Below are 281,659 nucleotides of genomic sequence, written 5' to 3'. Positions count from 1 at the left end.
GGCAGCCACATATGGATATTGAGCTCTTAAAATGTAGCAAGTGCGACTGAAGAACTAAATTTTTCCCTTCATTTTAATTAAATTTCAATAGCTGTGTGTGGTTCCTGGCCACTGTTCGGACAGTGCAGTCCTCAAACTTAGAAAGTCAGTCCTCTGCTCGCTGACCACCTGCCCCACTGGACCCTCTACCACCTGCATCGTTATAGAAAGAATCTTACACAAAACATATTGTTTGGGGACCTGAGGGTTCCCTTGAACGTACGCGTTTATTTTTATATGCAGTCCAGCCTCTGTTTTCTGCAAAAGCCTCTGGCTTTTGCTTTGTTTTGTGTTTTTTCTCACTCAGTTTTTCTGCGGATTGGAATGCATTCCGTCAGGCTGAAGGTAAGAAGGACAAAGGAGAGGAGAACGCAGGCTGAAACCAAATGGACCTGGGTTCAGTTCCACCCTGTCCTTTCCCTGGGCTGTGTGACCTCAGGCAAGTCCCTTAAGCTCTCTGGGCCTCTGCTTTTCCGTCTGTGGAAAGGGAGAGTGGTTTCCAGGGTTAACTGAGCTCCCCGGTGTAGGAACTCAGTACCTATAGTGATTATCGTTATTACGTGAACACTGTTCGTAAACTATAAACCTTGAGTAAATGTGAGGCAAAACACTACTGTCAAAAATTCTTCTTTTAACAAAATGCTATGAAACTTGGAGAAACTGCATCAATCAGGCCCAAGAGACAGACCAAACTCTCCAAGCAATAAATCTGAACATTTTCTGCTTTTCGCATGGAACAAGCATATTGCCGTTAGCCCTGAATCTGCGAAAACTGGGAAATTGGGATGAAGATTTGTAGGTTGTCCACAGGCTTCCAAGGCCCGGTGAGTTTGTGAAGGATGCTCGGGCAGGAGTGGCCGGCCAGAGAAAGAGGCTGAGAGCTTGTCCAGGATGCTGGCAGAGAGGCGTCTCTGCTTTGGAAGGTGTTTGAGATCCTATTTGTCTTTCCTCTTCCTGGAGACCTTGAATCCCTCCTTGGACGGGAGGCGAGGCTGGCAGTTATTTACACAGGAGAAGACCGACTTGATCAGCCCAGCCCTTGTCCCACCGAGAGTGAGGAGACAGGCCAGACCTGTTTGTCACTCTCCAGTCTGGGGGCTGAGATGAGAGCATGCTGAGGAAAAGGTTTCACACACACACTCACATACACGCACATGCACTCACATGCACACACATACACACATGCACAGTTATGTGTGCACATACAAACACACACACACATGTACAAGCACACAAATACACACTCATGTGCACACACAAACACACCCGTTGACTTCCCTCTCCTAAGCCCTAGGATTTATTGGCCAGCCTTGCAGTCATCAGGGGTTGGCTGTCTCCCTGGCGGTAGGGGGGAGCACACCCAGACGGTCCTGACCCAATGGGAGCCCCTTGCCCCCAGTCACTGTTCCTTCTGGAGCTCCCCTGAGACCTGAAAAGGGGGTTTTGTGTTGGGCCACAGAATGATTCAGAGCTGAAGCATCCTTAGGTCACACTCCCAGAGTGTCGAACCGAGCCCCAGGCACCAGCAGCACATGGGAGCTTGTTAGAAATGCAAGTCCTCAGGCACCCCCCCACCCCGCCCCGATTGACTGAATCAGCAGCTCTGGGGGCACCAGCAGTCTTTTTGTAACAAGCCCTCAGGTGACCCTGGCGCGGGTAGATATGGGAGAACCGATGCTGAATGCTCCCCAAGGCCACCCCACACCCCAGAATAAAACCCATGCCTAGCCTGTCTCCATTCCATATCCCTCTGCCTCAACTCTGTGTGTGCTCATCAGAGGTCCTGCCATAAACCAAATAAGAAGAATTGCCCCCCCGTTTTGAACAATACAAACACTCTCCAAACAATGAATTCTCTCCTCAAAAAATAAATAAAATTCACAGTGAAACCTCCTTTATGATGAAAACTGAAATCCAAACAAATTGAAGTCAAAACTCCTCCTTCTCCATTTTTTTGTTCTGCTCAGTCTTGACCAGAATAAAAATTCTGCTCTCAATTGTTTTCCTTAGATGTCAGGGTCTCTTGGATGTTAGGGTTCCTACAGCCCCATCTGCCTCTTGAGCCATCTCCTACCTCCCTGTCACCACCCCCAATGTTGATGTAATTTGACCCCAAGTTTCTGGAACATCTTGCTTTTCTGGGGTGCTTTTCTTCACAGGATGTGAAGAATCCCAGCACCAGCTGGAGGTTAGCATCGACGAGCAAACTCCACTCCCTCTGGCCATTATCCCTGAAAGTGATGCTCCAGGTCCATCCCCTACCAGGCTGACTGTGCTTTCTCCCGTCCAGTTAGTTCTTGAAGTTGGGTTATGGGGCTCAGGGCTGCTGCCCCGGCCTTGGTTCCAGAATCCTCCAGGCTTTTGTAATTCAACAAGTAGCCATTACCATCCCTGCCCCACGAAGAGCGAAGAGCGAGGTGCTAAAACTGCAGCTGAGAACACGACAGACAAGGTGGCTGCTCCCACAGGACTTCCAGGCTAGTGACCAAACCTCAGATACATCCGTAAGCTGAGTGCAGGCGGAGAGACCACAGACAAGGGACATGTGAGAGGAACGGGGGAGGTCAGGGACTCCCCGGGGAGCTGACACGTGTGACAGAGCATTGCAGGCAGAGGGGACAGCCAGTCCCTGGTGCAAAGGCTCAGCAGAGGAAGTTCTGGTCTGTTTGAGGGGCGGGAAGTCAGCAAGCCAGGGGGAGGCGCGGTCCTACCGGCTGGAAGCGACTGACCGGGCTCCAACCTGCAGGGCCTCCAGAACTGGGCGGGTTTTGCTCTTCATCTGAGAGCAGCAAGAAGCTAGGTGGGGTTTTAAGCTGGGGCCTGAGATAATCTCCTTTACATTTTTGAAAGCTTCCTCTCCCTTCTGAGTGGAGATGCCTAAGAATTCTTTTTTTTTTCTCGCCTTACATCAGTCTCAGTGGAAAACCATTCTTGGGTTCCTAAGCAGAAGCTTCTGGAACCAGTGCCCCCAGGAGTGCAGAGAGAGCCCAGCGCCCTCTGCCGGGTGTTCCACGGCCAGTCCTCGGTCTCTGGGTTCCTCTGGTCCCGGGCCGGGAGACTTCAAGCCACCCCAGCTTTCCTTTGACCTTTGTTCCTGCAGCTTCCACTCCCCTCTCTGCCGGCCCCTCCCCTCCTCCCGCCACTGCCTTTCAACAAGCCCAGCTGGGTGTTTTAAAAATAGAAGTTGCTTCCAACGATGGCCCTTCTCCTTCCCTTGTATGTGCAGAATCAAGGCTGTTTGTGGGGCCCAGGCAGGCAGGAAGTCAGTGAGTTCCAGGTCTCAGACACAGTACTGTCCACCTTCACGCCCTCCCCTCATGGGGAATGCTAACCAGGAGACGATGGCCTTCCAGAAGTGTCCCCTGCAGGCCTGGATTCCACGTACATGCCCGGAGCACCCCCTTCCTTTCTGCCCTGTGGTCTGCCTGGCACCTCCTGGAGGGTCTTGACTCTGCACCTCTCCAGGGCTTTCCCTCCGGTATGTGGCTCCTCACCTACAATCTCCATATGACCTCCACACTTTCCCTGCCCAAGGCTCACCCGCTGGCCAAGGGGCCTGCCCTGATAGCCACTGCCCACCATGGCTTTAAGGGCTCCCCGTAAGGGTGCCCTGCCCCAGCCCCCAGGGAAAACATCAGACCTGCTGTCTGAGATCCTGCCTCCATCTCTGTTAAGTCTCTCCGGGTTCCCTCCTGTTGAGGAACAATTCATTACCTCCAACCTCCTTCGAGACTGTCTACCTCCTCCTCCCTTTCATCTTTGTCTCCGAGCTCAACCTGCCCTTAAGGAAATCCTTTCCTTTCTCCCCCTCCAATCCCATGTCCTCCCTTCAATCTACTTTCCTTTTCCCATGTTTTTAATTAGTCCTGTTTCTCCATGAGGTTTTAAATGAAACTTTTCTTTAAAAGACTGGAAGGGGGTTTTCTTATTTTATATTCAGCCCTGCCCCGAACTAAAAATAGAGTGAAAGACAGTTGAAAACTGAAGGTGCCTAATGTCATAGAAATATTTACTTAAAAAAAAAAATCTTTTAGGTTTAATGCAGATTCAGCAACAAATGTAAAGGATAGTAATCTTAAACATACAGCTGAAGAAATGTTGACCCGTATGTACACAGACCTTAAAACCACCTCCCTCATCAAGACACAACATTTCCAGCCCCCAGAAAATCTTCCTGCTGCTTCCTATCAATACCTGCCCTCTCCAGAGTGAATCCTCTGCTGACCTCGTCCACCACTAATTTCAGCACAAAATTTAATTCCTTTCTTAGTCTTTGAATTATAAAAACTCCACTGAGTTTTTCCTCTGTCTCAATTGATAAGAGACAACCTATAATGACTTATCTCTTATATAAGAAGGACCTTCATGCTTTTTTGTCTGGCTGTCACAAAGCCCTTTTCTATCCTTTGTGGCTCAAACCTCTGAAGCACACAACTAAGATCAGAGCTTATGAAATAAAACACCCTGGAGGCACCTGAGACATGTTCCTCCCTCCCTTGTAGGGCGGCTGGCTCATCGCAGCCTGCCCTGGCCTTTGCAGCTTTTCATACTGGGTGGCCCTCAGTCCCGGGCAAACCAGGAGATTGACCCCAATCTCTGCCCTCTCCTTGTCCACAGTTCAAAACAGACGCAAGGGGCAGAGTGTGGGGCTCTTAACTCCACACCTCTTCCTGAGCCCGATCCTGTTTAAAGGCCCCCAAATGTCAGATTTGCTGTTTTTTGTGGCTTGTTTGGAAGATCGCTGTTCCTGCATTTGAAACTCTCAGCCTCCAGTCCTGAATGAGCAACAGGAGTGTGGGGAGGGTGGTTTTATAAAAAGGAAAAATTCTTCCGGATTTGGCATTCAATGCTTAGCACTCCAGAAACCCCACACAGGAAAACTCGGTGGTGCTCGCGCCAGCCCAGTGATTCCCAACCCTGACTGTGTCTCAGAGTCGCAGGTGCCCTTGGGGAAAAGCTCCCCACTTCCTCGGACCAACGAGGGTAGGGGTGGGGCCTGGTCTCTGTTCAGAGGCCCCAGGCCACACTGGTGGCAGCCAGGCTAATGCTGCTGAGAATAAAGCAGTCTGTGTGGGCCCTCCTGACCCCAGGAAACCAATCTCTCTGCCTGGACAGTCTGAGAGTCTAGCCAAAAGCTGTCATGACCCCTCCAATTAATCTATTTTCTGGCTAATCATAGTCCCAGCCCCATGCCTGTGAATCCAGCCAAAGCCACTCAGACTCCAAGGCTTGGCCACGTCTGGGACCACGTTCAGCTGCTGCGGCCACACAGGCTGAAGGCCTCTTCACCCTCCTTTGAGATCTCACTGAATCTGGGGGCTTTAGATGTCATCTGGAGACTGGCAACTTCCAAGTCTGCAGTCCAGCAGCTCACAGCTCCAGACTCCCACACCCGCGGCCTCTCTGGCAGCTCAGGGCATCTCCACACAGCAGACCTGACCCAGCTGCCCCCAGCCTGGGCCTCTCAGACTTCCAGAAACGGCCTTACCATCTACCCTTGTTGTAGCCACGCGTTCCGGGAAACAAACTCACTCAGGACAATGCAGATAGTGGAGTGCAGTTCACTACACCGGTGGATACAAGGCAGAGTCCCCTCTTAGGCAAGGACCCCGACCAGCTTTTGTGAAAACCTATATACCCTAAGTGTACAAGGTTCCCAGAAACTAGTCTGAACAAAGGAAAAAGAAAGATACAAAGTTAACCCGTGATTCATATGCCTTAAGCCTAGGTAGTTAACAGTGGACAATTATCAATAGACCTGTGGTCATATCCCAACAAGCATAATAGAATGTATGATTCTATCCGGTTACACAGATAATTACAGTATTCTTTTAGGCGAGGAGAGTCTAGGTATGAGCCCTGGGGCTCTTCCTTCCAGGGGCCTGGTTTTCCAGTTGGTCTGTTTCCATAGATACTGGACATATAACTCAAAGTGCACAGTCCGGCCCAAGATGGAGTCCTGCTTTCAAGATAGAGCCTGTTTCCTCCTTCACCCGAGCTCAAGCCCTAATCGATGCTTGTCTTTGGTCTCACCGCCCTCCCCTAAGCCATCAGCAAGCCCTGTCTCCACCACCACATGGCTGACTGCATCTTCCCACCTCTTTCCAGCTCCTCACCAGCCCAGCAAGGGGACTAAATGAGCCTCTTGGCTCCCTCCTTCCACTCCTGCTCTCCTCAGTCTCTTCTCTACCCAGAAAACACTTTATTGAATTCTAATTCATACACCATAAAATTCACCCACTTAGAGCATACGATTCATGTTTCTTAGTATATTCACAGAGTTGTACAAGCATCACCACAATCTAATTTTAGAACATTCAATACCCCCCAAAAGACCGCTGTATCCATTAGCACATCCTTTCTCCTCCCCGTTCCCCACTCCCGCCCCAGGCAACCACTAATGTATTTTACGTCTCCGTAGATCTGCCCATTCTGGACATTTCATATAAATGGACTCACACAATATGTGGTCTCTGTGTCTGGCTTCTTTCATTCAATATAATGTTTCTGAGGTTTGTTCACGCTGTAACACACATCAGCGCTTCACTCCTTTTAATTGCTGAATAATACCCAGTGTTTGGCTATACCACCTTTTGTTTATCCACTCATCAATAGAAATCTGGGTTATTTCTCTTTTTTGGCTATTAAAAAAAGGTCTTTTCAAAAACAAATCACAGAGACTTCTCTAGGGGGTCCAGTGGCTAAGACTCTGCTCTCCCAATGCAGTGGGGTGTAGAGTCGATCCCTGATCAGGGAACTAGATCCCACATGCCACAACTAAGAATTTGAAATGCTCCAACTAAAGATTCCACGTGCTGCAAGGGAGATGGAAGATTCCCACGAGCTGAAACTAAGACCCAGCACAGATGCATAAATGAATAAAATAAAATCACATGTCACTCCCCCTGCTTAACACCTGAAAGGGTTTCTCATCATATCTAACTTAAACTTGCCACAGCCTGCAAGATTCTTAATGACATGGCCCTAGCCTCTGTCACCAACCTTTTCTCCTGTCACTCTCTCAATGACGCGCTCTGCCTTCTTCACGTTTCTTGAACACACCAAGCTTGTTTCTACCTCCGGGCCTTTGCACTTGCCAATTCCTCTTCTCTCGGCCTGGGATGTCCTTGCCTCCATTCTCCAAAGAATGGCCTCTTCTTCTCACTCAGGCTGCAGTGTAAACATGAACTGCTAACTGAAGTCACGTACCCCTGCCTCCATCACTCCACACCACATTGTCTTACCTCTTCGTGTCCACTATTATCTGAAACCATCTTCTCTGGGTGTTCATCATCTCTCTCCTCCTGCTAGAATATTTAGGTCCAAGGGAGGAAGTACCCAGTCTGTCTTCTTCCCTGCTGTGCTCCTGGACTGCCACAGAGTAGGTACTTATTTGTTGAGAGGCCCATGGGGTCCAGGCAGGTAAAGCCACTCCTGCCATGCCAAGAGAAGCCTCAGTTTTCCCAAGTGACACTTTGCTCCCCACTGGACTTATTACTGGCTGCCAAGATGCTAGTGTTGGGTGTGAGGCAAATCACCCCTCTGACTTTCCAAGGTCCTAGATGGTAGAGGACCTTACAAATAGCTGAGAAAAGAAGAGAAGCTAAAGGCAAAGGAGAAGAGGAAAGATATACTGATTTGAATTCAGAGTTCCAAAGAATAGCAAGGAGAGATAAGAAAACCTTCCTCAGTGATCAATGCAAAGAAATAGTGGAAAACAATAGAATGGAAAAGACTAGAGATCTCTTCAAGAAAATTAGAGATACCAAGGGAACATTTCATGCAAAGATGGACTCAATAAAGGACAGAAATGGTATGGACCTAACAGAAGCAGAAGATATTAAGAAGAGGTGGCAAGAATACACAGAAGAACTATACAAAAAGGATCTTCATGACCCAGATAACCACGATGGTGTGATTCACTCACCTAAAGCCAGACATCCTGGAATGCGAAGTCAAGTGGGCCTTAGGAAGCATCACTACAAACAAAACTAGTGGAGGTGATAGAATTCCAGTTGAGCTATTTCAAATCCTAAAAGATGATGCTGTGAAAGTGCTGCACTCAATATGCCAGCAAATGTGGAAAACTCAGCAGTGGCCACAAGACTGCAAAAGGTCAGTTTCCATTCCAATCCCAAAGAAAGGCAATGCCAAAGAATGCTCAAACTACCGCACAATTGCACTCATCTCACATGCTAGCAAAGTAATGCTCAAAATATCCAAGCCAGGCTTCAACAGTGTGTGAACTGTGAACTTCCAGATATTCAAGCTGGATTTAGAAAAGGCAGAGGAACCAGAGATCAAATGGCCAACATTTGTTGGATTATCGAAAAAGCAAGAGAATTCCAGAAAAACATCTACTTCTGCTTTATTAACTATGCCAAAGCCTGTGACTGTGTGGATCACAACAAACTGTGGAAAATTCTGAAAGAGATGGGAATACCAGACCACCTGACCTGCCTCCTGAGAAACCTATATGCAGGTCAAGAAGCAACAGTTAGAACTGGACATGGAACAACAGACTGGTTCCAAATCGGAAAAGGAGTACTTCATGGCTGTATATTGTCCCCCTGCTTATTTAACTTCTATGCAGAGTACATCATGAGAAACGCTGGGCTGGATGAAGCACAAGCTGGAATCAAGATTACCGGGAAAAATATCAAATAACCTCAGATATGCAGATGACACCATCCTTATGGCAGAAAGTGAAGAAGAACTAAAAAGCCTCTTGATGAAAGTGAAAGAGGAGAGTGAAAAAGTTGTTTTAAAACTCAACATTGAGAAAACTAAGATCATGGCATCCAGTCCCATCACTTCCAGGCAAATAGATGGGGAAGCAATGGAAACAGTGAGTTTATTTTCTTGGGCTCCAAAATCACTGCAGATGGTGATTGCAGCCATGAAATTAAACGACACTTGCTCCTTGGAAGAAAAGTTATGACCAACCTAGACAGCATATTAAAAAGCAGAGACATTACTTTGCCAACAAAGGTCCATCTAGTCAAGGCTATGGGTTTTCCATTGTCATGTATGGATGTGAGAGTTGGACTGTGAAGAAAGCTGAGCACCGAAGAATTGATGCTTTTGAACTGTGGTGTTGGAGAAAGCTCTTGAGAGTCCCTTGAACTTGTAAGGAGATCCAAACAGTCCATCCTAAAGGAGATCAGTCCTGAATATTCATTGGATGGATTGATGCTGAAGCTGAAACTGCAATACTTTGGCCACCTGATGCGAAGAACTGACTCATTTGAAAAGACCCTGATACTGGGAAAGATTGAAGGTGGGAGAAGGGGACGGCAGAGGATGAGATGGTTGGATGGTATCCATCAGACATGAGTTTGAGTAAGCTCCAGGAGTTGGTGATGGACAGGGAAGCCTGGCACGCTGCACTCCATGGGGTCGCCAAGAGTCAGACATGACTGAGCGACTGAAATGAACTGAACTGAGACGATAGAGGAGAAACACAAGAAAACAGAGCCAAATGGCTCTCACTACCTGCTCACCTCACCCCCGCCCCCACCCCCACCAGGCTTATTATCCCCGTAGAGCCAGTGTGCATGCATGTTCAACTGCTAAGTAGTGTCCAACTCTTTGCAACCCCCAAGGACTATGCCCCGCCAGGCTCCTCTGTCCATGGGATTTCTCAGTCAAGAATACAGGAGCTGGTTGCCATTTCCTTCTCCAGGTGGGCTTCCCTGGTGGCTCAACTGGTAAAGAATCCGCCTGCAATGTGGGAGACCTGGGTTCGATCCCTGGGTTGGGAAGATCCCCAGGAGAACGGAATGGCTACCCACTCCAGTAGTCTGGCCTGGAGAATTGCATGGACTGTATAGCCCACGGTGTCACAAAGAGTCAGACATGACTGAACAGCATTCACTTCACTTCACTTCACTTCTACAAGGGATCTTCCTGATCTAGAGACTGAACCCGTGTCTCCTGTGTTACAGGTGGATTCTTTCCCACTGAGCCAACTTTAGCCACCTAGAGCTACTGTAGAAAAATCATTTGGTTTTACTCCTTGGAGAGCGCCAGAGCCCCCTGCAGGAGAGAGACTTTTTCCTGGCGCCTGTACCCCAGAGACACAGGGAGCAGAAGAAAAGAGGAAGCTTCCAGAAGGCAGGCAGGTGTGAACTTGGGTGTGTGAGAGAGAGAGGGCCACAGCTGGGGTATGAGGCCGTGACCCGGCACCAAGACCACTTGCCTCCTCTTTCAGGGGAGCAGTGGGAGTGTCTGCACGGACACCCGGGGTGTGGACATGGAGCTCCTGTGCCTCCAGGCAGAAGCCAGGGCACGGGATCAGGGACGGGTCCCCAGCATCTGAAGGTGCCTCAGTGGTGGAAGGTCCTGCCCTACTGGGACTGCACTGCCCCCGCGTGAAGTCCAAGCTTTTCACAAGCTGTGTGGCGCTCAGCCTGTCTTTCCTGCCGCCTCTCCCTTCACAGCACCCCACCTCTGCCCTGAATCCCCTCTGCCCAGACCCACGGGACTACATCCTCACAAAGCCATAGACGTGCCCTGGGGCCTCTGCCTCTGTTCTGCCTGCCCTTGGAATGTTCTTCCCAGTGCTCCACCCAGTGAGCTCCCGCATTCGGACCCAGCTGGACATCGGCTCTGTGAAGCCTCTCTTAACCCCTTCTGACAGCCAAGGGGACCCTCCTCTGCATGCATCCCTTTCACCGGGTACTTGCTTCCCAGGAGTCAGAGTTTTCACTGATTTGCCCAGAAGACCAGAGACTCTGGCCCTTGGCTCCCCCATTGCATTGAGGAGCGAGCCCGGAAACTCCACCCTGGCGGGCATGGAGTGGGAACCACCCCCCGACACACCAGCTGCGGCCAGACAGCTCGAAGCCAGAGCAGAACAGGGTTCCAAGTCAGTGGGAGACAGAACCTTGTGCCGGCCTGCCCACCCCACTCCCTGACCCTGCTAGTCTCTCGGGGTCCAAGACGCTGACCTTCCCTGCTCAGCTAAGGGCTCCGAGGACTCTACTTGCTCTAGACCTGTCCAGCTGAGTATACCCAGGGTGTTTTTACACCTGAGGGGAGCGAGGAGGGGGCAGGCTGGGCATCAGAGCAAGAACCCTCTGGGGCCCCAGGCAACCCGGAACCATCAGGGAACATGACGGAATTTGGGACAAACCAGGCTGCTGCATGGTAGAGAAACCTGAGCTGAACAAGAGGAGCCGGATTGACTGCGCCATGGTTGGGGAACCAATGAACTTTGGCCACCTGATTCACTTTGGCCCTGCAGAGATGCGGGCTGGAGATGGACTTGCCATGACAGGTGCATCTCAGGGGCAGCTGAGACCAAGGGAAGCCAAGACAGGCCAGGGAGCAATTCTTGGGGCTGGTAGCTGCAACAGGAACGGATCTGCTGTGTGTCCAGCCTCCACTCTGTCCAGCCCAGGAGAGATGCTGCCCACACCAATTTCGCTCCTAGAATCATGAGCCCAGGGCCCTTCTTTTCGCTGTCTAACTGTGCCTCCAAAGGCTTGGGGGCTAGACTCGCCCTACTCCCTCTGACTGTAGCCCTTCCCAGAGATGGGGTCAAGGCCGCAGGACTGACCAAGTAACTGCTGGTTGGCCTGAAAAGCTCAGCTGAAACCCTGGACACTCAGATCTGAGAAAGGAGATTTCTGGGAACCTGGAATGACTTCCCTTCTCCTGAGTATCGGACTAGGTTCCTTATGTTCTGAAACTCTTAACCTGGAGCTCCTTAAATGCAGTGGGTAGGTGAGATGACCAGAGCTGAAGCCAGCTTTGCTGAGACACTCCCTACCTCCCTGCCCTTCTCTGTCCTCCTGGAATGAACTGAAACGAATGTCAAGTGGCGGCTGGGACGGTAACCACTGGCTAGTCTACTCTTTCTCTTTAGACCTGAGATCATAGACCCTCAGTGTCTCACTGCCAATACCAGGATCCTTCTCAAGATCTTCCTTTTTTAAAATTAATTAAAATTTTAATTCAATAAAAAAAGATCAGAGATTCACTTTACCCTCTGATGGTTCTCCAGGGCCCAGAACAGAGCATAGAAGACCCTCAGTAACTATTCGTTGAGTAGGTGAATGAGTGATCTCCCTGCTAATGGGTGAGAAGGATATGGCCAACATGCCACTTACCTTGGTGCTACTACCAAATATCACCCTGCCCACATGGGAGGTGCCAAAGAGCTCCTGCAGGGCTGCCCCTGGCTACAGCCACCCTGCTGGCCCAATCTCTCAAGGCTCTGTCCTGCTCTGCCCCGATCCTTGGCTTGGAGGCAAGCCCTCCTGGGAAGGGTGCCCACCAGCGGGACACTGCCAAGGCCAGAACTGATGTCTCTCCAGAGCTGGATCCCAAGATTGACCCTTTTTCCAGAGTTTCACTGACTTGAGTCAAATCTTGTAAGTCCACCCCTCTCCGCTCCCCCTCTGCCCAGAAACCCCACAGCTTTGAGAGACGTGCCCCCTCCCAATCTCAGTCACATCTCTCTAGCCCTGGGCCACCGAGACCAGTGGGGTCCTGTGTCTTTAACAAAAAGCAAGTGTAATAAGTAAAAGTGATCTGGTGAAGAAAACGTCCCTCATTTATTTTCCAGGGGCCTTGACTCATCAATCTTCCCCCCAACCTGCTTTGTGCTCTGTTAGCTTTGCCTCCTGAAAGAACGGAATTTGGTTTTCTGATAGCATCTGTCGTATGCAGGGTGTCCACAAACATCAGCAATAATGAGTTGGAAGTGGCACAGTGGGACGCCTTCAGAAGCCAACACCAGATGTCAGGCCTCTGTGGGTCCCTCGGAGAATGGGGGGCCAGAAAGCTGGGCAAGGGCTGGGTCCAGGGTCCACAGCTCTTGGTCTCTGGGTGTCAGTCATTCAAAAGACATGAGTGTGCCCACTATGTGCCAGGTCATTTATGGGCACTAGGAAGGCAGGACCTTGCCCACATGGCACTGTCATGGCTGGTTACCCATGAAGGACAGAAGTGGTGGTAGAGACCAGTGCCACCCCACCACTCAGTCAGCTGGATCATCCCGAGAGGCAGCATGGCAAGAGATTTGGACTCAGATAGACCTGGGTGTCAGGGCTCAGGCTCCTCAATTTTAATTTATTATTATTACTATTAGGGCCCTGCCTTGTGGCTTGCAGAATCTTAGTTATTGGCCCAGGAAGCAAACCTGGGCCCCAGCAGGGAACACACAGAGTCCTAACCACTGGTGTGCGTGCCTGTGCGCTCAGTTGTACCCGACTCTTTGTGACCCCATGGACTGTAGCCCACCAGGCTCCTCTATCCATGAAATTTTCCAGGCAAGAATACTGGAGTGGGTTGTCATTTCCCACTCCAGGGGATCTTCTTGACTCACATCTCTTGCATCTCCTGCTTTGGCAGGAGGATTCTTTACACTGAGCCACCTGGGAAGACTCCTAACCACTGGATCTCTAAGGAATTCCCAGGTTCCTCAATTTTAAAATGAGTCAAACAAGCCTCATTGGGTGGCTTGAGGATGAAATAGGATGGCATGAATTTCATGGCACCAAGTCCAGCACACACTGGGTGCTAAGTACCCGCTAAATCCCCCCTGACATCCCAGACCTGGGCAGTGCCCTGCCCTGGGCCTGGCAGTCATCTCCAAGGACTGCGCGGCTGCTCCCCAGACTCTGGGTTCCTGTCCAGAGGCTTTGGCAGCTGCTGCCCTCTTGTGGGAAAGTGCAGGCACAGCCACCCCTGGGATCCCGGGGCCCTTGATATAACGGAAAAGAGGCCCAGTGGAACCAAGATTTCTGAGGACTTGAAAGTACTTCCTCAAACCCCACCCACCTCTATGCCCAATGCTAAGTCACTTCAGTCGTGTGCGACTCTGTGCGACCCCAAAGACGGAAGCCCATCAGGCTCCCCCGTCCCTGGGATTCTCCAGGCAAGAACACTGGAGTGGGTTGCCATTTCCTTCTCCAATGCCCAAGGCCCTCTCCTAAATGTTATTCTCCAGAAAAACCATTCTAGTGGCCAGGCCAGGTCCAGCAGGGGAGAGGGTAACTCACAGCTGGCCTTGCCCTGTGCCTGGGGGCTGCCACCCCCACCCGCCTGGGTATTTCCCTATGTCAAAGTTATGGTTTTTCCAGTAGTCATTTATGGATGTGAGAGTTGGACCATAAAAAAAGGCACCAAAGGATTAATGCTTTTGAACTGTGGTGTTGGAGAAGACTCTTGAGAGTCCCTTGGACTGCAAGGAGATCCAACCAGTCCATCCTAAAGGAAATCAGTCCTGAATATTCATTGGAAGGACTGATGCTGAATCTGAAGCTCCAATACTTTGGCCACCTGATGCGAAGAACTGACTCATTTGAAAAGACCCTGGTGCTGGGAAAGATTGAAGGTGGAGGAGAAGGGGAGGACAGAGGATGAGATGATTGGATGACATCACCGACTCAATGAACATGAGTTTGAGCAAGTTCTGGCAGATGGTGAAGGACACGGAAGCCTGGCATGCTGCAGTCCATGGGATCACCAAGAGTCGGACACGACTGAGCGGCTGAACAACACCAACCAACCCACAGAAGAGCCTCCCTGAATCCTCCTTACAGGTGAAGAAACTTGGGCCCCGAAGGTGAGGGTTCAGCGCTGCACCTGCCTGTGTCCTACACAGGTAGCTCCTGTCCCTAATGAATCTGCAGAGGTGGCCTTCCAGCAGGACCATGAAAGAAACAGGGAAGGCTGAACTTGGGTAGTTTCCTGTTTCGCGATGACTGGAGACATTTCAAAAAGCAGGTCGGATAAGAGGCAGGGTGGGATGCGGGGAGAGTGGGTACCCGGCCCGCCTCTGGCTTCTCTCGCATCTCCTTCTCCCGGTGCTCAGCCTGGAAGTGCTCCCGGGCTCCTCCAGGCTAGGCGGGACGCGGAGGCCCGGTTTCGTTCGGGGAGAGGAAAGAGAAGGAAGGAGACACCGCCGGATGGCAGGGAGGTGTGTGTGGAGCAGGGGCCCCGGCGCGCCTCCCTCCCTGCACTCGCGAGCCAGCAGCGCCGCCGTGCGCCGGACCGAGGGCCCCAGCCCGTCCCGCCCCGGCGCCCAGGCCCGGCCCCGGCCCCGCCCGCGCCCGCGCCGCCGCGGCTCCGCGTCCGCGGCCACCCCGCCCGGAGCCGCCGCCATGGGCCGGACCCGGCCGGGCGAGCGCGGGCCTCCGGGCCCCGGCCCCGCCGCGCCGCCCGCGCCCCCGCCGCGCCGCGCCCGCGCCCTGGCACTGCTCGGGGCGCTGCTCGCCGCCGCCGCGGCCGCCGCCGCCGCCCGGGCCTTCGCCCGCTACAGCGAGGCCCAGGCGGCCGCGAGGCAGGTCCGAGTCGGCGGGGAGGGCGCGGTGGCCGGCCCGGGACACTCGGGTGGGCCCGGGCGGCGGGGCTTGCCGACGGGCAGGGCTCTGAGGGGCCGGGGACCTGTGGGGGACGGGGCGGGGATGGAAGGGCAGCTTGACGGGAGGGGGACGGGGCCGGGGGGCCGGGAGGGCGGCCAGGAAGGAAAAGGGGGGCTCCAGAAAGCGGGCGGGCTATGAAGGACTGATGCGGGGGTGAGCAGACTGGCCCCGAGTGAGGCCGGGGCTGGGACGGCTCCTAGAGGAGCGGGCGGAGGGGTGCTAGAACAGTTCACCGCAGACAAAGCACTGAGCGAGGCTGGGACCCGAGCATCCGGGCGGGCGGGGCCGGGGGCGCTGGGACGGTGGGGAGGGGAGACCAGGGAGGACGATGGGTGGATCAAGAGGGTGACTCTAGATGGATCCGGATACGAAGCGGGCACTCGGAGAGTGGACAGTGGACGAAGGCTCGGAGTGTAACAGGGACCCAGAGGGATGGGAACGGGGGGACCTGGGCTCTGGGGCGTGCAGAAGTGGCATTTGGACAGATGTTTGGGAGATGGATGGGCTGAAAGAACTCAGGAAGGTGGTGGCGAGAGCAGTTTGGGATACCAGTGGGTATCCGGTTGCTCAACCCAGCGCCTCCTCCCAAGCAGGATTCAGCACTGAAAACCCTGGGGACAGAAGGCCTCTTCCTCTTCTCCTCCCTTGACACTGACCGGGACATGTACATCAGCCCCGAGGAGTTCAAGCCCATCGCTGAGAAGCTGACAGGTACCAGGAGGGGCTGGGGACCCAGGAGGAGGGACCTGGGGCACCACCCTCTGGTTCTTGCTCTGTGTCTGCTCTGAGCAGGAAGACTGCCTGGAGTAGGAGGAAGCTGCCCTGGGCTTCTGAGATACTTTCTAGCGGGTGGTTTGGGCAAGCTGCCTCACCATGAGTACATACAGACAAAGACACACACACACAGACACACACACAGATACAGACACATACACAGACACACACACAGACACTGACAGACACACAGACACACACACAGAGACACACAGACACACACACACACACACACACCCAAGCCTGTTCTCCTCACAGGTGAATATTACAAGCTAACATTCTCAGACCGCTTTCCCAGGACCAGACTCACTTTAAGCACCTTCTGAGTTATCTCTTAGCAATGCATGTGAGATGGATGCTGACCTGATCCTAATGTGTATAGTTTGAGAGACTGGGGAGCAGGAAGCCTCTCCAGCCTGCCCAGGAGGGAAAGGAGGGTGCAAGGAGGGTGTAGGGCGAGGTTTAGGGAGCTTCTGTCTTCGGGTCCTGCACTAGCTGATTTGAGGATTAGAGAAAACGTCTGCAAAGTGCCCAGTATGCAGTAGATAGTCAATGGCATGGTATGTGTGCTCTGTCGTGTCTGACTCTTTGTGACCCTGTGGACTGTAGCCTGGGGAAGGCGATAGCACCCGACTCCAGTACTCTTGCCTGGAAAATCCCATGGATGGAGGAGCCCGGTAGGCTGCAGTCCATGGGGTCACGAAGAGTCAGACACGACTGAGCGACTTCACTTTCACTTTTCACTTTCATGCATTGGAGAAGGAAGTGGCAACCCACTCCAGTGTTCTTGCCTGGAGAATCCCAGGGATGGGGGAGCCTGGTGGGCTGCCGTCTATGGGGTCGCACAGAGTTGGACATGACTGAAGTGACTTAGCAGCAGCAGCAGCAGCAGACTGTAGCCTGCCAGGTTCCTCTGTCCATGGAATTTTCCAGGCAAGCATACTAGAGTGGGTTGCCGTTTCCTACTCCAAGGGATCTTCCCAGCCTGGGGATTGAACTCGAGTCTCCTTCATCTCCTGCATTGGCAGGCAGATTCTTTACCACTGCACCACCTGGGAAGCCTGGATAATCAATAGACAGCAGCTATTGCTATTACTACTAAATATTAAACTTTCCTGGGGAACTGTCAGATTCCTATCCTACTTTGTCACCCGTTTTTGCCTGGATGTAATTTGATTTCGGTTGTGAAGATGAGCTAAAGCATTCTAATGAATTATAAAATGTCTCTCCCACCGCTCCATCACCACCCTAACCTCTGTGTCCATATCTTGTGATGTTTCTTGAACTTCTGATCTTGGGCATCTACTTGTTACCCAGATCGCCTGGTATAAGTAGGCCAATAGATGGAAAAGACAGAGACGCCAGCTGCTCTCAGCCAAGTAAGCGCCTGAGGTCCGAGATGGGCTTTCTGTGTCTCAGGATGGGGTTGGGAAGGTCAGCTTAGTCCCGGCCCGGTAGCCTACAGTCCCTGTCAGAGGAGAAGAGTCAGATGAAAAACGCTAATTTGGTGGAGCAGATGTGTCAGTGCCTCCCGGGGCCGTCAGGTTCTGTCATGAAAGCAGATGGGCAAGTACACAGGTCAGTCCCGGGCGGGTTTGCTTTGACTTCGTATGTTGCACGCACTTCTCCAAGCAGCCACACAGCCACATGCTTGTCCTTTTCTGCGCCTAGAGAGCCAGAGTTCCCTCATAATGACATGTTGGCCAAGCTTGCTGAGCTTGGGGATGCTTTTAGTTTTTTTACACAAATCTTTTTCTCCATCGGGGAAAATAATCTCTCCCTCCATTACCACCTGAGCCACTGTGAGTACAAAACTGGACCAAGTTGTCGGATGAGCAAAAAATACAACCTAAAGAAACACCAAATCTAAGTAGGAAATAGAGGCAAACAGTCCTCTCTAGGTGGTACAGTCATGTATGCCTAATTTTCTGCTTTGTCGCTTAACATTTTTACAAATTGTCTACAGTGAGCAAAGTTTACGTATAAGTCAGGAAATACAACTTTTATTTAAAAACCAAAGAGCCACAAAATGCATGGCATTATTATTCAGAATTACCTGTGATGACAGTAAAATGATTGGATAAGCAAGCTGACCAGTAACCCTACATATTCCTGTTGCTCTGTTCCGCAGAGGTTTCCAGATTGCTGTTTGGAAATTTTATTGCCTTGACTTAGAAATGCAAAAGTAACTGGGATGCTTTAGAACAGGGGTTTCCATCAGAGGCCACTGGGGGTGGGGGGTGGGGGGCTAATCAAAAGCACATTTTCTCCAGGTTCTAGCCCCTGAAGACTGACCCAGTAGGTCTGACTCAGGGGGTTCTGGGCATCTGTAGTTTAAAAAGGCATCCTGGTGATTCCAGTGATTCCTGGGTAAGCACTCCTTTGAATGTACCCATCCAGTCTGTCAGTCCATCAACAAATGCCAAGCAATGGTCTCTGCCCCCAAGAGAGCAGTCATGGTGAGACCCACCCATGCTTCATTCCATTATCTGCATCCTGGGGCCCCTCCCTGCTATTAGCCACCCCCCTAAGCCTTCATCCTGACTCCCTCCACCCTTGAAGGACTACAGACTTGGCAGGTCTCTGAGCAGGAAGAGATCCAATGAATCAAGTTCAGCTCCTGTCAGTCCAGCCCCTCCTTATACCCATAGGGAAATGGGCCACCCAGGAAATCAGGGAGAAGCAGGTCTCCTGACTTCAGGACCAGCGCTCTTTCTGTGATACCAAAGATTGCCTGATTCCACGTTGCCTGACCTCCCCGAGCAGCCCTTGCTTCTCCATGAGACCCCCATGACCGGACATGCATAGTAGCATGGGCTCCATCTCTCATGTAGGAAATCCAGAAGGGCTGAGGGATTTGCCCCAAATGGTCCAGGAAATAGAGCTGACCTCACCCCAGAGATGGGCTGAGGGAAGGGGACCAGCCAGCCTGGCCTGGCTGTGTGTCCTTGGGAAGTGACTTCAACCCTCTGAGCCTCCAGTTTCTCATTTGTAACATGGACTTGATAATATTGCTCACAGGACTACTGTGAAACCAAAACGTGATATATACAGGAGAGATTGTATATGCGGGATATACTATGTTGTATACATTATATGTACACTTTGTATATCAGATTGCTGCTGCTGCTGCTGCTGAGTCACTTCAGTCGTGTCCAACTCTGTGCGACCCCATAGAGGGCAGCCCACCAGGCTCCCCTGTCTCTAGGATTCTCCAGGCAAGAACACTGGAGTGGGTTGCCATTTCCTTCTCCAATGCATGAAAGTGAAAAGTGAAAGTGAAGCCGCTCAGTCGTGTCCAACTCTTAGTGACCCCATGGACTGCAGCCCACCAGGCTCCTCTGTCCATGGGATTTTCCAGGCAAGAGTACTGGAGTGGGGTGCCATTGCCTTCTCCAGTATATCATATTGGGTTGGCCCAAAAGTTTGTTTGAGTTTTCCTGTAAGATGTTATAAGTGTTAGTCGCTCAGTCGTGCCCAACTCTGCGACCCCATGGACTGCAGCTCTCCAGGCTCCTCTGTCCATGAGATTTTCCAGGCAAGGATACTGGAGTGGGTTGCCATTTCCTTCTCCAGGGGATCTTCCCAACCCAGGGATTGAACCCGGGTCTCCTGCACTGCCGGCAGATTCTTTACCAACTGAGCTAAAAGGGAAGCCTTGTAAGATGTTATGGGAGAACCCAAATAACTTTTGGGCTAGCCCAATACATATACAATTTATTTGTATATGTTTGATAAACAATGTAATCTATATTGTTACTTTGGTGATTGTTACCTGTTACAACCTCCCACCCCCATCCCTCCCAAGCATGGCTTCCTTAATCACTGGCCCATGCGGACATCCTAGGAAGTAAGACCCTGCCGTCTAAGGGATGACCCCTCTCCGGTGGCCTGTGTCTCATAGGGTCTACTCCTACGGCCAACTACGAGGAGGAGGAGCTGCCCCCTGACCCCAGCGAGGAGACTCTCACCATAGAAGCCCGATTCCAGCCTCTGCTCCCAGAGTCCATGACCAAGAGCAAAGATGGGTTCCTAGGGGTAAGTTGGGGCAGGAGGGGCAGGGGGCCTCCCAGAGACAGGACCAGAGATGGGGGGACCATCTGTGTGTACTCGCCTCCTGAGAAGGGTCTGTGCTCTGCTCGTCTTTCCTCCCTTCCTTCCTTCCTTTATCCAGTGCCCTCTGTGCACCCAGCATGCCAGGCCCTGTGCCCACCGTCCAGGCCCCCGGTCTGGTAGGGGAGCTAGGAGGGATGAGCAAGAACCTGTGACCCAGATGGCTCCCTAGAGGGAATGACTTCTGACAGCAACTGCAGGGGAGGAGGGCTCAGGCCGGTGTCCACAGGGTAGGGAGGATCTGCCTGGAGGAAACAGCCGGTATGCTAGAGACCATGCTGATGCAGCCACCTTGCTTATGATCATTACTTTCTACAGGTCAGTCTTCCACTCCAAGGCTGCGATTTCCTCAGGGCAGGCCTGTGACACACATCTGTGCATCCCCAGGCCCCAAGCACAGTACCTGGCCCCTGACAGGTGCTCTCTTGAGCTCTGATGAACTGGACCTGAAGTTTAGGCCCTGGTAGGGGCTCTGGGGTGGGGAATGACCCTGACAAGTGCCATCCTAACCAGCCCCACCTGAACCCAAGGCCCTGTGGACAAGGTCTCAAGCCTTCCCAGGATCTGGCATCCCCAGGCCCTGCCACCTTTCCTGCTCGCTCCCCTGCCCTCTCCTCTCAGCTGTCCATGGCTCCAGATGTCCAGACTTTCCTCCACCTGTGAGCCAGCTCACATGCTGGTCCCTCGACCAAGAACACCTTTTCTCTTTGTCTTGCCCACACCTGCTCAGCCTTTGTGTCTCAGCTGAACCATCACTTCAGCACAGACAAAGGCCTGAAGGCAAGAGATGCCTGGCAGGACCCCGAGGGCAGAGAGAGGGGGTGACTGGACCCCGGGTAGGGGCATCCCCATCAGTGGGACTGGAAGAGAAGTTGCCTGATGGCCCAGGGGCTCAGTTGCCTGACTTTGGCCTTCATTCTACAGCAGCCAAATACCATAGTGTGTTTTGAAATAGGAGACATCCCTCATCAGATCTAGACTTTCCAGGCCGGCAGCTGGGGAGAAATGGAAGAGAAGACCAGTTCCCAGGAGGGACGGGAAGACAGGAGGAGGGAAGGGGAGGCCTTGGTGATGGAAAAGAAGGACCTCCCGAGGGATGCTGGGAGGAAAGAAAGGCAGCGCAGGGCTCCTAAAGGAAGGGGGTGGGAGGGGTGGTTGGGGTATCTCAGGCTTCTGGCTGGTGGCCAGGTGCATGGGGGACCCATCGCCTGATGGGGGCTGGAGGAGGGGCGCGGGTCTGGTAGGGAGGGTATGGGGTCAGTCTGGACTGCTGGAGTTGAGGTCCCCGAGGACAGCCAGGGGGAGAGTCCAGCACGGTCTGGGTGGAGAAGGTCCGCCGTTGACGGGCTGGAGTGTTGTCTGAGCGGATGAGTCCCTCCCACCGAGCAGGGAGGACAGATGCAGGGGCCCACCTGCACTGACAGGGGAGGTGGAGTCTGGAAGACCCCAGCCCTGCCTCCCTAGCTCAGGCCCCACCTTGCGGCCTGCTCCCCAAGAGCTCCGCAGCCTGTGAGCAGGACCAGCAGGCAGACAGGCTCCACCTGGCCCCACTCAGCCAGCCCTGCTTTGAGAACCTGCCTGTGAGCTGCTCTGAGAACTCCCCTCTGCCCACCTCAGCTTGTGCATAAGCCAGCAGACCATAAGCCCGGTGCCCCTGCCGCGCCCTGGGCTTCCTCACCCCCTCTGCCTGCCCTGTTTTCTGCTCCCTAAGCCCTGCCTCTCCAAGTCTCCCTGAGCCCAGGGCCCCTCACCAGGGAGGTGGAGGAGGGGACTTGTTACTGGCAAAGGTGGGACAGCTCTCTGGTGGCTGGGATCCCTGAACAGGGCCAGGCACTCACTGTCGTGGCGGCTGCTGTTGGTGACCCATAAGGGCAGGGAAGAGCCACTGAAGGCGGGGCTCTGACCAGGGGACCTGTGTGGTCCACGGCCTCCTCCTGCTCTAGGCCTGCACAGTGTCTGACCCACCTCCTCTCGTGCCCGTCACTCATCCGACAGCACTGGGGTGGATTACTGATGAGGAAACGGTTCGGGGAGGCCTTGTGCCCGGGGTGCCCAGCCAGCATGGCCCAGGCTACACTTGAAGTAGCAGTGCCCTTCCTCCCCCCCTCTGTGGTCTCATCCTGCCCCTGACCCTAGAGATTTCACCCAAAGGTGGCTGCTGCTCCTCCGACAGACTCCTGAATTCTTGTCACCCAGGACGTTAGCTGCAGGGAGGAGACTTGGAGAGGGCGCTTAGAGAGCAGAAAGCAGGGCAGGTGGAGGGGTGAGGAAGCTCAGCGTGGGGCAAGGGCACCCGGGGTTGGTCTGCTGGCTTATACACAAGGGAAGTGGCACCTGGGCTTGGAAGGCGGGAAGAGGCAGTCAGGGCCTACACACAGAGCCCCCCAGAGCCCCCCCATTCCAGTCCTAGGTGACCCCTCCTGCTGCCTCGACTCCCCTGTCCTTGCAAGAGGTGTCTGGCCTGGCCTGGCCTGGACCCGAGGGGCCGCAGGGGCACCGCTTCCCAGGCTGGGGGCTGGGGGAGGCGAAGTGAGCCTCAGCTCTGGTAGGACAGTACCAACCAGACTCACCCCGTCCTGACCAGAGCAGGAGCCTCCCAGTGCCTCTGTTTCCCGGGTTTGGGGGTTGGCTCAAGGCTTGAGGAGACCTCCAGGCGGCTGGGAGTTTCTCAGTGCCCCAGGGCGCTGACGGTCTCCCTGCCCCAGGTCTCCCGCCTGGCCCTGTCTGGCCTCCGCAACTGGACCACGGCAGCCTCACCAAGTGCTGTGTTTGCCGCCCGCCACTTCCGGCCCTTCCTCCCGCCCCAGGGCCACGTGGAGCTAGGCGAGCCCTGGTGGATCATCCCCAGTGAGCTGAGCGTCTTCACCGGCTACCTATCCAACAACCGCTTCTACCCACCGCCACCCAAGGGCAAGGAGGTGAGGGCAGCCCTATGGCCCCATGCCCCAGCCCTGCACCTGGACCCCAAGGCTGCCGGCCTGCCCCTCGTCCTGCACTCCTGCCTCCGTCTGGCCCCACCCCTGGTCCAGGGCCGACACTCACCCAGGGGAGCCGGGTCCCCGCAAGCCAACCCCGGGTCCCACTGCCTTCCCCGCAGGTCATCATCCATCGGCTCCTGAGCATGTTCCACCCACGGCCCTTTGTGAAGACCCGTTTTGCCCCTCAGGGGGCCGTGGCCTGCCTGACCGCCATCAGCGACTTCTATTACACCGTGATGTTCCGGTGAGGGGTCCTGGCAGCCCCATCCCTGTTTTCACCTGGGCCTGGGACTCCAGGGCAGCACGGAAGGGTACAGCCCCGGGAGCCAGGGCCAGACCCCGCCACCACCATCACCACCACTTACCACCCTGCGGGCCTGGCCAAGCAGCTTTGCTCTCTGAGCCTCACGTTCCTCCTCACGCACCAGGGAAGGGGTGACTTCCTCCAGGAGGAAGGAAAAAGTGCTGAGTATGCTTTAGCATGGGGCTGATGGCCGCCACTGTCATCCACATGGAAGGGGGTGCGTAAGAGTTGTGACACCAGGTCACACAGCCCATGGAGAGGCTGTGAGAGCTCAGAGGAGGGTCGGCTAGGCTTCCAGGGAAGGCTCGGGGAAACTGGGTCCTGAAGGTGGGGCAGCGCCTTGAGGGCCTCCCCTCTCCCTGCCCCACACACTCCTCCGCCCCCTGCCCAGCCCTCTGCCCCACCCAGAGTCTGGCCATCCCTGCGTGGGTTCCAGGCTTTGGGGCAGAAGGGGGCGGGCAGGCAAGCTTTGCTCGGCGAGGGGACCCGCTCCCAGCCAGGTCCTTTCCCTCCAGCATCCACGCCGAGTTTCAGCTCAGCGAGCCCCCCGACTTCCCCTTCTGGTTCTCCCCCGGCCAGTTCACCGGCCACGTCATCCTCTCCAAAGATGCCACTCACGTCCGTGACTTCCGGCTCTTTGTGCCCAACCACAGGTGAGAGCCTCCATCCCACCCTAGCATCCTGCTCACGTGTGCCCCCGCCAGCTCCCAGAGTTCAGCCCTCCTAAGTCTCTCCCCAGAGCCCCTTCTCTTGGGAGGCACCTGGAGCTGACCTCGGAGGAGGCAGTATGAGGTGGTCGGGGGCGGGGAGGTGGTCATTCCGTCATCCCAGGCAGCACCTGGGACACGCTTATGGGATGATGGAGTGACCAGCCAGCGCTGCGCTGGAACCCAAGGCAGCAGCCCACAGCCCCTCCCTGAAGCTGGAGCCCCCCACCCCTGCTCATTTTGCTGACAGACCCGTGACCACACCTTGCCCTGGTACCCTAGGTAAAGGCTGGCAGGTGGGCAGGGACCTGACTGGTGGGGGTGCAGGAAGCCTTCCCAAAGGAAGGGACATCTGTGCAGCAACCTGGGGGCTGAGGAGGGTTTAGCCAGGCAGAGGGAACAGCACATGCAGAGACCTAAGGGGCAGGCCCTCCTTGCCTGCAGTTGCTACCCCAGACCCTGGGTGGGGACTGGGGGCGGCTTCTGGAAGGGCTCAATGCCAGCCACCTGCCTGCCTGCCTGCTCCACCTGCTCCACCTGCTCAGGGTCAGCCTCTTGTCGGGGGGATGCAGAGAGCCTTTCCAGCTTTGTCCCAGATGGCAAGCTCAGGGAGGCCTGAGTGACTCTGTACCAGGACGGTACCCAGGCTGGGAGCCGAATGGCCCAGAGCTAAGTCTCAGCTTTAACACCAGTGGCTGTGGGCAAGACCCTGGGCCCCTCCAGGCCTCAGTTTCCTCATTTTTTAGATGGGTGGCTGGGTCCTAGACAGGAGTGAGAGGGTCGCCGGGACAGCCTGGGAAGAGAACCCAGGACCAGGAGCGACCTGCCATCCTTGTTCAGGGTTACCGAGGGCAATGAGGGGCCCATGGGAAAATGATGAGGAAGGACCGGCTCTCCTCCTCTCCCTTGCTCAGCAAGCAAGTCCCTGTGCTGCGGGGGCTCAGCCCAGGGCACGTCTGCCCCTAGCCCAGGGGTGGAGGTGGGGGCCTGGATTGGACGAAACAAGGAGCAGGAGGGGGCGGTGGAGTGCCTGCTTCACCGGCCCATGGTGGTTGGTAGCCTGTCCTGGGGCGCCCTCATGTGGTGGATCTTCAGGTTGCACATGATCAGGCCAGACTTCCCACTGGAGACAGTGGAGGAGGCCTGCAGCGAGAGGACAGTACCCGTTTTTCACTCCTGCCCGACTCGAGGTGCTGGGGGAGGCACTGATGACCACTGCCTCTAAGAGTCATGGGTCGCGGGCAGTGCATGAGCCGTGGATGTGGAAGCCCTTTGTACACTACAGGCCTGGGTTGGTGGAGGGTGGTGTGGTCCTAGTGCCTTTAGAAGAGGCAGCCTGGAAAGAAAAGGTCCCAGGCTCTGCCGTCAGCATCCCAGTGGCTCTGAGACCTTGGGTTCACCCTGCTGAGTCTCAGCGTCCTCATCTATAAAATGGGGCCAGCGTCAGGCTTTCGGTGAGATAAAGTCTGACGTCTGATGGGCTTTGATGATGGTGTCGTGTCCTGGGCTCCCTCTCCCGTCCCCAGATCTCTGAATGTGGACATGGAGTGGCTGTACGGGGCCAGTGAGAGCAGCAACATGGAGGTGGACATCGGCTACATACCCCAGGTGAGCGCACAGGTGGTCCCTTCACGTGGTTAGTTATAGTCGTGTCCGACTCTTTGCGACCCCATAGACTGTAGCCCACCAGGGTCCTCTGTCTGTGGGATTTCCCAGGCAAGAATACTGGAGTGGGTTGCCATTCCTCTTCCAGGAGATCTTCCAGACCCAGGAATTGAACCTGGGTCTCCTGCATCTCCTGAGTTGGCAGGCGGGTTCTTTACCACTGAGCCACCCAGGAAGCCCCAGGTTGGAAGGTGGGGCTTGGAGGCAGAACCCTGCCACAGGGTCTCTCAGCCTGGCTACAGGGAGACCCAGCTGGCTAGGAGCCTCAGGACAGGGAATGACAGAGTTCCTGGCAGGCAAAGCAGGATCCTGGGAGGACACGTATTCCTGCACGCAGAGTCCAGCAGCTGCCATGGGCCCCAGCCGGCTTCCCACGGTGGAGCCCTGGCTGGACAGTGGGCTCTGTACACAGCCTTGACCGGACCCTGCCCTTCCCTGGGCCTGTCTCCCTGCCTCTATGATGAGTGGCATGTCTCTGAAGGTCTCTCAGGGCCCCTGAGGACTCTTGCCCCTCACTGAGACATCCCTCCCTGACGCCTGGCCCAGATGGAGCTGGAGGCACTGGGCCCCTCGGTGCCCTCCGTGATCCTGGACGAGGATGGCAACCTGATCGACAGCCGCCTGCCCTCAGGGGAGCCCCTCCAGTTTGTGTTTGAGGAGATCCAGTGGCAGCAGGAGCTGAGCTGGGAGGAGGCAGCCCGGCGCCTGGAGGTGGCCATGTACCCCTTCAAGAAGGTGAGGCGGGACAGTGGGCACAGGCAGGGGCGGGCTTCCTGGGGCTGGGAGGAGAGCTGAGGAGCGGCAGGTGGGCCCTGGGCACCGAGTGCCAGGCAGGGCTTGTGGCTGAGGCTGCCTCCCTGTGGGGCTCAGCCTGGGCTGGGGAGCAGCCCCTTTGTCTTTCAGAACTTGGCGGAGCCATCCTCTGGCCCAGCATCTCACACACACAACAAACATCCATACATATGTACACATATCCATACATGTGCATACATACACATACACATATATCCACTACAAACACACACACCTACATGCACATCACACACTCAGCCCCTGCAGTGGGACCCTGGCCTCATACAATAGCTTCTCTCTGTCCCCACTTGGCCCCAGGTCACCTACCTGCCGTTCACCAAGGCCTTTGACCAAGCCAAGGCCAAGAACAAGCTGGTGCACTCAATCCTGCTGTGGGGGGCCCTGGACGACCAGTCCTGCTGAGGTGAGGAGACCCCGCCAGTCTGCGGGGAGGGGGGCAGCGTCACTCCTCGTGGGCGCAGGGGGCTCTGAGACCACGGGACTCTGCTCTCAGAGCCCGAGGTTGCTTGAGGACCGCATGGGGCAGGGAGGTGCGTTGAGGGCTTTGGGGTGCTGTGCTGAGCTCCGAGGAAGGTGCTGGACTCAGGAGAAGGAGCCCAGCTCTGCCATCTTCAGCCAGGAGGCTTTGGCCAAGTGATTTTCCTTCCCAGACCTCAGTTTTCTCAGCAATAAGAGGATAACATACTTTACCTCCCACCGTTGTGAAAACAGAAGTGAAAGTGTCCGTGCTCTGGAAAGTGTTGCACACAAGTCAGAGAAAAATAGTGCCAAAGCCTGGACACTTTTCACTTAATCAGAAAAATACTCCAAAGACCCCCTGGTGCAAAGTTCTCTGGGTGCCTGACAGGGGTTACAAAGAGAAGCAAACAGTGCCCCTGCCCTTGTCCAGCCAATTGACAAACATCCTGGATACCTCCTGTGCCTAGCCATAGGCTAGATGCTGGGCATCCTGCATCGAGGAAGTCAGAAGCGGTCCCTGGGCTCAGGGAGCACGCAGTGTGTGCAGAAGGCAGACACTACAAGTGTGGCAAGTTTACACAAGGCAAGGTCCAGAGTGGCCCAAGAGTGTGTAACTGAGGGGTCAGGGAAGGCTGACTTGAAAGAGTGACACAAGCTGAGACTCTGAAGGATGATTAAGGGTTTGTCCAGTGACAGGAGGAAGTGTTTTAGATAAATAGGATAGTCTGTGCAAAGGCCCTGGGGCAGTATTTAGTGGATTTAAGAAGCTGTCAGTGTCTGCAAGCCCCTGGGCCAGGTGGGGCCCAACACCAAGTCTCAGTCCAGGATTCCAGGATTCCAGGATTCCAGTATGTTACTGATGTTAATTACAGTTACCAGGAATTCAGTACCTCTTCTGTGGCACTGTTTGAATCACTGTTATTTCACTTGAGTGCAGAGAGTATTCTGTAGTCCCTGAGGTTTACTGCTGATTGAAATCCCAGTGAGACATGTGGGGTCCTGACCTTGCTTATACCTGAACAGGTTCGGGGCGGACTCTCCGGGAGACCGTCCTGGAAAGTTCGCCCATCCTCGCCCTCCTCAACGAGAGCTTCATCAGCACCTGGTCCCTGGTGAAGGAGCTGGAGGACCTGCAGGTGAGCAGCAGGTGGGTGGGAAGAGCCCCATGGGAGCCCCTGGGACAATGGAGCCCAGGTGGCAGGAACATACCCAACTGTCCCCGCAGAACAACCAGGAGAACCCATCCCACCAGAAGCTGGCCGGCCTGCACCTGGAGAAGTACAGCTTCCCCGTGGAGATGATGATCTGCTTGCCCAATGGCACAGTGGTAGGTCCCCGCCACACGGCCTCAGCCGCAGGCAGAAGAAGTAGCGAGCCAGGCCCGTGGCTTACAGACCTCATCATCCCGGTCTGGCTCTGCCACCTCCTGGCTGGTCTCTTAGCCAGTCCGAGCCTCAGTTATCCCCTGATGTCCTCTTGGCCTGCCTGCAGGTGTTGGGACCTTCCCTCAGAATGGGGACCTCAGCAGCACTCTGGGGCGCAGTGGGCAGCAGAGTAGACAGGAATGTGACCCAGAAGGGAAGTCTCACCTCAGACCATTGCAGCCAGCCCTGGCGTGGCAGGGATGAGGGGTGGCAGGTGGCAGGCCTGGTGGCAGCAGAAAGGATCTCACACCACCCAGGCAGAGGCAAGACCCCCGCTCTCCCTAAGGGCCCCTGACACAGCACTCACGTCCTCGAGCAGGATTCTCACAGAAGCTTTGCGAGACCGATGATCACAAATGCTGATTTTTACAAACTGAATCTCAGAAAGGTTCAGAGACATGGCAAAAGCCACACAAAAAAGAAGCATAGCTGGCTCTGAAAACAGGCACCCACCTGTGAGCCTCAGCATCGCTTGCTCTTCTGAGCAAAGCACCTCCTTCTCCTTTCAGTCCTGGGGGATGGGCAGGGTGGGAGGTCGGCAGGTGGGGAGCAGCACAGGAGCGGGAGCTGGGTTGGCCCTGAGCATCAGTCCCTCAGTCGTGTCCGACTCTGTGACCCCATGGACAGTAGCCCACCAGTCTCCTCTGTCCATGGGATCCTCCAGGCAAGGAGTGGGTTTCCACTCCGTTCTCCAGGGGATCTTCCCGACCCAGGGATCAGACCAGGATCTTCTGCATTGTAGGCAGATTCTTTACCAGCTGAGCCACCAGGGAAGCTTCTGTCTCAGGCTCAGGGAAGGGAAGGCCTCGGGGTATCAGCCAGCTCACACCGGTCCATGGACGACCCCCTCAGTGGACCCAGCCTAGCAGAGCCCCGGGTAGTGAAGCTGGGCAGACAGGACTTCGCCTGGGCGGTGGGTCGCCTCACTCTCCCGTTCGTTTACGGGGTACCTGCCCTTAAGGTGCTCACTAGCTGGAGTGGGAGGCTGATGGGGACACAGGCCTGGGCATGCAAGTATTTTGACAGAAGTGAGTGTGGATTTCAGGGGTTGTAGGATCAGAGATGAGAGGGTCAAAGGGCACAGAGGCAGGGTTGGGGGGCGGAGTGATATTGAAAGGCCTTAGGTTTTGCCTGGTGGGTGAGGTGTGGAGCCCTGGAGGCTGAGAGCCCTGTGAGCGGAGGAGGAGGGGAACGGTTGCAGCAGCGCTCACGGCTGCCCGGCCTGCCCGTCATCTACCCAGACGAGGAAAGTCGAGGCTGCAGGGGGCACTGGGCTCCCCACCCCACTCTCCTTACCCAGCTTTTCCCCCAGGTCCACCACATCAATGCCAACTACTTCTTGGACATTACGTCCATGAAGCCCGAGGACATTGAGAACCACGTCTTCAGCTTCTCATCCACCTTTGAAGACCCATCCACAGCCACCTACATGCAGTTCCTGAAGGAGGGCCTCCGGCGCGGCCTGCCCCTCCTCCAGCCCTAGTGAGCCTGCCGGCCGGTGAGACCCCAACTGGACAGGGAGCTGGACTGGCCTCTCCTCCCGGGAGCTCCAGAGCAGCCTTCCCATGTGTCACACACCAAGCCCTTTGCTCCACCTCTCAGGCTGCCCGTGGGGACTGGGGTCAGCTAATGGCGGCCATCCGAGGTTTGCCTCGGAGGTGGGTGGACAGGGGGTCCTTGGCTGACCTTGAGCGCTGGCTGCCACCACAGTCTTTAACTACATTCCTGGCTCTGGTAGCTGCTTGAGACCCCAAAAGAGATGGCCTGGGGTCATCTACTCGGACCTCCCCCACTCAGGCACATAGTCCCAGCCCTTGCAGGGCATACAATAGGGAAGAATGGGTGCTAAAAAGACAGGGCCACCCCCTCTCCTTACCTTCACCCCTTCCAAAAGAGACATCCAGAAGCCTTGGCCTGCGGTGAGGGGTGCCAAGGAAGCACTCCTGTTTGTCTGGAGCCTTCTTCCAGGCCAGAGGCCTGCCTGGCTGCCCTCCTGTGCCTGGTGTCCCCTGCCCAGGTGACGTCAGCCTTCCAGAAGCTCTGGGCAGAACCCTCCTTCAGAAGGGGAAGTCATACTGTACCCTGCTGCTCTCCAGACCACTCAATCCAATCTTACGACAGGACCCCAGAACCTGTTTCAGGACTTCCTGGAGGCCTGCTCTCTGGGAGGTTTACTGTGAAGGAAGCTTCTGCCCTTGACAAGGAGTCCACTGAGGCCAAGGGCCTCAGCTTCCCCTACGGCCTACCCCAGCACAGGTCACAGCGAGACTCATGGAGCCACTGTCTCCGTAACAGCCCCCACCCGCCTCCCACCCCAGACCTCAGCTCCACAGAAACGTCTTCCAGAGAAAGCAGCCTCCCCCAGAGCAGGCACTGTCCCAGCTGTCAGGCCGCCCAGACCAGGTTATCTACCGCTGGGCAGCCACCAGCTCTCCTTGGCTGCTGAGTCCACATCCCAAGCCACTGACCATGGCCAGTCTTTTTTTTATACATGCAGAAAGCATTTTTATGTGAACTTTCTCACAGTTTATATGTATTTTTGATAGCTCCGGCACTGAGGAGAAAGAAGGGGACGATGGTGTCCCCCCAGCAGCCGCCCCATGATGGCTGGATCTGAAAGCTTAGGTGGATCCAGCTTGATGTCTTTGCAGTTGCTCCTGTGGGAAGAAACACCCCCTTCTCTTCCTTCTTCTCGACCAACTTTTTAAAAATAGTCCCCAGAGGATCCGTATACCCCCAACTGTATCCTTATTTTCCACCTGGGCCCATGAGGAGCCCTGGGGCTTTCATGAAGACCCCTCCCCACCCCAATGTATGCCCCTCCCCCGCCCCACTGGGGTTGAGGTCGGGGGGCTCCCTCTTCAGCCTGAAAGGGGAAGGAAGGCAAACATCTCCTCAGATGCACTCCCCGGCCTCCCACCTGAGTCCCCCTGCCCACCACTAGAGTTTCCACACTGAGCCTTCTTCACAGTCTTGTTCTCAATGTTGTATCGCGTATCACGATAATAGCTAGTTACTGAGCGCTTTCTCCGTCTAAGGCACTCTGTTAAGATGACATGTATTTTCTCATTTACTCCTCACAACAAAGGATGCAAGGTGGATAGCCGTCATTCCCATCTTGTAGATGAAGGAACTGAGTCTCAGGAAAGCGAAGTGACTTGCCCAAGGTGACTCAGTGGTGGGCTTGACATTCAGCCTGTGTCTTGATGTTGGCAGTGTTTTGTCTTGTCCCTCCCACCTCTCTCCCCTGCCTGTTTTCACCGAGGCGGAAAAGAAAGCCTTTCAAACCAAAATGTCAGGTTCCCCTGTCTTCTCTAGAGCAAATGAGGCGTGAGCCAGCAAGCTCGGCCAGGTTCTTTGTGTCCCTCCTGGGAGGCAGCACTTTCATGCCGCTTACAGGGAGGGGGGGGCGCTAAGCCTGTCTCAGTGCTTCCAAGCATGGGTGGCAGTAACCCGTCCCACTAGCCACCTGGTGTCTGCAGACATTCAGCCGTCCCACCCAGCAGGCTCCTCCCCTTATGCTGGGCTAAGAAGGCCAACGCCATGATGAGGGATCCTTGTCCCATGGAAGGTAATGCTTGTACTTCCTGCATCCTCCCGATGCCTCTGCCTGATCCCCTACTGGGTTCAAAGGCTCATGGTGGGGGACGCCCCCAGCTGCCCTCTTGTCATCGCTCCTCCACTTCCCTCCTCCATCCCCAGTGTGTCCTACAATAAAATTGAAGAGATTAGGGTGGTTCTAAGTGCCTTTCCTTTGACCCTGATGTTGTTCTGTTCTGTTCTCCATCTCACTCCTCTGCTGGAGAATTGATACTTTGGAATTGAGAGGCCCTTGGACCACAAGGAGATCAAACCACTCAATCCTAAAGGAAACCAACCCTGAATATACATTGGAAGGACTGATACTTAAGGTGAAGCATCAATACTTTGGCCACCTGATGCAAAGAATGGATTCATTGGAAAAGACCCTGATGCTGGGAAAGATTGAAGGCAAAAAGAGAAGGGGGCAACAGAGGGTGAGATAGCATTGCTGACTCAGTGGACATGAATCACTAGAAAGACAGAGGAGGCTGGCGTGCTATAGTCCGTGGGGTTGCAAGGAACCAAATTAGTGGCTGAACAACAACCTTTGCGGGAGTTGGCAGATGGACAAGGGAGCATGGCTGGAATCCCTTTGGGGACTAGTTTATTTGTCACCAGAAGGCTTGAGTAACTTGCTTAAAATAAATTTGTGATAGACCTAGAGAACTTATTATTTTTAGAATCTGGTGTTCTGTGTTGAGAAAGATTCTGAAGTTAAATCCATCATCTTAGAGCCTGAGATAAACATTAGGTTTTTGTTTTTTTTTTTTGAGGGTGTGAACTTAAGGAAAAACCTGTAAAAGGATTGAAGAAGTTAGTTCAGCCGCTCAGTCATGTCCGTCTCTTTGCGACCCCATGAACTGCAGCACCCCAGGCCTCCCTGTCCATCACAAACTCCTGGGGTCCACCCAAACCCATGTCCATTGAGTCGGTGATGCCATCCAACCATCTCATCCTCTGCTGTCCCCTTCTCCTGCCCTCAGTCTTTCCCAGCATCAGGGTCTTTTCAAATGAGTCAGCTCTTCACATCAGGTGGCCAAAGTATTGGAGTTTCAGCTTCAGCATCAGTCCTACCAAAGAACACCCAGGACTGATTTCCTTTAGGATGAATTGGTTGGATCTCCTTGCAGTCCAAGGGACTCTCAAGAGTCTTCTCCAACACCACAGTTCAAAAGCATCAATTCTTCGGCGCTCAGCTTTCTTTATAGTCCAACTCTCACGTCCATACATGACCACTGGAAAAACCATAGCCTTGACTAGACAGACCTTTGTTGACAAAGTAATGTCTCTGATTTTTAATATGCTGTCTAGGTTGGTTATAACTTTCCTTCCAAGGAGTAAGCGTCTTTTAATTTCATGGCTATTGAAGAAGAAAGGGGGAAAGAAAGAACCTTGAGCAGGAATAGAATCTGAAAGCCAAACCTTGGCCAGATCACAGGAGAAAGGCTCTAGAGCATAAAACATACCGCCAAATTGAACTGGCCTCTTGTAGCTTGTATCAGTCGCTCCTAGGCTTAGAGGTAGAGTAACTTATTAGGTTAGGGCTTCCATTCTGAGAATGGGGCAGCTGTGAGCAGCCAGCATAGCTGCTGGGGGATAGAGTCATGTGCTGGGTAAAAGTGATCTTCAGGAAAAACAGAGACTGCACTACCACATCCAAGGAAACGCAGCTAGAATGGATGTGCAAGATCTGCCATTGCCCAGGATGGGAAAGTGATGATTAAAGCAACAATTTCTCATCCTGGAAAGAGGGCTGGACCTGGAAGTCAAATTTCATCATTTGCAGTATGGTGGGAATCAGGGTGGACACAGTCTCTGACTAGGACCAGCTACATAGTTTGCAGGGTCCAGTGCAAAATGAAAATGCAGGGCCCTTGTTGAAAAAAAATTTTAATTTCAAGAGAGCAACAATAGGGCATTAAAGCAAGGAGTTTGTTTGACCAGTAGGCCTGTATGACAGCACAGATTCTCCCCACCATGAAGCCCATCTGTCCCTGGCAGCTAGGACTTTCAAGCCTTGAGACCAAAGAACAGCAGCCTGGGAGCCAGGCATAGTCACCCTGAAGTCAGAGGAGGGCATGCGACCCAGGCCTGGATGCCATGGTGACCAAGACTCTGGGGGGTTGAGCACAAAAAGGGAGTGGGTGAGTGAGCCTGGAAGGAATGTGGGTCTCTTTTGCAATGCCTCTGGTGTTTCGCTTCTCACTCTACCCATCTGATCAACCAACTCACAATATACCGTGGTGGGTATGAGTGTGTGATACACAACAGCTAAAATAGAAGAAAGCTACAAAGCACTGGAGGGCAAGAGTCAAGAGGAGAAAGAGGCTCATTTCTTGGTGCAGAGAAGACTAAGGGGTCTTGGCTGGGAAGCATAAACTGAAGGAACCAGAGGGAGGTGGGAGAGGGGTTCACGATGGGGGACACATGTACACCCATGGCTGATTCATGTGAATGTATGGCAAAAACCACTACAATATTGTAACTAGCCTCCACTTAAATAAATTAATTTACAAAAAATAAACTGAAGGAACCAGAGTGAGATGAGGTGGGGCAAGCACTAAGCCTGGAGCCTCGAACGCCGGCGCGAAGCTTCGGAAGTCTGTAGTCGAGGTGGGGACAGCAGACACCGATCAATTTGGAGGCCGAATAGCAACACAGATCCCTCCAAAGGTTGGATTGGGACTAAGCGTGGAGAGCGGGAAAGGGCAGGCTGACCTCAGGGGCTTCCGTGCGCCATCAACTTCTCCCCCAGGGGGCGTGGCCTATGGTAGGCGTAGCCCCTCTACCGCCCCGCCTCGGCCCCAGGATACTCTCTCGCCCCACCCCCAGCAGAGCCCGCTTCCGGAGGACGCGCGCGGTCGCAGCTCGGCGCGCAGCTGCAAGGGATCGCTTCCGGGGGGTGGGTCAGCGGAAGTGAGGGCCAGTGAGGCTGGGCGGCCCGCTGTGGTAGGAGGGGCCGTGAGGTGAGTGAATCCGGAGCCGCAGTCTGAGGTGAGACTAGGTCCGAGTGCCGCCCCGGAGCGGGAATGCGAGCGGGAGCGCGGCCCTCCGGCCCGGCGTGTCGCGCGGCCGAGTGCCGGGCGCCGTGCGCTGCCCGCGGCTGCTGGGCCCGCGCCGGTTCTCGCGGGAAGTCGTGTTGTCCGCAACACTCGGCTGAGGGGAAACTGAGTCCCCGGGGGGCAGTTGCTCGCCCGAGTCACCCAGCCGCACCAGAGGCTTCTCGTTTCTGCCGCCTCCTCGCTTCCTCCGGGACCCTGCGCCGGGCCTTTGAGTTCATGGGCGCCCCCCCACCCACGAGCCGAGGCGAGAACTTGGCCGACCTTGACCCCGTCGGGTCGGGCTGTTGCGGGGGGGAGGGAGGCGTGTCCTGGACGAAGCTCCGCGCGGCTGCTCCCCCTCCCCCGGCACAGAACGGCGCTGAGCGCGGCGGCCTCGGCGGGGACCGGGATGTTGCGGCCTTGCCCCGCTCGGGAGGCGCTGGGGGGCCGTGTGTAAAAACACCAGGACAGCAGACCCGGAAAGGGCAGTGCGGGCTCGGAGGTGGTGGGAACCAGGCGCGCGGCCAGCGAGCCGTGGGGAGTCTTCTAGGCAGACACTTGTGCAGGGTTCAAGGCTAAGTCGGCGTTCTCGTTGGTTCGTTTCTTAACAAATGTTCGAGTGCCTGCCGGGTACGGAGCGGGCTCAGGGCTGTACCTGGAAGTCCCGCCCTTCGGACAAACTGCACAAGCTACACCGTTATCTAGTTACTGCTGCTCCGGAGGAAACGCGGGACGCCTGTCCTGGAAGGGCAGGCAATGCTTCAGCTGAGCTCCAGGAGTAATTCAGGATGAGCTTGGTGAAGAGGCTGGTAGGCTGGTAGGGTTTCAAGCAGAGGGAATAGAGTAAACAAGGCCATTGAGGGGCTGCAAGGCCAGTGTGGGTGGAGGGCAGGGGAAGGCGGGTGTGGCGGTGAAGCGTGCAGGGACCAGAGTGGAGAGGCCTTGTCGGCTGGAAGAGAAAAACAGGGAGGGCCTGCTGGCCATGCTGAAGAGTCTTGGTGTTATCTTCTTGGCTGTAGCAAGCATGAGGGGTTGAAGCTTGGCAGAGATCTATTCCCAATGTGTTCTAAAAAGAGGCCTTGGGCTGCCACGTGAGGATTAGGCCCAGCCGAGTTTGGAGATAAGCTTGGAGAGGTAGTGGCTGCAGTGACTAAAGTGAGCAACACAGGGAAGCACTGTTGTGTGGAGCTTGTGGCAGGCACGGACAGCACAGAGCCTGGCACACCGAAGGACTTTTATAAAAAGTCTGGAACTCTGCTGAGAAGATGGAACCCAGGTTGGAGGCAGGAGGATCTGGACCAGACTCCGGTGCTTTCTACTGCCGTGGCCACTCAGTGACCTTAAGCCGTCCCTTCCTCTTTTCTGGCTGCCTTTCCTCATGTGTCGCGGAGTAATACCTCCTCTCCCAGAGGTGGGAGGTTTCTGGAAAGAGCTGGTTAGTCCAGCCCATCCCCTCTTCAGAGGCTGCCCTTGGCTCTGCACTGACTCCTTACCTAGAACATTCCCAGCCCTCGAGACCTGACCATTACTTGACATGTGCCCTGCCTCCCCTACCTTTATGGCCTTACCACACTCTGCTCTTCATACATCTCTTCACCTTCTTTTCCTGCTGCTGCTGCTAAGTCGCTTCAGTCGTGTCCGACTCTGGGCGACCCCACAGACGGCAGCCCACCAGGCTCCCCCGTCCCTGGGATTCTCCAGGCAAGAACACTGGAGTGGGTTGCCATTTCCTTCTCCAATGCATGAAAGTGAAAAGTGAAAGTGAAGTTGCTCAGTCCTGTCGGACCCTCAGCGACCCCATGGACTGCAGCCCACCAGGCTCCTCCGTCCATGGGATTTTCCAGGCAAGAGTACTGGAGTGGGGTGCCATTGCCTTCTCCGCTTCTTTTCCTAGACCTGTGTTATTGTTGCTGTTTTCTTTCCTTTCTTAGCCCCTCTGAACTCACTATGGGGCCTTGGGGCCAGGGAACTGAACTCACCTGGGCAGCTGCATGATGTGCCTTTCTTAGACAGTGATATTCAGCCTCTGGTAGAATTAGGTATTTGAGTCCTGTCTCTCTTCTAGATTGTGAGTTCCTTGAGAGCATGACTGTGTCTTACTCTTTCCATAGCCCCTACAGTGCCCAGCATAGGTCCTGGCACAGAGCAAGTATTAAGTGTTTGATGAACAAGGGACTGAATGAGTTCATTGACTGCAACTGCTCACCATGCAAGGGCAGCTATGAGGAATCTGCCCATCTGTGTCTTGTTTCAACAGTTCATTAAGTACTTTAAAATCTTATTTCACTGATTGACTGAGTGGCGGCTCTTCCTGTCTTCTTACAGATAGAGAAACTACATTCTGAAAGATTAAGTAACTTGCCTAAGGCTATTAAGCCAGTTGAAGGCTGAGCCAGGATAAAAAGTTTTGGCTCTTCCCCAGTAGCCCAGTAGAGTGACTTTGGCCAAACTGGCTTCTTTCTCCTGTTGTCTGTTTTACATCTGCCTGGTGTAGTGGTCCAACAGTGCTAGGCTGGGTGGCACATGCTGGACTTTTTACATCTTCTTCTCAGGAATGAATGTTGGACTTGGATGGCACCTGCACTCTGCTTTTCCCATGAGCTTTTTTATCTACCAAAGGGTTCTGTTTACATCGAAGTTTGTTTTTATCTTACCGACTTAAAAATTTTTTTTAATTGAAGTATAGTTCATTTATAACATCATGTTTATTTTGGGTATACAGCACAGTGATTCAATTATACATATATATTCTTTAGAAGTTTTGCCTCAGGAAACCTAAGGACTCAGGAGGGCTCCCAGCTTTGGCCAAGCTCACATGGTGCATCTGAAATAGAACCTCTGAGGGTCTGGATTTGTAGAAGCCATGGTTGGGTGAGCGCAGCCTCTTTGGCTGGTTTTCTTCCCCTGTGAAACGTCAGAGAAGCCTCATTGTTAGTCATGGGCTTCTCTGGTGGCTCAGATGGTAAAGAATCTGCTTCCAGTGTGGGAGACCTAGGTTTGAACCCTGGGTTGGGAAGATTCCCTGGAGAAGGGAATGGCTACCCACTCCAGTATTCTTGCCTGGAGAATCCCATGGACAGAGGAGCCTGGTGGGCTACAGTCCATGGGGTCGCAAAGAGTTGAACACGACTGAGCGATTAACACTGTAGGGCCTGGTTTTGTGGGGCTTGTGTGGTAGCCACTGAGTCTCCTGTGGGGATTGTTTCACAGGAAGAGAAGTCTGGTGTTCCTTAAGATGGCCTGATATGAAGGCATCACACTCCCTGCCTCCCCAAGCCTCTAGCGCTGCCCGGTGGCTGCCTTGTCCTTCAAGTGCAGGAGCCAGTTGAAACGTCAGGAATGGAAGCCAATGTGGTAAGGGGCATTCCCAAGGCAAGGGTGTATTGGGGAGGATTAAGCAGTAGACCTGCTAAAAGTTCTATAGGAAGTTCTGAGATCCTCAAGGTAACTCTTCCCCCACCCAGGCTTGGAATTGAAGGGTCCTGCCTTCCATCCCCTCCTTCCAGGCAGAACCAACCATGATACTGGGGCAGTTAGGGGGTCAGTGTGTCTCTGTCACTCTGTGTAGTGGGAAGGGAGGGCCGCTAATTCCTCACCCTTTTCTCTGGATCCTCCCAGCATTTACTGTGCCTCAGCAACAGCAGGTGTCCTCTTATGTATCTGGCCAAGGTGAAGGTTGCTGCTAAAGGGAAGGTAGGGGAGAGGATGGGGACAGCAGCTGGATTTTTTCTGAGGTTGTGGCTGTCTCTCTGTGCTTTAGACCATCCCAATCTGGCAAAATAAGCCGCATGGCGCTGCTCGAAGTGTAGTGAGAAGAATTGGGACCAACTTGCCCCTGAAGCCATGTCCCCGGGCATCCTTTGAGGTAAGTGAGCTGGAAAATAGTGGCCCAGAGTGTACGGGAGAGTGGTGCTGCTTCTGTGGCCCAGACTCGGCGTTGCAAGACAGGTTGCTTTCCTGATCACATCTTCATTTTTCAAAAAATATTTAACTGCTTTTAATGTATCCTGGTCACTGTGGCTTCCTGATTGCGCACAAACCTGTGACCACAAGTCAAGCTTCCAGTCTGCTCATAAATTAATCATATTGCATCTTTGATGCCTCTGCTAAACAACTCAAATTTCATCAGGCTCCAGCAATCCAGTGTATCAGGGTAGGCCAAAGGCCCCTGCTGAACTGGATCTCCAGACTAGCCATGTCTGTGCTCTGAGGTGTGTGCCTGCAACCCTGGCAGGTCCCCTCACAGAACACTGAGTGCTGTGTGTGATTTTGAGATGAACTCTGCTTTTCTTTTATATGGTGGTGTCACTCAGGGCTTCCCTGGTGGCTCAGACAGTAAAGAATCTACCTGCACCGTGAGGGACCCAAGTTTGATCCCTGGGTCAGGAAGATCCCTGGAGAAGGAAATGGCACCCAGTATTCTTGCATGGGAAAGCCCATGGACAGAGGAGCCTGGTGGGCTACAGTCCATGGGGTCGCAAAAAGTCGGACACAGCTGAGCGACTAACACTTAAACTGCTTTTCTTCACCAGCCTAAGGCTTGCCCTGCTTAGCTACCTATTTACAGTATATCCCTTATGTCTTTATTCCTCATCCTCTCTTTTCTAGCCAAGTTTAGCCATTCCTTTACTGGGCTATTTCAGCCTCACCTCTGTGCCCAGAGGGCCTTTAGCATTCACTCTATAGCACAGACTTGTCTAACCCAGGTGAGTAAGACTCCCTTGTGCAGTGGAAAGCTAAGTAGCATTTGTTAGTCCTAGTTGCCTCCCTGTAATAACTAATGGTTAAGCATCAGCTCCAAGTTAGATGCTTAAGGTCTGTGCCTTTGGGGAGCTGGAACACAAAAGAACTACTTCAGCTTTCTGCCTACACAAAGGAGACAGAAATATGTGCCTGAAAAGATGTAAGCCTTGGGCGAAACAAATGAAGGAGCTGAGTTTGTATATCTGATGCTGAGCTGCAAACTGTGTAGGAGCTTATCTGGAGTCTGAATTGGAATGGGTTTGGGGTTCGGTGCAGGGTGTTGTCTCTTGACCCAATTATTGCCTAGGGCTGAATGTGGCCCTGGCTGCCTCAAGCCTCAGGAACACAGGGAAGGACAGCTCGGAAGCATGAGTCAGTCATGGTTGCCCCCACATTGGACTATAGCCTCTCCAGTCCTTTGGCTGGATGCTGCTGGGCAGATGGTCAAGGGCACAGGCTCCCACAGAGCAGAAGTAGTATTAGTAATACCAGCTACATTTATTGAGCCCACACTATGTGCCAGGCACTGTGCTAAGTACTTTTATTTGTTAACTCATTTAATTGCCAATAGCAGAGGAGCCTTCTGGCTAATCAAGGAAAGCCCATGGAGGCGTTCCCTAAATGGCCCATCTTAGCATTAACTCCTGCGTCATTAGCTCATTTGTAACCTTGGAGCATCACTTCACTTCTGTGAGACCCAGATTCCCTATCAAAACGTCAGAGCTATCAGTTTTGGATCTACCTACTGAACAGTCTATAGCAGAAACATCTGAATTTAACTCATATACAGGTGGATTTTTGAGAAACTGTGTTGTAAATTGATTACCTTAAATATTTTTAAGGGAATCTTATTGATTTATTTTTTAATTTACCCACATGAAAATATTAAATTATGAAAAAAGAAAGGGAAACAAGTTGCCTGTAATCACATAGTCATGACACACATTTTAGTTCTTTCCTGTCTTTTTCTAAGCATGTATTTTTCTTTGTTGTAAAGAGAATATAATTGAACTGTCCAATTTTTCATTTAACATGGTGTCACGCAATCTCCCTGTTCCCTAGTTGTTCATTTGGGTGGAGGAGCTATTTTAAAGAACTACATTACGATTCCTTTTGTCTAATTAGCCATTTTTTTAAATTTAAATCTAAATAGTCAAATTATCAACTTTGTTTCTGTGTTGCTATAACATGTAGATCCCAATATGCTACAAAGGTGTTGTAAAGAGCTTGCCAGGAGAAATCTCCTGTTGATAAAACATTGTCCATGTCCTTGCACCTGTATTCTCACAACCAGAAGGCTAGACAGTGGTCATCTCTGTTAAAAAGTAACTGTTGCCAGTCCCACTGAAGACTTCTTTGCTCTAGCCAGGGGTCAGCAGAGGACCAGATAGTAAATATTTTAGGCTCTGGGCCATACCGGTCTCCATTACAGCTACTTACTTCTGCAGTTATAGCTTAAAAGCCATGACAGGTAAGACTTAAACACATGAGTGTGACTCTTTTTTTCCAGTAAAATCTTATGATTGCTCTCCACCTTCCCATCCATGCTCCAAACTGTAGCCAGAGTAATCTTTTAAAAGTTCACATCTAATCCTTACTTACTTGACCTTTCAGTGGCTCATTATTTCAAAGCTCCTAATTCACTTTCCAGTCTCTCCCAACTCCCCACCACTCTATCCTTCCTGTTCCAGCCATGCTGAATTATTTGTAATTTCATAGACTCTTACTTCTGGCCTGTTATTCAAACTGCTTCCAACTGGACATCCTTTAGGAAGTCTTCCTACACCTAGTGCTGGATTAGGTGTTCCCCTGTGTATTTTGCCCAGTTTCCAGTTGTCTCATCACGATGGCAGTAAATGTTAATGAATTTTCCTTCCCCACAGACCCTGCCCAACATCTCTGACCTGTGTCTGAGGGATGTGCCCCCAGTTCCTACCCTGGCTGACATTGCCTGGATTGCTGCAGATGAAGAGGAGACTTATGCCCGGGTCAGGTAGCTGAGGCAGTAGCCTGCCGACTGGGGAATGAAAAGCTTCTTCACAGATGAGGTGGTAGGCAGAAGAAGAGTGAGATGGAGGGCAATAGGAGTGGGAGTAGAACCTGGCTGTGTTATTTTTTAAGAGCAAGGAGGTTAATCTCCTTTATTTATTTAATTTCTGGCTGCACTTGGTCTTAGTGGCTATGCACAGGCTTCTCATTGCAGTGGCTTCTCTTACTGTGGAGCATTGGCTCGAGGGGCATGGACTTCAGTAGCTGTGGCACACAGTTCAGCTGTCCTGCAGCATGAGGAATCTTCCCAGATCGGGGTGAAACCCTGTTCCCTGCATTGGCAGGCAGATTCTTAATCCCTGGACCACCAGGGAAGTCTAGCTATATAACTCTTGCAGGAGTGTATGAAGGAATTTTGGAAGCAGTGCAGTGGCCCATGTCTCTGACACTTTTCTCTCCCTGGTTCAGGAGCGATACACGCCCCCTGAGGCACACCTGGAAGCCCAGCCCTCTGATCGTCATGCAGCGCAATGCCTCAGTGCCCAACCTGCGTGGGTCAGAGGAGAGGCTCCTGGCCCTGAAGAAGCCAGCCCTGCCAGCCCTCAGCCGCACCACCGAGTTGCAGGATGAGCTGAGCCACCTGCGCAGCCAGATTGCCAAAATAGTGGCAGCTGATGCAGGTAGGAGCCCCTGAGCCAGGACCAAATAGCAGGCTGTTTGTTTTTGCTTAGCTTTTGGACAGGATAAGGATAAGAATGGTCCTTGATTTGAGGGTACTGGAGTCTAGGGATCTGGGACTGCCCTAAAGCCTGGCTAGCCTATATAATCTTTGGATGGTTTCTGTCAGCCATTTAGGGCAGACTGGTTGGGTTAGGAACAAAATCTTCACTTAATCTGGGGCCCCAGGCAGATTCCCTGCCTCAGCCACAAAAACCACCTCTCTTCCAAATGTCTTTTAAGATCATGTCTTCCATGAGTGCTCAGTGGCTTTCCTTTTCAATATGAGAAATAAGTGTTCCCTACCACCGAGAGATATCCCCCTTTGTAAGCATATTTTCCCTTTCCTTGCACTCTGACTTTCTACCAGAGACCACCTCTCCATCCCTCAGCCTTTCTGTCTGCAGTTAAGGGAGAATCACTGGGAATGGATGGGCTGACCAGATGTAGGAAATACCAACAGGTGGATCTCTCCCAGGATGCTCAGTGTTTAACCCTCATATTCCTCCCATTCTCACTTTTTTGCTACTCATTGACTCAAAGTTATAGCTCTCAAACCTTGTCAGTTGGTAGAACATGTGAAAATCATGGTTCTCTCTTTGAAATTTTTATGTATTTAATTCTCTCATGTGGCAGTTTTATAGAGCAAATGGACTTGAATTTTCCATTTATATTTGTTCGCTACATTTTTTTTTTAATCATCCAAGAGACATGCTGAAGTAGTTTAGGAAAAATCCAAAAATATTCCCTAGAAACTTAGAAATTGAGGAAATTCCCTCCATTAAAATTTGGGAACTGGGAGAACTATCACCATTCTGGTTTTTGTCTGTAGAACAGTTCTTCCAGTCACAGATAGCTGCATTTAAAGGAGCACAGTCAGAAGCACTGGCCTAGTTAGAGAAAAGGACAAAATCAGGCCATGGTTCTATACTATTGCTTCAGTCTAAAGAATGCTGTCATTCCATTGCCCGCTGCAAAATAGGAGCTTTTAGGAAGCGAGGCCTTTATGGGGTGGGTTTTTCTGCCCTTCTGAACACTGGAAAAGCGTAGTACTGCTACATCTTCTTGAGATCCTGAGAGGGGAAGGTAGTGGAGGAACCCAGAATGTCATGGTGTCAGCCCAGGAAATGAATATTCGGTAGGCAGTGCTTGTGGGGAGATGTAACTGCTGTATTTTAGCCCCAATGTCCATCCATGCCTATTGTTTTCTCTTTCAGCTTCGGCTTCATTAACGCCAGATTTCTTATCTCCAGGAAGTTCAAATGTCTCTTCTCCCTTACCTTGTTTTGGATCCTCATTCCACTCTACAACTTCCTTTGTCATTAGTGACATCACCGAGGAGACCGAGATAGAGGTCCCTGAGCTTCCATCAGTCCCCCTGCTTTGTTCTGCCAGCCCTGAATGTTGCAAACCAGAACACAAAGCTACCTGCAGCTCATCTGAAGAGGATGACTGCGTCTCTCTGTCCAAGGCCAGCAGCTTTGCAGATATGATGGGTATCCTAAAGGACTTCCACCGGATGAAGCAGAGCCAAGACCTGTAAGTATACCTTAAGGAGCTTATGATGATCATTTTGGGGGGCGGGCAAAGGGGGCTGTGCTCGGTCTTCATTATGCCACTAGGGATATGGGATCTTCATTGTGGTATGTGGGATCTAGTTCCCTGACCAGGGATTGAACCCAGGCCCCCTGCATTGGGACCTCAGAGTCTTAGCCACTGAATCCCCTACTGTTTAAGTTGCCTGTGGCCAATTATCTAATAGAAAGTAAATACTTAAATAATAAATCCTCATTAGTAGCAATGTGTAATTTCATTCACAATGCTTGCTGCCCGCTTGCTAGTGCCTGGGGACCCCAGTTTGAAAAAAGAGCAACACTTTACATTTGGTTGGGATGACCTAACCCAACCAAATGTTACTAAACAGAGGTTTAATTAGAAGGCTCATCTAATCCAGCTGCTGTCCTCCAGCAAGACTTCACCACTCCGGTTCTCATACTGCTAGTAATAAGTGTCCCTGTGCCCCATCCTTCAACGTACAGTTGCATAATAATTATTTTAGTATCTCAAAAAGTAGACGTGGTGGAAGGAGAATTCCCTTTAAATAGTGGTCCATTATTCAAACCACCCCTGGAAACACAGATTTACGAACAAAGCTTTTGAGATGCCTAGTGCCTAACTCTGGCTGCCTATCAGAATTGCTTGGGTTTGTTCAAAATACACCTTAAACTTACCAAAGCAGAACACCCAAGGAGTAGAACTCTAGGTGTTTCTGATGGGAGTGTGAGGGGATTTGGGAAATACCTACCATGAGAAACTCATCTAGCAGAGAAGCCCTGGAGCTCCAGCCTGAGAGTCATCTGCTTGCAGTGTTTCTCTACTGCATGGGACATACCAGAAGTGTTTATTTAAATGTAGATTCCTGGGCATTGAAATATTTGACATCTTAACCTCAAAGTCCAGAGGCCAGGTGTGCAGCTGTGTTTTTTAATGCAGTTAAAAAGCTGTTTTCAGCCTCTTCAATAAATGATGCTGGGAAAACTGGACAGCTACATGTAAAAGAATGAAATTAGAACACCTCCTAACAACACACACAAAGATAAAATAGATTAAAGACCTAAATGTAAGACTAGAAACTATAAAACTCTTATTAGAGGAAAACAAGCAGAACACTCAATGACAGAAATCAAAGCAAGATTCTCTATGACCCACCTCCTAGAGTAATGGAAATAAAAACAAAAGTAAACAAGTGGGACGTGATTAAAAGCTTTTGCACAGCAAAGGAGACTGTAAGCAAGGTGAAAAGACAACCCTCAGAATGGGAGAAAATAGTAGCAAATGAAACAACTGACAAAGGATCAATTTCCAAAATATACAAACAGCTCATACAACTCAATGCCAGAAAAACAAACAACCCAATCAGAAAGTGGGGGAAAGCCCTAAACAGACATTTCTCCAAAGAAGACATACAGATGGCTAACAAACACATGAAAAGATGCTCAACATTGCTCATTATTAGAGAAATGCAAATCAAAAATACGAGATATCACCTCACACCAGTCAGAATGGCCGTCATCAGAAAGTCTACAAACAATCAATGCTGGAGAGGGCGTGGGGAAAAGGAACACTCTTGCACTGTTGGTGGGAATGTAAATTGATACAGCCACTATGGAAGACAGTATGGAGATGCCTTAAAAAACTAGGAATAAAACTACCATATGACCCAGCAATCCCACTCCTAGGCATGTACCCCGAGGAAACTAAAATTGAAAGAGACATGTATCATATACCATTGTTCAGTTCAGTTCAGTCGCTCAGTCGTGTCCGACTCTTCGCGACCCCATGAATCGGCAGCACACCAGGCCTCCCTGTCCATCAAAGACGCTTACTCCTTGGAAGGAAAGTTATGACCAACCTAGATAGCATATTCAAAAGCAGAGACATTACTTTGCTAACAAAGGTCCGTCTAGTCAAAGGCTATGGTTTTTCCTGTGGTCATGTATGGATGTGAGACTTGGACTGTGAAGGAAGCTGAGCGCCGAAGAATTGATGCTTTTGAACTGTGGTGTTGGAGAAGACTCTTGAGAGTCCCTTGGACTGCAAGGAGATCCAACCAGTCCATTCTGAAGGAGATCAGCCCTGGGATTTCTTTGGAGGGAATGATGCTAAAGCTGAAACTCCAGTACTTTGGCCACCTCATGCCAAGAGTTGACTCATTGGAAAAGACTCTGATGCTGGGAGGGATTGGGGGCAGGAGGAGAAGGGGACAACAGAGGATGAGATGGCTGGATGGCATCACTGACTCGATGGACATGAGTCTGAGTGAACTCCGGGAGTTGGTGATCATTGCAGCACTATTTACAATAGATAAAACATGGAAGCAACCTAGATGTCCATCGAAGATGAAGGGATAAAGAAGCTGTGGTGCATATACACAATGGAATATTAGCCATAAAAGAACACGTTTGAGTCAGTTGTAATGAGGTGGACAAACCTAGAACCTATTATACAGAGTGAAGTGAGTCAGAAAGAGAAAGATAAATACCGTATTCTAACATATATATGGAATATAGAAAAATGGTTCTGAAGAATTATCTATAGGGCAGCAGTGGAGAAACAGAGAATAGACTTACAGACATGGGGAGAGGGGAGAGGGTGAGATGTATGGAAAGAGTAACATGGAAACTTACATTGCCATATGTAAAATAGATAGCCAACGGGAATTTGCTATATGGCTCAGGAAACTCAACAGGGGCTGTATATCAACCTAGAGGGGTGGGGTGGGGGGAGAGATGGGGGGAGGTTCAGAAGAGAGGGGATATATGTATACCTCTGGCTAATTCATGTTGAGGTTTGACAGAAAACAGCAAAATTGTGTAAAGCAATTATCCTTCAATAAGAAATAAAGAAAAATTGTTGGGTGGATGCAAATAAGCCAGTATCTGCTGCTGCTGCTGCTAAGTCACTTCAGTCGTGTCCGACTCTGTGTGACCCCATAGATGGCAGCCACCAGGCTCCCCCGTCCCTGGGATTCTCCAGGCAAGAACACTGGAGTGGGTTGCCATTTCCTTCTCCAGTGCGTGAAAGTGAAAGTGAAGTCGCTCAGGTGTGTCCGACTCTTAGCGACCCCATGGACTGCAGCCTACCAGGCTCCTCCGTCCTTGGGATTTTCCAGGCAAAGTACTGGAATGGGGTGCCATTGCCTTCTCCGAAGCCAGTATCTGCAGATGTGTAAATCTTACGTTTCAGAATTATCCTTTGTTAAGTGTCCTAGTTACAGAACTCATCTGTGAACCTACAAACAGATTAATCAATCTGTAGCTACACATGAGTTAACTAGGGCTTAGGCCTTGTACATTGTTTGCTTATTCATTTATGCCATTAAAAATTATTTTGCCTTTAAAAAAAAAAAAACTTTTCAGGGCTGGGGAGGTGAGGGCTGCCTCCTGAAATGATAAAGTTACTTTTAAAGGGACAGTGACTCGCCTCACACAAGATCCCTTTTTGTCTTCTGGTCCCATTTTCTTCTGAAAACTAGACAAGGGTGCTGGTAGTGGATCCTACTACCTGTCCCTAGTCAGGCTGGTCATACAGACCCCCAGTTCTTTGATCTCCAGCATTCCCAAATTCGGCTGCTGCTGCCTTCTTCTGATCAGTATTTTATAGACTGACTCTCCAACTTTCTTACACTTGCCTCTTGCACCAATTAGATCTGTAATCCCCTACTGCTAAGCCCTTACTCTCACTCATGCCCTGGGATCTTTTCTCCTTTGTTGATAGAAGGAGCTGGATTGATGAGTAAGAATGGGAAAGTAGTCCTGTCCTCAAGGTTCAGAAATGTGACAGACTGAAGGCAGTTCCTCTTGGTTTGGTTTTCGAGGTTTAATAATAATCTTAGCCCTTATATCTAGCATAATGACCAATAAAATGCCTTCATGAGGATTATATAAGTTCACTAGGATTTCAAGCAACTACTTTCCGGGAAGATACCTGAGGTTATCAGGTAATTTGAACCTACCCTAATCTGGAACTGGTTTTGCTCCCATGGGTCTTATAATGTGAACATTTAACTGTAAATTCTGGATTGCTTATAAGATAGAGCCTTATAAGATAGAGCTTATAAGATATAAGAAGAGCTTATAAGATAGATCAGAAGCTTAGCCACGACAGGCCAATACCAACAGGTTAATGGTCCTTTGCCCACATTTTATAGCCATTGCAGGAAATAGTAAAACCATGTCTAATTAAAAGATGAGATCTGCAAGCTTGGTTTAAACTCTGGACTCATCGCTTACTGACTAATGACTTTGGGCGTAGTCATAACATTGCTGTGCTTCAATCTCCTCATTGGTAAAAAAGGATTGTAATAGCTTCTACCTCATAAGAGTGTTGTGAGGATTAAATAAGATTGTATTCCAACACACAAAACACTGCTCAGGACAGAATAAGTACTAAATCAGTTCAGTCGCTCAGTCATGTCCGACTCTTTGCGACCACGTGGACTGCAGCATGCCAGGCCTCCCTGTCCATCACCAACTCCCAGAGTTTACCCAAACTCGTGTCCATTGAGTCGCTGAGGCCATCCAACCATCTCATCCTCTGCCCTCAATCTTCTCCTCCTGCCCTCAATCTTTCCCAGCATCAGGGTCTTTTCAAATGAGTCAGCTCTTCACATCAGGTGGCCAAAGTATTGGAGTTTCAGCTTCAGCATCAGTCCTTCCAGTGAACACTCAGGACTGATCTCCTTCAGGATGGACTGGTTGGATCTCCTTGCAGTCCAAGGGACTCTCAAGAGTCTTCTCCAACACCACAGTTCAAAAGCTTCAATTCAGCACTCAGCTTTCTTTATAGTCCAACTCTCACATCCATACATGATTACTGGAAAAACCAAAGTACTCAATAAACATAAGCTATTATTCTATTTCTAGGAGCCGGAGTTCACTGAAGGAGGAAGATCCTGCTGTTCTTATCTCTGAGGTCCTAAGGAGGAAGTTTGCTCTGAAGGAAGAAGATACCAATAGAAAAGGGAACTGATATCACTCAGCTCTGCAACTCAGTCTCACGCTCCTGGAATTCCTTCAGTAGCTGCCTTCCTCACCGCAGATGTTTCTGCCTATCAGTTAGAAATCTGCAACAGTCTTGCCGAAAGCTAGAGCTTGGACTAAGAAGAGCTGCATTATATGTTTTCCATACTCAAACCTTAGAAGCTAAAGGACTGTTTTGAGCTGAGACACAGGTAATTATATGCGTTGGAATGTCTCAATTTAAAGGGTGAGATAGAACTTTCTGGTTTTTCCCTTCTCCTGTGTGAAAGTAGGTCCTAAATGAAAGACTGACTTCACTGCACTATATACCCCATAACTGGTCTCACTGAACACTTTGTGCCCAGCTGTCAATCACTCTCAGCCGCTTCCTTGCAGCAGAGCAGGGCTGAGGGGAGGGGGCTATAAATGTATGTGCACATTCACAGGGCAGGGAAAATCTTATGCTGCTCCATCATGAACTGACACCAATGCCCAGCAATCATTCTCTCCCCCTTCCCTGTCTTAACACTTACATGTAGAGGTTGGGCCACTGGACCAGCTGAGGCTTGGGATACTGCTGGGAGGCCTGGGCTGTTTTTTTTCTTAAATATATTTTGTAATACTGTACAACCAAATCTACCCTCCAAGGCCCTGACGCCTCATTGGTTCCACTGATTGAAAGCTCTTTCTCTTCCATGGACTTTAAGCCAAGCAGGAAAGAGAAATGAAGAGTGAATCTTCCAGGCCCTTGACAGCTCCTTTGCTTGGGGCCAAGGTTTGTACTTACTATACCATGCATGACTCAGATGCTCTCAGGTCCTTTTTACGACAGTATGTATCCTGTGTGTGTTTGGGTTGAAGCATTACCTGACATTAAAGGAAGGATCTGGAGAGATACTGCATTGGTTGTGTCCATCTCTTGAGTTGTGACCACCCAGTATCCCCTATAGGTATAGAATTCCTATTAATTTCAAGATATATGAGCTTTTGTAAACAGGTTCCTGCCTTTATAGGAGGAAGCTTCTTCCCTAGGGAGCTTCTTGTTCCCTTTAGAAACACTTAACTTCTTAAAGCCAGTCCATCCTATAACTTGCACGCTTGCCCCCTAGAGGCTTATTTTTAAGCCTCCTACGTACCACACCTGCAACATGGGAAACTGCTGCCCGGTGGATGATGTCTTGAATAGAACACAAATCAGATTGGATTTGTGTTCAGATCAGACCCATGGCAGTGACGGAACATTGCTTTTTCAAAAAAAACGAAATTGGTAATGTTTTAATTACCATCAGAGCCAGCTTTGTAAACAGTCATTTATTTGGATTCATAGTTTTACAAAGGGGGTTCTCTCCCATTTAGATCATTATAAGTCAGCCCTTTTCAGGGAGATGTTTAAACATATATAATCCTAAAATACTGTAAAGTTACCACAAAAATAAAATAACAAAACTACCTAATCATTCTACTTCTCTGTCTATCCTCCCTGTCCCTGTATGCCTGGTCTGGGAGAATTGCCTCATCACTCAAAAAAGTCAAGAATAATGGTGACAAGCTTAGGTTGAATGGGTGAAATTACAGCCAAAGATTAGAAAAACACATATCCATAAGAAGCAGCTTCCAAGTCAGAAGCATCTAAAAGGGCAAAGAGGCCCCTCTGTGCAGGCTGCGTAGCGGGCTCTAGTGGAGGGATGAGTACCTGCCCTGCCCCCTCCGTGCTCACCACAACTCATGCAGGGAATTCACCAGCCACCTCATCCTCAGAGCAAGACATGAAGCCAGTCACACTGTCTCAACAAGTGGTACCACCTGCTTTATTGACATAAAGAAAATGCTCAATCACAACAGCCTCATCCCATGCTTCCCTCCCACCAAAGATCATTCTCCTGAAAGACCTTTCTAAAACGAAAATCTTACATTCCCCTCCTCAAACATACTCACCCCCTGAAGATGTTTTCTTATATGTCATTTCTAGGTACTTTTAAAACCAAACACCCAAACCCTCACAAAGACATTTAGGCTTGGTGCCTGATAACTTGATTACCTTCAGAGTCCTGGGTAAAGAGTGAATCAGGCTGCAGATTGAACTGGGTGGTCCTGTCCTGGCACTGAGCCCAAAGGCTATTAGGGACCCGCCCATAGCCCTGATTTTGGTCGTTGGTTACATCTCGGAAAGGAGCTCTAGAGTTGTGGGCAATGACCCGCTGGCCCTGAGAATCCTCAGTGAAAAGCTGACTCCAGGAGTCCTTGTCATTCCTTTCACTGTCCCAGGAAAACCCAGGAATAGGGCAAGAGCTTTGTTTTACTGCTTTCGTGTTTGCTCCGCGCCGGGAATCCTTGTATGTTTGAAGGACAGGGGCCTGCCTGCTTCTTTTAGCAGACACATTTTCCAAGTTAGTCTTATCCAAGAGCTGATGGCCCTTGTGCCCAGTTGTTTTACTGTGTCTCTCCACACTCTGATAATTATTTTTCTTAGATCCATGAAGCCATTCCCTTTCACAGGAAGAATTCTCTCCCTCTTTTTGGTCCCGCAAGCAAGAGCTCTCCAGGTCCTGGGCGAAGGAGCAGGCCAGTGAGGCCTTACTCTCTCCAGCACAGACTGAGGTATCAGGCCAGAACAAACACGGCACAGTCGAGTATGGGGTTCCCATTCCATGGTGGCAAGAAGCCTTGAGAGACTGAGGAGAAAGTCTAGCTTCCTGGATGTCTGCAGGGGTTGAAGTGGCTAAAGGGGGTGCCATGAAGTGAGCCCGCAAGCCCTGGGTCAGATGTTCCAACTGGGTTGCGTCTTCCTTAGATTCTTTGTTGGTCTGACTTTCTGTATGAGATGAAACACTCCTCTGGTCAGCACCATTTGTCTTTCCTAGTAAAACAGATGAACAAATATTATTCTGCAGGAAAACTCCACCTGAGTAGGATTCAGGTGGCTTTTTCTGTAATCAGTATCAGCTACCATACTACCTTTGATCTTCCTGCTTTCAATCTCTAGTCTAAAACACAGCTCTTATATTCCCCTTCTCAAAATATATGGGTGCTTGCTTTGACCTACCTAATAAACATGGCATATAATCAGACCACAGCCTACTCTTCACATTTTCATGTTATGGGTTTGTTTAACACAATAGGGAAGATCAGTTTTGCTTTTGTTTTTTATTTAACATGTAGTTTCTTCTGAATAGTGATGCTGGCCAAATATTACTCCTGGATGTTATCCTTTGAGAAACATGTTCAATATATACCATTTTTGTAAAGTCTCAGAGATCACATTAACCAGCCAACTCAGAAATCTTGTGACAGAATGTAAGTCTCCCACTCCCCAAATATTCATGGAAAATGGAATAAAGATACAATTATTTGCTAAGTCAATCAGTAGAAAGGACAATTAAAAAAACTATTAGTGTCTAGCCTGTATGTTTTATCAGGTGTGGAATGGATCCTGTCTGCCTTAAGGATAAATGTAACATGAAATTCCTACTCCCCCACAAATGAGGCCAAGATCTAGTTATAAACAAATCTGATAACTCTTCTTTCTTTCTCCAAGAAATATACTACAGAAATTGTTTTTTAAAAGCGTTCTCAACTTTTTCTAAGATTTCAATACAGACTATATAGAATATACAAGAATTTTGAATTGGAAAGTGGTTTTGAAGAAATCTGCACTCGTTGCTTAAAGCAAAAGATCGTTTTAAGTTTTTGTTTCTGGTAGGGAGAAAGCATTTTGAAGGCTTAGGCAAAGCAGTCCTGGGAATGGCACCAAGAATTAGAACTCTTCCCAGCACCCGTCAACTGACAAGAATCCTGCTGTGTAAGCCCCAGCCTGCTCTGAGGCAGCTGGTCCCCAAAGAGGAACATGTGAACAAAGAATTGCCAAGGAATGATGAGACACAAGCCAACTTTATGCCAAGCTTTCTAAGGAAAAAACACCTTTGAACTTTGATTAATTTGAGAAGCTTCATATAGACATCAATTATCAATTAATCTTATACAGACTATTAACTGTGGCCAATCCAAGACATATACCTTACTAATACATATACTTTACTAATGGCTCCCCTCTGCACCCCCAATCCTCAAGTATACCTTTCCTCACTGCTCTGTCAAAGAATACCAATATTTAATTTTATAGACTGTGATAAACAGAACCAGAAAAGCATGTTTGTAAAAGCACGTATATATTGCTTTCCAAAAGACGATGTTTTCTTGTGCTTTATAACTCGTCTAATAAGTCAGCTAAGTTTAACACAAAGCACTGGTGACACTTCTCATAAATGCTCAGCTTGGAAGATGCGTGCACTCCCTTTTGCACCCTGATTGCTTTCAGTGTGCTCACCATACCTGGCTGCGAGGTGAGGAAGGAAGCAATGCTGGTCTGCCGAGTGCCTGCAGATGGACAGCTTCTTTGAGTAAAAGAAATTTTAGCCTGTCTCTCTCCAGGAAGGAGTGTTAACATTTTGGTGCTTGACTTGATTAAATGTGTCTAAGGAAGGGGAGAAAAAGAATAATAGAAACGATTAATATCAAGACAGCTCAGACAGGAAAGACTCAATAAACAGCAGTTGCCCTCTTGGAACCACACTAGATCTTTTGGACTCCACATATACGCTTCTCTAGTTTTGGCTGTACCTCTCCTTCCACCGTTTTCTGCCATACTGATGGTGTCTGTTTTTCCTCAAGAATCATATATTCCAATTCTAGCCCATTCTTTGTGCTTCCCCGTGGAAATCAGCAGGCTGACTAAACAAACAGGATCTGTTGAAGGGATTCCATAGAAGATATTCTCTCCTTTATACTTAAAGATAATTTATGATTCTACAGCAGCAGCAATTGATTCAATAGTTTTCAAATAGTCACATAGTGGTTTAATAGCATGTCTCCTAAGTCACACAGCTTCTGCTCAAATCAACACCAGTTTTGCCACAGCCTATTAACTGCATGACCCTCTAGAAGTTGTTCGATCTCTGTATCATTCTCATCTGTGAAATGGAGACAGTAACAGTACCAAGCCCACAGGGCAGTTAGGAGGATTTGGTGAGTTGATTCATATAAAAAAGGCTTACACAATTCTCAGACAACAATAATAGTTGGCTGTTAATAAGAGGAGGAGCAGAGCAGCAGCACCAGTGTCACTACACTTACACTCATCCCGTGCTCCTTTATTTGTGATTTGGTTTTGTTTCCATTTGCTTGTTGTGGAATGCCCAAACAGTAGGGAAAGTAGGATTATATTCAATTTGGCTGTGAAAGTCAAAGACAGAATGAGATTTGCCAATATCCATGTACCAGTTTCATGTACTGTTGAAGTGTAGCTTGAAGGATTTTGAGCATTATCTTGCTAGCATGCAAAACAAGCACATTTGAACAGTAGTTTGAACATTCTTTGTCATTGCCTTTGGGACTGGAATGAAAACTAACCTTTTCCAGTCCTGTGGCCACTGCTGAGTTTTCCAAGTTTGCTGGCATATTGAGTGCAGCAGCTTAACAGCATCATCTTTTAGGATTTGAAATAGTTCAGCTGGAATTTCATCACCTCCACTAGTTTTGTTTGTAGTAATTCTTCCTAAGGCCCACTTGACAAGGAGACACTTGCTCCTTGGATGAAAAGCTATGACTAACCTAGACAGCATATTAAGAAGCAAAGACACAACTTTGCCAACAAAGGTCCATAGAGTCAAAGCTATGGTTTTTCCAGTAGTCATGTATGGATGTAAGAGGTAGACCACAAAGAAGGTTGAGTGCCAAAGAAATGATGCTTTCAAACTTTGGTGCTGGAGAATACTCTTGAGAGTCCCTTGTATGGCCAGGAGATCAAACCAGTCAATCCTAAAGGAAATCAACCCTGAATATTCATTGGAAGGATAGATGCTGAAGCTCCAATACTTTGGCCACCTGATGCAAAGAGCCAACTCATTGGAAAAGACCCTGGCTGGGAAAGATTAAGGCAGGAGGAGAAGTGGACAGCAGAGGATGAGATGGTTGGACATAAGTTGGATGGCAACACCAACTCAATAGACATGAGTTGCAGCAAACTCCAGGAGACAGTGAAGGACAGGAAAGCCTGGCCTGCTGCAGTCCATGGGGTCACAAAGCCGGACACAACTTAGCAAATGAACAACAACAATGTACCAATTTGGAAGTAGGCCTGAAATGTGAACCAAATTATTCTAGCCCAAAGTTGACTTCATTTTAACATTTGGAAAATCCTGGGCATAAAATTCATAGACTTGTAGTATTAGTATGGAGTATTTCCTTCCACCATACAAAACTAGAAAACTGAATCAGATATAGAAACAACTGATTTTGGATGATGGATAACAGGCAGTGCAGGACTGATCCCCGAAAGCAGGAAAAATAAGATGAACCCTGGGTCGCCCTAGGTAGCACTTGTCAGACTGCATTGTATGTAGAGAGATACCCAGGCAGAGCACTGCCGTCTTAATGAATTGAGCAGGCTGAGACTGGAATTTGGGGAAAGATGAGGTAGATGGGATTTGCAGCACAGAGAAGCACATCCAGAAATCTACATAGAGAGCCCTTCAGTTCATTACTGAAAACAAACCCACTTGTGTGGTAGGCAAAACCCCATGAGGTCAGACAAAAAATGCCAGGAAGCACAAGATGAACGATTCCTAGAGCTCACACAGGGCTGGGAGGGTTCTCACTAGCCAACGTAGAAACACTTTTTTTTTAATTGGTGTATAATTGCTTTCCAGTGTTGTTAGTTTCTGCTGCACAACTAAGTGAGAAGTGAAAGTGTTAGTTGCTCAGTTGGGTCTGACTCTTCATTACCCCATTTACTGTAGCCCACCAGGCTCCTTTGTCTATGGAATTCTCCAGACAAGAATACTGGAGCGGGTGGCCATTTCCTTCTCCAGGGAATCTGCCTAACCCAGGGACCAAACCCAGGTCTCCTGCACTGCAGGCAGATTCTTTACTGTTTGAGCCATAGAACTCCTCCCTCTTGGACCTCCCTCCCACCCACACCCCTATGCCCCCATCTAGGTCATCACAGAGCACCAAGCTGATTTCCCTGTAGTATACAGAAGTTTCCCATCAGCTACCTGGTTTACACATGGTAGTGTATGTATGTCAATCCTAATCTCCCAGTTCATCCCACCCTCACCTTATCCCTGTGTCCACACATCCATTCTCTACATCTGCATCGCTATTCCTGCCCTGGAAATAAGTTCATCTGTACCATTTTTCTAGATTCTACATATATGTGTTAATATATGATACCTGGATTAAAGACCTAAATGTAAGACTGGACACTATAAAACTCTTAGAGGAAAACATAGGAAATAGACTCTGACATAAACCACAGCAAGATCTTTTTCAACCCACCTCCTAGAGTAATGAAAACAAAAATAAACAAATGGAACCTAATTAAACTTAAAAGCTTTTGCACAGCAAAGGAAACCATAAATAAGATGAAAAGACAATTATCAGAATGGGAGAAAACATTTGCAAACAAAACAACAGACAAAAGACCAATCTCCAAAATATACAAACAGCTTATGGAGCTCAATATTAAAAAAAAACCCAATCAAAAAATGGATGGAAGACCTAAAAACACATTTCTTCCTAGAAAGACCTTTTTAACATCAGGGACATTTAGCAGAATTAGAAGGATCACCCCTTAGCAATTCTAAACTGGCCCCAGAACAAAAACTATTCCAAACCTGTCCTGCTATTTTTTCAGTCACCAAGTCATGTCTGACTCTTAGCAACCCCATGGACTACAGCATACCAGGTTGCCTTGTCCCTCACCATCACCCAGAGTCTCCCCAAGTTCATGTTTGTTGAATCAACCAGTCCTAACAAAGCTTAAGAACAAGCTGACTGGGACTTCCCTGGTGGCTCAGTGGTAAAGAATCCACCTGCCAATGCAGGAGACATGGATTCGATTCCTGATTCAGGAAGATACCACATGCCAAGGAACAACTAAGCCCATGCGCCACAAGTACTGATTGAGCCTGTGCTCTAGAGCCCAGGAGCCGCAACTGCTGTAGCCTGTGCACCCCAGAACCCATGCTCCACCCGAGAAACCACAGCAAGGAGAAGCCCTCACACCGCAACTAGAGTGGCCTCCACTCTGCAACTAGAGGAAAAGTCAATGCAACAATGAAGACTCACATAGCCAAAAATAAATATAAATGAATACTTTTTTTAAAAAAAGAGCAGTGTGATTAGCAAGTAACTACCTGCCAAAACAAATTTCAATATTCTTTAAAGACAACAAAATCCAGACCCCCAGCAATGTAGAACCATGGTCAAGTACCCAACAAAACATTGCTAGATATGTGAAATGCAGGAAAATAACACATAATGGGGAGGTGGGGGTGGAGTGGGGGATCAGTTAATGGAAACAGACTCAGAAAAACCAGGGATGACTGGGAACTCCCTGGCAATTTAGTGGTTAGGACTTCACCCTTTCACTGCTGAGGACCTGGGTTCACTCCCTGGTCAGGGAACTAAGATCCAGGGAACTGCAAGCTGACCTGTTAGGCCCGTATGTATGTATGTATGTATGTGTGTGTACATATAAATATAAAGGATGACAGAATTAGCAAACTTTAAATATGCTCAAGGATTTAAAGGAAAATGTGAAAATAATGAAAGAAATAGAAGTTATGAAACATTCAGTAGATGGGCTTAATAGATTAGAGAGACTACAGGAAAAAAAAAACAGTGTGACCTGAAGTTATAACAATATAAACAATCCAAAATGAAGCAGAGTGAGAAACTGAAAAGAATAAATTCTTAATGGTCTGTGGAATATGGAGCACACATATAACAAGAATTCCAAAAAACAAGGTGAAAGACAGCAGAAAATATACTTAGAAATAATAGCCCAAATTTTTTCGAATTTGCTGAATACTACAAAAAACTGTAATTGTCTTTTTCAAAGATGGCCAATAAAAAGTACCCAAGTACTGCATTTTGGACCCAGATAACCACGATGGTGTGATCACTCACCTAGAGCCAGACATCCTGGAATGCGAAGTCAAGCGGGCCTTAGGAAGCCTCACTACGAACAAAGCTGTGGAGGTGAAGGAATTCCAGCTGAGCTATTTCAAATCCTAAAAGATGATGCTGTGAAAGTGCTGCACTCAATATGTCAGCAAATTTGGAAAACTCAGCAGTGGCCACAGAACTGGAAAAGGTCAGTTATCATTCCAATCCCTAAGAAAGGCAATGCCAAAGAATGTTCAAACTACCACACACTTGTATTCATTTCACATGCTAGTAAAGTAATGCTCAAAATTCTCCAAGCTAGGCTTCAACAGTACGTGAACCAAGAACTTCCAGATGTTCAAGCTGGATTTAGAAAAGGAAGAGGAATCAAAGATCAAATTGCCAACAACTGTTGGATTATCGAAAAAGCAAGAAAGTTCCAGAAAAACATCTGCTTCATTGACTACGCTAAAGCCTTTTACTGTGTGGATCACAACAAACTGTGGAGAATTCTTCAAGAGATGGAAGTACCAGACTACCTTTGCTCCGTCCTGAGAAACCCGTATGCTGGTCAGGAAGCAACAGTTAGAACCAGACATGGAACAACGGACTCGTTCCAAATTGGGAAAGGAGTACGTCAAGGCTGTATACTGTCCCCCTGCTTATTTAACTTCTATGCAGAGTACATCATGCGAAATGCCAGGCTGGATGAAGCACAAGCTGGAATCAAGATTGCAGGGAGAAATATCCATAACCTCAGATATTCAAATGACACCATCCTTATGGCAGAAAGTGAAGAACTAAAGAGCCTCTTGATGAAGGTGAAAGAGAAAAGTGAAAAAGCTGGCATAAAACTCAACATTAAAAAAATGAAGATCAAGGCATCCGGTCCCATCACTTCATGGCAAATAGATAGGGAAACAACAGAAACAGTGACAGATTTTATTTCCTTGGACTCCAAAATCACTGCAGATGGTGGCTGCAGCCATGAAATTAAAAGACACTTGCTCCTTGGAAGAAAAGCTATGACAGGAATGGGCAAATTCAGTTCAGATGACCATTATATCTACTACTGTGGAAAAGAATCCCTTAGAAGAAATGGAGTAGCCCTCATAGTCAACGAAAGAGTCCGAAATGCAGTAGTACTTGGGTACAATCTCAAAAACGACAGTGTGATCTCTGTTCATTTCCAAGGCAAACCATTCAATATCACAGTAATCCAAGTCTATGGCCCAACCACTAATGCCGAAGAAGCTGAACAGTTCTAAGACCTACAAGACCTTCTAGAACTAACACCAAAAAAGGATGTTCTTTTCATAATCAATTCAGTTGCTCAGTCGTATCCGACTCTACAACCCCATGAGGTGCAGCACACCAGGCTTCCCTGTCCATCACCAACTCCTGGAGCTTGCTCAAACTCATGTCCATTGAGTCGGTGATGCTATCCAACCATCTCATCCTCTGTCGTCCCCTTCTCCTCCTGCCTATGTAAACTCAATTTATTACTTTGCATATATAATCATTTATCTCAAAAACTTATATAACCTTGCCTTGACCTCTATAGGAGGAATAGTCCTCAGAGCTTTCTGAACTGTCTCCCAGATTATAATCCTCAAGCTGGCCCAAATAAAATTTTCCCTTTCTTTCTTAAATTGACTATTAATTTTTCATTGACACTTGACATTAAAACTCATTCAGGCCTATTGGATAGCTAATCTAGGAAGAAGCAGGATTCTACATCCTGTAAAAGGGAATCTTTAGGACTTTGCTTTGGGCTGGAAATCTTAACATCAGAGGAACAGGAACTAGTGGAAGAACAAATGTTTATAAAAGTGTCTTTAGGAATAATGGCGTCAGTGACTACAGTCATAAGGTCCAGGCCTCCAGAAATCAGAGGAAAGTAAAGGGCCTACAGATCCTGGAGAGAGGACTCCTGCCATGCACCAGATCAACAGACAAATGTTTTCATCATAACATCATCAAAGGAAAAGGTGTGACTTGGAGTGTCAGAGTTACAGACATAGAAACAAATATTGATTCTCCTCTTCCCTGAGGGATAATCCCTTTTTCTCTCTTAGCTCTCTTCTACTTCTCTTTCTAAATTAAACTGGTACACAGATTTCCCATCCATCTCACATCAATCAAGAATGTATTTATTCTAAAAGTATAAAAGGCTTATTCCTAACTCCAGAAGTAAAAAACACCCATGGCACATTTTGGTCATTTTTGATAAATATGTTTATTTCCCTACCACCCATTAATTAGCCTTTTCCCCTATATGTGGGGGAAAAGGTCACCATTCTATCTATGCTATAATATGATAAAACTATTTTTGGAGCATACTCATTCACATACTAGAGAAGAACAAAAAAGTTGACAAGGAAGCAAGATGACTTTACTAATTCAACAAACATGCTGCTGCTGCTGCTGCTGCTGTTAAGTCGCTTCAGTCGTGTCCGACTCGGTGCGACCCCAGAGACGGCAGCCCACCAGGCTCCCACGTCCCTGGGATTCTCCAGGCAAGAACACTGGAGTGGGTTGCCATTTGCCGGGAGCCGGCATATTGCATATTGAGTGAGGATCTGTAATAGCTCAACTGGAATTCTATCACTGCCTGGAGCCAGCGTGAGGCACTCCGCCCATGACAAAGGTCATGAGGAAGGAGGCTCGGCATACGCAAAGGCGGGATCGAGCCTCAGGAGTCCCCCTGGAAATTCTCGAGCATCTACCCCCAAAACCAGAGTCTGCCTACTTTCTGCTTTGTGCTTTCACCTACACCTCTGACTTTACGGGGGGCTGTCTCCCACTACCTCTCTCTGAAAAAAGAGTTAGCTTACAGCTCCAGTTAATAATTCCTGGGTGTGACAGTGTTTAACCTACAAACTCCTTTGGAAATCCTCTAGCCTGCCTGAATAGGTTTGTCCGGCCACATGTGATTGCTCACAGCCTCCCAACTGTGAGAGGCACGAGATGCTTTAAACCTTCTAAAAACAGGTTCTTTAGAAAAGTTAGAAAATTATTAGTATAAGTGTAATGGGCTGATTAGAAATTGTATTGGTGAAGGGTTTTTCATTTGTTGAGCTGATGTTTACTGCTAAGTCTCCACATCCCCTGCCCTTATACACATTAATGAATATATAGAAGAAATAAGTATTAACCTTTGATATTAATCACGTTAGACCTTAGGCTAAGTAAATTCTTTCCTTAACTAAAACCCACTACACCCTCACCCTATAGGAATGTAACTTTATTTGGGTGGCGTCTGTTTTAAGAATAATCACCCCTGGAGAAATAAGTGTCCTGGTTGACTGACCGCTGTCACAAGGAGAGGGTCGTAAATTGTCAGCAGGCCCCCTGGCCAGAAGATGATGTAACACCCCTAAGACCTCTGTATACATTTGTATGAAGCACCTGACTTTGATAAAAGTCAGGACTGCTGACCCCGCGTGACTTTTGCATAACACCTCAGTGTATAAAAGTAGACCATGGAAAATAAAGAATTGGGATCAGTTCCTCGAAAGACTGGTCTCCCCATGTCTCTCTCTCTCTCACTCTGGTTGAGTCTCCATCTGGAGCGCGGAACCCACCATGCTTACTAATTATGCCTGGGCTTCTAAGATCCGACCGGGGAGGCCTCAGTGTCTCCTCTCCTTCGGGAGAACGGAAGGACGCCTGCGGCCTACGTAAGTGGTGCAAGCTTCTTGTCTTGAAGTTTTATTGGTCCCCCGCGTAAACCAAGCTACTCAGCCTCTTTTCTCCACTGAATTTTCCTACTGAGCTATCCTTATTCCATTACTCTTTATATCCTTAATTAACATTTAATTAAGCAGTTGTTCCCTGACCCTCGCCTAGCCGTCTCTCCTTCGAATACCCTGGATCAGCCGGGGCTGGTCCCCGGCAGCCATTGCCTTCTCCAATGCATGAAAGTGAAAAGTCAAAGTGAAGTCTCAGTCGTGTCCGACTCTTAGCGACCCCATGGACTGCAGCCTACCAGGCTCAACAAACATAGTTAACAAAAAATATAAGGCCGAACAGACTCTCTCTGGAGAACTCCTGTGCTACAGGAAATATGTTTCAGATTTCTGAAGTGATCTACATTTTAACCACTGGATAGAAGAAAGAGACTTTTGTATTTACTAAACAAGGTTACATGTTTCATGTTCTTAATTTTAAAAATATACATTCTTTAACAAGTTATCTCATTTCTAGAAATTGATCCTGCAGACAATTTATTTGCATATGTACAAAAGGATGTGTGTATAAAACTCTTCATTTCGTAAGTGTTTTTAATAGCAAAAGATTAGAGACAGCTTCTGGAGAAGGCAATGGCAACCCACTCCAGTACTCTTGCCTGGAAAATCCCATGGACGAAGGAGCCTGGTGGGCTGCAGTCCATGGGGTCGCTAAGAGTCGGACACGACTGAGAGACTTCACTCTCACTTTTCACTTTCCTGCATTGGAGAAGGCAATGGCAACCCACTCCAGTGTTCTTGCCTGAGAATCCCAGGGACGGGGGAGCCTCGTGGGCTGACGTCTCTGGGGTCACACAGAGTCGGACACGACTGAAGTGACTTAGCAGCAGTAGCAGAGACAGCTTCTTATTAAGAAAAGACTGGTAAACATAAATACTATATATACTTGCGGGCTTCCCTATAACTCAGACAGTAAAGAATCTGCCTGCAATGCGGGAGACCTGGGTTTGATCCCTGGGTTGGGAAGATTCCCTGGAGGAGAGCATAGCAATCCACTCCAGTATTCTTGCCTGGAGAATCCTCATGGACAGAGGAGCCTGGTGGGCTACATTCCTTGGGGTCACAAAGAGTTGGACGTGACTGAGCAACTAAGCACAGCACATATGTACTTGCGATGGCTGAATCGTGTACTCCAAAATTTGTATGTTGAGGCTCTAATACCCACATGACATTATTTGGCCACCTATGCTCTCTCACACTCTTTAGATCTCATCTACTCCTGTTCGCCTCACTCTGCTTCAGCAACACTAGCCTTCTTGTGGCTTCAGGTCAAGTACACACATATATCTCTGTCTCTCTCTACATACACACATACACACCAAGAAAAGACCACTTGAGGACACAAGAATAAGGCAACTGTTTTCAAGCCAGGAAGTCCTCACCAGAATCCAACCATACTGGCACCCTGATCTCAGACTTCCAGCCTCCAGAATAATGAAAAAATTAATTCTGTTGGTTTAAGCCACCCAGTCTATGATATTGTTATGGCAGCCCAGCTGACTAAGACATTATTATTGCATATAATGGATACTATTTCATATCAGAATGCTATGTAGTCCTTAAAATGAATGAAGCAGCTTTCTGTGAGCCATATGAAATAATCCTTAAGATACAGTGAGTGAAATAAGCAAGCTGCAGAACAACATATATGATGCTACTATTTAAAAGAATAGTTATGCATTTGCTTGTAGATGCACAGACTATCTCTGGAAGGATACCCAAGAAAGCTGTGGCCTCTGAGACAGGGAAAGGTTATAAATATTAGATATTTCACTGCATATGTTAAACATATTACTACATACATTACATCTATTACTACTACATAGAACTGTACCAAACAAAATAACTCTTTGGAAATATTCAGCACAATGTCCAGCTTAAAATGCTCAATAAACAGTAAATATTATTATCTCATACTTTTGTTTCTTTGTAATGACTAACAGAATCTTGCATATGTGCCAAACCTGTGTTTGATTTCCAATTCTCCTAGTTGGTTGAACCTGGCTTAATTAACCTCCCCTCCCCTCCAGTGTTCTTGCCTGGAGAATCCCAGGGACGGGGGAGCCTGGTGGGCTGCCCTCTCTGGGGTCGCAAAGAGTCGGACACGACTGAAGCGACTTAGCGCCGGCGGCAGTCTCCTTACTCCCATAAAGGTGATGATACAAATAATACATATGAAATACTTAATACAGTATGTGACATCAGTGGATGCTCACTATTTTTTTTATATTTTTATGTTTTTCCTTTCTTCTATTTTTCTCCCCCCCCTGAAGTTACCAGTTCTGGGCAGCGGACCCTCCCGGCGAGAACTTCCCTTTGCATACGCACCCACCCCTCCGCGTACTTGAGCCTCTGCTACCTTCTCGCAGGGATTCTACATTAAGGAGTCTGTCTGCTCCATTACGCTCCTCAAGCAAATTCTCTCTCCAAACTCTCCCTCACCTCGAAACCTCGCTGTCCCAGCCTCTTCACATGCCGCCCCACCCAGCCTGCCTGTCAGCCTTCCTACCCCATTTTCTTCTCTCCACCCTTCCCAAATCCCATTCTTCAGCCTTTTTCAGACTCCGGCCCCTCTCTCCCCTCAACTGCCAAATATGTTCGTTCTCGCCCCCCGACTCTATCTCCATCATCTCCAGGTTCACCCAAACGCCTCTCCACACGCCTTTGGGCCCCATGGCCCTCCCGAACCACCCTCTCTCCTGCAACGACCCACCTGCGTTTTCCGCCTCTTCAGCGCCGCGGCGTCCAGCCACACGCCGCAGGCCTCCTCCTCCTTCTCCGGGCCTCTGCGCCTCATGGCCGCTGAGAAGACCAAGCCAACGGGACACCCGCTGGAAGCTCGAGCCACCTCACGCAACCGCCATCAGAGACTCTGCAGACGTTCGAATCTCCCGCCAACGCCGGGGGCGGAGCTACGCCGCGACCTCCCCGGCGCAGGCACCGCCCCCAGCGTCAGCTCCGCCCCGGACCAAGCCCCGCCCCCTTTCCCCAGCGCTGCTGTTTTATGCCTTAACCGGGACAACGGTGAGGCGAGGAGCGGATTACCAAGGCCAAGTTCATTCTGGCTTTCTGATCCAAAAGTTGTATTCCGGAACTGTGTTGTGTGAACGCGTTCGCGACGCTGCACAAGGAATATGCATTTTCTTTTTCTTGAGTTAGTTGCACTCTCTTACTCATAACCATCAGAGCTTTTCCTTGTCTTATCGCTGAGTTCTTATGCATACTTAGTCGCTTCAGTCGTATCTGACTCTTTGCGACCCTATGGACCGTACCCAGCCAGACGCCTCTGTCCATGGGATTCTCCAGACAAGAATAGTGGAGTGGGTTGCCATTTCCTCCTCTAGGGGATCTTCCTGACCCAGGGATCGAACCTGGGTCTCTTATGGCCTACCTGCATTGGCAGGCGAGTTTACCACTAGCGCCACCTGAGAAGCCAAGGAACATCTAGGAAGCCTAGGAACACCTAGGAACATCTCAAAAAGAGGAGAGGAGGTTCTGGTCTGCCAGCTCCATAGCTGGGGTCCTCAGCACTACCTTAAACGGATTACATTTGTAATTCAAAACAAAAAACTAAACATAACTAGGAAACCTCATGGGAAAGGATTTAGAAAACGTTAAGTAGAATGAAAACTAAAAATCTGGAGTCAAGAACTAGCTTTCAGTACTCACTGTGTGGCCTTGAATTTTAAAGAGGATCAAGCAAGGTTTGTGAAAGTACTTTGCAAATTCTGAAAGCCCCTCAGAAATGCACCTGGACTTCCCAGTTGGTGCAGTTGGTAAAGAATCTGCCTGCCAATGCAGGAGACACAAGAGATGGGGGTTCAAATCCCTGGGTCAGGGAGACCCCCTGGAGAAAGAAATGGCAACCCAGTTCAGTATTCTTGCCTGGAAATCCAATGAACAGAGGAGCCTGGTGGGGTACAGTCCATGGGGTCACAAAGAGTAGGACATGACTGAGCAGCACACACACACGCCTAGCATTGTTGTAAGTCCTCAGAAATACAAAAATGCTCGCACACATAACCACAGTCTCCACAGATAAAATATATGCACGACAGGATATTTTAGCAGTGGAGTGATATTCCTTATTCATTCAAGATTTTTTGCTTTTCTTACCTGTACTTCCTAATTTTCCTTCACTGTACATATATTGCCATTTATTGCTTATGTACTGGGGAAAAGGCAATACATAAAGATCTTCCTTGATTAAAAGACCAATAAATGAAATATTTGTCAAATTATATATTTTAAACATATTCTTTTAACGTCTAATATTTATTTAGTAATAAAACTGCCTCACCTTTCCTATCAAAAAAAAGTTCCCATATACAGTAAATAAGGCCCACCCCAAGGCAAAGATAAAACAGGATCTCCTCCCTTTGCCCACCCCCAAGCTCCCCCTGAAAACCTCCTCCAACACAATGAGCAGGCCCAAGGGGTGCACCGGGGCCCTCTCTCCAGGATAGGAGACAAGAAGCAAGGAGGCAACTGTTGGCACAGTCATTTTATTGCATCCGGGACATCAGAGTCCAGACCACCCCTGATTTCAGCTCCAGTGACTCCTCCTTCCATCCCTCTTGGCCTTTGAACAGGTTTTTCCCTCTGCCTGGAATACATTTCCTCTTCTCCATCTGTAAACTCCTATTCACCCTTCTCAACCCAAGATCCTGAGGGTCCCAGGCAGCACTAATTATTCCCTCCTCAGTGTTTCCCCTGACAGTTCATTCGATAGTAAAGCCTTTACCATCCTGCATTAATCCACAGGGCCCCATCAATAGCCTGTCTCTGAGTAGAGGCCCAAGAAACACTGAATGGATAAACACTGAGTTGTGAACGAGGGACCCAGGAAAGATGGGAACAGATTGAGTGGGACACAGAGTCCAGTGATAGGAGGGTGGAGCTCACTGGGACAGTGACTGAGAGCTGTGGGGCACTGGATGGGATCCATTTCCACCCGGCACAATCTTCAACCTTTGGGGGTTCTCTGGAGCACCCAAACTCCAAGCTGGAGTTCAAGGAACCTTAAAGTCCTGCACACAACAGAGAGCTGTCCTTTCCCAAGGGGATCTGGGTAGAGGGCCCTGCTGATGCTTCCCCTGTCCCTCAGCTCAGATCTGACTCTAACCTAAATCCCAACTTCACCCCCTCCCAGATAATCTGGAAGCCCCAAGTCAGGGTCTTGGCCCCAGCTGATCCCCCATCCTCACCCCTAAGTGAGAGAGGCAGTGAGGGGAGGCAAAACCAGGGTGGCCCACATCTTTCTCTTTCTCTTTCCCTCTCCCAGGGCAGGCAGCTGAGGCAGGCCCAAGAGTAGACCCCAGCATCTCCAGCCAATCCTCAAATCCAAGGACTGGCCAGTGCTGCCCTTGGCAGCCGAGGAATGCACAGAGAATCACCGCAGGCCAGACAAAAACACCTTTACCAGGACTTGTTCCCATCTGGAGCCAAAGTTCCCATCTATTCCCATCTGTTCCCATCCGGACCTTTGGGCCCCCACTATACTTCCCTCCCTACCAGCTGCCACCCCTTCACTGAGTCTTCCGATCAAGATCAAGTTTGCGCCGTACCAGCTGGCTCAGGAGGAATGCGGTGAGGATGCTGCTGCCTACAGTGAGCAAGAAGAGGCCAGAGAAGTTGTGGGGCCAGCGGGTGTGCAGAGGCTCATAGATGGACCGCCGGGCCTCATAGTCCAGCGCCACGGCCTCCAGCTGGGCCAGCGTGCACAGTACCAAAAAGACATGGAAGAGCTGGTGGCCCTGCCCGAAGACATGGCAGCTGCCAGGGAACCAGCGCTCAGGCATGAAGGCAGAGAAGAAAGCCGCAGCCAACAGAAAGAAGACCACCTGGCATTTGTGGTAGAGAAGAGCCGGGTCGTCTGTGGCAGGGTCGGGGGACACAAGAATGCGGTGAGCCACGGGGCTGATGTCCAATGCATAGGCCAGCGCGGAGGGTACCTCCTGGCAAGTGCGGCCCAGCAGGCCAGGCTTCTGGATGTACTTGTTGTAGCAGGAGCCAGTGCAGGAAAGCCAAGCAAGAAAGGCAGCCGTGGGCAGGAAGATGGTCTGCACTTGGGCGTGCCAGGCAGGCTCAATGGCATAGTAGAAGTGTGCCAGGGCGCTGCCAAACTGGTACACGGCCACACCCACGTAGTCCAGGAAGAAGAAGCTGTAATGCCAGAACTCGGACTTGGCCTGCAGGAGGTGAGCCAAGGCACTGAGGGAGAGGTAGGTGAAGGAGGCGAGGACGATGATGAAGAGGGGCAGGGCATGCGGGTCTCCCCAGAAGTCCACGGTGCCCACAAAAATGGCGAGCCGCAGCAGCAGCACCAGGGCGGCCAGCAGGTGGGTCCAGACGTTCACCGCCTCGTTGTGCTGCTGGAACAGCGTGCGGAAGTAGAAGCGCCAGGTCCGATGCAGCGGCCGGTAGCCCACGTAGATGTACGGCTTCCAGAAGAGGGGCGGCACCTCCGCTCGATCCACGGTGAACACAGGCTCTGATGGCACAGACGGCTGAGGCTCCTGGTGGACCTGCCGCAGACTGGGCAGGAGGTGGCTGAGCTTCTGGGCCACGATTGTGGCCATGGCTGTGGGCTGGGCAGGGGGCTGGAAGAGAGAGGCCCGAGCAAAGTTAGGGAGCTGGTGTCCTCACCCTCCTGCCCCATGAGCAGCAACTGGGGGGGCTTTGCTGCCCAGTTCTTCCTCCGTCTTCCCTACCCACTTATCCCTACACTGAGTTAAAAAGGAGCAGTGTTGTCCTCAGAGAGAGCTCAGCTCTGACTCACGATTCTTTTGCTCCTTGATCTATCCCAAGGGCCTAGAATAGTGCCTGGCATATAGAAGGTGCTCAATAAATGTTTGAGGCAGGTGATACTTAAAGAGGCCACTATGTCAGCCAACTCCTTTCCAGTCCAGGCTCCATGCAGCAGCCCCCGTTGTTTTCTTCCCGTGTTCATGCTGCCGTCAGTGCTCACATGATGGTCACAATGTCCTTGCTAAGAACAGATTTGCTACCTCTACGTTTAGCTTCTTCCAAATGGCCTGGGTCTCCCACTAACCCTCATTACCCTACATGATCTGGTCCCTACTGCCTTTCCCAGCTTCAGTACTCAACCACAGCACACATCACACCCAGCCACAGCCTCATCAAGCCCCTGGACCTGCTGTTTCACATGTCTGTAGCTCTGGGTAAGCTGTTCCCTCCATTTGAGACATTTACCTCATCTTGCCTGTCTGGCAAGCTCCTAGTCATTCCTCAAAACCCATTTCTTCTGTGGTATTTTCCTGGGCTTCCCTGGCCCCCCAGTCCTCTGATGCTGACCCTTCTACTCGAATGCCCACTGTCCTTTGACCATTATAACACTTCTCATAGGCATTAAGTTGTTAATGCAAGCTCCTCCAGGGTAGGCTTATTTGTCTTATTATTTTGTGAACCCCTGGTGCTTCGCAGGTAGCTGGTGCTCATTTTCATTCATTTCATGCTTGTAGAATGAAAAATCAGCATAATAGCATCCTGATAATACTTCGTAGCCTTGAAGGCCCAACTCAAAAAGCCACTTTTCCCCCTGCAAGTCCCTAGTAACAACTGATCCTATAAAAACAGCCCTAGCCACATCCCTGCTGAAAAGTTCCTGCCTCCAGACCTTCCACACTGCTATCTGCAAATAAATCCAATCTAACCCCTCACCCTGCATTCAAGACCCCATGACCTGCTCCCACCCTCATTTCCACCTAACCCAAATGTGAGACCCTGTGCCAACTTCCTTTCCCTCTACTGAAATCCTTTAAGACCAGTACAAGCTGCCACCTCCTTAATGCCCCCTCACTTTCCCCTGTGGAAGATCTATAATGGATTATACAAGTTATCATTTTAAACATATTCATTCATTTATTCATTTAGCAAACACTTACTGAGCTCCTTCTCTGCCTCATGTCCTGTGCTGGGTCCCAGAGTGTGGGGTGGGAGGAAAGTGGAAAAGAATTTGATCCTTGCCTTCAGGAACTTCATAATATGGTAGAGGTTATAGAGAGGAAACCAAAGCATAGCAAATGCTTACACAGCATGTGCTATGTGCCAGACAGTGTCTTAAGCAATTTATGCATATTTGATTCATTTAATCAACACAACACCCTATGAGATAGGTACTATCATATGCCCATTTTTCAGACAAGGAAACTGAAGCACAGAGAAGTTGAGTACCCTGCCTAAGAAGCAGTAGAGGCATGATATAAATTCAGTTTGCAGTCTTTTTATTATTATTACTATTATTTTTTTTTTTTGACAGCACTGCACAGCATGTAGGATTTTAGTTCCCTAACGAGGGATCGAACCTGCAGCCCCTGCATTGGAAATGTGGAGTCTTAACCACTGGGCCACCAGGGAAGTCTCTCGGTTTGTAATTTTAACCACGTCCCAAAACTGCCCTCCGCAATCAAGGTGGCAAGTACTATTAATAATTTAATAATTATATACTGTTTTTGCCTGATACTAGTTGCTTAATTCAGGCTTATCATTACTCACCATGCCATTCATTAAATCAAATATGTACTGATAAACTATCCAGACAACTAGCTAGACAGACAACTCCCCTCCCTCAAATTCTCCCCAAGAAGCTTAAAGGACGCAGCAACCAAACTTACTCTGTTCATCATTCATCAGATATTTACTTCAACTTCCTTTGCACCAGTCATTTTAAAATGCAAGAAATCTGGGCAAGATAAAGCACTCAAGTTCTCCGCCATCAGCAGCACCATGATCACCCCCAAAGCCCCAGTAATTCGCACATAGTCCAAGCAAACACAGGGTGCTTGTTGTGCAAAGGCAACATCAAGCCACCCCCAGCCCACACTCCACCTCACCCACAGCCTGATTTGCATCCCTTAGTTCTTCCTGCATTACATTATGGAGTCAGCTCTGGCCTTTGACCTTTCCCAGCCTGGTAGGGAAGTAGGAGTTAAATAAGTCATTACACCACTGCGTGGGAGGTGCTACAACAGGGGAGTACAAGAGTCTTCTACTTTATATTCCAAGATGGCCTGGCAGATTTAGGAATCAGACCCTGCTGATGAACCAATTCATCAGCAAGACCTTGCTAATGACAGTCGTGGGGCCACTTCTGTGCAGAGCACAAGAACCCCCCAGCCCACTTGCTGGTTGAATCCACTTGCCAGAATTGGATTTCTTCTCCTCCCCGAGAGACAGGTCTTTAACCTCAACAGTCTGGCCTCCACCCTTGTCTACAGCTTTGTCTTCCCAACTCAGAACCTCAGGGAACCAGAAAAGGCCTCTGAAAGCATCTCATGCAGTTCCTTTGTTTTACCTTGAGAAAACAGGAGCCCAGAGACAGGAAGGCTTTCCCGAGAGTTGTCCAGTTCAGCTAGCTTTCCATTCCACCATGAGGACAAAGGCCTGGGAATGATGACATGCAACAGTGCCTTAGTTCCTGGCTCCCTAAAATCTGTTGCATCCAGTTCAATGCTCCATCCCCACTCTTAGAACTTCCCAAGTCCTAAGAACATATTAAAAGATCAGAGAAGGCCTGCACCAAAGAAGCCTGCTTCACTTTGTTGAACCTATTGGATTGGCCAAAAACTTCGTTCAGGTTTTCCATACGATGTTATTGGGAAAACCCAAATACTTTTTGAACAGCTCAATACATTTGCCAAGCTTACATGACCAAGGATTTCCTTTCCCAGTAATGATTATAAAGCTAGCTGAAATGTAGTAAGAGTTTACGATATGCTCACTCATAGCCTGGTGGCTCAGCTGGTAAAGAATCTGCCTGTATTGCGGGAGACCTGGGTTCGATCCCTGGGTTGGAAAGATCCCCTGGAGAAGGGAACAGCTACCCACTCCAGTATTCTGGCCTGGAGAATTCCATGGACTGTATAGTCCATGGGGTCACAAAGAGTCAGACACGACTGAGCGACTTTCACTTTCACTTTCACTTTCTCACTCATAGCCTTGTTGCAACTCTCATAACTAGCCTGTAAGGTAGGTAGAGAGAGGTGAAGCCAGGATCTGGACCCAGCTCTGTGACTGCAGAGCCCAGATACTCTCAGCCACTCCTGTTGCCTTGCTTCCTGTCACAGCCAACCACATCCCACAGAACCACTTTGGAAAACACTGTTCTAAAGCAGGTGACCAGGTCATTTCCTGCAAATTGCTTCCTTAGGCTTCTAGCAACTGACTTGCATCCAAGGACCTCAGTCTCACCCAGTTACCAGCTCCCTACTCTCTGTACCAGTGAAGCCTGGCTCACAGCCACCTCCTCAGCAGGGGATAGCTCACTCCCTGTCCTCCTCCTCCCCCACACATAGTGGACTTTGAGTGCAGAACCCAGACATCAGATCCTGGGATGACAGAGGTCTAGTTGCCCTGTTTCCTTTAGACCTCAGCCAGCAGCCCAGTTCCATGTGAACAGCTCTATTTTCAGAATTGGTTCCCATCTCCTGACTCCATGAAAGGGGCCCTGGATCCAGGGGAAAGAAGCAGGGGCAGGAGTTTAGCATGACCAGAAGGATGAGGGCAGACATCCAGAGGGCAGGCTCAAGGCATCCTCTGAGTAGTTTGCCCACCCCAGTCTTGTTCCAGGCATCCCACCCCAGTCCAGTACCTCCAGGGCCACCTTCATGGCCCTCCTCCACGCTCAGTCGCTTCAGCATGTCCAGCTCTTTACAACCCCATGGATTGTAGCCCTCCAGGGTCCTCTGTCCATGGGATTCTCCAGGCAAGAATACTGGAGTGGGTTGCCATGCCCTTCTCCAGGGGACCTTCCCGACCCAGGGATCGAACATTGGAAAGCAGGTTCTTTACCACTAACACCACCTGGGAAGCCCCAGGGCCCCCCTCCAAGTCTCCCTAATTGCACTAGTTACCTAAGGGTTTCTCTTGAACACTAGGGCTGATGACTTCTGCTATAGAACAGAAAAAATTTGCCAGATGCCAGGCACTGGATGGCACTTCCACAGGTGAGGGTCACTAGGGGTGGGGCTTCCAGGGGCTGTAGGTGTCTTGTGTGATGTCACCAGAGGGTGGGGCTAAAGACCACCTCCACCCTCCACCCTCCCCTCTATTACCACTACTACCTTGGTCAAATCCAGGCTAAACTCTGCCCCCACTAGCCAGGCCTCAGCTATAGAAGGAAGCTCGTGGTTAACCTCTGCATGAAATATTTGGGGAGACTGAGAGCTAGCTGAAATGTTGTGACTTACCCAAGATCACACGGCAAGGCAGGCAAAGCTGGGCTGAGACCAAATGTCCAGGGCCTGGTTGATGGATATCAGGCAAACTTGACTGGCTTCTGTCCCCTACTCAGTAGGAATCAGAATGGAAGGAAGTTAGGAATCAAGGAGAAAGCAGACACTATAAAGGCTCATGAAGCAGATGGACTTCAGATTCAGACAAACCAAGTTGACTTCTGCTTCCATAACACACTAGCTGTGTGATCTAAGACAAGTGACTTACTGTCTCTAATCCTCAGCCCCCTCATGGGAATTTTAACATTTTCTACCTCATAGACTGCTACAAATATGAAATCTATGAGAACAGTTTTAGCACAGTTTAGGGATTCAGTAAATTATTCCCATTATTAGTATCAATTATTAATAGTAGTAGTATTTGAAATATTCTTAGCCTGAATATTAGTATTTAAAACATTCCCAAGTTGAAAAGTTTGCTTTGGGTTCTCTAAAAAAATCTCAGTGCTCTTTTAGGCCTCAGTATCTGGTTCCACTGGGTTTGGAGGCCTTACAAAATTATCTGTATCTCTTTAAACATTTACCTTCCTCTGAGGGTACATTTAGGGACCAGGACAATATGGCTGGAGTTTGGACTTCTGGGGACACTGACCTTATTTAATAATTAAAGTGTTCTTAGCAAAGGCCATTCAGAGTAACCTCTCTGGATTCACAGACCCCTGAAGATTTGCACTTGCCCATTGACCCAAGAGAAGTGAAATCCCCAGAGAAAAGGGCTTCGGTCCCAGCTGCCCCAGAAGCCCCATCCCTGAGCAGGAGGGTAAAGATGGAAGACTGTGCTAGCCGGTAACATGTGGCCTGTCTTGCAGGTTTGGGAGCCTTCTGGTTTGACTGAACTTCAGAAGTGGGATCTCCATGGCCCAAGTGGGATGTCTTTTTGTCTTTTTGTTTTTAATTTAGTTTACTTTTTTTTGACTCTGCTGGATCTTCCTTGCTGCTTGCAGACTTTAGTTGCTGTGAATGGTGGTTACTCTCCAACGCAGGGTGCAGGCTTCTCGTTTCAGTGGCTTCTCGTGTTGCGGAACACAGGCTCTGGGGCACCCGGGCTCAGTGGTTGTGGTGCGTGGGCTTAATTACCCTGCAGCATGTGGTAATTTCCCCGACCAGGGATTGAACCTGTGTCCCCTGCATTGGCAGGTGGATTCTTAACCACTGGACCACCAGTGGGAAGTCTTCTGTCAGCCTGAGCATCATCTTCTTCTTCTCCCCTCCCACCTCCTCAGCTCTTCCAATTCACATTTCCCTTTTCTAAACTTAAGGTCAACCTCCTCACCTGCTTCCTCAACCAAAGCTTGCCACCCTCAAGTTCCCCTGGTCTCCCCCTGATACACACTGTCAGAGAGAGGCTCCTTAATATCTCTGGGGGCAAAACAGCAGGCCAGTTTGTGGGGATTAGGTGGTGAATGGGCTTCGGAGTGGGAGAGCCCTGGGTTGTACCAATCTCACAGATTTTACTCAATGAGTACTATACGCAGGGCATAGGGGTGCCGGGCTGGGAGCATATGGTGAACGAAGCAGACAGGCTGCCTGATGGGGCTCACCCACACAAATGAAATACCCCTGAGCCCAGGAAAATAAATAAATAAAGCCCAGAGAGAAGCCCCCTGGCTGGTAATCATGGAGAACTGCAGAGAGCTGCTGCTCCCAGGGAGGGCATCTGCTCACCTGTTTCTTCGGGCAGTTATTTCAAGACAAGCCAGGTCCTTGTTTTTATGCGAGGATGGGATTTCAGGTTTGGAACTTACCAGTTGTGTGACTTTGCTTCACCTCTCTGTACCTATCCATTTAAAAATCTGAGAATAATAATAGCTACCTCAAGAAAAACAAAGTCACAGATGCTGGATATTGGCTCTGGAACAGCTTTGGCTCCACCAGCTTTGTTGATTCTAGTCCTGACTCAGCTACTCAATCCTTGTGTGGCCCTGACAAGTCCCTTCTGTTCTTTGCCCTGTTTCTCCAAATGTCAAAGGACAGAATGCATTCTCTGGTGACTTCAAAGGGCCCTTTAGGCCCTGAGACATTCCAATAGTATTTGTTTTAGGCTTCAGTTCAGTTCAGTTCAGTTCTTACTTAGTGTCAGAAGCTGGAGCTTCAGCTGTGAACAGCGCACTTAAAACACCACCCTCAGGGAACTAATAGCCCAGTTAATTAACAGCTAAAGGGTAACACCTAAGGATATTCATACCGTGCCCTCTTGGAGCTTAACAGCCTTGTGTGTGTTAATCGCTCAGCTCAGTTGTCTCCAACTCTTTGCGACCCCATGGACTGTAGCCCACCAGGCTCCTTTGTCCGTAGGATTCTCCAGGCAAGAATACTGGAGTGGGTTGCCATTTCCTTCTCCATAACAGTCTTACTAAATAGCATCTATTATATTTGATTATAATTCTACTTCTTTTGCCTCCTTCCTGTCAAGCAAAATATTCATCTTTGCTTCTCTGGGCCCTGACAGTTCAGCACACTCTCTTAAAGACAACTTTATCTTGCCATGGAAGGCTGTTTAACCTCATCAGACAAAAACAATTAAGGCCAGGCCAGTGTTAACAACGCGGCTGTCAGAAGTAAACCCTCTTGAGAGGTCCTGACAAGGATAACACAATATGGCAGAACCTGAAATATTATTACTAAGACTAGGCACTAACAGTCATCATTTACAAGGGCTTTACACACATTTCACCTCTCCCTCTCAGCAACTCTTTGAACCTGTGGCTACGCTGGTGTCACAGCCCCAGAGGGAGGCAGGATGCCAGAGCATGCCTATCTTACTCCAAACCCAGTGCTCTTGCCCTTCATCCACTGCGGTCAACTCCCAGGCACCCAGTGGGTGGCCACAGATTATACAAGCAAAGTTTTCATCCCTGGCTGGCTTCTTGATATCTCAGCAACTAGGTCACCTCCCTCAATGCAAACCAATTCGCCAGTTCCTCCCACTGAGTTTAAAGAAAAAGCTCCATGTGTTCCAAAACTGAACAGAAACCTCTTTTGTTTTTTGTAACTGCACTTTGGGCCTCCATTTGTAATGAACCGTGTGATCAGAATGAAATAAATCACTCTTAAAGGAATTCCTCTGTGGGTCTCAGACTCACAACTGCTCTGAGGACAGGGAAACACCTGCTGGAGGAAAGTAGGCCCAGGTGAGCTAGCTACAATTGCCCAGGACATGGGGACAGAAAAGGGACCTGAGTTTATCACTGACCACTTTCCCTACTGACCTCTTGGCAGGGGAACTAAGCTGGGGAAAAGCAGCCTCTAACTAAGGGGCCCCGTGGTGGTATAAGCCCCAAGATGGGAGGCTGGGTCCCTCTCCAGTGTCACGGACATCCACCTAGGAGCAGCCAGGCCCTGAAAATATACCACACTCAACTCCCCAGTCTTGGTCTGACCAGACCTCTCACTCCTGCCAGGCTTAGTTGGGTAGTGGTGGGCGGATGCTCCAGGGAAACCTCTGGTTTCCCTATAGGTCCTCAAAGCCTATAGTCTCGAGACAAGTGCGTCCCTCAACGAGTGGGGGGAATCCCTCATGGTCTCCTGACACCAAAGGAGCCCCGATCTCAACGGACCTACGCTCCTTTGGAGTGAGAGCCCCTCTGAGCCCCATGCCGTGCTCTTCCACTGTTTCCGGTTCCCCAACTGGGAGTCCGTCACACCACCCAGTTCCAGGTACTCACACCCCCTTTCACCCCCAGAATCTCCCTAGATTCCCCCTTCCGTGGGAGGAGCGTGGTCCGTGCCCATCGTCCTCCGACACTGCGGTCCTCCCCGGGGCCAGCTCGCCCCACCGCCCGCCTCCCTCACAAGCGTGCTCCTCCTTGAGGCTCTGAAGGCCCGGGCCTCCAGCCTCCTCCCGCTCCTCCAGGAGAGGCTCCCCTTCCAGCTCCGCTCCTCCTAATCCAGTCTCTCCGCAGCGGCGCCCCCTCCAGCTGATTCACAGTCAGCCTCCCGCTCCAGCGGGAGATGCTCCCTCTCTGCCGGCGCGGTCCTGTGGGTCTTCCCTACCTCCCCACGTGCCTGTCCCCGCCCGCCACCCCCCCAAACCAAGACACCCAACCCCGAGTTTCGGATGCACCCTGCGCCCCGCCCGGCCCCGCTGCCCAACACCCCCAGCTCTCCGGCAGCCGGGTACCTGCGGCCGAGCCGAGCTGCGAGAAGCTGCCCTCGGCATCCAGGCATCCGGAGCGCAGATAAAAGGGGGCGGCCGGGCGGAGGCCCCGCCCCGAGTCGAGGGAGGACTGGTCGCAGACTCTGGGTTCGGGGCTCAGGACCCTGCCGCCGCCGCCTGCCCAGGCCTGGGTGATCCCGCCCGCCCACCGAGCCGGCCTGGCGGGGCGCCAGCAGCACCTCCACCACCCCCCACCCCCGCGCCCACGTGTTGCACACGGGGGCAAGAGGGGTCACCCACACCGGCGACGACAGCCTGGCGAGGTCCTGCGTCTTTGGGGCCGAGGGAAACTCGGAGGCCGAGAAAGCAGAAGTTGCTGCTCAGCTGAGGAGTCGCTCCCACTTCCGGCGACTTGAGCCTCAAGCTCCGGAGTCTGGACCTGGCTAACCCGAGAGGGAGGCGGCGAGTTGGAGCTGGATCACCTGAATTTTCCAGTGGGAGCCCGCAGCCCAGCCCTGAAGCCACATAAACCCACACAGCCCACCTCACTAGGCTGCTTCTGGTCAGATACGCCTGATCTTCCCCCATCTTCACCTCGCTGCCTGGGGAGCTCCACCCCAACCCTGCACCTCTGTCTTATAAGTCCCCACCTAAAGCGCTGTCTTCCGGCAGCTTTCCCTAACCTACCCTGCCCAGCCCAAGACACACTATTTAGACTTCCATTAAAACACCTGCTTTGGAATTCCCTGGTAGTCCAGTGGTTAGGTCTCAGCGCTTTCACTGCTGAGGCCACGAGTTCAATCCCTGGTCACGGATCCAAGTTTCCACAGGCCTTTCCATGTGGCCAAACGAAAGCCCTCTTTCTACTCCCTGGTGTAACATCTCCCCGCAGGAGAGGGAGTACCTGAAGGGTAGGCTATCCCTGCCCCTAGTAGGCCCTTAGAAGATACTGGACCAACAATGGCAGGGCTTGTCCACTTCTCGGGTATGTAAAGATCTGGACCAGGCAGAGTGGGGAGAAACCCGGACCTGCCTTGGAAGCATCAGCCTGATGGATGGAACTGAGGGGAGACTGCCTCGGGGGGACACCCCCTGCCCTCAGGGAGCTCTGAGCCTATTCAGAGGGACAGTTGTGGGGCAAAGGCATGATACAGGATCCAAGTTCTAGTGCTACCGCAACTAACCATGTGATCTTGGGCAAGTTTCCTTGTTCTTGGTGGGCCTTAGCTTTATTACCTGTAAAACCGAGCTAATAATACCAACCTGACAGGGGTGTTAGGAGAAGTAAGTAAAACTAAAGTAGATATGAAAGTTGTTTGTCAGCTGCAATGTACTAGAGGAATGTACACTTCTCTTTTATAACAAAACCTGTATAATCATAATGTAATAGGATGAAATAAGTCTTTACTTCTACAGGTTCAGACAAGCACACAAGAATTACGTAAATCTCCATTGCTCTTATAGCTAGGAAAAGTGGCATAGAAAATCTGATCATTTAGAACAGGTAGGGTATAGCAAATGAAAACAAGTAAGGACATTATGGAGATTACATTCTACATGATGAAACATATTCTACCATAGTGAATAAAAACTTGAAAGGTGATTTGGATTCAGTTTCCATTTGTGGAACACCTGCTCTGTCCTGGACTTGTTTGTTTTGTGTTGTTTTTAATATCTCTTTATTTATCTATTTGGCTGCACCAGGTCTTAGCTGTGGCATGCTGGATCTTCGATCTTCTTTGCAGCATGCAGGTTCTTTAAGTTGTGGCATGTGGATTCTTTTTGTTGCATCCTGTAGGATCTTTAGGTGCAGCATATCAGGTCTAGTTTCCTGACCAGGGATCAAACCCTGGCCCCCTGCATTGGGAGCAATGAGTCTTCACCACTGGACCACTAGGGAAGTCCCTGGACTTGTTTTTAAAGCTATAGTTTATTAAGCTCTTGCCATGGGCAAAACTACCTCCTTTGATCCAGATAATCCTATTTACTCATTTCACAAATTGAGAAATTGAGGCTCAGAAAGGGGACATGAGACTGTTAAATTCTCTCATTTGGCCTCATGCATTCCTGCACATTGAATGTGTTGCTCCCCATTTTATGGCTAGAAAACATGAAGCCCAGTGAAGAGAAATGACATATCCCAGGTCTAATAACTCAGGGTGTATTTAAGGTCTGGGCAGGAGATGCAAGAGACGCGGGTTCAATCCCTGGGTCAGGAAGATCCCCTGGAGGACGGCATGGCAACCCACTCCAGTATTCTTGCTGGGAAAATCCCATGGACTGAGGAGCCTGGCGGGCTACAGGCCATGGGGTCGCAAAGAGTCAGACACGACTGAAGTGACTGAGCATGCACACACACACACACACACGTGCATCAGTGAACCTGTATTTGTGCTTGGGGGAGAAAAAGCACTTAACTGGGAAACTTGGCTTGGATACTTGACAGCTGAATGATAAAAATAATAAAAGTAGAAACAGTGATCAGTCATGACGCACTTGCCATGTGCAAAGCCCGCTAGACACGCTGTAAGCCCGTGACGGGGTGCTGTCGTTATCTCTGTTTGCAGATGAGGAAGCAGACTCGAGAGGATCCTACTTGCCCAAGGTCACCCAGCTGCCTAGTGGCAGACTTGGATCCAAGTCCAGCTCTTAGCTGCTACACAGTACTGGCATCAAAGAGTGGAGCTGTGGGGCCAGCACGCGTCCTGCCCTGCCCTCTGCTCCGACTCCTTCCAGCCCAGGGAGGGTGAGAGCAGCCCCAGGGCAGCCAAGGGCACCTCCCTTCCCTGCCCTCCCCTGGCTCAGGCCACCTGGTTGAGGCCCAGTGATTCCACTGCTCCAAGATCCCAGAGCTCCTATAAGCCTTTGAGTCCTGTCCCTGGAAAGGGAAACAGGTTATTCTATAACCTGTGCAACATCCACCTGCCTCCCAGGCGCCAGGCTCGGCCCTTGAAGGAACAGGAAGACTGGATTTTGGGGCAGGCCTAAGGAATCAAAGGCCTCAGAGGTCAGGCTGTGAGTGGGGAGGCCATCTGGAAGGGCTTCAGTGGACTCGAAGTAAAAGAAAGGATGAAGGGGGCGCCTGAGCTGTCTGAAACACAATCTCTCTTTTTTTTTTTTTGATATTTATTTATTTATTTGGCTGTACTGGGTTTTAGTTGCGGCATGCAGGATCTAGTTCCTTGACCAGGGGTCGAACCTAGGCCCCCTGCATTGGAAGCGCAGAGTCTTAGCCAGTGGACCACGAGGGAAGTCCCTGAAACACATTCTTGTCTTTTCCCCCAAGCAAGTGCTTCTGTCCTCTGGAGGCAGCAAAGCCGTGAGGCACATGAGTGTGTTCTACCTGGGTTCACATCTTAGTTCTACCACTTACCAGCAAGTTATATATCTCCTTCACTCTAAAACAGGCTAATGATACCCACCATATAGGGTTGGCATGAGGATTAAATGAAATAATACATGTGACATGTTCACAGAGCCTGGCACAGAGGGACTGCTCGATAAAGGCCAACTATCAGTCTGTTTCAATTCTTTACTCCATCCCCTTGCAAATAGGTGAGAAAAATAAAAGAAAGTAAAGAAAAATTTGTGGTAAGCCCCAAGATTTTGAAATGGTTTGTTACACAGCATGGTTGAAGCTATTCCTGACTTGTACACATAGCAAAGCCAGAGTTCGAACCTGGGGAATCTGACTCAAGACCATAACCTCAACCATGCTTGGTGCATGGGGAGTGCAATGCAGGAGGGACTGGCTTCCTACAGAGATTCTCTGTGTCAAGGCCACTTGGGGTGACTCTTACAGTATAAGGAGTTTCTCCCCAAGCCCTGGGGAGGGGGAAGAACTTTCAAGGCAGAGGGAACAATATGTGCAAAGGCACAGAGGTGTGAGTGGCGGGGTAAGTTTAGGGGATGGAAAACTTTAAACATAGGGACCTGGTGGCAGCAGAGGACATTGGAAAGGTAGGGGTGTTGGTGATGCTAGAATGTAGGGAGTCAAGGCGGGGTGGCCTCAACCCTGAGGGCAGTGGGGAGACTGGAGTTAGAGAGAGGGTTTTTTCCTGGCGAGAGTTAGGTGGGATGGGATGGCTTTCTTCTCATTTCAAGCCTAGTGAGGTGGCTTCAGGAAGACCAGTCAGAGAGGTAGTGGGCTGGACTCTGTGGCTGGTCTCTAAGGATCCCAAGGGATCCTTAGTAGCAGCAGAGGAGGGGGCAGTGGGAGGAGGGAACTGCACTCGTACGTGAGCAGGTCATGGGTCTGTGCTGCCCCCGACCAGAACTGGGTCATAGGAGAGAGTCAGCCTGGGGCAGCCTTAGATCCTGCCCACAGAGGTCTCCAGAAATGGCCCAGTGCCTCAGCAGAAGGAGGCTGGAGGTGTCCTGAGATGTTGGGAACAGGGCAGGTTCACTGTAAGCAACTGGCTGGTGGATGCACTTTGTTCTCAGCAAGGGAAGCAAAGGATCGCCAGGTGGGAGGCCCCGCAGTGACCATCCCATGTGGCAAACACAGGACTGGCTCAGGCCATATCTTCTTGGCCCACCAAGCTTTCAGCCTCAGCAGTGGCGGACTGTTCGGAACGTGTTGATCCCAGCCCCACTCCAAGCACCTGCCAAGTTTGCCTCTCCTTTCTGGCCTCAGGGCACTCTTAGAAGCTCTAGCTCAGCCTGCCAGCTGAGCTGCAGACTAGAAATGCAGGCGGCCAACACCCTGGGAGCAGCCCTCACCCACGGTGCGTCAGAGCTGTTGGAGAAAGCTCCAGCCTCCTGTCCAAGAAAAGACAGCTCCAAAGGGCACTGTCTGCAGGGCAGACCGGCAGACACCTCCTCCTTTGTGCTCTGCATCCTTTCTGGTCTCTCTGCCCACTCCCTCCCTTCACTTCCAGCAATCACCTCCCAAATAAACTATCTGCACTTAAGTCTCTGTTTCAGGCTCTGATTTGGGGGAAAACCAGACCAGGACTTCCAGGAAAGCAGACCCACCCACAGGAAGAAAGAGTCAGTTTTAAATCTCTGCCAAGCCTGGGGTTTTCCCTCTGGCTCAGCTGTTAAAGAATTCACTTGCTGGCAACCCACTCCAGTATTCTTGCCTGGAAAATCTCATGGACAGATGAGCCTGGTGGGCTAGTCTATGGCATCACAGAGTTGTACACAACTTAGCAACTGAGCAACAACAACACACAATCAGGCAGATTGTGATTTGGGAAAATAGTTCTTGATGGAAATGTGACATAAAATGAAGACTGAAGTGACCTAGCAATATGGAATACAGAGTTTTGTAAGAAATTAACGTTTGTGTATAGAATAATAATTGCAAATATTCAAACAATAAAGTCCATGGCTAAAAAAAAAAAAAAAAGAATTCACTTGCCAACGCAGGAGACTCCAGTTCGATCCCTGAGTCAGGAAGATCCCCCAGAGAAGAAAATCACAACCCAACTCCAGAATTCTTGCCTGGGAAATGCCATAAACAGAGGAGCCTGGCGGACCCCAATCCGTGTGGTCCCTAAAAAGTCAGATGCAATCAAATGACTATACAACAACAATAACAACAACAAGCCTGAAAGTGAAAGTGTTAGTTGCTCAGTCTTGTCAACTCTTTGCGACTTTATGGACTGTAGCCCGCCAGGCTCCTCTGTCCATGGAATTCTCCAGACAAGAATATTAGAGTGGGTAGCCTTTCCCTTCTCCAGGGGATCTGCCCAACCCAGGGGTTGAATCCAAGTCTAAGTCTCCTGCCTTGCAGGCAGATTCTTTACCATCTGAGCCACCAGGGAAGCCCAACAAACCTGGAAAGCAAGAAAACTAGCTCAAATTAGAGGGTTAAGTCAGATACTTCCTGATCCTATAACTTGCTGTGGGAAGGGGTGCAGCCTCATACGGCAGGCATAAAGGAGCCAGTCATGGTGCCACCCTGGCTCCTTTCCTATTCCAGACTCAAGCTGCCAACACATCCCCATCTCTTTGCCTTTGCACCGGATGTTCCTTCTGTCTGAAGCTCACTTTGCTCCAGACAGTACCTATTACTTAATTTCTGGGGCCCTGTACAAACAAAAATGCAGGGCTTTGTTCAAAACTTAAAAATTTCAAGATAGCAATAGCAGAGTATTAAATCAAGCATGGGACCCTTCAGAGCACAGAGCCCCATGTGACTACGTGGGTTCCATGGCCATGAATCTGGGCCTGGCTCCAAAAAGCTGAATGTCTGGCTGCCCCTTCCTTCACATCTCTACTTAAATGTCACCTTAGCAGCGGAGGCTTTCCCTGACCACTTATATCAACTGGCACCCAATCCTCAACGGCACCCCTATCCCACCCAGTACCTCTGATAATCCATCCTAGTCTCAATTTCCTTCTGGACACTCAGCATGCCTGCGGAAAATGCTATGTGGCATTTCAGGGAGCTCCAAGGAACTCTGGTCCTTTATATCTCAGCACAGAAAGAATTCCACGAAAAGCAAAGCGGTAGATCAGTGGTTTATTAGAATAGGATGCTTATGAGGCTTACGAGTGGGCAAGTGCTGCACATGGAGCACTTGGTGGGCTACCGTTTTACAATCAAAGGACAAGTGGGGAGGGGAAAAGACCACCTTCTTCCTCATTCTTGAACAGATATCACCCTTCCATCATCAGCACCTTCTCCAGGTTGGGCAGGGGAATTCTCTTGTCCCTACAGGGTCAAGCCAGGACTGTCATGGCACAATGGAAAAGTAGTTCCAGGTCTCAGTACAATGAGAGTCTTTGCTTTGAAATGTCACTTTCCATAGTTATTGTGTGTGTGTGTATGCAGAGAGCATGTCCAAGGGGTCATTAACTTAGCTGAGCTCACTGGGCAGGATGTGGGTCTCATGCCGCCATCTTTATTGTCTGGGGGCATGTCTCATGCTTCCGCTGCATGCACTTTATGTCAAGTAACCTGCTGGGTTTTGTGGTTAAGTAATCATTAACTTCTGCAATTGATTTCCTATTTTATTGTTGTCTTTTCCATTAGACTGTAAGCTCCAGGGACTTTGAATTTGAGTAAGCTCTGGGAGTTTGTGATGGACAGGGAAGCCTGGGGTGCTGCAGTCCGTGGGGTCACAAAAAGTCAGACATGACTGAGCAACTGAACTGAACTGAATCATTAACTTTCTTTCTTGAGTAATCATTAACTTACAGGGGTCTCCCACACCTTCTTCTTCTTCTTTTTTTTCACTTAAAGTTCTCTAGTGGGATTAACTATTTCATTACCTACTTTGCCCCTTTACTCTGTCCCTATCATTGCCATACTGATGACCCCAGAGTCACCCGTCCTTCCTGGTCCCTGCTATTTCCAAACTGGAAGAGTTCCTAACACATAGTAGGTGCTCAACAGAGGTTAATGGAGTGGAGGGAGGGAGAAAAAGAGGGAAGAAGGGGAAAGGAAAGATGTCTTCATTGTGGAGCAAGCCTGGGCTGGGAGAGCGGTCTGAAGTTGTGACTCAACTCTTTCAAATTACTGAAACTATTTCATGACTTATGTGATCGGAAACTTTTAAAATCTGAGTGCGTCCAGTGAAGTCATGGAATCTGCTCTTGGCTTCAACCAAGGGACAAGACGACCCAGCTGCAGAAAGTGTCTTCACAGGCAGTGGGGGCAAAAGACAAAGATGTTTTCTTCAGTACAACATTTGCCTGTGTGCAAGGATTTTTGTAAGTTGAAGTTCCTAGAAGCAGAATTATCAGATCAAAGGGGATTGTGATAGTTATCACTAAAGTACACTTTTTCGCATTGGACTAATTTACACTTCCACCAACTGAGTGTGAGTCAAATCTTTTGATGTTTGCCAAAGTGCTACACGCAAATGGAATCTCGCTTTTCTTTTGCTTCACATTTCTCCTATTATGAGTGAGGCTGAATATCCATTAAAACACACTGTGATACTGTGATTTATTACAAGAAATACATTTGATCTTTGGCCCCGTTTCTGACATAGAGCTTCTGAAATCCTTGTCATGTCCTAAGTGATGCGGGCACTACGAGCATCTCTTGTTCTAATATTTGTCTTTGACCCTGTTCCTAACACAGGGTTTCTAAAACCCTGTAGCAAGTTAATCAGACCCAAGGAAGGGGTTATTGGAAACTCTGACCCATAGCTGGTTGGTCAGAAGCACAGGTGATAACCTAAGCTTGTGACTGGCATCTGAAATGGGAGAGAGGGGTTGTCTCGTGGGACTGAGTTCTTAAACCTGTGGGAGCTGATGCTGTTTCTGGGTAGAGAGTATCAGAACTGAGTTGAATTCTCAGAAGCCTTGCTGGGTCTGAGAATCATCCAGTGTTGTGTGGGAGTTCGCCCCTCCCCCAACTCATATAGACATTGGGTTGGGTCCAGGAATCCAAAAGACACTTTTAATTTTATTTATGTATTTATTTGTGGCTGTGCTGGGTCTTCATTGCTGTGCAAGGGCTTTCTCTTGTTGCAGCGAGTGGGGGCTGCTCTCTGGTTGTGGTGCATGGCCTTCTCATCGTGGTGGCTTCTCTTGTTTCAGGGCACAGGCTCCAGGCACATAGGCTTCAGTAGCAGCACGCTGGCTCTATAGTTTCGGCACACAGCCTCAGTTGCCCCAAGGCATGGGGGATCTTCCTGGACCAGGGATCAAACGTGTGTCCCCTGTATAAGCAAATGGATTCCTAACCACTGAACCATCAGAGAAGAACCAAAAGACACTTTTAAAAGAGAAACAATTCACCCCAAATCCCCTCCTTTAACACTCTGACTTTAACTTCCTGAAGTTTACAGCCGATTTTCTGACATCTTTTTCATAGTTTTAGACAAGACAGAATTCAGTGTTCTACTTTTTAGTTTCATTTATCTTTTTCAACAAATATTTATCCTAGTTATAAATATTTATATTAGTCAGGATGAGTTAGGTTTGCTGCAGTAACAACAACACTACCTTAGCAGTTTAAAGCAGATTGTATTTCTTGCTCATTCTACATGTCCATTGTCAGTGTCTCTATTCCTTGTCATCCTCACTCCAGGGCCAGGCTGATGGAGCAGCTTTGAGGTGCATCCAGCCACCTCTGCAGAGGTTAAAGTATGGAAGGTTGCCCACTGGCTATTAAAGTTTCTGCTCAGGAGTGACATATAGCACATTCTTTCATGTTTCATTGGTTAAAGCAAGTCACATGGCCACAACTAACTTCAGCAGGTAAGGAAGTGCAGTAGGAGAAGAAACAAATATTTGGTGGTCAGCATGAGTTGCTACCACATGCAGCATCTAGTCTGTGTCTGGCTATCCACTCAGTCTCAGGAAGAGGGAGATGAATTCAGTGTTGTTCCTATACTCAACATTCTCCATGGTCAGAGTGATACTTCTGGGAGAAACACACAAAAACCACTTTTAATAATCCCAGAATATCTCATTGGTAGAACAGACCATAATGTGCTTAATCATTTATCAAAAGCCTACTCAGGATATTTGTATTTTCCTTTCTTTCTCCTTTGCTTTCAGCATTAAAATAACAACCTAAGTATCGATGGATGAATGGATAAAGAAAATGTGGCATATATCTATATACAGATACACATACACACACAACATGGCATGCTATTTAGCCATAAAAAGGAATGAAGTCTTGCCATCTGCAAAAATATGAATGGACCTTAAGGTGTTATGCTCAGTAAAATAAGTCAGACAGAGAAAGCAAATACTGTATGATCTCACTTATATGAACAACAACAAACAACAACAACCAAAAAAAAAAAAAAAACAAGCTCATAGATACAGAGAAAAGAGTGGTGGTTGTCAGAAATAGGCAGTAGGGAATGGATGAAATGGGTGAATCAGGTCAAAAGGTACAAACATCTGGGTACGAAATAAATTACTCATCAGTTCAGTTCAGTTCAGTCGCTCAGTCGTGTCCGACTCTTTGCAACCCCACGAATCGCAGCACGCCAGGCCTCCCTGTCCATCACCAACTCCCGGAGTTCACTCAGACTCACATCCATCAAGTCAGTGATGCCATCCAGCCATCTCATCCTCTGTCGTCCCCTTCTCCTCCTGCCCCCAATCCCTCCCAGCATCAGACTCTTTTCCAATGAGTCAGCTCTTCGCATGAGGTGGCCAAAGTACTGGAGTTTCAGCTTTAGCATCATTCCTTCCAAAGAAATCCCAGGGCTGATCTCCTTCAGAATGGACTGCTTGGATCTCCTTGCAGTCCAAGGGACTCTCAAGAGTCTTCTCTAACACTACAGTTCAAAAGCATCAAGTCTTTGGCACTCAGCCTTCTTCACAGTCCAACTCTCACATCCATACATGACCACAGGAAAAACCATAGCCTTGACTAGATGGACCTTTGTTGGCAAAGTAATGTCTCTGCTTTTGAATATGCTATCTAGGTTGGACATAACTTTTCTTCCAAGGAGTAAGCGTGTTTTAATTTCATGGCTGCAGTCACCATCTGCAGTGATTTTGGAGCCCCAAAAAATAAAGTCTGACACTGTTTCCACTGTTTCCCCATCTATTTCCCATGAAGTGGTGGGACCGGATGCCATGATCTTCGTTTTCTGAATGTTGAGCTTTAAGCCGACTTTTTCACTCATAGGGATATAATATATCCTGGAGTGCTGCAGTCCATGGGGTCGCAAAGAGTCAGACACAACGAAGCAACTGAACTTGACTGAACTGATATAATATAGAGCATGGTGACTATAGTTAGTAATAACGTATTGTCTATTTGAAAGTTGCCAAAAGAAAAAATCTTTAAAAATTCTCATCTTAAGAAAAAAAATGTAGGCTATGTATTGTGACAGATGTTAACTAGACTTGTGATGATCAGTTTACAATATATGCAAATGTTGAATCATTATGTTGTATGCCTAAAACTAATATAATATTAGATGTCAATAATACCTCAATAAAAAATAAATAAAGTAACATTGCACATAATCACATCAAAGTAAGTAAACATTGAGGAATAAAAATAGTTCAAGCTTGAAAATATGTGGGTTATTTTCAAATATCTTTTGATATTCATTTCTAACATAATTCCACAGTGATAAGAGAACAGACTCTGTATGATTTCAATACTTTTAGACCATGAGATTTTTGCACCTTATTTTATGTCCCTGGAATGTTCCAGTGTCTCCTAGTTTATAATCTATGGGAACTTTTTATCCTACTGTTGTGTGAAAATTGTATAAATCTTATTTATGTTGAATTGGTTCATAGTGCTTTTAAGGTCTACTATATCCTTCTACTTCTCTGTATACTCATTCTATTAATGAGTGTTAAGAGTTTTTGAGAATTTGATGTTGAAACTCCAACTAAAAATCTTAATTTATCTACTTAAAAAATAATTTCAGTATATAGTGGAACTATATGTAAACTTGTTCTATAAAAATAAAATTAAAAGATCTGTTCAGACTCTCCAAAAAAGAAAAAAAGAAGACTATTTTAAAGGAGAGTCTAAATAAAACCATATTTTCTGTTCTCAACAATAAATAGAAATTATCATGAAAAAAACAGTGCAAGACTTGTACAATGAAATCTATAAAATATTGCTGAAAGAGATTTTAAAAGATATAAATATATGGGAAGACAATCTATGTTCATGGATTGGAAGACTCAATATTGTTAAGACCACAGTTCTCCCCAAATTGATCTATATATTCACTTCAATCCCTGTCAAACTCCCAGAAAACATTTTTTATTTTTTTGCAGAAATTGGCAAGCTGATCCTCATCCAACCTCCAAAACTGTTCCTAAAATATGAAAATACATTGAACACAAAATAAGTGAAACAATTCTGAAAAAGAGGAATGAAGTAGAGGATTTATACTTCATGATTTAAAAATATAGTATCAAACCACATAACCAAAACACCGTGGTACTGGCATAACAACAGATATATAGATCAATGGAATAGCATTGAGAGTTCTGAAATAAACTCTTACATTTATGATAACTAACTAAAAAGAAGATAAATCAAGACTGGGAGAAAAATATTCCTAAATATCATGTATCTGCTCAAGAACTTGTATCTAGGATATATAAAGGACTCTTACAACTAATAAAACAATAGATAATTCAATTTTTAAATGGGCAAAGTGTTTGAATATGTATTTCACCAAAGAGGATTTACCAATGGCCAGTAATCACTTCACACCCACTAGAACGGCTATAATTTAAAAGAAAGAAAACAACAAGTGTCAAGGATGAGAAGTAATTGGAACACTGTTCATACACTACTGATGGGAATGTAGAAATGATCCAGCCACTTTGGTAAACAATGTGGCAGTTCCTCAAAGAATTTCATGTGGAGCTACCTACATATGACCTAGCAATTCCATTCCTAGGAGTCTACCTGAAAGAACCGAAAACACACGTCCACACAAAGACTTGGTGCTCAGGACACGTTTAATTTTCCTACTTGGAACTAAGAGACCTCAGGTATCTTTTACAAACTAGCAAAGTCTTGCAGGGCCGTTCAGAAATAGGAGCATTTCACAGCTAGAGAAACAGGCTATGTCCAAAAGTACTGAAAACACATGTCCACACAAAGACTTATGTGGAAATGGGAATTTCCAAAGACAAATGGGAATTACCTGGTGGCCCAGTGCTCAAGACTCAGCGCTTTCACTGCTGAGGGTAAGGGTTCAGTCCCTGGTCAGTGAAGTAAGATCCTGCAAGCCCTACAGCCTGGCCAAAAGAAGGAAAGAAAAGAGAAGCGAGAGAGAGAGAGAGAAAAGACTTATACATAAATGTTCAAAGAAGCATTTTCCCAAAGTGGAAACAACCCAAACATCTGTTGATGATGAGATAAGTAAAATGTGGTATATCTATACAATAGAATATCATTTAGCCATAAAAAAGAATGAAGGCCTGATACACAGTACAACATGGATGAACCTCAGAAACGCTGTACTCAGTCAAAGAAGCCAGATGCCAAAAACACACACTGCATGATTCCATTTACATGACGTGTCCAGATAAGGCAAATCTCTAAGACAGAAAGCAGATTAGTGGTTTCCAGGGCTGAGGGTGGGAATTGGTGTGAGAGATCTCTTTAGGATGATTGAATAGCCTAAAATTAGATTGTGATGATGATTGTACAACTCTGTAAACTCGCTAAACCATTGAATTATACGCTTAAAAGAGGTACATTTTATGGGACGTAAATTATGTCTCAATAAAACTTAAAAATAATGTGACAATTAACCTCTAAACAACAAATTAATTTTTCTTTAATTTTCTCAGTGTGAGAGATCATTTTTCAGCCTGCTACCTGACCTCCTGAGGTTGTTTCAGACTTTGTGCTCAGGACATATTTAATTTTTCTGCTTGGAAATAAGACAACTCAGATCTTTTATACAAACTGGCAAAGTCTTGCAGGGCCCTTTAAAATCAGGGGCATTTCACAGCTAGAAAAACTGAGGTTCAGAGAAATAAAGGCTCTTCCCATGGCGGCATAGAAACTTGGCAACAGCTCCATCAATGACCAGCAGAAGACTGATTTCATAATACAAACGCCAGTCACTGAACAACCGATCTGGCTTCAGCCTGGCACAGGCAGCCCCATCGTGTGTTCTTGCCAGCGCCTCTTTAATCTTTCTGAAGATCTTGCCCCAGCCTGAGATGCTTCTCTAGCCTTTACCTCTCGGGTGTACAAGAACAGTCTCAACTTCTAGGTCCCCCAAAGTCCAGTCCTGTTGTCCATTAACATTATCATGTTCTTTTGGGTCCAAAGCGTCCCCTCTCTGATAAGTCAGAGGAGGAGATAGAAGTAGTAGAGATATTCTCTGTCTAGTGTGGTTGTGATTGGGGTTTAGTGCTTCCGAGCAGCTGGTACCCAAATGCAGATCCTGTCCTTACAGGGTGGTTTTGTGGGTTCCCAAGAGACAGCCCTACCAAAGCTTCATGCTGCATTCCACGCAGGGTGGTGGCCCTGTCCACCACCTTCGAACCCCCCCTCTTCTGTTTCTGCACCCCCCTGCACCTCTCCACTGTGGGTGCCTCGCCCTGGGAGGAAGCGCCCCTGGGCAGGGTCACAGCCACCTTCCTTTCCACTTTCCACCCACAGAAACAATTATGCTTCCCTACCATCTGGGCAAGAGCAGCCTAGCCCCAGAGGAACTGGGATGCGGAGCTGCTGGGCCCTCTCCATATATCAGGCAAGATCTTTGAGCTTTACAGAAACGACACAGTAAGCATTTCACACCCCCTGCTCAGCTTCATAAGCTAAGTAAACTAAGACGGAGAAAGAGCAAACAGATCCAGAATTAGAACCCAAGTTTGCCTGACACCAAAATCATTTTCTTTCTTCCACACCAAAGTTCCTATTGGCCAGACTGAGGTCACTGCCATCATTAACAGTAAATATTTAATGAGTACTTGGTGGTGAGACAAGTCAGACCACATGGTTTAGTCAGACTGGAAGCCCAGAGTAGGGCAAAGAACAGCAGCAGGAGGGGGAGAGGTTTGCTCAGCTGAAATCTGGACTGAGGCCCAGGTCCACGCATCCAGAGTAGATCTGGATTGAAAAAATAAATATCACCGTGTAATCTGCAACCTAGGGACCCAGGGACAGGAGGGGGAGGTGATATTAATCAAGGCCAAAACAGTGGTTTCCAAACTTTGCTGCAATGGAATCACCCAGGGATTTATGAAAAAAAAAAAAAAAAAAAAAAAAAAATTCCGATGACTGGACCCCACCCCCAGACATTCTAATTGAATTGATATGAGAAGCAATTAGGGCAACAGGATGTTCAAATGGGTTGTAAAGTTGGTGGCAGGGACAGGATATGTGGGGTGGAGTGGCAGGGGCAACTGGAGGTCTCTCCGGAGCAAGTGGCAATATTATGGCCTCAAGGCCTGGGGTTCTAGGGCAGGGCCCAGGGCACTGGGCTGGCCCAAAGTGGCCCTTGGGAAAGATTAGCTGGAGGACTCTGGGAGGGAGGGAAGGAACAAAAGAGAAAAGAAGCAAAAATGCAGTCAGAGAACTGAGTTTGAGTCCATAAACTTTCTGTGTGACCTCAGACAAATTGCTTCCCCTCTCTGGGCCTTAGTGTCTCCGTCTTGAAAAGGTGGGGATTGAACTTGATGGTGGCTAAGGGTCCCTCAGGCTCCAGCGTTGGAGGACGCTCCAGACCCCGGCAGGCTGGAGCTAGTGTGAGATAAGCCCGGATAGAGTCCCAATCTGCAGATCTTAGAGGATGCTGCTGCATACTAGGCTGGGCCTGGGCAGGTACGAGGTCCATGAGAGAGGTCCTCCACGGCCCCTCCCTGGACTCCCTGACCACTCCATCAGGCTGCTAGAGGTGGTTCATGGAAATTTCCTCTCAGCCCCTCTAGCTCAGGGAACGTGGCTCAGTGTCAAATGGAAATTTCCACTCTCCCTCTGACAGCTGGTGGGAGACATGTGCATTGGAGCTGGAGACACAGAGAGGTCACGGCAATAACGGTGGGGGGAGGGACACACCCGGTTATAGGCCACGGGGGCTTCGTCAGTGGCCCAGGCGTCTTCCGTCAACAAGTGTTTATGGAGTAACTCACCTACAGCATTCACCATACTGCCAAAGAATGTTCAAACGCCCACACAACTGCACTCATCTCACACGCTAGCAAAGTAGTGCTCAAAATTCTCCAAACTAGGCTTCAACAGTACATGAACCAAGAATTTCCAGATGTTCGAGCTGGATTTAGAAAAGGCAGAGAAACCAGAGAGCAAATCGCCAACATCCATTCAATCATAGAAAAAGCTAGAGAATTCCAGAAAAACATCTACTGCTGCTTCATTGACTGTGTTAAAGCCATTGACTGTGTGAATCACAACAAACTGTGGAAAATTCTTAAAGAGATGGGAATACCAGACCACCTTACCTGCCTCCTGAGAAACCTGTATGCAGGTCAAGAAGCAACAGTTAGAACTAGACACGGAACAATGGACTGGTTCCAAATTGGGAAAGGAGTATGTCAAGGCTGTATATTGTCACCCTGCTTCAGTTCAGTCAGTTCAGTCGCTCAGTCATGTCCGACTCTTTGCTACCCCATGGACTGCAGCATGCCAGGCTTCCCTATCTATCACCAACTCCCAGAGCTTGCTCAAACTCATGTCCATCGAGTCGACAATGCCATCCAACCATATCATCCTCTGTCGTCCCCCTTTTCCTCCTGCCTTCAATCACCCTACTTATTTAACTTATATGTAGAGTACATCATGCAAAATGCTGGGCTGGATGAAGCACAAGCTGGAATCAAGATTTCTATGAGAAATATCAATAACCTTATATATGTAGATGACACCACCATGGCAGAAAGTGAAGACAAACCAAAGATCCTCTTGATGAAGGTGCAAGAGGAGAGTAAAAAAGCTGGCTTAAAACTTAACATTAAAAAAATGAAGATCATGGCATCCAGTCCCATCACTCCATGGCAAATGGATGGGGAAACAGTGACAGACTTTATTTCTTTGGGCTCCAAAATCACTGCAGATGGTGACTGCAGCCATGAAATTTAAAGATGCTTGCTCCTTAGAGGAAAAGCTATGACAAACCTAGACAGCATATTATAAAGCAGAAACATTACTTTGCCAACAAAGGTCCATATAATCAAAGCTATGGTTTTCCCAGTAGTCATGTATGGATGTGAGAGCTGGACCATAAAGAAGGTTGATCACCAAAGAATCGATGCTTTTGAACTGTGGTGTTGGAGAAAACTCTTGAGAGTCCCTTGGATAGCAAGGAAGTCAAACCAGTCAATCCTAAAGGAAATCAGTGCTGAATATTCATTGGAAGGACTGATGCTGAAGCTGAAACTCCAATACTTCGGCCACCTGATGTGAAGACTGACTCACTGAAAAAGACCCTGAGGCTGGGAAAGATTGAAGGCAGAAGAGGATGACAGAAGACGAGGTGGTTGGATGGCATCATCGACTCAATGGACATGAGTTTGAGCAAGCTCCAGGAGATCGTGAAGAATGGGGAAGCCTGGTGTGCTGTACTCCATGGGGTCACAAAAAGTCATTACATGACTGAGTGACTGAACAGCAAAACCTACTATGTTCTGGGCCCTATTCCAGGAGCCAGGGACTTAGGACAGGACAGACTCAGGACAGGACAGACACCTGTCTCCTAACAGGGGGACAATAATAAGCATGAATGTTGTGAATACAATGAGGGAAGGTAAAGAAAAGACTGTGGTGCTGGGGGCAGGGAGGTGGCTGTTTTAGGGAGGGTGACCGAGAAGGCCTTGCTGTGGATAAAGCAACATTTGTGAGATTACCAAGGGAACAGCAAGTACAACAGTTGCCAATTAACCACGGTTTCCCTTTCCTGTTTCAGTTACCCATCACAACCATGACCAACCAGATCAATTTGTAAATAATTTTTTTAATAACAAATTGCAAAAATAAACAACTCATACGTTTTAAATCATGTGAGGTTCTGGGTCATGTGATGAAATCCCCGCATGGTCCCGTTTGGTCTTGGCCAGGCCTAGAATCATCCCTTTGTACAGCACATCCTGCCACTCAGTAGCCATTTGGGTTATAGAAAGATTGTTGGGTGATGCAGTGTTTGTGTTCAAGTCACCATTATTTTATGTAGTAATGGCCCCAAAGCGCAAGAGTAGTGATGCTGACAATTCAGATATGCCAAAGAGACAAGTGCTTCCTTTAACTGAAAGGGTGAAAGTTGTGGGCTTAAGGAAAGAAAAAAAAATTCTATGCTGAGGTTGACTGGATCTTCTCTCCATGAAATTGTGAAGAAGGTGAAGAAATTTCTGCTAGTTTTGCCATCGTGCCTCAAATTGCAAACATTACAGGTACTGTGCATGATAAATGCTTAATTAATAAGAAAAAGGCATGGGACTTGCCTGGCAGCCCAGAGGTTAAGACTCTGCACTTCCAATGCAAGGGGCACAGGTTTGATCTCTTGTCGGGGAACTAAGATCCTACATACCCCTTGGCACAGCCACAAAACATGAAAAAGGCATTAAATTTGTACAAACGGAACTTTTGATAGAGAGAAACAACATTCACATAACTTATTACCGTATATTGTTATGATTGTTCTTGTTACTGTTTAGAAGCTAAGTCGTGTCGGACTCTTTGGGACCCCATGGACTGTAGCCCGCGAAGCTCCCCTCTCCGTGGGATTTCCCAGGCCAGAATATTAGGATAGGTTGCCATTTCCTCCTCCGGTGGATCTTCCTCACCCAGGGAGCAAACTTGGTGCTCTTATTTTGGCACGTGGATTCTTCACCACTAAGCCACCCAGGAAGCCCATAATTGTTCTATTTTATTTTTATTGTTGTTAATCTCTTACGATGCCTAACTGATAAGTTATACTTTATCATATGTCTGTATGTATATGTAGGATAAAAGATAAAACATCAACTGTGTAGACAGGGTTCCATACTGAGGTTTCAAGCATCCACCGGGGGTCTTGGGACATATCCCCCACAGATAAAAGGGGACTTCAGTACAAAAGCCCTGAAGCAGGGCCTTGGCTGGCATGTTGAGGACAGCAGGGGAAGAGTAGGTGACGGGATCAGAGGGTTTCCTGCCAAGCAACTGGACCTCGCGTTACCAAGGGCGACCTCCTTTCCATCAGAAGCTCAGCCCTTCTCCAGGAAGGAGGTCAAGGACACAGAGGGCCTGTCTCCTGCCCCGGGTCCAACTCAGTGCCCCCACCCCCTGCTCCCCCCAACATCAAGCACCAGTTCCCTCCCAGCTGAGGGAGTGAAGTCGTAGCCTCTTCTTGTCGAACCTCTATGAGGTGTCTCCCGAGTCACTGCCAATCAAGCCCAGACACTAGCGGGGGTGGGACTAGCTCTCACTCTGGGCCCCATGTGGTTGGCACTGCTCCGGAGCCCGCGGCCATCCTGGTGGCCTGGACAGAGGCTCCTGGCAGGGCACCACCTGGGCAGCAGCACCTGCGAGGGGCTGTTGGACATCTCATGCCTGACCTGGGTCATTTTCTCTCTTGGTCTCAGAGCTTGAGAGCAATGTGAAGCCACGGGACAGGGGATGATGCCGGATCTTCCTTTGTCAGCCCAGGTCAAGGGAGCCCTTCAGGGTCAGGACGATTCTCCTGCTCTCAGTTCATCGCTCATATATCCGTTCTGTCCCATGTTCATCGCAACGCTCTGGGGCATCATTCCTGCTAAAGCCAGCTTTGCATGTGAGGGTGAAAGGCTAGACAGCAGTGGCTTCTTCCATGTGGTGCAGCTGAGGTGGCAAAGGCGCCGGGATGAAGAATCTGACTCCAGGGGTCATGGGGCTGCCCTGAAGGACGCACTGTAGAGGGGCTGGGGCAGTAGTTGTGGGGGGCTGGTGTGGAGGCTCCCCGAAGGATCCTGGAGAGTGATGGTGCTGGTCCGCTCGGGGAGCTGTGGAAGAGGAGGTGAGAGAAGTGGTGGTCTGGCATCCAGGTGTCTGCCTGGCTTGTCCTTCCGCTGTCAGGCCATTCAACCGCCCCCTCCCTGCATGGAAGCCCACAGTCATCATTCCTTCTTCCACTGGTTCATTCCATCAACAAGTGTTTATGGGATGCCCAGACAAGTCTGACCTGGACCCACTCTGCTTGCCATCCATCTGTGGCTCCCCAGTCAAGCCCAAACCCCGTGTCCCGACTGACAACAGCTTGCATGGCCTCCCAGACCCCTGCCTCCCTAGTGCCCCTCCATCTACAGTCCAATCACTCTCACATTGCCATCTCGCCTTTCAGTCCTCCATGTGCTGCTCCTTTGTCTAAAACACTCATTGCTGCTTTTTTTTTTTTTTAAAACCCTGCCCAACTCCTACTTCTCTGATCCTCAGCTCAGATGTGAACTCTTCCAGGAAGCCCTCCCTGACTGATCCCCATTACACCAGTCTGACTTGGTTCCCTTTTCTGTGCTTCTGTTGACTCCTCTGATAACTAACATCCATCACACTGTGATGCATATTAATTACCTGTCCTCCTCCTGGGCTGGGTGTGTTCAAACTCAACATGACTCCATTAGCTCTAGCTGTATTCAGTGACACACAGTGAAAAGCCACAAAACAGTGGCTTGAACTAGTAAAAGGATTAACTTGTTTCACAGAACAAGAACTCAGGGGCGGACAGTCCAAAACTGATATGTCAGCTCGTGAGTATAAGCACAGACTCAGGCTCCATCTACCACTTGGCTCCAGCCATCTTATCATGTGGCTTTTACCCTCATGGTCACAAGGTGGATATTGTATCTCTAGTGTGATGTTTCCATTCCAGGCAGGAAGGAGGAGGATGGGAAAAGGGCAAAAGATCAGTACTTAAATAAAAGTTCATCAGGTTTCTGTTACAAGGAAGAAGAGAATGGGTACTGACAGGCAGTCAGCAAGATCTGCTGCAATGGTTGACGGAATCATTGGTTCTTCCCAGCCCACAGCCCCCACGTATGTCCCATCTCCAGACTTCCTCACTGGAGTAGATGGCACCTCCACTCAGCTGCCCAGGTGAAAATCTCAGGGGCCATCCCTTACTCCACGGCCCGCATCCAGCCCATCAGGGTCCTGAACCCAACTTTGCCTCTCCAGCCTGTTGACCCCACCTCAGGCCAAACTTCCCTCCTCTCTCCCTCCTGCACTCCTGATCACTCTACATCCATTCTCTTCTTCACAGTGGTTCAAGGCTCTTTTACAGACATAACCCCATCACATCCCTAGAGCCCCTAGAGGCTTCACATTATGCAGAATATATATACTGCACCCCTACACTCCGGCTCACAGGTTTGCATGGCTGGGCCCTGACTGCCTCCCTGCAGCAGACCCTCTTGCTCACCCTATCTATCTGAGCAGGCCTTTTGCACGCCCTTTCCTCACACCTGCGGGCTCTTGCCTTTGGACCTTTGCACGAGCTGTTTCATGTGCCAGGAATGCACTATCCCCTGCCCATCCATACGAGGAGGCTCCTCACCCTCTGCCACGGGTCACTGCCTATGACATCACCCCTTTTATTTTCTCTATGCACTCCTCATAAGCTCTCCTATTGTCTTTCTCCTCCACCAGAATGTAAGCTCTTGAGGGCAGGGACCCCGTCTGCCTTGTGCACAGCCATATCCCTAAGGCCTAAGACTGCCTGGCATGGCAGAAGATTCAGTATTTGTTTAGTGAATGAATGAATGAATAAATGGAGAGGTTTGTTTGGGTGTTCCCTTAGAGGATCTTTCAGCTCTTAAGACATCTAAAGAGTAAGGAGAGGAAGGAGATTGGGGGTAGGAAACGTGATAACCTGAGATTCAAGTCAGAAACAGGAACCAATGAGTGACCATCTTTCCACCAACATCCAAACCCTTCCAGCTGACTTCCAACCTAGACAGCATATTAAAAACATAGCTTTACTTTGTCAACAAAGGTCCATCTAGTCAAGGCTATGGTTTTCCAGTAGTCATATACGGATGTGAGAGTTGGACTATAAAGAAAGCTGAGCACCAAAGAATTGATGCTTTTGAACTGTGGTGTTGGAGAAGACTCTTGAGAGTCTCCTGGACTGCAAGGAGATCCAATCAGTCTAACCTAAAGGAAATCAGTCCTGAATATTCACTGGAAGGACTGATGTTGACGCTGAAACTCCAATACTTTGGCCACCTGTTGCGAAGAACTGACTCAATGGAAAAGACCCTGATGCTGGGAAAGATTGAAGGCAGGAGGAGAAGGGGACGACAGAGGGTGAGATGGCTGGATGGCATCACCAACTCAATGGACATGAGTTTGAGTAAACTCCAGGAGTTGGCGATGAACAGGGAAGCCTGGTGTGCTACAGTCCATGGGGTTGCAAAGAGTTGGACACGACTGAGCAATTGAACTGAACTGACTGTCCAGGTGATCCTGCCAGGCAGAGTGTCTCTGCGGTGGGAATGAGAGCCTGTTTGGGGAAAATGAGAGGGAGGAGATGAGCACAGAAGGAAACGGCAACCCACTCCAGTGTTCTTGCCTGGAGAATCCCAGGGACGGGGGAGCCTGGTGGGCTGCGGTCTATGGGGTCGCACAGAGTCAGACATGACTGAAGCGATTTAGCAGCAGCAGCAGCAGCAGCAGACACCGTGTGGAGCCTGCTCTATTCTGGCCAGATGACCTCACCATCTGGGGAATAATGTTGAGAGCGCCCCCTGCTGGCTCAGCCACTAACCAGCTCTGGGGTCGGTGACTGGAAGCCCCCTGAACCTCAATTTCCTACCATGGAAATGGAATAATAATATTTATTATTAAGGATTCAGTAAAACGGAATATGCAAAACGCTTATACAGTGTGGAGCAAATAGTACGCGCTCAAAACTCCTTAACCACAAAAGGAGGAAAAACAGGAAAGAGTCAGAAAGGGTCAGAAAATCCAAAAAGAAAGAGATGACAATCAAAAGAGGCAGGCAGCTGTAAACCAGGGGCAGCCCACTCTGGCCCGCTGGGAGTTTGACTCTCCCACAAAAGATACAGAAATATAAAGCACCCAAAACTGTAGTACCCACTCCCCGAAACTGACTTGAGTTCTTCTGGTTCAACACTCTCCTTTTACAAACGTTCTGAGCCCCAGAAGGAACAAAAATGTCTCTAAGATGCCCAGAGAGTCAGCAGAAGAGCCCTGCGCGGAGGGACGGCAAGCTGGGGAGGAGTCGCGTGGAGGGCCGGTGCGGTGGTTTATGTTTCCTGTTCTCCGCCGTCCAGAGGGAGAAGGCCAGCCTTCCTCTGTCCCCTCGGCCACAGAGAGAGAAAATGGCAGACTGAGAAGAGGGTCACTGGGCAAGAAGGGACCGGGAGGGGTAGGGGACTGATTTGATCCTGCCCATGCCCTGCACTAGGCGCTTCACTTAACCCAGCACAGACTCAATACTCATCCGTCCTGCGAGGGATTATCCTCATTTCACAGGTGAGGGCACAGAAGCCCCCGGCCCCTGAAGAGCTAACAGGGCTCCATACTGTGTGATTCCAAAAAGCTGCAGAGCGCTTCTGCCTGGGATGTGGGACCAAACTAAGGCTGTAACCTTGGGCAGTCCTTTCTCTCCAGCCTCAAGCTCTTCCTCTAAACAAGGAGGGTAGGCACTGGTCCTGAGGGCCCTTCCAGCTGGAGCTGACATTCTTAGAATTCTGAACAACAGCCTCCCCCAGTTGAGGCAGGAGGAAGGTCTGCCAGACACCTGGCAGCTCTCTTCTGGCCTTCCTGCCCTGGAGCACTGGGCAGCCCTGCCCAGGGAGAGCCCCTCTTCCTGCCCAGGCGAGGGCAGCACAATGCCGCCTCCTCTCCCTCCCAGGGTGGCGCCCATCCCCCCCCACCTCCAGCCCAGGGAGCCTGGGCCTCAGCCCCCATCACTCTCTGGGGCAAATCTCAACAGTCTGGGGAAACAAAACCAAACAATGAATTAAGCCCTTCAATTTGCCCCAAATCTTCAAGGCTTTGGGGAGCCCACAGGTCAAGATTTAGATCAGGGCTTCTCCAACTTAAAAAAAAGGTTTTTAATCTAAGAACTTAGATTTTTTTATAAAATTAAATATACTCAATAGTGGTAATGGTTACAGAACATTGTGAATGTTCTTAATGATTAAAATGATTAGTATGGTACATTTTATGTTATGTATATTTTACAATAAACATTTTTTTGTGAAATTAAAAAAAAAATGCTGGCCTCAACTTGGATAGTCTTCAACAGACCTTGTAAGGCTGTTATAAAAGTTCCTAAATGCTTACTTTCAATTTCTGTTCTTATCTCATTGCAGACCAGTAACGTTTTATGGACTGGTAGCAGTCCCAGGGCTGCTCTTTGATAGAACTGATTCAGGCTGCTCAGAGGTGGACTCTGGTTTTGCAGTCTCTCAGGAGACCTTCCAGAAGGAACATTTCTGTACACGCTGCTTCTCAAGCAGAAACTTCTGGATAAGCCCCTGGCCACTGATCTGACTTAAGCCTGGACCCCTCCTTCCACCCTAGTCTGTCTCACAGGGTCTTCTTGATGTGCATTACAAATAAAGTGCCCCTGTTGGTGGCCCTTGATAAGCATAGGGAGTTGTGAGGTAGGGGAAGGAGAGAAGTAAAGTTGTGCCTTCTTTGCTTCTAACTCCTACAGCCAACTTGGCCCAAGCATCACCTGCTACAGGAAGTCATCCTGGGCTCACAGCAGAACTGAGGAGCCCCCATCTGTGTCCCTGCACAGTCTTCCTGCACGTATTCTCATTGAATGGTTGACATGGAAAATCTGAAAGTAGTGCCTACTCCTCTGGGGTGGGGTGGGGTGGGGTGGGCCTTAGTTTGAGGGCTTGGCTAGATTTCAGGTCTCGGTTAGGTGCTCCTGTGCACAGGGTATAGTCTGCACAGCTCTGAGCAGCTGCCTTGATGGCTGGGACTCTGGGCACATCTCCACCAGGCTGTGGGGACTGCAGAGTGGGACCTGTGTTTGTGTCAGAATACAGTGGTCTCTGCTTGGCGGAGCAAAAGAAAACATGGTGGGTTTTTGAAACATCTGGACACCTGGGCTCCAGTTTAGAAAGTCTACCTGCAAAGGTCTGATGAGCCTCCTGAGTCTCTGTATTTTGAAAAAGTGCCATGTGACTCTGATGCCCAGTTGGTGTCTGGCCCGTGAGAGGTACCAGCGAGTGGTTTGGTGGCTGTGATGCAGCACGCCTGAAGAAGGGAACACAGGGACCTCCAGCCTGGAGGACGTTAGAAGGGAGTGTCACTTTTATCTATCCTTTTGTACCAATTGGACTTTTGACGTAAAAAAAAAATCTGATGGACTGATAAAATGGCTATCATTTATGTCAAGAATTGCAGGGACTTCCCTGGCTGTCCAGTGGTTAAGATTCTGTGCTTCCAATGCGCGGGGCGCAGTTTCAATCCCTGGTTGGGGAACTAAGCTCCCACGTGCCACAGTGGCCAGAAGAAAACCCTGCGAACTCTGGCCTGTATTTGTATCTGGGGCCTGGAAGGACAGAAGCAGGTGGGCCAGAGGCGCAGAAGCGCTGCAGTGTGCAAGTGCCACCTCACGGGGGCAGCAGCTGCTCAGAGCTTGCTGATCGCCTCTGGGTGGGACTGAGCACAGGCTTGCAGGATTTTCTGGGTTTGAAGATTAGCCTGAAATCACATTTTCAACTGTAATTAATTGTCAACTAATTTTAAAAAATTTAAAGCACGGCACAGAGTGAAGCCAACAAGCCTGTGGACTGACTCTGGCTGCAGGCCAGCAGTTGGTGCGTTCGAATCTTGAATCTGAGAAGGATGTTAAGGACTGGGTACCTTCAAGGCCCGTCTGCAAAGCCAGGACAGAGCCAGCCTTTGCTTCTAGAAAATCGGGTTGACTCCCCACGGGTCCACACAGGACAGGAACAACTCAGGTGCCCAGAGGAGTCACCACCCACTCATAGTCATCTAATTCAGCACATATTAAGCTCCCACTATGTGCCAGGCTCAGTGCTGGAGACCCAGTGTCGTGACAGGCACAGCTCCTGCTCTGGGGGAACCCTTCCTTCTAACTGGAGACACACGGTTGAAACAAATAATCACGATAATAAATTCACTGTGAAACATGAGGAGCTGCGGTATAGCACAAGGTTGGGGTTGGATTCCTGATTCCACCCTTGGTCAGCTATGTCACTTCTGGCAAATGCCCTAATCTGTCTCAGTGGCCTCCTTTCCTACCTGTGAAATGGGCATGATAATGTCATAGGGTTGTCTTGCGGAATTCCATGAGATCATGCAAATAATTATTAGTCATGGCCACAAAGTAGAGAGAGCTGTAAAGAGCATGTAAGAGGGAGCGTAGGCTTCTCAGAAAACCCCATCAAGCCCCTCACCAATCCCAGAAGCTTCTCCCCCGATAGGTGTGAGGCCACAGGTTGGAAGTCTGGGCCCAGGGACTGCTGCACCCCCAGGGCTCAGTCTCCTGTGTGCTCTCCATTCTGCTGTGGCAGCCATAGGCATCTGGGTAATCTCCCATACTTGCCCCTGGTAGGATTTGGTGCCCAAGGAAGGTACTGCCCTTGATCTCACTGGGAGAAGGCTAGGCCTTTCCCACCATTGGCCAGAGCCCCTCGCACTGAGACTGCCGCATCTCAGAGCTCATCAAATTCTACAATTAAGTATTACAAATCTGGGTGCCTGTATAAAACGAGGCAGAAAACCTTCCTTGTGCCACCAAAGTGCAGAATGCTAGCTTCCACTGGCAGGGACCTCAGTCACTGGGACACTGTGGACCTTACACTTGATCTGGGCAAAGAGGGAGGAAGGCAGATGGCAAGAGACTTAAGTGCCAGTAATGCCTCTGGTGCCTTCAAGCTCAGCTCAGTGGAGGAACCCTCAATGGCCAAGATAGGATCCCTGATCTAATCAGGTAGAGAAGACCTGGAATTAGGCTTGCACGTGGACGGTAATTTCCAGGGTACCTATTCCAACCTCCCATTCAAAGCAGGAAGCTCCTCTCTAAGGAGCCTGGCCTTATCTTCTTGTTCACAAGCAAATCACTTTCAACAGTGATTCAGAAACCCAACTAACAGTAAGAGAGCCAAGCGGTTATCTGGGGGTGCAAAGCAGTGCTAACACGTCGCTGGAAATCCAAACTCTTCATGGGGAGGAAAACACAGAAGCAAGCAATACCTCTATTAAGGCCTGGCGGGCGGGGGTGAGATCTTTCTTCCTTGGAGTAACAGAAGATGGTCACTCGTGGCTTTTGAGGGCGGCAGCACTGGCTGAATCCGGGGCAGAGGGGACGCCGAAATGCCAGAGCAGCCGCCTTCCCAGGAAGCGCCTGGACTCAGTGCCTGTTAGGCCCTGACCAGCTGAGACCTGTGGGCGTTACCTCACCTTCCTAGACCTGTTTACTTCTCTGTCCTGTAGCAGCACCCACCTCACACGTTTGGACCTGAGGAGACAACGTCACAATGCCCGAAAGGAACTGCTCACCCCACAGTAGCCTCTGACGGGCAGCGCCACTCCCCAGCCAGCCCTGGAGTGGTTTATTTCTTTTCCCGTTGCCCACTGTCAGCAGAGTCTCCCAGTTCCTTGGTATGGTGTCTCCAGAGCCCAGTGGCCCCATCCAGCTCAGAGACTCATCACCTCACCCCCGTGGTGCTTCCACAGCCTTCCACTGTGGCCTCCGTCACCTTCTCTCTCCAATTCACCCTGCCCCATGCCTCCATTCTCTCCCTCAGAATGGCTTTGTTCACTGAACACGCCTGTTCCGTGTTCTGAAGCCCCCACTGCTCAGGATAAAGGGAATGGAGAGGGCATCTCTATGAGAGCCTGCCATGATCCAGTAACCATGAAAAGTCCTCATAAAGTACATGTTAACAACCTACTCACAAGAGACATATTAATGTCCTTTGTTACCCGAACGTTATTGACCAGTTTCAAAATTCACTCATATAACGAATTGCAGATTAGTTTCTGCAAAAACCTCCCAGTGAAGTGTTATCAAGTCCATATCTGATTTCTTGGAGGACTGCCTCAAGTCTTCTCTCCTCTATTAAGCTTCCCAGACCACCAAATCCTGTGGTTATACCCTCCACTGAAACACACTTGGCAGAGTACAAGCATGGGGTTGAGGCCATATTCTCACTAAGGCGTTCCACAACCTCCCCGCCCGCTTCAGGCATAAACACAAGATGCACGGGGACCCCATTTCATCTTTGCATCGCTAGCACATAGCTCAAAGTTGGGCACATTCTAGCTGTTTGTTAAATGTGGATTTAAGGGCTTTCTTCCCATCCCTCAAGCCCCTCCTTTCTGCCGAGGCCAATCACCACGTCCAAGTACTAAAGCCTCAAGAGGAAGGGATGCACCTCATTTTCCACTCAAGTCAAAGGAAAGAGTGTGCTCTATGGCAACAGCCCCCAGGCTGCAGTCAAACCACTTCTGACCTCTGACAGAAGAGCTGCCAGGAGAGGCTGGCCTGGCTCACTCAAGACAGGACCGAGTCCTCCGGCCCAGGGCTCTGACAATCCCCAGGAGCTCCTGGACACCCGTTCCTCCTTTCCTCCAAGCTGTGCACGTGTGTGTGCTCAGTTGCTCAGTCATGCCCAACTCTTTGAGACCCCCAGAGGACAGGTTCCTCTGTCCATGGGATTCTCCTGGCGGGAATACTGGGTTACCATTTCCTCCTCCAGGGGATTGAACCTGAGTCTCCTGCATTGGCAGGTGGATTCTTTACCACTAAGCCATCTGGGAAGCCCTCCTTCCAAGTCATAGGCAAAGAATTTGAGTGGCAGTTATTTAACCTAATTCAATCTTCTCTTTTTATGTTTGAGAAAACTGAGGCCCAGGACTAGTACCTCTCTGAAGGTCAGAGGTAAAACAGAAAAGCCAGGGCGTCTGATCTTATGGGTAAGATGGATCTCCTTCAGTTCCCTGTGACAACCGCTACCACAAGGTGGGAACTTTTGACACCAAGTCAGGGCCACCATGGGGTGGCTGTAACCAACTGGGGATCCCTCCTCAGGCGTATCTTAGACCCTCTTCTTTTTCCTGATCTCTGTTCCGTTCTCCACATGTCCCACAGGAACAAAAACCTACGGCTCTCTGTAGGACATCTAGTATCATAACTCGGATGAATTTCTACTTTCAGGCCATCTTTATATCCAAGCTACTCAGAACTGGTGCTTTAAAGGTTCCCATGGGTACCATCTCACCCACGCAAACCTCTAATACCTACTATAGGACAGATCAAAGACGGACAGAGGTGCATTTCTGCACACAAGCTTCACTTCGGCCTATGTGTTTAGATATTGCCATCATTATACTGAACTACACTTGATCTTTTTCCTGTTTGCCCTATACAGCCATGACTCTTTAAATTCGATCTTCTTTCAGAACCCCTACAATTGATCACCTTATAAATTTCTAAGTCAGTTCAAGCCACTTAAAAGCTGCAGTCATTTGCAACTCAATATAAACTTACTAGCTCCCTCACTAGCCTCTGGTTAAAAAGTTATCATTATTAGTGATATATATATACACTAAATACAGTTTTAAGTGTGCTCTACTGTACACACACACACACACACATTCCTTTAATCCTAACAACATAGGAAGGTTGATAGGCTATCCTTCTAAGTTTGATAAAACCCAAATCAAGAGCTGCAGAGGCATAAATGTGGCAACATGCTGACCCCACTGCAGTATTAGCAGACATCCTGGAAACTCTTTCACTGGAAGTGTGTGGCTTCCGAGAGCTTTTCTGCAGATAGTCTGAGAAGCAAATAATCATATGTAATTAAGGCTATTTCCCAAATAGCCTAGGAAAGCTGCCAAAGGCTTTCCCGGAATTCAGAGGCAAGCCGGTGGAGACTGTAAACCCTGTAGCCTCTGGATGCGAGACGAAGCAACCACAACCTTCCCCACCCAAGTCACTGCTGCTCCAGAGAAAAGGTTCCCTCTGTCAGTTACAGGGCTTGCTAGAGGGGTACTGAAAGTTTCACTCATCTTTTGATTCTTGAGAAATGGTTCCTAAGGCAGGAAAGTGTTAGGATTCACCCCCAACCCCAGCCTGTAACGTAAAGCAAATAAAGCATCCGATATCTCTAACTAGGATCTTAAGGTTTCTCTAAACTGTTCTCTAGAAACACCATTTGCGCCTTCAGTCTGCCTTTTTAATGGGGACACAGAAAACAAAAAATGCTTGTTTGCAAATAAACATCTGAAAGACTATCATAACAGCTGATCTGGGCTGAGGCATCACAACAAAGTGAGGATTGTGGAAGAAGACAATGCAAACAACTCCAGAGCAAGAAACTCCAGGGCAGAGAACTCGCAGTGATGCGTGTACGGGGTGTTTCTACCAGCCTCGAGGCCCCATCTGGAACAAATATAAACTAGAGGGTCTCTATCACTGGACAACTTATCACCTGGACAGAAAGAAGCACTGCCACCAACAGCACTGTGCAGTTTTATTAACCATTCAAGTACAGTAGCGTCTGTAAGATCGGGACAGAATTGGGATTTAAAAGTGAACAGATATTCAGCATCTAACAATCTGAAAGAAGCCACTACATACTCTTTTCACAGACATGTTTTCACGGAGCCAATACAGTACTAGCCATTAACCCAGCACACCAGGTGTACTGAAGTAGAAAAGATGCAACAAGAAAAATAGCTACATTAGAAAGACTTCAACACTTTAGAAAAAGAGTAAAACACTTTTCGTTTCTCCCCTTCAGCCCCTAAAACAACATCATACCGTCTGGATCTACCTATACAGTCCTACATCAGCTTCTAGAATATTTGTCAGGAGGGCAAAAGTAAAATGACACTGGCCAGTACAGTCTTTGGATATTTAGGAAGGGGAGGGGGAGAAAGTCAGTTCTCAGAGCAAATTAGTCGGCTTCAGTCTCATCAGCAGGATCTTTGGATTCTTTGTTCTTCCGCACTTCTTCAATGTGCTTGTCCTGTAAAGAGATAGTATATCCACCAGTCAAGTGAAAAGCCTGCAAGGTCATGCCCCCAAGAGGCCCAAATCAGCATTAGTACATACATTATATGACATGTGTAATAATATATTATTATTCTATATATTATGGGAATCACATAATTAGAGTTCTAACTCATCATCTTCAAACTTCCTAGGTCACTCATTGAACCTAATGATTCAGCCTTCTACTGCTCTTCCCAAGAACATGCAATTGAGCTGCAAATTAGTGAATATTCCTTACTTTAAAATAAGACATCTCTGATTTAACTTGTTAACCACAAAATGAATGACCAAGACACCCAGCACGCGTGATCAAGGCAGAGCTCACGCGTCTCAGTGGCGCATCGCACCCCGGCTCCCGCGCCTCCCGGGCCGGGGCACCGACCTTCTCCCGCAAGCGCTCCAGCTTGGCGGCCATCTGCGCCTCTCGGTTCTCTTTGTTGGCCTCCATCTTGTGGGTCAGCTTCTCTTCCGCCATCTTACTGAAGTTGTTGTTCTCCTCTATCGCCTTCTGAAGCACTTCTTTCTCGTGCTCCCGTTTCTCAGCAAGCTGCTTCAAGACCTCAGCTTCATGGGACTGGAAAAAAGTTTAATAGGCTAGGCTCTCTGAAATGTTATACAGCATTAGGTCAAATCACAGAAGAAATTATTGAGAGGACTGAAGATAGAAAGTTAGATCCCTTTAAATAATACTGAAGTCAGGACCTGAATTATCCTATCAGAATACTGTAAAAATTATATTTTCTAGTGTTTTTATTTACTTTGGAAAACTGCTCATATCTGTTCAGAGATTCTTGCCCAATTATTCCTTAAGGAAATCTTTGTAAAATTTACCACATAATGGTATCAAGATGATTTGAGTGATATATACTTAGAAATGGCACTTTATTGTAAAGAATTTTGATTTTTTAACTTCAAAGGCTACCTAAAGAAAATGAGTTCATTGTAAAAAATGTAACCATATCGATAAAAAGAAAATCCACAGATATCATAAAAAAATTTAAGATTAAACCTCCAGATTACTATTTAAGCCAAAGGATTTGTTTTAAGGAAAAGCTTATTAGCGTTTTTCTTATGGACACTGCATTAACTTCGAGACCAGTGGAGCTCTGTTACCATGGTGTGCCTCCTTCAACAGACTCAGAATAGCTTATTACCGGATTCCGATGTGTTTGGAAGCATCAACTTGCAGGAAAACTTCAGAGCATCTGCCATTGGTTCTGTTAATTCTCTTCTTCAAAATACCAGTCATGATAAGAGTTTCACTATATTTAGCCAATAACTATGTAAAGCTCTGGCTAATGACTACAGGGCCAGTGTTGATTCCTTAAAAAAAAAATTCTGTCCTGCCTTCAGCTACATCTCTTCCATGAACTCAAACTACATGGAATGCATCAACGTGGACTAAATAGAAGAGCAGGTAGCAGATGAAACACCATTGCAAATACAGCCACTCTTCCTGGGGAGGTAATTCACTGTTGACAGTGGGTCAGCGCACACACAGCACACACGTGGCACTGAAACGTGCCCAGCACACGCTACGGCAGCTGAACAGGGCCCCAAAGTGCATGTGTGGGGTTAAAGGTACCAGACTTCAAAGCACCAAGCTGCGCTGGTTGCAGGCACGTTGACCACTTCACCTTTCTGTGCCTTCATTTCTCTAATTTTAAAATTAGACCCATGCACCCCAATCAAGAGTTGCTAGAAAGAGGGACTAAATGAGAATTTATGTATAATTCTTAACAACTAGAAGGACGCTGAAGAGAGAAATACACCAAAATGTTACCAGTAGTTATTTCTGCGAAGTAGGATATGAATTTTCTAATTTATTTATAAACTTCTGTGGTTCTCAGTTTTTCTATAACAAGCATATTAATATTTGCTGAATTTTTTGATTAGTTCTTTTTAAAGATAGCTACTTTAATATAGAAGTACTAGATAAAAGCTACCATAATACCAGTATGACAGCTGAGCAACACAATCATGTCGCTAGCAATTTAAAATGTTTTTATTGTACTGCTCTCAAAAAACAAAACAAAAACTAAAAAACCACAGATTTACACACAAACTTAAAAAACCAAACCCCAAAACCTTAAGAGACAAAAAAATGAATCAACAACAATCTATTTTCCAAAGAGAAAGCATGAAAAGTATGAATTTTGGTTTCAGACAGAACTGGGCTTAAACTCTAGCTCCAGTACTCTCTAACTGTATGACTCAGGAAAATGATTTAACTTTCCTGAGAACATTTTCTAATCCAGTATCTCAGACAACACCTACCCTCTAGGGTCAAAGTAGAAAGGAGAACTATATAAGTTAAAGGAGATAGTACACAATAGGAGCTCAATAAATGATGGCTGGTATTCTCTCCCCGCCACTGGCGCTGTAATTTTCAGTTATAGTCACCACCTAGCTACAATTCTGTTTTCATCCTCTTACAAAACAGACTGGCCACGTTACATTAATAAATATCTGGTTTTCTGTAAATTGGTGTTTACCTTGCGTCTTTCTTCTGCAGCTTCTAATTTCTTCTGAATTTCCTCCAGGGAAAGATCCTTCTTCTTAGGAGGGGAAAGGGGAAATTCTGGGACAGATTCTTTTGATCGAGGGCTGAGAATCAGCTCAAAAGCCTGGCCTGAGGCACGCTTCTCCAGTTCCTTCACCTGGATATCTGGATTTGATCATATTTATAATATATTCAGAAAAATGGAGTTTTTCCTATTCTAATAAACTGTTCTATCGTTTTCTAAAAGCCAAATCAATTTAATGAATAGAATGAGGGCTGGTGAAGCAGCTGTGTTTACAGGCAAGAAATTATTATCTAAATACTATGTCCCAGAAAAGCAAAGCTCAACATTTTTGGATTGATAAATACCATTCTGAGACATCAGTATTTGACAATCATTTCCCTGAACAGAACAAAAACATGCAAAACTCCACATTTTGCTTTAGACCAAACCAAATCGTCGAATAATGAAACAATTAACTATGTACTCTCAGTACATTCAAGTGGTAATTTTTCTGCTTTAATTGCTCTCCAATTTATAAAGTAAGATTTTTTTGGTAAGACCAAAACACAAGTGCCAAATTAAGATGGCTTAAGACCTGAGCCATCTCCTATTCTAAAATTAGAAGCCCGTCACAATTTCAGCTTTTCCACACAGATCACCTACCAGAAGAAGCCATGGTGAAGAGAAGACAAGAGACTGGCAGTGTACTCTACACGATTCACTGGCAAGGAAAACCCTGAAAACGATTTTCAAAAGCATGCAATCAATTTCTTTGCATTTCCATGTCATTGATTCAAAGGGATCTCAAATCACATCCATATAAGTCAATGTCAAAAAACCCCACTACTGTGGAATTAAATATGACATCATTAGTTAGAAAATTATTTAAAAATCATAAAATACTCAAATACTGGGAAACCTGAATTGAATAGAATGTTGGTTGTAGAAGAGGTTAAGTGAGCTTGCCCGTTCAAAATATACTTAAGATTTTTAAAATTAGACAGGGATTTAAATCACAAGGTCCCCGCCCCTCAGTATATTCTCCTCCTGGTGAGAAGATAGTGCAGATTCAACGCCTAGTGAGACCGGAGCCATCTTAACACTGCCTACCACTCATTGTGCAAACGAGAAATACCCACCCCTGCTTTGTCTGTGTCTGCCATGTGGAAAACAAAACGCCCAAACTAGTATTAACCAATAATGTCTCACTCCTATTGTTCCTGCGGTTTAAGGTCCTCATTCAACAGCGGGTTAACATGAATTATCAACAATTTTATGAAGCTTTAGGTCTTAGGTTACACCTATTTGCTGCCTTGTGCAGTATTTTTCCACGAAAAAAAACCTACATTCCTTGATCTTTTCAAAGGTCATGATTCCTGCAGACCCAAGTCTAGTGTCAAACACGTAGGAATACAAGTTCTCAACAGCGGGAACTTAAAATCGGAAACAGGGAAACTGTCTAAGCCCGTCGGACGAGCGTGAGACTCCCCGCACGAGAACCAGGATGGGCGTGGCCCTGGTCCGGGCGAGGAATAGCGGCAGGCCGCCCCCCGGCCAATCAGAGCCCGCCCTGCACTCCGGCCCCGGGCCCCGCCCCTTCCTCCCCGCGCCTTTTCGAATCTCCCCGAACTCTCAACACCCCGGAGCCCGCGCGCGTGGGAAGGGGAGGGGTGGGCGGGGCTAACGGTCCCATCCGGGTAACTCCGCCCACCCCGGGCTCTCCCCGTGCGGACTAGCCCCCCATCAACTCCCGCCAAAAACACCTTGAGGCGGGCCCCCGCCCCCCTCACCCCCAGCCCCGCCGCAGCTGGCCGGGAGGTGCTAGTACTCGGGAGGAAACCGTGGGGTACCCGCCATCGGCTCGCCACCTCTTTCCTTCGCTCCCAGTCTTCCGCCACCCAAAGCCGTCCGCGCCCCTGAGCCGAGAGGACTGGACAGCTCTCGTGGGGTGTCAGCCTTCCGTGGGCAGCCTCACGAACACTGCGCGGGGGCGCTGCCCTTTCCGGCCCCGCAGTCTGGCCCTCAGGTCGCTCCCTGGGGGCGCCGCCCCGCCCCTTCAAACAATGGGGACCCCAGCGGGGGCCGCGCCTGCAGGGGGGCGGGGGAGGATGGGCCTACGCCCCCTATTGTCTCCTCGAAGGCATCTCGGGGCTACCTCGGCGGGCTCGCCCAGCTGGCCGCACCCCCTCCCCACCACAGCCGCGCCCCCAGGGAGCCAGGGACAAAGCCAGGCTCCGCCCGAGCCACACACAAAGCGGAGCGACCCCCCACCCCGCCCTCCAGCCCCTTTACGGCCCGCGGCCCCGCCCGCCGGCCTCCAGCAGGGGGTCGCTGCCCCAGGGCCGGCCCCTCCCGCTCGCCGCGTCCCTCTCACTGCCCCCGGCCTACCGCCGCCGCCTCGTCCCGAGAGTCCCACACCCACCTGCTCCGTCCGAGCCGCCTGGCCACACTCTGAGCACCAACAGACCCGGGCGCGCACAAAAGCTCCAAACAGCGACACGTGACCTCCCCACCGGGCTCCGCATTGGCTGGGACCGGCGGCACGTGCCGACCCCTTCCCACCCCCCAACCACAGCCCAAGTGGACCCCGCCTCTGGGGACCCCGGAGCACCTCGGGAAGTGTAGTTCAGGCTGGTGGGACCGGCGGACAATGCCAGGGGTGAGGGCTGCTTTGGGGCGGGGGGTTCTCCAGGTATGAGCCGTGGGGGCCGGGGCGGTCATCTGGCAGGGGAAGGGGGTGATGCGGTGAGCCCCCGCCTGGGTTTGAACCAGTTCTCCCCTTCTTAGGAAAAGGGTGGGGCAAGGTCCCTTTCCACCTCTCAAGACAGTGGTCCTCCTGGACTCCACCTCTGTGGAGCCCCTTGCCCCACATCACACCCCAAGGGCAGCCCTCCCTTGGGACAGCGCATTGCCCTTCCGGGGCCCCCTCGGTGCAGCCACCTAAGACGCCCAAGCCCTTGTGACGGGACAATGCCACTTCATGCCTCCACCTGTCACCTGTATGGTGACATCATCATAATCTAACCCATTCTGCCCAACAGGGCACGGGCGTGGCCCTTAACTCATTGTGTGCGTTCTCCCTACCGTCTTAGGGTCCCCCAGCTGGTGACCCTCTATAGAGACCTGTGGGGGAAAAGCAAAAGGATCTGGAATTTGATCTCCTCTGGTCTAACAAAGTCACTGGGCTTAAATGCAGACTCCATCTGTTCTGCCAAGCCTTTTACCGGACGATAGGGAAGGAAGCTCAATTGCAGTTCTAGACTACACAGACTGCAGTTAAGTGTTGCTTTTGTTCTTGAAGCACGTGCTCCCACATCGGTGCTGGGTCATTATAAAGAATCAAAACAAAAGAAGCCACAAGGTCACGGTTCCCCCTGCCCTGGATAGATCGGATGCACAGCAGAAACACAAAGAAAATTGCTCTGACCCTGGCTATCTTAGAACAGCTGGCCTCATTCTTAAACACAGAAAGGCCAGAGGAATAATAAAGAGAATGAACATGGTTCCCAAGCCCCTTCTCCCATTCCCCCGATCAAAGCTCTGTCCTTGGTGGTGGTCATTACACCAAAGCACCTGCCTTGAGATACTGACAAGGTAGAAGGACACGGTCATTTTACTGCTCGATGGGCTCCACCTCCCCAAAACCAAGAAACAAACATGACCTACTTTGATGGAGCAGGAGTCCTCATTTAAAGACTCCCCATGTTCTGCTATTTACTATGGATATGCAGGAGTTAAATATAATTCATAGGTGCTTGAGACAAGGAAAACTGGATTATACAGGCAGCAGACACACCACACAAAGCAAACAATTAGCAATACACTGTTGCCTGAAATATGCTTGTTGCAGCGTTTTCTCCAACAATTGCCCTTGTGTGGGGTCGGCCTCTCCCCCGCCCCCAATCTAAGTGGTTTTCCCTTAGCATGTGAGCAGGACCAGCAATAATTCAGATTCTGAGCCCTGAGAACCTTCTCCTTCTCAGACCAAACTTAGCCACCAAACAATCCGGTGTTTCCATCTGTCAGTTTTCTGAGCGAAATCTCAGAAATCGTCAGGAAGACTGGAGGGGAGTCAGGATAAGACCTCACTGAAAAGCGACAGATTAATAGGCAACACACACGAGCAAGAAACCCAAGGCTGAGAAGTCTGTTATACCCTGAACCATGCTTTATCTAGAAGTCTTTGTACTTGATCTGGAGGTTTGCAGAGGAAGGTCCCACCCATTTGATGCATTTTTTTTTTAATACAAGAAATTGCCACAAAAATCTCACCTTTCTGACTATTAATGTTATGACAGAAAAAAAAAAAATCTTTCAAAACACTGATTATTTTAAAGCACTTATACCGCTTCCCACCGCCCCCACCCCCCCACCCCCACCTTTTCTTTCTCCCTAGAGCAGATGTCTATTTCCATGGAAACCATGGCTAGGAACGAAGATGTTAGAACTCATGTAGATTTTTCATCTTTTTTAATGATGCCACTTGGCTTCTGGGTTTGTTGTTAGATGCTTGGTCCTGACAGTCTCTGTGACGAGGATTTCCTGAGATCCCCACTGCTGCTTGAGGACTGAGGAAACTGGAGTCAGGTTTCCCCAAGAATGATCCTATGAATAAAAAAGGGTTTGGTGGGGCTTTAGGGTGGGGCTGCCTTTCTGAGCGCTAGACCACAGCTATGTATTGTCAGTTCTTCTGAGTGTTCATGAATGAGCTTTGGAATTGGAATGGCTTTCAACTGTGAGAGAGAAAACAGCTTTGCCATCTCACTTTGGAAAGGGGCAGAAGCTCCTTTCTTGGAAGGTTCCAAGAACTAACTTCAAAATCCACTCCCTCCTAAAGTGGCAGCAAGGAGTTAACATTTGCATCTTGGGATTATCTGTCTTTGCCGATGAGAATTATTTTTGCCTCTGCTCAGATGGTTTGGTCGAATTGCTGGGGAGCTGGCTGTGACTATGGATTAACACAAAGTGAAGTTGAGATATGGCAGCCATCCAGCTTATTTGATCTGTGTAGACAGCTAAAGGAGAGCCCTTCAGGCTTCAAAGTCCAAAAGGATGTCTACGCTGATCAAACAAGTCGGGCTGTTGTCAGATCTGCTCTGTTCTTACAGAGCACCGGCTGCCTTTGTTCATTGTTGGTTCTGAGGCTGCAGGGTTGTCTCCCACAGAGGCGCCACTGAGTTCCACTGCTGTTTACAGGGCCTGTCCTTGGCCGAAGGTGTCGTGGGAGAGGTTTTCTTCTTGTCCCCAGCCTTGCTGTTCCCTTTGTCCCCTAATCCTTAGGCATCATGCTCTGACACTCCCTTCCCTGTTCAAAACCTCTCTGTGAATCTGCTATTTTACTTGCTTGTCTCCCTCACTAGACAACTAAGCCTAAGAAGGCAGGAGTTGTGTCTCTGATATCCGTTGTACCTGCCCAGAACGGAACCTGGCCCTGGAGGGTGGGGCCTGGTTGGACGCAGATGACTTTAGGCAAGAACCACCTCACCCATCCTCAGCTTCCACTTCTGTGATGCTCAACACCTGCACTAGCAGAGGTGGTGAGGATTAAGTCAGATAATGTATGTGAAAGTGCTTAGCACCATGCCTGGCCCCTCTCAGTGCTGACTTGTTAACCATTATTGCTAGAGAAGTTTCTTGATTGCTGTAGGTTACTGACGGAGAAGGCAATGGCACCCCACTCCAGTACTCTTGCTTGGAAAATCCCATTGACAGAGGAGCCTGTTAGGCTGCGGTCCATGGGGTCGCTAAGAGTCGGACACGACTGAGCGACTTCACTTTCACTTTTCACTTTCATGCATTGGAGAAGGAAATGGCAGCCCACTCCTGTGTTCTTGCCTGGAGAATCCCAGGGACGGGGGAGCCTGGTGGGCTGCTGTCTATGGGGTCGCACAGAGTCAGACACGACTGAAGTTACTTAGCATAGCATAGCATAGGTTACTGAATAAATGAATGAATGATGACTAGTAGACTTTCTCCTTTGGGTAGAAATCATAGTCTCTGGGTTAACTCTTTTCCCATGGAGTATTTTTTAAAATTCAATTAATTTAACATTTTGAATAAATAAACCCATTCACACAGCTGAGAAATAAAGTATGAAAATTCCTTCTCCTTCCCTCCCTCATCTATCCCCATCTGCCAAATCCTCTACTTACCCTTCCCCTACTTTAACCATTGTTACTAGTTTCTTGTGTATCTAGGGTTTTCTTCACGTAAGCAATTTTGCTTACATGTATGTTAGCAAATTTGTGGCCACATAGTCTTAATCCCCCCTTCATAAGAAAATGTCAGTCTACTGTAACTGTTCTGCACTTAGTGTTTTTTCACTTAAGAACACATATCAGGGATCTTTTCCATATTCATATATCAAGCATTTCCTGGATCTGGGATCCAATGTATGAATGCTCCATAATCCAGTTAACCAGTGCCCTGTCCATGGCCCTTAGGTTAATACTTGCTATTTCAAACAATGCTGTAATGAACAAGCTAATATAGATGGTGTTTTCCATCTGGGTAAGTATATCCGAGGGGTAAGTATAGCTGAAACTCCAACACTATGGCCACCTGATGCGAAGAACTGACTCATTGGAAAAGACCCTGATGCTGGGAAAGATTGAAGGTGGGAGGAGAAGGAGACGACAGAGGATGAGATGGTTGGATGGCATCACCAGCTCGGTGGACATGAATTTGAGCAAGCTCTGGGAGTTGGTGATGAACAGGGAAGTCTGATGTGCCACAGTCCATGGGGTCGCAAAGAGTCGGACACGACTGAGCGACTGAAGTATATCTGAAAGATATATTCCTAGAGTAGTATTGCTAGGTCAAAGGACAAACACATTTGTAATTTGGATAGTGCCAAAGTGCCTTTCATAGGAGTCGTACCAGTTCAACACCTACCATGTGGTATTTTAGTTCATTATCTCAGTTCATTCAAAAATGATTTGAAAGGTTTTGTCCCCAGAAATTTCAGGCATTAGGGAAAAGGAGGGGGACGACTAGAAATTCCAAGAAAGCCATGCTGTCAGTTTTGTCTGTGTTAATAATGCCTATAAACACTTGATAAGCAGCAACTGATCTTAGAGCAGCTCGGTGCCTACACGGTATCAGTGTCTCAGTCTGTGGTACAAGTATCTGCAAGTGTCATCATGAGACTGGAAGCTTTTTGAAGGCAGGGTCTTTTTCATAGCTGTATCCCACCCCCCCTCTATGATGCCTGACACAGTGGCTGGCACATATCGTGTTTAATCAGTTCTAAGATGTATATTGTCCCTGGATTTGTGTGTCTTTAAAATCAGTGTGCTCATAGTTCATGAATACCATTTCATAATTGCTGACAGCATATTTTCTTAGTGGCACATAAAATAACATCTTAAAAATAAATGGGATTTCTGACTCAACAAAATATGGTAAAGTACACACATATTGACTATGCCAAAGCCTTTGACTGTGTGGATCACAATAAACTGTGGAAAATTCTGAAAGAGATGGGAATACCAGACCACCCCATCTGCCTCTTGAGAAACCTGTATGCCAGTCAGGAAGCAACAGTTAGAACTGGACATGGAACAACAGACTAGTTCCAAATAGGAAAAGGAGTACGCTGTATATTGTCACCCTGCTTGTGTAACTTCTATGCAGAGTACATCATGAAAAACGCTGGGCTGGAAGAACCACAAGCTGGAATCAAGATTTCCAGGAGAAATATCAATAATCTCAGATATGCAGATGACACCACCCTTATGGCAGAAACTGAAGAGGAACTAAAAAGCCTCTTGATGAAGGTGAAAGAGGACAGTGAAAAAGCTGGCTTAAAACTCAACATTCAGAAAACGAAGATCATGGCATCTGGTCCCATCACTTCCTGGGAAATAGATGGGGAAACAGTGGAAACAGTGTCAGACTTTATTTTTTGGGGCTCCCAAATCACTGCAGATGGTGACTGCAGCCATGAAATTAAAAGACGCTTACTCCTTGGAAGAAAAATTATGACCAACGTAGATAACATTGAAAAGCAGAGACATTACTTTGCCAACAAAGGTCCGTCTAGTCAAGGCTATGGCTTTTCCAGTGGTCATGTATAGATGTGAGAGTTGGACTGTGAAGAAGGCTGAGTGCCGAAGAATTGATGCTTTTGAACTGTGGTGTTGGAGAAGACTCTTGAGAGTCCCTTGGACTGCAAGGAGATCCAACCAGTCCATTCTGAAGGAGATCAGCCCTGGGATTTCTTTGGAAGGAATGATGCTAAAGCTGAAACTCCAGTACTTTGGCCACCTCATGTGAAGAGTTGACTCATTGGAAAAGAGTCTGATGCTGGGAGGGATTGGGGGCAGGAGGAGAAGGGGACGACAGAGGATGAGATGGCTGGATGGTATCACTGACTCAATGGACGTGAGTTTGAGAGAACTCCAGGAGTTGGTGATGGACAGGGAGGCCTGGGGTGCTACAATTCATGGGGTCGCAAAGAGTTGGACACGACTGAGCGACTGAACTGAACTGAACACACATATTAAATGTGTGAGTGGAATGGGGCCAAGATGTCACTGCCCCTGCCATCTTCTCACTCTATGTTCTAACCTTCATCCCTCTTATCTAAATCCATGCTGTCTTCTAATGATTCCTTTTATGGGGATGCCTTCTTGAGCTGCCATCTCTCCCCTGAACTCTAAAAAAACATTTCCAGCTACCTAAAGGACACCTCCTCATGGATGCTCCATAAAGCCCTCAAATTCGGTATGACCCCCACATTGAACTAACATCTTCCCACTAACCACATCTCATTTCTCCATTCTGTTAGAGGCTTTGGTAGGCTCTCACCCTTCAGGCCTAAAACTTCAGTCAAATTCAACTCTGCCAGGACTTCCCTGATGGTCCAGTAGTTAAGAATTTGCCTCCCAATGCAGGGGATGGAGGTTTGAACCCTGGTCAAGGAATTAAGATCCCACATGCAGCAGAGCAACTAAGTCTACACGCTGCAACTAAAGAGAAGCTCCCAGATGCCACCACTAGAGAAAGCCGATGTACCACAATAAAGACCCAGCACAACCAAAATTTTTTAAAAACAGACACACAAATGGACTTCCCTGGTGGTTCAGTGGTTGGGAATCCACCTGCCGATGCAAGGGACATGGATTTGATCCCTGGTCCAGGAAGGTCCCACATGCCTCGGGGCATAAAGCCTGTGCACCACAACTCCTGAAGCCCCTGCACATAGAGCCCAAGCTCTGCAGCAAGAGACGCCACCACAGCGAGAAGCCCGCACACTAACTAGAGAGTAGCCCCTGCTTTCCCCAACTACAGAAAGCCTGTGCACAGCAACGAAACCCAGGCCCCTCAAAAAGATAGTCAACTCTTCCCTCGTTCTGTAAGCTTCCACCTATAGGAACAGCACTTTCTAATGCAATGGAACATTTAAAATGATAGTAACTAAAAGAATGGAGCTGGAGGACTCATACTTCTTGATTTTGAAACTTGCAGCAAAGTTACAGGAATCAAAACGTGTGGTACTGGCATAATAGTTGTGTCTGACTCTTTGTGACCCCCTGGACCATGGAACTCCCCAGGCCAGAATACTGGAGTGGGTAGCCTTTCCCTTCTCCAGGGGATCTTCCCAACCCAGGGATTGAACCCAGGTCACCCGCATTGCAGGCAGATTGTTTACCCAGTTGAGCCACAAGAGAAGCCCTTCTAATACAATGGAATATTTAAAATGACAGTAACTAAAAGAATGAAGCTCGATTGTGAAACTTACAGCAAAGTTACAGGAGTCAGCACAATGTGGTGCTGGCAGAAAGACAGACACACAGACCAACAGAACGGAGTGTCGAGCCTAGAAATAAACCCTTGCATATGTGTCAAATGATTTTTGACAAGAGTGCTAAGATCCATTCAGTGGGGGAAAGGACAGTCTTTTCAACTGATAGTGCTGGGAAGCTGGATGGCCTCATGCAAAGAAATGAAGCTGAACACTTACCTCACACCATATTCAAAAAAACTAACTCAAAATCGATCAAAGATCTAAATATAAAACCTAAAACGATAAAACTCTTAGAAGAAAACATAGGAAAAAAGCTTCATAACACTGGATTTAGCAATGATTTCTTAGATGTGACACCAGCCAGCAAAAGGAAAACACAGACAAATTGAACTTCGGGAAAATTAAAGATTTTGTGTGTCAGAATACATTATCAACAGAGTAAAAAGGCAACCCATAGAATGTAAGAAAATATTTTCAAATTATATATCTGATAAGGCATTAATATCACACTGAGGGCATTATGCTAAGTGAAATAAGTCAGACAAAGAAAGACAAATTCCCTACTTGTATGTAGAATCTAAAACAACCACTCCCCCCAAAAAAGAAACAAGCTCATAGATATAGAAAAAGCCTGGTAGTTGCTGGAGTAGAGGGGGTGGGGTGAGTGGGTGAAATGGGTGAAAGGGGTCAAAAGGTATAAAATTTCAGTTGTAAAATAAATAAGTCATGGAGATGTAATGTACAGCATGGTGACTAGAGTTAATAATATTGCATTGCACACTTGAAAATTGCTAAGAAAGTAAATCTTAAAAAGTCTTCATCACAAGAAGACAAAATTTTGTGACATACAGAGTTATTCTGGTAATGATTTTGCTACATCAGATCAGATCAGAGATCAGTCGATCAGTCGCGTCCGACTCTTTGCGACCCCATGAATCGCAGCACGCCAGGCCTCCCTGTCCATCACCAACTCCTGGAGTTCACTCAGACTCACGTCCATCGAGTCAGTGATGCCATCCAGCCATCTTATCCTCTGTTGTCCCCTTCTCCTCCTGCCCCCAATCCCTCCCAGCATCAGAGTCTTTTCCAGTGAGTCAACTCTTCACATGAGGTGGCCAAAGTACTGGAGTTTCAGCTTTAGCATCATTGCCTCCAAAGAAATCCCAGGGCTGATCTCCTTCAGAATGGATTGGTTGGATCTCCTTGCAGTCCAAGGGACTCTCAAGAGTCTTCTCCAACACCACAGTTCAAAAGCATCAATTCTTCGGCGCTCAGCCTTCTTCACAGTCCAACTCTCACATCCATACATGACCACTGGAAAAACCATAGCCTTGACTAGATGGACCTTTGTTGGCAAAGTAATGTCTCTGCTTTTGAATATGCCATCTAGGTTGGTCATAACTTTCCTTCCAAGGAGTAAGCGTCTTTTAATTTCATGGCTGCAGTCACCATCTGTAGTGATTTTGGAGCCCAGAAAAATAAAGTCTGACACTGTTTCCACTGTTTCCCCATCTATTTCCCATGAAGTGGTGGGACCGGATGCCATGATCTTCGTTTTCTGAATGTTGAGTTTTAAGCCAACTTTTTCACTCTCCACTTTCACTTTCATCAAGAGGCTTTTGAGTTCCTCTTCACTTTCTGCCATAAGGGTGGTGTCATCTGCATATCTGAGGTTATTGATATTTGTCCTGGCAATCTTGATTCCAGCTTGTGTTTCTTCCAGTCCAGCGTTTCTCATGATGTACTCTGCATATAAGTTAAATAAACAGGGTGACAATATACAGCCTTGACGAACTCCTTTTCCTATTTGGAACCAGTCTGTTGTTCCATGTCCAGTTCTAACTGTTGCTTCCTGACCTGCATACAAATTTCTCAAGAGGCAGATGGGGTGGTCTGGTATTCCCATCTCTTTCAGAATTTTCCACAGTTTATTGTGATCCACACAGTCAAAGGCTTTGGCATAGTCAATAAAGCAGAAATAGATGTTTTTCTGGAACTCTCTTGCTTTTTCTATGATCCAGCGGATGTTGGCAATTTGATCTCTGGTTCCTCTGCCTTTTCTAAAACCAGCTTGAACCTCAGGAAGTTCACGGTTCACTAGTCATTAGGTAAATGCAAATCAAAATTAGGATGACTACTATCAAAAACCCAGTACATAGCAAGTGTTGGTGAGGGTGTAGAGAAATTGAAGCCTTTGTGCACTGTTGGTGAGAATGTCAGATGGCACAGATGCTGTGGAAAACAGTGTGGAGGTTCACCCTAAAATTAAAAAGGGAACTATCATGGACTGGTGGTACAGCGGATAGGAATCCGCCTGCCAGCGCAGAAGACGCAGGTCTGATCCCTGGTCCAGGAAGATTCCACGTGCCACAGAGCAACGAAAGCCCGTGCTCCACAACTACTGAGCCCACGTGCAGCAACTACTGAAGCCCGTGCTTTAGAGCCTGTGCTCCACAAGAGAGGCCACTGCAGTGAGAAGCCTGTGCACTGCAATGAAGAATAACTCCTGCTCACAGCAACTAGAGAAAGCCCATGCTCAGCAACGAAGACCCAGCACAGGCAAAAACCAAAAACAAAAGCAGACATATTCTATGTTCCAGCAAGTACAGTTCTGGGAATACCTCTGCCAGGAGCTGGTGGAGAAGAGTGAATGAGGGATACTGTTTAATGAGGTTAGAGTTTCAGTTTCCTAAGATGAAAAGAGTTATGGAGATGGATGGTGGTGATGGTTGCATAACATTATGAATGTATTTAATATCACTGAACTGTATAAAATGGTCATGATGGTACTTTTTATGTTACGTATGTTTTACTACAATAAAAAATTTGAAAAAAAATGTTAATAGCCTTAACATAGTCATAGACCACTTACCACATGGCAAGTACTGGTCTGAACACTCCAAGTTTGTTAACTCATGCTAACCCCCACAGCAATCTTATGAGATTTATTAACTTGAATAAATGAGGAAGTGAGGGTAACCAGTTGTCCTAGTTTGCCTGGGACTAAAGGTTTTTCCTAGAATTCAGGACTTTCAGTGCTACAACCATGAAAGCCTTGGGCAAACCCTAGTGAGTGGGTCCCTCTAAAAATAACTGAGGCCCAAAGAGACAGCATCTTCCCATGTCAACAGGGTCCTTGTCCTGGGCTCTGCACTTCCAAGGGATTCACTCTGACCCACTTCCTGCTGTGCACATTTTCATAGGCAAGAAGTCCCCGGGGTCCAAGAAGCCATGCCCACCCTGAGCATGGTTCTAGACTACACTGTGAGAACCAGGACTCCAGAACGCCCTGTCCAAATAGCCAGGGTCCACTTTCAGCAACTGTACCAACCCCTTTCCTGGTTCTGTCCTCCCAAGGGCAAACTTCCCTGCCATTGAATACACCCTATACCCAGGGCTGGCTACTCATAATGGGTGTGGATACACTCTGGCCATGAGGTCTGGGGTGTGGATGGTACATACGGGAGCCATAAATAGGAAGAGAAGGGATCTAGCTCAGCCACATTCTGACCTGGAACTCCAAGGAACTCAAGAATTCTCAACTCAAAACCCGGTTTCTAGGTTACTTTGGAAGTATATTTGTCAAAGTATTGGGTTGGCCAAAAAGTTCGGTTGGGTCTTTCCATACTACCTTATTGGAAAACTCGAATGAAATTTTTGGCCAACTCAGTTCGGTTCAGTTGAATCACTCAGTCGTGTCTGACTCTTTTAGACCCCATGAACTGCAGCACGCCAGGCCTCCCTGTCCATTGCCAACTCCTGGAGTTTACTCAAACTCATGTTCATTGAGTTGGTGATGCTATCCAACCATCTCATCCTCTGTTGTCCCCTTCTCCTCCTGCCTTCAATCTTTCCCAGTATCAGGGTGTTTTCCAGTGAGTCAGCTCTTTGCATCAGGTGGCCAAAGTACTGGAGTTTCAGCTTCAGCATCAGTCCTTCTAATGAATATTCAGGACTGATTTCCTTTAGGATGGACTGGTTGGATCTCCTTGCAGTCCAAGGGACTCTCAAGAGTCTTCTCCAACACCACAGTTCAAAAACATCAATTCTTTGGTGCTCAGCTTTCTTTATAGTCCAACTCTCACATCTATACACGACTACTGGAAAAACCATAGCTTTGACTAGATGGACCTTTGTTGGCAAAGTAATGTCTGTTTTTTAATATGCTGTCTAGGTTGGTCATAACTTTCCTTCCAAGGAGTAAGCATCTTTTAATTTCATGGCTGCAGTCACCATCTGCCGTGATTTTGGAGCTATTTTAAAAAATGAAGTCTGCCACTGTTTCCACTGTTTCCCCATCTATTTGCCATGAAGTGATGGGACCGAATGCCATGATCTTAGTTTTCTGAATGTTGAGTTTTAAGCCAACTCTTTCTCTCTCCTCTTTCACTTTCATCAAGAGGTTCTTTAGTTCTTCTTCACTTTCTGCCATAAAGGTGGTGTCATCTGCATATCTGAGGTTATTGATATTTCTCCCGGCAATCTTCATCCAGCCCAGCATTTCTCATGATGTACTCTGCATATGTCAAATAAGCAGGGTGACAATATACAGCCTTGATGTACACCTTTTACTATTTGGAACTAGTCTGTTGTTCCATGTCCAGTTCTAACTATTGCTTCCTGATCTGCATACAGATTTCTCAAGTTGCAGGTCAGGTGGTCTGGTATTCCCATCTCTTGAAGAATTTTCCACAGTTTTTTGTGATCCACACAGTCAAAGGCTTTGGCATAGTCAATAAAGCAGAAATAGATGTTTTTCTGGAACTCTCTTGCCTTTTCAATGATCCAGCGGATGTTGGCAATTTGATCTCTGGTTCCTCTCTTTTCTAAAACCAGCTTGAGCATCTGGAAGTTAACAATTCACTTACTCTTGAAGCCTGGCTTGGAGAATTTTGAGCATTACTTTACTAGCGTGTGAGATGAGTGCAATTGTGCAGTAGTTTGAGCATTCTTTGGCATTGCCTTTCTTTGGGATTGGAATGAAAACTGACCTTTTCCAGTCCTGTGGCCACTGCTGAGTTTTCCAAATTTGCTGGCATATTGAGTGCAGCACTTTCATAGCATCATCTTTTAGGATTTGAAACAGCTCAGCTGGAATTCCATCACCTCCACTAGCTTTGTTCGTAGTGATGCTTCCTAAGGCCCACTTGACTTCACATTCCAGGATGTCTGGCTCTAGGTCAGTGTTCACCCCGTGATTATCTGGGTTGTGAAGATCTTTTTTTGTATAGTTCTTCTGTGTATTCTTGCCACCTCTTCTTAATATCTTCTGCTTCTGTTAGGTCCATACCATTTCTGTCTTTTATTGAGCCCATCTTTGCAGGAAATATTCCCTTGGTATCCCTAATTTTCTTGAAGAGATCTCTAGTCTTTCCCATTCTATTATTTTCCTCTATTTCTTTGCACTGATCACTGAGGAAGGCTTTTTTTTTAAATCTCTTCTTGCTATTCTTTGGAACTCTGCATTCAGATGGGTATATCTTTCCTTTTTTCCTTTGCTTTTCACTTCTCTTCTTTTCACAGCTATTTGTAAAGCCTCCTCAGACAGCCATTTTGCTTTTTTCCATTTCTTTGTCTTAGAGATGGTCTTGATCCCTGTCTCCTACATAATGTCACAAACTCCGTCCATAGTTCATCAGGCACTCTGTCTATCAGATCTAGTCCCTTAAATCTATTTCTCACTTCCACTGTATAATCATAAGACATTTGATTTAGGTCATACCTGAATGGTCTAGTGGTTTTCCCTACTTTCTTCAATTTAAGTCTGAATTTGGCAATAAGGAGTTCATGATCTGAACCACAGTCAGCTCCTGGTCTTGTTTTTGCTGACTGTAGAGCTTCTCTACCTTTGGCTGCAAAGAATATAATCAGTCTGGTTTCGGTGTTGACCATCTGGTGATGTCCATGTGTAGAGTCTTCTCTTGTGTTGTTGGAAGAGGGTGTTGGCTATGACCAGTGTGTTCTCTTGGCAAAACTCTATTAGCCTTTGCCCTGCTTCATTCTGTACTCCAAGGCCAAATTTGCCTGTTACACCAGGCAATTTTGCTATACCAAATTGTAGCCAACTCAGTACAAGGGTAAAACATGTATTTTTTAAAAAACTGTTTGTTAGCTTGACTTATAACTCTTAAATACTTAGACATAAGATATGTGGGCTTCCCTTTTATACTCCTGCCTTAGGTCTAACAAATGCTAGCAGCAGGCCCGAAAAGAGATTTAAGTCATGTGAGTAACCATGCCACAGGGGAGCAGAGGTTTTGCAGTCTGGTTCCAAGTCTAGGCTTTTAGCTATCACTCTAAACTGTTTTATTAGCCTAACCCTATTATTTTACAATGGGGGAGAAAAGCCATACAGAGAACTTTAGACATTTGTCCAAGATCACACAACTAACTCAAGTCACAGCAGAAATCTGAAGCTGTGCTTTACTTTTTAAAAATATTTATTTTTTGCTTCACTGGGTCTTTGTTACTGTGCATGGGTTTTCTCCAGTTGTGGGGGTGGGGGGTGGGGGGGTGGGGGTGGGGGTGGGAGGGTTACTCCTAGATGTGGTTCTCATTGCTGTGGTCTCTCTCGTTGTAGGGCTCCCCTGGCGGCTCAGACAGTAAAGAATCTGCCTGTAATGCGGGAGACCCAGATTCAATCCCTGGGTCAGGAAGATCCCCTGGAGAAGGGAATGGCAACCCACTCCAGTATTCTTGCCTGGAGAATCCCACGGACAGAGGGGCCTGGCAGGTTACGGTCCATGGAGTCACTTCCTAAAAAGTCACACTCCTGTGTGTTTTGCTGACAGCAACTCTCAGCCTTGAGCCCTTGGTTTTTGTGTGTACTGAAATTCTCTCCACCTTCAAGGTCTTGATCAATCTTTCTGATCCCCATCCACTGTCCTGTATTGTAGCTATCCATACATATGTTTGTCCTCCTCAGTAGAGAGTAAGCGTCTTCAGGGCAGGATTCTATGTGGTTTTGTCTTTGTATCCCTACAGTGCCAGGAACTCACCACATGTTAACCATCTGGTTGATGTCTTTTTGGCCATTAAACCACACTTAGGGCTGAGGGGCAAACAGCATAAATCTAAGTATATATATATATATATATATATATATATATATTCTGCACCAACTATCACAGAGACATTTAAATATATTTATAAAACATATATATTTAACTTCTTTTTAAACTTTTAAATTTGAAATCATTTTAGATTTCCAGAGAGTTGCAAAGGTAGTACACGTAGTTCCCACAGACCTTTCAGCCAGCTCCCTGCTAAGCTAACATCCTACATAATCATGGTACATTTATCCACACCAAAAGATTAAATCTGGCACAATACTATTAACTAAGTGACTGGCCTTACCTGGATTCCCCGGTTGCCTATTGGGTTCTTTCTGTGTTCCAGGATCCTATTCAGGATACCACCTTGCATGTAGCATCTTATTTCCTTAGGGAGAAGGCAATGGCACCCCACTCCAGTACTCTTGCCTGGAAAATCCCATGGAAGGGGGAGCCTGGTAGGCTGCAGTCCATGGGGTCGCTTTTTTCCTTAGCCATTGACAGTTCTTTTACTGGTGAGGCTGGGGGCGGGGGGATGGGAGGGTTGGATTGCTTTCTATGTTTCTTTGAATCCTTTTCCAAATAATCAAAATGTGAGCATGGGGATGGTGAGGTAGCAGCACTCGCCCTCTGTTGGGCTGCTGGGGTTTCGAACAGGGAAGGATGATTTTCATCTGAGACCTAGTCTTTTTCTTGAATGGACACACGTGAGCCTAAAAACAGCATTACTTTTAATTCATTAAATTTCTGGGCCATTCCATAGCCCATTTTCCCATGGGCTGGCACAAAACACGTTCCCAGTTACTTATAAAAACTGCCAAGCAGTTGGCATTTATCAGCAATCTTAGCAATTCAGTTAGAACAGAGGGCACAGCTGTCACAGGAAGTTGAGACCAAGGCGGCTGAGTCACACCCCCCACCCCCAACCCCGGAGGCCGGGAGGACGTGTTCACGGAGTAGCATTCAAGCCTGGAAGAGGTGCATGTGGCTGGGGTGTCAGATGGAGGAGGATGCTGTGTAAGAGAAAAGACACGAGTGAAAGAAAAGCCCGTGTCTCTGGAACTCAGAGCTGATTTCCAGCCCTTCTGGGCTTCTTGCTAAGCTCTTACATCAGTCGGTGAGCACCAGCACCGCGGTGCGCTCATGACTGCCCCCTTCCCGCCACTTGACTGGGTCACCACAGACCACCGCCTAGATGGGCTTCAGTCTGCCCCCGACCTCGAATCCATTCCCAACAAGGGCAACAACTCAAACCTAACAACTCAAACCACTGGAGGATGGGGGCCCCATCTAAGGGGGAGGAATGGGGTGTACTACTTTCGTGGGGTTGCCTTAACAAGGTGCCATAAATCGGGTGGCCCAAACAACAGAAATGTTTCTCTCATGGTTCCAGGGCCCAGAAACCTAAAATCTAGATGACAGCAGGTTGCTTCAGAGGGATGGGAGGGAGAATCCGCCACGCTCTCTTCTAGCTTCTGGCAGCCTCAGCTGTTGCTTGGCTTATAGATAGCAACCCCCTCCCCAAGCCCACATCCTCATATCTTCTTCTCTGTGCATTTGTCTGTCCAAACTTCCCCTTTATATAAGGACACCAGTTGTACTGGCTTAAGGACTCCCCTGGGGGCTTCCCTGGTGGTCCAGTGGTTAAGAATCTGCCTTCCAATGCAGGGGATAGGGGTTCGATCCCTGGTCTGGGGACTAAGATCCCATGTGCTGCAGGGCAACTAAGGCCAGGTGCCACAATAACTGAAGCCTGAGCGCTCTCACTCTGCAACAAGAGCTGCCCCAGGCAATGAAAGAAAGCCAGAGCTATGCACCAAAGAACCAGTGCAGCCAAAAAAAAAAGAGGGCCTACCCTGATGACCTTATCTTCTCCTGGTTGTCTGAACAGACCCAATTTACAAATAAGGTCACGTTTAAGGTTACAGGTAGGACTTCAACATTTCGGTGGGAGGGGCGGGGATCCAATTCAATTCATAACAGCTTCCATTAACAGATAGCTTTGGCTGAAGTCTATCCTAGAACAATGTGTGGCTCAAGAAGCTGGAATTTAAGCTTTCTTGTGAAATTTCCTGATTTTAAAATATCAGCACCTATTTAAATATAAGTAAACTGTTTCTATGGGCTTCCTAGGTAAAGAACCCGCCTGCCAACGTAGGAGAGGTAAGAGACATGAATTTGATCCCTGGGTCAGGCAGATCCCCTGGAGGAGAGCATGGCAACCCACTCCAGCCTTCTTGCCTGGAGAATCCCATGAACAGAGGAGCCTGGGTTGCAAAGAGTCAGACATGACTAAAGCAATTTAGCATGCACACAGGCACAAACTGTTTCTAGGGTTTCCCAGGTGGTGCTAGGGATAAAAGAAAAAACCCATCTACCAATGCAGGAGATGTAAGAGATGCCAGTTGGATTCCTGGGTCAAGGAAGATCCCCTGGAGGAGGGCATGGCAACCCACCCCAGTTATTCTTGCCTAGAGAATCCCATAGTCAGAGGAACCTGTAGGGCTACAGTCCATAGGGTCACAAAAAGTCGGACACCACTGAAGCGACTTAGCTCACACTCAAACTGTTTCTAAAACCATGACTGCCAAAAGCAAGTGAACCTCTAGCCCACTGTCACCGCAGGGTTCTCTCTAAAGTCTGATCCCGTCCTTCCCCTTAACCCTGGGTATATGGCCAAGTTCCCTAGCCTGGCACACGCGGCTCTCCCCAGTCCACTCTTTCCCATCTCTCCAGGATCTTCTCCTACCATTGTTTTCCCCACCCACCGTACCGCCACATCAAAAGACCTGCCCTTCTCCAAACACGCGTGCTGTTCCACACCTCTGCGGCTCTGCGTCCTCCCTCTGCTGATGCCTTCTCTCCTCCAGTCCAGCTGAAAACTCCTGGCCGTCTTTCAAGTGCTCTGTCATTGCCACCCACTCCCATTTCCCCAGCAAAAGCTTCCCTGTTCATTCCCAAGGAGTTAACCTCTTCCTTCTCTAAGCCTCCACTGCACCCTACATTTCTCTAGTACAGTACTTGACATTTGATTTGCTATTATTTGATTACCCGTTTGCCTCCTGTCTGGACCACGAACTCTTTGAGGGTAGGGACTGTTGATCTGGATCACCTTGCACAGATCCCAGCCCACAGCAAGTACTCAGTAAATAAGGAGTAAATGAATACTCTGCACAGCCAATCAGTATCATGGGGGACCCGAAGAAACATCATGTGGAGTCCCTGTCCTTAAGGTTCTTACAGTCCAGCTGGGTTCATAAGATACACACCAAAGAAAAGACAAACCATACTGGTGGTATTGACAACTAGCAGAAGAAGAGGCTACTGGGGCCTATTGTTATTGTTGCTGTTCAGTCACTAAGTCATGTGACCCCATGGACTGCATCACGTCAGGCTTCTCTCTCCTTCACCATCTCCCAGACCTTGCTCAAACTCACGTCCATTGAGTCGGTGATGCCATCCAACCATCTCATCCTCTGTCGTCCCCGTCTCCTCCTGCCTTCAATCTTTCCCATCATCAGGGTCTTTTCCAATGAGTCGGCTCTTCACATTAGGAGGTCAAAGTTTGGAGCTTCAGCTTCAGTGTCAGTCCTTCCAGTGAATATTGAGGGTTGATTTCCTTTAGGATTGACTGGTTTGATCTCCTTGCAGTCCAAGGGACTCTCAAGAGTCTTCTTGAGTCAACAAATCCTCATCCAGGACAGAAAAGATCCTATTTTAATGGCCTGAAGGACTGCTTTATATGAAGAAAGGTCAGGATAACTTGGCAAATCTTTCCAGGAAGAGCAAATTGCTGTGCTGCATGCTCACAGAGATAAGGTTGACTATGTTGCTGTTCAGTTGCTCAGTCGTGTCCAACTCTTTGTGACCCCAAGGGCTGCAGCATGCCAGGCTTCCCCATCCTTCACCATCTCTCAGAGTTTGTTCAAACTCATGTCCATGGAATCAGTGATGCCATCCAACCATCTCATCCTCTGTCATCCCCTTCTCCTCCTGCCTTCAATCTTGCCCAGCATCAGGGTCTTTTCCAATGAGTCAGCTCTTTGCATCAGGTGGCCAAAGTATTGAAGCTTAAGCTTCAGCATCAGTCCTTCCAATGAATATTCAGGGTTGATAATCTTAAGGTTGATTATAGTGGCTCATTACAAGAAGAGAGAGTGGGGTAAGGAGAAGAAAGTCAGAGAAAACCCGGGGAAACAAAGCTGGAGAAAGAGGAGGGGTAGGGGTACAAAAAAGAGGACCTGGGACCCATGCTTGTGTCACATCGCTCTCCTGCATCAGTCTTCCCTTAGTTAGTATGTTTCCAGGCTGCAATTCATTCTGCCTTAAACTCCCAGATGACTTCTTCCAGAATCCCCTATTTCTCTGCTCACCCCTATAACAAGGCTCTCCAAAAAGGCTGTCTTTGTTGCTTTCTCTGACTCTTCAAATCCTCCTCATGCAGACTCACGCTCCACCTCTGTCTACAGATACTCTTCTTGCCAAGATCTCCAATGACATCTACATTACCACATCCATTGGGCAACTCCACTTTCTCATCATCCCTGCCATGGTTGACCTTGGGGATTTCATGGGTCACACAGTCACTCTTGGGCTTCCCAGGTGGCACTAGTGGTAAAGAACCCATCTGCCAATTCAGGGAGATATAAGAGGCATTGGTTCAATCCCTGGCTTGGGAAGATCCCCTGGAGAAGGGCATGGCAACTCAACTTCAGTATTCTTGCCTGGAGAATCCCATGGACAGAGGAGCCTGGAGAGCTACAGTCCATAGGATAGCAAAGAGTGGGACACAACTGAAGCCACTTAGCATGCACTCACGCGCACGCACGCACACACACACACACACACACACACGCTCTTGAACCCCATCACTGCTTTTTTTTCTCTTTTTTAGGTAGACAAGTCACCATTTATTTGTCTGAGATGATTTGCAAACACAATCTGTTAAAAAAACAAAGGACAGGTGTGCTACAATTCAAAACCAATCTGGGGATTTCCCTCTTGGTTAAGCGGTTAAGACTAGATCCCACACACAACAACTAAGACCCAGAACAACCAAATGGAAAAAAAAAACCAGCCAATATGAACTTTGCAGGTGGATTTTAAAAGGTGATCATTTAGTGTATAAACTGCTTACCATATTCTTTTGAATCTAAGATGCACTTAAAAAATTACCATCTTTGGAATATAATGTGTCTTTTAATCAGTTGATATCAGAGTTTAATTGGTACCGGTTTTTCTTTCTTGGTATTACATAAAATAATGGTGCATTCTGCAGTCGTCATCTTATATTTGGTGATGTATGGTACTAGATTGATGGACTGTCTAATAGCAGGATTTTGTTAAATAGAATCTTCTTCTATTATTTTTTTTTTACAATTTTTTATTCTGTTAAAATACACATAACATAAAATTTACCATTTTACCCATTTTAAGTGTACAGTTCAGTGGTCCCAAATACGTGTATTTGGAATTCCCTGGCGGTCCAGTGTTTAGGACCAAGTGCTTTCACTGCCATGGCTCTGGGTTCAATCCCTGGTCAGGGAACTAAGATCCTGCAGGCCTTGTGGCACAGCCAATAAATAAATAAACACACGTAAACTGCTGCGCAAGCATCGGCCCCATTTGTTGTGGTTGTTTAGCTGCTCAGTCGTGTCCAACTCTTTTGTGACCCCATGGACTGTAGCCCACCAGGCTCCTCTGTCCACGGGATTTTCCAGGAAAGAACACTGCAGTGGGTTGCTGTTTCCTCCTCCAGGGGATCTTCCCCCCTCCCAGGGATCAAACCTGCCTCTCCTGCATTGCAGGCAGATTCTTTACCACAGAGCCACCTGGGAAACCATCATCAGCACCATCCACGCTCAAAACTCTTGTACATCTGAAACTCTACCCCTATTAAACAATACCTCTCTCCTCTCCCCCAGCCCCTGGCAACCATCATTCTATTTTCTGTTTCTGTGATTTTGACTACCTGGCACCTCACATAAGCAAAATCATACACTATTTGTCTTTTTGTGGCTGCATGATTTCACTAAGCATAATGTCCTCAAGGCTCATCCGTCTTGTAGCATATGTCAGCAATTACTTCCTTTTTAAGGCAGAGTTAAATATTCCATTGCAACATTTTGTTTATCCATTCTTCCACTGATGGACATTTGGATTGCTTCCACCTTTTGGCTATTGTGAATAATGGTGCTATGGACACTTGTGTACAAATATCCCTGCATTAAAAAAAAAAAACACAAAAGCAAACCCCCAAAAGTACAAAGAAGAAAATAAGTTACTCATATTTCCCATCACCTAGAATTAATCGTCATTTACATTTTGACATTTGTTTCCAGTGTTTTCTTTATGACTGTGCAGTTTAAAATTCCTTAAGGTAGTAATGCAGTGTCATTTGTTTTTTAAAAGAAAAAATTAGGAGTTACAAAGAAAGTTGAAGATCCTGTTCACCTCTACTCACTCTCCCAACTCCCTGCCCCTCCCCCCGGGAGGAAGTCACTCTTGAGCTACGAGTATATCTTACAGTCCTTTTATTAAAAAAAAATTTTTTTTTACATATGTTTGAAGATATCCTAGAAAATCCACAGTTCTGATATGTTGCAAAAACTGCATTATATGCATTATTCTATAACTTTGCTTTTATTTAATAGATTTTGAGCTCTATCCATGTCTCTGCATGTCTGGATCTAAGTTATTCCTTCTAACTGCAGTATAGTTACTCATTATGAATACGAGTCCTATTTTATTTGTACTTTCCCTATTGACGGCCATTGAGCTGTTTCACTGGTTTCTTACTGGGTATGATCCTGCAATGGACAGCCTTCTTGAATACATGTGCAAGTATTTCTCCAGGGTAGAAACCAAGAAAGAGAAGTGTCAGGGCACAGGGCATGAATATTTTCAGTTTTACTAGATATGGGCAAATCGAGAAAATGCATTTCCCCACAACCTCACCAGTCCTTGATATGGTCTGCTTTTATTCCTTCTCTGCATTTTTTAAAATGAGAAGAATGAAGTCTGGGGCTGTACTGCTTTCTCACAGTCACCGAGCAGGTTAAGGACAGGGCCAAGCCTAGACCCCACTTCAACTGGCACAAAGACACACGTTTTGCACCACTTTGCGTTGCCCCTTGTCAGCTCTCCATGGAAAATTCAGAAAAGCTCCCAGTGTAAGGGGGGGAGGGGGGCAGGATGACTAAAATTCTCAACATGGTGATTATACCGCGAGTAGAAATGACTGCAAATTCCTCCCAGAAAATGGCTTCACCCCGCAGATCCGCGCTCCCACCCGAAGCAGCTGCAACCTGCGGCTTTCAGAGCTGCACCCAGGGTGGTGATTGGCTCTTACTCGGCTGACACAGGGTGGGACCAGAAATGGCGTCTTCAGCAGCTGATTTTTCAAGGCAGCGGCTCTGTTCTGGGAGGAGGGGGCGGCCGAGCCTCGCTGGGAGTGGGGGTTCCCCCGTGGCCGCCCTGCATCCGAGCTGGACCGCAGCATCCAGCACCAGCCCAGGCGACACCTCCCAGCCCCTTGCAGCGCCTCCAGCCGGCGCCCGGAGGGGCTGGAAGGGGGCGAGAGCGGCACGATGATTTCCCGCGGACCTCCCAGCCGCGCCCACCGGGGCTGCTCCGAAAGGGTCCATCCCGGAGCACAGGCAGCCGCCGCCCGCCGTTAGCTTTGCGGGAGACGAGGAAGGCTGGACCTACACTTCTCTCTAACCAGTCTCCTCCGATCAGGGTGTCAGCTCTGCAGTAGGGACCTCCAGGGAGGGCGACGACTAAGCTCTGCCTGGGCCCCTCCGAGTGGAGTCCGGTGAAGCTGGGTGAGGTCCCAGACCCCAAGCCTTTCCTAAGGGTCAGTTCTGGTGTGGGGTTGTGTCTCCCCAGGAGCTGGTGGCCTGGTTTCCTTTTTCCTCCCCAAGGCAGGAAAGAGCAGTGGGACAATTTGAGGAAAAGAACAAAGCTGGCACTGCCCAGGTCACTTCAAGAGCCTGGAAGGCTCCCTTCCTCTCCCCGTTGGGATTACTTGTAGGGCTGGCATTTTCTTTTCTTTTTTTTTCCCTTTAAAATTTTCTTCTTAGCTACCACCTTTTGAGACCTTGCTATGTGCCAAGCACTGTACTAAGTGTATTAGCTCATTTCCTCCCCATGACAACTCTTAGGACAGGTTCAAAGGGGATGAGGAATTTCCCCGGGGTCACACCTATAGAGGGGCAACACTGGGATTAGAAATTTCTTCCATATCCTGTGTTTTTATTTATTTTTATTTAAAAAAGTAATTATTTGCTCACTTTTGATGGTCTTACACAGATCCTTTTGGGGGAAAAAAAAATGAGAACACTGCAAACATCACCATGCTCTTTTCACTGAGTGGGAGGAACGAACAGGGCACCGTATTGCTGGTGAGAGTAGAAACAGGTAACACTTTTCCGGAAAGCAGTTTGGCCATTTGAATCAAGAGCTTTAAAAAACTGTCCACGCCCTTCAGGGAAGAAATGGTCACCCTCTATAGAGACAGCCATAGCTATCAAGATGTAAAATGCATACTCCCTGGGACCCAGCAGTTCCACCCAAAGCACTCTATTCTACAGATGGATGCAGTAACACACGGACAAAACGGCATATATGTGAGGACATTCATCACTGCGCTGCTCGAACAGCAACAGATGGGAGACATCTAAAAATGTACCAATAGAATTGATTCGTTTAACCACGGCACACCCATTTAAGGCAATTCTATGCACTATTTCTAGAAAATAAGGCAGTTTTCTATTTTACATGCGGAACAATCATCAAGAAATTTTAAGTGAAAAGAGAAAAAAGTATGTATATGATGTACTACTGTTTTTATATGAAAAAAGAGTGTATATATATATATATATATACACATGTACATATATTTTTTTCCCTAGGAAAGATACACAAAAAGACAGGTGATATTGTTGCTTGTAAGAAGGAAAACCACAACTGAGGGACACATTTTTTTTTTCCACTGTGTAATCTTTAGTACTTTTGGAATTTTGTATCATGTGCACATATTAGCAATTCAAAATTCAACTTAAAAAAAAACAGATTCAGCAAAATTCCTATCTCTAGACCCAGTAATTCTCCTTCTCAGAATCTAGCTTAAGGAAACTATCAGATTTCAAACAGAGATTTATGCAGAAAGATATTCACTGAGGTGTTATCATAGTGAAAAAATATAGGCAACTTAGAAGTCCAACAATGGAGAAAAAATTATGGTGTGTACATATAATACTATCATGAAATCATAAAAAGGATGTCTACAAAAATATCTTAGTGACATAGGAAGATGATTATACTGTTAAGTTTTTTTTAAAAAGCCAGGTAGAAAATTATCTATGCAGTATGCTCTGATCGCTGTAACAATAGCAAGCATAGACAATAACTGCCAAAAAGTGAACAGTCAGGACTGCTGTGTGGAGGGACTGTAAGTGATTTTGTTTCCCCAGATAGCTTTTTATACCTTTCCAGTTTTTTGCAGTGGGCATCTATGCCTTGAATGGCATTTAAAAAACAAAACAAAAACTTAAGAATAAAACCTCATAGTACTTAGAAAAATTAAAGACATACACAGTAACCCACAAATTCTACTTCTAGAAATAAACCCTGCATAAATCGATGATCAAGTTTGCAAAGTGTTATTAATCACAAAAGATGGTAGACAACTCAAGTGTTTATGGAAGGAGACGACCTCAACAAGTACAGAACATCCATCATGCAGAATATGAAGTAGCAGTTATGGAGAATGGGGTAGGTAAACCAACATGCAAAAATCTGCAGAGTAACTAACATATTATCATAGCAGGGAAAGCAACTTGCAGAACAACATGGATGCTGTGGCTGCATTTATGCTCAAAAAAGAAAAGCTGAAGCTCTGTGTGTTTGGACATTAATGTATGAAGGGCATTAAATTGTTAACAATAGCTCTCTCTGGCAAAGGGAATACACTAAAAGACTATCTTTGCTTTTGACTCGACGTATATCTGTGGTATTTGCATCTTTTATAAATGTGTTATATCATTCGTGTAGTTAAAAAACAGTAATAACATAGGAGGATAAGTACAAGCATAGAGAAAGTCTGAAAAGATACACAACAAAATTATCAGTACTTTCCAGCAGGGATGAGGGACTGGGATTTAAGGTGATGGGTCATTTTCTCAATTTACTCTATATACAGTGAGTTTTTTCTGTAATTACGCCCACATGTGAACTACCTTCATAATTATAGCAGCAACATCAAAAGCCTGTCTGTTTGGCAGTAGCCTCTGCATTTCCCCAGCTCTCTGTTCTTCCTCCACGCTAAGGCTGTGTTCTCAGGTGACCTCCTTGTTGACATGCAACGCCCAGTAGCCCAAAGCCCCGGATGACACCAGGACCTCAGCCTCGTTTCTCCTCTTACCAGAGAGGAGGAACCTGAGATGCTGAGCCACAGCCTTCTGGCATCTCGGCTGGGAAAGGGGACTCAGGCAACCTGGATTCCAGGCCCCTTCTCTCCCACCTTCAGTCTCCAGAGATAACCCACAGGAGCCAGGCAAGGGAGGACAGGGCTTGAAGCCACAAATTAATGATATCAGTGTAGTATCAAATGCGGGAACAATAAACCCCATCATTTACCGCGTTGTCTCTGGGCTCAGCTTCAAGCTCCCTTCCCAGACAATGGCTGGTCAGAGCCCCTGCCAGGTTTTCCGGAGAGACCACGACAGAGCACGGGGCCAAATTGGCCTCCGGTGGCCAACACTCTGGGATTCACCTCCAGTGACTTATCACCTCCAAGGCGGGAGCTTGGGAACCCTCCCGGGGCCCAGGAGCTCCGGAAGATCTGTTTGCTCCAAAAGCTGAACAGGGCAGCGGGAGGGCGCTGGCCTGGAAGCAGAAAATCGAGGCTTGAGGCGCCAGAACTGCCACGTCTCCCTTTGTGACCCTGGCAACTCACCAGATCCTGGGAGTCTCGGACGTTGGGGGGCAGACAGGAGCCTCTGTATCTGGGGGAGAAAGGGCGGTGCCGAGCCCCTCCCCCATCAGGGCTGTCTCAATCCTGGATGTCGGCGAAGCTGCTGTTCCCTCTTCCCGCGCAGCTGCTGCCTGTCTGTCTCCATGGCAACCAGGCCAAAAGACTGATTTGCCAGTGTCCAGGCTCTAGAGCTTACCTCGGAGCTGGGTTTTAGTGTGTCTTTCTGGAAGCCGGTCCATTGACACTCCCAGGAGCCTCCAACAGCATCCTCTAGCCATTGCGTGGGAGGCACCCTGGGCCAGCTAGAAAAAGCGCACCACTTATCCTTTATAAACCTCATCCCCTTGGAGAGAGGAAAAGCAGCCTTAGGCCCAATGGCCTTGTAATCGCTGGTAATTTGTCATTCAAACGCCCCGGTCCCTCTCCCTAGTTGCCCTGGGCTGCTAGTAGGGATTCGAAACAGATGGCTTAGGGGGCCAGGTCACTTTCACCGAAGTTCCCCCATCCTCAGTTCAGTTCAGTCACTCAGTTCAGTCTGACTCTTTCCGACCCCATGGACTGCAGCATGCCAGGCCTCGCTGTCCATCACCAACTCCCAGAGTTTACTCAAACTCATATCCATTGAGTCGGTGATGCCATCCAACCGTTTCATCCTCTGTCGTCCCCTTCTCTCCTGCCTTCAATCTTTCCCAGTATCAGGGTCTTTTCAAATAAGTCAGTTCTTCGCATCAGGTGGCCAAAATATTGGAGCTTCAGCTTCAGCATCAGTCCTTCCAATGAATATTCAGGACTGATTTCCTTTAGGATGGACTGGTTGGATCTCCTTGCAGTCCAAGAGACTTTCAAGACTTTTCTCCAACACCACAGTTCAAAAGCACCAATTCTTCGGTGCTCAGATTTCTTTATAGTCCAACTCTCACATCCATACATGACTACTGGAAAAACCATAGCTTTGACTAGACAGACCTTTGTTGGCAAAGTAACATCTCTGCTTTTTAATGTGCTGTCTAGGTTGGTCATAACTTTCCTTCCAAGGAGTAAGCGTCTTTTAGTTTCATGGCTGCAGTCACCATGGCTGCACTGCATGGCTGCAGTGGTTTTGGAGCCCAAAAATAAAGTCTCTCACTGTTTCCACTGTTTCCCCATCTATTTGCCATGAAGTGATGGGACCGGATGCCATGATCTTAGTTTTCTGAATGTTGAGCTTTAAGCCAACTTTTTCACTCTCCTCTTTCAACTTTCATCAAGAGGCTCTTTAGTTCTTCTTCACTTTCTGCCATAAGAGTGGTGTCATCTGCATATCTGAGGTTATTGATATTTCTCCCGGCAATCTTGATTCCAGCTTGTGCTTCTTCCAGCCCAGTGTTTCTTATGATGTACTCTGCATATAAGTCAAATAAGCAGGGTGATAATATACAGCCTTGATGTACTCCTTTCCCTATTTGGAACCAGTCTGTTGTTCCATGTCCAGTCCTAACTGCTGCTTCCTGACCTGCATAAAGATTTCTCAAGAGACAGGTCAGGTGGTCTGGTGTTCCCATCTCTTTCAGAATTTTCCACAGTGTTTTGTGATCCACCCAAAGGCTTTGGCATAGTCAACAAAGCAGAAAATAGATGTTTTTCTGGAACTTTCTTGCTTTTTCCATGATCCAACAGATGTTGGCAATTTGATCTCTGGTTCCTCTCTTTGCTAAAACCAGCTTGAACATCTGGAAGTTAATGGTTCACTTACTGTTGAAGCCTGGCTTGGAGAATTTTGAACATTACTTTGCTAGCATGTGAGATGAGTGCTATTGTGCAGTAGTTTGAGCATTCTTTGGCATTGCCTTTCTTTGGGATTGGAATGAAAACTGACCTTTTCCAGTCCTGTGGCCACTGCTGAGTTTTCCAAATTTGCTGACATATTGAGTGCAGCACTTTCACAGCATCATCTTTTAGGATTTGAAACAGCTCAGCTGGAATTCCATCACTTCCACTAGTTTTGTTCATAGTGATGTTTCCTAAGGCCTACTTGATTTCACATTCCAGGATGTCTGGCTCTAGGTGAGTGATCACACCATCATGGTTATCTGGGTTATGAAGATCTTTTTTGTATAGTTCTTCTGTGTATTTTTGCCACCTCTTCTTATCTTCTGCTTCTGTTAGTCCATACCATTTCTGTCCTTTATCGAGCCCATCTTTGCATGGAATGTTCCCTTGGTATCTCTAATTTTCTTGAAGAGATCACTAGTCTTTCCCATTCTGTTGTTTTCCCCCATCCTACTCCTTTCCATTCCCTCAGGCTCCTCACTGCTCTTTGCTGACCTGTGGCTGGATCCAGGAGTCCTACTGTGGCCTTTCCAGTTCTAACAATACTGAAATATAAAATATCTTGATGATACCCTTTCTCAGAAGGTCACAGAGGGTCAGGCAGGTATTCAGAGCTTTATAGACCTCTCCCTTTGACATAGATCTGCTGGAGAAGGGATAGGCTACCCACTCCAATATTCTTGGGCTTCCCTTGTGGCTCAGCTGGTAAAGAATCCGCCTGCAATCCAGGAGACCTGGGTTCGATCCATAGGTTGGGAAAATCCCCTGGAGAAGGGAAAGGCTACCCACTACAGTATTCTGGCCTGGAGAAGTCCATGGACTCTATAGTCCATAGGGTTGCAAAGAGTTGGACACGACTGAGCGACTTTCACTTTGACATAGTAGTATTTGCCTAACTTCCTAATTTGCCTGGCTTCCCCCAAGGCCATGTTTAGTTAGACAGATATCTTTTCGTATCTGTGCTCCGATACCCTGGCTATAAGCTTCCTAGAGGACAGGAATCTGCCTGCCAATGCAGGAGACTCCAGAGATGCAGGTTCGATCCCTGGGTCTAGAAGATCCCCTGGAGTAGGAAGCGCTAAACTACTCACATACTCCCGCATGCCTTGTGCATCTGGTTTCCCCTGCACATCCCCCTCCACCCCCAACTCTAGTACCTTCCTTTTCATCTTCCCACTGGGGGACCTTCTCTGGCTCTAATTGTTGCTCATGGTACCCCTCTCTAAACTTCATAGCACTTCTGGACAGCTGAGTAAACGGTCTCCCTAATTGTGCTAATTATTTTTTTAGATCTGTCTTTCCTCGCTTCAAATTCCTCAAAGCCTGGGGATTTCCTTGGGTCCCCGTACTCACCACAGTATCTGGCACAAAGGAAGTATTCAACAGACACTTTTCCATCACTGAGTGAATGAATGAAAGAAACAGTCTGAAGGCCACCAGTCCTCATTTTTGTATGAAGATGTTTAGAATCATACTTTGCATTTGTCAGCATGTGTTTAATGCCCTCAAAGCATTTCTGACATCACTCGTTACTTTGATTCTCATCAGACCCAAGAATCAGGCAGGGGGAGGAATAGGATGCCCTCTGGTAAACAAGGACCCCAAGATGCTGAGAGATACAGTAATTTGCTCACGGTCACAGGACAGATGGCCCAGAGTCATAGGAGAGTTCCGACCTTCTGACTCTGGAGCTGGGGCCCACCCCTGGCTTCCTCATGTTCCTGTGACCTCCCACATGAAAAGGGACATCAGGAAAAGAAAGAGCACTTGAGGCCAAGGATCCTTTGGTCCTTTGAGGGAAGCCTTCCTTCTTAGCCAAAGCCCAAATCCACAGACCAAGGAAAGAGACATCTGAAACAATGAAAACGCTGGGCTCAGAGCCAGCAGAGCTGGGTCCAGTCTTGGGGTTTCCACTTACTAGCTATTTGATCTTGGATATGTCATTTACTTTCTCTGAGCCCCAGTTTCCTAAGAAGTGGCATGTGTCTGCTTCACAGGGCGATTATAGGAAAAGCCACACTAACTTCTTCAGTTACTCAACTGTTTAAGGACTTGCTGAGGATAAAATGAAATATCTGCCACTGTGACATTGTATACCCTCTCCCTGGAAATGGCTAGTTGCTATCTGCTATTATATGCTTCAGTCGCGTCCTACTCTTTGTGACCCTGTGGACATAGCCTGCCAGGCTCCTCTGTCCATGGGATTCTCCAGGCAAGAATACTAGAGTGGGTTGCCATCTCCTTTTCCAGGGAATTTTCCCAACCGGGGCATTGAACCCACATCTCCTGCATAGCAGGCAGATTCTTAACCCACTGAGCCACCTGGGAAGCCCATCTGCTATTATTGTTATTATTATTTATGTGCCTATTATTAAGGTCATGAGTTCAGCCTCTGTTCTCATACAATCAACTTCACCTAGAGACAAGGAGATTTATCCCAAAGCTATAGACACTGCCATTCCTTTGCACTGTTTGATAAATATTCACTTGCCTGTTCTACCCACAAAATAAACTCCTCAGAGGTGAAGAATCTGCCTTTCTCAACTATTTCCAGGAACTGGTACAGTACCTAGCACACTGTAAACATTTAGTAATCATAGCTATTGTTTACTGTACACTGTGCTAGTCACTTTCTTATGTATCAGCTCATGTAATCCTTACAACAACTCTACAAGGTAAAAATATCATCATTCCCATTTTACAGATGTAGAAACTGAGGCTCAGAGAGCAAAATAACTTATCCAGGGTAAGAAGGCTGGGAAATATCAGAATCAGGATTGGATAGAGGCTGACTAGCTTCAGAGTCTGTCCTCTTGCCATTCTTGTAGTTGACTCACTGCCTTCCACCTCCACTGCTGGAAACCCCTTCCTTCAATAGAGCCATTTCTCTAGCTGAGAGGCAGAGGCTGGCTCTGATTCTCTTTCCTGTACTATCTGGGGATCTTACTCCTGGTTTTCCCAGTAGCAGGATGAGCCACTTTTCCTTTTCCTTTCTTTATACCTGATGTCTGCAATGGTGGGGGCAAGGATTTCTTATCACAAGTGCATGGAGGCTGATGGAAAAGGAAAGCTTCATCGTGATTAAAATGATGAGGAAGTCAAGGGACACTTTAGGCTCCCGTCTGTCCTCAGGGAGCCCTTGCATCCTAATCTGGACCGAGTCACTGACTCCCTCCCCGGGGGACTGATGTGATTGTCTGTAAAATGATGACAATCACACTGACCCTTCTGGGAAGGAGGAGAGGAGGTAGGTGGGAGGAATTAAAGCTTGGACGTGAGGAGGTTAGAGATGAAAAAGCAGGAGTTTCAGGCTGAATTTAGAGCATGATATCATTCTTTTTAGAAGTCAAGAGTCTCTTTTAACTCATGTTTATGAAACTGCTTTTTGGAGTTTCTTGAATTTCTCATTTTGTTGATTTCCTATCTCTTATAACAAGAGTCGAAAGGAGGGAGACTTAAGTCCAGAGGGTACTTATGATGTAAGCCTTCGCGGGGAAACAAGAGACTCAAAAGGCTCACAAAGCCCTCCTACTGCCACCAAGGAGTGAAAAAGATGGTGACCATAGAAGGAGGAAGTGGTGACAGCTTGGAAGGTGGCTTTGGCTAGCTGCAGGTATAGGAGAATTTTCGGTGAGAGACAAACAGGTCTTGGGTACTTAACAAAAGAGAGAAAAATGCATTAAACACTCAACCCAGTTATGATTTAGATGCAGCCATGCGCAGAATAGCAATGAGCTCCTCATTTTAAGCAAGTGATAGAGAGATGAAAATAGATCAAGTGTGTTGAATCAACCCAGGTTTTTGCAATCAGTGAACTGGATCAACCACACCCTTCTCACAGAGAGAAGAGAGAAATATGAGGAGTCTTTCTTGAAAAGGAAGAGCCTCTCTTTTCAGAGTGGAGTGTTCCAATTGCTGCCGAGTGACTTTCACCTAAATCATCACTGGAGAAGGTGTAGACCCCATGCTGGTGCTGAACTCAGAAAGGGAAGGAGATTCTGGTCCCTCCCCCTGGGCCTCTGGATCCAAGTAACACAGTCCAAAAATAAGAGCATCCTGGACTGGATGGACCCTCCAGGTCATGTAGCAAAAGTTATGACAGTGTTTCCCATGTATGGTTTTGATGCCAGATACTTTATATATGTTATCGCATTCCAACATCCTCATAAAGTAGGTATTTTACTTGCATTGCCGTAAATGGAGAGACTAAAACTCAGGGTAAGGGTCTAGCCCAAGGTCACATAATTGAAAGTATAGAGCCAAGATCTGAACTTAGCTTAACAGGGGTCTGACCCCCAAACTCCTGTTTTCTCTACTACACCACAGAGATCTCTACTCAACTGCCACTTCTCAGTGAGACCTTCCCTGACTCCTGAAGTAAACATGTACTGCCTTCTCCCTGGCGCTTTCTATGCCCCGCCCCTATTTTTATTTCTCATCTCAGCACTTAAAAGCATCTGGCTTGTGTTAGTCATTCAGTCGTGACCAACTCTTTGCGACCCCGTGAACTGTAGCCTGCCAGGGGCCTGTGTCCATGGGATTCTCCAGGCAAGAACACTGGAGTGAGTTGCCATTTCCTTCTCCAATGCATGAAAGTGAAAAGTCAAAGCAAAGTCGCTCAGTTGTGTCTGACTCTTAGTGACCTCATGGACTGCAGCCTATCAGGCTCCTCCATCCATGGGATTTTCCAGGCAAGAGTACTGGAGTGGGGTGCCTTTTCCTTTTCTAGGGCATCTTCCAAACCCAGGGATGGAACCCAGGTCTTCTGCATTGCAGGCAGATTCTTTACCATCTGAGCCATCAGCACTTAAAAGCATCTGGCTTACTATAACTTTACTTGTTTATTTGTTTATTGTCTGTGTTCTTCCCCTTACAACCTAGGCTCTATGAAGGCAAAGACTTTTATCCATAGTCCCAGTGTGTCAAGGAACAGTGTCTGGAAAAATGAATGAATTATTCAGTGAATAAGTGAATGTGCAATAACCTCTTGCCTGACTTTCTACTGGAATGCTGGCACCAATGCCCTCCACTTTTGATAAAAAGCAACCCAATGGTCCTGTAGAAAACCTGAAGGTTCTAGATTCTAACAGACTAAAAGGGAGGATAAACAGATGGCAGGCCTGCATTTTAAAAGAAAGGGCATTTATATGAGGAGCTGACATCCAAGCTGTCAAAGTGGGTGAGATGCAGATACGAGGTGCTAGTTCACAAGTTAATTTGAGTGCACACAGGGATCTGTGTATGAGAAAATAAAACAGGTAATTAGAGATGCTGGGCAGACAACGGAGCTCAGTCTCTAGGAAGAATTAACAAAGCCATTCCACAGCTTTGTTTGGCATGGATCATGTGTATGCTCATTCGTTGCCAATAACTTTCTTCTTCATTTAGGAAGATAAAATGGGGGGGGGGGTGTGCATATAAGACTTCCCTGCAGCACAGACATTGACTGTAATAGAGAAGAGATTTACAAAGTCACTTTTCTTTTTCCATCATGCCACATGGCTTGCAGGATCTTAGCTCCCCAGCCAGGAATCCAAGCCAGGCCGCAGCACTGAAAGCTCTGAGTCCTAACTTCTGGACCACCAGGCAATTCAGTGAAGTCACTTTAAAGCAGTAGTTCTTTAACTTGACAAAACTGATAACTTGGGAAAAAGTTTCTTAACCTCAGAGGGGATTATATGAAATAATGTATGTAAAACCCTCAGTACAAAGCCTGGGCCCTGGGGGCCACCTGATATTTACTATTAAATTAATATCATTTCTTGATAATCCAATAAACACAGAAACTCTCCCTCCAGAAAAATGTACATTTGACCATACACTCAAAACTTTGCATATACTTTCAGAGGGGATGGGCACCTTCCAGAGGACCAGTGAATAAGGAGTTAAGGACAAGTGCCATAAAGAAACAGATGGACTCCCAGGCCAGCAACATTTGGCTGTAACTTGCTAGAATATATTCACACACTTAAAGAGACAATGTAGTATATAGAACAGGGTTAGTAAACCTCAGGAGCACAGAAATGGAGAGTTACAGAGGCAAATATAGGCTGGCCCCATTCAAGCAGTGCTAAGTGAAGGTGCCCTGGTCCAAAAACCCATTTGTTGGACTTCCCTGGTGGTCCAGGGGCTAAGAATCTGTGCTTCCACTGTAGGGGGCATGGGTTCAATCTCTAGTTGGGAAACTAAGATCCTGCCTGTCACATGGTGCAGCAAAAAAAAACAAAAACAAAAACAAAAACCCATTTGTCTGTCCCTGGTGACAATGGTTTAGCCCTTACTATGGAGATGTGTGCGGCAGTCCTTATGCCTGATATCTTTAACATTTGCATCATGTCACCTAATTCCCCTTGCTCTAACTGCATCCAATCACCAATCAATCTTCTGACCAGAACATGGCTTTACTTCTGGAGGGCCTACAGGGAGAGAGAGGGAGGGCCTGGTCCCTTCCACTCACATTTCTCACTGTAATAAGTGAACAGGCCTTCAGGATTTGTAGAACAGTCTATGAGTATGGCTAAGCCACTCCTCCTCTGCTAACATAAAGATCCATTTTCTATGCCCATAAGGCTTCTTAGGTGATAGCCAATAAACCCCAGGGTGCTGTCATTGAGAGCTCTGAATTTTCTTAAGAGTAATTTCTCTTAGGAATCTACCCTAAGGAAATAACTAGGAGTTGTAATATATACATGAACATACAAAAGAGGTCCACCATAATGGATTTACAGAAACTTTTTATTACGAGTTAATTTTTTAACTTGACACGCAGTTTTAAGAAATAACATTAAGAGATTCCATATACCCCTATGTGTAACTGTGTCAGTCTGTTTGGGCTGCTAGAACAAAAATACCATAGACTTGGGTGGTTTAAAAAATGAACACTTGGGACTTCCCTGGTGGTTCAGTGACTAAGATGCTGAACTGCACACATGGACATCACCAAATGGCCAATACCGAAATCAAATTGATTACATTCTTTGTAGCTGAAGATGGAGAAACTGTGGTGGTGATTTAGTTGCTCAGTCATGTCCAACTCTCGCGACCCCGTGGACTGTAGCCCGCCAGGCTCCTTTGTCCATGGGATTCTCCAGGCAAGAATACTGGAGTGGATTGCCATTTCCTTCTCCAGGGGATCTTCCTGGTCCAGGGAAGACCTAAACCCAGGTCTCCTGCATTGCAGGCAGATTCTTTACTGACTGAGCTACGAGGGAAGCCTGAGGAGAAGCTGTATACAGTCAGCGAAAACAAGACCTGGAGCTGACTGTGGTTCAGATCATCAGCTTCACTAGCAAAATTCAGGCTTAAAGAAAGAGGAGAAAACCACTAGGCCAGTCTGGTATGGATTAAACCAAATCCCCTATGAATATGCCGTGGAGGTAACAAATAGATTCAAGGAATTAGATCTGGTAGACAGAGTGCCTAAAGAACTATGGATGGAGGTCCATAATATTGTACAGGAGGCCACAAAAAAAACCATCCCAAAGAAAAAGAAAAGCAAGAAGGCAAAGTGGTTATCTGAGGAGGCCTTACAAATAGCTAAAGAAAGAAGAGAAGTGAAAAGCAAGGGAGAAAGGGAAAGGTATATCCAACTAAATGCAGGTTTCCAGAGAACAGCATGGAGAGACAAGAAGGCCTTCTTCAAATGAACAGTGTGTAAAACTAGAAGGAATCAACAGAAGGGGAAAGACTAGAGATCTCTTCAGGAAAATTGGAGATATCAAGGGAACATATTGCCCAAGGATGGGCACAATAAAAGACATAAACGATAGAGACCTAGTATAGCTGAAGAGATCAAGAAGAGATGGAAAGAATACACGGAAAAACTGTACAAAAAAGATCCAAATAAGCCGGATTGCTATGATGGTGTGGTCAGTCATCCAGAGCCAGACATTCTAGAGAGCAAAGTCAAGTGGGCCTTAGGAAGCACTGCTGTTAATAAAGCTAGTGGATGCAACGGAATTCCAGTAGAACTATTCAAAACCCTAAAGGATGATGCCGTCAAGGTGTTGTATCCAATATGCCAGCACATCTGGAAGACCCAGCAGTGGCCACAGGACTGGAAAAGGTCACTCCTCGAACCAATTCCCAAGAAGGGTAGTACTAAAGAATGTGCTAGCCATCAGACAATCATACTCATCTCCCATGCTAGTAAGGTCACGCTTAAAATCTTGCATGCTAGGCTTCAGCATTATGCAACCAAGAACTTCCAGATGTCAAAGCTGGGTTTAGAACAGGAATAGAAACAAGAGATCAAATTGCCAACATTTGCTTTGTCACAGAGAAAGCTAGGGAATTCCAGAAAAACATCTACCTCTGTTTCATCAATTACGCTAAAGCCTTTGACGTGTGGATCATGACAAAGACAAACTGTGGAAAGCTGTTAGTGATGGGAACACCAGACCATCTTACCTGTCTCCTGAGAAACCTGTACATGGGTCAAGAAACAACAGTTAGAGCGCTGTATGGAACAGATTGGTTCAAGATTGAGAGAGGGGTATGACAGGGCTGTCTGCTGTCACCCTATTTGTTTTTGTATACCCTAGAGTATTTGTATCTATACATTGAGCACATCATGAGAAATGCTGGGCTAGATGAGTCACAAGCTGGAATGAAGATAGGCGGAAGAAACCTCAGATATGTTTGGATATTAGAATGGATGAATACCATTCTAATGGCAGAAAGTGAAGAAGAACTAAAGAGCCTCTTGATGAGGGTGAAGGAGAGTGAAAGAGCTGGATTAAAACTAAATATTAAAAAAACTAAGATCATGGCATCCAGCCCCAGGGCAAATATTTACTGCATGGCAAATAGGGGAAAAGGTGGACGTGGTGACAGAGTCCCTCTTCTTGGGCTCTACGATCACTGTGGAAGGTGACTGCTGCCATGAAATCAGAAGACATTTGCTTCTTGGCAGGAAAGCTATGACAAACCTAGACAGCGTGTTGAAAAGCAGAGACATTACTCTGCCGACAAAGGCCTGTATAATCAAGGCTATGGTCCTCCCAGTGGTCATATATGGTTGTGAGAGCTGGACCGTAAAGAAGGTGGACAGCCAAAAAATTGGTGCCTTCAAACTGTGGTGCTGGAAAAGACTTCTGCGAGTCCCTTGGACAGCAAGGAGATCAAATCAATCAATCTTAAAGGAAATCAACCCTGAATACTCATTGGAAGGACTATGCTGAAGCTGAAACTCCAGTAATTTGGTCATCTGTGAACAACTGACTCACTGGAGAAGTCCCTGATGCTGGGAAAGATTGAGAGCAGGAGGAGAAGAGGGTGTCAGAGGATGAGATGTCTGGATGGCATCATTGATGCAATGGACATGAACTTCAGCAAACTTCAGGAGGTGGTGAGGGACAGGGAGGCCTGGTGTGCTGCAGTCCACGGGCTCACAAAGAGCTGGACATGACTGGGTGACTCAACAACAACAACTGTGCCAGTCTGTTCAGGCTGCTAGAACAAAAAAACCATAGACTTGGGTCATTTAAAAAACAAACACTTGGGACTTCCCTTGCGGTCCAGTGGCTAAGACACCGCACTCCCAATGCAGGGGACCAGGGTTCGATCCTGATCAGGGAACTAGATCCCACATGCTGCAACTAAAGACCCTGCCTGTCACAGTGAAGATCAAAGATCCCGCATGCTGCAGCTAAGACCTGGGGTGGTGGAATACATAAATATTTTCTTAAAACCACATTTCTCACAGTTCTGGAGACTGGGAAGTCCAAGATCAAGGCCTTTTTCTTGATTCATAGACAGCTGTTTTCTCACTGTGCTCTCACAGAGTGGAAGAGGGGGAAGAACTCTGTGGTATCCTTTTTATAAGGGTGCTAATCCCCATCATGAGGGCCCCACCCTCCTGAATATCCTCTTAATCATCTCCCAAAAGCCCCACCTCCAAACACCATCATACTGGGGATTAGATTCAATATATGAATTTTGAGGAGACACAAACATCCTGTCTATGGCAATAATATCTTGTGTAACCACAATCAAGGAATTATTCAAAGAATCCACAAACTTTATTCAGATTTCACTATTTTGTGTGCACTCATTTGTGTTTATGGAAGTTTATCACATGTAGATCTGTGGGGTCACCACCATAGTCAAGACATAAAATAGTTCCATCATAAGAAATTACATTAATTTTTACAGTAAAAAAGTAAAAACAACTTCAGCATCCAGCATTAAGGATAGCTTACACAAATTGTGGTACAGTTATAAACTATTATTCAGTCATTTAAGATGGTGAGTACATAAATATTATAAAATGTTTGTAAAGATCTTAGTATGGGAAAATGCTTATAGGGCTTCCCAGGTGGCACTAGCGGTAAAGAACCCACCTGCCAATGCAGGAGACTTAAGCGACGTGGGCTGGATCCCTGGGTCAGGGAAGATCCCTTGGAGGAGGGCATGGCAACCCACTCCAGTATTCTTGCCTAGAGAATCCCATGGACAGAGGAGGGTGGTGGGCTACAGTCCAAAGAGTCGGACATGACTGAAGCGACTTAGCACTTACCACAAAGTTATAAGACACAAAGTTTTATGTATGATATATATGTATATTTTGTTTATTTATTTATTTATTTTCAGATGATATATATGTATATTTTGTTTATTTATTTATTTTCAGATGGTAAAGCGTCTGCCTGCAATGCGGGAGACCCGGGTTCGATTCTTGGGTCGGGAAGATCCCCTGGAGAAGGAAATGGCAATCCATTCCAGCACTCTTGCCTGGAAAATCCCATGGACAGAGGAGCCTGATAGGCTACAGTCCATGGGGTTGCAAAGAGTCCGACACGACTGAGCGACTTCACTTCACTTATATGTATATTTTAAACTAAGTGTTGAGGAATACTTGATGGAAATATATCATGTTTCCAACAGTATTTGCCTTTTGATGGTAGACTAGGTTATGCTTTTCTTGTTTTATTTTTGTGTATTTTTCAAATAGTTCTATAAGCCCTATTGTGGGTTGAATGTGCTGTTCAGTCGTTAAGTCATGAGCAATTCTTCATAACCCCATGGACTGCAGCACACCAGGCTCCTCTGTCCTTCACTGTTTCCCAGAGTTTGCTCAAATTCATGTCCATTGAATAGGGTAAGATGTTAGAAAAACCATGGAGGAAAATTTAAAAAGGAAAATCAAAGCAAAAAAAAAAAAAAAAAACTTGATAAAAATAGTGACTCAAGGTTAAGACTCTATCATGAAGACGGACTGCTCCCAGGGGAGGCAATTGCTCTGTTTACACCAGGGGTCCAGGGATCCAGGGGGCTGCAGCCTCTTTTCCCAGCCACCCAGAGCAGTTTAGAGGAAGTCTTACAGGCTCTGCAGCTAAACTGGGTCCAGCATTAGTGATGCTATCTAACCATATCATCCTCTGTCGCCCTCTTCTCCTTTTGCCTTCAATCTTTCCTAGCATCAGGGTCTTTTCTAATGAGTCGGTTCTTCGCATCAGGTGGCCAAAGTATTGTAGCTTCAGCTCTAGTGTCTGTCCATCCAATGAATATTCAAGGTTGATTTCCTTTAGGATTGACTGGATTGAATGTATCCTCCCTCCAAATTCACATGTCGAAGCCTTAACTCCCAACGTGCTAGTACTGCCTTTGGAAGGTAATCAGGTTTACGTGGGGCCATGAGTGTGGGGTCCTCATGATGGGATTAGTGGCTTTATGGAAGAAGAAGGACAGAGAGAACACAGTGAGAAAGCAACTGTCTGCAAGACAGGAAGGGTCCCTCATCCAGAATCAAACCAGCTGCCACCTTTTTCTTGGACTTTCAGCCTCCAGAACTGTGAGAAATACATGTTTGTTGTTTAAGCCTTTTAGTCTATAGTACTTTATTACAGCAGCCTGAGCTAACTAAGACAGCGTCATTTAATCAGGAATAGGGTGGGAGGTGGAGTGGGATGTGGGAAAAAAAACATGGGGGGAAAAACAAAGGAAAATCAAAGCAAAAAATAACCTGATAAAAATAGCAACTCAAGGTTAAGACTCGATGGTGAAGAGGGACTGCTCCGAGGGGAGGCAACTGCTCTGTTTGCATCAGGGGTCTGGGGATCCAGGGGGCTGTGGCCTCTTTTCCCAGCCACCCAGGGCAGTTTAGAGGAAGTCTTACAGGCTCTGCAGCTCCCAAGCCTAAACTGGGTCCAGCAGGAAAATGAGAAAGTGAGGGCATCCTCATACCTCATATCTTATGAGGATGTGGGTGTTTATCAAAGACAAAAAAGGCTAAGAGACTGAGTGGCAGGGCTGAGACTGGGGGCTGGGGGTGGAAGCAGCCCAGTCCTCACTCACCTTCCAGATCTGCAACCCTAGAGGGAGAGGAAGGGAGTGTGGAAAGTGAGACAAAGGATGGGTGGAGCCTCTGTCTGGCCAACTGCTCAGGCAGTGACCTGTGGGAGACAAATGAGGGCAGAGCCTGGAATCTGTCTGGCCCTGGCCCACACCCAGTTGGCCAGGACACCGTGCCCTATCTGATAAGAGTATTGGCCTGGGAGTCAGCCATCTGAGTCTCAGGCCAACTGTGCTTCAAAGCAGGGTAGTTTGGCAAAGCCAATTTGATACGGGAGATATTCTGATAGAAATGAGTCAAAATATAAAATTACCATTTAGAAAGTTATCAAGTGGCTTATAAAAGACAAATCCAATCCTTCCTTTCTCTCTGATGCTCACCCTACCCCTGACTTTCATTCCTTCATTAACCTTGACTCCATTCCTAATTCCTATCATGTCACTGAGCCCCTTCCCATCCCGGATTTCCAGAGGCAAAAGCTGGCACTGGGTGGGGCTCAGAGTGGAACTGAGGATGTCTGCTTAGCATGTACCACTTGAAAGTAAAATATACATATAAATTTAATGGTTTAATTTTAGAGTAAATTTCCTCATACGAATATAGGGCTGCATCAAAGCATCCACAGTTGAATGGCTGCTGGAAAATCTGCCAAAGGGACTGGAAGTACTTTCTAAATAAAGTGAGAGATCTTAGGGAGGATTTCCAGGTTAAAAAGCCAGAGGTCCTAGAAGAGAAAGAAAGAGATGATGCCATCTGGGAATGAAATACCCTGGAATTCTTATGAGGATATGGGTGGTCTGTCTGCCTGGAACTTTGCCCTTAGAGGGTTCCCGGCCCTTCTGCCATCCCACATGGTTCTGTAAACAGTCAGTCACAGTGCCATGCCTGCCCTGGGCATCAGAGCGGGCCATGGCTCAGGCCTGGCCAATTTCAGTACCTAACTCCTGTCCACAGTGACTGGTCCAGGAATAGGTTACAGAATCCAAGCAGAGGCAACCTCCTTTCATGGGGTCTAACAATAAAGTGCCTGGAGAGGACATCTCCAGGGTCTCCCTCTGGGATCATGGACTATAAAGATGAGGAGATTCTGGGCTGCTGGCAGCCATCTTGCCACCATGCAGTCAGCAACCCCACTTCAAACTTCCTAAGTTGAGAAATTCTTTTTGCTTAAACTGGATCAAGTCTGTTTTCTGTCAGTGGCAACAAACAGACTCCTAACACTTTCCACTCTTTATTTTGGCACTTATGGAGATCCCAAGACTGCTAAAGAGAAGCCTGCTTATTGACAAGCCCAGGCCACTTATCAGAGCCCACAATCAGGAAAGAGATCGTCTGTGAAACGAAAACTTAGATGCCTCAGAAGAAATCTAAACCAAGGTTTAGGTTTGATTAGGGTTGATTAACCAAGTCCTTCATTCATAAATGTCTTTCGATCAAAAAGAGATGCATAACTAGATACGTATTAGTGAAGTATCTGACTTTGGAGGATAAAGGTCAGCCTCCAAAGGTTTTAGAAATAAAGGATCAAGAGGTAGATTGACATCAGATCTCTTAGCCACAAGATTAAATGCTGGAAGACAAAAGAGTGAGGTCTTCAAAGTTCTGAGGGAAAAAATGAATTGGAACCTAGAATTCATTTAGCATACATAAGATTGAGGTCCTAGAAGTCTCCCTCTCATGCTATGCTATGCTAAGTTACTTCAGTCGTGTCCGACTCTGTGCGACCCCATAGACAGCAGCCCACCAGGCTCCCCCGTCCCTGGGATTCTCCAGGCAAGAACATGGAGTGGGCTTCCATTTCCTTCTCCAATGCATGAAAGTGAAAAGTGAAAGGGAAGTCGCTCAGTCATGTCTGACTCTTAGTGACCCCATGGATTGCAGCCTAACGGGCTCCTCCGTCCATGGGATTTTCCAAGCAAGAGTACTGGAGTGGGGTGCCATTGCCTTCTTGGCTCTCTCTCATGCTTCATTTCAAAAAAGTATTCATACTCCAGCAAAATGAAAAGGGAATCCCCAAACAAAATGGACCTGAGTGGGAGACAGGAAACAGGGGAACTAACCTTAGAGACCTATGAAGGTGGCATTTCATAAACTGCGTGAAGAAGAGCCTCCAAATTATTAAACCCAGGTGGTGAATTTGCAGGTGTTCCTTGTATTATTATTTTAACTTTTCCCTCCATTTTAATTTTTTCATAATTTAAAAGTTGGAAAAAATAAAAGAAAAAAGGTTAGAGAGAAAAAAATGATACATATCTATTATGTCAACAGGAAAAAAGAGGCAGTTAAATGCTAAGATGAATTAAAATATTAGTTACTTAATGTTTCCTAACTTATAAGTTTCTGCCATCTAGATATTTAAACATATGCTCATTAAAAAACATGTGATTTTAGGGTTGTACAACAACACGAAAGTACTTAATAGCATAGAGCTGTACACATAAAAATGGTTAAAATGGTAAGTTTTATGTTACATATGCTTTACCACAAGAAAAAATTTCACGAAGTGTGATTTTAAACCATTCAATATTTTCATTATTCTTAAAAACTCTAGCTGGAACTTTCTGGGAAACAATAGCTTTAGCTGTGAGGAAACATTTCTACACTGCAGGAACCATTTTTGTGTGTGTTTCCTTGCACATGGGCATGAGTGAGCAAGGGTTTCTTTAGGTGTACACCTAGGGGTCGACTTGTTGGTTGGAGGATATGACCACTTGGGGCTCTGTATTCCAACTCACCTACTCATGGCTGTCCCACAGCAGGGTGTGAGTGGTCCAGTGCTCCGGCACTCATGGTTTCAGACTTGTACACTTTGGGTGCAAAATCTGGGTCCCATTTTTTTTAATCTCTCATTTATTTATTTACTTATGGCTGTGCTGGGTCTTCCTTGTAGCACAAGGGCTTTCTCTAGTTGTGGTACACAGGCTTCTTGGTGGCTTCTCTTGTCGCAGAGCACAGGCTCTAGGGCATGTGGGCTTCAGTAGTTGTGGCGCAGTTGAGATTAGATGTCCCACAGAATGTGGGATCTAGGTCCCCAGACCAGGGATCAAACTCAAGTCCCCTGCATTGGCAGGTGGATTCCTAACCACTGGGTCACCAGGGAAGTCCCCTGAGTCTCATTTTTATGGAGCAGGAGTAAGTGGTGTGTGATTGGTCAGCCTGGCTTAAAGGGTCAGGATAGCAGCCAGCGCCTGGTCCAGGAGGGCCACAAGCAGGTATGATGTTGGTTGAATTGTCAGGGATACTTGTCCCTTGGGAAGTGTTTTGTGTTAAGGAGGAACCAGAGTGCACCCCAAGCTCCTGGATCGGAGATACACACCAAGGAAAGTAACACTAACAAATGGAGATACACACCAAGAAAAGTAAAACTAACAAACGAGAGAAATGGATCTACAGCTGACAGCAGACAGGAGAGAGAAGGTGCTGGGCTAGCAGATGTGAGGTTTGCAGGGTAGGATTCTTGGAGGAGGAGAGCCAGTAGCAATGCTAGAAAGAGGAGGAACAGAATGCAGTGAAGAGAAGGGGGAAAGGGTTATTTCAGAGATTAAAGCCTGTTATAAAGCTTAAAAGCAGGAGAAAATTCTTAGGCACTGAGGAAGAGAAGTGGTGTGTTTGGCAGAAAAGAATTCAAACTAGAGAATAATCAGAAAATAAATTGATTCATGCCTCAGTATCTTCATTCATAAAATTTGGATATTGATGTTACCTATCTCAAAAAAAAAAAAAAAAAAAAGAAGAAGATATTAAGAAGAGATGGCAAGAATACACAGAAGAACTGTACAAAAAAGATCTTCACGACCCAGATATCACGATGGTGTGATCACTGACCTAGAGCCAGACATCCTGGAATGTGAAGTCAAGTGGGCCTTAGAAAGCATCACTACAAACAAAGCTAGTGGAGGTGATGGAATTCCACTGGAGCTATTCCAAATCCTGAAAGATGATGCTGTGAAAGTGCTGACTCAATATGCCAGCAAATTTGGAAAACTCAGCAGTGGCCACAGGACTGGAAAAGGTCAGTTTTCATTCCAATCCCAAAGAAAGGCAATGCCAAAGAATGCTCAAACTACCACACAATTGCACTCATCTCACACGCTAGTAAAGTAATGCTCAAAATTCTCCAAGCCAGGCTTCAGCAATATGTGAACTGTGAACTTCCTGATGTTCAAGCTGGTTTTAGAAAAGGCAGAGGAATCAGAGATCAAATTGCCAACATCCGCTGGATCATAGAAAAAGCAAGAGAGTTCCAGAAAAACATCTATTTCTGCTTTATTGCCTATGCCAAAACCTTTGATTGTGTGGATCACAATAAACTATGGAAAATTCTGAAAGAGATGGGAATACCAGACCACCTGACCTGCCTCCTGAGAAATCTGTATGCAGGTCAGGAAGCAACAGTTAAAACTGGACATGGAACAACAGACTGGTTCCAAATAGGAAAAGGAGTTCGTCAAGGCTGTATATTGTCCCCCTGTTTATTTAACTTATAGGCAGAGTACATCATGAGAAACGCTGGACTGGAAGAAACACAAACTGGAATCAAGATTGCCGGGAGAAATATCAATCACCTCAGATATGCAGATGACACCACCCTTATGGCAGAAAGTGAAGAGGAACTCAAAAGCCTCTTGATGAAAGTGAAAGAGGAGAGTGAAAAAGTTGGCTTAAAGCTCAACATTCAGAAAACGAAGATCATGGCATCCGGTCCCATCACTTCATGGGAAATAGATGGGGAAACAGTGGAAACAGTGTCAGACTTTATTTTTTGGGGCTCCCAAATCACTGCAGATGGTGACTGCAGCCATGAAATTAAAACGCTTACTCCTTGGAAGGAAAGTTATGACCAACCTAGATAGCATATTCAAAAGCAGAGACATTACTTTGCCAACAAAGGTCCCTCTAGTCAAGGCTATGGTTTTTCCTGTGGTCATGTATGGATGTGAGAGTTGGACTGTGAAGAAGGCTGAGTGCCGAAGAATTGATGTTTTTGAACTGTGGTGTTGGAGAAGACTCTTGAGAGTCCCTTGGACTGCAAGGAGATCCAACCAGTCCATTCTGAGGGAGATCAGCCCTGGGATTTCTTTGGAAGGAATGATGCTAAAGCTGAAACTCCAGTACTTTGGCCACCTCATGCGAAGAGTTGACACATTGGAAAAGACTCTGATGCTGGGAGGGATTGGGGGCAGGAGGAGAAGGGGACGACAGAGGATAAGATGGCTGGATGGCATCACTGACTCGATGGACGTGAGTCTCAGTGAACTCCGGGAGTTGGTGATGGACAGGGAGGCCTAGCGTGCTGTGATTCATGGGGTCGCAAAGAGTCAGACACGACTGAGCGACTGATCTGATCTGATCTCAAAAAACTGTTGGGAAAGTTACATGAAATAATATATTTAAGGCATTTGGCATATTGCCTGGAACAAGAAAATTCAGTTAAGTACTAGCTCTTGTTAATTAAGATCTTGTTAGGACTTCCCCGGTGGTCCAGTGGTTAAGAATCCATCTGCCAGTGCAGGGGACATGGGTTTGATCCCTGGTCTGGGAAGATCCACAACAGGAGAAGCCACTGCAATGAGAAGCCAACACACCACAAAACAGAGTTGCCTCCACTTGCGTCAACTAGAGAAAGCCTTCGCACAGCAACAAAGACCAAACAGCCAAAAGTTAATTAATTTATAAAAAGATCTCATTAAACCAAGTCATCCAAGATCACAGAGCTTATAAGTGTGTGTCTAGGATGTGAATCAGTTCAATTCAGTTCAGTCGCTGAGTCGTGTCCTACTCTGCGACCCCATGGACTGCAGCATGCCGGGCTTCCCTGTCTATCACAGAGATTCTCTGATTCCAAAGCCCAAACTCTAAACCACTCTCTACCTAATAACTACCATTTACAAACTTCGTAACATCCCCAAGCTGGGTGTGGCTATTTTACAGAAAAGGAAATTGAGGATCATTTAACCCACTTGCCCAAGCTCACGCAGTTGGGACTCACACCCCGGCCTGCCCAGCTCCAGTACCCTCTCCCCAGCACCACACTGGGAGTCAGGAGGCTCGGGTCCCAGCCCCAGATCTGCCACCGATCAACCTGGTATCACTGAGCCTGTTTCCTCATTTTTTTTTAAATAACAGAAGCTAGGTTAGAGAACGGTCCCTCTGGTCCCTTTAAGCTCTACTGTTCTGGAAAGGTGGATTTAATGAAGTCAGAGAGCACTGTCCAGGAAGGAGGGAGGGGTGTGTCTGAGCCAGACAGGATCCCCATCCCCAGCTGACAGCACAACATCAACTAACAGAGATCCAGAGGCGCCAAGGGACAAGCCCAGGTCTCCAAAGCATTAGTCATCGTCTGCTCCCACTTCCCAGGGGACCAGCTGGGAAGCTGCTCCAATTATACTGGGATGATGAGGGATCTCTAGGATGATGAAAGGGTAGGAGAGGAGATGTCAAAATACACAATGGGAGATCTGACTTATTCAGCTTGGAGAAGCGAAGCCAAGAAGGGCCAGTTTTCAAGTCTCCAGTGAGTATGGGGACTGGGTGGAAAGGTTAAGACTTGGGGTGTCTGAGACCTGGGCCCTAGTCCTGGCTCAGCCACCAACAAGCAGTATGACTTCTGTTTGACAAGTTACTTCACCACCCAATCTTCAACTTCCATACTAATAAGTTAGGGAAATAACTTTAAAAAACACTCCACCAATTTATACCAAAAAAAAAAAGTATAATATTATAGTCAAAAACAACTAGAAATGCTCAAATACCCTGGCAACGGAGAACACTTGTTAAGCAGGCCTGGAGGTGGGAGAGGTGTTGATACAACAGAATGTTAAAATGCCATTTGAGATACTGAATAATAACAAACATTGGTTGAACACTATTTGCTAGGTGCTAGGCAAAGGCCCTGAGACACATGACCTCATCTAACTAACATCCTCAAGCATCTTCTGAGGGAGGCGTTATCACCATCTTTCAGATGAGTTAGCTGAAGCCCCGAGAGGTTAAGTCACCCAACAAGTTAATAAATGAGGTCCGCAAGACTTCAGTCCAGAGGTCCACCTGATTCAGAGGGCCGAGACCCTAACCTTCACACTCACTGCCTCAGACTTGGATATGAAAGCCATGCAGATATAGAGAAATGTATATATAAGGGTTATGCGAAGGGGAAAAAAAACCCTCCAGAGTGATTATGTTAATACAAGAATGCTATCATCAATGTTAGGTTCAGAAGTTTATAAAAATGGACAATTTAGGATGCTGAGAACTTATTTAGGACTGCTCAAGTTTAGCTATTTCTGCTTAATTTTTGGTCAGAGACGATGAAACATATAATACCTGACCGAGGGGGCGAGCACTGATGATAGGGTCTTTCTAGTTTTAATATTTCATTTCCGAGGTGATCAGAGGAGGAAAGTACAGCTACATTTCCCCATCACTGGGAAGACACTGGAAATCTGAGAACGTGACTCTCCTGTAACAAGCTTCTCCGTTTCTTCACATTGCGTATTGCACTGCTTCTCGGCCTTGACTGCATATCGGAAGCACGTGAGAATTTTAGGAACTGCTGGTGTCCAGGTCCACTCCCAGAGATTCTTACTGAATTGATATGGGTACAGCTTGGGCACTGGAAGTTTTAAAATTTCCTCACAATATTCCGGTATGCAGAAATATGTGAAAACCCCTGGCCTACCCAATAAAGGCCTAAGTCCTTCACTTGGCATAGAAGGCTTTCTCTGATTTCTTCAGTAAGCTTCCCTATATCCCTACTTTTCACCTGTTTTCTCCAAGCCAATTAGAATGTCCTGAACATGCTCTGCTCTCCTATTTACATTTCTGTGCCTTTCCGTGTTACTTCCTCTGACCGAAATAATTTCCTCTGTTTCTTCTCCCTTGTCTATCTGGGAAAATTTGTTCTTCAGTAGAAAGGCAGTCAGCCTCCAAGATGGCCCCCAATTATCCCCACCTTGTATTCCTGCCCTTGTGTGGTTCCCCTGCCACGCTGAATAGTCCTGACCTGTGTGATAATGATATTGTGGATAATGATGGAGTATGACTTCCAAGGGTGGGTCATCCAAGACATCACAACTTCCCCCTACCCCTCTCTTGGATCACTTGCTCTCAGAGAAGCCAGCTACCATGTCTTCAGCAGCCCTATGGAGAGCTCCACGCGGTAAGGAACTGAAGCCTCCCGCCAGCAGCCATGTGAGTGAGCCAGCTTGGATTCTTCAATCCCAGTCAAGCCTTCAGATGACGGAAATCCCAGCTGACATCTTGACTACAACCTCATGAAAGATCTTAAGCTCGAACCACCCAGCTAAGCCATTCCGGAATCCCTGAGTCCTAAATTGTGAGATAATGTTTGTTGTTTTAAGCTGCTAAATTTGGGGATAATTTATTATACAGCAATAGATAACTTATTCAAACACCAAGCTCAGGTATATGACACTCTGTGAAGTCTTTTTAGCTTCTCTGCTGAAGTTGAATTGAACCCCGTGTGCCGCTGCCGAGTCTGACACCCTCTCCATCCCCAGCCCCATCATGCAAGCAGCACACAGGGCCTACCAGTGACTTGCCTTTTTGCCCACTGCATTCCATTCCAGGAGGAAAGGGGCAGTCACAGTGCAGGCTTCAGTAAGCAAGTACAGAATGAATGAACACACATGAGAATGGCTACCCGAGTTTAGCCCAGGATTCTTCCCTACAGAAACTCCAAGATACGCTGACCGGAAATCATGGATGTCATGGCAGATGGGTCCTGATGATTTTCTGAAAAATTCAACAAAACTCTGGCACCCATGGGTGTATCTAAAGCACTAGACTGGAAGTCAGAAAATCTGGATTTTAATTCTAGTCTGTCAACTACCTGCTGAACTTCTCTGAGTTTCTGTTTCCTCTTGGACCAAGAGATATAAGGGCTCTTCCAATTCTAAAATTTAACAATACTTATTTTCAGTTAACTATTACTTCTGATCCACAAAAGAAGACAAAATAGGCTAATAGTGTTAAACCATAGCCAGGGTTTTCAAAACTCTTGTGTATCAGAAATAACCCTGAAGTTACTTTCTCTAACACACACACACACACACGCACACACACCCCGGTTCCCACCTTAGACCTTCTGAATCAGCTTCTTTGGGTCTCTGGACCAGGGCATCTGTATTTTTATATAGTTCCAAGTGATTCTGATGTGCACCTACAGCTGAAAAATGAATCTACAAAGTGAGGGTGAGAGACTTAAAAAAAATTTTTTTTCTGCCAGTTGGTTGGCTCCATTGTTTACAGAGCACAGTACTTATGAATTTGTTCCCTGAGCTGTGAACTTTATATAAGGTGGATGGATGGATGGATGGATAGAACCCAGCTACTGCTACTGCTAGAAAAGCAATTCAAGATGTATTGTTAGGACTCAGCTAGGTCTTCAACAGAAATGACTCTTTGTATGACCCAACTGCTTAAGACATTTACTGGAGATCAAATTATGGGGTATTTTAGCTTCCACAGGGTAAAGAACTGCTTTCTTTTTGTTAGATAGGAATGAACAGATATTAAGAGCACAGACTTTGGAAGCCAAGGCTTTAGGTTCCTGGCTCTTGCACTTAACTTACAGGCTGGGTGGGTTGGGTTTGTGGCTGGGTTAGCAAATTTTTCTGAACTTAATTTTCCTGATCTGTTGCATGGGGTGACATGCACTTCATTATAGGAATCCTGTTAGGATTAAATGATACAATGTATGTAAAACACTTAGCACAATATCGGGCACAAAACAAGTGCTCCTTAAATAGTAGCACACTTCGGCAAAAACGAAATATGGCCCTTTTATTATTAATGGCAACATATACTTGTCTAGTGCTTTATAAGTTACAGAGTGCTCTTACACCAAAACCCTCTCACCCCCCCAAATCCTGAGGTGGGCAAGGCAGACACTAGTGACCCCATTTTACAGAAAAAGAAAGAAAGGCTCTGAAGGGTTCCCTGGCTCTAGATCATATGGCAAAAAAACGTGTCAGTGTCTGAATTCAGACTTGGGTGTGATTCCATGAAAATGAATAATTATACATGCACACTTGGCAGGCTGAGCATCTAGGGACCATCTGGCTCAGCAGGCTGAGGAGGGCTGCATTTCTGAGCAGCTTCTTTTTTTAGATGAAAGCAAGATGGAAAAATAAGCTGTCAAACTACTTTCCCTCATTTTCCACATCGGTGAGATGAGTGCTCAGTTTTGCCCTCTTTTCTAACTCTCAAACGCTACATGTCCGTGTATCTCAGTTCACTCCACCTGTCTTTGGCTACTCTGTCACTGACTCTGCCCTGGGCCCCACAGCTGGGACCTGGGAAACCCCTCTCCTCCTCAAAAAAGGAAGCAGGGGCAGCTGGAGACATCTGAGGGTGGGCGCGCACCAGCTGTTCCCGTCTGGATGGGGAACAAGAAGCCTGCTGATGGGGGATTCTGAGGGGGGACAGTGATTCCTGCTCCCTGTGTCAATCAACAGGCAGATGCTTTTCCATCCAACAGATGGGTCCTGCTCTGGGAATAATGTAGTAAAGTGTAATACTAACTGTGGCCCAGAATCTGTGTCTTCTGGGGAGCAGGAGGCCAAGAGATCAGATGTTAACCGAATCTAATCAAGAGGGCTCTTGCAGGCAAAGTGGAACTCGAAATGAGCCTCAAGGAAGAGCGGGCGTTCGGATATACAGATGGGAGACTGGGAAGGCCCTGCAAGCAAGAAGACATTGTGAGAAAGGGCACACGTGTTTGTTTGGGGGATGGGTAGGCATATTAAGGGAACTGAGGAAAAAGAAGGTGCAGCAAGAAGCAGAGAACCAAAGAGGTGGGGCAAGAATAGTGAGGGGAGGAGACGCAATTCTACAGAGAAAAAGGAGTCCCAAAGATTCTTGGCAACTCAAGTGATGGAGACTCAACCACCAGTCCATATTCCAACTGACAGGGAAACTGAAGTCATGAAAGGAAAGCATGCACACCAGTCAGAGTAAGGGAGAGAAGGGGACAAGAACCTGGGGCGCTGAGCAATGTTTCGTCATCTTTCCGTCAGACCAGGCTTGCAGGCTGGTGTTGTTACACAAGTGGTGTTTCAGGCAGATCTGGCCACAGAATGCAAAGGGAGAGAGAGGTTTGAGTCCGGGAGGCTGTAAAAGTGATTCCAGGGTGAGTTGATGGAAGGACTAGACTCAAGTGAAGTGGGGAAGATGTGCTGGGTGTGAGGATCATGGCAAAGGGAGAAACAAGAGGACCTGGCAGGAACCAGACCTGGCTGTAAGGGTGAGAGCTGTGGACAGGTCATTCGCAGGACATCCTCAGGCCTGGGAGTTTCTCCTGAGGAGGTCACAGGACACTTTAACTCCCTGACCTCAGTCTCAAAGGCAGCAGACAAAAATTCACCAACTAGCCTCTACAACCAGCTCCCTATCCCCAGGTCCTTTTCCCTTTCCCACCCTTTGCACAGACCTTCTTTCTGAGTCTCCCAGACCTTCGGTTTACATCTGCTGCTTAGGTGTCTGTGCTTGGATGATCAGGTATGAAACTAAAACTCAAACCAGAACCTAAGAGTGTAAACTCTCCCTAGTGGTGAAGAAAACTGCAAAACTAGAACTGTGGTATGAATTTTTATTTTTGAGGTGAGGAGCAGGGAGATCAGAGTGGAGAGAATGGGAAAACTCTCTTCTTCTAGCTCCACCCTCCCATGACAGTGGGGCCGTTAGCAGGGAGCTCACTGACTGAAGAAGCTGGAATGAGAATTAGACCAAGACCATCTTGGGCCATTCAGCACAAGGACAGATTCTCCCTAAACTTCCAGGTATGTGAGAAGGACCAAATAAAACAATAGTTATGATAGCTAACTTAAAAAAAATCATTTATTTGGCTGTGCAGGGTCTTAGTTGTGCCATGCACTCTTAGTGTGGCATGTGGGATCTAGTTCCCTGACCAGGGATCAAACCTGGGACCCCTGCATTGGGAGTGTGGAGTCTTAGCCACTGGACCATCAGGGAAGTCCTCATGGCTAATGTTATTAAGCCCTTAATATAGACATCGTGCTAAGCACTTAACATAGAGTATTTAACTATTATGACAACCCTAAGATATAAATACTATTGGAATTCCCATTTTACAAATGAGGAAGTTGAAGCTCGTAAAAGTTAACAAATTAGCATCAAGTCACAGGACTAATAGTCTTGCCATCTGACTTCAAATCACGTTCTTCGACCCTGAACTGCTTTCCTCATCTGTCAAATCAACAGAGCACCTGGCCCACAGTTCTTGGCAAAGCTCAGTTCTCTCCCAAATCTGCTTCTCAGTAACACTAAGGACGTCATTAAATCTCAATGCAAGTCACATAGAAATTGCTGGGGAGTTCAACCTTCTTGATTCAATCTCATTAAATTACATTCCTTATAACCTGAGAGTTTAAGGAGAAGGTGTGTGTGTGTGTCTATGCTTAGTTATGTCTGACTCTATTCGACCCCACAGACTGTAGCCTGCCAAGCTCCTCTGCCCATGGAATTTTCCGGGCATGAATATTGGAATGGATTGCCATTTCCTACTCCAGAGGATCTTCCTGACCCAGGGAACCAAATCTGTGTCTCCTGCATTGGCAGGCAGATTCTTTTTCACCGCCCTACCTGGGAAGTCCTTTTAAAGAGAAGGGTTATTTATGAGGCAAAACCAAGGTTACCTATTAGGCCATAGGGCCTGGTGATTAAAAGTTTGGATTCTGATGCCTCAATTACAGTTTTGTCAAATTCTTTCTGTGAGAGCTGGATCAAATAATTTCTCTAAGACCCTGTTTCCTCATACATAAACTGACGCTAATACCATCTGACCTCATGGGCTTACTGTGAACAGCAGATGAGATGCTGCATGTAAAGCCCTGGTCACAGTCTGGGACCCACAGTAAGGGCCCAGTGAGTGCTGGCTGTTATGATGGTGATCGTCAGCGTCGGTGCCATCAGTTTCCACGCAGCTACGGCCAGCGACACTTGGCTTTTGCATCCTGCTGTGATGGGACAGAAAGCGAGCTTCCTACGAGGCTAGGTCCCAAGTACAGAGTAGGGCCTCTCCTGTCCCTCCATCACTTTGCAGGCCCAGGGATAAGTGGTGACCCAGAAGGAAAAGGGGACAAAGGTTCCCACAAGGCCAAGACACAGAGTTGGCGTCCATCAATTGACATTACAAGAGCCTAGTGGTCTTCTTGAAGGAGGGCAAGCAGGACACACACTGGAAAAGGGCTTGGGGACCGTTGAGAGTGTAACAAGAACCTGGCTAATCTTAGTCTGACACGTCCAGGAATTGGGAGGGAGGGGGAATCTCGTTCCATCCAGTATTTACTTACTGTCCTTCCTGATGCACCACTCTGCGCACAGCAATGTCACGATATACCTTACCACTAGATGCCTCCACAGGTGCACTCCAACGATGGGATGGGGAACAAGAATATGCAGAAGAAACCCAGGACATCCTTGCTTTTGGAAAGGATTCACTAGAATGGGATTTATGAGCACATACCAGTTACTTTGCAGGATTTCTTTACCTTATCTAAAAGGCCATTTAACTGGTGCCCTTCAATTTGCTGGAAGCTAACAAAAAACCAGGACAAAAGACCAAAGACCTGTGGTACCCACTCCAAGCAGTTAAAGGAGTGATTACAAAGTCCAAGCACTAAAGGCCATGCATTCTAGTTGCAGGGGTGTCCCTAAAGCACTCTCTCAGTGACTACTTGGTTTTACTTTGTTGTTATTGCTGTCCAGTCGCTAAATCATGTCTGATTTTGGGACCCCAGGGACGGTAGCACACCAGGCTCCTCTGTCCTCCACTCTTTCAGGGAGCTTGCTCAAACTCATGTCCATGGAATCATGCCACTCAACCACCTCATCCTCTGTCACCCCTTCTCCTCCTGCCTTCAATCTTTCCCAACATCAGGATCTTTTCCAATGAGTCGGCTCTTCACATCAGGCGGCCAAAGTATTAGAGCTTCAGCAACAGTCGTTCCAATGAATAGTCAGGGTTGATTTCCTTGGACTGACTGGTTTGATCTTCCTGCAGTCCCAGGGACTCTCAAGTCTTCCCCACCACCACAGTTCAAAAGCATCAATTCTTCAGCACGCAGCCTTCTTTATGCACCGACTCACACTTACTTTAGATGGTTGACAAGCAATGAAAAGAACTAAGAGGTTGGCAGCTGGAAAGGTGCAAACAGCTCCCCACATCTTCACAGACCAGAGGGCGCCATTGCGCTGATAATAGGTCTGGACACAGGTGGTTTGTTCTCTGGGGACTGAATGGAATGTTAGCTACAGCCGGATGACTAGCTTTGACCGATGAACTGTGAATGAAAATGCTGATTGTCGCTCGTGGGCAGGAGCTTTAAGGACGTAGTGCTTCTCCACTCTGTCTTCCGCTCCACCACAGCCAATGGGGACACCTCCAGAGAGAGGCAGCTCGGCCGGCCTGGGTCCCCAGGTGAGGATAAAAATGATAAAAAGGACACCAAGGAGAGCCTTGAGCCAACACGCAGGACGAGTAGCGTGGGCAAGAAGTAAACTTTTATCCCTTTGGGGTCTGTTTGTTCCTACCATACCATCTAGTCTATCCTGATGGAAACATCCTAAGAGGTCAGATCACAGTAAGAAAGAAGTATGTGCGTTATCTTTTTGGCAAATTACTGTTCAAAATAGTCAGTACGACATTTTGTGACTTAAAGGATCATTTTCAGTGGGGAAGATTCCTCTACTCCAGTGACACCGGATCAATGAGTCATTGTCAGAACACAAACTGAATGGAGGAGATGGGTCCAGGTTCTACACAACTTCCTTCTTTAGGAAGTTTCAGGTCTTCACAGGATATACCCATCATTATTATGGGTCTAAGGTGGACGCTGGGTCTCAGGTGCTTGCGCTGTTAGCACTGACTTCTCAGCATCTGCACCACCATCCCCAGGCACAAGGGATGACTTCTGCTGGTTCTGTGAGTGCGGATGGGCTCTGGTCCCTGTCTAGGGCTTGGAAGGCACTTGTATTCGCTCTCACAGAAGAAAATCCATAATGTATGCTTGAGTAAAACAGCAAGCCAAAAAACCTCAGAATGTACAGTGTTACTAAGCAGACATGGAACATGTACAAAATTGACCTCACACTGGGTCAACATGCAAGTCTCAGGATAAAAAAACCATGTGGGCCATTTTCTCTGGCCAAAAGCAGTTAAGGTAGAAAACAGCCATAGGGTAACGACAAAAATCTCCCAAGTTTGGAAAGTAGGAAACATACTTTAAATAACACATGGGTTACACATCCTTTCACTTAATCCTAAGTATGCATAATGCAGATCCTCATTTTAGAAATGCAGGAACTGAGACTAAAAAGACACTGTAATTTGCTCAAATGTACGCAGAGAGCAGTGGTGGAGCCTGGCTATAGGAAACCAGGTTATAGAAATCTAGAGCCTGGGGCTTTCATGACATCCTCCTCACGCTACGTCTCACTGGAATCCACAGAGGCTTCCCAGGTAGGTCCACAGCCTCCCTGGATGTGGTGCTTCACCTCTGAGAAAGAACAGCTACTGACAGACGGGAGACACTGTCCCAGCTCGCTCTGGTGATGCTGACCTTGGACCTGTCGTAGAGAGTTGCATTTCCCTCTTTCTCTTGCCTCCTCTGGGGTCTCCCACTTGGACTGAAGTGAGAGGTCTAGAGTAGCAGAGAGGGGTGTCTGAGGTTGATACTCCCAGACAGCTTTGAACTAGATCCCTAGGAAGACTTCCTTTCCTTTTAAAGATCGTTTTCCACACTGGCATACGCGGTAAGCAATCAAAGAAAGACAGAAGGAAAAGTTAGTTCCAGATGGCTCCCCATCTTGCTGTAATGAAGATTAAATATAGAAAATACTCCAACATATCATTAGGCAAACATGAGTATTAATATCATTCACATTACAAATGGGACAAAACGGAAATTCAGTCTACAGCTTGACTTAACTCTGGGGTTAGGACCTCAGAGCCAGAAGCCAGACCATGAGAGCACCCTGATTCTGAGCAAGTTGGAGGCTCACAATACCTGAGGTAAGAGGCAAAACCGAAATGTTTCTAGACTTCTCTCTAGAGATGGCTTCCTGCATTCGAACTGACCAATCTCTCTCCCTTTCGCGGTGAGGGCCTGCTCAAATGGCTACTTGCCACTGTTATTCTACTTTCTCCATCAACCTACTTGTGTTGTTTCCTGTCAAGCGAGATTTTCAGCAAGACTCTAAGACATCCAGAGCTTATGGGGTACCCCTTGTCCCTCAGCCTCTCTCCCTGTGCTCTCATGACAATGCTATCTGCCCCTTCTACAGGCTAACAAGTATACCTTCTCCTGACTAAATGCCCCAGGACTATGCTTCATGCGATGAGAAGGCTTGAAAATAAACAGAAAAATCTGATGGTGGTCCAGATCCTAGAAAGCCACCCAAAGTGCTCAGAACTCACCAAGCAGCCCTGGGGAGGAGGGAAAGGCAGAGAACAAGGAAGAGACAGTGCCAAGTTGGGCTAGAGGCCTGGATGGTGGGAATTTTCCCTCTGTCCTTTGGCTTCATTTCTTCCACTGCAGAAGCCATACTGGCCCAAGGTGAGGGTGTTGGCTGGCTGGGTTAATAGGGCTCATAGTGCCCAGCTTAGGGCTTAGGTCTTCCCCAGCCCCATCCCACCGCTTGTTCCCCACACCATTAAGGCTCAGTCCTCAGAATGCCCGTTTGCCCATCAGTAAGTGACCCAAGTCCCAACATGAGTTTAAGATCGACAAGTCTGAGATTCAAGTACCCCGTTACCAATCAGCAGTGTGATTATATCCTCTCAATCAACACAGAAGGGTCATGGCAATCACTTCCTAATAGGAGGCCAAGGGTATCCCTGGGCAGGCCCCACACGGGAACTCAGCTCAGGGACCTTCCACAGATGACCAGTTGTGCCTACAGGCTGGACAGATGGTGTGGGGCCCCTGGGGTTAGTGATGGTCCAATGCCTTCAATGAAGTTGTTCCACTGGTCATAGTCCTCTTTCAGGTCTGAATGGTGAAAAAAAAAAACACAGAAAGGTTAGGTAAACTTGTAAAGGTAGATCAAAGAGTAGCTACCATGGATTTAGTGGGTCATCCCAGAGACAGAGCATCTGGGATACTACAGTGACTGGTTATAGTGGTTGCGATGGTGGAAGCAATAATGATAACTACTGTTCTTTCAGCGCTTTTTTGCACGTGCTTCTTAAACAACTTGCTTAACCCGTAACAACTCAGTAACGACAATAATAACAGAAGGGAGCATTGACTGAAGGGCAATTCATTCCAGGAACTTTGCTAAACATGCATTGTTTCATTTAATTTTCATAATATCGCTATGTGTCAAGTACTGCGTGCATGCTAAGTTGCTTCAGTCGTGTCCAACTCTTTGCGACCCCATGGACTGTAGCCTACAGGCTCCTCTGTCCTCTGTCCATGGGATTCTCCAGGCAAGAATACTGGAGTGGGCTGCCATGCCCTTCTCCAGGGGATCTTCCCGACCCAGGGACGGCACTTGGCGTCTCTTAAGTCTCCTGCATTGTAGGCAGGTCCTTTACCACTAGCGCCACCTGGGGAGCCCTGTGTCTTGGCCCAATTTTACAGCTGAGGAAACAGGCTCAGCGAAGCCACCAGATTCATCCTATGTCAATACAACTGGTTAAGTGGCAGAGACAGAATTCAAACCCGGGTGAGAACAGGTGAGAAAGGGGAAAACCCACTTCCAGCCTCATGGATGTTGTTGAGCAAGAGACCCTCCACAAGCCAGCCAGTGAATATGAAGCCATGGGCACCTCAGCGAAGGGCAGAAAGAACAGGACAGGAACATCATGAAGCAGCATAAAGTAGGTATGACTCCAGAGAGGGCCCTGGGACCACAGGCAGATGGAGCTAATGACACGGTGAGAACAGTCAGGCAGGGCCCAAGGCCCAGGCTGAGGGAGCAGGACACAGCTGAGCAGGCAAATGGTGTTTCTGTTCAAAACAAACAAAAACCTGGGACATGGGCAGCAACCACTCTCCTCATCTTCAGATCCCCAAGGCCCTGCCAAGGCCCTGGCAGGGAACAGGTCCTCGACGAGCAGTGCGCCATATCCATCACTTAACAAAACGCAGAGCACACTGCTGTGTGCCACAGTTTGCTCCTGATGCCAGAAATACAGCCACAGACAAATAGAAACCCTCATCCTCACAGAGTTCACATTCTAGGAGGCAGAGACAACAATAAACAAAACAACCTACATAGGATATGAAAAGGCGAGCAGTGCTGTGGCAAAAAAGCGGGCCAGACAGAGGCAGTGCTGGTGGCCGGGGGCCAGGGCTGCGGGGAGGAAGGGGTGGTACAATGTTTTTAAAGAGGGTTGTCAATGTAAGCCTCCCTGGGAAGGTGAGGTATGAGCGAAAAAGTGAAGGAGGTGACAGTGAGCCACGAGATTACACAGGAAGAACATTCGAGGCAGCAGGAACAGCAGGGTAAAGGCCTGAAGCGGGACTGTGCCTGGGACGTGGAGGCTTGTGGAGCGAGAGGGAAGCAGGCCAGGGGAAGAGCCGCAGGAGGGACACTGGGCGTTGACCTTGCCTCTCAGAGAAATAGGAGCCACTGAAGGATCCTGAGCAGTGGAGTGACAAGATATGGCTTCCTTTCTAAAAGGGGGGCTTCCCTGGTGGCTCAGCTGGTAAAGAATCCGCCTATAACGTGGGAGACCTGGGTTCGATCCCTGGGAGGGGAAGATCCCCTGGAGAAGGAAACGGCTCCCCACTCCAGTGTTCTGGCCTGGAGAATTCCATGGCCTGTATAGTCCAGGGATTGCAAAGTGTCGGACAGGACCAAGTGACTTTCACTTTCTTTCTAAAAGGATCACTCTGAAGGCTTGATAAAGAAAGGAGTGTGGAGACTTCCCTGGTGGTCTAGTGGTTAAGAATCTCCCTTCCAGGCTTCCTTGGCGGCTCAGCAGTAAAGAATCCGCCTGCCAAGGTAGGAGGCATGGGTTTGATCCCTGATCTAGGAAAATCCCACATGCCGTGGAGCAACTAAGCCTGCGCAGCACAACTACTGAGCCTGTGCTCTAAGAGCCCACGTACTGCAACTGCTGAAACCTGAGAGCCCTAGACTCCAGGCTCTGCAACAAGAGAAGCCATCACAAAGAGAAGCCCATACAGTGCAACTAGAGAGTAGCCTGCATGGCAAAGACCCAGCATAGTCAAAAATAAATTGTAAACATTTTTTAAAATGTGCAGGACTTCCCTGGTGGTACAGTGAACAAGAATCCACCTGGCAGGGCAGGGGCATGGGTTCAATCCCTGGTCCAGGAAGATTCTACATGCCTCAGAACCACTAAGCCCATGCGTGCGCCACAGCTACTGAGGCCGTGCTCTACAGCCTGCAACTGCTGGGCTTGCAGGCCACAACTCCCGAAGCCCATGCACCTAGAGCCCATGCTCTGCAGCGAGAGAAGCCACCACGAGAAGCCCGAGTACTGCATGCACCTACGGCCCATGCTCTGCAATGAGAAGCCACCGCCATGAGAAGCCCGAGAACTGCAGCCAGAGGAGCCCCTGCTCACTGAACTAGAGAAAGCCTGCATGCAGCAATGAAGACCAAGGGCAGCCTAGAATAAAATACATGATTTTTTTAAGATGCAAAATCTCAAGACACAAAAGACAAAATATTATTAGAGGGGAAAAAAAAAAAGGACCCACATTCCAATGCAGAGGACATGGGTTCGATTTCTGGTTAGGAACCAGGATCCCACATACCATGGGGCAACTAAGCCAGAGCACCACAGCTTGGAAGCCCATGCACTGCAGTGAAGACCCCACATACCACAGCTAAGACCCGACGCAGCCAAATAAATAAATAGTTTAAAAAAGAAAGAAAGGACTGTGTGGGGACACAGGGGTGGCAATAGGGAGTGGGTAGCCTATCCCTTGGAGAAGGAAATGGCAACCCACTCCAGTGTTCTTGCCTGGAGAATCCCAGGGACGGGGGAGCCTGGTGAGCTGCCGTCTATGGGGTCGCACAGAGTCGGACACGACTGAAGTGACTTAGCAGCAGCAGCAGCCTATCCCTTCTCCACCGGATCTTCCCGACCCAGGAATCAAACTGGGGTCTCCTGCATTGCAGGCGGATTTTTTACCGGCTGAGCTAACAGGGAAGCCCTTAAAAAAGAAAGGACTGTGTGGGGAGGCAGGAGAGGCAATAGGGAGACCAGTTAGGAAACTCTTAAGTGAGAGACGAGTTGGACAGGATGGTAGCTGTGGGGGTGGTGACAAATGATGACTTTCTATTTGTATTCTGAAGGTAGGGCCAATAGGATTTTCTGAGGGACTAGATGGGAGGTTTAAGAGAAGAGACAAGAATGGGACTTTGGCTTGAGTAACTCGAAGGAAGGAGTTACTATTAACTGAGAAAGGAAAGACTGCAGTTGAAAGCTGTTATTATGTGTGATTCCCCTTAGAAGGCCAAGTAGAGATGTTGAATTAATAAATCTGATGCTCATGGGCAAGATCGAACTGGAGACAAACTGGAGAGTTTTCAGCATAGAGATGGCATTTAAAGCCAGAAGACCAGACGGCATCGGGGGATACAGGTAGAGAAGAGGTCCAAGCACTGAGCCCTGGAAGCAGCAAGGCAGACGGAGGAGGAGCAGACACTAAGATGGGAGAAAATCTGCAGTAAGGAGTCCTGGAAGTAAAGACAGGGCTTCATAGAAGAGGGCCTCATCAACTCTCCTAGAAGCTGCTGAGAATTCCAGTGACATGAGGCACGAGAGGTGGCCGCTGGATTTAGTACTGTGAAGGTTTCACAGAGGAGTGGGATGCAAAATCCTGATAGGCGTAGGCTCAAGAGAGAAAGTGAAGAGAAGGATCAGAGAAAGTGAAGGCACTCGTGTGAGGAGTTCTGCTATCATGAGGGTCAGGGAAACAGGATGGTAACTGGGGGCCAAAGTGTGGGGTCAAGACAGAATTTTTTTTTTTTTTTTTAAGACAGAATTTTTAAAAGAGAAATTTCAGCATGAAATGAGCCCGCAGACAGGGAAAAATTGATGATCTAATGTAAAGAGAAAGAAAATTGTTGACAACAGTTCTCTTGAGCAGATCAGAGGGTGAAATCCAGTGCGCAAGTGGAGGGGTTGGCCTAGTAAGACGACTGAGTAGGAACCTCTAGGAACCAGATGGAAGGCTGAGTCTCTGCAAGAAGGTAGGGAGATGCGGTGTTGGGATTCGAAGACGGACTGATGGCTTCCATTTTGAGTGAAGTGGAAGACAGAGTTAATCAGCTGAGAGACCAGATAGGGGAGGAAGGTAACAGAGGTTTCAAGGGAAAGAAGAAGGTGTGAAATTGTCTTCCAGGAGTGAGGCAGGGAGGATAAGCAGGTGGAAATAGGAGCTGTATGACACACCAAATCTTGTTAACAGAAGGTAACACAACCCTTGTGTCAGCAGAACGCTGCTCTCAGAGGTAATTTTTAGGATCAAAGGTAATTTTTTTTTAAGTTTTCTATTTTATTTTATTTTTTTAATTTAAGCATAATTGCTTCACAATTTTGCATTGGTTTCTGCTGTACAATAATGTGAATCGGCTCTGAGTATACATATATTCCCTCCCTCTTGAGACTCCCTCCCACCCACCACCCCTCTGGTTTATCACAGAGCACTGAGCTGAGCTCCCAGATAGATTTTTTGGGAAAGGTGAGAGGTTCAGCTGAGCCACTTACAACCTATTTTAGTTTCCCACACGACACGTACTGGATGGCCACCATAACAGTGGTGGCCTTTCAGAGAAAGGCTTTTCTCTCTTTGCAAAGCTAAGTACCCCAAGCTGAGAGCCTTCGCCTTTTTCCACCGTCTTATCTCTTATAAAGTGGATACTGCAAGAGCCTCCTACCTGGGCTCTTTCCCTCTCAACCTGTCCCATCTCGCCCATCCTCCATGACGTAGTCAGACTACAAACACAAGTCGAGTGATGACAATCCCCTGCTTATCCAAGAAAGGCATTCACAGTCCATGGAATAAAATTCAAACTTATTTCAGGCATACATGGGTTTCTAGATCTGGCTTCTGCCCACGTCTCTACCTTTATTTTCCAACAATTCCACTATCCTGAATGCCAGATACACGAAACACAGCTTCGCAAAACGGACCAGGCCCACACCAGCTTTTGTGCCTTCTGTCTAGAAGACTCTTGCCTGCTGAGCCTTCCTCATCTCTGACATTAAAGACAAGTATCATTTTGTCTAGAGAGGCTCCTCTTCTGGCTGTCCTTTCCCTCCTGTCAGGGTTAGGATCTGTCTTCTGGGTCTCCTGAAAACCGAGAGTTTCCTGGGAGCCACTGGCAAAACAGTGCAGCCATGAAGTACCCGGGCTTTCCAATCAGACAGTCCAGCAGGCATTCTGGCTTTGTTGTTGCTTAGTCGCTAAGTCGTGTCCGACTCTTTTGCGACCCCATAGCCCAGCTTCCTCTGTCCATGGGATTTTCCAGGCAAGAATCCTTAAGTGGGTTGCCATTTCTTTCTCAAGGGGAATCTTCCTGGCCCAGGGATCAAACCCACACCCCCTGAATTGGCAAGCAGATTCTTTACCGCTGAGCCACCTGGAAAGTCCCAATTCTTGCTTTCCACTTACTAACCAGATAACCTTGACAAATTACTTAAATTCTCTAAGCTTTATTATCCTTATCTGTAAAACCAACTTAATAATACAAGTACTCATTGGAAAGGGCCATCTTCAGGATTATACATGCGGAAGTAACTAAAGTAGTTTAGCAGAAGGACTGGCATCAAGCCTGTCCTCAACAATCTTCCTCAGTCTAAGACTCTCCTAATCATCAGATGGTCTCCAATAATGAGTATCTTAGTTCAGAGGACATGGCTACTCAATGGAATCCAATCATGCCATGGAGAGGGCCCCTGTCATCTTTAATTTTTTTTTTTTTAATTTTTATTGGTCTCATCATGAGTCACGTGGGATCTGTTTCCAGACCAGAGATTGAAACCATGCCCCCTGCACTGGAAGCACAGCATCTTAAGCTCTGGACCACCAGGGAAATCCCTCCTCTGTCATCTTTAGCTCTTCCCTAATGATATGGTTTTCAGTCTGTCTGCCCTCTGATGGAGAAAGATCATTTCCAGTAGTCATGTATGGATGTGAGAATTGGACTATAAAGAAAGCTGAGTGCCAAAGAATTGATGCTTTTGAATTGTGGTGTTGGAGAAGACTCTTGAGAGTCCCTTGGACTGCAAGGAGATCCAACCAGTCCATCCTAAAGGAGATCAGTCCTGGATGTTCATTGGAAGGACTAATGTTGAAGCTGAAACTTCAATACTTTGGCCACCTGATAAGAAGAGCTGACTCATTTGAAAAGACCCTGATGCTGGGAAAAATTGAAGGCAGGAGGAGAAGGGGACTACAGACGATGAGATGGTTAGATGGCATCACTGAGTCAATGGTCATGAGTTTGCATAAACTCCAGGAGTTGGTGATGGACACAGAGGCCTAGTGTGTTGTAGTCCATGGGGTTGCAAAGAGTTAGACATGACTGAGTGACTGAACTGAACTGAACTGAATGATATGGTGCCTAAGAGGAAACAGGGAAAGTGAGTAGCAGACCATGTAGTCAGGGCCCATTAAAATCTTGAGACAGATCCATTATTCTCTTACCAGGTGATAAGAATGATGCTCTAAGGTCTCTGCTGCTGCTGCTGCTAAGTCGCTTCAGTAGTGTCCGACTCTGTGCGACCCCATAGACAGCAGCCCACCAGGCTCTCCTGTCCCTGGGATTCTCCAGGCAAGAACACTGGAGTGGGTTGCCATTTCCTTCTCCAATGCATGAAAGTGAAAAGTGAAAGTGAAGTCGCTCAGTCGTGTCCAACTCTTAGCGACCCCATGGACTGCAGCCCACTAGGCTCCTCCGTCCATGGGATTTTCCAGGCAAGAGTACTGGAGTGGGGTGCCATTGTCTTCTCTACTAACCCTAAAGGCTCTAAACTCACGCTAGTATAATGGCTCACGATGAGCAAGATGAAACAAACAGGCATAAACACTGAAACACAAATTTAGATTTAAAAAGTCCATACATTCAAAACAGGACAGATTCAGAGACTTCCCTGGTGGTCCAGTGGCTCAGACTCCACACTCCCAATGCAGGGGGCCTGGGTTTGATCCTTGGTCGGGGAACTAGATACCACATGCTGCAACTAAGAGTTCACATGCTGCAACTAAGGTTCAGCCAAAGAAAGAAATAACAAAATAAGATAGATGCATTTTTAAAGGAAACTCAATCCAAATCCAATTTTTTTAGCATTTGGTGGAAAGGTTAATACACTCAGGCCATCCAGCTGGAAGTCTAGCGTCCAGAACACAGAGGCAACAGTCCCACTGTACCAGGCACTGGCCAGACCATATCTGGCATGTTGTATTCAAGTCAGGGCAGCACACATTCAAAGGCGCACCAACGAACAGCCCATTCAAAGGGGGACATTTCACAGGGAAAGGGTGGAGGCACCAGGAACATTTAGCTTAATGAACAGAGGACACCAGAGGTGACTTCAAATATCTAAAAAGCTGTCATGTGCAAGGGGTCTGAGGCTTCTCAGGGTGGTTCTTGAGGGGATACCCAAGGCAAGTGGGGCAGATTTACAAAGACTCAGGTCTTGGTCTTAGGTTAGACTTAGGTCAAGCCTTAGAATCCCAGGCCAGCATGGCTCCCTTCTGAAGGACACTGCCCTCTGCACAGCACCTGCTGAGGGGTCAGCCTGGCATAGTAAGGTAGCCTCCTCCATTCTGACTGGATCAAAAAGAGACATCTGATCGAGAGAGCTCCGGGCCCAGGCTGGGCAGGGGCCTACAATATGTTTTGGCGGGTAAAGATGGGCTGGTACCACCAAGCTGTCTCTCTTGGGAATCTGGTCTAAGAAATTCCTGAAAATGTGGTGGTGACCAGCAGGAGCTGAAGATGAAAGGGATACCATGAGGGAGAGAACAAGATGCAAGTGGTTCAAGCCGACCAAAGTGATGAGGAAGTAGAAACTACAAATAAGCAGATGTTCTCAACAAGAGAAAAAGCACCCCGGAAAGTACAGAGGAAACTGGAGTGAAGAGAAACAGAAATATCATGGGAGGAAGAGACAGAGAGACTGAGCCCAAGAGACAGAAGTCAGTCCTACAAGCTACCTCCATTCCTGTAAATTTTCCCTTCCCATCTGGTCAGGGGTACTCTCATAAACAAACTCCCCTTTTTCCTCTAGGTAAATTAGTGAATCTCTAGTCCTTGTAACCAAAAAGCAGCTAACTAGAATATCAGTTCTTCAAACTATTAAAAGTCTCTAGGGACGGAGCAGGCTGACCCTCGAAGCAGTGTACTCCCCACACTGCGTGACCACATGGCAGAGAAGATCGGAGGGGATGTCTCCCTTGTGTGGGAGGCTGGACCAAAGACCCCTACGGGCCTGGCCATTTGCTGGCCAGTGATTTATGACATTAGTCATCATCCTAACCCACAAATGTAGCCCATCTATCGTCATAATCTCCTCCACAACACAGATAAGGTGAGTGATAAGGAGTTAGAACAGAGCGGGTAGAGTACAGCGAGGTGAATGTTCCATTGACAATGAGGAAACCGAGGCTCAGAGAAGTTAAATGACTAGGCTAAGGTTACTCAGGTGGTAAGAGACACAATCGGGATCTCCAAAATTTCAGCTAAGTGTTCTTTCTAGAATCCTATGCCATTCCTTCACTCAGGTTTTGCCATAAATCTCCCTGATCCAAGACATGTCAGAATAGACTACTGTGCAAGGATATCTAAGAGACCCCTCCCCGCCAGCTGCCCCATAAGCTCCAGTTCTCTCCTTACCAAGATGCTTCTGCAGGAAGGCCAACATGGCCCGCACCACGGTCTCCTGACCTTCATAGGGGTCCAAGCTTCCACGGGTGTGACTGGAGAAGAATTTACTAATCCAGTTACCAGCCACAAAAACAAAGTCAGTTAGACTCCGATGAACAGAACCACTAGAGGAAAAGAAAAATGAATATCTGGTAGGGGTCTAGAAGCCAAGGCACACAAATATTTAAGCACCCACAATGTGCAAGGTGCTTTACATGCATTATCTCACTTAATTCTCACAACAATCTAGTAAGGGAAGTATTTTCCTCTTTGAAACAACCAAAGGAGAGAAATGGTCTACCCAAGTTCACACAGTTAGTAAGAGACAGAGCTAAGGTTTGAAAGCAGGTGAGCCTGGCTGCAAAGCTGCCTCAACTCTGAGACCACAAGGCCTGGCTGTGCAGGGAGAAGGCAGAGTCAGCTGCAGAGGGGTCAGGGCAAGGAGGTAAGGTCTGGAGGCCCTGCCACTCCCATGTTATTATGAACTATCACCCCTTGGCTTTTACCCCATGACTTCTGAACATTCACAAAACATATCAGCTCTTTCTTTAGCTCAGAACTGCACCACAAAGCAAACCAGAAAACAAATAATAACTTGCCTTTAAATAATCAGGAAAGTTAGGGCAAGTGCTTATAAAGAGGATTTCTGGATTACAATTGGTCATTTGACATCAAATGCACTTAATTTGAAGGTGAAATTCTCACAAGGTTCATTTCGAGCTAAATTACTCAGAACTAATTTACTAGTCAATTCAATGAGGGAAGGAAGATCTAAATGCCAAATTCTGTTTGATATGGTGAAGAAAAGCTGACTTTAAAATGTATTATTTAGGGCACATGGGAAAGTATAAAGAAAAATATAATGGATACTTTGAGTATCCAGCACTCAGTTTAAGAAATAATACGTTGTCAAGAGTTAAATCTACAGTCCCTGCATACCTTTTTCCAACTGCTCTCACCCCCGCTTCCCTCTAGAGGTCACAATTATCCTGAATCTCAATGACTTGGGGAAACTCTCCAGCAGTTTTCTGCTGCCATGAAATCAAAATGAAAGAGGAGAGGCTGGCCCCATGGAAGACAGCATGGGCCAATGTGGGCAAGGGAAGAAGCCATGGTCTACTGAGCAGGCCTCTAGCAGTCCGGCCCTCGGATCTGGCATTTCAACCACCTGAGTGAGTACAGAGGTCCATGACACGTAGTTACTTGTTGCTTTGCTGATTTGGGCTCCTTGAAGCACGTGTGTTATTTGGCTCAAGTACAGGGAAGGATCAAGTCGGAGGTTTATCAGTGAGACTTTAGCCCTTCAACTGTAGCTGTAGGCCACTTCCCAGGTAAAGTTCATTTCTTAAAGTCACTCAAAATCTTCTGTCTGTGAAAAATGGCTCCTAAAATCAAACCATCTGATGGCGCTAATGATGGACGTGAAAAGAATGTGGTTTTTCTAAGGCAGAAAATAGATGGTTTATGGAAGATACCTGAATTTAGGTATTCATGAAGGTCTCTAAAAATTTGTCTTGTGAATGTCATAGGTCTGCTATCTCCCCACTCTCCAAAAAACTCAATAAGATTCCCAAAGGAGATTAGAGATTCCTGGAGTCCACCCAGACCCACACCTCTTCCTCTGCAATGCACAATCCCACGATTTCCTTTTCCAGAAAGCAAAAGGTAAATCCTGCCATAAAGTCATACCAACTAGTGAAGAAATCACTGCAGGTAGAGCTAAGTGGAGAGGGACATATATGAAATTTGAAAGGTATTAAGATTTTGAGATACAGGAGGTATTTAGACATTCTATCCATGGGTAGAACTTCCAGATAATTTAGAGGGAGCCACACAGCCGAGAAGAAAATGGAGCAGACCCTGGAGATTAGGCATGACCTTGGGGCTTACTCACAGGACAGTTATGATCCTGGATTGGTTGTGCTGGTCACAAATCTTCTTCATCAAGTTGACAGTCTCCACTGTCTGGAACTTCTCAGCATTGATAAAGAAGATAGGGCCTCGGGCCGTGGGGTAAAAGTCATGCTCCAGAGGAAACATCCAAGCGTCCAAAGCCACAGCACACCTGGAACAAGACCAGACACGTGGGACTGCCATGGAGAAACCCAAGCAAGGACAGTTAGGGTAGTGAGAGGAGAGTGGAGTTCTCCCTTTAGTGAGGCAAAGGCTCAGAAAGCCAGGAAGGGGAACCAGGGCCCACATCCTTCGGTTAGGATCTTTTTTAGAGATCACTTTTCAGTTCAGTTCAGTTCAGTAGCTCAGTCGTGTCTGATTCTTTTCGACCCAATGGACTGCAGCAAGCCAGGCTTCCCTGTCCATCACCAACTCCCGGGGCTTACTCAAACTCATGTCCATCGAGTCAGTGATGCCATCCAACCATCTCATCCTCTGTCATCCCCTTCTCCTCCGCCTTCAATCTTTCCCAGCATCAGGGTCTTTTCAAATGAGTCAGTTCTTCGAATCAGGTGGCCAAAGTATTGGAGTTTCAGCTTCAGCATCAGTCCTTCCAATGAATATTCAGGACTGATTTCCTTTAGGATGGCTTGGTTAGATCTCCTTGGTGTCCAAGGGATTCTCAAGAGTCTTCTCCAACACCACAGTTCAAAAGCATCAATTCTTCAGCACTCAGCTTTCTTTATAGGCCACCAAAAATCCTTTTAAATTTTTAAACTCTCTGAAAGCAAGGATCTGATCTCCTCCTTCTCTTGGCTCTGCTTTCAGGCAGCAGACTTGCGTCACACAGAATGACACTTCATTCATTACTCACTCATTCCACTCACCCGGTACCTACTCTGTGCTTAAGCCTTGTGTTGTGGATCCAGAGATAAATGATACAGTTCTGGGAGCTCTGGGAGCAGTGGAGACAGAACACATAAGGTAGCAAAATATAGCTTGCTACTGCTAAGTCACTTCAGTCCTGTCCAACTCTGTGTGACCCCATAGACGGCAGCCCACCAGGCTCCCCTGTCCCTGGGATTCTCCAGGCAAGAACACCGGAGTGGGTTGCCATTTCCTTCTCCAATGCATGAAAGGGAAAAGTGAAAGTGAAGTTGCTCAGTCGTGTCCGACTCTTAGCGGCCCCATGGACTGCAGCCTACCAGGCTCCTCCACCCATGGGATTTTCCAGGCAAGAGTACTGGAGTGGGGTGCCATTGCCTTCTCCGAAAATATAGCTTAGTGCCCTAATAATACAAGCTGCTAAGTCAGCCCAGAGCATACATGGCAGGGTGGTCAGGGAAAGCCACCCTGGGGCCACAATTTGAAGTTATGGCCAGTTTGTCAAGCAGCAATCTCTGTCACCAAGGGCAAAACTAAGGTCCGAAGGTTAGCATCCTACCCACCCACCCTCGATCTCTTCCATCTCAATAAAGGATGATCATCTTCCCTTCAAATGATGGGCACACAAATGAAAAACCTCGATTCCTCTCTTTCCTTTTCTCATACATCACTAAGTCTGGAAAATTCTAAAACCGATCCTGACTCCATCACTTCTCTCCAGCCCACCTCCTCCATCCTAATGCAAATCCCTCATCTCTCACCTTGACTCTGAAATCACCTCCCTCTAACCAGAATCCTTGTTTCCAGTCTTGTCCTACAGCCAACTCTTCACATGTATGCGTGTGTGCTAAGTTGATTTAGTTGTGTCAGACTCTTTGAGACCCCATGGACTGCAGCCTGCCAGGCTCCTCTGTCCATGGTATTCTCCAGGCAAGAATACTGGAGTGGGTTGCCATGCCCTCCTCCATAGGATCTTCCTAACCCAGGAATCGAACCTGCATCTCCTGCATAACAGGCTCTTTTCTTTACTGCTGAACCACTGGAGAAATCCCCATTCTTCACAGAGTGGTTTTTACATGTAAATAAGATTTTTCTATACTTAAAATTTTTCAGTGGTTTCCCATCACACTTAGAATAAAATCTAACTTCCTTACTCTGGCCAAAAGGCCCTGTGATCTGGCCGGTTTATCTCCCTAATCACACAGTTCCCCATCCTGTGTGGCTCCCCCCATACTCTCTGCCCCTGCCCCCTCTATGCTCCTCCTACACTAATGCAGCAAGCTTTTTTCTACCTCAGGGCCTTTAGCTGTTCCTTCTGCCTAGATTGATCTTCTAGACCTTTATGTAGATTGACTTCTTTTCCTTAAAGTCTCAGCTTTTGTCACTTTCTCAAGGAAGCCTCTGGAAAAGGCAATGGCACCCCACTCCAATACTCTTGCCTGGAAAATCCCATGACGGAGGAGCCTGGTAGGCTACAGTCCATGGGGTCGCTAAGAGTCAGACATGACTGAGCAACTTCACTTTCACTTTTCACTTTCATGCATTGGAGAAGGAAACGGCAACCCACTCCAGTGTTCGTCCCCCAGGGACAGGGCAGCCTGGTGGGCTGCTGTCTATGGGGTCACACAGAGTTGGACATGACTGAAGCAACTTAGCAGCAGTAGCAGCAGCAGCAGCAGCAAGGAAGCCTCCAGATACTCTAGCTTATCAGCCTGTTTCCTTCTCTTCCTTGCACTTGCCTGCTGGGGATCTGATTACTTGTTACTTTGTTTACCTTGCTTTCTTCTTCACTACTGAACCTCCACCTCCCAAAACAGTGCAGGGTACATAATGCTTGCTGAATGGTCGCATGGCATGTGGAGCTAACAGCAGCATCACTGGGAAACTCACCTAAATTGCGTCTCCTTGGCCAAGGCCAGAATAGCTGTGGCCCCTCCAAACGAATGTCCCATTATAGCCACACGGCTCACGTCAATGCCGCCCTGAAGGAAGCAAGTCAGAAAGGCAGGGGTGCTTTTTTAGAGACTCTTCGGGGCAAGAGGAAGAAACAGGGAGACGATGACACAGAAGCACAATACGGTGGGCGAGCCCTCCAAAACCACGTTATTAAGCGCCTCTTGCCCACTGGAGAGCAGCCACTCAGGCCATCCCTGGACTGAGCAGCCTTCTCCAGGCAGGAATTCTGAAAACCACGTCTTTCACCTTTATGTTTATAATCTTACCACCTGTAATATCTGGACCAGGTGGATACTCAAATATCTATTAATAAATGAATAAACTGAAGTTATGTGACCAATCAGTAGAACACATTAAGGAGGAGAACTCCCAGGAATTCCCTGACAGTCCAGTGGTTAGGACTCAGCACTTTCACTGCAAGGGCCTGGGTTCAACCCCCGGTCAGGAACCTAAGATCTTGGAAGCCACAGAGCACAGCCAAGAAAAAAAGAATAAGAATTCTCTTCATCTAGATCCTTGTGTTACAACAGGAGAGATGATTTATGCACCAAATCAAGGGCAGAATGGGGGCGCTCCTCCTGCCCCTCCACTTAAGCAAGGACTGCTTGTACCGAAAGCATCTCAGGTTCTACTCCCTCTGATATCTGTCCTGACTTTTATCCAGCAGAGTCTGCTTGCTCTAACAAGCTCTGCATGCACCTATTTCTGGTTGTCCCCAGAAGCCTTCAGGACATGGTTATACAAACAGCCGCTGCAGCTGCCTGCTAAAGGGCTCAGGAAATCTCTCTAGGATTCACTGTCCAGCCTCTGCCCTGAACCTGTGCCTTCCTTTGCTCTCAGTAAAATCTAGCCCAAGATTTTGTATCTAAATTCTCCCCTTCATGGGACTTCCTTGGCGATCCAGTGATTAAGACTTTGCCTTCCAATGCCTGGCGTGCAGAATCCTGGTGGGGGAGCTAAGATTCCCACATGCTTCCAGGTCAGAAAACCAAAACATAAAACAGAAACAATGTTGTAACAAATTCAACAGAGACTTTGAAAGTGGTCCACATTAAAAAAAAAAAAAAAGTTTTTTCTCCCCACTTTGCTAAATTCCTTCAGATTGGTCCAGGCCTCTTCAGCTTTTTTAATGGTAATATATTCACATAACTCTAAAATCAGGAGCATCCCAAAGTCTTCCCCTTCCACACAGTTGCCCACTCCCTACCCAGACAGGTGAGTTTCTTGTGTCTTTGCAGAGCTTACTTATCATATACAGGTAAACATGAATATATACGTTCTCACTTTTACCTAAGTGATACTGTACCTTACTTTTTTTACACAAATATTACTACATCAAGAGCTTCCTTATCCTGTTTTACAGCCACATTTGATTTCACCATGCTACAGACCACTAGTGATCACCAAAACTGTTCTTCTTTCTGGACACACAGCTAGACTCTATTTCCCAGCAGTTAGATGTGGCCTTGTGATTGGATGTGAGTGGTAGTGGTTTTGTGATAGAATGTGAAAGTGATTATCTCCATTTCCAGTCCTGGATACTATAAACACTCTTCCATACCAACCTCCACACCCTTTCCCATTCCTGGTTTAATGTATATGGTGAAGGTAGGTTTCATAAGTGGAAGAGAGTAGAGCAATTAGAGGAAGGTAGCCTGGTTCCCTGAGTCAGTCCTTGCACAGAAGCACCCATTTTAGACTTCATGTGGGAGAGAAATAAATCTCGCCTCGCTAAGCCACTGAGATTTGGGGCTTACATGTCATAGCAATTGCTTCCAAGTGGCTCAGTGGTAAAGAACCCGCCTGCAAATGCAGGAGTTGTAGGAAACTTGGGTTTGATCTCTGGGACAGGAAGATCCCCTGGAGGTGGAAATGTCAACCCACTCCAGTATTCTTGCCTGAAAAAAATCTCATGGACAGAGGAGCCTGGCAGGATACAGTCCATGGGGTCGCAAAGACTTGGACACAACTGAGCGACTGGGCACGGATGTTACAGCAATTAGCATTATCCAAAATAATACATCCATTGTTCCATAATCTATTAAGCCAGTTGTGCTCACTTATGGGTAAACATTTAGGATACTATCAATCTGCTGTTACAACAAACAACACTGGGATGAGTAACCTTGTACATACATCATGTCGCAAGTATGCAGGGATATGTAAAATCAATTCCCAGCGCTGGAAATGGCTGGGTCCAACACTATGTCCATCTGTGCTGTTGACAGCTATTGCCAAACTGCCCTGCAAGGGACAAGCTGCACTCACACCAGTAACAGAGCAGCGCTTATTTCCCCACAGCTTTGCCAACAGGGTAAGTAATCAATTTTTGGATCTTGCCCAATCTGACAGATGAAAATTTACTTAGCTTTTTAAAAAAAAATATTTATTTTATTTACTGGGCTGCACTGGGTCTTAGTTGCAACACGCAGGCCGTTCTAGTTGGGGCACGTGACTCTCAGTTGCGACACATGGGATCTAGTTTCTGGACCAGGCATCGAATCTGGGCCCCTTGCATTGGGAGCACGGAGTCGCAGTCACTGAACCATTAGGGAATCCCCTTCTTAGCTTTTTTTTTTTTTTTTAATTCTCTATTTCCTCAAAAGGCTGCTTCCGGAACTAATCCAGCTATACGTAGCCTGCCATCCCCCGATGCCTGTTTCAGGCCCATAGGCCTGAACTGCAGTGCCTGGGCCCGCTTCTCCAGTGGGAATTGACAACACACGCTGGTAAAGTTCTCTGGATTTCAGGTCCTGCCTGATGCTGATGCTTCTTCCTGGAAGACTTTACCAGAACCTTTACAAGATATTGTCTAAAGAGACTCTGGGGCACAGAGGACAGGTTTTGGAGTCAAAAAGCCCCAGTGTAAAGTTTGACTCTACCACTTACTTAGCTATGCAACCTGGGGCAGTTACTTGGACTATTGGATCCTTGGTTTCTTCCTATGTAAAGAGAACAATGTGTATGTATGTATGAAAAGAGCTCTTATCATAGAAAGTACTCATAAAGGACTCACTGTTATTTTATATATATACATACCATTTTATAAATTTACCATTCTCATTCATACAATGGAATGTTACATGGCTATTAAAAAAAAATCACACCACAGGAAAATATTAACTGGCATAAAAAGACATTCATACTGTTTTGCTAAATGAAAACAAGGCCACAAAATAGCTTATATTAAATAATAACATTATTGTTTTTTAAAAGATCTAGAAGGACAAACATCAAAAAATTCTGTTTCGTTTTCTTTCATGCTTTTATGTGCTTTCTTGGTTCTCTAAATAAAGGTTGAGCTACTTTTCAGATTATGGGGAAAAGGATAGGATGGGGGAGGAAAATATACTTTTATAGGCACCAAATTTCATAGCGGGGACCGTTTCTCTCCTCCCAGGGGTTCTTAGGATTCCCTTAAAAGAAGGAACAAGCCTGCAGTAGACAACAGAGCTTGTTTGCAGCTCCACAGCCCTTCCTTTGTGAATGAACCATCTCTCCCTCATCCCTGTGGCCCAGAGGGACTGTCAGTCTTGGTGCTCAGGTTCCCCTAACGCAGAAGTGGGTGTATATCCTAGGCAGACCAGCCAGAATACCCTACCCCTCTGACACAGTGACTGGCTCAGAATGTGAATATGACCCAAGTAGAGCCATGGCCTTTCCAGACATTGGAAGCTAAAAAGTCTCTTTTCCTTTTAAATCTACAGCTGAGTTGAAATGCAGGCTTGGAATGCCAGCAACCACCTTTCTTGCCTGATGGAGAAAGTCTGGTGAGAATAAAGCCCATATACACAGAATGGAGCTGAGCCAGGAGAAGGGAGACAGTGCCAAGAGCTTTGATGACAATGCTGGAGACCCTGGCTCTAGCTCCACTGGCCTAAAGCCAGTCTGCCTCTGGTCTTCCTACTTATTTGAGCCAATAAATTATCTTTTGGTTGAAGCTAGTGAGTTAGGTTTCTGTTATTTGTAACCAAGAAAGTCTTGGTGAATAAAATATGTTCCCGGTCATACCAAGTGCTGCCATACCTTCAAGGTCATCAGATCCAACCCACCAGGCAAGATGTTGAGAACGGTCTGCCCAGCAGTGACCTCTTGTAGGATCTTCAGCACCCTCACACACTCGCTCACCCTCTGATGCACCTGCAACAGAGACAGTCCCGGTGGGAGTGGAATACTGCGCAACCTCCCAGTGGGAATCTCCGTCCCCCTCAGAGCCAAGGAAGACTGCAGGGATGCTGTGCCCACCCACATCTCAGCAAGCACTGTGGGCCCCACATCCTGAGAAAGCCTCAGCTCCCTCATAGCCACTCACGTCAGCCCCACCTAACAGCGCAATGGAGTCAACCCAGCTGTTCACTCTACCCACCTACCTACCCATGGCAAACAGAGGTATAATATGGGTATACTGTGTGGCATATGAAAGCATCTCGAAAACAAAAGGACATAAAAGTGTTCCTATTATCAACCCTGTACTGGATTCTGCTTGCCCATTTATAGCATATGTCTACTGCTTTTGTCTGCTAGTACTCAATCCACCCCTACTTCTATTAACCTTGACTTCTGAGGATTATCCCTCACCAAAAATATCTAGCAATGCATTTCTGATGGGAACTTCATATTTTGGTACTTCTCCCCAGCCTAAGAGTCTCTGTCCAGGATTTTTTATATTACATCTTGGGGAAGAAACTGGGGACAACCCCCAAACAGCCCTATTCTCTTAGATGGTGAGGGCGGACATGCGCAACCTCGTAAGGTAAGCCAGTTAGTAGATGAGACCAACCAGCAAGGGGACAGAAATGACGGTGATTCCAGTGGTCCTGTCCTTCCTACAGTCTGCTATGTAAACCAACCAATTCTCCTTTTTGTGGAACAAGCTTGAGTTGGGTTTCTGTCACTTGCAATTGTTAAGAGTTTTGATTAAGAGCTCATTTCTCAGCTGTGACAAGCTCAAGACCACTCTGAGCGAGATTTCAAAAGAAGTTAGTTCAAAGTCTTCTTAGTGAGTGTCTTATACAGAAGACAGGCTTAGTAACTCTCCCTCCCTATTGGCATAAGCCTACCTGGTAGTTCCGAACATAGAATTCCTTCTCCCCTTCCTCAATTTGACGGTGGGGGATCCATTCCTCCTCCAGGGCCTCATTGTCAGGCTGGTTCTCCTCTGGGATCTGCTTGCAGAAACAGGTGGCCGCAGCTGACCCATCCCTGCAATACACATGCCCCCAGGGACTTATTTTCCCCTTTACCAAATCCTCCTTTTCAGCCAAGCCATTCTAGCTTATCCTCTAGCTAAATGGGAAGACAGGGGGCATACTTAGGAGAGTAGAAAAACATGGGGATTTGGGGGACTGACCTGGGTTTGAACCCCAATTTAGTTGTGTCACTTTCAGCAAAGTTAGTCAGTATCTTTGAACCCTGGCATCCTCACGTTTTAAAACGAATACAATCCCTACCTTGCCTAACACTAGGACTGGAAATAATATATCCAGAGGAAACTAGCCTATACCCAAGCCCAGGACGGCAGGCACCCAACCCATGATGGTTCGTTTAGACTGTTATCCTCACCTGTGCTCTGGTACAGCAACCACAAAGCCACGAGAAGCCAGCTCCATGCAGAAGGCTGAATACACTGTCCTAGAGATCCAGGAAGGAACCAAGAGAAGTGATCAAAGAATGGCCTGCCCTTAGCCTCTCGTCCAACCATGCTCTGCTAGTAGCCATCACAAACGATGGAATGGAGGAAGCTTCATTTGCAGCAGCCCTTCTTCAGGAGCTTTCCCCAGCCAGCATACCCCAACTCTCATCAAAGCTCCAAGTGTTCTCCTCCAGGGAGCATGTGCAGATTGATCCACGATGTTTTGCAACCCCAAACACTGATTCATCTTCCCCATCCCAACCCCAATACAGTTTGGCTACTCCACACAATTGCTTTTTTATTGTCTATATATTGTTCGTGCTGCATGCCAAGTCGCTTCAGTTGCATCTTACTCTTTGCAACCCTATGGACCACACACTGCCAGGCTCCTCTATCCACGGGGTTCTCCAGGCAAGAGTACAGGAATGGGTTGCCATGCCCTCTGTATACCGTACATCTCCCAAATTAGTTGGTGAGCTCCCTGAGGACAAGCACTCTGGCTACTTTTTTTTTTTTTTTTTTTAAACTTTACAAAATTGTATTAGTTTTGCCAAATATCAAAATGAATCTGGCTACTTTTTAACATGCAAATATGCATCTGTGATTTAGCATGTGGGTTCCTTTGGTCTGTCCTCCAACATTCAAAAAAAAATATGGCAGACACTGCTAATTGCCTACTCCAAATACCTATTTTTCCCTTCCTCCTTAATAACAGAATCTAATTTTCAGCTGAAGACACTCTCATAGATCAAAATGACATTTCCCAGCCTCTCTGTAGCCAGGTTTGTCTATGTGACTAAGTTCTAGTCCAGCAACAGGAATGTAATGCTACTCTAAGTGATTTAAAATTTTCTAGTAGATATATTTTAAATAGTGAAAAGAAACAGAATTTTTTGGATATTTTGATGTTTGTCCTTCCAGTGCTTTTAAAATGCATTAAAAAAAAGTTATTATTTAATATAAGCTATTTTGTGGCCTTTTTTTTCATTTAGCAAAACAGTATGAATGTCTTCTTATGCCAGTTCATATTTTCCTGTGGTGTGATTTTTTTTAAAAGCCATGTAACATTTCATTGTATGAATGAGAATGGTAAATTTATAAAATGGTATATATGTGTGTGTGTGTGTGTGTGTGTATATATATATATATATATATATATATATATATATATATATATAATAACAGTGAGTCCTTGATGAGTACTTTCTATGATAAGAGCTCTTTTCACAATAGGCCAAGTATCTGCCCCAGGTTACACAACTAAGTAAGTGGTAGAGTCAAACTTTACGCTGGGGCTTTTTGACTCCAAAACCTGTGCTCTGTGCCCCAGAGTCTCTTTAGACAATATCTTTTAAAGGCTCTGGTAAAGTCTTCCAGGAAGAAGCATCAGCTTGGATGGTTAATAACCCAATATAGCTAAAACATTATCATTTCAACATATAATCAAGATTTTTAAATTAACAAAATATTTTATTGCACTATCTTTTTTTTTTTTTCATATGAAGTCTTTGAAACCTAGTGTGTGTTTTATGCTTATAGCATATCTCAGTTTGGACCAGTCATACTTCAAATATTCAATAGACACATGTGGCCAGAAGTTACCAAAATGGACAGGGCAGCTCTAGTCAATGGTATGTAAGCAGTTGTGTTATATAGAACTTTCAGGGGCGTTTTCCCTTCCTACAGCATGGACTGTGGATGTATTGGCTAGAGCTAAGCAACCTCCCTGGGTCATGAGATATTCTTAGAAGCAGAAGCCACACACGCAGAGCAAGATTATAAAAGAAGTCTGGTTTTTTACTTTATAGAACTACCATATTAGCTCTGTCTAGTTTTACTTTATCTGAGCAAAAAATAAACTTTATATTATTTAGGTCACTATTGTTTGAGTTTTTCTATTAAATACAACTTGCCTGTACCCTAACTGATTCAGGAAGGTCAGTTACTTAAATTTCTTTTCACCTTCTCTCACTTCTCTTGGGGAGGCAATGAACAGCATTTAAGAGCTAGAGATTTCTGATCCCTCCCCAGTTCAGACTGTAATCTTGAGCAAGTCCGCCTTTCAGAGTTGGTTTGCTCATCTGTAAAATATTCTTCCACCCACCTACCTCACAAGACCAAACATGTTATGTTAGACAGGGGCACATTACAAATGGTTTGGTAATATTTAAAAATACACACGTCTCCCTGGGATGGAAAGTCACAAGTCTGTGACCCATGAGAAGGATTTCAGATCCTGAATTAACCACAGATACAATGAGAGGAAACCATGTCCCTTTACCTCCCTGCCTTTTTTTCTTGGAATTTCACTACAGTTAATGAAGAGTATTTATAATTGATTCACCCAAGTCTATTTAGATGTGAAGCCTCAAGACAGAGTCTTAGACCAAAAAGACCACGCTAAAGTCATACGCTCACCTGTTCTCTCAAGAAAATACCTGTGAGCTTAGGAAAGAGTATTTCTCAGCTCCTTTTCTCCACTAGACTACAATCTGAAAGCAGGGGCTCTATCTTATTCACTACTGAACACCCAGCCACAGCATAGGCCCTCACACATGGCAGGTACTAAATTTACTGAATAAGAAAGCAACATTGAAAACCATCTTGCTGTCCTTCTCATCTCTACATCTGCTCTCCACTTCCTGCCATAGACTATAATTATGTACATCTAGATGCAGTCTCCTCTAGTGGATGAAAATTCCTTGATTTGTTTTATTTCTATATGTCCCACCTTTTTTTCATGCCAAGAAACTGGCACAGAGCAGGTGCTCAACAGAAATCTGCTGAATGTATGGAAGCTAGCAAAACATAAATATTTATTGGGAAACTACTGTTTTCCAGGTACTGCCCTAGACATCGGGAAAGATAGAAGACAGACATGGTCTCTGCCTTCATGGAGCTTACAATCTAGTAAAAAAGACATATGTTAAAGAATAATCACATAAATAATTAATTCATTACAATTATGTTAAGTACTGAGAAGTACAGATTGTCTTATGAAAGCATGTCAGGGTAGGTGTCCCTAAGAAGGTGACACCAAAACTAAGACCCTGAAGGTAATTTGGAATTAGCCAGGCAAAAGACTAAAGGCGGGGAGAAGAAGAGAGGCACAGAACAGGAAATATTCCAAGCAGAGGGAACAGCCACAGAGCACAGCACAGATGAAAACCCTAGGGCAGACATTTGTAGCATCATGGATGGACTGAGTGAAGTAAGGAAAGGTTGTTGCTGAGCCGTGAACGACACCAGGATTCTTGGCCTCTGGAGGAGAAGAGCTCAATCCGGGGCCAGTGACGAGGCTTGATCGCTCAAAGCTTTTGTGTAATAAAGTTTTATTAAAGTATAAAAGAGATAGAGAAAGCTTCGGACATAGACATCAAAAGGGGGCAGAAAGAGTGCCCCCCTGCTAGTCCTTAGCCGGAAGTTATATAGCTACTAGCAGTCTGCTAATTAGAGAAAGGAAATGTCTCAAAACTCAGAGAATGGCACCAGGCCCCTCACCGACAACATGCATTTTGAGATAACATCACCACAGGGTGAGTTGTCGGGGCCATAACATGATTGACAGGAATCTTGAAGAAAGGCAGGTTTCCAAGCAAATACAGCCTCATGAACGTAACTTAAGAGGATATTTGCATGAGTAAAACAAACTGGTTCTGAGTCTTAGGCGGTACCAACTAGAAGACAGAGTCTAGAGTAAATACATAGTCATTAACATAGCTTAAGACAAACATTTCCACAAGAAAAAAGCATGGGTTAGCTCAAGGTTTGAGAAAAGTTAAGTTCTGTGAGAGATGGACTATAAAGAAAGCTGAGCGCTGAAGAACTGATGCTTTTGAACTGTGGTGTTGGAGAAGACTCTTGAGAGTCCCTTGGACTGCAAGGAGATCCAACCAGTCCATTCTGAAGGAGATCAGCCCTGGGATTTCTTTGGAAAGAATGATGCTAAAGCTGAAACTCCAGTACTTTGGCCACCTCATGGGAAGAGTTGACTCATTAGAAAAGACCCTGATGCTGGAAAGATTGAAGGCAGAGGAGAAGGGGACGACAGAAGATGAGATGGTTGGATGGCATCACCGACTCAATGGACATGAGTTTGAGTAAACTCCAGGAGTCGGTGATGGACAGGGAGGCCTGGCATGCTGCAGTCCATGGGGTTACAAAGAGTTGGACATGACTGAGTGACTGAACTGAACTGAAGTTCTGGTGTAACCAGGCGTCCTCATGGCAACACAGAATTTTAAAAGATACTGAAGGAGGAAACAGACAGAGCTGGATTCCATCTTAGGCCAGGCTGTGAACATTAGGCTACACACATAGTCACCCTCCCAATGGACTCTGAACTTTGTGCCTGGTGTCTTTTGAAATGGCATACCAGTGGAAAACCAGACCTCCGGATAAAGAAGCCTCAGGACTTGTACTTGGACTCTTGTTGCCTAAAAGAATATGCTAATTATCTCTGTAACAGAACAAAGTGGTAAATTCTATTATGTTTATAGGGATATGACCACAGGCCTATTGATAAATATCCACTGTTTATCTAGTCTTGTGACACATGAATCATGGGTTAACTTTGATCATATCTCTCTTTTACCTTGTCCAGACTAACTTCAAGGAATTTGGGGAAGTGGGTTTGAGCAAGTACACTTAGGGTATATAAAGTTTTCACAAAAACTGGTCGGGGTCCTTGGCTAAGAGAAGACTCTGCCTTGGGCCCGCTGGTGTAATAAACTGTACTCCACTATCTGCATTGTCCTTCTGAGTGAGTTTGTTTCCCGGAACGTGTGGCTACAACAATACCTCTTTTTAAATTTGTATAGAGAAGGGGAAAAAATCTAACACTTGTAGTTTCCTCCTGTCGCTTAAGAGAGAGATAAATGTCTGACACTTGCTGCCTATTTCCTCCATTTGGAGACCCATGGCCTTCCTGCCTGTTACCCTCTCAGTAAGACAAATAAATACTGTTAATTATATGTGGAATCTTAAAGCCAAAAAAAAAAAAAAAAAAAAGATACAAATGAACTTATTTACAAAACAGACTCACAGACTTCAAAAACAAAGTTATGGTTACCAGGGGGAAAGGGACAGTTAGGGAGTTTGGGATGGACATGTACACACTGCTATATCTAAAATGGGTAAGCAACAAGGACCTACTGCATAGCTCAGGGAAATCTGCTCAATGTAATGTAACAACCTAAATGAGAAAAGAATTTGAAAAAGAATAGATACATGTATATGTACAACTGAATTGCTTTGTTGTATAACTGAATTGCTTTGTTATAAACCTCAAACTAATGCTATATTGTTAATCAACTGTACTCTAATATAAAAAATAGAATTTTTATAATTAAAAATTTATAATTTATTTTATTTATAGCATCTATTTTATTAAATACTTTATATTTATTTTATTAAATAAAAATATTATAATCTAATTTTTAAAATAGAGCATGTCTCAAGGACAAAAAAATAAAAAAAACTCCAGTATCTTCAAACAAAGAAAAAAACTCAAAAACTCTGAGGCAGAAACTAACATAGTACCTTTAGGGCTGTTTGTCTGGAAACCTGGAGGTGAGCAAGTTGCAAGGAACTAGGCTGGAAACTTGCCCTGTACCTGCCTTCAGATACAATCATGACAAGAGCTGAATTGAAGTTCAAAGGGCTCCCAAATATAAAAAGGAATGCATCTGAGTTGGTTCCAATGAGGTAGATGAACCTAGAGCCTATTATACAAAGTGAAGTAAGTCAGAAAGAGAAAGACAAATATTGTATACTAACATATATACTGGAGAAGGCAATGGCACCCCACTCCAGTACTCTTGCCTGGAAAATCCCATGGACGGAGGAGCCTGGTGGGCTGCAGTCCATGGGGTCGCTAAGAGTTGGACACGACTGAGTGACTTCACTTTCACTTTTCCCTTTCATGCATTGGAGAAGGAAATGGCAACCCACTCCAGTGTTCTTGCCTGGAGAATCCCAGGGACAGGGGAGCCTGGTGGGCTGCTGTCTATGGGGTCGCACAGAGTCGGACATGACTGAAGCGAATTAACAGCACATATATATATGGAATCTAGAAGGATGGTACTGATGAACCTATCTACAGGGCAACGATGGAGATGCAGACATAGAGAACAGACTTTTGGACACAGTGGGGGAAGGAGGTGGGATGATTTGAGAAAGTAGCACTGAAACATATACAAGACCATAAGCAAAAGAGATAGCCAGTGGGAATTTGCTGAATGACACAGGAACCCAAAGCTCATGCTCTGACAACCTAGAGGGGTGGGGTAGGGAGGGAGTTGGGAGGGAGGCTTAAGAGGGAGGGGACATTTGTATACCTACGGCTGATTCATGTTGATGTATGGCAAAAGCCAACAAAATATTTTAAAGCAACTATCCTTCAATTAAAAATAAATAATTTTTTAAATAAATAAAAAGAACTTACTGATGTTCCTCAGAGCAGGAATATGCCAAAGCAAAAAATAATAATAATAATAATAATAAAATAAAATAGACCTCCCTGGCTACAGTGTAAACAATCGTTTCAGTGGAAGTGGGATGTGTAAAGGCAAAAATAGATGACTTTGTGTAATACTCTTGGACATAAACTAGACTTATATGTTGATGAATGAACATACAGTGAGAATATTCACAAGCTTAAACAGGAACCACGTGCATAGTAGTTAATACGTAACTACATAATGACGTAACACACCAAGGTGCAGAGATAAGAATTCATAGGGAGAATTCTGAATGGATATCGACTTGTAAGGGCTTCCCTGAGATCTCAGTTGGGAAAGAATCTGCCTGCAATTCCACCTGCAATGCAGGAGACCCTGGTTCAATTCCTGAGTTGGAAAGATCTGCTGGAGAAGGGATAGGCTACCCACACCAGTATTCTTGGGCTTCCCTCGTAGCTCAGCTGGTAGAGAATCCACCCACAATGTGGGAGACCTGGGTTCGAACCCTGGGTTGGGAAGATCCCCTGGAGAAGGGAAAGGCTATCCACTCCAGTATTCTGGCCTGGAGAATTCCATGGACTGTATAGTCCATAGGGTCGCAAAGAGTCGGTCACATTTCACTTTCACAATTCACTCACTTGTAAAACTTAGGCCAGCATTCCCTGAAGTTGATGACGAAGGGCCTCCTACAGTTCATCACCCCACAATCCTCCATGTAGAGAGATGGAGAGGAGTATGGGCTTAAGTGTGCACCTACTCGGTGCCTCATCTGAGTCCGTTTGACAGATGAGGAAATACAGGCTCAGAGACGCCTACCATGGTCCTAGTTCACACAGCACAGTGGTAAGGCTGAGATTAACAGCTGAGGCTGCAAGCTCCACGGAGCAGGGAGCCAGTCTGTCTTCATCACTGCTGTCCCTGATGCATGTTGAATAATTGACTCTCTGAACATAAAGCTCAAGCTCCTTCTAGTACTTCTGGGCTGTTATAGAGGAAGAAGGCTAAAACAAGTATTTATCTAAATGCTAGAACATGAGAAGGGAAAGATATGAAGGCTGCTGAAAGGCTCCACCAGGTGAAAGGGGCTTGAGGAAGGCCTAAAGAAGGTGGACCCAGTGCTTTGGGATGAAGCGGATGATAGATAAGAGAGCTGACAGATGGAAATATGGGTTTCTTTGTCTTTTGAGAACATGCTGAGAGTCAGCAGCTGCAACCAGGCAAGGAATGTGACAAGATCTGGGGGAAAGCAACTCTTACCTGAAGGCTCCCATGCCATGAGAGAAGATGATCAAGGGGTATCCAGAGTCCTTTGTTTTAAAGGGGCCATTCCAGCTAACAGGCAGGCGACAAGATCCTAGCAGAGACATGGGATAAGAATCTCTGGCTGCCCCACAAGGGCAGCCTGAGCACAAGCATGGTGGGGACCCAATGGCCCTCCTCTCAAGAGATCCACCTTTCACCCACAATCAATCATTTATTCTTTCCCTTTTTCTCCCCTTGGGAGCATGAACACAACAGAAAGTGGGAAAAGAAATCCAAAGGGGAAGTCCTGAACAACTTACGGGGTAAATCCCTGAGATGCTAAGGCAGTCAGTAGAGTTCCTAACAGCGAGGTCTTTGGGGGAAGTGGATGACTCAGTGTGATCTGACCCAGAAGAGGGAGGAGCTAGAGGGGCAACTGCAGGAGATGGTATGCTCCTTGGCAGTCAAGAGTGCTTCTTTAATCTACGCTATAGCTGACACAGAGTAGAAATAATGCATTCTGGATACATGAGTAATAGCTGCCACCTATGGAACACATTCTACATCCCAAGCACAGCACTAGAATGCAACTTTTATATACGTCCGACATTACAATCCTGCAAAGGTAGATGTTCAGACACATTAAGTAACTAGCCCAAGCCCCACAGCTAGTAAATGATAAGGACTGGATTCGAATCCAGGGCAGTCTAACTCTATAACTAAAGCTCTTCAAATAAAAAAAACAAATAAATAAAGCTCTTATGTTGTAATTCTCTCCACTCTCCATACCACACTGAATAACGGATGCCCCACTACAAAAAGGCTGGACAACACAAACTATAAGGTACTGTGTCTGCCTGGAGATCTCCAAGGGACATAATTAAGCAGCTGGGAGAGCACCCAGGGGTGAGGGCAGCTCTTACCCACACCCAGGTTGAACAGTAACCCCCCCCAGCGCTTATTAAACTTCAGGTATTCGGCCAGGCCAGCGCAGTACTCATAGCGGGGAATCCACAGGGGCTGCTCCGAGGTCTCCTCTGCCTCTTGGCACGGGTAGAACAGTCGAAAGAAGCTGCCCTGTAAGAGAAAACAAGACAGCAGCTGCTCGGAGCAAGAAGCCCAAGCATGGCTACATTTCCCAACAGACGCTTTCAGCAGTTGTTTGGGGGTACCAGCCAAGTACTAAAACAGGGAAACTTTACCTTCAATTCACATACCTGAATTTTGCCCTCAGAAAATCCAGGAAGAAGCAATTTTATGTTCGGCATTCACATAAGGCTTATGTTATTTCAAACAGCCAACTGTATTTTGAATTACATTGGAGGGGTACTAAAATATTTCCAGTGCTTGGGCTATCAAAAGATTTCAATTTGGGTGGAAGCCCAGGTCTGGAGGAGCCCCAGAAGCGAAGGCGTAGCTCTCTTGTTGGATGGGGTGACATTGGTGGCACCCAGGGCAACCCTGGAGCCTGGCCCCGGGGAAGCAGCAGCAGCACATTCACTCTACATGGGGGTATGTGCCTCTCACAAGGGAGAGGGAGAGTTCAAGGGCCAGCAGAGAATGACCTGGGAACTGAAGGAAGGGAAGTCCCGGACTAAAGTAGGAGGGGGGAACAGACGAGAGCGGAAGAGGAAAAAAAGGGGACTGTTTTCCTACTCGGGGCCAGGGCGTCAAAGGTCAATGGCACATAGCCCACTGCTCCTCCTCTCATACACTCAGATTAGGGCGAGATCCAAAACCTTCCCAGGATCAGGCAACTGCTCTCAAGACATCAGAGAGCTACCTTTGAACTTAGAGGCCCCAGTTCCTCCAAGTTGGGAAAAAGAACCCATCATCTCTTGTCTGTTGAGATGTTTCTAATTGAAAAGAGGAGAAAAGTTCAGGGGAAAGAGACCTGGGTGCTTGGCAATCAAATCCAAACCAGCTCTAACTCAGGTTTCCCCTAGCTGGAATTACATCATCAGATGTGCAGACAAAAGCAGTGGAGACATGCTGGAGACACTTACCTGGAGGCTCTGACCCTCCATCACATCCCCACAGCCTACGAGGTGGGGTCCTGTGACAGGTGGGAAGCTCACGGACTGGTTGACCCCCATCTCATAACCAGCTGAACTGAAGGACGACTTGGGCAGTGGCTGAACTTGACGGCTGCAGGGTGGAACACAGAACCGCCTCTTGCTGGTTTCCTCTCAGCTTCCTGTTGCTTATTCGTATCATCAGCCACCCCTCTCTACCCCTCCTATTACCCCTCCTCCCTGCCAGTGACGCAGCCAATCTTCCACATCATCCACCTTGCTACACTGCCTTTACTAAGGTTTGCTGTGCTGTGCTTAGTTGCTCAGTCGTGTCCGCCTCTTTGCAATCCCATGGACTGTAGCCAGGCTCCTCTGTCCATGGGGATTCTCCAGTCAGGAATACTGGAGTGGGATCCTCCTGGGGGTCTTCCCAACCCAGGGATCAAACCCAGGTCTAGGGGGCTGCTTTTTCTGTTGCTATTGGTGGAGAGGTGAGGAGAAGATCATGGAAAGGAAACAGAGCCTCTGTACTCCTCAAAACCCACTAACAAGTGCTCATTTAGCACTGACTATGTGCCCAGCACAGCAGCAACTGCTGCAGAGAACATGCCACAGACCTTGTCCTCAGCTTAGCAACAGCAGCAGCAGCAGGAAACTAAGAATAACAAACACAACCACTAACATCTATTATTTGCTATGTGTCAGCACTGACCTAAGATTTTTACATACTCTACGTCATTTCATCCTCTCAACAACCATCTGAGGAAGGTACTATTTAGACCCTGTTTTACAACCGAGGAGACTAGGGCATGAAGAGGTTGAATAACTTTCCCAAGTCACACAGCTTCTAGGTGGCAAACTCAGGTCTAATCCAGACCTGAGCTCTTAACCCGCACTGATCCTGCTAGTGGGGAGACTCTATGACATACATTCAAAATCACTGACCTAAACTATAAACTATAAAAGGCACTTATGTGGGTCTTAAATATGAGGAAGATTTTAGAGCCAGGGGAGAGAGGAGCATTTTTATAAAGGACATAATGTAAGAGCAGAAAGGGCCAGAAATAGGTTAGAGTATAATGTGGGCAGGAGATCAAACAGGAGCCTTCCACGTGGCAGGCTTGCATGCACTGACTAGAAAGCATCCCTATAACTTGGTTGCTTCTTGTTTGTTTTTTTTAAAACAAGGATGTCTTTTTTTTTTTTTTTTTTTTTGACTGTGCCGGGTCTCAGCTGCAGCGTGTGAGATGTAGCTCCCCTGACCAGGCCCCTGCATTGGGTAGTCTTAACCACTGGACCACCAGGGAAGTCGAGGTTACTTTTTAAATCGGGACTAACGCCACTGCTCTCCCTCCCTCTTCAATTACATCACCGCCAGCAGCAGTAGCAGCACGCTTACTCTGTGCCAGGAACTACACCAAGGGCTTCACATACATATATTATTTAATGAAATCCTTACAATAATCCCCTGGGATATGAATTGCTAGCTCATCTTACAGATGAGGAAGCTGATGCTTAATAAAGTGAGGCAATTTACCCAAAAACAGTGAACAGAGGCAGAATTTGATCATGGGCAATGTGGCTGTGACAGCAGAGAATGTGGTCCAACTTCCTAACATTCATCCTGTCCTTCCCTCCTACGAAGATCCCTTGTGATCTGGGTGGGGTCGACACCTCTCTAACCTCTAGAGTTGGACCTATCAGCCCTACATATCCCATCAGTATCTGGATGAAGAGTGGGCTCATGACATATATTGGGCCAACCAGGGCAAAGCCCAGGACATTGGTTTGATGGTCAAGTGTCGACAAGTTCTTTCTTGTTCTGAACTAGCATGATGTGTGGATGTGAAGCCTTGAACTGTTGCAGCCACTTTGTTACCTTGTGAATGAAAGTACCCGTGGAGGATGCAGAGCTGAGAGAATCATAGAGAAATGGAGTTATTTGTGAAGACATTAAGAATCTCTGGATTAGACTATACCTGAAACTTGGCCCACTACTAGACCTCTAGTTACAAGAGCCAATAAATCCCTTTTTATTGTTTAAACCAACTGGGTTTAGATTTCTACTGCTTGAACCAAAAGCATCTAAACTGATCCACGGAGTCCTGGGCCACATTTTCAGTCATTGCATTATTCTGCTTTCTTTAAGACGCTCTGGGAAGGATCGGGAAGTTCGAGTGAAAACATGCCTGGGCAAGAAGAGACCTTAGGGATCACTTCTCCCCACAGTCATCCCCTGCACCACCACCCCGACTCAGCTCACTTCAGAAATGTGCTTTACTGATGAAGAGATCAAGGTCCTAAGAGGTTAAGTGAAATGCTCAAGGTTACCAGAATTATTATTACACATAGATCTCTTCACTGCCAACTTCCAATTGTCTGGTCTAATGGAAAACTCCAGACGAGCAATAATCTTAATGCCATACTACTTAACTTTGGAAGACAATAAGTGATATTCCTTCTACTACAGAATTGCTTCATCTTGTTTCTCTGAAGCAAATTTAAAAACCAAATTCTTTTTAAAAAGAAGCTAAGCTCCTGACGTAGTCAGTGGGCTATTTAGCCAAAGGAGAGTTGAACGTGTGCTGCTTAGTCTCAGACCCTGACCTTTTCCACTTGAGGGCAAAGGCACAGAGGACCCACAGCGGGAGGGGAGGAGGCACAGGACAGGTCACCCACAAGACAATGAAGCAGCTGAAGTTTTATTAATATTTGCTGATTGAGTGAAAAGGAGAAGCAATAGGATTTGGGCAACTAAGTGGATTTGGGGAGTTATGCAAGGAGGGAGAGCCAAAGATGAGTCAGGTTTCAGGACTGGGTGACCAGAATGATATTAGCTTAAAGCAAGAGATGCTAGTCTTAATACAAAAACAGAACACTGCATGAGATAGGCATCAGGACAAGGGCACTTGAAAATGCCTATAACAGAAGGGGAGCAGAACTCTCTGGTAATCCTGGAAAGTTTCTGGGAAGGCCATCAACTAAATTGAATTTGGAAATAAATAAAAACTAAAGAAGCTAACTGGACAGAGTGAGGCTAACATGAAAATCTCTGCATTCTCTGGGCTCATACTGACTGATGCCCAAGTAGAACAGAGAGATGGGAAAATCCAGTCTAACTTGCAAATTTTTGCCTAAGAAACATCCACAGAGCATCCAGTGTCATATCTAATAAATGCCAAGGAATTCTCCAAGGTACTCAGTCCAGGTGTCTCTACCTACTTTGGCTCACCTTATCTAAACAATTTGAGGTGATGTCTACCTAAAGCCTCTCTACCCACCCAAACCTGCCCCACCCATCAAAGCCTAGTGAAATCTCTGGTACTCTGAAAAGCTTCCCAAGTCCTTCCAATCTTCCCTCTTCTCCACTCGAGTATGTCTGGTTCACTCACCTGATAACCAATCACAGGCTGCCTCAGGACAGCTCTTGAATTAGTACCTACTCTAGCAGTGGAAACAGTGACCAATTTTATTTTCTTGGGCTCCAAAATCACTTCAGATGGTGACTGCAGTCATGGAATTAAAAGACACTTGCTCCTCAGAAAAAAGCTATGACAAACCTAGATAGTGTATTAAAAAGCAGAGGCATCACTTTGCCAACAGAGGTCCATATAGTCAAAGCTATGGTTTTCCTGGTAGTCATGTACAGATGTGCAAGTTGGACCATAAAAAAGGCTAAGCACCAAAGAATTGATGCTTTCAAATTGTGGAGCTGGAGAAGACTCTTGAGAGTCCCTTGGACTGCAAGATCAAACTATTCAATCCTAAAGGAAATCCACTCTGAATATCCATTGGAAGGATTGATGCTGAAGCTCCAATACTTTGGCCATCTGATGTAAAAAGCTGATTCACTGGAAAAGACTCTGATGCTGGGAAAGATTTGAGGGCAGGAGGAGAAAGGGGTGACAGAGGATGAGATGGTTGGATGGCATCACCAACTCAATGGACATGAGTTTGTGCAAACTCCAGGAAATAGTGAAGGACAGGGAAGACTGGCATGCTTCAGTCCATGGGGTTGCAAAGAGTCAGACACGACTTAGCGACTGAACAACAACAACTAGCAGTTTTCAATCAGTGACTTGCCTCCAAGAAGTGGTCCAAGTAGAATCTAGATCAGAGGTTCCTGAATCTATTATTTCACAATCACCTGGAAAACTTTTCAGAAACAAAGCTTTTAGGGCCCCCATTGCCAGAGATCAATTAGTTTATAAAGCTTCCCAAGCTTTCTGATCCCCAAGGTTCAAGAACCTCTGGTCCAGATGGTACCCAGGATTTTTCTTTTTTTCAGACGTGTGCATACAATAAACATTTACTGAGTGGATATGGCATTCCAGTCCACCATTTTCATATTAATGAAAAGATAATGATTATGATATCACTTGGTTTAATCCCCATGGCCACCTAGAAGCATGTTCCTGCCAGTTCCTGGCTTAATGTAGTAATTTGCATAGAACTGGTCTCAGCAATCAATTGATCCAATGAATGCTATTTAATTTTTTACACACTTATGCCTTATCTCTTCAGATATGCTACAGAGGTAGAATGTGTTTTACATTTCTTTGGAGGATAAACCATCTATCCTCATGCTTTCCCCACACTGAGGGACCCCATAAATACTTCTTTTATTTGGCTTTGATTTACACCCTCTCAATTCTTTAATCGATGTCTTTTTGATCTAAAGATTAGACTACATGGTATAGTGGGAAAAGAAAGGCTTTGGTGACTGAATTCCACCTCTACCATTTAACTGGCTGTTTAACCTTGAGCGAGTTCCTTCAATTCTAAGCCTCTTATAATTTTTCCACATGATAGAAATAACAGTCACTCATGAAATTGCTGATGAGGATTAAATGAAAGTATGTGAAACACCTAACATACAGAAGGCACAATAACCATAACTAGCTACATGATCTCTTAGCCTAAGTTCCTTGTGAGTAAAATGAGGACACTTCGTAAGTGAAATTTAGTAACAAATGTGATATTGCCTAGGGTCTGGGACATTTTAAGTTCTCATAAAAATGTTAGGAATTAATTAACAATGTTATGTCTCTCTTTCATTATACCCAGCCAAGCTTTTTTTCTTTTGCGGGGGTGGGGGAGTGATTTGTGGTTTTCTGAATTAAATCCTTTGACAAAATGGTTTCTTTCCTTCCAGTCTTATCAGGTCTGAGACACCTATTCCAAAATCAGTCCCGGGTCTCCTGCATTGCAGGCAGATTCTTTATCATCTGACAGGGAAGCCCTTATATAGGCCCAGAAGAGCCCAAAGGGAACAGAGAGGGCTTATATTGCAGCTGTCCATCTCCTGCTGGGGCCCTGATTCCAGTGAGCAGGGACCACCCTTCTGCCAGCTGTGTGGACTTTTCATCCCTGGCTATTTCAGGACATAGTCCAAGATAAGCACTTCTCTGGGGCTTCCTTTCAGACAAAGCTCTCATTAGTCTGTGGTCTCTGGGGAAGTGAGGAAATATCATCCTGTTCTTAGAGAATGGAGACACCAAGCACTCAAGGGGCAGGTTTGAGCAACAAAGGGGCAGAGCTATAAAAGGAGCCAACATGAGAGTATTCCAGAGCATTAATAATTACAGTAAAAATAATCTCTCTCGCTTGTGGAGGCTTTACAGTTTACAAAGTACTTTCACACATATTAGCTTATTGGCTCCAGAACATAGCCTCAAGCTAAGACTGAGAGCAATTGTCATCTCCACTTTGTAGATGAAGACAGTGAGTCCCAGAGACGGGGTATGATCTGCCCAAGGTCACACAGCAAAGGATTTGCAGAGCTGCGATAATAAAACCCAGCTCTGCTGAATTCCAGTTCTGAGCAACTCCGTGGATTGGGAAGAAGGAATGGTGACCCTTGTTCCATTAGCATGAAAACCAATAAAGTGAGGGTAAGAGTGAAGCACATAAAAGGTGCGGAGCACAAAGAAGCCCAAGTTTCAGAGGGGGGATGCTGAGAGCTCACGGTGGGGCTCCAGGGGCGCCGAGTGACAATGCAAGATGACTGGGAGAATAAAGGGTGCGGGTGGATACTGGAGGTGTCTCAGGAAACAGAAAAGGTGAAAGACTAATGGGGCGCTCCTGGGATTGAGACGAGGCGCCCCCAAACAGGGCTGGAATGTGACAAAATCCGCAGACACCTCAGTTCAGAATAGAGGCTTTCTCCAAACTTACCGAGTCACGTTGACCCTCAGAAGCAGCCCAGACGGTCAACTCGACGGAAACAAGAAACTGCCCTGGAGCTGGTGGCCCCTTGGTAATTGTAGTTTCCAGAACTCGACATTAGCGCTTCAAAGCATTTCCCACCTCTGTCCAGAACTATAATTCCCGAGGTGCACCGCGAAGATTGCCCATACGATCCGAAGACTACAATTCCCAGAGTTCTACACGGCCCCTCTTCGTTGGGTGAAACCTCCCGAAGTTCGGGATGAAGTACGATTCCTCCCCCTGGTGGTCAAGGAGCCGCCACCAGGACGACAAAGCCCGAGCGGAGGGTTACTGTTTATAGTCCCGGTTAGTAACCCTCCGCCTCACCGTTCCTCAAATAATTCCTGGGTGTGCCTGGAGATAGATAGGGATTAGCTTTAGTCACAGGGGAGCTAAGGAGGCGATCTGAGCTTGTTTTGTGCCCTTTACGAACCTGTACCTGTTGACACGTGTGATATTCAATTGTGCTTCAGAAACTCTTGGCCAAGGACTGAGATGAAACAGAGATTCCTCCCTGTCCCTCTGCTCTAGCCCCTCCTCCATCCACCCTCACTTTGCTGGCCCTGGGCTGGTTCTCAGAGACACCCTGGTGAACAAGTTAGTGTTGCTAACCTCAGAAGAATTCAGTCTAGCGGAGGATCCCAACAAACGAAGAATTACACAGCGATAGTTGCTCTAATGGGGAAAGCGCAAGGGGTTATTATGCGAGCCTTCTTGAAAGGGCGAAGCTGCCCAGGCTTGGGGTAAATAGGAGGGTGTCTTCAAGGCTTCGTAAAGATCTTAGAGAAATGTTAAAATTGAGAACCGAAGGAAGAGGACTTGGCCAGGAATACAGAGAGTATGAAGAATCTTTAACACTCTGGCTGGAGCACAGAATGTGAGGAATGGAATCGCGAGGCACGCCTGATGGGGGAAGCGGGGCCACGTCCTCAGGAGTCTGGTAAACTTCATAAGAACATTGGATCATCCAGGCAACTTAGAAACTTTCAAAGACTTCCTACTCTTTGCTGAATGAGGTCCCAGCTTCTTAGCTTGACATTCTAGGTCCTCCGCAACCTGCCCCAAACCACCACTTACTCTGAAGTATTGCTCATGGTTTTTTGTTTTTTGTTTTCCTGACAGGAATCGCCCTTCTTCTGCCTTGCCCCCAGCTACGTTCATCCAGTCTCAAGATGTTGTAGGTTCTCATTGTTTCCTCCACACTTTTATTCACGCTCTTCTCTCCACCAAACACTCTGCCCTGCTTTGTGGCTGTCTAATCCAGTTCTTCCTTGATAATTCCTCTTGATCCTCCCTCTCCAAAGCCTCCCTGATTCCCCTCCAGTCCAGATGACCTCTGCCCCTTCTCAGTTGCTGGGATATTTGTGGGCACCTCTCATTTGGGGGCTTACCTCACACTGCCCTGTGCCATCTCCTCAGTGGGAGGTCTTAACTCTCCAGTAACCTGTGAGTTCTTTGAGGTCAGGCGATGAGTCCTACAGCTGATCCCTCCTCCCTCCCAACCACATACCCTCAAATTGCCAGTGTCCAGATTCCATGCTTCAGGCTTCTTTAGACCATCCTCTCCTCCTGACATACTGTCACCACCACCATCCTTCCAGGAACCAAAATAAAGTCACCAGGGGAGAGTGATTGTAGCACCACACTGTGGTAATCAAGCCCAGATTTAATTAAAGCTGTGGTTGGTGGCGGTGATGGCAGAACATGAAAAGCTTAGTGCACATCAGAGATGGTTCTCTTTAGCTAATTAATTAGTGCTCTGCAGCTGGCACAGAACATATGACTAATCAGAGTCCCTAGTTAGGACAGGGGCCACTGCAGTTGGTTCCTCTGTCTCCCACTCCCAGACTAGGCCATGCTGGGGACATCTGCTGGCCAACTAAGTTTTAAACTTCCCAGGAAGAGGAATGTCACAGTCTCCTTTGTCAATGTTAGGAAGATCTACCTTGGGCCCAAACTCCTGTTGCAAAATAAAATACTTGAGTTCAAATGCATTTCCTTCCAGTCTAGTCTTTTTGGAGATAAACAACCCAAATGCAACAGTTTTAAACAAGTGGTTAATTTCCCAGGCTTTCACTATAGATCCCATCTTCCAGTTGTCCAAGGATCTCCTCTGGTTGACTACCATCCCACTCCAGCCTTTACCTTGTTGCTGAATTACTTTATTCATTTTTAAACACTTGTTTGTTTATTTGGCTGTTCCAGGTCTTAGTTGCAGCACTCGGGATCTTTGATCTTCATTGCAGCGTGCTGATTCTTTGGTTGTGACATATTTAGTTGCAGCGTGCAAACTCTTAGTTGAGGCATGTGGGATCTAGTTCCCTGACCAGGGATTGAACCCAGGCTCCCTGCATTGGGAGCTCATACTCTTTACCACTGGAACACCAGGGAAGTCCCTAAGTTACTTTAAGTTGGCATCTGAGTGACTAGTTTTGGATTTTCTCTTCTCCTCCCTACCTGCTGAAGTTGATGGACAACGCTTTTCAAAATCAAACTATAACATGTATACAATAAAGTGTGTGAGGTGCACTAACTGTACAGTTCAACCTTTAAAAAAAAATTTAATGTAACCATCACCCAGTTTGATATGTAGAACATTCTCAATACCCCCAAAATGTTGTCTCTGTCCCTTCCCAGTTTACAATCACTCATCCCCTCAAGAGCCATCACTTTTTGTCTCTATCATCTCTGGACCCATTTGGAGTCTGGATGAATCCTCTTTTAACGGCTTGTTAACAGGGAGAGTGTATACGTTTCCTAAAGATCAACATGACTTAGCAACTGAACAACAACAAACAAGTAGAGTGTATACGCTTAATAAAGGTCAAGAACAGTAACTGTCCTTCTCTATTATTGTTGCCATAATAATAACAGGATCTATTACTGTTACTGTAGTAACAAAATTAAGTGCTGAAAATAGGGCAGCAGCATTGTCACCCTGCTTATTTAACTTCTATGCAGAGCACATCACGAGAAACGCTGGGCTGGAAGAAGCACAAGCTGGAATCAAGATTGCCGGGAGAAATATCAATAACCTCAGATATGCAGATGACACCACCCTTATGGCAGAAAGTGAAGAGGAGCTAACAAGTCTCTTGATGAAAGTAAAGAGGAGAGTGAAAAAGTTGGCTTAAAGCTCAACATTCAGAAAACTAAGCTCATGGCATCCGGTCCCATCACTTCATGGCAAATAGATAGGGAAACAGTGTCAGACTTTATTTTGGGGGGCTCTAAAATCACTGCAGGTGGTGACAGCAGCCATGAAATTAAAAGGCACTTACTCCTTGGAAGGAAAGTTATGACCAACCTAGACAGCATATTAAAAAGCAGAGACATTACTTTGTCAACAAAGGTCTGTCTAGTCAAGGCTATGGTTTTTCCAGTAGTCATGTTATGGATGTGAGAGTTGGACTCTAAAGAAAGCTGAGCACCGTAGAATTGATGCTTTTGAACTATGGTGTTGGAGAAGACTCTTGAGAGTCCCTTGGACTGCAAGGAGATCCAACCAGTCCATCCTAAAGGAGATCAGTCCGGGGTATTCATTGGAAGGACTGATGTTGAAGCTGAAACTCCAATACTTTGGCCACCTCATGCGAAGAGTTGACTCATTGGAAAAGACCCTCATGCTGGGAAGGATTGGGGGCAGGAGGAGGAGGGGACGACAGAGGATAGATGGTTGGATGGCATCACCGACTCGATGGACATGAGTTTGGGTAAACTCTGGGAGTTGGTGATGGACAGGGAGGCCTGGCGTGCTGTGGTTCATGGGGTAGCAAAGAGTCAGACACGACTGAGCGACTGAACTGAATTGAAATAGAGAGATTAATTTCCTACCCACATGGCGCTTTCATTCTATTGAGGGAAGACAGATAATAAACAGATAGCCAAGGTAATTGCATACTCTTTGAATTTTATGTACTTATTCTTGGCAGTGCTGCTTCTTGATTGCTGTGTGTGGGCTTTCTCTAGTTGCGGTGAGCAAGGGCTACTCCCTGGTTACGGTGTGCAGGTTTTTCATTGTGGTGGCTTCTCTTGTTGAGAAACACTAGCTCCAGGCTCTCAGTCTTCAGTGTTTTCTGTCTGAGGACTCGGTAGTTGTGGAGCATAGGCTTAGGGGCCCTGCAGCATATGGGATCTTCCTGGACCAGGGATTGAACTGGTGCTCCCTTCATTGCAAGGTGGATTCTTAACCACTGGATGACCAGGGAAGCCCTATTGCACACTCTTAAATGTTCTAAAGGAAATAAGATGCTTTGACAGGGAATAAAAGGAGTGGCTATTCTCAATAGGATGATCAGGGAAGGATTCTCTGAGGACCTGGCCTCAGAGCTGAGCCTAACCATACCTTCCATTTCTTTTACCTACTGCATGTCAGACAGGTCATTAGGAACTTTCAAATCCTTTAGGTCATTTAGTCTTCCTGGGAAGTATGTCATAGTTTATTTTTCAGACAAGAAAACAGAGGCTCAAAGAGGTAGTCGCAGACAACATTGATCCCTCTGTCCTATCCCCTCATCCCTTCTGAGCCCCCATGCCAGTGTGGTGGTCTCCAGCAACTGGGAGCTCCTCCACTCCAAGTCCCTTTTTTCTCTGCTTCCTTGATTGGGGGCTTTCTTAGGCCTCTATGAACGAGGAAGGGAGAGGCACATGGCCCCCACCTCAAGGGCAACCTTCAGCCATCACAGAAGCTGATGACTCCCCATCCTTAGATAGGATTCTGAGATGCAGTTCACACTGTCTGTTAGAATTTCCAGGGAGCTGAACCCGGCTGCTCACAGCAGTAAGCTGCATATGTATGCTCCCCATCTTATTTTCTCCCCTCCTTGCCTCACTTTCCCCATGCTATCCCTTCTGCTTCTTGAAATCACCTTCCAGAGCACCCAAGTCTCAGGGGCTGCTTTTGGGGGAACTCAAGCCACCCCTTGCTCCAGCACAGCAAAGTAATTGGGTACATAACATTCTCTAATTGTGCCATGTCCTTTCACCCTCCATGCCTTTGCAAGTGCTATCTCCGCTGCCAAAACATGTGTTGAATCCACTGTGATCCATCCAACATCCACTTCACTCCATCCCTGCCACCCTCCACCCGATCATCTCCAGCTTCCAGTGTTCAGAACTGGTAAGAATTGTGTTTGTGCCAAGTGCTTGGCACACCCTATCTCATTCAGTTGGCACGGAGATTCTGAGGCGTCAGTAGTACTATTCCTGGTTTGCAGGTCAGGAAACTGAGATTCACAGGAGACTTGCCCAAGTTTTGCAGTTAATAACTGGCAAAGCCAGGGACCTAAATGCAGGTCTACTTATTAACTCTGGGCTAGAGGGAAAGGGCGGAGAAGGCAATGGGACCCCACTCCAGTACTCTTGCCTGGAAAATCCTATGGACAGAGGAGCCTGGTAGGCTGGAGTCCATGGGGTCGCTGAGGGTCAGACACGACTGAGCGACTTCACTTTCACTTTTCATTTTCATGCATTGGAGAAGGAAATGGCAACCCACTCCAGTGTTCTTGCCTGGAGAATCCCAGGGACGGGGGAGCCTGGTGGGCTGCGGTCCATGGGGTCACTAAGAGTCGGACACGACTGAGTGACTTCACTTTCACTTTTCCCTTTCATGCATTGGAGAAGGAAATGGCAACCCACTCCAGTGTTCTTGCCTGGAGAATCCCAGGGACGGGGGAGCCTGGTGGGCTGCCGTCTATGGGGTCGCACAGAGTCGGACACGACTGAAGTGACTTAGCAGCAGCAGCAGAGGGAAAGGGTAGGAATCGGGGTCTCTGAAGTTGTTTCAGCATTCCCTGCCCATCAGATTCACTCCTCCTTCTCATCCACAGTGACAAGCTGGTCCGTGGACAGGCATGCACTCAGCCACCCACATGTGTTTGTTTGTGCTCTTTCCATTTGCTAGTGCTGTGTCTTTCCCATCTGCTCTCTGTCCAGTCTTTCAAACTGAGCAGAGATATCAATTTCTCTGGGAAATCCTTCCTGGCTGAATCCCCCTGGGTTTCCCTGACACTCACTGGCATCTCCATGACAGCACACATCACAAGGCAGTGAGGTGCCCTGTGTGCCCGTCTCCTCTGAACACAGCCTTGGGCTCTGGAGGGCATGGATGCCATGTTATTCATCTCTGTGGGTCTGGCACTGTACCTGGCACAGTTGGTTAAAAGATTGAGTGAAAAACTTCTCTGGCAGTCCAGTGGTTAAGACTCCGCTCTTCCAATGCAGGGGGAACAGGTTCTATCACCGGTCAGGGGACTAAGATCTCACATGCCCTGAGGCATGGCCAATATACATATATATATGAAGAGTGAATGAGTAAGAGGCACCCAGTAGAGATTGCAAACATGAATGCCTTCAGGGTCCAAGCAAGTCAGGTAAATTGGTGCAAGACAATAGGAAGCAGGAGGGGCTACAGCAAACTGGACAGCCAGTGGCTCACCTGAAGTATTTATATTCAATTAAAGAACAGGGGTGGGTGAAATTCAGCCTTTGTTCAAACGATAGTAATAATAATAGTTATAGTAAACATACTCTGCACCAGGAGATAAGGTGCATGGTTCAGAGTGTGGGTTCTGAAAACTGGCTGCTGGATTTGAATCCCAGCTCTCCTACCTGTTAGCTGTGAGACTTTGGTCAAGTCACTTAATCTCTCTGAGCTACAGTTTCCTCTCTTGCAAATGGAAATAATTATACCTACCTTACAGAGTTGTTGTGAGGATTCAAAGAGTAAGTACATGGAAAGTATAGAAAATGGTGCCCAGCACATGGAAAACGCTTGGGACGACAGGCTATTGCCATTCCTTGACAGCGAGTGCTGAGAGAAGTCCTCCCTGTGGAGGTGACATGTAAACTGAGCCCTGCGTGTCGATAAGGAGCCACCCATGATGAGCTCTGGGAGAAGAACATTTCAGGCAGAGGGAACAGACGGGTGAAAGGTCCTAAGGCAGAAATGGCTGTGCTGGGTCTGGAGCACAGTGGCCAGAGAGGGGGGCTGGAGACAAGGTCTTGAGAGCAGACAGAGCCCAGATCACGGAGGGTCTTCTAAGCTGTGAAAAGAATATTCTTGTGTGATGGAAGCCACTGGGGCAAGTTTGTTTCAAAACATAGGTTTTATTATTATTCAGGTGCTGTGAGGCTGACAGACCAGGAAACAACTATCATTGAAAAAACAGTTTGGGACTTCCTTGGCAGTCCCGTGGTTAAGACTCCAAGCTTCTACCACAGAGGCCACGGGTTCCATCTCTGATCTGGGAACTAAGATCCCACATGCCATGCAATGCAGCCAAAAAACAAGAAAAAAGTTTGTTATACACACAGCATGAGGAACGGGCACACCGTGCCACAGAGGGGCCACGTGGGAAAGCACCAGGGTCAGTCAGGAGGAAGAGGGAGGGAGGGGAAAACACACGCAAGGGCCTTTACTGTGGTTTCCTTGGGAGGAGTTGGTGAGAGAGCAGTCAGGCTTAGAATTGGCTGGTATGGATAATTTCAGTGGACTCTGAGGCATGGGGACTGTCTCCAGTTGTTTCTGGTCCCTGACCCTGGAGTGCATAGGGCAGTGGAATCATGGTCCTGAGTGTGAAAGCCCAACAGAGGATGTGATGGATTCAGTTCAATTCAGTTGCTCAGTCGTGTCCGACTCTTTGCAACCCCATGGACTGCAGCACGCCAGGCTTCCCTGTCCATCGCCAACTCCCGGACCTTGCTCAAACTCATGTCCATCAAGTCCATGATGCCATCCAACCATATCATCCTCTGTCGTCCCCTTCTCCTCCTGCCTTCAATCTTTCCCAGCATCAGGGTCTTTTCAAATGAGTCAGTTCTTCACATTAGGTGGCCAAAGTATTGGAGCTTCAGCTTCAGCATCAGTCCTTTCAATGAATATTCAGGACTGATTTCCTTTAGGATGGACTGGTTGGATCTCCTTGCAGTCCAAGGGACTCTCAAGAGTCTTCTCCAACACCACAGTTCAAAAGCATCAATTCTTTGGTGCTCAGCTTTCTTTAGAGTCCAACTCTCACATCCCTACATGACTACTGGAAAAACCATAGCCTTGACTAGACAGACCTTTGTTGGCAGTGGTTGGTTTTGCTTGGGTTTCTTTTTTTTGCATTGGCTTTGTCTGAATTGGTTGGTTTGCATTTGAAAAACAGGCTCAAGGATGAGCTGTTTACTATCTGTAGGAACTACCTACCCTATAAGGGGGAGTCCCTTCCGGGTCAGCAAGGCCCTGATGTCAAACATCAAAACACAGCAACTAAAAACACAGGGTTAATATGGAATTGCAGCCGAGGTGGCATGGGGTTTACATTTTATCAAATCCCCCTGGCTGCTGCGAGGACACAGTGAGCAAGAGAAAAGCAGAACCCAGTGCAATGATCCAGGTGTGAGATGATGGTGGCCTGGACTGCGGAGGATGCAGGGGACGTGGGAGCTGGCTAGCATCAGGGTCTGTATGAGGCGGGGCCACAGGACCTGATGGACATCCAATGAGGACACCTTTGGATTACAAGAGGAGACCTGAAACCCATCTTGTTCTTATTTCTGGGATTCACACCTGTGTTTCCTTCCCCAGTTATGAACTGTACTATCTCACTTTTTTGATGTTGATGGCGTAGCAAAGGGATTCTAGGAAATAATTAGAGATTGAAATAAAATGTTCAACATAGTGCCTGACACACAGTAGGTACTCAACAAATCAGTAGCCTTTTGTCCCATGAGGGAGAGGTGAAAGCCCAGCAGATCTGATGTCAAAGAGATTGTGGTCTGACCCCAGTTCTACCGCCCACTGGCTGAGTGGCCCTGGACAAGTGATTTCACCTCTGCATTTCCTGTCCCTAATCCGGAAGCAGAAGTAAGAGTCCCTTACCCTTCTGGTTCTTGTAAGAATTAAATTAAGTGATGTACAATATGTCAGGGTCTCCATCAATTACAGTAATAATGATCACATCTTTAGGAATGTCAGTCTAAGCCAGACTCCAGAGGTAGGGCCCAGAGTCCAGAAAAAGGGGACTGAACCCCTTTCAACTCCACCTCAGAGCACCTCTAGGCTTGATCCCTGCCCCCAGCTCCCACCCCTCTGCTGAACATCTCCTCAAAGAGCCAACAGAAAGCTGTGTTTATTCTGCCAAGCAGCATCCCTGGGGAGGGAGGTGAGGACAAATAAATTTTCCTGCCTCAGCTCTGGAAAGCAGGCTGTTAGTTACCTGTGGTTCCAGGCAGCCTGCCTGCTAGGTAAACACTTGCTAAGCTGGCCCCAGTGCTTAACCCCTTGGCACCCAGGGCTGAGGTGGAGATGTCCAGGCGTGGACAGCTCTGGGAGACTCCAGGAACTAGAGGAGGCTGGGCGTGGCTTCTGGAGCCTACAGAGAAGGTCTAATTCAGGTGAAATATTCAGGAGGATGGCACAGAATGACTTCAGAACTAGGGTTTAAATTGGCTTTACTTGGCCTGTCCAGATCGGCTGTCCCCCAGTCCCCACCCTCAACCCCTGCCCCAGGAATGCAGGCTCCAAAGGAGCAGCAGGAGCTGAGAGCTCAGCCTATGGTTTTCAGCAGGTGTTCTGGTTTGTGATGGGCTGGACCAGAGATGCCCGCTCACCTCAATCTCCTCTGGCTTTCTCCAGATAACAGAAAACCGCTGTGCAGGAAGCAGAGGCCTGCCTCCCTGGGGAGAGGAGCCAGACCCTGGGCCATAACTGGGTGGGCCAGTTAGAAGGCAGTCTTGGGCTGACTATCATTATTCACGTATGTGCATCCCTGTAAAGTTTGCCAAGCATTTTCCCATGTGTTGTCTAATTTAAGGAGCCCCATAATGAACCTGTGAAGCAGAAATTAGCCCCCACCCTGTGATGTAGTGATTCAAAACCAGGCTCTATTACTCACTAGCTGTGATGCCTTGGAGCAATCACTTCACCTCTCTGAACCTCACTAACCTCACCTGTAGAATGGGGCTGAGAGCTGCCCTGGAAGTTTTGCTGCAAGGCTTAAATGAAACCATGGATCCAGAGAGCTCAACAGCAGCTGGCACGTGGTCAGCAAATCTGTAAGCCCTTCCTTCAGATTCCTCATTTTACAGAAGAGGAAAATGAGGCTCAGTGAGCTGTCAACTCATAATCTTCAAGATGTTTTTAAAAAAATGATTCGAATGCATAGTGAGAGGCTTCCCTGGTGGTTCGGTGGTAAAGAATCCACCTGCCAATGCAGGAGACTCGGGTTTTTATCCTGATGGGGGAAGATCCCCCATGCCGTGGAGCAGCTAAGGCTGTGTGCCACAAGTATTGAGCCTGTGCTGAAGAGCCCAGGAGCCACGACTACTGAAGCCCTCGCGCCCTAGAGCCCCGCTTCTCCACAAGAGAGGCCACTACAGTGAGAAGCCCGAGCACCACACCTGGGAAGCAGCCCCCACTCACCTCAACTAGAGAAAAGCCCAGCAACAACAAAGACCCAGCACAGCCATATGTAAATATTTTTTAAAAATGCATCATGAGCACCTGTCAAAGTTGTATTTCACTCATTCATGAGGAATCTCTCAGGATGCAAAGCTGGCTCAGAGGGGTGCGTGCTAACCCACTTAGTAGTGTTAGACTCTTTGCAACCCCTATGGACTGTAGCCCTCCAGACTCCTCTGTCCGTGGAATCCTTCAGTCAGACTACTGGAGTGGGTTGCCATGCCCTCCTCCAGGGGATCTTCCTGACCCAGAGATTGAACCCACGTCTCTTGTCTCCTGCATTGGCAGGCAGCTTCTTTACCACTAGCACCATCTGGGAAGCCCCTGGTTCAGAGGGCTCATTGATCAGCAAAGCACAGAGAAGGCTGAAATAAGATTGCTAGTCAGAGTCCCAGCTGGCAGATGCCCTACAGCAGAGGTCCCCAGCCTCCAGGCCGAGGATCGTACCTCCTTGTCAGATCAGTGGCAGCCTGAGATTGAAGACCAAGTGCACAGTAAGTCTGGATGGGAGGGGAGTTTGGAGAGTGGATACATGTGTATGTATGGCTGAGTCCCTTCGCTGTTCCTCTGAAACTATCACAGCATCGTTAATCAGCTATCTACAATTGTTGTTGTCATTAACCAAGGACTGCAGCCCATGAGGCTCCTCTGTCCATGGGATTTCCCAGGCAAAAATACTGGAGTGGGTTGCCGTTTCCTGCTCCAGAGGATCTTCCTGACCCACGGCTCAAACCCATCTTCTGCGTTGGCAGGCGGACTCTTCACCACTGAGCCACCGGGAAAGCCCATACCCCAAAACAAAAGTTTAAAAATAAAGTGCACAATAAATGCAAGGCACTTGAATCATCCCAAAACCATGCCCACCATCCTGGTCCATGGAAAAATTGTCTTCCATGAAATTGGTCCCTGGTGCCAAAAGGGTCGGGGACTGCCACCCTACAGCACGTGACTGTAACCTTTGGGGTGATCGCTGCTGGTCAGAAATCATTTGTATCACCAATGGACAAAAGTCCTTTCTATCTTATCTGTTTTCTATAAGTTAGCATCTTAGTCTCAGGCTTATAAAACATCTGGACCCTAATACATAGGCAGTCGCGTGACCCTCAGGGGCTGCTAGATGATGCCCGAGTGGACAGATGAAGGTCAAGCACTATCCCCATTGCCTCACTTCCAAGTTCGTACCCTCTTCCTTAATAAAGTCAAGTGTTGACAGGATGGGAAAGGGAAGGACTGACCTGCAACCTATATTAAGATTACTTCTAACTGAGAATTCCAGATCTTGTTGCTCTGGAAAGCCTAGTCCTGCTACTATATTAGGCTGATGGTGAGAAATTGAAGGCCCAGGAAGAAAGGGTGTGACTTGTCCAAGGTCACAAGGCATGCCTGGGGGAGAAGCAGAGGGCAGACCTGCTTTTCCCAACTCCCCTCCCAGAGTCCCTTGGGCTGCTCCCCTGACCCTCCCCCAGGTATGAATTATCCGCTGTGGGCTTAGTGGGACAGACACATTTTAGCAGGAACTGGATCGATACTGCAGGGCCCTGTAAGTCTTCACCACGGTTTGGGGTTATCTGTGCTCCAGCAAGTGGAAGCTGAGACCCCAGAGCCTTCCAAAGCCTTCAGCCCCCGCTCCTGTTAATTCTGCAGTGAGACACCCAGATGGTTCCAAGCGGGAGGAAAAAACACCAGCAGATAAGAAGCGGCAGATGGGTTTCCACGGTGATAGCTCCAAGTGTCTTTCTTCTGGAACGGAGATGGGCTTGCAGGAAGAAAAACACAGGGGCGGGAAGGAAAACCCAAATCCTGGCCGCAATCTACCCAGATGGACAGCTTGGAAATCTTTTGTGCAAATCATCTCCCTGCCCTGGGACCTGAGTGCGAACAGAGGACTTCATTTGTTGGGTGCCTGAGGGTCAGGCATGGTGTTCTGAATGCCAAACATTCATGATCTCATCTAATTCTCTTCCCAGCAAGCCTTTGAGGAAGGAGGTATTAGCAGCATTTTACAGATGAAGAAGAAGAAGCACAGAGAGATGAAGCCGCTTGCATAGAAACACAAGCTTGCTCAGTACTCTTGACCACAGCACTCTACAGGGTGCCAAGCCCCTCCCCCCTGGGAGACTAGATATAATCTTTCTGGAAATTTCAGCCCAACCCAGAGAAGGAAGGCCTGGAGGGAGGCAGACTCAGGGTGCAAAGAGGGAACAATTCAAATCAAATACAAAGATGTTAGTGCCCATTTTCTACCTGGGCACCTTGGCCAACGTGACCCCTGGTACCTCAGGTAAGAAGAAACCCCATGCTTAGGCAGCCCCCAGGCAGCGTGATGCCACTATAGAAATGAAACCAACACAGTAGCGGTCAGAGCTCCAGAGTGCTCAGATGCCAGCGAGAGCACCTCCTTGTCCCCAAATCCAAATAAAAGGCCTGCTACAAACCTACCCTGCAGAAAACAAGACTTCTGCCTCCTCCCAGAAGCCTCCAGGCAGGAGCCAGACCCCAGGCCTCTGTCCTCCTCTCCTTGCTTGTCTTCTTCCTCCTATTCACTGCTCTCCACTCCTTCCTGCCCTCTCCCACTCCCTTCTCCCCGAAGTGTGACTTCTCTCCCACTGATCAGAGCCCAGGTACGGGACTGGAACCCCTGGAAGCTTCTGTGAACCCTGAAGAGCCTGATGGAGGCCCCGGAGCACTTGGCAGAGCCCAGAGGTATATTTTTAGGATGAGCCCAGGGCAGTCCTGCCTGGCAGGATGCCCTGCTTTCTCTTCCTCCATCCAAGCCCCAGAGCAACTGTGTGATTTGCTTCTGGACAAGTCCAGGCCCCAGCTGGCCTGAGAGCCCCGCTGCAGAGATGGAAGTAGGAGAGGCCTTGTGTACAGATGCAAGTGTAGGTGTGGGCACGAGCCAGTGTGCCCAGGGCTGGGGCCAGGGGAGCTGGAACAGGATCCGTATCCCCACAAACCCCTGACCAGCTGGCCTTGGCCTCCTACCCTCCCAACGTTGTCCATCATCCATTCATTCACTCATTCAACAAGCATGTGTTGGCCATTTATTATACTAATGCTGGGGATGAGAAAGATGAATGTGATATGACTCCTAGCCTCAGAACTGAAATCCTGACCTTCTCCCCCTGATCGGCTCCCCACTCAGTTCATCTCAGTTGACAGCAGCTCCATCCTGCCTGCGGCTCAGGCTCAGGCCAAACCTCACATCTGATCCATCAGCACATTTGTTGTTTTGCCCTGCCTCAAAATAGATCCAGGATCTAACTGCTTCTTATTCCTTTCATCCATGTCACCCTGGTCCAAACCACCATCACAGCTCACCTGCCTGACTCACCTGGCCCCACAGGTCTCCCTGCTTCTGTCTCTGCTGCCAAATCAGCCTCTTGCCAGAGTCTCAGTGGTGCTGGGAAAACAAGGTCAGACCAGGCATACGGCAGGCAGAGTCCCCACCCAGAACCTGCGCCCTGGCGGGGATGACATCCCCCTAGAAACACCTTCCACTTACTCCTTCACCTCAAAGCTCAGCTTTTCCTGCTTTTTCGTTTTTTTTTTAATATTTATATATTTATTTGACTCCATCACGCCTCACTTGCGGCACATGGAATCTCTTACTTGCAACATGGGAACACTTTAGTTGCGGCATGTGAAATCTAGTTCCCCGACCAGGAATCGAACCCAGGCTCCCTGCATGGGGAGTGCAGAGTCTTAGCCACTGAACCACCAGGGAAGGCCCCACAGAGGCCTACCTGTAACATTTAACAGTGCAGGCCCTTCCTTTCTCCAGAGCACTATTGCCAACTATCTCATAGGGTATGTTACTTGTCTGTTTTGTTTATTGCTGATTTTCCCTCTCAGGAAAGCAAACTCCACCAGAGCAAGATTCTGTTTGCTTGGTTCACTCCCTGAGGGCCTACCTGGCCCAGAGTAGGGGCTCATTAAGTAGCTGTAGAATGAGTGAGTGACTTGTGGGGTGACCCAGAAAAAAACTGTCCCTGCCTCCACTTCTGCCATTTCCTGTCTGTCCCCACACACGCAACCACAGTGATGTCACTGCCTCAGACAGCTTTTCTGGCCCCGTAGGTTAGGAAGCCTCTCTGGGCCCTTCCATAGTCCCCTTCCCTCATCCTGTAATTTCCTGGTAGCTGACCTCTCTTTCCCTAGGACAGTGAATTTTGTGGGAGGGAGTGCATAATGTTTCTCTCACTCAGGAGCTAGAATGGTCCAGAGGTGAAAGGAATGGACAGCCTGGGTCTAAGTCCAGGCTGAGGTGTGGAAATTGAGTCAAGTTACCTAAGCTGGGGCTTCCCTGGCTGTCCAGTGGTTAAGGTCCTTGCTTCCAACACAGGAGGTGCGGGTTCAGTCCCTGATCTGGGAACTCAGATCCCATATACCAAGGGGCAAGGCCCAAAAAAGGAAGTTACCTCAGCTCTCTGGGTCCATTTCCTCACCTGGAAAATGGGGATAATAATAGTATCTCCCTCAAAGCCCCCTCAGGAGAGGATTAAATAAACAAATACACTGGCACTTAGAGCCACAGATGGCACCAAGTATGCTATGAATGTTAGCTATTATTGTTCTTCAGAATTGTATCTCCAGAGCCTGGCACAAAACCTAGCCTGTACTTAGTACTTATTAAGTGTTTGCTGGATGAGGGACTTCCCTGGTAGTTCGGTGGTTAAGAACCCACCTTCCAATGCAGCAGACACAAATTTAATCCCTGGTCAGAGAACTAAGATCCCACATGCCGAGGGGCAACTACTGAGCCTGTGCTCTCTGGAGACCAAACACCGCAAATCCTGTGTGCTGCGACTATGACCAGAAGTAGCCAAAATAAATAAATATATATATTTTGTTTAAAAAAAAAGTATTTGGTGGATGAATGAATGAGTGTGTAAGGCACAGAGGAGAAGGAGCGGCATGAGAACCTAAAGGAGGGCCTAAGCCAGCCGGAGAAGAGTCAGGGAAGCTTCCTATAGGAAGGGAGCTTTGCTCCAGTCCCTGGAGGAGGAGGAGTTAGTGCAGGAAGGTGAGAGGCAGCAGCAGCCCCCTTCCTCTTGCTGCAGGAGAGAGCCTGATGCCTGTGGAAAGTCAGCGCCTCCCTTAGTGACTGACCCTGTAGTGTGAAGAGGCCAGAGCCCCGCTGTGTGGGCCATTTTGAGGACATTCTTGTGTGTGAATGGTGCCCCACCCCAGGCTGGCTGCCCCCTGAGGCCCTAACATTCCCGTGGTGGCTCCCTCATCGTGTCAGCAGCCTTCTGAGATCAGGGGAAGGCAAGAAGGCAGGAGGCTAGGACTTCCCTGGTGGTTGAGGGGTTTAGAATCCACCTTCCAATGTGGGGTCACACCAGCAACCCTCAGAGATCAGGGGAAGGCAAGAAAGCAGGAGGCTAGGACTTCCCTGGTAGTCCAGGGGTTTAGAATCCACCTTCCAATGTGGGGTCACACCAGCAACCCTCAGAGATCAGGGGAAGGCAAGAAAGCAGGAGGCTAGGACTTTCCTGGTAGTCCAGGGGTTTAGAATACATCTTCCAACGTGGGGGACGTGGGGCCAGTCCCTTGTTGGGGAACTAGGATCCCACTTGCCTTGTGGCAACTAAACCCACATAGCAACTACTTGGCCCTCATGCCACCCCGCACCACAACAGAGAACCCATGTACTGCAACGAAGATCTGATGCAGTCAAATAAATAAGTAAATATTTTTAAATTAAAAAAAAGAAAGAAGCCAGGAGACTGCTACTTGTTCAGGGACCCCCCCCCCCCCCAACAGGGTAAGCCTGGCTTTTAACTAGGCTATAGTCTTAAAATGGATATTATTACTCCCTCCCTAGAGAAGCAGGGACAGAGGCCCAACATTGTCCAGCCAGTAAGAGATAGAAACAGAGGCCACTCCAGGTCAGATTGGGGCTCCTGGCAGCCAGTCTGTCTCTCTATCACTTCAGTGACTCCTCAGGGGTGACATCACCCATTCCTGACTCCCCACCACAGAGCACAGACCCAAGAACTGAGAGGTAGGGGGTGGCTGGGGGGGACCCTCAGTGGGGTGTGGATTAATGGAGAGTCAGGAAATGGAGCCTTCAGGAAAAAGAAAGGGCTGGTCACTCAGTCATGTCAGACTGTTTGTGGCTCCTCTGTCCGTGGAATTCTCCAGGCAAGAATCCTGGAGTGGGCTGCCATTTCCTTTCTGTATGGAGTCTTCCCAACTCAGGGATCTAACCCAGCTCTCCTGCATTGCAGGCAGATTCTTTACCATCTGAGCCACCAGGGAAGCCCTTCACGTTCAGGAAGAACTCTACATATGGACTGGAACAAGGATCCAGTACTACAGACCCTTCCGACAGAGCTCCAGGTAAGGGCTAACCCATGGGCCTGAGTGTAAGGTGTCAGGAAAGGTGCTGAAAAAGCTGGAGCTAGAGTTGGATTGGCAGAGGGTAAGGGTGGGGAGCTGAAGGAAGAGAGACCAATCCTGGGAATAGTTGGAAGCACCTTATCCATTATCACACACCCACCCCACAGCCACTTGATGCCTCATTATCTCATCTGTTGATGGAAGGGGTTAAAATGTGGAGAGCCTGTATCTCAGCTAGGAGCAAGTCCCCCTGCTGCAGTGACCAGTGGAAATCTCTAAGGACTCTAGTCAGGAGCTCAAGTTTCAAATCCCACCCTGCCACTCCTTAGCAGGGTCTCCTTAGAAGATACCATCCCCTCTCTGAGTTTCACTTTGCTCATCCATAAGAAATGGCAGTGATTCCCATCCCTTCATGGGAAATAAATGGGGAAACAGTGGAAACAGTGTCAGACTTTATTTTTGGGGGCTCCCAAATCACTGCAGATGGTGACTGCAGCCATGAAATTCAAAGACGCTTACTGCTTGGAAGGAAAGTTATGTCCAACCTAGATAGCGTATTCAAAAGCAGAGACATTACTTTGCCAACAAAGGTCCGGCTAGTCAAGGCTATGGTTTTTCCAGTGGTCATGTATGGATGTGAGAGTTGGACTGTGAAGAAGGCTGAGCGCCGAAGAATTGATGCTTTTGAACTGTTGGTGTTGGAGAAGACTCTTGAGAGTCCCTTGGACTGCAAGGAGATGCAACCAGTCCATTCTGAAGGAGATCAGCCCTGGGATTTCTTTGGAAGGAATGATGCTAAAGCTGAAACTCCAGTACTTTGGCCACCTCATGCGAAGAGTTTACTCCTTGGAAAAGACTCTGATGCTGGGAGGGATTGGGGGCAAGAGGAGAAGGGGACGACAGAGGATGAGATGGCTGGATAGCATCACTGACTCAATGGACGTGAGTCTGAGTGAACTCCAGGAGTTGGTGATGGACAGGGAGGCCTGGCATGCTGCGATTCATGGGGTCTCAAAGAGTCGGACACGACTGAGCGACTGAACGGAACTGAACTGAAACTTTGGCCTTGGAAGGCTGATGTGAGATAGAGGTTGGAATAGCTCAAGGCCAATCAAGAGCTGTGGGCCCTGCTGGTTATCATTATTAGCAATCCAGAAAACTGGTTTGGAAGGGGTTAAGTGGAAAGCTTGCCTCCCAGACAGGAGCCAATCAGAGCTGGCAGGGGAGGAGTGAGGCTGCTGCTGGGAAAGAGATCTAGATTGACCAAACGCTGCCCTGAGAAGGGAGGCGAGACACAGCAGAGCTTGGCAGCCATGGGGCAGGGGCTTGGCAGGGGGTCCCCGGCCTCTGCACCCTGATAGCTCCAAGCCAGAGGGTGCAGGACCAGCTGCTAGAGGTGGAGGGAGGAGGGACTGAGCTGCCTGGACTGGGAGAGCGGCAGGGTGGGAGAGGACCAGAACTTAGAGCCCTCCCAGCCCCCCAGGCAGGGGCCACCGGCTGCACTCAGGCCTTGCCCTCAGCTGACCCTGAGAGCCCACATGGGATGTAGGGTCTAATTTTAGCTCCAGCCGCAGGGCCCTCAGCCCAGAAGTGCTTGCCAGTGGACACAGGGTGGCCGGGCTGCTCAGGGGCTGCTCAGAAAGGGGGAGGATTGGGGAAACCAGCCCCGCTTCCATCCAGCCCTGCACCCTGGCCAAACCGCCTCGTGTGGGAGTCCTGACAGGTCCCCCATGGCCTGGCAGACCGCCCTCCTCTCCCTCAAGGCTAAGGTCAGGGGGTGCAGCCAGGAGGGCAGAAGGACACTGGCTTGCAGTCTGCACAGGGGTTGCATCAGCCTGAGCAGCGCCCAGGGGCAGGGGGCCCTGCTGGGAAGGGCAAAAACTGTCTTGGTTGTCCAAAGGCCGAGGAAGCAGAGTCGGGACCACAAGAAGGCAGGGCCAGAGAGCGGGGTCGTCCCTGGCCTGTGACTTGTGACTTGCTGTTGGATCTTGCCCTCCACAGGCCTCAGTCTTCCCATCTGTACAATGAGGGCGCTGACCTAGAAGGTGGATCCCCATCCCAGAGGTGCCCCCTCTGAACCCCTGGCTTCCTCTGCTTCCTGCAGCTCTGGCTGTGGGTGGCCACATGCAGTCATGGAGAAGAAAGTCCCTCTGGCTGGCCCTGTCGGCCTCCTGGCTCCTCATCCTGCTAAGAGTCTTCCCAGTTCTCCGCCTGGCAGAGCCTGCCAGACGCCAGGCAGGGGCCCCCCAAGGCTGGCCCCGCTGGCTGGACGCAGAGCTCCTGCAGAGTTTCTCCCAGCCTGGGGAGCTCCTAGAAGATGGCCCTCAACTTCCTCAAGCCCCCCGTGGCGGCAACTGCTACCGGGGAGCTTGCTTTGATGCCTCGAGGTGCAGAGATGGTGGCCTCAAGGTGTTCGTGTACCCGGCAGTCGGACCCATCTCTGAGACTCCGCGCAAGGTCCTGACTTCCATCGAGGGCTCCCGCTACCACACAGCCAGCGCTGCAGAGGCTTGCCTCCTCGTCCTCGTCCTCAGCCCCGACACCCCCGCTGGAGAGTGCCACCCGGTGCTCCCGCAGTGGGATGGGGGCAAGAACCATCTGGTCCTCAGTCTCCACCCCGCCCCTTGCCTCCGGATCTTCCAGCTGGGACAGGCGATGGTGGCCGAGGCCAGCCCCACGGTGGACACCTTCCGGCCCGGCTTTGACGTGGCCCTCCCGCTTCTCCCCAAAGCCCACCCTTTGAGAGGGGGGGCTCTTGGCCAGCTGCGGCAGCACAGCCCCCTCCCTGGGGTGGCCCTGATAGCCGTGGCAGAAGAGAGGGGCGGGTGGCGCACAGCGGGCACCAACTTCTCTGCCTGCCCCTGGGATGGGCGCTGTGAGCAGGACCATGGACCCAAGCAGTAAGTGGACCTCTCCCCTCGGGGGCTGGATGGGAGGGGACTGTGGTGGGAGTGAGCCCAGGAGCCGGGGTAGGATTGAGATGGGCAAATTTAGACCTCAACTGAAGCAGGAGGGAATCGGGTCAGACAACAGAGAACACGACCACCAAGATGATGATCTGCTGCAAGGAGTGTTCAAGGCAGATTTTGGAATATTTTCTTGGAGATCTTTAAAAGCATAAAATGTGAATCACTCCTATTTACTCTTCTTTTATGCCAATCCTTCCTTCCCTAACATTTTAGTTAACATACAAGTCTATAGTGCTTACTGTGTGCTTGTGGTAGTCACTCAGTTGTGTCCAACTCTTTGCGACCCCAAGGACTGTAGCCCACCAGGCTCCTCTGTCCATGGAATTCTGCAGGCAAAAATACTGGAGTGGGTAGTCATTCCCTTCTCCAGGGGATCTTCCTGACCCAGGGATTGAACCCGGGTCTCTTGCCTTAAGGGCAGGTTCTTTACGAGCCACCGGGGAAGTCCCACTATGTGCTAAGCACTTTTTATAAATGATTATCATAAAATAATACTAATCTATATCTTTTACGTATTGGTGTACCAGACACTAAAGCCCAGAGAGGTTAAATAACTTCCCTGAGGCCACCCAGCCAGAAAGAGTACAGCTAGTATTTTAATCTAGGATTGCGTGGCTCCAAAGCCTTCAGCATTAGAGTTCTGGGTTTTAAGCAGGAGTTTATGATCAATTCTGAGACATGCCTCTGGGCTATGATCACAGATAGAAGCTGCTCCTATGTCTCATTTTGGGGATTAACCTCTAGCCTTTGGCTATAGCAAATATGGATAAAGTCAGACCTGCAAAAGCATTCCCACCAGTGAGAGTGTCTGAATACATACAAGGGACATGGGGACCCATGAGGACATGGAGAACTCATTCAAAGATGTCTCTACCTGGGCTAGTTTGGGGTGATACATCTCAGGTGGTAAAGCAGTTAACCCCTAAGCACCCTAATCCCTCTGCACCCCCAGGAAGCCAGCAATATCCATAGGCTGGCTGGGCAGACTGGAGTTGGAACCTGTCACTCTAGAACCCTTCTCTTGTCCCCTGTGTCAGATATCTCCCTGTTCTTTGCTAGAACAACATGGCTTATTCTGGCTCCACTTCCCTCCCAGGAATTCTTCATGTAGCCAAGCTCCATTTTTGCCTCTGCCTGGGGCTTCTGGGGCTTCTCTCAGCCACAGGGCTCTTGTGGGAATGGAATCTCTCTACCTCCCAAAGGCACGTGGCCTCCAGGGAGCCCCACAGCCAGGTTAGGAACAGCAGACCTGTCCCTCAGTCCCCATGGCCCTTCTGCCAGGACCCATCCCTAGCAGGCATTTTCTGGACCGCACCTGAAATGCTGGGGATCCCTCCAGGCACCTCAAGCTCCAAATTCAGACGGAGCTGACCTTTGGTGACAAGGTTCTCCACTCACTTGCCCGGCCTTACTTCTGATTAGACACTTAGCCATTCTTGTTACAGGAAGTTCTTCTTTCAGCTGACTTCAGTGACTGCTAAATGCTATTGGTTACTGGTGAATCTGAAAGGTATTTTAGCCTGAACTTTGAGAAACTGAAACTTGGGGAGTGCACACGGTAGGTAGGAGCTCACTAAATGTTTACTGATTGAATCCAAACTGGCCAGAACTGGCCAGGGTATTCTAATTGCTGTGGGCCACCTTCTGAGTTGCCTTTTCGATAAGTTTATTTCCAAGGTGTCATGCCTGGCAGCCTCTAACTGTCCCCCGAACTTCAAGCAGTTCTGTTTGGTCTCCACACACTTGCAGGTGTCAGGACTTGTAATCTCTGGAGTAGCTGGAGCCTCAGTTTCCCTGTAGTGACAGGCAGCTGTCTGAACAGCTGTCAAGTATAGGGACAGAGAGAGGGAGGCCCACGGCCATGGGCCGGCCCCCGGAAGGTGGCCTGAATAAACAAGTGCTGGCCAGAGAAAGAGGCAATTCACGGCCCTACCACTGGCCCACATTTACTCCGCCGGGGGTAGGGGGAAGGGTGAAAAGGAGCATTTGGGGAGAGCCCGCTCTCCAGGTCGGGTGCTGTGCCAGCCATGGCTAATCCTCTCAAGCACCTTTCAAGGGAGGTGTTACTATCCCCATTTCAGGGAACAGGAAACTGAGGCTCAGAGAGGTGGAGGGAGCCATCCAAGGGCCTTTGGTGACAAGCTCCTTGGTTCACCAGGGCCTCCCTCACTGCTCTGATCTGGCACTTATGAGCTGCAGAGCTTGAGATTAAACCGCACATTTCTGGCTCCAAAGCCCATATTTTTCCACCTTCATTTAACAGTCTCCTGTTGCTTTGGAATAAGCCTCTAACAGTTTAAATTGTTATTTATTTACTTTTATGAATAGGGGATTCATTCACATGGTACAAAATTCCAAAGGCACAAAAGGGTATACAGTAATAACTCCCTGCCATTCCTGTCTCCGGCCACCCAGTTTTCCTTCCTGGAGCCAAACACCGTTGCTAGTCTCTCTTGTGTCTTTTCTGAAGTACTCTGTGTGGATATAAACGTGCATAGGTTTCCCTGCTTTTTTCTTAAACATAAATTTAATGCATGTTTTAAGATCCCCTGCCCTGTCGCCGCTGCGCCCAGGACGTGCAGTGCCTGGGGCCCATGATATTGTAGGAGCCCATGAAACTGTTTTCATTTCTTTGAAAATCAGAAGGAAAAAAGAAATGAACTTTTGAATAGAAGAAAATGCTTTAATATATTCGTATGTTCATTTTTATACCAACACAGTTGTCGAATATAATTTTTATAGTATTTTTATGGTTGAGGGGCTGCAAAGGCCAGAGCCTAGGGCATTGCAAATTGCAGTGTGGCCCTGCCTGGGGCCATGGGTGGAGCCACCTCATCAGCAGTCTTGGGCACTGAGGCCCCAGGTCCATGGCAAACACTTTACAGAGTCACAGATGATCCGCAGTCACCATGACATCCCTTCTACAACACACACACACACACACACACACACACGTGCACGCACACACACACACACACACACACAATGCCATGCAGTGCTCAACCAGCCTCTGATAGGGAACTCGACACCTCCCAAGGCCACTCACTGACTACTCTCAGCCAGCTCCATTACTAGAATTTGTGCCAAGACTGACCTTTCAGACATTTGGCCCATTGGTGCTGAGTCTCTCCTCTGTTGCACACTGAGCTTTCATTTGTCTAGCACCACTGAGCGCCCATTCTCTGCTGGGTGCTCTGCTTGGCCCTGGGGATACTGGCTGAAGGAGGCACAGCCCCAACCCTCAGGTAGCTCAGTCTTATTAGAGAGACAGACAAGTCCCTGGTTATGACAGACATTGTTAAGCAGAGAGAGGCTGGGCAAGCTGCCTGCCTGGCTCCTCTACTTCAGAGCTGTGGAACCTCTTTAGATCTCAGTTTCCTCATCTGTAAAATGGAGCATACACATACCTCTCATCTCCTAGGGTTGCTGTGAGAATGAAGTGAGTCTAAGTACTTAATGCACTTAGAACAAAGGACATGCTCAGTGAAGGTTCAGTTCAGTTCAGTTCAGTCACTCAGTCATGTCCGACTCTTTGTGACCCCATGAATCGCAGCATGCCAGGCCTCCCTGTCCATCACCAACTCCCGGAGTTCACTGAGACTCACGTCCATCGAGTCAGTGATGCTATCCAGCCATCTCATCCTCTGTCGTCCCCTTCTCCTCCTGCCCCCAATCCCTCCCAGCATCAGACTCTTTTCCAATGAGTCAACTCTTCGCATGAGGTGCCAAAGTACTGGAGTTTCAGCTTTAGCATCATTCCTTCCACAGAAATCCCAGGGCTGATCTCCTTCAGAATGGACTGGTTGCATCTCCTTGCAGTCCAAGGGACTCTCAAGAGTCTTCTCCAACACCACAGTTCAAAAGCATCAATTCTTCGGCGCTCAGCCTTCTTCACAGTCCAACTCTCACATCCATACATGACCACTGGAAAAACCATAGCCTTGACTAGACGGATGTCTCTGCTTTTGAATATGCTATCTAGGTTGCTCATAACTTTCCTTCCAAGGAGTAAGCGTCTTTGAATTTCATGGCTGCAGTCACCATCTGCAGTGATTTGGGAGCCCAAAAAAATAAAGTCTGACACTGTTTCCACTGTTTCCCCATCTATTTCCCATGAAGTGATGGGACCAGATGCCATGATCTTAGTTTTCTGAATGTTGAGCTTTAAGCCAACTTTTTCACTCTCCTCTTTCACTTTCATCAAGAGGCTTTTGAGTTCCTCTTCACTTTCTGCCATAAGGGTGGTGTCATCTGCATATCTGAGGTTATTGATATTTCTCCCGGAAATCTTGATTCCAGCTTGTGTTTCTTCCAGTCCAGCGTTTCTCATGATGTACTCTGCATAGAAGTTAAATAAGCAGGATGATAATATACAGCCTTGATGTACTCCTTTTCCTATTTGGAACCAGTCTGTTGTTCCATGTCCAGTTCTAACTGTTGCTTCCTGACCTGCATACCGGTTTCTCAAGAGGCAGGTCAGGTGGTCTGGTATTCCCATCTCTTTCAGAATTTTCCAGTTTATTGTGATCCACACAGTCAAAGACTTTGGTATAGTCAATAAAGCAGAAATAGATGTTTTTCTGGAACTCTTGCTTTTTCCATGATCCAGCGGATGTTGGCAATTTGATCTCTGGTAAGGTTAACTCGGTTCATTACTACTTCAGGGCACGGAGAGGCTGTGGGAGCAGAGGAAGGTGCCATCTCTGGAGAGACCATGGAGGGCTTCCCAGAGGAGGTGATATTTGAACTTTAGACATTAAGACAGAGCAGGGGGAGCTCTTCAGGCTGCAAGGCAGGGAAGGGTGCTTCAGGCTGAGGAAGAAGGATGTGCAAACACACAGAGGGGGCAGTGGAGGTTAACAAGGACTGACTGATACAGTTTATTCAGTAAGTTCTCTGGCTCTGGTTTCTCTGTAGCCTTCAACTTAGGAGTTCAGTACTTTAGGGGTTTACTGTGGCTGGCTGGCACTGTGGCTTTTAGTGAGATGGAGGGTGTCCTGTTTTTAACTTGCAGCTTCTTCCAGGAGAAGCCTGATGGACACCTGAGCATCAGACAAAGAAAGCCGGGTCTGCTGGGAGACCCCTGGGCAGCAGCTCCAGGGTGGCCCAGATAACCCAGGGTCAGGGGCCAGCACACCTTGGTTCTAGTTCCAGCAGAGCCCCCACCCTTTCTGAGACCCTGAGCCAGTCCCCGGGCTCTCTGAGACTCAGTCTCCCCATCTGTTCAAGGAAGGCTGGTCCAGAGGCTAACTACTCCTAGGATTGCTTCCTGAAAGTTCAGACTCAGGACCAGACAGGCTGTAGGTGAGAAGGGTCCTGGGATCCCCTCGGCCTTACTCCTCAGTCCCACTCAGAGCAGGCCTATGGGCCCGAGTCGTGTGCACACCCATGTTTGCACATACACACACCACACACATACCACACACACACACACACCACACACACACACACCACACCACACACACACACCACACCACACACACACACCACACCATACACACACCACACACACACACCCCACACACACACACACCACACACACACCACACACACACACCACACCACACACACACACACACACCCCACACACCACACACACCACACACACCACACCACACACACCACACACACACACACACCACACACACACACCACACACACACCACACACACACACCCCACACCACACACACACACCACACACACACACACCACACCACACACACACACCACACACACACACACACACACACCACACACACACCACACACACACACCACACCACACACACACCACACACAACCACACACACACACACCACACACACACACACCACACCACACCACACACACACACCACACACACACACACCACACCACACACACACACCACACACACACACCACACACACACCACACCACACACACACCACACCACACCACACACACATATACACACACACACACACATCCCATAGCCCGGAGTCCTGTGCACATCCATGCGTGCATGCGTGCACACACACACCACACCACACACACACACACACACACACACACACACACCCCATAGCCCAGAGTCCTGTGCACATCCATGCGTGCGTGCGTGCACGCACACACACACACCCGCACACACCCGCACACACACACCACAAACACACCCCATAGCCTGGAGTCCTGTACACACCCATGCATACGTGTGCACACACACACACACCACACCACACACACACACCACACTACAAACACCCCCCCACACACACACACCCGCAGCTCGGAGTCTTGTGCACACCCATGTGTGCGTGTGCGCACACACACACACATGCACACACACACCTGTGTGCACGCGCGCGCGCACACACACACACACACACACACACACACACACCCGTAGCCAGGTCATGGCACTCCTTCCCTGGCCGAGCAGTCCCAGGGTAGGCAGTGGCTCTGAGGAGGCTGTGACTCCTACCCTGCCCCCCACAGACACGCGGCCTGAGGGTGGCCCTGGGTCTGGGGGGAGGGGAGGGGGAGGAACAGAGGAGGCCTGTCCTCTGGGCGAGGGCCCTCTCTGGGCAGCTGCTTCCTGTGTGGTTCCAGGCTGGGGGCCCAGCCCACCTTCGGACAGAAGAGCCTTTCACGGGCCTGGGCTCTGAGGATGGGGGGAGGGCAGGGCATGGAGGCCACTCAGGTGAGAGGTGCCCAGAAGTCTGCGTGTGGTGAGTGGTGGGAGGGCAAACACATATGTACGTGCCCAAGTCAGCGGAAACAGCAGCTCAGCTGCCTCCCATTTTGCAAATGAGCAAACCATGGTCCAGAGAAGAAAAGGGAGGTGCCTAATCCTGAGGGCAGTGGCGGAGCTTGAGCTCGGGGTTCCTGCCTGCTGCCTTAGCAGTGGGACAGGGACAGTGTGTGGCTGTGCGTGTGCAAGAATGTTAAAATATGGGAACATGATGGTGGGCTTGCACACTGTGAATTTGGGAGTGTTAGTGTGGAGGGCTGGGGGGGCATCAAGGGAGCTGGGGTGGGGGCAGCTGTCTTAGGCTTTCTATGTGCAGGACCCCTTCCTGTGCCTCTTCAGGACCCACCCCAGGGCAACGCTACCCAATGCCACCTTCTGCCTCATCCCTGGCCGCAATCCTGATGCCTTGCACTTCCTTCAAGCCCTGCAGGTACAACCCCAATGGGGGCACCCCCCCAGCCATCTCCCCCCACACTCCTGAACTGGAAGGGTAGTCTAAGCCCAGACCAATGGGAAGGGGCTGTGAGCTGCCCACTCCTTTACTCTGAGACTCAGGTGTGTCTCCAGCCATATTCACTACACCCCGTGCAGAATAACACCCCATCCCGAGAAAAAAATCCCACTTTTCTCTCTTCTTTACCCCTTGCCCCCAGTGCAGCAGAGAGGAGGGGTGAGGTGTGCAGGGTGGGACTGGGCTCCCCAGTGACCCCCCTACCCCCCAGGCTGGCTGCATTCCTGTGCTTCTCAGCCCTCGCTGGGAGCTGCCCTTCTCAGAAGTCATCGATTGGACCAAGGCGGCCGTTGTAGCTGACGAGAGGCTCCCACTTCAGGTAGCTCAGGGCCCTGCCCGTGGGGTGGGGACTGGACTCGGGACATGGGGGGACCCCGGGATCCTAGCCCTCACTCCTATCCTCCATTTATGTATATTGATGATTTTACTGCCAGCCCTAAGCCTCTGGGGTTCTGAGAGCAAGTCCTCAGCCTCTTTCAGCCTCAGTTCCCCCATCTGTACAATGGGATAAATTAGACTAGATGATTTCCATGGGCCCAATCCCACCGGTCCATGACTGCTTAAGTACTTAGCTTAAGGAAAAGTCACACAAAAATCCAAAATCTGAGCGCCTACATGGAACTTGGAGTGGGAAAGCAAAATGCTCAGTGATTTTCCTGTCTGATGAAACTAACTTTGCCCATCTCTGAAAAATATAAACGTAAGCCTCGAATCTCCTGAGAGGTGGAGAACAGGGCAAGAAGCTAACAGGAATAGCTTCCTTTCACTGAGCCTCTACAATGTGCTGAACACTTAATATATATCAGCTAATTTAATCCTTGCAACCACCCTATGAGGCCAGTACTATCTGTCCACTTTACAGATGAGGAAACAGACTCAAAGAGGTTAAGTGCTTTGTCCACAGTCACACAGTTACTAAGTGGCATTTAAACCCAGCTCTGTGTGACCCTTGAACACTTGATTGCTAAATTACCTGGGATTTTGCCAAGGGTGACAGCTGCCAACCCATGTAGAGAACCGCGGGAGCCGACTTCTGGTTCCAGACCCGCACCCTAGGTTGTCCCCACACCAGGTGAGTCAGAGCCTGCCAGGGCCGCATGCCTCTTTCTTTTCTCCCTCTGGCCCCAGGTCCTGGCTGCCCTCCAGGAGATGCCCCTCACACGGGTCCTTGCCCTGCGTCAGCAGGCCCAGTTTCTGTGGGATGCGTACTTCTCCTCCGTGGAGAAAGTCATCCATACCACTCTGGAGGTGAGGGGGACTCACCCGAGGGGGGCTCGGATGCCTGGCTCCACCCCATCTCTGTCCCCTCGCCATGCCCCTCTCTTCGAACACCTCCTCTGCCCTGGTGCTTAGGCTTCCCCTTTGAAGATGCTTCTGGGAAGAATCTGAGACTTGGCTCCGAGCTCTTGAATGAGCTCCTTCTCCGGTCTTGGCCCAGTTTCCCCCTCTCTAGAGCGACATCTGTAGCAAACAGATTTCTAAGCATCCGCCAGCTCCAGCTGATGGGCGCTGGTTGCCTGGGGCTTGTGTTGGGAGGGATTCTGGTTCTGGAAAGAAAGTCATGGCCTGTTCGTGCTGTCTGCCACGAGTGCAGACAGCATCAGGCAGTGACCCCTATTCTGGACTCTGAACCCTGCTGTCCCCAGACATCTGGTGATGCCGATGCTGCCCTCCCCGATTCCTGGAGGGGGAGGGGTGGGGCTGCACCGGGTCCTCGCTTCCTCAGGCCCCGCCCACCACCACATTAGCCACGCCCTCTGCCCAGCCTTCTCTCCTTTCCCAGATTATTCAGGACCGAATCTCTGGAGCATCTGCTCACCCCTCGCTCCTGTGGAACAGCCCCCCAGGGGCACTCCTGGCCCTGTCCACTTTCTCCACAAGCCCCTCGGACTTCCCCTTCTACCACCTACAACAGGGTGAGTGCCCTAGGGATGGGACAACTTGAAGTTCCCTCATCAACTTGCCCCAAGTCTGCCCCAGCCTCAGCCCTAAGGTCCTACCAAGCCCCTCTCCAAATCCCCCACCCCTCCCGGCTCCCCAGGTTCCCAGCTCAGGCCATTCTCCAGGGGGTCTGTCCCCTCCCACCCTAACAGCCTGTGTCTCATTCCTCCAGGCTCTCGTCCTCTGGGCAGGTTCAGTGCCCTGATTTGGGTGGGGGCTCCAGGCCAGCCCCCCCTGAAGCTCATCCAGGCGGTGGCAGGCACCCAGCACTGTGCCCAGGTCAGCCCCCTTGCCAGCTGGGGTGCTTGGATCCAGAGTGGGGGCGAGGAACAGGGCGGGGCCCTTGAAGACATCTGGACACCAAGGATAACCACACATTGTGGGAGAGCCATGGGAAGGATTTTCAAGTACCATTGATGCCTTCCTCTTTCAATTCCAAGTTCCTCCCTAGGTCCTTTCCCCCACCTCCATCCCCTCTTCCCTCATGGAAACTGATGAAGCCCCCTGAAAAACAGGCACCTCTTGGGAGGTTGAAGTAAACGTACATGCATTCATTTGCTCATCCGGCATTTTCTGAGCACCCTGGGCTTGATGCTGAGGATGCAGAGAAAAAGCAGGAAAGGAGTCTGCCCCAGATTCATATTTAGTTAGCATCTCCCAGCACACAGACTGTCAAATGTCACTTCCAGAGAAACCAGATAGGCTCTTGAGAGTACTTGGAAAGGAAATAAGCAGTTTGTTCAGCCAGAGCACAGATGGAGCAGCTTCAAAGATGGGACACTTGAGCTGGGCTGGGAATGATAAAAGACCAAGAGGAAGAGAATGAAAACCTTCGAGAAAAGATGGGGATGGGGTCAGGGTCCAGGCTAGGTGTGACCTGAGCTCTAACGCTACAGGTAGCGTGTGTGTTACTGGAATTCATGCCTTCCAGAAGCCCAGAGGCAAAAACAGGGCAGCCATAAATGCACCTTGGATCCAACTAAATTCCTTCCAAAGTCACATACAACAGTGGCTCCCCTAAACTTCTTCCACCCTGAGAAAGAGTACTCCTGGGACACCCCCACCACCACCTTCTGCCCCAGACTTCAGGACATCCTCCCCCGTCTTTCCTTCTAGATCTTGGTTCTCTGGAGCAGTAAGAAGCCACCCCCACCCAGGTGGCCTGAGACAGCAGTGCCCTTGACAGTCCTTGATGGGCACAGGAAGGTGAGGATGGGGAGGGGCACAGGAAGGGCAGAAGGCTGGGATCTGGGGAACACACACACAGCAGGGTTGACTTGGGCCTGAGCCACAGCTGGACTTCAAGTTGGGCCTGGAGAAATCAGACCGTGGGTTTCAGCTGCAGGCCTAATAGAAATGATTCTCTTCCGTCCTTGTGAATTCTACCGCCAGAGAACCAGGTTTTTTGTGATGAGGGAAGGCAGAGGGACTACCTTGCTGTCTCAGGTAAGGGAGAGAGGGGAAACTTGGACAGGTGGCAGCATTTGGGGTGGGGTGGGGGGATGGGGCAGGTGGCTACTGAGAATCTGGGTTGGTGTGACACAACCGCTCGCTGTGCCATCCTGGGCAAGCCCATCTCTCCGAACCTGTCTCTTTGAAACAAAGGATGTTTACCAACCCCTTCCAGGGTTGAGGTGAGCATCTGATGTGACACTAGAGGAATCCTGAAAAGTTAAACCTGGAAGGAACCTAGACACCATTGGCCCCATTTAACCAAAGGGCAAACTGAAATCCACAGAGGGAAAGCGAGGTCCTCGGGTCCGAGTTCCTTGCAGACTTGTTTTCATGGCTCTTCCTTTTACACCATGCCTGCGGTGGGTGGCGGGGCGGGGGGGATCCTGCTTAGCAGATTTTGAGATTCTCACCGTGGGAGCCTGGGGAGGGGTCCCACAGCTGAGTTGCCCTCCACCCCTGCAGGCCAGTGACCGCTTCCTCCCGTACAGCGCCATCAGCACCGATGCCATCCTGAGCCTGGACGCCCACAGCAGTCTTTCCACAAGTGAGGTGAGGACCCCCCCAAGAGGACCCCTGTGTGGGTCCTGGCAGCCCCTCAGAGTCCGGGAGCTGGGATGATCAAAGATCAAGAGGTCTAGCCTCCTGCTTTAGAAATCACCCAGGTGAGCCATCAGCCTCCTCCTTAGAAATCTAATAGAAGCTTTCCACAGATTCTTTGGTCTTTCCTGGTGGTTCAGATGGTAAAGAATCTGCCTGCAATGCAGGAGACCCTGGTTCAAGCCCTGGCTCAGGAAGATCTCCTGGAGAAGGGAATGGCTACCCACTCCAGTATTCTTGCCTGGAGAATTCCATGGATAGAGGAGCCTGGCGGGCTACAGTCCATGGGGTTGCAAAGGATGAGACACAACTGAGCGACTTTCACTTCACAGACTCTCTGAAAACATTTTCAGTTTCCAGCTGCAAAAGCACTGTTTCTATTTCCCAGTTGGGGAGTTCCTAAGCAATTCCCGGACATTTTCAAGCTGCCATCTCCTCTCCCCCGAGTCCCCTCAGCCGGGCTGGCTTTGACTCCATGTCTCCGATGTTCCTGGCTCAGCAGAAAGTCCTTCCTCACACCTCACTTAAATATCTCCCCAGGTGGACTTCGCTTTCATGGTATGGCAGAGCTTCCCGGAGCGGATGGTCGGCTTTCTCACATGGAGCCACTTCTGGGATGAGGCCCAGGGGAGCTGGGGCTACACTGGCGAGAGGGCCAATGAATTCTCCATGGTTCTCACCTCAGCTGCCTTCTACCACAGGTACCGATGGTAACGCTGGTACTGGACTCAGAGGGTCACAGAGACCCCCCCTCTCTTTGAACCAGGAGCAGGGTGGTATGGGAGTGGACACATACAGCCAGCATATAGCCCAGAGATCCAGGTTCAAGGCCACTTCCCAGTGCTATGATGGGCAAGTCTCCCCACCTCTCTTGACGTTCAGTTTCCTCATTTGTAAGTGTATTCATCTCACAGGGCTGGTGTGACCATCAAATAAGAAAAGTACATGATGTCCTTCACACACAGATAGTCAACCAAAGGCAGCTAGTGGTATTTTAAGCAGAGCCATGCAGAGGCCATGGACAGGGTTTGGATTTTGGGGAGGCATGGTAAATCCACAGCCTCCCTGAAGCTACTCTTTGGGCTTCCACCTTTGAAGGCCTGGGATCCAGCTGATCCTTTCCTCCTGCCTGAATTCAGACTCAGAGCCCAGGTGAGGGCCCCCAAGGAGCCTGAGGGAGAGGAGAGTTCAGTCAGTTCAGTTGCTCAGTCATGTCCAACTCTTTGTGACCCCATGGACTGCAGCACAGCAGGCTTCTCTGTCCATCACCATCTCCCAAAGTTTGCTCAAACTCATGTCCATTGAGTTGGTGATGCCATCCAACCATCTCATCATCTGTCGTCCTCTTCTCCTACTGCCTTCAATCTTTCCCAGCATCAGGGTCTTTTCCATTGAGTCAGTTCTTCACATCAGGTGGCCAAAGTATTGGAGTTTCAGCTTCAGCATCAGTCCTTCCAAAGAATATTCAGGCCTGATTTCCTTTAGGATGGACTGGTTGGATCTCCTTGCAGTCCAAGGGACTCTCAAGAGTCTTCTCCAACACCACAGTTCAAAAGCATCAATTCTTCGGTGCTCAGCTTTCTTTATAGTCCAACTCTCACATCCATACATGACTACCGGAAAAACCATAGCTTCAACTAGATGGACCTTTGTTGGCAAAGTAATGTCTCTGCTTTTTAATATGCTGTCTAGGTTGGTCATAAGTTTTCTTCCAAGGAGAAAGCATCTTTTAATTTCATGGCTGCAGTCACCATCTGCAGTGATTTTGGAGCCCAGGAAAATAGTCTCTCACTGTTTCCATTGTTTCCCCATCTATTTGCCATGAAGTGATGGGACCGGATGCCATGATCTTAGTTTTTTGAATATTGAGTTTTAAGCCAGCTTTTTCACTCTCCTCTTTCACTTTCATCAAGAGGCCCTTTAGTTTGTCTTTGCTTTCTGCCATAAGGGTAGTGTCATCTGCATATCTGAGGTTATTGATATTTCTCCTGGCAATCTTGATTCCAGCTTGTGCTTCTTCCAGCCTGGCATTTTGCATGAAGTACTCTGCATATAAATAAGCAGGGTAACAATATACAGCCTCGACATACTCCTTTCCCAATTTGGAACCAGTCTGTTGTTCTATGTCCAGTTCTAACTGTTGCTTCTTGACCTGGAAACCTCCTGAGGTTTCTCAGGAGGCATGTCAGGTGGTCTGGTATTCCCATCTTTTTCAGAATTTTCCACAGTTAGTTGTGATCTACACAGTCAAAGGCTTTAGCATAGTCAATAAACCAGAAGTAGATGTTTTTCTGTAACTCTCTTGCTTTTTCTATGATCCAATGGATGTTGGCAATTTGATCTCTGGTTCCTCTGCCTTTTCTAAATCCAGTTTGAAAATCTGGAAATTTGAAACCTGGCTTGGAGAATTTGGGGCATTACTTTGCTAGTGTTTGAGATGAGTGCAATTGTGCGGTAGTTTGAACATTCTTTGGCATTGCCTTTCTTTGGGATTGGAATGAAAACTGACCTTTTCCAGTCCTGTGGCCACTGCTGAGTTTTCCAAATTTGCTGGCATATTGAGGGTAGCACTTTCACAGCATCATCTTTTAGGATTTGAAATAGCTCAACTGGAATTCCATCACCTCCACTAGCTTTGTTCATAGTGATGATTCCTAAGGCCGGCTTCACTTTGGACCCCAGGATGTCTGGCTCTAGGTGAGTGATCACACCATCATGGGTATCTGGGTCGTTAAAATCTTTTTTGTATAGTTCTGCTGTATATTCTTGCCATCTTTTCTTAATACCTTCTGTTTCTGTTAGGTCCATACCATTTCTGCCCTTTATTGTGCCCATCTTTGCATGAAATGTTCCCTTGGTATCTCTAATTTTCTTGAAGAGATCTCTACCCTTTCCCATTCTATTGTTTTCTCTATGTCTTTGCACTGATCACTGAGGAAGTCTTTCTTATCTCTCCTTGCTATTCTTTGGAACTCTGCATTCAAGATGGGTATAGCTTCCCCTTTCTCCTTTGCCTTTAGCGTCTCTTCTTTTCTCAGCTATTTGTAAGGCCTCCTCAGACAACCATTTTGCCATTTTGCATTTCTTTTCTGTTTTGCATTTCATTTCACTATTGGCTGCAGAGAAGCCACAGGGCACAGAGTAGTGGAGAGCAGAGCATACACGGGATGGGAGCTCCCGGAGGCGGCCAGGGCTCAGAAAAGGGTGCAGGACTTTCACAGGAAGCTTAGGAATTGGGATCAATGGGAGAGTGAGGCCAAGAGGGAGAAGAATTCGGCCTTGGGGGGGGGGGGGGAGGGGAATCGGGCTGTACCCTCTCCTGTTCCTCTCCTCTCACCCAGGTATTACCACACCCTCTTCACCCACTCCCTGCCCAAGGCTCTGAGGACCCTGGCAGATGAGTCACCCCCCTGCGTGGATGTCCTGATGAACTTTCTAGTAGCAGCCGTCACCAAGTTGCCGCCTATCAAGGTGCCCTATGGGCCCTGGCATCAGGAGGCCAAACCTCCACTGGTGAGGACCCAGGGGCGTGGTCGGCACTGGGAGGGCCCTGGCTAGGGAAGCCACGCTCTAACCCAAATCCTTTGTGCTGCACGGGACGGGCGGGGGGAGGGGCGGCAGGGCGGGGTTCCAAGTAAGAGAAGCTCCCCCTCCCCAGCGCATTCCTTCGCCCCCCTCTTAGGTGCCTGGGGGTCCGCGGCTCAGATCGGAGCCTCGGCCGGCCGCCCAGGACTGCATCAACCAGATGGCCGCAGGGTTCGGCCACATGCCCCTCGTGTCCTCGCGCCTCCGTCTAGACCCAGTGCTGTTCAAGGACCCGGTGTCCGTGTTGCGTAAGAAGTATCGCAGCCTGGAGAAGCCCTAGGAGGAACCAACCAGCTGAGACCCTAGCCGGGCTCCCAGGGGGCGCTGCAACCTGCCCGCGATTGGGGGCGGGGATGGAGTCGCAGCTCCCTCCCCTGGGATATCTGGAGACCCAATCCAGGCTGCCGGAGAGTCCAACACGGCCGATCCCGATTGGCCAGCAACAGCCTCGCCCCACCCTCCAGCCCAGGGGCAGTTCTCACGTGCTCGGCACTACCTCTGCCGCCTGGCATCTGCCTTCGCAGACCCTTTACCTGGAATGCCTTTCTCGGCTTCTCTGCCGAGCTAACATCTGCTTCTCTTTCAGGTCCTCGCCTCCTCCACGAACCTGCCCGACCCCCACCCCCGCCCCGATCCTCTGCGCTTTCACAGCCGGTGTGTCCAGTAGTCCCCTTATTACATGCTGCCTTGCACAGGTACACTGTCAGGCCCCCAGGACTGACTCGGGAGCCCCGGGAGGGCAGGGCCGTGGCCTCTTCTCTCTGGCCTGGCAGGTACGCCACAAATATTTGACGATCAGATAGACATCAGCTACGTGCCTGGGCCCTGTGCCGACAGTGGGCAGGGGCGTGGACAAGGTGTGCCGAGTGAACTCCACGCCTACACCCCGGGAGGCATCTTTGCCGCAGGTTCCTGGCTTGCCGGGCACAATCCTGGAGCCCCAGGGATGGAGCAAAGACGGGCCGAGGAGCCAGTTTCAGGGCTTCCTTCTCGACCGGGCGGAGCAGAGTTGGGAGGGGAGGAGATGGAAACGCCGGTGGCCCCTCAGGCCCCGGCGGCTCAGGCACTGCTGTTCGTCCCGCACTACCAGCCTCGTCCATTAGAGGTCAGCACCGAGCCGCGCTTCCTATTCCGGGACCGAGAGTGAAAGTCGCTCAGTCTTGTGCGATCCCATGGGCTATACAGTCCATGGAATTCTCCAGGCCAGAATACTGGAGTGGGTAGCCTTTCCCTTCTCCAGGGGATCTTCCCAACCCTGGGATCGAACCCAGGTCTCCCGCATTGCAGGCGGATCCAGGACTGAGAATGGAATTCTAAACGCCTGCCAGGCGCGGGGTCTTGAAGGTTGGTTGGTGGTGCCCAGTTTGACGTCTGAAAACTGGTTTGGCCCACACACCTGGGACTAAGAAGGGGGCCGTTTCTAGGTGGGCTGAGTGGTAGCAGGGGCGGTCCCCAGGGCCCTGGTAGTGAGACTAGAGTGGGGGAGGGGACGCTGGGTCTTCCTGGGCTCACCCACCTGGAATTGGAATTATCACTTCCGAAATAAAAGTGCGTGTCCTTGCTGCCTCACGCTCAGGCTATAAATACCTCCACAGCAGCTGCACGGGGGAGGGGGACTCAGGTCTCTCCTGGGATCTGGGGCCATTCCGAGAGAGAGGGACGGGGATGGTGGGTCCAAACCAGGTCCAGGGTATCGGGTGTTTTTCTGCTTTGATGGCCTCACAGCTCTGGAAACTCCCGTGACTAGTGACTAGCTTGCTGGCCAGAACATGCTGTCCTCAAGGCCACTCCAAAGCCTCCCACCTCCATCCTCCAGTTTGACCTCTGGCCCCTGAATGACTCAAGTCATCCCTGGAGCTGCTTACAGTGTGGGGTGCTGAGAAGGCTCTCTCTCTGGGGAGGCATGGGGCTGCTAGATTCTTGAGGTGGAGGGGGCACTGGGAGTTAAAGGGGAGGGGAGATAGTCTGGCCCTGAGTCAAGGACAGTGGGTGAGGAAGCACACAGCTGCAGCCCAGGCAGTCTTCCCACGGTGGGGAGGACTCCAAGTGCCAGGCCCAGATGGGGAAAGAGACACCTTTTCCTTCCCTACTCCTAGCTGCTGCACCCAGAACACTGAACTACCTTGGCAAGGCCTCGCCTGTGGGCTGCCAAGCCAAAAGGCTCATACTGTACCAACATGCAGCCCAGAGCAGGTCCCCAGCCCCTGCTGTAGGGGGAGGCCTAGGGGAACGAGGCAGAAATCCCAGACCTGCCTCACACCGGCTGTGTGACATTGGGCAAGTGACTCAACCTCTCTGAGCCTCAGTTTTCTCATCTGCAAAAAGGGAGGACACCAATGGCTGTCTCTTGAAAGGGGTGTGCAGACTTGGCATACAGCACAGCCTAGAATCTGGGTTCTTGAGGCCTGCGATGGCTGCGGGGAGGAAGACTGGGGTGGAATGGAGCTCCATCAATCAGAAGTCTATCTCTCTCACACACACATATCCAAGCCAACACAACTTCTGACCGATTTTAAGGGGCTGAAGAACCTGCAGATAGACTGAGATCACAGGCAACCCTGGATGCGAGTGCTGAAAAGGCACAAAGAGGTCATTTCACTGATGGGAAAAGAGAGGCTCAGAGGCGAAGGCGAGAGGGACCAGCCCCTCCTGCTCCCACTGTCGGTCAGGACAGGGTCAAGACAAACCCAGTGCTGCCCCAGGAGGCTGGGAGCCCACCTGGCTCCTCTGGCCATCCTTCCAGAATGATGAGAAAAGGAACCACTCTTCCACAACCACCATGTGCTCAGCCCACTTTGGCTCCAAGCCTCACAACAACCCTGTGAGGTGGGTGTCCGCATTCTCAGCCCACAGATGAGACAGGCCCTGACCCACCTGAGGGCAGAGACAGACCATTAGATCAGGGCCACCTGCCGACTGGACGCTCTGTCTCCTCTGCGACACGGACTGGGGACAGGTCCCTCCACTTCATCGCGGAAGCGTGAGCCACCTCCTAATGCAGGAAGCCAGGGACTCCTGTTTGGGTTGTGCCCGCTTTGTCATCCATCCCCAAGTTCTGAGCAGGCCAGGACATGTGGCAACAGAACTGGCCCAACCATATCTGACGTCAGGCTCCTTGACCCCAGGACACAATCAGAGCAAAAGAGGTGGCCAGGGAGCTCTGGGACTCCTGGGGGCAGAACCCAAGCTGAAATCTCCGCCTACCTCTACCTCTCCTGCCAGGGCACCTTTGCATTGGCACAGCTTCCTGGGTGAGGGAGGGATAAGGAAAGAGGAACCCAGCAGGTCCTTACCTAGTCGGAAGCCCCTCCCTCCGGGAAAAGGAAACATGAAATCATAGTGAAATGATTCAGGCACAGATCAACCTCAGGTGCCCCCTGGATCCTGATTTCTGGGGCCCGTGGCCTCCTTAAAGCATATTGTCAGAGGCAGAGGAAGGGGGCTCGGTTCACAGAGCTGCTTCGCAGATGCATAAGGCAGAGGCCAGACAGACCAAAAATGGGGAATTAGGCAGGCAGGTGAGGAGACAAAGAGGCCGGTCTCCCCTCTGTCACCTTTCTCTGTGCCTTACTGCCTTTCCAGAGGCTGGTGGTTGGGTGGCATTAGCTGAGGACTAGGCCCGAACTCTGCCCCGCTGGGAGCTGGAGGAGCACGGTCACACCAGCTCCATACCTGCCGGGTTCCCTTCCTGGGGCTGGCAGTAGTCAGATGAGGGAGGCAAGGGAGGAGCCCGTTCCTGGACAAGGCCCCTCGTCACTGAACATGGAGCAGCGGTCAGGAGAAGGACCTGGTTCATAACCCAGCCAGGGCAGGCAGAGACCTGGCTGAGCCTGGGGCTGGGGGTGGGGGACACTCAATCCAGCCATCGGCAGGCCTGTCCCCACCCCATTGATGCCTGGTCAGGTGGTCAGTCCGAGGGGCCCCGGCATGACTGACAGTCCTTCATGTCCTCAGAGTAGTCCTCGATCTGGATGGTCATGGTGTGGAAATGGAACATCCCCTGCAGGCGGTCGCTGGCTGCCTTCAGCACAGCCTGGGCATCTGCATTCTCAGCTGGGGGCCGAGAAGACACGTGGGGGGAGAGGGGAGGCACCAGAGAACCAATTACTCACTCTTGGGCCCTTAGGAGTGAGTAGGAGGCAACTCTCGAGTCCTAGCCCCAGCAGAACAAGATAGGGGGCCGTGAACATCAAGAACCCCCCAGACTCACTCCTGTACCAGGCAACCATCTGCTTCCTGCACCTGGCACACAACCCTGAAAGGGCGAGAAAAGCTCTGGCTTAAAGGTTCAGAGTCTCTCCTCTGCCACTTACTGGCTGGAAAAGCCTAGGCGAGTGCCTTTACCACCTCCCACCCCTATAGTTTCTTCATCTATAAATGGGACCTTGATGATCAAATTAACAGATGCCCAGTACTCGGCATGGGGTCAGATCCAAAGCGCCGGCACCATGAGCACCTGGCGTCATCTGGGCCAGTCGGGCAGGGATGGCCCTGGGGTCCCCGGCTGCCTCTCTTGCACGAGTGCTCCCACCACTCACCGATGGCGATGTGGACAGACAGGATAGGCTGGGCCACGGTCAGCGCCCAGATGTGCAGGCTGTGCAAGGCTTCCACGCCCTCCACGGACAGCAGCAGATTCCGCACGGCTGTGAAGTCCACACCCTTGGGGGTCCCTGAGGACGACAGGGACAGGGGCTGAAGGACAGGGCTCCCTCCCACCCATGCTGCTTCCTGCTCCTCACACGGTGCCTCACGCAGATCTCCTTGGCCAGCAGAGCTGAGGTTGCCCCTGCCCCCCAAAACGAGCCCCGTCATGTCACCCTGCTATAGTTTCCTCTTCACACTTGACATTGTCAGAAATGATCTTATTTGTTAGTTTCTTGCTATCTCCCTGTGTCCGATGGAAACTCTATATGCGAGCAGGAAAACTGTGGTTTATCACCCTATTAGTGCCTAGAACAGTGCCTCTTCCCCTAGTATATGTTTGATATAAAAATCTTTTTAAGATAAAGAAGGCGACCTGGGGCTCCCTGCACCCCCATGTGGCATCCTTGTCATCACTTTTATGTGGGTCTGTCACATTCTTGGAAAAAATGCTCTGACCTGCAGCTGAACAGTCAGGCTGACCCCAAACCAGGATCCAGACTGATTCCGACCACAGAGACGTATGGCCCCAGACCCCGAGCACCAGAAAGCCAGGTAAGTAGGTGTGGTAACTCAGGGCAGACCATTCGCTACCACCAAGCACCCCTCAAAGCCCTGCCACGTCTTCCCGAGGCGGGAGCACCTCAGGAAAGAAGGCCTGAGCTGGAGTGGATTCAATAGTGTTTCTTGTCCAACTCCGACTGTCTTTTTCTCATCCTCAATCTGCAACCCCCCAACACTGTGCAATGAGAAGCATAATCCTCACCCCAAAAGGGAAGGCAAGTGGAGACTCAGGAAGCATATGAGGAAGGGCAGGAGGGCCAGGTGCTAGACACACCTGGAAACCCCCAGACTTGGCAGGGAGGACACATTCCAGCAGGGAGGAGGCACCCTTGGTGGTAGGGGGACGGAAAGGACGATCCAGGGGACATTTCTAGAATAACCACACCTGAGGACCCTGCTCAATGTCAAGATTAGCCTGGGCCCCAGGAGGTTCTCCAGACCTTGCCCCCCCACCATGTGCTGTGATGCACTCCCACACCCAACACACACACAGTGCATGCTCAGTCATGTCTGACTCTTTGTGATCCCATTGACTGTAGCCCGCCAGCCTCCTCTGTCCGTGGGATTTCCCAGGCAAGAATACTGGAATGGGTTGCCAGTTCCTTCTCCAGGGGAATCTTCCCAACCCAGGGATCAAACTGGTGTCTGCTCGACTTGCAGGCAGGTGCTTTGCCCCTGAGCCACCTGGGAAGCCCACATATACACAGACTCAAACTTATCTTTGCGCTGGAAAGTAAAGAGCAAAAAGGGAGCTCCAAGCTCGGGTTACCTTCCATCAGCACCAGGATCACATCTCTCAGGATGGTCAAGGTTGTCCCCAGGACGAGGATGGAGAACAGGAAGGTGCAGATGGGGTCTATAAACTTGTACTCTGGCTACAAGGAAAAAGGAGAGGCAGAGCCGGGGGGTCACGCCAACACCTCAGCCTTCCTTCTCCCCTCCCACCCAGCAGTGAGTCGGGGAGAAGGGCTTTTTCTGCGGGGTGGGAATGAGCTTCACCCTGACCCTGCCTCCCAGTTCTCTACCTTTTATCCTGTCCGGAAGGACAGGCAGGATGTACCACAGTTCAGGATAAGATACCATGCCTTCCCACCCCTCCCTGCCCAAGGGGCTAAGCCACAGACAGAGCTAAATGGAATCTTAGGCACCATCTGGCCCAATATCCCAGCTTTATAGGTGGGGTAACAGAGGCTCAATTAGAGCAAGGGACTCCTTTACATCATGCAGCTAGCAAGGGGTGATCTAGGCTTCAAGCCCAACGCTGGGCTCTTTCCATTACACCCCACTGCCTCTATGTAATGGGCAATGCCCAGGCTTCAGCAGCCTACAGTCTTGGATTTGAATCTGACTCTACAACTTACCAGCTAAGTGATGCTGTGCAAGTCACTGAACCTTTCTGGGCTGCAAAAAACACCACCACTTCCCTTCAGGATTCTCATCAAGATCAGAAGTGCTAATGCTTGGTGGGTGTTGGGTAAATGTTTCTTCCCTCTCCCACTCTTCTGCCCGGAGCTGGGAGGGAGCTAGAAACTGGAAAGGGTCCTGTGCAGAGAGAAGCCCCCAGGTGACCTACACTCCCTCCCCTACTTCCCCCTGTCCCCAGCTCTAACCTTGAAGTATAAAATAAAGGCTGCCACCAAAACGCCCAAGCTCTGCAGAAAGTCTCCAATGACGTGGATAAAGGCAGCTCGGACACTGGGGCTTCCCTGCTCCTGGCTGGCGTTGTGGCCGTGTTCGGGGTTGTGGCTGTGTCCATGGCCAGACTGGTGAAGAATCAACCCCATTCTATGGGAGTGGAGACAAAGTCCAGGGGTTCGCTGAGGGAGCAGATGGAAGCTTCAAATTCGGCTAGGCAGAGGACCCCATCAGGACTGACCTCCCTGTGGGGGTCAAAATCCCAACTCCCACCCAAGACTGTATGATCCCTTTAGCCACGGAAGGAGCCCAGCGAACATGGCCTTGGTTTAGAGTTTTGCCAACAGGAGGAGGGGCTCAACTCCATCCAATGCCAGGCTGAACCTGGGCACAAAGCTGCCCCAGTGCCAAACCTCAGAGCAAAAGGGCACCACAGAGGAGATCGAGATCCCCCCAGCATGTCACAGAGGGTGAAGCTGAGGCCCAGAGAGGGAACTGGCTTGCCCAAGGCCACTGGGCAAGGGGGAGAGAACCCAAAATAGACACCCCTGCTCTACACAACTTACGTCTCGATGAGACCAACTTCAGGCACATCAGATTGAAAAGGGCTTTGAGATTCTGTCCCTAGGGACCCCTGCTCCTGTAAGCACTAGACTCACCCCGCCCCCCAACAGGAAGGAAGCCTGTCTCTGGTTATTCACTGACACATCTAGGGTGGGGACCTGATGCCGCCCCAGGTTTACAGTTCCTGATGGCCTGGCCCCAGGCCTCAGGCAGGGCCCAGGTGTTCCAGGTGCCAGAGCTCAGACCACGAGGGAGATTCTGATCCTGCAGCCATCCTGGTGTGGGGCATGCCCCCCGCCCCCAACAAGAGCAGGCTGGCAGGTATGCCTGTGAGGAGGGGGAGGGTTCGCAGGGACCCCAGGCCACACTCACATGATGTTCACGACCACAGCACAGCCCGACGTGATCAACATGGTCTCCTCCTTGATCTCATAGTCTCCAGAGATCAGCCTTTCCGCCGCCAAGTACACCAGCACCCCCGTCACGACCCAGATGGACAGCACAGAGAGCAGGGCACCCAGGATCTCTGAGGAAGAGCCCGGCCCCCAATACCAATCTTTGCATGGGGCCCTGAGGCTAAGGAGCCCCCTCTCCCTCCCCACAAAATCTGAGCCTGGGTCCGATTGGAGGTATGGCTCTGCTGGAGGTGCTATGGCTGGCACCTCACCCCACCACTCGTACATCTGAAAAGGTCGGAGCCAGAAGAAGCTCAAGACATCATCTGGGACAACCTTTTCAACTGAAGCTGACTCATTAAATATATACCCATTGCTCAGCTGGCAAACTGAGGCTCTGAGGAACAGAGGCTGGGCCATCTCCCACCAAGAAGAGAATGACAATGCAGCCCAGAGATGAACTTCAGAAGGCTTTGCTGACCTCTCCCTCCCCCGTAGAGCCAATCCATGGCGTTATGTGCAAAGTGAACACCAACGTTGTTTATTCTTAAATAAATACAGCTTGCCCTCTTAGGAAGGTGGACTCTCCTTTCCTGCAGGGTGGGAACTCCCAGAGGACAGGGGACTAGGGCTCCCCCATCAGACTGGGAGCTTCCAAAGGACAAAAGTCATGGTTGACATCCTTTTCTCCCACTGAAGTCACCCTCCTGGCTTTACTCAGGGACCCAATGCACTCACCTAAGAACTTACATCTTAACCCACCCCCTCCCCAACTCCACCCCCATCCCAACCAGGGCCCTCACCAGCTCGATGCCAACCGAAGTTCATGGTCTTGGTGGCTGGCCGGGAAGACACCCACAGGGAGAAGAGGCTGATAAGCATGCTGGCAAAGTCAGTGAGCAGGTGGGCTGCGTCTGTCATGATCGCCAAGCTATGTGCCAGGTACCCACCTGCAGGGCCAAGAGCAAGGAGGATCCTTATCGGCTCCCCAAGGAGCCGGTTTCCCAGAGTGTGTGTGCAGCAGGGAAACCACGAGCTCTGGAGAAAGACAAGGGATTCCAGACCTCTCCACCATTAGCTGTGTAACCATGAACAAGTGACTTCCTTTCTCCGAGCCTCGACTTCTAGCATCTGTGAAATGGGATTAGCAAAATCTACTTAGAGGATGAATGTGAAAATTAAGTTCAAATTGGGCCTGGAGGGGAATACTGCTGCGGTCCAGTGGTTCAGACTCCCCACTTTCATGGCACCCTCAGTTCGGGTTCAATCTCTGGTCAGGGAACTAAGATTCCACAAGCCATGCAGCGCAGCCAAAACAACCGAAAACAAACAAACAAAAAATGGGCTTGGAAAGCATAGTAGGTACTCAATAAATGCTGTTTTCTTCTAGCATTCAGGTCTTTCCTGACCTACTAGTTTTGTGCTATCTCTGGCAAGTTACTTAACCTTATGATGCCTCAGTTTCATCATAAAAATGAGACTACCAGGACCCATGACAGCATGAGGTTGTTGTGAGGACTGCATGAGACAGTGTGCGTGTGAGAGGTTTAGCACGGTGTGAGTGAGTGACAGTCGCTCAGTCATGTCTGACTGTTTGCAATCCCATGGACCGTAGTCTGCTAGGCTCCTCTGTCCGTGGGATTCTCAGGCAAGAATACTGGAGTGGGTTGCCGTTTCCTTCTCCCGGGGATCTTCCCCACCCAGAGATGGAACCCTGGTCTCCCGCACTGCAGGCCGCTTCTTTACCCTCTGAGCCACCAGGGAAGCCTACTCTTAGCATGGCAAGCGTACAGTAAATGTGGCTGTTGGTATTAATACTACAGGAACATTCAGGAGAAAAGCTTTTTGGATTATCCCTGTGCCAATTTCATTGAATTAGCCCAGAGTTCTTACCGATGACTTCCCCAATCATGAACAACAGGCAGAAGGCAGAAGCCACACAGAGCTGACGCCAGGCCCTCTTCTTGGGGTCACCGTGACTGCCAGGACCCTTCTGGGAATGGCAGCAGTGGCTGCTCTGGGGAGCCAGTTCAGTGGGCTGCAAGGCCAGGCCAGGTGAAGACGCAGGGATGCTGCTGGTCCCATCCTGCCACAGAGTTGTGTAAGTCCTGTCCAGAGACGGAGGGTGAGGGGAGACTCAGCTGAGATGGGAGCAAAGAGGGCTGACTCTAGTCTTACCTCTCTACGGGGCCTGCGCGTTCCCCTGTGCCCGTTTGGAAAAAGAGTTAGGATATACTCCAAGCTGGACAGACTCTAAGGAGTGACCAGAAGCCCCTCCTTGCAGGAGGGTGCTGGAGAATGACCAGTCCTGGAGTCTTGGCTCCGTGTGTTTCCTCCTCCTCCATCCCTCCCAGGGCTTGGAGGAGGTAAAGACCTTGGGAGCTAGCCGGGCAGGGGGCGGAGGGGGGGAAGGGTGGGGGTGGGGCGTGGGCTGGGCTGGGCCGGTCCAGTGGAGCGCGGAGAAGGATCAGAGCTCATGCTCAGGGAAGACAGCAGCTCGCCCCTTCGCAAGGACTTGGAGACACCGGGCTTCCCAGGGCGGGGCGGTCCTCGGGCTAAGTGCCAGCCCCGGGGCGGAGCTCCAGGCACGCACTCCCCCACGAATCCTCAGGGGTCAGGATCTGTGCTCTGCGGCGAGGAAGGACTGGTCCCTGTGCTCAGCTTCAATTTCCCCTTTCCTCCACCTCCCCACAAACCCTCCTGTCGGGGTGGGGGTGGGGGTCCCAGATCGAGCCGTCGCCAAAACCAACCACTGCCAGGATGGCAGACGGGGAGGTGGGGCTGAGGTCACTGAAATTCCCGCCCCTCCCCAGGTTCTCCTTACCCGACTGCAAGCTTGGCGTCCAACAGATGCATCCTCTCGCCCGCTTTCATGCGGCCCCGCGCGCCCTGCCACGTGCTCCCTGGAGTCGCGCTCTGGGCTCTCCAGCGGCGAGCGCTCACCTGCCACCAGAGCGGTGCGCGCAGCTCCGTCCGCACGCCCTGCCGCGAGTCCGCTCCCGCCTAGACCGCGCCTGGGCCGCAGAGGGGTCGTCCAGCTGTCGCTACCGCTGCTGCCCCCACGACGCCGGCAGCTTCGCCCCGCGCCCGCTGGCTTTATCAAGTCTCCGCTTCCCCGTGTGAAGCGGCGCGTCGTGCGCAAAAGCCCGCAGGGAAGGGGGAGGGTGTAGCTGGCTGCAAAGGGCCCGGGCGCTGACCCCAGCACCCGCTCCCCGGAGCCCGAGGAGCCCACCTGGCCTGCGTCGGAAAGGCTAACCGCCTCCGCCCAGCCCTGCTGCTGCTTACTTTTTCTGCCTCCACTGCGCCCACTTGCCCCCCGCGCGAGGCTGGCTGCCTCCCGCCGGGAAGTTCTCGGGACACCAGCTTGTTGAAATCGGCTTTGAGTCGCCTGAGAGCAGGAATGTGGCTCCTAGACTCAGAATAAAGGGCTCCTGAGGCTGGGGTTGTTGTCTTCCTCCTCGGGAAACCCGTGATCGGTTTCCACCCTCCGGCTGCAGATGTCCGAGCCCCCCCCCCCCCAAGTTTTTCTGCGCAGGCTAGGGGGCTCCCGGGGGCGGGGTGTGCCTGCACTCAGTCAGAGACAGTAGCCTTCCTGACTGACCCATCCTCGTCGCTCTAGCAGCACCAGTTCCTCCCTTTCTGGGCTCCGATTAAAATCTGGGGTGACCGGCTGTATCTCCACCTCTACGTGGAGCAGGGTCGCACTTCAGCCCCAGTCGCCATCTGGACTGAGCTGACACCGCCGCCAGCACACCAACTATTCTCCACTGCCCCGCGGCAGTTCCGAGGAGCCACGCGTGGTCTTCCGCCGAGAAAAACCAGCTAGCTCTTCCTGCCGGGATCCACTGGGGTTGGAAGTGTGTTTTGTGCAGGTCTCAGCTTATCGATCCAGTTGAAGTTTCAAACTGCCCCAGGCTCAGCTCAGATTAATCTTATAATTTACTTGAGGGCAAAGTGAAGTGAAGTTGCTCAGTCCTGTCCGACTCTTTGCGACCCCATGGACTGTAGCCTACCAGGCTCCTCTGTCCATGGGATTTTCCAGGCAATAGTCCTGGAGTGGATTGCCATTTCCTTCTCCAGGGGATCTTCCCAACCCAGGGATGGAACCGGGTCTCCCTCATTGTAGACAGACGCTTTACCGTCTGAGCCAAATGCAAAGTTCATTGTAAATTCCCAGTATATGAAGATTTACAAATTGGATCCAGACACATTTATTCATTTTATATATAAAAAAAAACTTTTATGCCAGATTTCCTGTAAATTAATACTTCGTGCTACTGCTAAGTCACTTCAGTCGTGTCCGACTCTGTGCGACCCCATAGACGGCAGCCCACCAGGCTCCCCCGTCCCTGGGATTCTCCAGGCAAGAACGCTGGAGTGGGTTGCCATTTCCTTCTCCAATGCATGAAAGGGAAAAGTGAAAGTGAAGTCGCTCAGTCGTGTCCAACCCTCAGCGACCCCATGGACTGCAGCCTACCAGGCTCCTCAGTCCGTAGGATTTTCCAGGCAAGAGTACTGGAGTGGGGTGCCATTGCCTTCTCCGTTAATACTTCCTTGTACTCATTTTAATTGATTTGCAAGAGTTTAACTAATTAGTGAAGACTGTGACATGCTGAAAAGCCGCCTCATCTGTGTTCTGTGCCTGTCTCCTTCAGAGATCCCCAGGAGTCCTATGCAAATGACCTAGCAGTTCAGACACCTCAGCAATTTTATTCTAAAAATGTTGATATCCCTATAAAGAAGGCTTCCCAGGTGGCGCTAGAGGTAAACCACCTGCCTGCCAATGCAGGAGAAGAGATTTAGGTTGGATCACTGGGTGGGGAAGAGCCCCTGGAGGGGGTCATGGCAACCCACTCCAGTATTCTTGCCTGGAGAATCTCATGGAGAGAGAAGTCTGGTGGGCCATAGTCCATGGGATTGCAAAGAGTCAAACACGACTGAAGCGACTTAGCACAGCACAGGTTGTTAAAATACACATGTAATGAACATTTGCTAATGACCTCAGATTCTTGGGTCTTGTTTTTCCCAGCAAAAAAATAGCTCATATATATTCTGGCTCCTCCCTCACCTCTTCAGAGCAGTTCCTTCGTAAGGTCACCAAATAAAACTTAACTCACAACTTTTCTGTCAACACCTATGTGTGTGTGTGTTAGTCACTCAGTCGTGTCTGACTCTTTGCGACCCATGGACTGTATTCTACCAGGCTCCTCTGTCCTCAGAATTCTCCAGGCAAGCATACTGGAGTGGGTCGCCATTTCCTCCTCCAGGGGATCTTACCAACCCAGGGATCGAACCTGGGTCTCCTGCATTGCGAGCAGATGCTTTACCATCTAAGCCACCAGGGAAGCCCATCAACATTCCACAAGGAATCTGATTTTGTAGGTCTGGGAAGGGGGAATCTATATTTTTAAACTCTTGTGTTTAATTCTATCATGAAATTATTGTTCTTTTTAATGATATGTTCTTGTTGTTCGGTTGCCCAGTCGTGTCCAACTCTTTGCGACCCCATGGACTGCAGCACTCCAGGCCTCCCTGTCCCTCACCATCTCCCAAAGTTTGCCAAAGTTCATGTCCATTGCATCGGTGATGCCATCCAGCCTTATCATCCTCTGATGCCCTCTTTTCCTTCTGCCCTCAATCTTTCCCAGATTCAGGGACTTTTCCAATGTTCACATCAGATGACCAAAATACTGGAGCTTCAGCTTCAGTTCTTCCCATGAATATTCAGGGTTGATTTCCCTTAAGATTGACTGATTTGATCTCCTTGCTGTCCAGGGGATTTTCAGGAACCTTCTCCAACACCATAGTTCGAAGGCATCAATTCTTTGGCACTCTGCCTTCTTTACGGTCCAGCTCTCACAACTATATGTGACCACTGGGAAGACCATAGCCTTGACTATACAGACCTTTGTCGGCAGAGTAATGTCTCTGCTTTTCAGCACAGTCTAAGTTTGTCATAGCTTTCCTGCCAACAAGCAATCGTCTTCTGACTTCATGGCTGCAGTCACCATCCACAGTGATCTTAGAGCCCAAGAAGAGGAAATCTGTCACTACTTCCACCTTTTCCTCTTCTATTTGCCATGAAGTAATGGGGCCAGATGCCACGATTTAGTTTTTTTTAATATTTAGTTTTAAGCCAGCTCTTTCACTCTCCTTCACCCTCAGCAAGAGGCTCTTTAGTTCCTCTTCGATATCTGTCATTAGAGTGGTATTATGCACGTATCTGAGGCTGTTGATGTTTCTCCTGCTTATCTTGAGTCCAGCTTGTAACTCATCCATCCCAGCATTTCTCATGATGTGCTCAGCGTACAGATTAAACAAACAGGGTGAGAGCAGATAGGCCTGTCATACCCCTTTCTCAATCTTGAACCAATCAGTTGTTCCATACAGGATTCTAACTGTTGCTTCTTGACCTGCATACAGGTTTCTTAGGAAACAGGTGAGATGGTCTAGTATTCCCATCACTCGAACAGCTTTCCACAGTTTATTATGATACACACAGTCAAAGGCTTTAGCATAACTGATGAAACAGAGGTAGATGTTTTCCTGGTATTCCCTAGCTTTCTCTGTGATCCAGTGAATGTTGGCAATTTGACCTCTAGTTCCTCTTCCTTTTGTAAAGCCGGCTTGGACGTCTAGAAGTTGTTGGTTCGCATAATGCTGAAGCCTAGCATGCAAGATCTTACTAGCATGGGAGATGAATATGATTGTCTGATGGCTAGCACATTCTTTTGTACTACCCTTCTTGGGAATTGGGGTGAGGTTTGACCTTTTCCAGTCCTGAGGCCAGTGCTGGGTCTTCCAGATTTGCTGACGTATTGGATGCAACACCTTGATGACCTTTTCCTCTAGGGTTTTGAATAGTTCTCCTGGAATTCTGTTGCATCCACTAGCTTTATTAACAGCAGTGTTTCCTAAGGCCCACTTGACTTTGCTATCCAGAATGTCTGGCTCTGGATGACTGACCACACCATCGTAGAAATCCAGTTCATTAAGATCTTTTTTGCACAGCTCTTCTGTGTATTCTTTCCATCTCTTCTTGATCTCTTCAGTGTCTACCAGGTCTCTATCATTTCTGTCTTTTATTGTGCCCATCTTGAACGAAATATTCCTTGAAATATCCAAACACTTCTTTCTTTAGCTATTTGTATGATATGTTTTAAATGGTATAATGATTATGATTTTGAAAAGAACCTTTATCTAACGGGTTACATGATACCTGGAATTTGCCTTAAAATAATCACAGTGAGGAGAAAGAATAATGACAGAGAAAAAACAAGTATGTCAGTAACTACTGAAACTGAGCAATGAGTAAAGAAGGTATATTATACTATTCCCTGTACTTTTCTGTACATTTGAAATTTCCCAGAATTAAAGGTTTAGGGGAAAACAAACCTCTGGTGATTCTAATGCAGCCACCAAAACTGTATTCAAGATTTATGGAGTAACCCCTCTGAAGCCAATTTCTTTGCAGCATGATCTTAAAAGAAACTTGTTGATCAGGAAGACTTCATACCACCTTTGGGTGCTCCGGTTTGCAAGTGCCTTTTGTGTGGCAACTAGAGATTCCCTTGTTTGCAATATCTGATATCTCCCTGGAATTCACATTTCTGATTACAGAGCCTTGACTGCCCTCCCACCTCCCTCTGATAAGTGACAAGGTAGTGGATAGATATACTTATCTCAAACATAATCTGTGTGAGAACTCTGGGGAACTCTGGATTGGTTGTAACACTGATTTTTGTGATTTCAAGGAGATGAAAACTTCTCTCTGTCTGGCCTCAAATTCCTTCAGGCTTCTATAGGAGGATATTTTAGGACTATGAAAAAAAAATGTGGGATTGTCCAAAAAAGGGTAGTAGCTACATCCAAGCAGGAGGAGGCAGACATACGAAGAGTCCCTAGGGGTTGGTAATTTTTTTTCTTTTATTCTATTTTTTTTTCTTTAATTGAAGTGCAATTGATTTACAGTGTTTCAGACATATAGCAACGTGATTCAGCTTCAGCAATACGTGAACCGTGAACTTCCTGATGTTCAAGCTGGTTTTAGAAAAGGCAGAGGAACCAGAGATCAAATTGCCAACATCCTCTGGATCATGGAAAAAGCAAGAGAGTTCCAGAAAAACATCTATTTCTGCTTTATTGACTATGCCAAAGCCTTTGACTGTGTGGATCACAATAAACTGTGGAAAATTCTTCAAGAGATGGGAATACCAGACCACCTGACCTGCCTCTTGAGAAACCTATATGCAGGTCAGGAAGCAACAGTTAGAACTGGACATGGAACAACAGACTGGTTCCAAATAGGAATAGGAGTACGTCAAGGCTGTATATTGTCACCTTACTTATTTAACTTATATGCAGAGTACATCATGAGAAACGCTGGACTGGAAGAAACACAAACTGGAATCAAGATTGCAGGGAGAAATATCAATAACCTCAGATATGCAGATAACACCACCCTTATGGCAGAAAGTGAAGAGGAACTAAAAAGCCTCTTGATGAAAGTGAAAGTGGAGAGTGAAAAAGTTGGCTTAAAGCTCAACATTCAGAAAACCAAGATCATGGCATCCGGTCCCATCACTTCATGGGAAATAGATGGGGAAACAGTGGAAACAGTGTCAGACTTTATTTTTGGGGGCTCCCAAATCACTGCAGATGGTGACTGCAGCCATGAAATTAAAAGACGCTTACTCCTTGGAAGGAAAGTTATGACAAACCTAGATAGCATATTCAAAAGCAGAGACATTGCTTTGCCAACAAAGGTTTGTCTAGTCAAGGCTATGGTTTTTCCTGTGGTCATGTATGGATGTGAGAGTTGGACTGTGAAGAAGGCTGAGTGCCGAAGAATTGATGCTTTTGAACTGTGGTGTTGGAGAAGACTCTTGAGAGTCCCTTGGACTGCAAGGAGATGCAACCAGTCCATTCTGAAGGAGATCAGCCCTGGGATTTCTGTGGAAGGAATGATGCTAAAGCTGAAACTCCAGTACTTTGGCCACCTCATACGAAGAGTTGATTCATTGGAAAAGAGTCTGATGCTGGGAGGGATTGGGGGCAGGAGGAGAAGGGGACGACAGAGAATGAGATGGCTGGATGGCATCACTGACTCGATGGACATGAGTCTGGGTGAACTCCGGGAGTTCGTGATGGACAGGGAGGCCTGGCATGCTGCGATTCATGGGGTCGCAAAGAGTCGGACATGACTGAGTGACTGAACTGGACTGAACTGATTCTTTTTCCTGATCTGCTAAGTAGCAGCGCCAGATTTCAGTATATAATAGTTTATATAACTCTGAAATTAGTTCTGTGCACTTGTGTGTGGTTTTTGTTGTTGTTGTTGTTAAGTATTTTATTTATTTATTTGGTAGCACCAGGTCTTAGCTGTGGAACACGGGGTCTTCAGTAGAGTGTGGGATATAGTTCCCCAACCAGGGATTGAACCATGGTCCCCTGCATTGGAAGCGCAGAGTCTTAGCCACTGGACCACCAGGGAATGCCTTTTGTATGTAATATGTTACACTTTTTTTTTTTTTTTTAACTCTTGCTTCAGAACTTGAAAAAGGACTGGAAATGAAAGCAAAATTTGATTCCCTGAAATTCACAGGGATCAAGTTAGCCTTGAAAAAAGTCCCTGAAGGGAAAATGGGCAGAGGTGTGAGGGTTTAAAGCATTTTCATAAGGTTGAATTACACAGAAGGGCTAGTTCTGGAGGACGTCACATGAATGAGTAAGTTGGGAAATGCTGGGTTCAATGTTTAATCCACCAAAAAACATTCAGAGCAGTTCAGTTCAGTTCAGTCGCTCAGTCGTGTCTGACTCTTTGAGACCCCATGGACTGCAGCACGCCAGGCCTCCCTGTCCATCACCAACTCCCAGAGTTTACTCAAACTAATGTCCATCGAGTCGGTGATGCCATCCAACCATCTCATCCTCCGTCATCCCCTTCTCCTCCTGCCCCCAATCTTTCCCAGCATCAGGGTCTTTTCAAATGAGTCAGTTCTTCGCATCAGGTGGCCAAAGTGTTGGAGTTTCAGCTTCAACATCAGTCCTTCCAATGAATATTCAGGACTGATCTCCTTTAGGATGGAACATCCCAAAACATAAGAGCTTTAAAGATCAGGTGGTATTCCAAACACCATCAACTTTATGGCAGGACTGCACAGAGCCCTTAAGTTGCTACTGAGTTCTGAACATCAAAAAGGGTGGGACGGACTCTGCAGCGTTCCTCAAATTCCTGAATCTTAAGGGTCTCAGACCCAGTTGACGCACATCCATCAGACTGACTCAGCCTCACCTCTCTCCCAGCCCCTTGTTCCTGGAGAGCCTGATGTTGCTTCAGCCACGGTCATCATCGCATGCCCTAGCATAGGTGGCTGGCATGGCCTTCCCTGGAGTAAGTCTGGGCTCCAGCAGAGCCTCCGTGCTGACCACCGTGGTTGGGGCAGCAGCGGCTCTAGCCTTCCAACCATAAGCCCTGTCAGATTTTCTTTTCTTTTTTGTAAAGCGAGTGCCTGACTTAAGCTCTGATTGCCATCCACTTTAAAAGAGGCAACCACTTTAAGGGGCCTATGTCTAACAAACACCTTGGGCACCTCTCCCCACTGATATTGCTCTGTTTTCGCAATCTTAGTTGATTTGGCTAACTGACAATTTGGGTGACTCACTTTTTTTTTCTCTCTTCCCACGCTTTAAAATCCCACGCTTATGCTTTAAATTCATCAGTGAAGAGTGAGCCTTCAAAACTCTAGGCCCCCACCCACAACCCCAATAGAAGCAGAAGACAGGCCCATGCTTTATCCCTCCCTCTCTCCACCTGTGAACTCACTGCGTGGTATGCTGTGTAATGTCCAGATCTTGTACGTAATAAACCTTTATTTTTTAAACTTTCCTGTTGCTTAGTACTTAATGGCATCTTGAAATTAACAAGAATTACAAGGGCCGGTCTAACCACATTAGTCATTAATAAGCTGAGACCAGCACAAAAACTAGGCCCAACCCCACAAGACCTGGAGGCTCCTCTCACCACCTGCAGAGTCAGCTGACAGCCCCTGAGCATCCCCCACAGCTGCCCAAAGGGTCAAGTGACACAAGGGACGCTCGGGGCATTGACGCTATGGGAGGCAAACTCCAATCCTAAGAGATGGGAGGTGAAAGAAGCCAGTAGACAAGTCTCCCCCTTCTTCCTACTGAGGAACTGCTCAAGGCACATTATTCTTTCTGCCCTGCTAGAAGCGTCTCCCATGCTTGAGCAAGCAGCCAGTCTCTTGGTGAAGCTGTGGCCAGCTTGGTAACGTGATACTTTATATATTTGCTTTCCTCCCTAGTGGCTCAGCTGGTGAAGGGTTTGCCTGCAGTGAGGGAGACCTGGGTTCAATCCCTGGGTTGGGAAGATCCCCTGGAGAAGGGAAAGGCTACCCATTCCAGTATTCTGGCCTGGAGAATTCCATGGACTGTATAGCCCATGGGGTCGCAAAGAGTCGGAAGTGACTGAGTGACTTTCACTTCACTTGTTTCCTGCCTGGCTTCCACTTCCCTTCACTCTGACTGTCCTGGGAATGTAGCTGAACTATTCACTCTTTGCCTCAGGCTGTGTTTTCTAGAGAACCAGAGAACAAGGCATTGAATGAAATCTTTTCTGAAGGGTCCTGTCAGGGCCAGTTTTCCAAGGAGCTCTCCTTGGGAAATGCCAGTTTGAAGGACAACTTGTTTGGTGGGATAGAAACCTGGGTTTTTGCCATTACTGTCTATTTCCTGCCCTACACTTCCTAGCAGACCTTCTGTCCGTCTGCCCTGAACTCTCCTCACTGGAACTAAAAAAAAAGGCTGAATGAAACCCCAGCTCTTTTAGTAATAATTGGAAGAAAGCGCTGTGCATTTATTAAAACAACATATAACACAAACTCGGTCACCGTCCCTTATGTGGGGTATAGACACTGAAATACAGTACGTTATCCTTTCCTGGACCTGTGAGTGCTAACCCACCAAGTAGAGGAAGTGGGCAGCTGTATCAACCTGGCTTCCTTCCCTTCTTTATAACAATCGCCAGTCACACAATGACCAGGCATTATCATACAAAAGTTCCTTTACAAAAAGCACCAAATTGGCATACATATACAAGTATACAAAAATCACATTTAAAAAATGTACAAAATATTCCATTTTGCACCAACGTAGAAAAGAATCCAGTGTGGTTGTTTCAAGCACGTTTCCAATTCTGGTTCGCAACGCTGGACACAGCGGTGGGGTCCTACTCCTAGTTCCTGCTCTCTGAGCAGAGAGAAGACACACCTCCCCGTTGCCCCGCCAGGGGCCCTGACCCCTCCCACCCTGGGCCTGTCACTAAGGCAGCTGGGCCCATCCCCACCCTCCCCGGTCTCTCTGCATCTAGAGGGTCTCTCCCTCATCATCGCCTTACTGGTGTCCTGAAAGAAAAAGACAAAGAAAATCAAGGTGAGATGGGAACGCAGGAGGACGCAGGGCTTACCAAGCTGCGGGGAAAAAATTATCAAACCCCAATTCCTGTCTGGGCTTCCCTGGTGGCTCAGACGGCAAAGCGTCTGCCTACAATGCGGGAGACCTAGGTTCGATCCCTGGGTTGGGAAGATCCTCTGGAGAAGGAAATGGCAACCCACTCCAGTACTCTTGCCTGGAAAATCCCATGGACAGAGAAGCCTGGTAGGCTTCAGTCCATGGGGTCACAAAGAGTCAGACATGACTGCTGCTGCTGCTGCCGCTGCTGCTAAGTCGCTTCAGTTGTGTCTGACTCTGTGCAACCCCATAGACGGCAGCCCACCAGGTTCCCCCATCCCTGGGATTCTCCAGGCAAGAACATTGGAGTGGGTTGCCATTTCCTTCTCCAATGCATGAAAGTGAAAAGTGAAAGTGAAGTCGCTCAGTCGGGTCCGACTCTTAGCGACCCCATGGACTGCAGGCTACCAGGCTCCTCCGTCCATGGGATTTTCCAGGCAAGAGTACTGGAGTGGGGTGCCATTGTCTTCTCCAAGACATGACTGAGTGACCACTAATTCCTGCCTGACCTCTTCCTTTTAAAATCAAAATGGAATTTAGCTGCCTGAATTGCTATGGATTGCAGATCCAATGCAAAAAACTACAGACAGCTGACAAATGAAAGTGTTAGTTGCTCAGTTATGTCCAACTCTTTTGTGACCTCATGGACTATAGCTCAGCAGGCTCTGCTGTCCATGGTATTATCCAGGTAAGAATGCTGGAGTGGGTTGCCATTTCCTCCTCCAGGGGATCTTCCCAACCCAGGGATCAAACCCATGTCTCCTGCATTACAGGCGGATTCTTTACCGCTGAGCTACCAGGGAAGCCCCAGCACTGTTCACTCTTTCCAAATTTTCACAAGATGAAAATTCAAATTCTTTATTGAAATCTTCTTTTAAAAAACAAAAGCTCCTTTTTAAAAAAGACTACTAATTTAAAAAATGCTGACAACTAATTTTTTTAAATTTTGAATATTGAGCCAAGCCTGAGTGCTCTCTATGACTTCTGTTATACTGTGTCACTTTGCATTTGGGAAGGTCATTTAGAGGTAAACTGAGAACTCTTTATTATGAATAGTTGGAGGGATTTCTCTAAGAGAAAAGGGAACGGGATTTTACCTTAAAATCTCTTTTTAATTTTACCTTAAAAACTCTTAAAAAGGGTTTAAAACCCCTACTGGGGACTAGAAACATCATCCCAGTGTCACTCAGTAGGGCTCTCAAGTTGTCACTGAATGAATGAAAAAGTGGAGGTAAATGGGTATCTCACCTTCTTCCTTCCCCTCTGTGGACTCTTCCTCTTCGTGATCTTCTTCTTCAATGAACTCCTCCTCTTCCTCATCTGTGTTTGACAAAGAACAATTGCCTTAGATTGGGGCTGGTGTCTCAGAGGAGAGGTTCAAAGGAGATCCAGGCTGGAGACACCCAGTTCAGTTCAGTCGCTCCATCATGTCTGACTTTTTGTGACCCCATGGACTGCAGCACACCAGACTTCCCTGTCCATCACTAACTCCTGGAGTTTGCTCAAACTCATGTCCATTGAGTCGGTGATGCCATCCAACCATCTACTCCTCTGTTGGCCCCTTCTCCTCCTGCCTCCAATCTTTCCCAGCATCAGGGTCTTTTCCAGTGAGTCAGTTCTTCACATCAGGTGGCCTAAGTATTGGAGTTTCAACTTCAACATCAGTCCTTCCAATGAATATTCAGGACTGATTTCCTTTAGGATGGACTGGTTGGATCTTCCTGCTGTCCAAGGGACTCTCAAGAGTTTTCTCCAACACCACAGTTCAAAAGCATCAATTCTTTGCCGCTCAGCTTTCTCTATAGTTCAACTCTCACATCCATACACAACTACTGGGAAAACCATAGCTTTAACTGGACGGACCTTTGTCAGCAAAGTAATGTCTCTACTTTTTAATATGCTGTCTATGTTGGTCATAGCTTTTCTTCCAAGGAGCAAACATCTTTTAATTTCGTGGCTGTAGTCACTATCTGCAGTGATTTTGGAGCCCCCCCAAAATAAAATCTCTCACTGTCCAGTCAGGATCAAAGGGCCATGTTGGTGACCTCAGGGGCCCAGGAGGTGATGGGTTTGGTCCTCCTTCCCCGCCCTCCTCCTTCCCCCGACACGCTCCAAGGCAGGGAGGCTCAAGACCTCCTTTGTTCCAGTAGCAGCAGCATCTCTTCCCTGGTCTGCCTGTGACCAGAGGAGACCCTGGGAATGCATACCCAGACTGTCTGCCTCTGCACACAGAGCATCATTACCTGGGAAACAGGGAAATGCCTTGGTCCTCAGGAATCAGAGTCCTTATCCTGAAGGAATCTGCTCAGTCTTTGAAATCTGCTTGCCTCACACTCCTTGTCCAGTTTTCCCGCATTCCTTAGCCTACAGGGCCATGGATACAGGGTGGGAAGCCCTTCAGGGGCCATCTGCTCATCAGTTGCCTGAAACTGAGCCCCAGATGGTGACTACGGTGTAAGCTCTGTGCTCACTTTCCCGTCCTGGGGTCTCGCCTTCAAGCTCTACTCAGAGGGGACAGGCCCCTTCCCCACCCCCTCTCTCAAGCCCCTTCTTTGAGCCTTTGGGTGCCCTGAAGGGGTCAGTACAGACTCAGAGTATTTGTCAAGAGTATCTGGAGAAGGGCTTGAAAGAGTTAATTCCTCCAAACTGACAACTGGGATCTGTACATAACTCGAGGAATTTTTTTTTTTTTTTTTTTGTGGTGGTGGTTTAAACCATTATTACAATTAACTACTTATAGCAGCATTTTCTAAGAATTTACTATGTGCCAAGTGCTAACTTGTGCTAAGGACTATACACGCATTGCCTCATACAATCCCCAGATGACCCTCGGTGGAACCTGCACTTACTGCCTATGTAGCCTCTGCAAATCACTCACCTTTCCTTGGTTTTATTTTTTTAATTTTTCATTTTATATTGGAGTATGGCCGATTAACAACACTGTGATAGTTTCAGGTGGACAGCAAAGGGACTCAGTCGTACATGGTCATGGATCCATTCTCCCACCTTTCCTTGGTTTTATTGCCTTGACTACAAAACGGAGATGACAAAAGAACTACCTCTTAAAGTTGTTGTATTAAACAACAGAATTCATGTCCAGGGCTCAGTGGCCAGGACACAGAAAGTTCTCAATGAATGGTAGCCATGGGTATGCTCCCCATTTACCCGTGAGGACACAGAGAGGCTCAGGGAGATTACTGAAGGCAGCGCAGGTATTCACAGTGTCAGACTGTTCACACAGTATTATCCACTCTTGAATATCTTAGTTAAGGGAGGGTGACTCCAGGGGATCTTCCCAACCCAGGGATCGAACCGGCATCTCTTACATCTCCTGTATTAGCAGCCGAGTTCTTTAACACCACCTGGGAAGCCCAGATGATCTACAGCCATGGATTTACCCAAGTTCATTGACACCTCCCTGGTGACTGGCAACTTCCCTGGTGGTTCAGACAGTAAAGAATCTGTCTGCAATGCCAGAAACCCAGGTTTGATCCCTGGGTCAGGAAGATACCCTGGAGAAGAAAATGGCAACCCACTCCAGTATTCTTGCCTGGATAATCCCATGGACAGAGGAGCCTGGTGGGCTACAGTCCATGGGGTCACAAAGAGTCAGACATGACTGAGCGACTAACACTTTCATTGACACCTCAGCTTTGGGATGTATGTCATCCTTACCCAAGAATAGAGTATATTTGGGCTTCTGAGAATGGATTTAACACTCCGGATTCTGAAAGCTTGCAGGCGAGCAGACGCAGGAGGTGCCAAGAAGCTTTTCTTTCTCTTGCAAGCCCATTCATAGCTCTTCCCTGCCCCTACACGACCCCTACCCCTCTTTCTTACTCTCAGCAGACCACTGGAGCATCACCTCTCACACAAAGGCAACATTCAACAGAACTGGATCTGCCCTCCCTCTCTTTGTTGCTAACTAGCTACCTTTCAACTGTGAAACCTTGAGCGAACTATCAACATCTTTGTTCTCCATCTGGTTCCTCGTGCTTTCTTATTATTTTTCCTTTATTATTGTTATGGCTATATTGTTACAATTATTATAGGTACTCTGTGGAAAAGTAATCACAGACAGAAGCAAGGGCAGAATATAGATAAATTAAGGTGCCTGAGCATCCAAGTTTACGGCAGTAGGAAGCTGAAGCTAAGACTAGATTTAGGCAATAACTAGTAAGGCAATGGCACCCCACTCCAGTACTCTTGCCTGGAAAATCCTACGGACGAAGGAGCCTGGTGCGCTGCAGTCCATGGGGTCGCTAAGAGTCGGACACGACTGAGCAACTTCACTTTCACTTTTCATTTTCATGCATTGGAGAAGGAAATGGCAACCCGCTCCAGTGTTCTTGCCTGGAGAATCCCAGGGACGGGGGAGCCTGGTGCGCTGCAGTCCATGGGGTCGCTAAGAGTCAGACACGACTGAGCAACTTCACTTTCACTTTTCATTTTCATGCATTGGAGAAGGAAATGGCAACCCACTCCAGTGTTCTTGCCTGGAGAATCCCAGGGACGGGGGAGCCTGGTGGGCTGCCGTCTATGGGGTCGCACAGAGTCGGACACGACTGAAGCGACTTAGCAGTAGCAGTATTTGTCTAGTACCTTACAGAGGCCTCTGAATCAATGTCTTATTTGTTGCACAGCATCATTCAGTGGTCATTATCAGTAGGCCCATTTGTAACCTAAGTTTAAAGTGAGGAAATGAAGCTCAGAGAGGTGGAGGGAACCATCAAAGTGCCACAAAAGATAAGAAATGGCAGAACTGGGTGGTTCCGTGGTTAAGAATCCACCTGCCAATGCATGGAACACGGGTTCCATTCCCAGTCTGGAAAGAGTCCACGTGCGGGAAGATAACTAAGCCTGTGCTCCAAAATGAGAAAAGTCCATGCACTATAACTAGAGAAAGCCCGCACACAGCAACGAAGACCCAGTGAAGCCAAAAAAAAAAAAAAAAAAAAAATAGAAGTAGCAGAACCAGATTTGATCTTAGGTCTGCCTGATTTTATGAAGTTAAAAGATGCTTGCTCCTTGGAAGAAAAGCTATGACCAACCTAGACAGCATATTAAAAAGCAGAGACATTAGTTTACCAACAAAGGTCTGTCTAAAAGCTATGGTTTTTCTAGTAGTCATGTATGGATGTGAGAGTTGGACCAGAAAGAAGGCTGAGTGCCGAAGAATTGATGCTTTTGAACCGTGGTGTTGGAGAGAACTCTTGAGAGTCCCTTGGACAGCAAGGAGATCAAACCAGTCAATCCTAAAGGAAATCCACCCTGAATATTAATTGGAAGGACTGATGCTGAAGCTGAAGCTCCAATACTTTGGCCACCTGATGTGAAGAAATGACTCATTGGAAAAGACCCTGATGCTGGGAAAGACTGAAGGCAGGAAGAGAAGGGGCCGACAGAGGATGAGATGGTTGGATTTCATCACCAACCTGATGGACGTGAGTTTGAGCAAGCTCCGGGATTTGGTGATGGTCAGGGAAGCATGGTGTGCTGCAGTCCATGGGGTTGTAAAGAGTCGGACACGACTGAGTGACTGAACTGAACTGAACTGCCTGATTCCAAGTTGCCTTGCTGTTTCTATCACCCCAAGTTCCTCCCTATAGCAGATCCATACATAATTTATTGAGCTGGGCTCATCCAGAAGTTGACTGTACAAGTCTGATGGATATCTGGGTATGTCTGGCAGTGTATCCTCCATGTGGGTCTCAGTGGGAGGGAAGCTGACTTGCAGGGGAAATAATCCCTTACCTGTCCCAAAGTCGATGGTCCTCAGGGTGTCAGCTACGTGCTCTAAGTCCAAAGTAAAGTAGTCCATGTTTTCAAAGCCCTGCTCTATCTTCCCCAGCTGGCAACCCTTGGAAGCTTCCACGATGCTGTGGGGCAGAGAGCAAAGGGGGGAGGGGCACAGTGAGATCTCTGGTCCCAGAGAAGGAAGGAGGCCTTTTAGCTCCAACTTACACCAGGGCACATGCTTGTGTCCACACCCAGGCCTTGCACCCAGAGGCTTCCCTGGAGGGTGGAGTATTTTCCCTTGGGTCACAAGCAGAATAGATGTCTAAGACAGCAGGGAGGCAAAGGGTAGGAAAGGTAGCCTGGGGGAAGACCCTCCCAGCAGAACTAATGCAAAGGAGGAGGCCGTCTGAACATGTCAGAGGCCCTGAGGGGAACTAGAACCTTGACTCATAGCCCTGGGGAGACACTGACCTTCTGATGAGCTGCTTGGCACTCTGTGGGGGGAGAGAAAGAGCAAAGGGTTAGAACTGCAGAAAGGGGAGCCCCAGGAAATCAGCAAAACCGGTGACCAGGCACTGCGGATGCACACTTGGTGCCAACCCCTTGCCCAGCTTTGACCTGTTCATCAGCTTCAGCCAAACAGAACTTGGATTTTCCCTCTGCCCATGGTCTGCACAGGCCTTGGTCATTATCCTAGGACCCTCCCGTTGTGGCAGGAAGCTTGGATTCTAGGAGTATTCACCTAAGCACTCTTAAACGGAAATCCCCAAGTTGAGAATCATATTCTAATCACCTTTTTATACCCGATGTCTAGCACAAAGCCTGGCCCACAGTATGTGCTTAGGAAATTTTTATTGAACTTAACTCTTCCTTACAAAATCTTACAGCTGATCCCTTCATGTTTCCCCCAACAAGCTCTTCTAGGGTAGGGCTGTCTCTTTCATCTGTCTCTCCATCTCAGCGACTGGCCTACAGCAGGTGCTCAGTTAATAGTCTCCACATGGGCACTGTATTTTGCAGCTTGCAAAGGCATTTCACAAGCATCCTTTTATTTAATCTTCATAAAATCAGTTGAGAGGAAGGGAGGGAGAAATTGTTACATGCTCACTATGCAGTCAGGGGCTTCCTGGGTAGCTCAGCTGGTAAAGAATCTGCCTGCAATGCAGGAGATCCCGGTTCGATTCCTGGGTCAGGAAGTTCCCCTGGAGAAAGGATAGGCTACCCACTCCAGTATTCTTGGGCTTCCCTGATGGCTCAGATAGTAAAGAATCCACCTGCAAAGCAGGAGGCCTGGGTTCAATCCCTGGGTTGTGAAAATCCCTTGGAGGAGGGCATGGCAATCCACTCCAGTATTCTTGCCTGGAGAATCCCCATGGACAGAAGAGCCTGGCGGGCTAGAGTCCATTCGGTCACAAAGAGTTGGACATGATTGAGAAACTAAGCACAGCATAGCACATACAGATGAGGAGACTGAGTCTTTTAATATGAATGAGCTTGAAATAACTTCCCCAAAGGCATAGTCTTTGGTGATCAGTGATGGAGCCCAACTTGCCCCTTGGAGCTGCTGAGTTGAAGTGCCCACCCCCTCCCAGGACTGCTCACCAGGAGGAAGATGGCGCCACCGGGCTCGTCCAGAGACTGGATGGCTGTCTCCACCAGCTTGGTGGACTTGTCCAGTTGCTCCCGGTACTGCTGGATGAGGGCCTCGAGGAAGCCGAGCTTCTCCTCCTGCTCGCGCGTGATCCGCTGCAGCAGCTCGCTCTTCTTCTCGTCTAGGATGGCGTACAGCGTGTCAAACTTCTGGCTCAGTTCTTCTTTCACCTGGTGACTGTTCTCCTGGGGACAGAGATCTCCAAGTCACGTCCTGCAGGTCCTCCTTCCTATCCCCCACCCTTCCTTCCTGGGATGGGTGTGCTAGGAATGAAGAGTCTAGAGCTGGGAGAGATTTACCACACCCCCATTTTGCAGAACACGAAACAAAGCCTTAGCCAAAAGAAAGCATTTGCTAGGGTTTGCCAGCAACGTTTGGAGGCTGGCGTCGTAGAGAAAACTACACCTTTCCTCAAAAGTGGAGACTCTAGGGTCAGGTGGGGTGACATATGTGGGCCTCCTGTGTGCCCCCAGTCACACTCTTTCTCCACTTTAGGACCAAGACCAGATTTGGGAAATTCTGCATCATTTGGTCCCCAGAGAAGTGGAGAAGCAGCCCCACCCCACCCCTGGCAATGGTATCCACATTGAGGCTCCCTGCTGTCCAACACTGACGCTACATTTTCGTTTTCTTACCTATAAACTGGGTATAATAGTAGCATCTCATTAGACTGGGGGCCCCTCGTGGATAATAACAACATCCTTCTTCCTTCTCTGAACCTATACTCACACAACTCTATCCATCAGAAATACACTGATCACTCCCAACCCCCCATGTCATTCCCAGGTCCCCACCTCAAGGGGATATGAAAAATCATGGATGCTTTTGCAGGAATAGAAAAGAGTCCTCTGCCTCTACTGTCTTGCTCCTCAGAGTGTGGTCCATGGGCAAGCAACTTGGGCAAATCCTGGGAGCTTGTTAGAAAAGCACAATCTCATTCCTCCTTCTAGACCTACTGAATCAGAACTTGAATTCTAACAAAATCTCAGGGTGATTTCAAGTTTCCCATTAAAGCCTGAGAAGCTTTAGTGTACAGCACACAGGAGAACAATGCTCTAAGAACTACTAGTTCCCTGGATAAATGCTGGGAATGATTGAAGGGGACACTGCCTGAAGTCAGGGACCTGGTCTGTCTTCCTCACCACCCCATCCTCAGCATCTTTGGCAGAGCCTGGTACCCAGCTATTCTCAAGAAGCTTTTGTGAGTGAATGAATAAATGGATTAGTAGTCATTCCCTCCCCAACCATCCCTGTGTGAACACTCCAGGCCCAGGCTCGATGGGGAAGCCACCCCAGAGACCAGGTTGCCCTGGGAGGCTTCGAATGCCCAGGCCCAGCTATGCTTCCCCTCACCTTGGTCACTCGACAGGAGTCCTCTAGCTGAGTGATGATGGTCTGCACACGGTCGTTCCCTGCCACCAGCATGGAGATACAGTTACTCAGCTCAGTCTAGATGGGAGGGATGGTGGGGGAACAGGAGAGGAGAGACAAAAATAGTCTCAGGGCCCACCCTCATGGGAGTGGCGGCAACACAGCACCCTCACTCCCCTCTCTGCTAGAAAGAGCCTCTTTCTGGGGTGCAGCTCAGGTCCAGAGCAGAGCACACCAGAGAGACACTGCATCCCTCATATCACAGTGGAGGCACAGAGAGGGGAAGTGAGTTGCCCCAAATGCACAGCAATGTGCTGGCCAAGGAGGGGCTTGTTTCTAGGAATGAAGGGATCCAGGAAAAAAAAAAAATAGGTTGGAGAATTCTAGAAGAGAAAGATCAAGAGACAAGAGGAAGGAGGGGAGGAAAGAGTACAGAAAGGGGTTGTTGTTGCTTAGTCAGAAAGTCATGTCCGACTCTTTTGCGATGCTATGGACTGTAACTCACCAGGCTCCTCTGTCCATGGGATTTGCCAGGCAAGAATACTGGAGTGGGTTGCCATTCCCTTCTCCAGGAGATCTTCCCAGCCCAGGGTTTGAATCTGTGTCTCCTGCATTGGTAGGTGAATTCTTTACCACTGAGTCACCTGGGAAGCCACAGCTTACCGCATGTACAGGGTGGTGGGGCTCTCATGGGCCCAGGGACCCAGGGAGAAGGCTGCCTTTTGCTGCAGGGGGATCTGGGGAGGGGTGACCAGCACAGAAAGAGGTAGCAGGGGCCCAAACCACACTGGGTTATAGAAGTCATGGCCTGAGAGGACCCGGGTGACCTGGCTCTGGGATCTGGTCTCTCCCTTGGGGCCGCACCCAGGTGCCCTCAAGCTGCTCTAAGTATAACTCATGAGCTCAGCCATCTCCCCAAGGAAGGCAAGGGCAGCTCTCCCTGTGGCCCGGGACGTCCCTCCAGGGGGACTATTCCTGAAAGGCCGGCTCAGCAGATCTACGGGGATCAAGTCCGCATCCTGAATCATCTGTCCAGCGGGCTTGGGCTGGGGGTGGGAGTCGCTCAGGCCAGTACCTTCTGTCCCTGGAAGACACTCTGCAGTGGGGCCACCTCGCAGGCCTTGTGGGCTCCGAACACCTTGCACATGGAGCACGTGGGCACCTCGCACGTGAGGCAGTAGATGTTGATTTTCTCATCTTCATGCTCTTTGCACATGGGGTGGCTGCCCTTCTGCAGCGGCCGGCTGAAGTGGAGAAGAGTCATCAGTCATGAGGTGTGGTTTCAAATCCCTGTCTTCCCCTGCAGCCCCAGGAGCCCCCCACCCCACCCCATATCTACAACCCGAGCTCTCAGAGGTTGTCTGTCCTGAATCCTTTTCTTTTCATTCTCTGAGGGCCCAGAACCAGGGAAGCCAATGAAACCAAGACTAGGATTCAAACTCCAGTGATGGAGTTGGCCCAGGCCTGGCCAATGCAGGACCTGGAAAAAGTTGTAGGATCCCAGAGTCATTTTGAGACGTTCTGGAAAGGAGGAAACTGGGTCCAAGAAAGGTGAATGGACTTGTCCAATGTCGCCCAGCAAGTCAGGGCAGGGGAGGCTAATGTTCATTTGTTCTAATTATAGTCCCCAGGCTCTTGGTTACAGCAGATTGGGCTTCCAACAAAGCAATTTATATTCATGGCCTCACTGAATTCTATATTTAATCCACCAGACTGTAATCTCCATCGAAGCAGGGAAACTTGCCTGCTGTCTTCAGCCCTAAATCTGCAATGTACAGTGCCTGACATGGGGAAGGTGGTGATTGAATACGGGTGGAGAGAATACATCAGTAAGCAAGGTGTACCAAGGTGAAAAGGAGGTGGTATGTGTGCCCCAAGTCACTCAGCGAAAGCAGAGGCAGCCCAGGGCCATCCAATGGCCCAGCACAAGCCTTAACTTCCAACCTGAGAGTCTCTCCAGGATCCAGAGTTGCTTCTTTCTCTTTCTTCCCAAACACACACTCTTAGGATGACTTTCTCCCTTTGTCTGTCTCCTCTTAGGGCCTCTGGCATTTTATCTATGGTTCTCTCATGGTTACTTCCTCCATGAGATTCAATTTTTTGAGTCTAGGTTTTACCGCCCGGCTAACTCTACACTCATCTAGAGTCAATAGTGTGTCTACATCATCTCTGATTTCCAAGCCCCTAACACAGCAGTGTGTGTGTGTGCTCAGTCACTTAGTCGTGTCTGACTCTTTGCAACCCCATGGACTGTAGCCCACCAGGCTCTGCTGTCCATGGATTTCTCCAGTCAAGAATACCGGAGTGGGTTCCCATTTCCTTCTCCAGGAGATCTTTCCAACCCAGGGATAGAACCCATATCTCCTGTGTCTCCTGCATTGACAAGCAGATTCTTTACCACTGAGCGATGGCAGGCAGGTCATAAATGGTGACTGTCCCCCAACATGTCAGTGCCTCACCTCCAAACAGCCCTGCATGACTGATCACATCCAGGGCATTACTGTCCCCTCAAGATCTTAAATAAGCTCCTTTTCAGACTTGTCTTCCCAGGGTCCCCCATGCCAGCAGGGCTCTCCCTTTGCTACCTGTCTCTGCCCTCTGGGAAGGGAGCTCTGGGGTGACTGCAGGCGCAGAGGTGAGGTACAATCCTGCGGTCTGGTGTCTGTGTCCCCCGTCATCCCAGATGCCCATCCTCCCAACCCCAGGCACCAGCATCAGGGTTCAAGTCCACACTGTTCTGCCGCTTACTCATGGTGACCTTGGACAAGTGATTTCACCTCTCTGGGCCCTGGTTTCACCCCCAAGCTACTGAGATCATGACAGGAGTTCTCCGTGATGAACGTGCAGTGCCTGGCATGGAGCAGACCCTCAGTAACTATCGTCGTCATTCAGTTCTGGGGAAAGGCCTGGGAGGGTTCAAACACAACTTCCTCTTCCTAGGTTGACTCTATTATTTTGGTGCAATACTGATTTTATTATGATCATGATCAACAACATAATCCCATTTTTGTAGTGTTGAACTCTGGCAACAAGAGAGGCAGTAGCAAGAATGTTCACCACGGAGTCAGTCAGACAGGCTCCCTCTCAGCTTCACCACTCGCTAGCTGAGTGGCCTCGGACAAACCTCTGAGTCTCCATTTTCTCATCAGAAAATGAGGGTAAAAATGGCTCAAAGGATTACTGTGAGAATTAAAATGGGAATAATGCATGGAAAATGCTCAGTGCAGCGCTGCACGCAGTGGATGCTCAGTAAATACTTGCCATCTTGAGCACTTCCCATCAACATCCTATTTGATAGTCACGATAGCAAATCTTACTGTCCGTTTCTGGAGACAGAGGAAATAGAGGCCCAGAGACTCACCCAAGACCCTACCGTGCATGAGTAACAGAGTCAGAGGAGCAAACACAGTGCTCTGGCTAGAGCTTTCTCAAACAAGGACTAGTCTGTCGACTTACTGGGGCACGTATTTGGTGAGGGCTTGGGACCTCAAGGGCCATGAGGTCAGCAGCCTCTTGTCAGGACATGCTGATCAGTAAAGATCTGCTTGGTAGCTTTATCTCTCCCCAACACAGCACAACCTCCACTAGGCACAAATTCTGCCCAAGAATGAGTGGCTATTTCACAAACAGGGAGAGTTGGAGCTAGATGGGTTGGGCTGGGTCCCAGCAATTCTCCTTCTCAGCTGCGAAACTCTGGGTAAATGATTTTACCTCTTTGAGCCTCAGCTTCCTCCTCCATGAAACAGGGATGATGAAAGCCATGCTAATCCATAAAAAACCGCTGTGAAGCAGCAGCAGGAAGCATTCCTGGTGTTTGGCACTGCTCTTATCATTATAGAGAAACTGGCTTTGTTCTCACTGGGCGCTTTCTCTGCTCATCAGGGCCACTTAACTGGCCCCAGTGGCTCCCTCTCCCTCACTCTCCCTCTCACATCTCATCTGTCCCCTGATTTTGGTCTCAGTATCTTCCAGGAGGACAGCCTAATGCCTGGGTCTCCCTGCCATTCACTGGATGACACCGAGAGCCAGGGCTGGGGGATAAGATGAGTCTCTGTTCATGCCTAAGGGAGATGGCTGTCTGGACTAACTGGCATATCTCTTCCAGCTAGGGGACTGGATCCAGAGTAGGTGAAGGAGGATGGGGCCCTGAAGCGCTGGACGCCCAGGATGGGCCAGGGGCAGGGGGATGGCCTCCCCGCGGAGGGAGCACTGACCTGGAGCACTCCTGTTTGTAGATGTCAATGATGTTCTCCACCAGCAGATTCCGCTGCAGGCCGTACACCCCGTGGCGGTCCATGATCACCTCGTGGCGGCAGGAAGGGCAGCGGAAACGGCCTCCAGACATGGCCGCGGAGCCAACCCGGCCGGTCCAATAGGGATTGGCAGCCTGCTGGCGACAGGGGCGGAGGTGAGGCCTGGGCTCCCTCCTCGGCTCCTTCCCTTTCTGACCTCCAACTGTCTTCCCCATTGATCACCACCACCATTCTCATCAAACCACATAACTTAAAGCTTCCCCTTGGCTCAGACGGATAAAGCGTCTGCCTGTAGCGCCGGAGACCCGGATTCGATCCCTGGGTTGGGAAGATCCCCTGGAGAAGGAAATGGCAACCCACTCCAGTACTCTTGCCTGGGAAATCCCATGGATGGAGGAGCCTGGCAGGCTACCGTCCATGGGGTTGCAAAGAGTCGGTCACAACTGAGCGACTTCACTTTCTTTCCTAATATGAGAGAGCCAGCCCACTTACACAGGGAGCACCTGAGAATCAACTAAGGAATCAACAGGTTTGGAGGTCAGCAGACCAAGGGTCAAGTCACAGTAATTCTTGGAATGACTTCGGGTGAGCAACCTTTTCTCACCAAGCCTTGGTTTGTCCATTCATGAAATGGGCATGTAATTACAGCCAGCTCCTAGAGTTGCGTTTTAAAGAAAAGATAGAGACCATTCTGTAAAGTGCTTCTGGGGAACTTTGAGGCCTGTCTCCCAGCCAGGATGGACACCCACTCCCATTCTTTTCTTAAGGAGATGAAGCCCCTCCTGCTCCCCATTATAGGAAACAGTTTCAAGGGGAAGATGCTGAGAGGGTGCCTCTCAGCCACCCTCCTCCTAAAGATCTGGGCCCCCTGCCACTGCGGAGCTGGCTCCAGCCCCTGGGGTCTGGTTTCTCTCTCCTTTCTGCCTGCCTCTCCCACTTATCACTTGAAGCATTTGACTCCTGATTGGAGAGTCAACTGCGGTGCTCAGGACGGGGTGGGGTAGCTGCAGGCAGGGTGGGGAGGGGAGAAGTGCGTCATGGAGAAGGAATGGGTCAGCCAGAGCCACCTCCCCAGCCCCGTCGACCCCTTCCAGAGACTTCGGCAGGGGTTCACTTCAGAGGGGGAAAAAAACAAGTCCAGTTTGGAAGGGTTCCGGACTAAGAGAGAAGTTTTCTTTTAGCTTTCATCACAGGAAGACTGAGTAGCTGCCTGGAGCCCCAGTCCTATGCCAGGCCCAGCACTGACCTGGAAGATGTCGTTGGCACACTTCCGGCAGAGGTTGTGCTGGCACGGCAAGATGACCACCGGCTTGGTAAACATCTCCAGGCAGATGGGGCAGATCAGCTGCTTCTCCAGGTTCTCCATGGGGTTTCCATCCTGGATCAGGCTCGACTTATAATCCATGTTGTCCTGGAGACAGACGTGGGGACCCACCTGGCTGCCTCCTTCACCTGCCTTGCTCTAAGCAGACCTGGGGGTCTTTGTTACAGAATACCCGCCCGGAGCCTCTTTGCCTTCCTCTCCTGGCGCCCAAACTCTGCCTTGGTCTGAGGCCCCTCTGATATTTATAGCTGGGCCCTGGTCACATGAGCCCCAGGAGGAGACCAGCTGAGCATTCCGGTGCCAAGTGGCTGGCGAAGCTTGAGTTTCCTCCAGGCCTGAAAGACCAACCCTCTCGGATCACATGTAAGGATGAGCAGTCACTGTTCCCTTGGGACGGGGGTCGTAAACAAGAACAGCTTGTTCGTGGGCAGGCTTGGGGCAGGACTGGTACCCAGAGTTTCCTCCAAAAATTAGTCTCCTCCTACAGCAGGCTGGTAAGGAGTGAGGGGGCCACTGGGATTTGTGGGGTTAACAGCCAGTGCCCTCTCACTGACCAAAATAAATCCATCCCCTCCTCTGGAGTCCTGGGCAACTCCCCAGATAAGGCCTACCCCCGAGCACAGCACGTTGCTAAAGACCCTGAGATGTCCCCAACCAGGGCTAGCCCATCCCTCCATCCCTTGGCCACTAATTCCATTTTTTTTTTTTCTTTCTGGATCGCATGTAGGGTCTTAGTTCCTCAACCAGGGATCGAACCCACACCCCTTGCAGTGGAAGTGAAGAATCTTAACCACTGGACCTCCAGGGAAGTCCCTAATTCCATTTTAATACAAGAGTTCCTTCCCTTGATACAGAGTCTGTTTTCTCATTTTATAGATTTTGACACTGAGGTTTAAGAAGGAAGGGATCTTATTCAAAGTGATCTGGGAAGTAAGTGGCAAAGCCACAAATCTTATTCATTCATCAGACACTGAGCGACTAAACAACAGTGACAATCTATACATCAGGCAACAAGTGAGTGAAGTCGCTCAGTCGTGTCTGACTCTTTGCAACCCCATGGACTGTAGCCTACCAAGCTCCTCTGTCCATGGGATTTTCCAGGCAATAGTACTGGAGTGGATTGCCATTTCCTTCTCCAGGGGATCTTCCCAACCCAGGGATCAAACCTGGGTCTCCCGCATTGTAGACAGACGCTTTACCATCTGAGCCACCACGGAAGTCCTATATATCAGGCAACAAAGTGAGAGATAAATGAGTAATCCTTTTCCCTGCCCTGGGAAACTCCCAGGCTAGGAAGGGAAACAGACACAAATAACGGTCATGTAGGGCCCCGAAGCACTGTGTATCCACTTAGACGTTATCCAGATGTTCCCCTCTGCTTTCTGCACAAATTTAAATTTTTCTCCACATCCTTCTGGACCACCTTCCATGTTGGCTGGTAGAAGTCATTGTTGTTCAGTGCCGAAGTCAAGTCTGACTCTTTGCGATCCCATGTACTGCAGCACGTCAGGCTTCCCTGTCCTTCACTATCTCTCAGAATTTGCTCAAACTCATGTCCATTGAGTCCGTGATACCATCCAACCATCTCATCCTCTGTCACCCACTTCTTCTCCTGCCCTCAATCTTTCCCAGCATCAGGGTCTTTTCCAATGAGTCAGTTCTTCGCATCAGGTGGCCAAAGTATTGGAGTTTTGGCGTCAGTCCTTCCAATGAATATTCAGGACTGATTTCCTTTAGGATGGACTGGTTTGATCTCCTTGCAGTCCTAGGGACTCTCAAGAGTCTTCTCCAGCACCACAGTTTGAAGTTATTAGAGCAGCTCTAATGTCTTTAAGGTAGAATGTCATGCAAAGGGACATGGGTATAAGGTGCTGGTATGAGAGTGGGAACACTATTACTGGGCCCCAGGATGAGCCTAAAAGTCTGTAGAACCTACAGGAGGAGTGTCCAGGATCTCACAAAGAAGGGGCAGCAGGAGAACAAGTTTGATGACCTCAGCCTAGAGAGGAGTGGATGGTTGAAGCCCTGAGATAAGGCCTAGTGAGTAGTAAGGACAGAGAAGCCAACCTTGTGATGGGGAGGGAATGGGAAGGAGAAGAAGAGGGGCAATCTCTCACAGAAAGAGGAGGAGTCTTAGAGGACAAGGAGTGGGCCATTTTTTTTTTAATCCTTTTTTAACATTTGTTTCTTTATTTGGCTGTGCCAAGTCGCATTGCAGCAGGATCTTCAGTTGTCACACATGGGATCTAGGTCCCTGATTAGGGATCAAACCTGGGCCCCCTGCATTTGGAGTGTGGAACCCCAGCCACCGGACCACCAGGCAAGTCCCAGGAGTGGGTAGTTTCAAGGAGAAGGTGGTCCCTCCCAAATGTCAATGGTTAGTTTTTTGCTGAGCACCTAGTATGTGCTGGGCACTGGGTTATGCAGTTCATGATCATTATTTTATTTCATCATCTCAACAGCCAACAGGTACAACAATGTAAGAACTATTGTACCCCATTCCTCAGGTGAGGACACTCAGGCACAGAGAAGTCAAATAATTTGTATGAAGTCACACAGCCTGGACCTAGGACAAAACCCAGATATATTTGACTTAGGCGCCCAAGCTCCTCATTTCTCTACTTGAACTGCAGGTCAACCCTGCCAGGAAGAGGATGAGAGTTGAAAAGAATCTGTCCTTTCCTCCTTATTTGGTTTTGTTCAGACTTAAGGCAGCACAGTTCTCTGGGAAGGAGGGCCTTTCCACGGCCATAGGAGACAAAGGCTTCAGGCTGTCATGGCATCCCATTCTCCTTTGTCTAAGTGACTTGGTTATGGCCAGGGAGACCCGAAGGCTGGTGGAGGTGGGTTAAAGACAAAGGATTTCCACCCTGATAAAAAGTGCAAGAAGATAGCTTCGTGCTTACCTTTGAATGAGGTTATAAAGGGACAAGTCTGAGAAGGAAATCAACCCCTGAGTATGGCAGAGAGGAACTGCAGAAAGCACTGGGGTCATTGATGCCATCATTGTGCTGCTAGTTTACCTGCCCCTGGAACTGCCCTCTAAGATGTGAGAGAACAAACGTCATGACAGTGTAATTAATCTGTTACTTACAGCACAGAGCACTCTGTATCCATTCAGGATTCCAACTCCCATATGTCAATGATTCTCAAATCTCTAATTCAAGTTCAGATCCTTCTCTTCTTTAAGCTGAAGATCTGCTGGAAATCTTTACTGGGATGTCCCAATAGCCCCTCCAACTCACCATATCCCAAACAGAACGCATCATCTCTGCACCACCACCACTCCCCACCAAGCTTCTGCTTCTATATTCCTTTGTCTCATGTCTCAGTAAATAGCACTCCCATCCAGCCATTTGCACAGACCAGAAGGCTGAGAGCCATCCTAGGGCTCCTCCTTCCTCCCCATTGCACACCCAGTCACTCTCTGTATCAAACACAGGTCCACCTTCACATCTCACTTGTCATCTTGCCATCTGGTTCTCCCTCTGGACTTAGAAGACTCTGAGAGCAAAGACTGTTTCTATTCATCTCTGTACCTCCAGCACCTGACACACGGTAGGCACAAAGGAAATGCTGCTTAAGGGAGTGGATGAGTGAATGAATTAAACAGAGGCAGCAGGGTTACTGCTGACTGACTTTGGGGAGATTGGGGTGCTTGAGCAAATTTTTCTTGGCTGAGATGGGGCAGACCGTGGAAATGGGGGATGGAGTTGATGGAGTGGATTCTAAAGTCTTTGAAAGGCACTTCCCTGGTAGTCCAGTGGTTAAAAATCCACCTGCCAATGCAGGGGACACTGGTTCGATCCCTGGTCTGAGATGATCCCACGTGCCTCAGAGTAAGCCCCTGCACCGCAACTACTGAGCCCATGCTCTAGAACCCATGAGCCGCAACTACTGAAGTCTGCACGCTCTAGAGAGCCCGTGCTCTGTGACAGGATGAGCCACCTCAATGAGAAGCCTGCTCGCCACAACTAGGGAAAGCCCACGTGCAGTGACAAAGACCCAGTGCAGCCAAAAATTTAAAAATAATTAAGAAAATAAAGTCTTGGGAAGGAGAGGGACAGTCCAACCTTTGAGTTGGGAGGATAGGAGAGAAGAAAGGATGGAGGTTAAAATCAGAGATGTTGGGAGATGAAGAGAAATGTGCTCATATTGATGACCTCCGTCAGTTGAAAAACAGTTGAGGTCACCTTCTGAGGCTGAGGCAGGGGGACGAGTAGCATGAGTGAGTGGTGGAAAAAGTTTGGACCAGCCGTTGTGAAACACAGGAGGAAGTGCCCTAGAGAGGGGTGGGAGGACTCTCTGGGAGCAGAAGAGCCTCACTGATGTTTCCCAACACAGATTTGCCATTTGAGAGGAGCCATTCACATGGCTCTGTTGACTTTCACCAGCAGCACTTGGCAGTCCAGGTGCAAAAGCCACACAGATGGACAGTGGGATCGACTCCAGCCTGGGAGCTGGCAAGACCAGTACTGCTGAAAGTCAAGGGCTGAGAAAAGGAAATGCCCGCGTGGGCCACGCTGGGCCGCGACACATGTCTCGTCATTTAATCCTCACAACAGCTCTGCAAGGGAGATATTTTGGTCTTTGTTTTTCCCAGGAAGAAAGGAGACTCAGAGAAGTAACTGGCTTGGCCAAAGTCACACAGCCCTGAGGAAGAGAGCTGAGCTGGGGTTCACATCCGAGGTAGCCTGACTCCCAAACCTATGCTCCTCATACTGAAACATTTATCTAGTGCTTATTGTATGCCAAACACTGTGCTATGCCCTTTTTCATCCATCCCTCCCTCTTGTTCAGTCTTCAAAATAACTCAGTGAGGCAATCCCCTCATGGTCCAGTGGTTAGGACTCTGAGCTTTCACTGCCAGGGCCCAGGTTCGATCCCTGGTAGAGGAACGAAGAGCCCACACATGGTGCTGTGCAGCCAAATAAAAAATAGTCTTTTTAAAAATAGCTCAGTGAGGTCGGGATCAGGATTTTCCCTGTTTTGCAGCTGAGTTACAGAGGGGGACTGAGTCATTTGGCCAAAGTCTCCCAGCCAATGAGTGGCAGAGCCAGCACCCGAAGAAGCAAGTCATAAATCAGTATCGTTACCAGTTATTTGAACGTGCTTGAAGCTGCAGAGTGAGAGGCAAAGACAAACGTGTAATATCAGTGGCACATGTGAGCCTGGAGCTCTTAACTGCTACACTGTACTGCTTCTCTCTTTGCAAGTCTCCGCACATCTTCATTTTTATACCGTTTTTTAATGAAAATTCCAACCATACAAAAGTAGAGAGAATTTAGTGTTAAGAATTCATGTGACCAAACCCAGATTCAGTTCTTTCCCACTTTTCCCCACTCTTACTTCATCTCTATCCCGACACGCTTTTTTTTTCTAGAATATTTCAAAAACAATCTTAGGCATCAAGTCATTTCATCCATAAATACTTTGGTAAGCATTTCTAACGAGGATTCTTTTTTTTTTTTTTACATAATCACAAGCCATTATTTTAACAAAAATAACAAAAATTTCTTAATATTATTAAATCCCAGGCCATTTTAAGAGGCTACTTTTTAGTTAGTCAAATCAAATCCCCCAAAAAAGATCCAAATAAGGTCTTACACGTGGGATTTTGTTGTTTTTGTCCCATTAACCTCTTTTCATCTCTAACAATCACCTCCACTACCATTCTTTGTGCCACTGATTTGTCTTTTTGACATATCAGGAACTGAAGTTCAGAGAGGTTAAGTGACTTACGGAAGGTCACCCAGCTAAGAGCTAGACTTCTTATCTGGGGCTGCCCCCAGAGTGTGTGTTACTACTAGGAGGAGCTTTAGTGCCAGAGGAGTCAGGCAAAGCAGCAGGGAGAATGGTCTGGGCCTGACAAGGAGAAGGTAGATAGAGATGAAAGCGATAGGAGTAACAACACTGTTTTTGCTTTGTGACTGATTCAGTGCTTGCAAGGGGCTGGACATCTACTCAGAGCTCCATGGCACTATTTCATTCAGTCCTAACTACAACCACAGGTAGGTCATACTTAACCCCATTTTACAGATGAGGAAACTGAGGCACAGCTTGGCATATGGGGTTACCCTAAGTCTCACAGCTAGGGGAATAGGTCAAGTTAACCTCAAAGTCTGTGCTCTTCTTGATTGTCGCTGAGAGGGGACTTTTCAGAAAACTGAGATTTTGAGGCCTCTGGGTTGGGGAAGAGAATGCTGGCCCGGGAGCCAGACACCTGGGCTCAGGCTCCAGGTCTGCCAGAGACAAGCAATGTGATGCCCAGTAAGCCACACCCGCCTCCAGTGTCTTCATCTGCCAAATGGAGTGACCCTAAGAGATGATCCCTGAAGGTGCTTGCCCCTCCCCAGGGGCAGTGTTCTCAGAGGACCTCTTCCCCGGGATGGATGACGCAGGCCTGGGGGCAGTGATGCTGGAAAGGAAACCACCCTCCACCTCTCCTTTCATTTCCACATGGCTCGGGCTTGCTTAGATGTTTTCTTGGTGCATCATAGTGCAGATCCTTTCCACGTGTGTGGAGTGTGCGGTTCTTCCTGCAGTCCCCATGACCTTCCCTGGAGGGTGGGGTCTGCCTGCCTCTTCCTTTGGAATTCCCCTCGAGCCTCTGTGGCACCTGGAGTACCCTCAGAAAGGATGTGGCGAGGGTGACTGTTTTTCTTATGGTTTGAGATGGCTGTCACATGCTTCGATGTCATTCTCGTTGAAGAATCATTCTGAATCACAGGATCAGACAAATAAGTCATTGGCTCAGAGGCTGAAGCCAGAGTAGTTGCCAGAGGCAGGTTCATGGGGTCTAGGGTGTGATGCAGTGCCCCAGATGCCAGGGCAAAGCCCACTGGGCCTGGCCACATGCCATGGAAAGGCTGTAGAGCATCAGGATCTTGCCACTCAGGGCTGGAAGCCCTCTAGACACCTTACTTCTGTCCCCAGATCCAGATGACCATGTGGGCAGCTACAAGGCCTCTCAGGAGTAGGCGATGTTTAGAGAAAGGGCTGCCCCAGGGAACACGGGGAGCCAATAAGGTCTGAATGGATCTCTACATAAATGATCCTGAACTCAAGTATCAAAGGTGCTTTATAAACAGTGAGCTACAATAAACCCTGACTATAAGGTCCTGAGATTTCAGAGCAACAAGTTAAGAGACTGCCAGGCACTAACAGATCTGGGTTCAAGTTTAGGCTTCTCTACATATCAGTTCTGTTATTTTGAGCAGGTTATTTAACCTCTGTGTCTTAGTTATCTCAACTGTAAAATGAGAGTCAGGTAGAGTAGTGGTATCTCTGGGTCTTTTCAGCCTTGAAAGTCTAGGGTTCTAGGTGATTGCTTCCAACACTCTACCCCTTGCTGAAAATTCATGGTGAGAGAAGGGACTCCATTTGCCCAGGCATATGGCACATACCTGGCAAGTGACAGACATTCAGCAAATGTTGTTAATATTTTCTGTCAGGGGACTAACACTGGCTGTCATTTACTGAACAGTGACTATGGATGACCCCCATGGTCTATGTGTTATCTATTGCTGCACAACTTATTTTCACAAAACTTAGCAACTTAAAACAATAATAAACATTTATTTTTTTCACACAGTTTATGTGGGTCAGGAATCAAGAGCAGCTCTTTGTTAACTTATGAAGTCAATACTATTATCGCAGTGGTTCCAGTTCAGTGTCTCTAGTGAAGATGTTGGTGCTGGGAGTATAGTTCGGTTTATCTTAAGGCTTGGCTGGAGCCGGAGGAGCCACTTCCAAGACGGCTCATTCACATGGTTGACAAGCTGGTGGATGGCCTTAGTTCCCCAGCAAGTGCACCTCTCCACAGGGCTGCTTGAGCATCCTCATGGCGTGGTGGGTGACTTCCCCAGGGAGAGTGATCTGAAAGAGCAGGACAGAGGCTGCCACGGGCAAAGTCCATTGACGATTCCCAGAAAGTACAAACAGAATCTGGGTAATAAAAAGGCTAACCTTTTTATCCCCTTTGAGTTTACCTGGGTTTCACTTTCTTCTAGGGTACCACGTGCAGAGGCCTTGCAGCTGGCACTTCAGACCAGAGTTCCCTGAGAAATGGCTGCACCCGACACTTCAGCGTGGTGGGCCATGTGCAGAAGTGCCGCCCACGACACTGCCATTCAAGATGGCGGTGGCGGGCTGTG

At 48.3% G+C, this 281,659-nt stretch overlaps 9 protein-coding genes across 18 annotated transcripts; 3 read left to right on the top strand and 6 right to left on the bottom strand.

The window, feature by feature from the left end:
* The first annotated feature begins 15,155 nt into the window (after positions 1-15,155).
* Positions 15,156-32,384, top strand: SELENON (selenoprotein N). 4 transcript variants are annotated; one of them, XM_055574079.1, is made up of 13 exons: positions 15,156-15,338; positions 16,010-16,127; positions 20,095-20,228; positions 23,111-23,221; positions 23,401-23,525; positions 24,101-24,238; positions 25,819-25,900; positions 26,504-26,692; positions 27,068-27,173; positions 28,253-28,365; positions 28,455-28,556; positions 29,966-30,135; positions 31,200-32,384. In XM_055574079.1, exons 1-13 carry the CDS (start codon positions 15,156-15,158, stop codon positions 31,255-31,257), a joined length of 1,629 nt encoding a protein of 542 aa, XP_055430054.1. In that variant the 3' UTR covers positions 31,258-32,384. The 4 variants fall into 4 exon arrangements, with proteins under 4 accessions (XP_055430054.1, XP_055430051.1, XP_055430053.1 ...); XM_055574076.1 differs by having other exon boundaries at positions 23,009-23,221; XM_055574078.1 differs by having other exon boundaries at positions 23,009-23,221; positions 29,966-30,151.
* Positions 32,385-35,048: 2,664 nt separating this feature from the next.
* On the top strand, positions 35,049-50,692 carry MTFR1L (mitochondrial fission regulator 1 like). 2 transcript variants are annotated; one of them, XM_055574082.1, is made up of 7 exons: positions 35,049-35,201; positions 38,487-38,630; positions 39,037-39,141; positions 41,903-42,012; positions 42,477-42,688; positions 43,979-44,264; positions 49,151-50,692. In XM_055574082.1, exons 2-7 carry the CDS (start codon positions 38,616-38,618, stop codon positions 49,254-49,256), a joined length of 834 nt encoding a protein of 277 aa, XP_055430057.1. In that variant the 5' UTR covers positions 35,049-35,201; positions 38,487-38,615; the 3' UTR covers positions 49,257-50,692. The 2 variants fall into 2 exon arrangements, with proteins under 2 accessions (XP_055430057.1, XP_055430056.1); XM_055574081.1 differs by having other exon boundaries at positions 35,050-35,201; positions 43,943-44,264.
* Positions 50,693-51,025: 333 nt separating this feature from the next.
* AUNIP (aurora kinase A and ninein interacting protein) lies at positions 51,026-64,915 on the bottom strand. Its single transcript, XM_055574080.1, has 3 exons — positions 64,661-64,915; positions 53,576-53,717; positions 51,026-52,103 (listed from the first exon to the last, which is right to left on the bottom strand). Exons 1-3 carry the CDS (start codon positions 64,742-64,744, stop codon positions 51,256-51,258), a joined length of 1,074 nt encoding a protein of 357 aa, XP_055430055.1. The 5' UTR covers positions 64,745-64,915; the 3' UTR covers positions 51,026-51,255.
* Positions 64,916-66,436: 1,521 nt separating this feature from the next.
* Positions 66,437-79,441, bottom strand: PAQR7 (progestin and adipoQ receptor family member 7). Of its 4 annotated transcripts, none has more exons than XM_055574072.1 (4): positions 77,599-79,440; positions 73,158-73,253; positions 71,264-71,352; positions 66,437-68,549 (listed from the first exon to the last, which is right to left on the bottom strand). In XM_055574072.1, the coding sequence occupies exon 4, from the start codon at positions 68,526-68,528 to the stop codon at positions 67,476-67,478; it is 1,053 nt and encodes a 350-aa protein (XP_055430047.1). In that variant the 5' UTR covers positions 68,529-68,549; positions 71,264-71,352; positions 73,158-73,253; positions 77,599-79,440; the 3' UTR covers positions 66,437-67,475. The 4 variants fall into 4 exon arrangements, with proteins under 4 accessions (XP_055430047.1, XP_055430046.1, XP_055430050.1 ...); XM_055574071.1 differs by lacking the exon at positions 77,599-79,440 and adding an exon at positions 77,323-77,415; XM_055574075.1 differs by lacking the exon at positions 71,264-71,352 and having other exon boundaries at positions 77,599-79,441.
* A 27,682-nt stretch (positions 79,442-107,123) lies between these two features.
* STMN1 (stathmin 1) lies at positions 107,124-112,623 on the bottom strand. Its single transcript, XM_055574070.1, has 5 exons — positions 112,590-112,623; positions 110,831-110,903; positions 110,156-110,328; positions 108,043-108,234; positions 107,124-107,634 (listed from the first exon to the last, which is right to left on the bottom strand). The coding sequence occupies exons 2-5, from the start codon at positions 110,841-110,843 to the stop codon at positions 107,563-107,565; spliced, it is 450 nt and encodes a 149-aa protein (XP_055430045.1). The 5' UTR covers positions 110,844-110,903; positions 112,590-112,623; the 3' UTR covers positions 107,124-107,562.
* Positions 112,624-167,878: 55,255 nt separating this feature from the next.
* On the bottom strand, positions 167,879-205,931 carry PAFAH2 (platelet activating factor acetylhydrolase 2). 3 transcript variants are annotated; one of them, XM_055574068.1, is made up of 12 exons: positions 205,759-205,931; positions 205,640-205,692; positions 198,030-198,171; positions 196,947-197,100; positions 196,039-196,135; positions 188,251-188,319; positions 187,749-187,890; positions 186,715-186,828; positions 182,623-182,714; positions 179,849-180,019; positions 177,925-178,007; positions 167,879-169,085 (listed from the first exon to the last, which is right to left on the bottom strand). In XM_055574068.1, the coding sequence occupies exons 1-12, from the start codon at positions 205,822-205,824 to the stop codon at positions 168,991-168,993; spliced, it is 1,278 nt and encodes a 425-aa protein (XP_055430043.1). In that variant the 5' UTR covers positions 205,825-205,931; the 3' UTR covers positions 167,879-168,990. The 3 variants fall into 3 exon arrangements, with proteins under 3 accessions (XP_055430043.1, XP_055430042.1, XP_055430044.1); XM_055574067.1 differs by having other exon boundaries at positions 177,925-178,079; positions 205,759-205,920; XM_055574069.1 differs by lacking the exons at positions 205,640-205,692; positions 205,759-205,931 and adding an exon at positions 204,216-204,359 and having other exon boundaries at positions 177,925-178,079.
* Positions 205,932-222,447: 16,516 nt separating this feature from the next.
* Positions 222,448-240,394, top strand: EXTL1 (exostosin like glycosyltransferase 1). The gene is made up of 11 exons (XM_055574066.1): positions 222,448-223,943; positions 231,086-231,176; positions 231,469-231,576; positions 232,386-232,505; positions 233,041-233,173; positions 233,371-233,477; positions 234,315-234,404; positions 235,116-235,202; positions 235,791-235,951; positions 238,592-238,763; positions 238,933-240,394. Exons 1-11 carry the CDS (start codon positions 223,168-223,170, stop codon positions 239,113-239,115), a joined length of 2,028 nt encoding a protein of 675 aa, XP_055430041.1. The 5' UTR covers positions 222,448-223,167; the 3' UTR covers positions 239,116-240,394.
* A 1,203-nt stretch (positions 240,395-241,597) lies between these two features.
* On the bottom strand, positions 241,598-250,469 carry SLC30A2 (solute carrier family 30 member 2). Its single transcript, XM_055574847.1, has 8 exons — positions 249,462-250,469; positions 248,531-248,745; positions 247,441-247,587; positions 246,615-246,768; positions 245,654-245,828; positions 244,813-244,918; positions 243,374-243,508; positions 241,598-242,888 (listed from the first exon to the last, which is right to left on the bottom strand). The coding sequence occupies exons 1-8, from the start codon at positions 249,509-249,511 to the stop codon at positions 242,743-242,745; spliced, it is 1,128 nt and encodes a 375-aa protein (XP_055430822.1). The 5' UTR covers positions 249,512-250,469; the 3' UTR covers positions 241,598-242,742.
* An 8,008-nt stretch (positions 250,470-258,477) lies between these two features.
* On the bottom strand, positions 258,478-273,732 carry TRIM63 (tripartite motif containing 63). The gene is made up of 9 exons (XM_055574065.1): positions 273,426-273,732; positions 272,141-272,313; positions 269,002-269,170; positions 267,909-268,004; positions 266,507-266,740; positions 265,376-265,398; positions 264,920-265,044; positions 260,414-260,485; positions 258,478-259,059 (listed from the first exon to the last, which is right to left on the bottom strand). Exons 1-9 carry the CDS (start codon positions 273,582-273,584, stop codon positions 259,049-259,051), a joined length of 1,062 nt encoding a protein of 353 aa, XP_055430040.1. The 5' UTR covers positions 273,585-273,732; the 3' UTR covers positions 258,478-259,048.
* Between the last annotated feature and the right edge of the window lie 7,927 nt (positions 273,733-281,659).

The sequence above is a fragment of the Bubalus kerabau genome, chromosome 3 (assembly GCF_029407905.1).
Source record: "Bubalus kerabau isolate K-KA32 ecotype Philippines breed swamp buffalo chromosome 3, PCC_UOA_SB_1v2, whole genome shotgun sequence".
NCBI classification, from domain to species: Eukaryota; Metazoa; Chordata; class Mammalia; order Artiodactyla; family Bovidae; genus Bubalus; species Bubalus kerabau.
The sequence above is the reverse complement of the archived record's forward strand: the minus strand, read 5'-3'. Positions and strand labels throughout refer to the sequence as shown.

Coding starts and splice junctions, on each gene's coding strand:
- EXTL1 (XM_055574066.1), top strand. CDS start 223,168: ATGCAGTCATGGAGAAGAAAGTCCCTCTGGCTGGCCCTGTCGGCCTCC. Junction 223,944..231,085: donor CAGGACCATGGACCCAAGCA/GTAAGTGGACCT, acceptor GTGCCTCTTCAG/GACCCACCCCAGGGCAACGC. Junction 238,764..238,932: donor AGGAGGCCAAACCTCCACTG/GTGAGGACCCAG, acceptor CCCCCCTCTTAG/GTGCCTGGGGGTCCGCGGCT.
- MTFR1L (XM_055574081.1), top strand. Junction 39,142..41,902: donor GTCCCCGGGCATCCTTTGAG/GTAAGTGAGCTG, acceptor CCTTCCCCACAG/ACCCTGCCCAACATCTCTGA. Junction 42,013..42,476: donor GAGACTTATGCCCGGGTCAG/GTAGCTGAGGCA, acceptor TCCCTGGTTCAG/GAGCGATACACGCCCCCTGA.
- AUNIP (XM_055574080.1), bottom strand. CDS start 64,744: ATGAGGCGCAGAGGCCCGGAGAAGGAGGAGGAGGCCTGCGGCGTGTGG. Junction 53,718..64,660: donor TGAAGAGGCGGAAAACGCAG/GTGGGTCGTTGC, acceptor CCCCTTCCTTAG/ACACATTTAATCAAGTCAAG. Junction 52,104..53,575: donor CTTCCTCACCTCGCAGCCAG/GTATGGTGAGCA, acceptor CTGTTTTACTAG/GAAAGACAAATGGTGCTGAC.
- SLC30A2 (XM_055574847.1), bottom strand. CDS start 249,511: ATGAAAGCGGGCGAGAGGATGCATCTGTTGGACGCCAAGCTTGCAGTC. Junction 248,746..249,461: donor GACGCCAAGCTTGCAGTCGG/GTAAGGAGAACC, acceptor GTCTCTGGACAG/GACTTACACAACTCTGTGGC. Junction 245,829..246,614: donor GCTGTGGTCGTGAACATCAT/GTGAGTGTGGCC, acceptor CCACTCCCATAG/AATGGGGTTGATTCTTCACC.
- PAQR7 (XM_055574075.1), bottom strand. CDS start 68,528: ATGGCCACAATCGTGGCCCAGAAGCTCAGCCACCTCCTGCCCAGTCTG.
- STMN1 (XM_055574070.1), bottom strand. Junction 108,235..110,155: donor CTGCAGAAGAAAGACGCAAG/GTAAACACCAAT, acceptor ACTTTTTTCCAG/TCCCATGAAGCTGAGGTCTT. Junction 107,635..108,042: donor TGGAGCGCTTGCGGGAGAAG/GTCGGTGCCCCG, acceptor ATCTCTTTACAG/GACAAGCACATTGAAGAAGT.
- TRIM63 (XM_055574065.1), bottom strand. CDS start 273,584: ATGGATTATAAGTCGAGCCTGATCCAGGATGGAAACCCCATGGAGAAC. Junction 272,314..273,425: donor GTGCCAACGACATCTTCCAG/GTCAGTGCTGGG, acceptor TGTCGCCAGCAG/GCTGCCAATCCCTATTGGAC. Junction 269,171..272,140: donor TACAAACAGGAGTGCTCCAG/GTCAGTGCTCCC, acceptor TCTCCACTTCAG/CCGGCCGCTGCAGAAGGGCA.
- PAFAH2 (XM_055574067.1), bottom strand. CDS start 205,824: ATGTCAGGAGGAGAGGATGGTCTAAAGAAGCCTGAAGCATGGAATCTG. Junction 188,320..196,038: donor CATGGCATGGGAGCCTTCAG/GTAAGAGTTGCT, acceptor CTGGATCTCTAG/GACAGTGTATTCAGCCTTCT. Junction 186,829..187,748: donor TCTATGTTCGGAACTACCAG/GTAGGCTTATGC, acceptor TCTCTGTTGCAG/GTGCATCAGAGGGTGAGCGA.